Genomic DNA, 288358 nt, shown 5'->3' with positions numbered 1-288358 from the left:
CAGATGATATAAACCCATTTGGCAGTTGATCCCTTTCACAGGAGTCATCTACAACCATCTGAAAACTCAGATATTTACATTACAATTCATAATAGTAGCAAAATTACAGCTATGAAATAGTAACAAAAAATAATTTTATGGTTAGGTGTCACTTCTCCATGAGAAACTGTATCAAAGAGTGGCAGCATTAGGAGAGTTGAGGACCACTGCCTTTGGGTCTCAGAAAGACTAATGGCTTTAGCTGTACCAGACTGTTGGAAAGCTCAAACTAATATGAAAAGAAAAGTATACTGTAAAACTGCAATGTTCTGTGACTGTGTCAGGTAAAGAAGGAGAAGGTTTTGGAGATAATATAATCTCATACCAGTTGTGTGACTTGGAAGAAAATACCATAAACTCTTTGTTCAGTCTCCATAATAATGAGACTGGATTAATAATCCAGGTATAGGACTATTAGAATTAAATGAATTTGTTCAGTGAGATGACTCAGTGGGTAAAGGGTATTTGCCACCAAATGTGATACCCTTCTCCCTGCATCCACATGGTAGAAGGAGAGAGGTGACTCCTGAAAGTTGTCCTCTGCCTCCACATGCATGATTTAGCATGAAGCCCTCGCCCAATGAATGAATGAATAGATAGATAGATAGATAGATAGATAGATAGATAGATAGATCACATGAATTAAAACCTGTAAGTAGGGATGTACTAAGAGAACATTCCAACCCCTTGCTGGAATGGGAACCATGGGAAGCAAGCAAGTCCATGGTGAAGTGATAGGAGAAAAAGAAGTGAGTAAATAGGTGGTGGAGAGGTGGAAGACAAAGAGAAGCCAACTGGCTTGAACACTATGAATAGAAGCAGAACCGGAGATGTGAAGGTGGTTGCTATCTTTGGTCCTTAGGAAATGGTGAATTATACTGTCTATCAATAGAGTCTATAACAAATGCCAGTGTAAGTGGGCCTATGCCTTCTTTCTTTGAGAAAACAGACCACTGTATGGGTCACCATGACTCCCAGACCTGCACCCTAGTCCAGGAAGAATAATAGTACCTGCAGAGTAGAGAACTAAAGTTGATCCAAAATGCCCTGCTCTGTTTATTTCTCATTATTGGTCTATATGCTTATCTCTCTAGTTGAAAATCAGTTTTATTGTGCTATGTTTAACTTTGGTCAGGGATTTGTTTCCTTTGGCATCTTAGAGTTGGTCAAACATTTCAGCATCCAATCTTTCTAAAGTAGGTGTCACAGATGATGTTGCATGGCACATACAGGTGCCACTATGGTGAGCAAGTGTGTGATGAAGAGCTGGGAGAAAGAGAACTAAAATGCTTTACAGTCTCTAAAGAAAGCAGAGCTGGAGATGTGAGGGTGGTGAGGAACAGCCTGATGTGAGTCCTTGCACTGCCACATGAGGCTATGTGGAAGTTCTGGCCTATGCTGTCTCTAAGAGCCATGTCTGAGTGTGTGGACCTGTAGCATCAGCAGTCTGTGTCAATGTCTGTGGCTCATATTACCACCAAAGGCCATGTGGACATGTCTGCTCTGGGCTGCTTCCTGGAGCCATGTAGATGTCTGAGGGCTGAGCAGAGATGGCCCCGGCCCTCTTTGGGTAGCGTGGGAGAACTGCTCCCCTCCCCAAGCCAGCAACCCACTGCAGCACTCAGGAGAGCAGTCCCTCCACCTTGCCTGGATTGTATAATAAAGCTGGCCGTGGTGGAGAGGAGCCAGCCTCAAGGATTCAAGAATGTGAGCAAAGGAGAACAGGCCCTACAGCTCACAAGAGAAGTGTGGGAGAGTTGGCCCTGATGATCTGGGCATGGGAGAGGTAGTCCTACCCCTAACCTCCTGAAGTTGCAACAGACAGGAATGCTGGCCTGCTTCTTGCCCCTCAACTGAGCAAAGCAGGAGAGCTGGCCCTGGTGGCATGGGTGCAGGCAGACCAACTCGTCTAGATCTGGGCCCAGATCCAGTGAGTTAGCCCACCCCAGCATCTACCCTATCTATGAAGTTCTGAAGCAAATGAAAAGACCAGTCATGCAAAACTAAAGCTGCAGGATTTTCATGACACAGGTTAACCACAAATCATCTGAGAGAAGTCCCAGTGAGCATCCAGTATTGAAAGTGTAGCAGAAGCCAGGGGTCTCAAACTAGACCAAGCCTCACTGCAATGAACATTGGCAAGTGAAGCTGTTTAGACAAAAGGGTGTATTGTGGGGCACACTGGGACACACTGCAGCTTTCATGGCAAGATGTCTATGTTGTTTTGTGGGGAGGATGCAAGGGCAGAGGGAGTTTATGGAGGGACAAGGAAATGAGTGGAATTGGGGTGCATGATGTGAAATTCAAAAAGAATAAAAATGGTTGTAAAACACTGTATCTGTAACACAGTATGCATCTTAAATACTAGTAATACTATAATGTCTAGAATTTCTATACTAGCTACATAATTTTAAGACTTCAGTACAAAATAAAAACATTCTTTTTTTAGTCAAAAATTATTAACAGTTTTAAGGTGGGAATGTACAACACTAAATCAAGCTCAGAGCAAGCCTCTGTGCAAGTCTTTAGGCAAACTCACAGGTCACATATATTTGAACCTCACTGGAGCATGCTGGGTACTAAAGTACACTGGATCCTTCTCTGCCCCCTCAGACTGTGCCCCACTCAAACAAATAGGTTTCGGATATTTTTTTGAAAAAAGAAAAATTACAATTATTATTCCTGAAGCAACTTCATTTTTCCTCCCTTGAGCAGCAGAGAGTCCCCTATCCGGATAGACACCAGATAAAGAGAGAGAGAGAGACAAATCAACTCTGTGGGTGCTGACAGGAGCTGTATCTGGAGTAATGGGTCTCTGGGATCAGGAAGGTATTAGAGCAGGGTAATTGTGACCAGCAGTATTTGCCACACATGGCAGGGTAACAGGGGCAGATTCCTGAGCACTCATCTTCCTTCTCATAAAGCTTTGGTGGATCCACTTCTGGTGCCTTCAAGATAATATCCATTATTCCTGCAGCTAATTCACTGCTTCCCTAGGTCTGATTTTCCATTGATCTTCCTATTTTATACTACAGAGCTTTAATTGATCTGTTTTCTCGCTGAGTCCATATTTTCATGTGTCTTTTCAGACCCATCTCTCTAGTCAGTCTTCTTCCTAGAAAGTATTCTTTCCAAATTTACAATAATTTTTCCTGAGCTGAATATTCCATCTCTTTGAGGAAACAAGACACAATAATCTCCATGAAACAAAGACTATAACCAGTCAACATTTGCTGCAATAACAAGCAGCACCCAATCTTCACGTTTATAATACACCTATCCCTATCTTGTACACATAATCAGAAGGCCATGTACTGAATAAATTCTTTGTGTCTCTTTCTTGGTTCTTCTCAGGTTTATTCCATGTGTTTTCTCCTTCAGGGACCAAGGTGATAGACAAACTTTTCCTACAGACATGTTATTTTCTTTTTTTTCCCAGCATATTTTTATTAGTTATTTGAGAATTTCATACAATGCACTCTTATCACACTGACTTCTGATCCTCCCTGGTCCACCCTTCTACCCTTGTGCGGTCCTCCCAAAACCCCACAGAGTCCAATTTGTATTTCCCATATACTTACTGGAGCATGGTCAAACTCCCACTGGCTAGTGCACCCACGCGCACATGCGTGCGCGCGCACACACACACACCAGAAGCCATCGCCTGTGAAGAGCTACACTTCATTATCTTTGACATAATTTCTCTGCAATAGCTTCCTGTCTGGACTGTTTTGGGGAGGGGGGGAGTAAGAAGAGAGGGGCTGACATAAAAGCCTTCAATGTCTCTCATTCTCAGTCACTGATACTACTGCAAAAGAAGCTTCCTTGCCCATAGTAGTCAGTGGCAGAATGGATAATGGACTACATATGGTTGTGCACAGGAAATCATGGACATCAATATGGTTTCAGGTAGAAGCACAGATCACCAGAGTCTTTTGAGAAGACTTAATCTAGAAATGGACCATTCTTCATCTCAGATAACTTGTTGCTCCAAGTCAGGTGATAATGGAGTTGGGCAGTGTTTCCAAGGCAAGACCTGTATGAGCTCCAGGCTGCTGTACATCACCTAGTCTTCTGCTCTTGCCACCCTGAAAACATCTCGGGCACAACCATCATCTTGTTTGCAGCCTGTATTCCAATGCATTCCTCCTCACAGCAGAGTGAGCAGCTGTAGCTGCAGTGGCAGCGGCAGCAGAGCCAGCTACAGTGGATCCAGACAGCCTGCAGGCTGAGCAACTGCACTAACCTAGCCAGTGAGAAAGGGGGAAGACAGTCTGGCAGTGGCATTATCCTCTCAGCAGCCCAAGATTCAGCCCTACTCTGACAGTGACATGCTCCTTTGTTACCCATAGCCACACTCTCTTACCTGTCATCTCTATAGCATACCTAGGTCTGTTTCTCTCAACATCCCTTGTTCTGCTTTCCTCAACTGCTCCTGATGCTCTATCTTGCCATCTTAGTTTCCTTCAAGACATGCTCTTTTCAATGTAGACAAAATAATTCACAAAACTCAGAGCCTAAACACCAAAATATTCAGTATCTCTACTCTGTGGTGTATAGTTCACATTTCCTAACATATAGCTACCTGGCTAGTCCCAGCAACACTGGTAGAAAAGGATATTCTATCCATAACTAAAGAAAGAAGTGGGTAACTGTGTACAGAACATACTCAGCTTTAGGGTCAGGTGGTTTGTTCTGAATCCAGTTTATGCTGTATTTTTCCATTTTCTATGTCTATGTTACATTGTCTTTATATTCTAAAGAACAATACTCACCTTAAAATTTTCATATGGGATTCATTGGGGTTGGCAGCTATAAAGTGCATTACACAATCCCTAGCATGTGAAAAGTACACATAAGCATTATTCACCATCAATGGTACTTTTTAATATTTACCATAAGTAATCTTAATTTAACTGCATTCATTTCAGTTGACAATTTATTTATTCACTCAGCAAACATTTTCTTTGTATCCTGCAGTATTGTCCAAACTCACCATTACATGGTTTTAGTTTGGAGTCATTGTATCTTGTTATTAAACCCTATGGCTCCCAGATCTACGGTAGTCTACCATCATGAGTGACCTCACAAATGTACACAATACTCCAACTATAAGAATGTCCTAGAGACTTTTTTCCTCTTGGCTTGCTTCCATTTCAATCTGCAGGATCTACAATCGGTCCTGTAAGGGAACATAGGCCCATAAAACTTTAATTAGTTTCATGGAGTTAAAATTGCTTTCATGAGTATAAAGAATAAGGTGGGGGGAGGTTAAGACTAAAACAAAAAAAAGGGGGAAAAAAAAAGGTTGTTGGGAGAGGGAAGGAAGAGTCTCCTGTTAAGGTAAAAATAAATTACCTGCATTTGGCTGGAAATGCTGCATGTCTTCTGGCCCTGCCAAGGAAATGCCTTTGTAAATTATTCAGCTTTTCAAGAGAATGAGAACAATGAGCAACCCCTGAGCTGGGTGGTGATTTGGGTTTCCAGTTCAAATAAGAGAGCTGGTAGTTCCCTTAAAGAACAATAGGAAAATAAGCAAAAGAGAAAGGCGTAGGGGGCAGGGTGGGGAAGATGTGCTTTGCCACAGTGTTCTCCAGTATGGCCCTGACAGTTTTATCTAACAAAAAACATACAAATCTCGGCCATGCTGGTATTGTCTGAGTGGCCCTGGGCAAAAACTCTAATTTTCTGAGCTTTGGTTTCCTCCCCTGATGATCAGGGAAAGCAAAAGTATCCTCATAGGTCTGCAGGAAACTGAGAACTGTGTAGCAAAACGTAGCCCGTGCCTGGACTTGAAAAGCCACATAGAACACTCTATATAATTCCTGGATGAGGCAGGTGTACCCAAAGTAACAGAACTGTTAGGATAGATTTAGGTACAGAGAGACACATCATAACAAATTGGTTCATGAATGCTGGAAGGCCCATGAGTAGCAGTTAGCAAGTCAGAGACACGGGATAACCAATTATGTCACCCCAGGCTGAAGACCATGGCAATTAAAGATCCTGTTTTAGCTTGAATCCGAAAACAAAACAAATTTATTTTCAAGCTCAAGGAAGATGCCAGAGAGTTATTCCATCTTATCCAGTAGAGGAGCAGTCGTCAGTCCTAACTGGGATTTCAACTGGTTAGATGAAAGCACACTCATATTAGGGAGGAAAAATATGTTTCACTCAGCCCATTGATTTAAATATTACCAGCATGTAATAATATTCTCATAGAAATGTTTAATATTTTGTCAAATATATGGGCACCTTGCAAAGTAGTCAAATTGTTGCATGAAGTTATCTATTACAACTTCTAAGATTTCTCTCACATTTTAAGGTATTTGAAAAGTATACTGCCATGTTTCTCACAGAAGCACAAACTTGGATGGTCAAGTCAGAGCAACTGAAACTCAGAAAGCATAATACCATGCTCATTTATCAGGAAAAATGTTGCTAAGCCTACATCTACTCTGTTAAACAGAGAGAATAAGGCCATGGATAATAATGAAACATTGTGGAGAGATAATAAAAAGAGAGAAATAAATAGTGGGTGGTGAGATAGAGTGTAATGTAGTAAAGTGTATAGTACTCTGGGACTCATGCATTCAGGGGAAACCAGATCATGGCCACTGCATCAAACATGCATGCCTTGTTGCAAGTAACATACCATAAAGATGCATAGTCAGCTAATGTGTCAAGAATTCTAAATTTAGTTTGAAGGTTGATCTATTCAATATCTCAGCAATGTTAGAGCTCTGGATTAGTCCCTCTGAAACCCCCATCCATCAAGCCCTCAGAAGGGATAAAATAGTTCATGTTCCTTACTGGGTAGTTGCCAAAATTAGAAAGATTAGAAAATGATTAGAAAACTGGCTTTCTCATCTTTTATGTTGCTCACTTCCACAGGACAATCCTTCTGAGACTGCCTAGGAGATTGTCCATCATGCCTCATTTACCTGGACTTTGCCAAAAAGAATAGCATCACTATGATGCTTTGGATAAGTCTTTGTTTGTAGAAGATTCTAGAAACATTAGCCCCCAATCAAAATCAAAATTCAATCAACAGGAAGAACTCAACACTCAGCCAAAAGTGGCCACTGGTGTTTTAAATAAAAGCAATAGGTCAGTTATAATATCTATATCTATATCTATATCTATATCTATATCTATATCTATATCTATATCTATATCTATATCTATATCTATATATAAAACTAAGTACTATATATATATTATATATATTATAACTAAGTACTATATATATATCTATATAAATATACTATATATTTATATATAAAGAGAGAAAAAGACTTAGTTCAAAGAAAAAGCTTTACCTAGATGAGGCAGGCCATGTTTCTTATGTAAGGTCCATGCTTATAAATTGCACCAGACAGTCTCAGAACATGTAAGTAGAAATGAAGAAACAAGACTGAAGAGGAGGTCCACTTCAACAAACACAGTCAGTTCTTTTTTTTTTTTTTTTTCACAGTCAGTTCTTAAGCAATGACATCATAGGATCACCAAACAGGTTTGAGGGAAGTTGAATTCTCAACAGTAAATAGTAGTTTATTATTAATTCCTTTACTTTGCTCTAAAAGGTATGTCTTATTAATTTTGTATTATGCTTACTTAGTTTTGCTATTTGCTCATGAATACTTTATCTTTTGTTCATAAAGCTGGAAGATCCAGAGTTCTTGTTTCTCTTGATTTTTGAATCAAAAGAAGAGTTTGAATATTAGCTGTCAATTACATGGTACATATTTACCCCTGGGGGCATATGACACCTTCTGTGGGAATACCACAGAACAGAGAAAATTCTGAAAAAAAAATACGTATTGAAAAAAGATACTGCCCATAGTGGTGTCTACTAAATGTTGGTTAAATTTGTTAGTTCTCAAGTGCTGTTAAATACACTATAGAAAGAATTGGTCATCTTATAGAGATATTTCATTTTGTGTTGAGTTGTTAGGGTGATTGATTGAGTTACTCCATCTTATAGAGTAGAGGAGCAATCTTCAGTCCTATCTGGGATTTCAACTGGTTGGACGAAGGTTGGTTAGTTGGTTGATTGGTTGGTTGTAGGTTGGTGAGCTAGTAGGTTTTATGTTAGAACATTGGCTTGTTAATTGGTTGATGGGTTGGAGGGTTGGTCAGTTGGATTGTTGAAGTATTAGTGTTTTTTGACTTGGATGATAAGTTGGTTCCTTTTATATGTAAAGCACTCAGTATTAATTCTCAAAAGGTATCTAGTATGAGTGGGACATGCAGAGTAATCCATCCACCCACCTTCAGGCCATGATCTATTCTGTACTACAGAATAGTGGGGAACAAACTTAGTCTCATCTGAATGGAAGAGAGAGTGATAGAATTAAATAACAATAATGTATGGAGGAAACCCCGTGAAAAGCAAAAGGCAGTGGATAAAGTACTTAGGCACATAAGCACATAAGCTCTGCTAACTATTGGAAGCTGAATCTCTACACCACCACTGGCTTCCCAGGTGGCCTGTACAAGACATCTAATCCTCCACACTAGGGCTGTAGTTAGAATTACATAAGAAATGTATGATAATATTCAGTACTGACCTAAACATATATATATATATGTTATTACAATTATATCAAGAAAAGCAAAGCAAACATACACTAAATTAAAAATTGTGAATAGACGTTTTCCTAACAGAGCTCAGAAAAAAGTGCCATTGGAGAAACTGGGTTGTAGGAAGAGTATAGGCAAGCCCAGAAGGTCAGGAAGAATAAAATACTTTTATAAAACTGTAAGAAACTGAGAGTAATGCCAAATAGACACGGTACAAACTAAAACACAGAGCTTCACATTTCTGGCACTGTCTCCCATGATGGAAGCCCCTCTTTGAAAGAGTTGGGATGGAAAGACTCTAGAAAGCAAGGGAATAGGGATAAGCCCCTTGGGATGAGATATTTTCTGAATAATAATGGAGACTGGCTTTGACTTGAGTGAGGAGCCAGCCTAGCTAGACTATAGGTAGACCAAAGAGGGACAACGCAAGTGATGCTCCACTCTCCTCAGCCACCACTGGTAGTGACATTATCTTTACCACATACAGACCCATGGTTTTCAGATCTTCAAGAGTAAATCTTAAACATGCAGATGCTTATGCTTAAGATAGTCTAAGAAAAATATAGGAGCTGGCTAACTAACCTCAAGTAGTATTTTGTCCATCTCTTCTTCTCCACAATCCTCTTAAGGTTACTTTTCTTAGAGGCAAAGGGTAATACCTCAACTGGCTATGGTTTGTCAATCTATGACTTGTATACTTCATGGTGCTGGTCTCCCTCACCCTCCACAACCCAACACTTGCTGTCTGCCAATGCCCTCACATTTTGGGAAAAGTTTGTTTGCAGGAGAGTATGATCAGATATTTGAGTCGTGAAGCTATGCTAAGAGAAAATAACAGCAACATTCTGAAATGCAAATTCTATCAGATGTGTAAATATTAGACCAGATGAACAAGAGTTTCAAATTAACCCACTGAACATATGATACAAGATAAAAGAAGAAGCTATTAGTAATCAAGGAGAATAAAACAATACAAAGACAACGGGTCCCAAAAGAAATATTGCATGTGGAAAATAGAATTACTTGTTATTTGTATAATGATCACAACAGTTGAGACAATTGGTTGAAGAATAAATTAGTCATTGAAAATGGGAAATTTCTCTGAAGGACAAATTCATTTGTGAGTGGTTTAAGTAAAAGAAAATTAATGAAAAGACAGGCAAAGCAAGTAATGTCTGTCATTCCAGCACATGGTAGGCTGAAGCAGGAGAATCTCAAGTCTAAGTGCAGTCTAAGAAACAAGGTAAGTTCCAGGATAGCTTGGCGCATACAGTGAGACCCTATCTCAGTAACAACAACAACTAAAACTAAGGTAAATGAATAAGCTACAACCAGAGATAGATGTACTAACATCCAGGTAAGAGTTCTAGAAACAACGAATGAAAAATAGGTTTTACAAATTTGTTTGAGAAAACAATGAAAGATACTTTTAAAAATGAATAAAAATTCAATTTGAAAGGCAAGGAGTTTGTAGAAACAGCTTAGTTGGTACAGGTGTTTTCTGCACAAGAATGAAAACCAAGTTCAATCCCCAGAACCCATAAAAAAATCTAAGTGTAGAACAAGCTTGTAATTACAGCACTAGGAAGGTGGAGATGGGTGCAGCCCTAGGGTTCACTCTCCAGCCAGCCTAATTGGTGAGTCCAATCCAAGTAAGAGACTTGATACAAACAAGCAAACAAAAAAAAGCAAGCAAACGAAAACAAGGAGATAGCATCTGAGGAACAACACCCAAGGTTGTCTCCTGGTTTCTACATGCACCTCAGACATGAGAACAAAGTGTTGGAAGAGCATAAAGAAAAATCAAGGAAGTGTCATACCCACCCATTTCCTGGTGAAAAGGAAGCAGAGTGAGAGCAAGTTGACTTAGAACGAGGTATAGATCTCTTAGATCCAAATCCTAGTGTGACCTGAGCCCTTGAGCCCATCTAGAACCATGGTCGAGAATGGCATGCTGGCTTCACCATTCATGCCCCCTATGATTTTCATCACAAGTCAGTTTGCCTGATGAGTTTCCTAATGGATTCTTAAAAATATGGCTTTTGCCACAAGCACCAAAGGGAAAAAACTCCACCTCTTTATTCTCAAGATTAAAAGGGGCACAAAGTTGCCAATGAATAATTGCTTGTCGGGTCAACTGACTTATACTTCATTTAAGATATATCTCACTGCTCAGTGGACAATTGTTGTCCAGTCTCCCTCCCTGAGAGAACTGATGTATTCAGGTGGTATACAACCTAACATTCTACCTCACTAGATCTACAAATGGATCCAGACCTGCTCATCCTCCAGCTCCATCCAAGGTTAGATTCTCTCCTGAACCAAATGTCCAGATTTGGAATGTTTCTCCTAGAACCACCCTCCTGTCCCATCTGCCTGCTCAGGCCTATTATTAGACTTAATGACTTTAAGACATGTTCAATGTATACCAAATCCAAAGAAAGGAAGGCTTGCTGTGGTCAGACAGACCTGGTTTCCTGACTCCATAACCAGCTGCTCCATCTTAGACTACACTTTCATGAAAGGACATCCATATATGCAAGTTGACATTTCTTTAGGTTTAAACATGAGAAACGTAGACATCTGTGAAATAAGAAAGTCACTGATATTCTCTTTCTACACCTATTGGCATTAGTTCTAACATCAGAGCGATCAAATTCCACTCCAACTCTAATGTTGACTAATGGGATGACTGTCAGCAATCAATCACACCTCTGCCCGGGCTTCAGCTACTTCCCTTCTTAAAGACCTGTACAGAGCAAGAGAGGGAAAGCAGATCATGTGTATAAAGTGCTAAGCACTATCTGTGGCACAGCAAATATTTGACACTGATTTCTTCTTGAGGCTCCTTGTTAAAGGTATTTGCATGAGCATTGAATCCATGTACCCTGTTCACTAATCTGTATATACTATGGGAGGTACTCAGGATATTCTTGTTGACTCAATGAATAAGCAAATGAGCAAATGAATGAACGAGAATCTTCCCTCCTGACTATGCTAACACATTGGTGGGAAGACTAGATTGAACAATGTCATTTGTTGATTTAGAATAAGCCAGTGAAGTGAAGCAAACAGGTCCTTCCTGTCCTTTTACCAAATCTTAGACAATTATGCAGAGATTTTGGGAAGTCAAGCTCACCATGTCAGGAAAAATGTCTAAATTCTCGGGAGATGAGTATGTTGTTATGCCACACAGTCTCAGCCTCTAATACTTAACATTATAAGCTCTGCTAATAACTCCAGGTCACCTGTCTGGGGAAGAAAGATAAGGATTTTAAATTTTAGCACATTAGCATGTATAATCTACCACGGATGCTGTTGACTTGGAGAGAGATTTTTAATTTGCTTCCCCCTAGTTGGCCCCTGAGAACAGTTATTTCCAGAGAAGGTAATGGAAAGAGCTGATTGCAATATGGCTTCACTTGAGAACCTTTATGCCATTTCATGAAGAACAGGCCTCCAATACATACAGCCAAGATAAGCCCCTTCCCCTGAGGAAGTAAATGTCCCTGGAAAGGCATGCAAGAAATAACAGCCCTAGGCCTGACTCTGAGTTTTCCTAGCAGTCATCTGTGTGACTTTCTACAAACTGCATCACTTGCACATATCCAGCTATTCCCTCATTTATTCATATCCTCACTGTCACTTAAACAGTGCTGGCTTAACATTGGCATTTAGCATGCTTTTATAACATGCTTTTGTAACATATTCAAGCTTTTATAACATAAGAGCAAATTGAAGAGGGCCACTAATAACTTGATCTTACACCACTCAAGAGCTGCACTGTATGTGTCATGTCTGGAACCCCTGTCTCTGGAAGCACTGCACAAACTTCCCTGAGGCCACCACACTGGCAAGGACACGGCAGGCAATTTTGTGAGCACTTTCAGCTGAGCTGAGTCCAGTCCTCTAACCACCCTTACCAGGACATCAGATATGTTAGTGAGTGGCCCATGTTGGAAATGGACTCCCACACCCTAGCTGCTCCACTAGGTTGCATATTGATCAGTGATTGGCTACCTAGCTGAGACTTTGACAAATTCCTGGCCCCCAAATCATAAACAAGATAAAATAGCTGTGTTAAGTCACAAAATTTTAAAGCAGTTTACTAAATAGCAAGAGATTATCAAGACGTCTTTTGAACAGGGACCATCAAAGGGTATCATAATTCAATACCAGGTCTTTGCTCTTATGTTTTTCTTGTTTGCTGTTCATTTGGAGAAACTGTGACTGCAGATAAGAATCCAAAGAGAAGAGATTAGAAAAAAAGGAAGATCACACATAAATAAATCATTTTGAAGAGGGAATTTAAATAGCTAGTAATATTGTCTTTTTTTATTTCACCATACTACCAGTGAAAGAAATGCATATCCCTTCAACTATTAGAACAGCTTCTTTTAAATAAAATCATCTTTCCTTGTAAAAGGAAGTGTGACATTGGAAATCAATACATATGGACACAATGAATAAACTTTGTGTAAAATATTTTCTGGAAAGCAAGCTGGAAAGTTTTAAATTTGGGCATTGCTTCTAGAATCTGGCCGATAGACAATGACTTGCATTCAAAATATACTCCATACCATGCTACTGGTAATATTAAAATACTACATTTTTAATCTATAAATGTTAAATGTCAGGGAATGACTAAGTAAATTGAATTGCCTCCACAAGATGGCAGCCTGCGGCGTGACGTCATTGTAAATGATGCTTGTAAAGTGTTCCTAATAACACAGGAAAATGCTTAATAGCATAATGTTAAGTGAAAGTGCAAGATAGAAAAGGGTTAGAAAGTATGATTTCAACTACTCTGAAAACCATAAAAAGTCTAGGAGGAAATGCAATAAAATGTTAATAGTGTTCACCTGTGGGGAGGTGGGATTATGAGAAGCTGTTTCTCTTATTCACTCCGTGCCCTGATTTCAACATTGGGCATAGAATATTTCCACCATCTAAAGTGAGTTTTCTTTTTCTTTCTTTTTTTTTTTTTATTAAGAAAGGGGACAGTCACCAGTGTCACCAGTGGTAAATTTTTTGTCAAAGTTTGGAATCATGAAAATAAAGAGTTATTGGTGAGATTTTAGGAGTCTTGGAATTGAAAGTCTGTGATAATACAGACATTTCCGAGTGAGGTTTACTTTCACCCATGTCTACAATAGGAACAATATTTGCAGAGTCTGTAGATGGTGTAAACACAGAGCTGTTTCCCTAGCAGGGCCTGATTTGATCAATAAACCCACCTCACTCCCAGAAGTAGTTCAGAACTTATCATGTGAGACCTGTTTGGGAAAGAGAAGCCTCAGTACTTGGAGGTAAATAGAAATAAGTCACAGTCCAGGTCCTCAGACGTGAAGTGATACAGTACTTGAATTTCAGACACCAGGCATCCATATATGATGCTCCTTGAACACGTACTTGGGAATTTTTGTGGCAATTTCACACAGCATTCTTTATAAAGAAATAAGTAAGAGAGCAGAACTTTCCAAGTGTTCAGAAATATAGATCTTGGGACTCTAGGAAATTTTTATTATCATACATATAGTACAAGGCAAATGAGATACAGAGGAGCAAAGAGGTGAGGTGACTTGCTCAAGGTTATGAAGAACAGAACTAGAACCCAGAATCCTCTCCTCAGTGCTATCTTCCCCTCAGCCTTGTTAGTTGATAGAATTCAGCTTGTTTGTTTTATTACCTATATCTCCCTTTGAGGACATAGACCTTTACTGGCACACAAGTTTACTCAACAAATATTTTTTTAATGGATCTATAGCCTAGGAGAAGGTTGTAATGGAGTTCTGTGGGGTTTTGTATCATGATGATCTGAAATCAAATCGCATCACTGACACTAGCTGTGTAAACTCAACCTGTCTGAATCCATAGTGGTGGCATCCCAGAAGAGGTTCTAAATGTTAAATGAAATAATATAGACATGAAATGTTTCATAGAAGTCTAACAACCTCAATAACTGCTAACTAAATGTTATTATCTTTCCATCTTCCCACCTACCTATCTCATTTAGTCATGGCACATATTTCATGGACCAAATTCTCAGATCCACCTCATGTTACCTATCCTACTTCATATTCTTTCCATTTCTCAAAAAGCAAGGAAGAAGGAAATAGCATGCTAACTTTCTGGTCCTGTGCCATTCTGATTTAGGATAAAATCAGGACAACAGCAAGATGCAGTGAAAACGTATAATATCTCCAATTGAATAGAGCAGTCAGTGAGGGGCATATTATTTCCTAATTATCCTTTGTTCAGTAATAGAATCATTGATTACTCAGAAGTTTTTCTCTCTTCATTTTGTTTACCTCTTAAGAAACAAACCTCTCCTCTCGAGTTTAGCATGTATATTCTTTTTAGGAATTAATGACTTTTTATTCATCTATTCATGCAGAGAAAATTCTTTGAACACAGAAAAAGCAAGCAAGAAATTTATACCTAGGCAGAAATACTTGCTTGGAAATCCTCTACACTTTGAAGTAAAGAAATTCATTTATGAATAATTCTTAGATCAAAAAAATAAAACTGAAAGTTAAAATATAGTCTGAATGATAATGAAAACATTGCATGTAGCATTGTACCAAGTGAAGCTAAAAGTATATATAAAGTGAAATGGATGGCCTTTATTGTTGTAGAAGAAAAAGTCTCCATATCTGTTACTTATGTTCCCATCCTAAAGATGATAGGAAAAGTCAGAAAAATAAAATGGAAGAGACTAGAAATAAGAAATAAAAATAATTAACACAGGGCCCCACACGTAGACAATGTGTAGAGAGTGAAAAATTTTGAAAATCTTTGCCCTCTATGGGATATCTTTATCAAATCCCTCTACTCAACACTCGGAAACTACGTAGACAGTTTGTGAGCACCACAAGTGGTGGCTGACTCCAAGGACACAGCATCTTCCAGATACAACAGGATTGATGCACCTATGAATTCACAGTGCGTATAAAAGTACATGCAAGAGCTGCACAGATTCAAACTATGTAAATCCCAGCACTGTGAAGCGGAGATGGGCAAAAAGTCTCACGGCAACCAAGTAACGGTTTGCAGTTGATAGCTGCTGGGAAAGGGAAAATAGATTTTCTCCCAAGGAGTGTCACTGGGTATATCATCCACACTCCAGGGCAAGCCAAAACAAAAATGATTCCATGTTTGTTTAGTTGGTTGGGTTGTTTTTTTGTTGTTGATTATGGTGTTTGTTGTTGTTATTGTTGTTGTTTTGGGGTGTGTGTGTGTGTGTGTGTGTGTGTGTGTGTGTGTAGGTGTTCTGTTTTAGTTTGTCTGGGTTTTTTTTTTTTGTCTTACTGGTTTTGTTTGTTTGTTTTTATTTTCTTGTTGTTTGTATTTGTTTTTAAGAAAGTGAAAGAAAATGAAGTAGGATAGGTAGGGTGAGGAGAATCTGGGAGATTGAGAGAAGTTGGAGGAGGGGGAAAATGTGATTAAAATATTTGCATACAAATTAATGTAAAAGCACCAGAGATTCCAGAAGGTCTGGCTTGGCACTGGAGAGATAGTTTTGTCATTAAGAGCACTTTGTGGTCTTGCAGAGGACATGGATTTGTCCCTGCAACCACATGGTAGATCACAGCCATCCACAATATAGGCAATAGCCACACACTTGGCACTTATAAATGCATTCAAGTAAATAACTTATATACAAATATAAAATAAATAAACCTAAGGAAGAATGCTTTCAATTTAATTTTTAAAAACAATTTCTGCCACTTCTTATCAAATTATTTAAGTGAAGACATTTCCCTCTTCCTAAGCATAGCATTCTCTGCCATAATTGGGGTTACAAGAAAGACCTCACCTAGGAAGCAATAAAGGTTATATGACCTCCTTCACAAAGCCTGTCATCTAGCAACTAGAATTCAGTTTTGTCTGCACACTTATACTCTGTAATCTGAGAGCTTAAATCAGAGTGTGCCTGACATCAAAAAGTTTATGGTATAATAATCAAGATCAAACCCTATACAATAGGTATAATACACCAGTGAAAGACAGTGGTGTGTCTGCTGAGTGCCCCAGAAACAAGAAACTAAGCTACTCAGAACACGTTCAGAAGATGTGGTCTTTAACTCATCTGATAGTTTGATGGTAAGAGGGGTTCTCAAAATCCAGAGATTTGAGAGCATGACAGATCACAGAAGTGAAGGTGTAGAAGAACAAAGGAGCCATGGGTATTCCATGTAGCTTGGAAAACTACTGGGAAGATGACCCAGGGAAAGCTTTTGAACCAACGGTCCTCAATCTGTGGGTCACAACCCCTTTGTGGGTAAAACAGTGCCTTCACAGGGGTTGAATAAGACCATTGGAAAACACAGAGATTTGCATCACAGTTCATCACAGTAGCAAAGCTACAGTGATGAAGTAGCAACAAAGATAATTTTATGGATATGGGTCAACACAATATGTGGAACTATATTAAACGGTTGCAGAATTAGGAAGGCTGAGAATTGCTACCTTAGAAAGTTCATATCAATGAGTGCATAAATAAAGAACTGTGAGAGATCTCATACAAGTAATTTAACCATGAAGCTGAAAGCTCTAGAACAAAAAGAAGAAATTACACCCATAAGGAGTAGTTGGCAAGAAACAATCAAACACAGGGCTGAAAAAAAAAATAAAATAGAAATAGCAGCAACAAGAAGAGAATATTTAAAAGAATAGATGATGCAAAGATTTAGTTGTTTGGGGAAAATAAATGCCAGGTTTCAAGGCTGGACCTAATTCTGAGTCAACTTTAGTACTGCAACAAATAATGACCTCTTAGAATTTGCTGTTCAGCCTTTCGGCTGTCTCTCTTCCCTTCTCTTTAGACACATCATGGGAGGAGACAAAGGGCAAAGAAGTACTCCATATGTACCATCCTCACTGTACAGCACTAGCAGCCCCTCTTCCAAGCAACTCCAGAAAGTGAAGCACGTCATTGCAAGAGAAACCTAAGTCAGGAGAACTGTGAGACCAAGGGATTGTTCAGTGTCAAACTATTCATGTCACCTCAAGTGGTTGGTAGCCCCACAAGACCCCAGACAAAGTAGAATCAGAGCACAGTCCTAAAGCCCTCTATTGCACTCACTCTTGCCAAAAAAACTTGCCCCCAGACCTGTTCAGCTTACCTCTGAAATATCATGAAATTCATGTGCTTCAGTTTGGTATATCTGCCTCCCTGGCTAGCTTAGGCCCCATTGCCAGCCAGAGTTTTATTCCAGCTCAAATCAATGTGTCCCTAGTAAACCTTTCCATACCTCTTGTGTTCCAATACAAACTTCAGGCCCCCTTACAGCCTTTAATGTTCGTCTAGAATAGCCATAGCCACTCTCAATCAGACCCCTGTTCCCAGACAGACCAACAACCTTTAGTTCCTGTAGTGTGTAATATTCTCTGTTCTCTTTTACCATTAAACTTTGTAGTCACTGTCTCCTGCTCTTGAACAAACTTCTATTCCTTTTGACTTCTGCAAGGCAAGGAATGCCTCAGGCTACCTAAGTGTTGGTATCTCCCAAGTCAGTCCTGAGTACTGCAAGCACAAATGTAATGTGTGTATGTAATACCAGCACCTGTTCTGGTTGAAAACCTATCAATAAGTATTCACTCATATGCTAATATAAACTAATGAATGAATGAATGAATGAATGAATGAATGTGCAGAGGCAAATAGCAACCAGATAAGATACATGTCCAAAGAAGAGTGACTAGACGCATTGTCCTTAAAGATGTGAGAGTCCCTGGCTGGTTTGGAGGCAGTTGAAAAAAACTCAAAGCAGGTTTGGTGGGGGCTGCGGGCCAGCAGGTAGAATCATCTGACTCAGGGCATACTTCATGGGGAAGAGCAATATTGCCACCTAGGAGCCAGAGGTCAAGTTCTGTACAATGGAAAATGTTGACAGCTGGATATGGCAGATAGAGTATCATCTGGGTTCAAATGTCAGTAAAATCCACAAAATCCAGACTCTGAGACATCTGACAGAAGTAATTTTCTGGTTTGATTAAAAAAAAATCCTAATAATAGAAAGTTGATGGGAGAAAGTAATCTACAGAAAGAAGAAAAAAATCAAGATGTCAACCCCTATCAATGTGAGATCCCAATTCAAGCACCAAACTGAAAGTAGACATCAGGAAATGTAGCCAATAAGGAGATTTGTGGTAAATTAAGAAATTATCATTTTATTTGTGAGCCATAAGAGTGTTTGTCTCTAAGGCTGTGTCTATTTGAAATACCATGAAAAACGTTTACAATGAAACATTAAAAAATAATATGCAGCTTCACTGTGTACATGCTATATGATATTCCAATGACACGTAAGCTCTTCAAACTTTTTTTTTTTTTGGTTTGTTTATAAAATGGCCATTATAGTTTTCAGAGAAAAATCTCCTGACCATCTCCTCTAGAGCCCAGGTCTTCTCATTAGCCTGGCATCCCCAGGATCACACTTTTGGGGCTTGCAAAGATGGTGGAATCTGAACTCTCAAGGCAAGGCCACTGAAGCTCAGACTGAAGGTCTCTCCAGCCATAGGGTAGCTTCAAGCCAAGGACACGTCTACCACATTTCCCCAAGCTTTGCCTCATTCTCAGAAATCCAGGGTAGGTATATGGCTTGCAATCTCTTCTTCCTACTCCGTGGACCCTTTGCAAACCTACCCAGTGTCCTGGTCAGGCAGGTCATAGACATCCCCAAGGATCACTAGCTTGACAGTATGGTTATAATTAAATTGGCTTCCTTCTGGGCTGTTCTTCCCTCTCCCTCTGGTCATATTATCTGTCAGGTCCTCAGGATCACAAACACTTCTCAAAATGGCCTTTGATTAAAATCCAGTGAAGCTGAAAACAAAGCCTGGAGCACAAGAGGAAAAAATTACAACCACTACCTCAGAGAAGTCAGCTTAATTCACTCTTCATTGGGGCTAGACCAACACCAGGTACAGAACATAGGTAGTGGGGATGGGTATATCTGAGCAGCTATCGTATGGCAAGCTGCCTCCCAGGTACATTCTCCAACTTGATTACAGGGAGGTAGTAAATGGGCTCTTAATTTTAGAAAATGAATATAAAACTACCTAGATAATATCAAAAGGATAATGTCAAAAGAAAGAAGATATCCCATAAAAAAATTGGAAGAGCTGGATGAGAAAGTGAATACTACTATTAATAACAACAAAAACAATATAATAATAATAATAATAATGCTCTTATGTTTGAGTACTGAGCTAAATGCCTCCACCGTGTTGTCCCCTTGTCTGTCAGAGGTATATGTCAAGATAGTACCATGGACAGTGCTGAGCCTCGTATACACTTTGCCTTTTCCTGTGCATACATTTTTATGATAAAATTTAAATAGAGTTATACATGTTAAGTTCTTCACTATAACTTATCATATAAAAGGATGACATGCTATAATAAACTGCAGCATTTTTTCTTGTACCTGAGGCTGCTATTAAGTAAACAAAAGATGTCATAAATACAATCAATATGCTACCACAATTGATGTTGTGGGTAGCAAATACTGTGTGGACATGCTGCATAAAGAGGTATTTTATGACCCACGTGAGTTGAAATGGGTGGGCTTGAGATCCTGTCACTCTACTCAGAACATACCATTTAAATTTTGTGTGTTAGAACTATAAAGACAGCTCTGTGGTTATGAATACTGGCTGCTCTACCAGAGAATCTGAGCTTGGTTACCAGAACCCACATAGGAAAACTTAAAACTTTCTGTAACTCCAGTTTCAGGGTCTCTAATATCCTCTTCTGATATCTCTCATGGTATACATAGTACCCTCAAGCATGGACACAAACACTCATCAAATGCCTACATACATGGCATAAAGTTGTTAAAGATTCTGAGTGGTTTAATTCTTGAATTTTCAGACAACAGTTGAACACAGATGACTACAATATTGGAAAGTAAAACCATGGATAAGTGAGAAGCTGAATGTCCTAAAGCCACCATTTTGCCACAGATGGGCACAATGATCTGAATGTGTACCTAAGGAAAATATATTGGAAAGTTAATGCCCTGTTTAATGTGTTCGGAGGTGGGGCCTGATGTAAAGTTATGAGGCCATGAGGGAGGACTCATAGACTCACACTGTTATCACAGAAGTGAGTTCATTGTACAATAGGGAAGTCACCTCCTCTATCAATGTCTGTAATGGTAGGGCTTCTGTCAGATGCTGACATCTTGATAGAGAACTTCATAGCCTCTATAACAATGTGCTGGTATAGATTACTGAGTCTGTGGTATGCTGTTAGAACAGCACAAAGAGACTAAGACATGGGGATGCAAAGGCTCCATTTAAAAGATACATTCTTCTCCTGCACACAATCTCCTGACACAGATGAACCTGGAAGCTACAGCTTAGTGGAGGACACACATGATATCCAGTACTTCCATTCATTAAGTCCCTAGCCCAGAGAAGTGAGTTAAAATGAAGCCCGCTTTGAAAGCAGAGCAGGCTGCTGAAATGGTTTCCCCTGTTCTTTTGCTTATTGATAGCTGTCATTTATTTTTATTAACACTTGCTTTTAATATGTAATAGTATTGTTGTAGATTTAGTTTTATCTGTTTTAGTCCAGCAAATTATTATTTTTGATGTCAAGTAACACAGTCATCTCTAGAGCTATTTTTAAAAATGCATATGCTTCAAGCTGCTACATGAAAATAAGTAATTGTGAGTTTATGGTGCTTGAAACCTACACTCCTTTTATTCTTGCTGAAACATTTCAAAACATACCTTCTGAGAATGTGGGCTTTCATAAGAAAGTAGCTGCCTTTAGGACCTGGCAAGATTAGGTTGTTCCCATATTACAGTGATAACAACACACAGTACGGTAAATGACTGGACCACGAGGGTGGATTTGGGTTGGCAGTGAGCTAGGTTTGACTACCAAATAATCCATCTCCCACTAGCATGCCCCACCCAGTATTCTTTCCTATAGGTTGTTGGAGAAAAATGAAGAAAACAGAATCCAGGGGAGCTCCTTTCTTTCTCAGAAACAAACAAAATGCCCCTACCTCTCTTCTTCACATCAGTTCCACTATCAGGTCTCCCCATCATTGTGCTGAGCCCATTTCTAAGCTCTAGTCACCCAAGTGCTGATCCAGACTCTGCTATAAAAAATTCTGCAGATGTCAGAGGAGCCTAATCTGCAAGCCATGCAGTAGAAACTACCTAGGTGGGTTTAACTAAATCATGCATTTATAAAAAGAGCAAGGTTTTCTCTGGCATGTATCAGGAGAGGAAGAAACTCTAAACACAAAGTGTTTGATGCATAGCCAGTGATGGGCAGATGAATATGGTCACATGCTCAGACAGAGAGAGACCTTTGCCTGATTGCCAGCAAGAAAACTGTCTTCTGTCAACAAGCTGAAAGGCTCAGAAGGTGAACCTATAAGATAAGAGCCATTCTTCAGACACCCCAATTTCAATCCTATGAGACATTTAGAAGAAAACTCAGGTGGGCTTGTCAGAAGCCCTACTGTGAGGCAATAAATAGATGTATTAAAGCTACTGAGTTTGTAGCAATTTGTTGCACAGCAAGAAAAAGTGAGTACAGTCATATTAAGCTTTCAACTCATTAGCTTGTGTACAGTCCCACTTGGTTTGGCCAGCAAACCAATCGATTAATTATAATTACTTGCAGAGCAAATGGCAAAGGCAGAATATTTTTCCTACTTTCCCAGGCTTAGATTGCAAAGTACTAGCGGAAGCTAAGAGCCTATAGAAAACCATATTCAGATGACAGATAGTAAAGGAGACAGATCAGAATAAACAAGTAATTCACTAGATCAAGAAACATGAATGAAGACAAATTTAAAAATCATTCTCACCTAGTACTAATGGACTATATTCCACTGTTTGAAATAGAAATTCTCAAATTATACTTACTTAAACTGGATAAAGTCCTCTACTAGTCACACCTAAACTAGAATAATACAAAAGACCATGCTAAAGTAGCAAGAAAAGATGTACAGTGAAATATTAGCTATAATAAATTTTCTTTAACTATTTTCTAGAATAATAAATGTATTTGAAATTTTTAAAATTAGTTTGAATATTTAATAATCCTGAATGTATACATTAATGTAGTCAAAATATATTAATGTATTGAATCAAGATTCAACCAAAAGCTTTAGAAAATGAGGAATATTTTATAGCAATAATTTAGAAAAATGAACAGTACCCTTGAAAAATATGTACATTACAAAATTTATTTCACAAAAATATAAATATAAACACACCAGAAAAAAAACATTATCTAAGTGAATACCAAAATTTTAAGATTTTAGCTAAACTATAATTTTCCTTTAGCCTGATTTAGTCAAGATTTAGTCTTCATGGTCTAAGAAAAATCTAATCTCTAAAATTTTTATAATTTTGCTCCTGATTTGAGTTCCCTAAATTAAAAATATTCTTCAAAACAAAAGAAATTGTTAACAGAAGCAACAGACAACCCTCAGAATGGGAGATTCTCCCAGATATACTTCATACAAACGGTTAATATCTAGCATACATAAAGAAGTACAATTGGCAGAACTAGAGAATATTACATTAGGCAATGTATCCCAGACATAGCAAGATGAATACAGTATACCTCTCTCATAGATGAAGTAAATATGGGTAAAGGCCTGGAAGCAAGACAGGGAACCATGAGACCAGAAAGAAAAAAATAAAAGCAGAGTGGGAAAGAGAATAGAACAAAGTGGAAGAGGGGATACAAGATAAAAGGATGCAGGAAAGGAGGCAGGGAAATGAGGGGCAGGCAGTGAGGTATGCAAGACAGAATCAGAGTGATTTCATTCTTCCACTTAAAAGACAGAGTAGCTAAACAGATAGAAAGAAAAGTAGTTGACAAAATATTGCATTATTAATATTTTTTTTAAAAAAAAACCTGAAGCATCTCAAAATAAAGCAAATTTCTGTAACCCAGCAAATATCTCTCCACTCAAAATGTACAGCAAATATTACAAATGGTGAAGCACTGGAAACAGCTCTTTTAAGTTCAGAGCCAAATAAAAAAGCCCACCATCATACCTTTTATTGAACCTGAACTGAAGGTTGTATCCAGTGTAATAAGACAAGAAAAAAGATAGTAAAAAGAAACAAAATTGTCATTATTTACCATTATGGTTGTTATGTGTCTACACAGACAATGTAAGGTAATCTACAAATAAATGTCAATATTATTGTCCTCTAGATACACTGAACATAAAAACAAAAAGTTAACATAAATATCAATAACTTCACATACAATAAAGGCAAAATTTTAAAAAAAAATTAAAGTTTCATTCTTTCCTTTGTCTCTCTCCCCCTCTTTTCTCTCTTACCTTTTCTCTCTTTCTTCTTCTTCTTCTTCTTCTTCTTCTTCTTCTTCTTCTTCTTCTTCTTCTTCTTCTTCTTCTTCTTCTTCTTCTTCCTCTCTCTCTCTCTCTCTCTCTCTCTCTCTCTCTCTCTCTCTCTCTCTCTCTCTCTCTCTCTCTCTCCCTCTCTCTCTGCATCCCCTCCCTCTCATATCTAGGCTGGTCCCAGATTTTTTAGCTCAAGTAATCTTCCTGATACAGCATCCTAAGTGCTGGAGCTACAGGCTTCATCAAGATGCCCATTTGGGAAGTAGAAATTTAAATCATAATAGTGACAAAAGTATAAAGCTTGCTATCTTTAAAAAATTTGTGATTGATACCATTGGAATATTGAATAGTCTAGAAATTTGGAGATAGTGACAATGAAAAGCTGCCCATCATTAAATCTAGAGATTCCAAAAAAATCCAATGAAAATAAAAAATTAAATTCTTCACAGAATTTAAAAATTCTTTGTTGTTGTTGTTTTAGAGTTTAACAATTTCATACTAATATTTACATAGAGCAATAGAAAGTCAAGAACATTCAAAATATTTTAAGAGAATAATGACTTCATCCAGATATCAAAAAGTGAAATTTTTTTAAATTGAGGCTGAAAAGATGGATCAGAAGTTAAGAGCACACACTGGTCTTTCAAAAGAACTGTACTGAATTCCTATACCTGTGTCAGGTGGATCACAAGCTCTTGTAACTCCCAGGGATCTGAGAGTCTCTTTTGGTTTCAGCAGGCATGAGCACATACATCATATATAACAGACACAAACACACACACACACACACACACAATCTTTAAAAAAAAAAATTTCCAAGTACAATAAAGTTAAAAAAAAATTAATAACCCTAACCTATGCACATGCATTTTGTGTTGGAATCTCAAATAATTAATCTTTGCCAATTAATAGATAAAATTGAATTATTAGATGCAAAAGGTAAGTTTGTTGTTTTAAAATATTTTCCATAAGCTAATTGTCTTAGTTAGGGTTACAATTTCTGTGATGAAACAACCATGACCAAAAGCAACTTGAGGAGAAAAAGATTCATTGGGCCTATGTTTCTACATCACTGTTCATCACTGAAGTCAGGACAGAAACTCAAGTGTGGCAGGAACCCAGATGCAGGAACTAATGCAGAAGCAATATAGGAGTGTTGTTTCCTGCCTTGCTTCTTATGGCTTGCTCAGCCTGCTTTCTTATAGAACCTGGGACCACCAGCCCATGGCTTGGTCCCTTCCACATCAATTACTAATTTAGAAAGTATTCTGCAGGGTTGCCTGCAGTCTGATCTTACAGAAGCATTTACTCAAGAGATTCCCTCTTTTCAGATGACCATAGCTTGTGTCAAGTTGGCATTAACCTAGCCAGCATAATTGGCCCCTTGCCACCTTGATAAAGCATGTGACTATTAATCCACAACATATCCTTTCTTGTTCATCCCTCAAATCAAACATTAATATACATATTACAATACAAAACATTTTATAAACTTTAAAAAGCCCACAGCCTTTTACAAATTTGAACACTTTAAAATTAGGTCTCTTTAAAACTCCAAGATCTCTTTTAAAATACAAAATCTCTTTTAAAAAATTCAATGTCTCTCATCTGTGGGCTTCTGCAAAATAAAATATAAATCAAACACTTTCTTACATAGAGAGAGAAATCACAATCTGAACAAAGAAAAAAAAAAGGACTCCAACAGTGTAATCATTTCTGTGTCCAATGTCTTGGATTCATTCACAGTCTTTTGGGTTTCTGCAAAAGGCTTAGACAGACATCCATATATAGCACCTGAAGCTTACCTTTGGGCATTTGGTGGCTCAGCTTCACAGCTGCTGTTGTCCTTGGTGGTTACCCCATTGTACTAACATCTCCAAAATGCAACTAGGCTGCACTTTCACCAATAGCCTTACTAGAACATTCTTCAGAGACTCCAACACTGTCACACAGTGTGAAGCCTCAGCAGCTTTCCATGACTCCTTCATAGCTTCAAAACCAGGACCACCAGTGTGACTCATATTACCAAATACAGCTGCTAGCACAGGTGCAAACTTAGTGGCCTCTGGAACACAACTTCTGTGTGCTAACTACAAGAAACCATTTGCCACAAGATTTCACCTCAGTGATGCTGATCCCTTCTTAATCACTGCTTATTTCTCAGCTCTAGGTGACCAGCAACATTTTTTTTTTTTTCCATTTAAGCGAAGGATTCACTTTAGTGGTTCTGGTACCTTATTAACCACAGTCAATTCTTCAACCCCAGCTAACCAGAACCACTGATTCTTAACTAAAAATATACAATGGACCCAATAGAGTCTTTAAATGACTGTCAAATTTCACTCTGGAAATTTACAAGCCAGTCCACCACCATCTGTATTTATCTCAACACTCTTATCTTCCATGTGCCCCCAAAACATCTCACCAAGCTTTAAACACCAAGCTCAATGGCTTTTCTAGCTCAAAGTTCCAAAATTCTTCAACAGTTCTTCAAAACACAACATGATCAGTTCATCAGTATCCCGCCTTTGGTACCAATTTGTCTTAGAGTTACTATTGCTGTGATAAAGCACCATGACCAAAAGCAACCTGAGGAGGAAAGGATTAATTTGGCTTATGCTTCCACATCACTGCCCATCATTGAATAAAGTCAAGACAGTAACTCAAGCAGGACAAGAACTTTGAGTCAGGAGTCGATGCAAGGGCTATGGAGGAGTGGTGCTTCTTGGCTTTCTCCTTATTCCTTGCTCAGTCTGCTTTCTTATAGAACCTAGGACCACAATGGGCTACATCAATAAGTAATTAAAATACTATACAGATTTGCCTGCATCCTGATCTGATGAAAGCATTTGTTTCAGTTGAGATCTCTCTTCTCAGATGACTATAGCTTGTGTCAAGTTGACATAAAACAGCACACAAATATTGATTTGATAGCATAAAATCTGAGAATTTTTTCTAAAGTTCCAGAAAAGTCTGAGAGAGACAAGGAAAAAAACAGATAAAGCAAAAGTGGTGTGAAGTTGATTGTTGTTAAAAATGAAGGAAAAGCTTTAAACGTTATTTTCTCAATCGTGAGTATATTTTAAATTCATCATAGTGATGAGATCTATTTTTCAAGTTTTAAAAGAAAATGTATTTTTGACCTTGGGTAGGAAGAGATTTGTTAAGACATAAAAGATACCAATCACAAGACTGTTGATCGATTTGACTGCATATAAATTTTTAAATTAATGTGTGACAAAGAATGTATTGAATAAAAGTAAAAGATGTGGCACAAATGCAAAAGACTTATTGTAATAGATCTAACTGACAAAACATTAGCATGCAAAGTATATTAAGATCTTTCACAAGTCAAGGACAACCCAAGAGAAAAATTGGCAAAAGCTATTATCCAACAGTTACATGACCACCACAAGCATGTCAGAAGATAGCCAACCTCATTATTAGTTAGGAAATGCAAAGCAAAAGAAGGTCCCTTTTTGCACGTCAGATTAGTAGAAATTTTACAGCTGGACAATAATGGGTATAAGAGAACAGCAAGTAATAATATATACTACTCATAGAACTTTAACTTGGTGCCTGAAAAAATGCTTAGGGTATGAACTTTAGAAACTCTTTCTGTGCTGTTCATGGCCCCTTGGTGCAAAACTAGGATTATCTTGAGCATAAGGAAAAGACTCGGGGGCCCAAACCTCATAGTGCTTTTGTAGGGGACCTGAATGTGGTTCCCAGCAACTATACCAGATGCCTTACAACCAACCATCTGTAACTTCAGCTCCAAGGGGTTCAATATTTCTGACTTCAGCTGTGTACCTTCAGTCAAGTGCATACACACACACACACACACACACACACACACACACACACACACACAAACATAGAGACTAGAGAAACAGAAAAAGAGAGAATTTAAACTAGGCTAATCTCTATAAGATGCCTGCAAATAGAATTTCTATGATGGAGCACCTGAGGTGGGGGTGGGGCCAAAATTCAGCAGGTGATCTTAGGGTATTGTAAGAAAGTAGCATCTATAATCCCAGAACCTGGGAGAAGAGGCTAGCCTGAGAGCGGCAATCTGAAAAATCACATCTGAAACTACAAGCACGAAACCGAAAGAGTGAATTAGCAATGGGAGTCTTTAAATTCTCAAAACCCAATCTCAGTGGCACACTGCCTCTAGCAAGGCCATACCTCCTGAGTCTCAGCAGAAAGAATGTTACCAACTGGTGACCAAGTAATCAAATGCCAGTGACTATGAGGAACATCTCATTCAAATCACCATACTTAGCTATGTACAAAGAACTTGGTGGGGGTGGGAGGAGGTCGACAGAGGAAGAAAAGCAAAGACGGAAGAGGAGGGAGATAGGGTAGGAGGTGTCCTAGCTAGTTTTATTTCAACTTGACAGAAGCTGGAGTCATCTTTGGCTACATAGTGAGAAAAAAGTCATTAAGTAGCACTCCTTCATGGCCTCTGTATCAACTCCTGCCTTCGGGTTCCTGCCTTGTATGAGTTTCTGCCCTGAATTCCCTTAGCAATGAAGTGTGACCTGAGAGAGATAAGCCAAAATAACCTCTTTTCTTTCCAAGATATTTATAATTATTGTGTTTTATGACATCAATAAAAGCCCTGATTAAGACAGAGGGCAGGAAAGGGGATGGTGAGAAGGGAAAATGGTATTGCTTAACTGAATGGAAGATTGCCAAATTTCTCAGACAAATCACAGCATCATTACACCACATCAATGGTTGGCTTTTCCAGTTTTCCCAATCCCAATTACATCAATGTATAGTACTTCAAAACCAACTTAATTTGTATTTTAAATATTATGTTTTCAGTTCCAAATGAGGTTATATACCTTTGTGATCTCATATTACGCAGCTGTATTTGGGGGGGGGGGGCGGCTAGAAATTGATCATTTATGCTTTTTACCTATTTTCTTCTTTTGTCCCACCCTTAGAATTTCTCAGAACTTTTACTGATGAGTTAATGTTCTCACCACCATTTCTTATAAACATTTTCACTAGTTCATTCTCTGCTTTTTGCCTTACAGCACTTTGGCCAACAAAAATTTACTAAATTACATAAATTGCTTATCTTACTCCTTTTTCAACTTTTTATCATTACTTTTTTTATTCATCCATCCATCCATCCATCCATCCATTCATCTGTTCATTCATTCATTTGTAGAAGGGCAGCATGCACATGGAGGTGAAAGGACAACTTTCAAGAGTCAACTATTTTTTTCCACCATGTGTGGTCCAGATTTGCTAAGTGTTTGTTTGCTTGTTTGTTGTTTTTTTCCTTTTGAGTCAGGACCTCAGATGTCCCAGGAGGGCTTTGAACTCACTATGTAGCCAAAGATGACCTTGAGCTTGTGATCTTCTTGCCTTCCCCTCCTGAGTGCTGAGTTTACAGATATGTGCTACCATGAGTGGTGTTAATTTTATTTCATACGTATTTATTTTAATTTATCTATGTGATATTTTGCCTGTGTGTATGTATGTGTGCTACTTATTTACCTGGTGCCCACAGAGATCATAAGAGGATGCTGGAGCCCCTGGAACTGGAGTTAAGTGTAGTTGTAAGCTATCATATCAGTGTCATAAACAAAACCCGGGTCTCTACAAGAACAACAGGCACTCTTAGCCATCTTCTAACTCCAGTGTCTGTTTGGATGGAAGTTTATTGAAGACCTAAGGATGGAACCTTAGACTTGGTATATACTAGGCAAAGACTCTACCAAGTACCCTACATCTCAGCCCACTTTTCTCCTTTTTTGACTTCATGGTTTTATGAAATGCTTAGAGGGGGACATCTTGCCATGCCTCTATTTTTTATCTTAGCCATGCCTAGTGGTCTGTGGTTTTATAATTTACATTTAAATCTTCACCTAATTGTGACTAATTTTGGCATAATACGTGAAGTAGAAATATAGTCTGCCCATCCTCTACCACCAGTTACCACTAAATAAAACCAATACCATTTATCAGTGATATATATATATATCACAAAGACATGTTCCTAAGAAAATCCCCTACCCCCAAATCCTAATTGGAGAAATAACTTGGCACAGATATTTGTGGATATGGGGCTTAAAATCCTGAAGGATGATAACTCAGGGTCATAGTTCAGTTCTAAAATCTGGTCCATGGCCCTGGTTGACCAATCCTGGGGTGTATGCTCAAAAACTATCCCTGTCTGGCCAAGATGGGAGATTTGTGATTTGTGAGCAGTTCCTAAACCCCAATAATTATAAGCCTCTTGAGACACACAAATGGCCATGCCCTACCCCTGAGGACCTCCAACCACCAGGCTGTACCTCCAGAGTACTTTAATGGCCTGGCACAGTCCCTGAAGGCACATGCATGGCCAGGCCCCAGCCCACAGAATACTCTACTGGAAAGGCCCAGCCCCTAAGATGAATATGAACAAACTGTCTACTACAGAGGGAAAAAAGAAAAGCTCAAGATCAGACCATAGAATCCCACCAATCCCAGGCCACTCTGGAAGGATCCACCTACCACAAAACCTTATATAAAGTCTGCTTTCTATTTAGTTCTTTGCTGCTTCTATCCTCAGCAGAGGAAGCCACCCTCTTATGACTTTTCCTTAAAATGTATTGCATGAGATTTGTTGTGCTGTGTGGGTTTGTGGTATTCCTTGGCTCTCAACTGCCAGGATACCTTTCCCCTTAGAGTTATAACAGTTAAAGTTACAGTGGGGAAATTTGAACTCAAGGGGGCTTCCACAACCCTGGGTGCCACAGAGACCTGAGTTTGCATCCCATTGTCCTCACCAGCTAAGAAACTTTGAATAAGCTACTTGCATCTACAGACTTTCTTTTCCCAGCTTATAAAATGGTGCCTGAAATTCAACATTCTGATCAAGGTTGTTCTCGGGGTTAAATGAGTAGTACCACCTTGGAGGAATAAGAAATGCTCATGAGCTCACAACCAGAAGAATCCAAGTAAGTTCAATACATCTCTCAAGTTTGTACACCTCTTAAGGTCTATGGGAACAATGACATTCCAGTCATTAAGCTGGGTAGTAAATGAAAATGTCTATCTCAGTGTCTGGCCCAGAGTAAGTGCTTACAAGTTATATCTGAGTCAGTCTGAGGAGAGAAAGAAAGAACTCTGAGTCCCTGGGAGAAAGCACAAGGTGGGAAACTAGATCCCAGGAAAAATATAAAATAGTAAGCTATTTGCTTGGTTTATTTGTTTTTCTATATAACTAAATGTTCTAAGTCTCCTAAAAATGAAATAATCACCATTCATTAAACCAGACTTCTTCTGTCTAAGGCAATGGCAGTTTACATGGGTTTTGTTTGGCTTTGTATGTCAACTTTCCTTCACAAGAGCTATAGATAGTTTTGACATTTATTGCTTCCTTTAAATAAGAAGCTGGGGAGGATACAAGAAAGAGGACCAGAAAGATTTTTCCAACAGAAAAGAAATGTCATTTATGAAGCCATATCAGACATCCGAGTTGCAGGGAACAATTCGGATGGGGCAAATTAAGCGAATGTTCTCATGATGAACTGTCTTGGTGCAGTCAGTCAGGTGACAGTAAATCTGACTTGAATGGCAGCTGTGTTAATAAACTGCAGAGAAGATTGACGCCCATCCAAAGCGAGGAAGTGCACAGTGAAGTACTTTCAGGTCCATGCCCATCAGAATATAAATATGTATCACTGGTTTCTAAAGTGAGTTATGGTTTTATTCTCTAAGCAGTACCTGAATTCCAGAGAGGGTATTTGTCTAGTCCTGGTATAGGAGGTGACAGGTATAGCAACATAGTCACACAGGGAAGATAGCTACTTGGCAAATAAATCAGGCTTTGTAAAGGAACCTGTTGTTATCAATTTGATCTTGAGGGGAGAACTCCCTGTACCCAGGTAATATTGTCAGTACATTGAACATGCCTTCTTTTATTGAAGAACTTTAAGTACAGAGTTCCTCTATCTTCCGTGTCTCCATGTGGATATATCTACAGGCTTCTAAACACATACTTCTCATAATGCTGGCTGGCTGTCCTAGAGCATGAACAATTTGTCACTAGATTCATATCCAGTGTCATGGATCATGATCTTTAGCACTGGAATTGTCCTATCTGTTTATCTGTGATAAAGAAAAGATTAGGAGTGAAATATGGCCTACAATGGAAAGGCAATGGAGTTAACTATCTCAGATGGTCAAGGGTGATGAGATCTCATCTCTACCTACACTGGAAAAGACACTGGAGAACTAGCTCCTGTACACAGTACTTCTTTTTCTGAGTTCTTTCTCAAGAACCATGACCTTTGAGACTATCTTCATACCCAGGGTTCATTTTGTTTCATGATATTCACTGTTATCTGACAAGTGTATCCTTTCTGGATCTTCTCTTATAAATGCTGTAGTCAAGGGTTTCAAATCTTTCCCTATAGCTGAACAATCTCTTGTTGTATTCCATGACTATGCTTTCAGACTTTCCATGACACCTACCTGAGAAGCAAATTCTGCCTTTCCAAAGTGAGACTAGCTGCCATGTCCCTCTTTATCCATGACTCTTGTCTTGGTCAATAACACAGTCAAAGACCAAGCTGTTCATATGGAAACTCAACAGGCATCCTTGGCTTCTCATGCCTTACCTTCATATGTATGACAATAGAGTCTACCAAGATGTCAGATTACTGTTTAGGCAGAATGAGTCCATATTGGAACATTCCTCAGAGATCATGAGTAATCTACACTGTTGTCTTAGGTCAATGAAATGAAGTTGGCAAGGGTGGACAGGTAGAATGGCTTTATCAGACATCAGAAAAGAACAGAGTTGAACCCGTTGAGTATCTGCAAGCTAGTTTTATGGGCCTCTCAGTCTGTCAGTAGAGAAACTTCATCCTTGATGCCCTTAACTTTGAGAAAGACTGCCAAGTTTCCCTCTAATTCCAAGGCAGAATCCCACCCATGGAGGTTCTTCCTCTATTCCCAATGTCTCCGTGGTCTCCTATGAAACAACAAAGGACATAAATAAAGAATGTGTGCTTTCTCCAGTTATGAAAGCCCAAAACGTAACCATAGGAACCAACCAAACAAGGAGGAAACTAGAAAGGAAGGGAGGAAGAAACAGGGAGAGGGAGTGTCAGTTCTTTTTGAAAGGATAATGGTCCAAGATGGCCTGTAACATACTTCCTGCCTTAACATGGATCATTGGCCCCAGAAAACTCCCACCTACCACTTTTTCTTGGTGTGAAATTTGCAAGGTTCCTACTTCTCCTTTTTACAGTAGAGACAATGTTTCTTGTTTGCCTCCCTCAGAAATATAGGCCACAGGCAAAAGGAGAAAGGATAGGAGAGAGAAAGATGAACCAGGGTGGGGAAAAGGTCAAAGTGAATATCAAACTTTCCTGAGATCTGAAAGAGCAGGTAAATGAATAAATGAGAGAACGAGTGAAGCTCTTTCTCCCTTTCTTTCTCCAGGACACCAGCCTCTTTCCTTCTAGCCCATGTGGCATCATGCTGCCTGCAGAGAGATTTCATTTTTCTCCATTTATAGCCCAATTTCTAATAATTGAAACTTTTTTAAAGGGTGGCTGCTCCAAGAACCAGTACCATTGGACAGAAAGCCCATGCCTTCCCCCACTTATGAACATTAATAATACATGACAAAAAGCTGTAGCTTTACTTTGTTTTGTCCTTTAAGTTAAGCTCTTTAAATCAAACACTTAGGGGAAGAAATATTTGCCCATGAGTCTCCAGAAAGTATCTCTGGTCTTAAAGGCAACCAGACTCCAAAGCAATCAAAGGCTGATTTGCTCAGAAATAGGGTGTTTCTGTGACACCCTGTAAACTGTTAGCCAGACCCTCATCATATTAAGAATAAGGAAACCAAGATCCAGAAGAGGAAGGAAGGGCAAGGAATGGAAAGAGGCAGTGTAACTTTCATTTTTTCAAAGCCTACTTTTAATGATGGTTCCTAAATGCTCAAACTTCCCTCCTAGCCCACCACCCAACAGAGGTAGTGAAAAAGAAAAAATATGGGCAAAGTGGGCCTGTTAGAAATTGTTCTTTGGAGGAAATATCCCATCTGAATTTTCAGGAAATCAGTAGTTCAGTTCACAGGTCAGCAGGGGCAGCTTGATCCACTCACAAACACTTTACAGATACACCAGCAGTCCAGTTTGCAGACATGAATCAGCAGCCATGGCACGACCTAGCAGAGATAGACAGACCAAAGCTGAATTGGCACAAGTCAACAGGAGGGACCAGGGCCAAAAGGAACATCAGAAGAAGTTTTTGACTGTGTCTCTCTCTCAAAGCAAAGATCAGTGAAGAGGAAAGACCAACAAGCCTTGTACAGGTAGCGCTACAGGCAAGCCCTCTCACCATCCATAGAGTCCTATTTATACTCCCTTCAAGCATCATGTGCCATCCACAGGTCTTGCCTCACCGTGTATCTTGCCTCAGCATATGAGTCTGACTTAGAAAAACTTCAACTGAGTCTGTATCCGCTGACATTCTGTCAATTGGCTGAGTCCACAGAAATGGCAAGAAGCAACAGCTCACAACATTTCTCTTTATGGAATCCTGACAAAAGGAACTCAACTATGCAATATAAGGCAGACTAATACATGTGTGTCACTAGTGAAGAATCCTTCATCACTTGTCCTTTCACATGCTTGCTTTAGGAAAACATCCTCTCACCTGTATTTGCTTCAGTGAGATGTTCCTTCATTCCTTTACATCTTTGCCCCAGCAAAGCACCACACAACACAACTGACTTTCCAAAGAACCCTTAAGTTTTCACTTCAGGGAAGAGGACGAGAAACTCAATTTAACCAAACTGGAGACGAGATGCAGTAAAGTTTGAGAAGCAAGATGGTGACACCCACCCACAAGGGTCTCATGGACCAAGTAAAGTGTGTATAGTGATTTGAGCATCCTAGAGACAGGTGTGAACCTCTCAAATAGCCAAAGAAAATAGGGTAAACAGCACAACATCTTAGAACAAGAAGATGTGTTCTGCTTGTCCTTTGATGCCAGAGGCCTCGCACTGGCCCAAGCGAGGCTGCAGGAATATGGGGTTGACCCCATGTGGGCATGGAGTGAGGCCATTTTCTAATACCATATTCTTACAGAAAAACTATTAATTTCCCAGTGTGTGTAGTGTCCAACTGGAGCCTAAGGAGGACATAGTTTATTTGCAGAAAGGTGCAGCTAGCATTGTGTCCATCTGGTTCTACTCACTAGGCCATTAAAAAAAAATTATCTTATGAGAATGAGGTTTCTTCATTCTTCAGATGAGGTTGATGAGTTCCAAAGAGATTAAGTACCTTTCCCAAAATGATACAGCTAGACAAGGACAAAGCTGTAAGTTTGATCCACCCCATTTACTGAGCACCTACTGTTCTGAGCACTAACCACTCTTCTCCGGCGTCTATTCCTGTCAAGGAACTTCACTGTCTGCATTGCAAAGATGAAGAAGTAGCCTGAGAGAAGGCATGTCCTGGGTGGGTGGGGACGGACTTCATTCATTGAAGCAGTGAGTTTAAGCTATTTCTCTTCCTTCTAGTCACACACCTCAATTGATCCATGGCCATTTCTACTGCTCTTCTGAAAGATAGACATCCATGATCTTCACTCCTTTACAGTTGCCCTCAAGACCCCGAGTGAGTTCTTATTGCTGCATTCCTAAAAAGGATGGAAATGGCTTTGAATCCTGGGCTAGCAGCTCCAAGCTTGTCTTTACCACACAACCCCCCACTTCCTGGTCTCTGGAAACAATTACATCAGAGCGGAGCACTTTAGCCAGCACAAGCTAAATGCTGAAGTGTGTGCTTCCTGCACAGGGAGATCAGGTACTGCTGACTCTGCAAGGGTTGCTTTAAGTGCTTGGAGCTGGAGACAGGGATGGCAAGAGCTAGGACCAGCTGAGGGCGGGCAGAAGCCCTCCAAGGAGTTTAGTTCCCCAGTATTTAAAGAACAAGTGCTGCTGAGGAAGATGGTGGGGGAAGGGGAATCATGCTTAAATGCTATTTTAGAAAGCCTAGCAGGAGATAATCTTTGTAAGCTGCAAATGGAAATAATATGGCTAGGAAGGGACAGAGACCTGGTTAATAGAACAAACAGAAACTGAAGTAGAGATGAGAAGAGGCGTGTGAAAGGTAGCCAAAGGCTACTGTCACCTGAGATTGGTATGATTTGAATGCTCCCTGGGTCACAAAAACCAATCTGGTCTTATTCACATCCATGACATTCAGGAAGCATTTCCTTGTTATCAAGGTCATGCAGGTGTGTCCGCCAGAGGAACCTTATGGCTTTAAGAGTCAATAGCATTAGTGCAGAACACCAACTGACTATGCAGGTCAGAGACCCACAGTCACCTGCCTTCTCCCTCTGGGCCTCTTATGTATGTGATCTAGATCCCTCCTATGACTCTCAGACTCTCAGTGTGGGATTCTGCTGCCCATAACTCTGCTTACAGGTTATATGTGCTTCTGTATCATTCACATTACACACAGCATGACCTCCTACCTTCCTGTCCCTCATTCCCACCCAAGACCAAACAAGGCAGTTTTGCCAAAGGTATCTGAAAGAATTCCCTCCTGTATACTCATCTCTAACCAAAGCATCATCCTAAACCTGGTACCTTCCTCTCTTTCTTCATGGACTAGTTCTCACCTCTTTCCATCCTCATCTTCTCCTACATAACATATTGTGAGCTAACATTCTTAAATGCATCACTATCCTTTCTGACCTGAGATCTTTTCTGACTTCTGTCTACAGTGTTCATTCCCCGGGTAGAGTCCTACTTGAGTCTTAATACAAGTATCATTTATTCAGTTAAGGGATGCATGAGTCCCTAAGCTAAGTGATATCCATAACTCATATCCATTGATGTGTTGTGTAGTCTCATTATTCTCTCATATATTATAGTTCATGAGAGAAGGGGGGCTTGTCTCACCCAACTTAGTTAAGTTTTATAGGGGTAAGGATCAAAGGTTTAGTATACAGTCATTATAATTTGTGAATGAAGAAATAAATGAATGATAAATTTATCTGCTATAATGAAGAAAGAGTCAGAGGAAAGGCACCTGAGTTTTAAGTGTTTGTAAGAAGGATCATATCAGAGAGAGGGGCCAACAATCTTTGGAGAGAAGGCAACATGAAGCATAGTCTAGAATGAGTATTAGGGGCTCAAACTGGCAAAAAGCCTAAATAAAAAAGAAGAGGTACTAGATGAGGCCAGAAAGATGTGCAGGAGATAGGTGAGAACCTATTACCAAGGCAACGGGGAGAGCCATAAACATGTAGTGAGCAAAGAGGATGTGCCTCAAAATAGTTTCAGAACCAGGCTCCAGTGGTACTAGGGAAGGAACGTGGCCAGGATAGGCTGGGCTAGGAGAGTCTGATGGCTGCTACAATGGAAAAGGCAGCAGGTTCTGGTGAGAGCACATCTAGGATGGCACCCTGTCTGATGGATGTACAAGAACTGCTCTGGTACATGCCATGTAGGAGATGTTCTGGGTTATTAGGAAATGTCTGCAACATGCTATATTCTGCAGATTGGGAGCTCTAGTTTGCTCCCAGACCACTATGGAGGGGAAAGGGCTACATGAGGTACAAGTACAGCTGAAGGAAGTGATGGAGAAAAGAACTTCCTAGCTTCTTAAGGTAGCACAGTCAGTGATTCTGAGTGCTAGAAGCTCCGTTCCTGTGGTTGAGCAAGAAGTAAGTTCTTACTGTCCTCTTCAGATGCTAGAGCTAGGAGAAGAGACAGAGGGTCTAGTTACCTTCCCTCTCCTTGAGATAAACATTTCTTTTGTCAGCTTTGATTGCTGGCACTAAGGAAAAAACATGCCTGCAGCACAACAGCCTGTGATCTCAGGGCTGGGATTAGATGCCAAAAGCTACTGGATCTCTCCCCTCCAAAACCTGGCAGACTTGAACCCAGTGTGTCTTCAGGACTATGTCACTGATCTTCAGCAGTGTGGTCATCATCAAGGGTCAGAATTTTTTTTTTCTGCATGATGGGGAAAAATGAGCTGTGTTATTCATCAAAAAAAAAGAAACTTAGGAGCTTGCTTGGGACAGCAGAACATATGTGGCCAGAGGGTGACAATAATGAGCCTCCTGTTATTTCAAGTGAAGGAGATATTACAGCGAAACTCTTGAAAAAGGAGTTGAAGAAGGGCACTCTCCAGGCCACTCCTGAGGTTTGGGCTTTATGAATGCATCTGTAAAGCTCTCCCTGGGCAACCATTCTCAGTTTAGATCTGTTTTGCATTTCACCTCAAATCCTCTATCTCCATGCTCAGCCACAGTTGCCCATGTTAAATGGCATCCAGAATTCTGTGAACCTGTGTATCCCCTTAACCCAGGACTCTCAGCCTCTTCTTCATTGCCCAAAGACTGTCCCTCATGGCCCATCATTGGGTCCAGTGCTAGCTAGAGCCTGACACCAAGACAATTGGTGCCTGGTAAGATCCCACATGTTAATGTGTGCAGATCATGTAGTCATATCCAGAACCCACTCGTGTCTCTGGCTCTACTTCTCTGCCCAGAATCAATGACAAGCATCTGACAAACAGCTTGTATTCCTTTGAGCCATGTAGAGAACTGGGGATCTTTACTAAAAGGGAGTTAGCAGAACTTTGCCTCTGTACCTAACTGGGAGTTTATCCAAGTTTTTCTTGTTGCTGTAACAAAATACCGGACAAAAACACCTTAAGGGAGGGAGGATTTGTTTTGGCTCATCATTTGAGGGTATAGTCCATGATGGTAGGAAAATTATGGCAGTGGGACTTTGAGGTGGCTAGTCATTGGTGGCATAATAATCACAGCCAGGAAGCAGAGAATGATGAATGTTGGTGTTCAGCTTACTTTCTCCTGTTTTATTCTGTTAGAGAACCCAGCCAATGGAACAATGCTGCCCATATTTAGGCGGAGTCTTCTCTCCTCAGTTAACATAATCTAGCATACAATGGAGTATCATACAGACTGAGATGAGGACAAAGGGCTGGGCAGTGGGACATTTGCTGCACAAGCATGAGGAGCCAGGTGTAGATCCCTAACACTGTGTAAAAGCTAGGTGTGGCCACACATGCTTGTAACTCCAGCTCTGGATGATGTGGAAGTTGGACAGAAATAGGAGTGCTGGGCTCTGGCCAACCAACACAGTAGAAAAACAATGAACTCTGTCTTAAGGAAATAGGTGGAGAGTGGTAGGACTGGATACCTGGGGTCATTGTTCCATCCCCCACACCACCCTTGAGCCTCTACACATGTGCACAGAGGTGCACACATAAGACATAGGAAATACTGGTACATTCCACAATTATAAATGATCCTGAGGTGGGCTGGTATAAGACTAGCAAAAGATATATGGGAAATATTTCTAGCTACCACTTATTTTTCTGTGAACCTAAGCCAGCTCTTAACAAATAAACTGTTATTAAGTCACTAGTAAGCATTAAGCTTGCTAATAGGGGTTTTACAGAGATAATTACAGTTAAATTGAGGTCATTAGAGTGGACCTAATCCAGTATGACTGACATCATTTTAAGAAGAGGAGATCAGGGTCCTTTTTTATAGGGTATCAGCCTATACCAGTCACCTGTGATCCCTCCTATATTAAATGCCCCAAACAGGCAAGCCCAAAGAGAGAGGGGAGAGAGAGAGAGAGAGAGAGAGAGAGAGAGAGAGAGAGAGAGAGAGAGAGAGAGAGAGCTGAGTCACCACAAACAGTGTAGGGGAAAATTACTGGAGAAAGTAGCTTTTTGGGTGAAGAGTATGTGTAATCATTTCTTCCAGAAAGGTTCAGGAAGTAAATAAAACTCACAAGGCTCAGAGAGGCCCTAAAACTTAAAGAATCCCAAGTTCCTTCCCCAGGGTTATTCAAGCAGTAACAATGTTGGAGAGAAGAGACTTTTTGACAGGCTGGGATGCCTACACATTGATGTAGTATTGATGAGCCTTCACTCATGCTGGGGTGGGCTTTTTAGTGATACAGTTACCTTTGAGTCATTCATGTTTCTGTAAATAAGTTACACCTTTAAATAGTACCTACAAGCTAACTGGTTCACTAAGGTAGACTTGGGTGACTTTTTTTTTTTTCATTCTACTACTACTGTGATCCCTTCTTTAGGATATAAATAGATATTTATTCCCATTTCACCAGGGAAAGTCACACAACACAGGGTTTCTTTTGTGGGTGGTGAAACTATTTTGATACTAGAGAAAGCTAATGCTTAAATAATGCTTATATGAAATGATCACTTTGAATCTTGCATTACTAGGTTGACTTTAGGTTATGTGACTTTCACCTGGTTAACTATTTTTTAAGCAAGAAACAATGGAAGAATTATAAACACAGTTCTTTCTGGTAATTTCTGTTGTTCCCTTCCCTCCCAAACAAGTTATAAGGTTTTGTAGTCCCTTTTTGTGCAGTAAAAGAGAGACGGGGAAGGAGGGATGGAGGGAGGGAGGGAGGGAGGGGGGAGGGAGGGAGGGAGGGAGGAATGGAGGGAAGGAGGGAAAGAGGGAGGGAGAGAGGGAGAGAGAGAGAGAGAGAGAGAGAGAGAGAGAGAGAGAGAGAGAACTCTGTGGGGCTGATAAATCCACAAGTGTTTGTGAGCATGATACAAGATTAAGTCAAATTTTCTAAAAAGAGAAGGAAATTGGGGTTATTTCAGAATAACCCTAATTTCAGGAGGATGATAGTGAAACTGGTGTAGAATAGTAATCCATGAACTAACTGCCATGAGACTAACCAGGTGTGAATTTCATTCTTCTGTTCTGGGCTCTGAGCCAGATCTTTCTGTGGTGTCTCAGTTTCTAGTGTGTTATCATGTATGACTTCTATGATAGCTTTGCTAGTTAGTACCTTAGGATGTAAGATTGGGAGGGAGGTAATCGGGAGGGGGTAACCTGCCTTGTAGATTCATGACAAACTTTAGATTGCCTGCAATAAACAATTTTTATTACTATTGCTTATTGTGTCCTTGTGTTCGGTGTTTGATTTTTTTTAAATCTAGAAATAGACAAACATATCAAGGAACTACTTGGTCATGTAGATATCTAAAAACAATGTGAAAATGAAACTAAGCCTTGAAATGTACTGTCATCAGTGGCACACCTTCCTCAGTGGTTGGTTCCTTTGGATCCTATCTCTATGGGGAGATTGGATGTTTCATGATACCAGCACTTACTTGGCTGTGTTGGGAAAGGAAGAGACTGGGTCTTTTATGTCTTCAGCCACTATTTATATTTTTTGATAAAGAAAAACCAACACAAAACTATTATTTTACAAATATATATGCATGTAAGTAACTCAAAGAAATTGGGGTAGCTGATAGCATTAACAATGATTACAGTAAAAAGAAAACATAGAAAGGGAAAGGATACATATTTCAAGTCAAGGTTTGAACTGAAGGCTCAGTGATTAAAATCACTTGTTGCTCTTGTAGAGAACCTGGGTTTAATTTCCAGCACCTACATGGTAACTCAAAACCATCTGTAACTCCAGTCTGAGGAGACTACACAAAGCACACACATGGTGCACACACATATACACAGGCAAAACACTCACATATGTAATAAAATTAATAAATCCTTTTTAAAAACCTAAAATTTAGGCTCTACTTGTACATTTGCAATAGAGATATAAATGGTGCCACCACTGCGGAAAATAGTTTGGTAGATGCTAAATATAAAACTGCCCAGTTGTTCTATTTCAGACACACACACACATTCCCAAAGAACTGAAAATAAAGTTCCAAATATATTTGTAAACCTATATTCATATATTCATTTGAAGCATTATTTGCCACTATCAAAAGTTATAAACAACTCAACAAATGAATGGATACACAAAATGTGTGTGTGTTTGTCTGCATGTGAGTGTGTATGTGTGCATGTGTGTATGTGTGTCTGTGTCTGGAGCATTTGACCATAAAAGAAATGGAACATAATGATACAATGTATAAAGAAATATTATTCAGGCATATAGAGACTAATAACATAGGATTTCACTCACATGAAATACATAGAATGGGCAAATTCACAAAGACAGAAAGTAGATTAGAAATTATCTGGCGCCAAGGGGACAGGGAGTGGGGAGTTATTGCTTATGGCAGAGTTTCTGTTTAGAATGATAAGGACATTTTGGAAAGAAGACAGTGATAATATAAGCAGAACATCATGAATTTAATTGAGGCCACTGAGTTGTACACTAAAAACTATTTAACTGGTCGATTTTATGTCATATGTATTTACCACAGCTTAAAATAAAAATTGTGAACAGAGAGGAAAATTAAAGTAACTCACACAAGGGTCCATGGATAACTTGAAAATGTTTTGGGATTATCAATTCATTTCATTGTTGAACTGTTGGTACTTTCCAGCATGTTCATAGAATATAAATTGCATATCAATTAATAGAGAATATCAATTTCTGACCTGATTCTATTTTTCCAACTTTTTAAAAAGAAAAGCAATTACATTTCATAAAAGAAAAGTAGAGGGGTATTTTTAAGAAGGTATCTGTATTTCTGCCTACCCATCCCTTGGCTATCTTCACTAGTCACATAAAGAGTTTATGTGTTACACTGAGTGTTAGTTCTGTGTCAGAATTTCAGCTGAGGGAAAATGGCAGTAGCTGATGTCCCTGTGTGATGGGCCATTTGGGCTTCCAGAATCCTGTGCACGTGTGTGTGTGTGTGTGTGTGTGTGTGTGTGTGTGTGTATGTTCATATGTTTGTAGATATATGTGAGCATATTGTGGGTACATGTGGAGTCCAGAGGCCAATCTTGACTGTAATTTCTTGTGTATCATTATGTTGGGTTTTTTTTTGAGACAGGATTTCTCATTGGCCTAGAACTCAGCAGTTAGACTTGTCTACTTGGTTGGTGAACCCTGAGGATCCACCTGTCTCTGCCTTCCGAGCACTGAGATTACAAGCCCACAGTATAACACCCAGATTTTCTTATGTGGATTCTGTGGGATGGAGCTAATGTCCACAAGACTGCACAGTAAGCATTTTATTGGCCGAACTGTTTAGTCCCGTCCCATAACTTATTCTTGGTCCTCTGGTATACACCAAAATACAGTGACAATAGAGATGTTCGCCAGCCCCCAAAGAAAGCCAACTGGTGAAAATAAATGTAGAGGACATAGGGTATGACACAGCAGTCTGAAATGAACTGAGATGGAAGCACAGGTCAGTGAGGACCGTCACATGGGAGAAGGGTGCCAATTCTGGGACTGGTTGTTGGGATGACTGGCAAATATTGTATTTACTGGCTATGAAAAAGTGTGTCCCTCTGTTCTCAATTGTTAATTACTGGGCTAGCAGTATTATAAATGGTTGTGGAATCCTTACCTGCCCCAAAAGAAAGGCACGCTGTAGTAGGGAAAGTTAAATAGCCCTCAATACCACTTAGGTGAGTAAGGACTGGTTTTTTGAATAATAAAGTGCTGGTGGCTGGAACTGGAGAAGAAGGACTGGCAGAACTGTGCAGACAGATGGAGACAAAGAAAGAAGCATGCAGGACAGAAGCAAGAAGAGGACAGAGCAGGAGGTAGAGCAGTAGGAGCCATATGGAGATACAAATGGTGAAGGAGTAGGGTTAAGGTAGCAGGTAGCTAAGAGACTGCCCCAGCAAACAGGCCAACAGCTTTAAACGACATAGATGTCTCCATGTCTTAATTATTAAATCTTAAGTGGGTCCCCTGAAAACCCCATAATGCCTGGAGAGGGGAGAGCATCACTGGGAGTAATTCTAGGATTTCAGGTGTAGTAGCATTACTCATTTATAACTGTAAATAAATGATAAGAAGGAAGGAAATGAGTCAAAGAAAAGGGAAGGAAAACGAAAATGATAAAATGACAAGCAAACTCTTTGATAGAGAATAAAATGTGTTAAGGGACTCATGGAAAAGGTGGGAGGTGTTAAGTGTGAAACATTAACGAGGGGGGGGGAGGGATCTAAGGTTTAGAAAAATGGAAAAATACCAAAAACAATAGTGGAAAAAATAGTTGAAAAGTTCAGGAGAAATTCTGTAGATCAGTCTGACCATGCTAGAGAGAAGGATGAAAAGGGAGAAAATAAAGAGTAGTTACATTTTTCTTAAAAAAAAAAAAAAAAAAAAAAAAAAAAAAAACCACAGGGAAGAGACGAAAGTCTCCATCAAAGCCACCTGCTAGTGCTCCGTTCCCAAGTGCCCTGAAAGTAGAAATACTACTTTAAGCAATGACATCTTAATATGAAAATACAAACAGAAAGGAGAAGCAGAAAACGTGTATAGCAGAGTGCTTTCTTCCCACTGTAACAAGTTTCTATGCATTCCATGCTTGAAAACAATAAAGATTTATTGAGTTATAATTCTAGTGGTCAAAACTCTGGACTAGGCTTCACTACGCCAAAATTAAGATGTTTTCAAGGCCCCTTTCTTGAAAAAGGGAAGTCTGTCACATAGAATCCTTCTTGCCATTGACATCTTCTAGAGCCATCTACACATTGGCCTGTGACCTCTCCACCTTGAGAGACTCTATCAGAGCATCAGACCATGTTCAAGTACCTCTAACTCTTACTTCTGCTACCTTCCAACTTCAGTTTGGAAGGATCCAGTGATCACACTGGCCTATCCAACATCTCTCTGTCTTTTTGCCATCTTGTGAAGTATCAGTTCTATATTGACCTAAGATCACACACTCTCAGGTTTCAGGGATTCTGGTGTACGTATGTTCAAGAGTATGACATTATTCTGCTTCCCATGAGAGAACCATACACACTGTGGTAAGAACCAGCTGAGATTGGAAAAGTAACTCAGGGGAGCTGAGTGATGAAGAGAAAAATGTTAACTGTAAGTTGTAGCCAAATTGAGCCTTCAGCCTACACAAAGCCCACTGGTGTCCTGTCATTCTCCTCTCTAGCCCCCTTTCTCCAGCTCTAGTTAGAGTGGTATGGCGAAATAAATTGTTTCACTATATGTGTAAGTTCTCTAGGCAGTGGACAATCAACATCACCCAGAAACAAATGCTAAATTCTCTCCCACCAAAGCTAGTAAAATGCAGATGCTCACCATCCAGAGGCACCTTGTAACAAAAATCTCCTTGTTAGGACAAAGAGGCTGATCTAAACAAAGGATCAGCAACTTTGAGAGTGCATAGTGAAATGCCTAGACCTTCCAAGTCTCCCCAGAGTTGAAGGTATATTTGGTTCCAGAAAATAACAAGAAATTGCATAATGGCCTATAATGTTCTATGTCCTAGTTTTCTTTCCTGGTATACTGCAACTGATGTCCAAATACAGACAATGAGATTAACTTTGATGTTAGTATTCAAAGAAAATTCATCTATTCTTAGCTATTCTTCCATATGTGTGCTCTGACTTTGAACACCAGGACCTCTGGACAGTATAAGGACCAATGTACACCTTCCCAGGTGAAAACATGCAGACAAGGAGCTTTGAGGCCAGCCCACTCCAACCAATAATGTCACCTAAAAGCTAGGCTTGTCAAACTTTACTTAAAATTTTTTTTTAAAAATGAGGTAGAAATAACTTCATCAAGATCACACAGATAACAATAAATCTCAACATGGAATCTCAGCCAGGTGACTCTTGGTTCCACTGGCCCTTCTCCTCTACATGTATCACAATCATTTGGCATTTTATTCCTTCCAATATATGTGCCAGGATTTGTGCTAAAACTATTGCAAAGTTTCCTATGAGAAGTGAATCTTACATGCAGTCAAAGGGTGGCATCGTGTTGGAAAAAGAAAAGAGCCTGTATTGGAAGTTCAAATCTGTTGTTCGTGACTTGTCAAATGCATATTATCATTAATTATTATCACACTTACATGCAGAGTTTTTTTTTTGAGGGTTTGAAGAGTAGCCTGCTTATAAAACATTTCATATAGTACCTGGCACATACTAGTATGCAGGATGAATTTACTACATAAAATCTGTAAAAATAAAAAATTCTTCATGTAGAAGGGTACTATTGACCTTGGTGGTAGTGGTGTCTTCACTCTTCATCTATCTATAGCATTAGACAAATAATTCCAACACTCACTAACTATAAAGAAGAATTATTTTTCCCTTAAATCCCAGTAATGTCTGGGGGGAGCTGTAGTCCATTGAACAATTCAGCTGGTCTCCTGCCACAGCAATAGAATGACCATGGTTTAGTTCACTGCAGAAAAAGGAATGTTGTTTCAAAGGAAGATAAGATAGTGGAAGTGCTCTGGGAACTACTTCTACCACCAAGTCATATTTCTGGTGCTAGGACTCAATCTAAAACTTGGGCTCAGATCCAAAAACAAAACTAAAGGTTTAAGATATAAGTATACCTTCAGGAAATATAAGTGTGTCACAGGCAAGTCATCTAGGCCTAAATTTGAAGACACAATAACATTTTCTCAAGAGCAATGGGTCTTTCATCCTTCCAAGGTGAATATTGAGCACAGTTCTCTTTTTAAATGCTGAGATGAAGAACTAGGAAACTTCTGAATTTTGATCTCCAGGCAATTCAAGTCTGTAGGAAAAAACAACATATATTGGGTTGGATTACTTTTCAAAATAGTCACTATACCTCCCTCCAAGAGTGAAAGTTGAACAAATTCACATCCATTTCCAATAAAATATGATAAGAAGTCCCAATTGAGAAAATTTAAAGGTTATTATAAGGGCTGGAGTAAAGCTGTCATAATGTGCCTTACAAGAATGAGGATCTGTGTTCAATCTCCTAGAACTCATGTTTTTTGTTTTGTTGTGTTTGTTTGTTTTGTTTCAAAGCTAGGTGTGATTATTTAATAAATGTAATCTCATCACTGAGCAGACATTCAGGCAGATCCCCAAGGTTCACTGGTTTTCCCAACCATCTTGAAGCATTCCTGGCTAGTGAGAGACCATGCCTAAAAATCAAGGTAAGTAACACATGACAAGCAGAGGTTGTTTTCTGGCTTTTACATGCCATGTTGTGAGACATTTCTTGCTGGGGCAACAAACAACAAGACCTGTATCACTGGAGCACTTTGTATGATGTGCAGGCAACTGAGCTAGTCAGAGTCTCCTCCCCATAGAAGTATTAACTGCTTATAAAAACCATGAGAAGGAAAGGGGTTGAAAACCCTCCAAATGAGTTAAGTTGTCCACAGACCTTCTTTGTTCTCTCTATTTGTCCCTCTTCCCTGTCTCCCCTTTGCAGGTCCAAACCCTCAGGTTTTTCCAAGAGGCAGCCTCCAGACCCTGTCCATGTCTCCTGTGTATCCCACAGACCATCCCCTCCTGTCCTCCCTCCACTGACTTATTACTGTGTTATAAGCAGTTCCCTGCTCAACCACAGGCTATACCTACCAGAAGACCAGGTAGCCTGACTTCATACGTTCTCTGTTTTCTTTTTTCTGCCACTTCTCCTGAGAATCTCACAGACAATCCTCCCTTGAACACCCAGAAGCCAGCACCAACCCAGATAATTCTATAATCATCTCAGACCAATAATCCTAGATGCCACCATAAAAACAAAATCAATAGCAACCAGGAAAACATGTCTTCACTGGAATTCAACTATCCTATCACACCAGGCCCTAAGTATTCCAACATAGCTGGAGAACAAGGAAATTCTTTAAAAACACATATACAAAGATGATAGAGCTCCCTAAAGTAGAAATTCATAAACCAAGAAAGCCATGAAAACACAAACAATTAGTGGAAATGAATAAATCCCTTAAAGAGAACCAAGAAAAAAGTAGTTGAAGGAATAAGATGGCTTAATACCTGAAAGTGGAAGTAGAAACAATAAAGAAAATACAAACCAAGGGAATTGGGAATTCTGGAAATGAAACATTATTTAGGGATTATAACAGAAACTACAGAGGCAAACTTGTCCACATAGAATACAAGAGATGAAAGAGAGAATCTCAGGCATAGACGATATAGAGATAGAAGATAGAAGAAATGAATGTATCAGTCAAAGAAAATGTTAAATATAAAATTAAAAAAAATAAGTCCTGACACAAAACATCCAGTAAATCTGAGACACTATGAGAAGACGAAACCTAAGAATAATAGGAATGGAAGATGGAGAAGAATCCCAGTTCAATGGCTTAGAAAATGTTTTTTATTGATTGGTTATTTTATGTATTTATATGTCAAATATTGTCCCTCTTCCCTGTCTCCCCTCTGCAAACCCCTCATCCTATCTCCCCTCCCCTTTGCCTCTAAGAGGGTGCTTCCTCACCCACCCACCCACCCACTCCCACCTCACTCCTTTAGCATCCCCCTACACTAGAACAAGCTTCCACAGGACCAAGGGCCTCCCTCCCACTGATGCCAGGTAAGGCAATCTTCTGCTACTTATGTAGCTGGAACCACGAACCCATTCATGTACACTTTAGTTTAGTCCCTGGGAGCTCTAGGGCATCCAGTTAGTTGATATTATTGTTCTTCCTGTGGGGTGCAATCCATTTCAGTTCCTTTAGTCTTTCCCTTCATTCATCCATTGGGTTCCCTGGGTTCAGTTGGCTCAGTTGGCTGTGAGTATCTACATCTGTCTTAGTCAGATGCTAGCAGAGCCTCTCAGAGGACAGCCATACCAGGCTGCTGTTTGTGAGCACTTCTTGGCATCAGCAATAGTCTCTGGATTTGATGTCTGCTGATGAGATAAATCCCAAGGTGGGGCAGTTTTTGGATATCCTTTCCTTCAGTCTCTGCTCCATTTTTTGTCTTTTAGATAAGAACAATTCTGGATTAAAATTTTTGAGATGGGTGGGTGTCCCCATCCCTCACCTGGGAGCCATGCCTATCTACTGGAGGTGGTCTCTTCAGGTTCTCTCTCCCCTCTGTTGGTGTTGGGGATCACTCTGCCAAATGTTGGAACCCACACTGCCCCAAGCTTTGGGGGCTAAATTGTCCCAGCTCGTACTGCTGCTCCAGTCTATGGGTCAGGGTTCAGCAAGAGAGAGAGTGATGGGTGGACACGAAGAATGGAGACCAGACAGAGTGTGATTCAGTCCCATTTATTCTCAAGTCTCTCTTCTTCTTCCCTCTTTCCAAGTTTCTTGTTCCTTGTCCAAGTCCCAAGTCTCGAGTTTCTAGTCCCTAGTGCCTCCAAATTCCAAGTTTTCAGCGTGTCTTCAGTCTGCCTCTCACCTTTCATAAATCTCACTTCTTAAGTCACGCCTTTAAGTCTTGCCTCTAAGTCACACCCTTAAGTCACACCTTTAAGTCACACACACCCAAGGTATATAAAACAAGATGTTACCAGAGTGTTCTCAGCTGTTGTAGGCTGTTGAAAACAAGTCTCTTGTCAGGGTATATGGTTGCAACGATGATAGCTGCCTTCTGTCGGCTCCCCATATTTCAGCTAATGTTATCCCCACTGAGTTCTGGGAACCTCTAGCTTCCCTGGCATCTGGGACTTTCTAGTGGTTCTGCAATTCCCCAACCTCCACTGCTACATATTTCTATTCTTTCTTCTGATCCTCTGGACTTCTATCCTGTCTCTTCCCATACCTGATCCATAAAATCATAGAAGGAACTTTTCCTAACCTAAAGAAGGAGATGCCTCTAAAGGTATAAGAAGCATACAGAATATCAAGTAGATCAGAACCAAAAAAAAAGTCCTCTCATCACATAATAATCAAAAGACTAAATACAGAACAAAGAATATTAAAAGATACAAGGGAAAAAGACCAAGTAATATATAAAGGCATACCTACCTATTAGAATTACACCTAATTTCTCAAAGGAGACTCTAAAAGCCAGAAAAGACATGGACAAATGTGCTACAGACTCTAAGAGACCACAGATGCCAACCCAGAACAAATACCCAGCAATCTTCAATCACCATAGATGGAGAAAATAAGATATTCCATGACATTGCCATGGAATGACTTAAACAATATCTATCTACAAAACCAGCTTTATAGAAGATGTTAGAAGGAAACCTCCAACCTAAGGAGGTTATTAATTATACCCATGAAAACACAGGAATAAATAATCTCATGCCAGCAAAACCAAAAGAAAGAGAGCACACATACTAACACACACCACCACCATCAAAAACAACATCAAATATCAGGAATCAATAATTTTCAGTATCGGTGTCCTCAATGTCCCAATAAAAAGACACAGATTAACAGAATGGATATGAAAACAGGATCCATTCTTCTGGTGCATCCAAGAAACACACCTCTACAGCAAGAATAGTTATTACCTCAAGGTAAAAGGTTGGAAAAAGATGTTACAAGGAATGAACCTAAGAAGTAAGTTATTGTAGCTATTTTATTAGCTAACAAAGTAGACTTCAAACCAAAACTAATCAAAAGAGATGATGAAAGACATTTGATACTCATCAAAGAAAAACTCTACTTGTGAACCTCATCAAAGAAAAATTCCATTAAGATAACCTTTGAATTTTTTTCTTTTTTTCTTTTTGTTTTTTTATTGGATATTTTATTTACATTTCAGATGTGATCCCCTTTTTCTATTTCCCATTCCCCTTGAACCCCCTATCCCATTCCCCTCCTCCTGCTTCTATGAGGATGTACCCCTACCTGCCCACTCCTACCTCTCCACAAACGAATTCCCCTACACTGGGGCATTCACCCATCACTGGACCAAGGACTTCCTCTCCCACCTATTCCCAACAAGGCCATCCTCCCCTACATATACAGCTGGAGCCATGGGCCCCTCCCTATGTGCTCCCAGGCTGGTGGTGGTTTAGACCCTGGGAGCTCTGGTTGGTTGGTATTATTGCTTTCCCCATGGGGCCACAAACTCTTTCAGCTCCTTCTGTCTTCTCTCTCAGTCCTCCATAGGGAACCCCAGGATCAGTTCAACGTTAGCTGTGAACATCAACCTCTGTGTATTTCAGGGTCTGGCAGACCTCTAAGGAGACAGCTATATCAGAATCCTGTCAGCATGCACTTCCTAGCATCCACATCAGCATCTACCTTTGGTGACTGCACATGGAATGGATAACCAGGTAGAACAGTCTCCAGACGACCCCTCCTTCAGTTTCTGCCCCATGCTTTGTCTCCATATTTGCTGAGGGCTAAATTTCCAATATATACAAAGAAGTCAAGAAATTAGACTTCAGACAACCAAATAACCCTATTAAAAATGGGGTACAGAGCTAAACAAAGAATTCTCAACTGAAGAAACTCAAATGGCCAAGAAGCACCTAAAGAAATGTTCAATATCCTTATCAATACAGGGAATATTGTATTGGGGTATCCTTTCCAATATCAGGGAAATGCAAATCAAACAACCCTGAGATTTCACTTCACACCAGTCAGAATGGCTAAGATAAAAAACTCAGGTGATAGCAGATGCTGTCGAGGATGTGGAGAAAGAGGAACACTCCTCTATTGTTGGTGGGATTGCAAGCTGGTACAACCACTCTGGAAATCAGTCTGATGGTTCCTTAGAAAACTGGACATTTCCTGAGGATCCAGCTATACCACTCTGAGCATAAACCTAGAAGATGCTCCAACATATAACAAAGACATATGCTCCACTATGTTCATAGCAGCCTTATTTATAATAGCCAGAAGCTGGAAAGAACCCAGATGTCCTTTAACAGAGGAATGGATACAGAAAATGTGGTACATTTACACAATGGAATACTACTCAGCTATTAAAAACAAAAAATTCATGAAATTTTTAGGTAAATGAATGGAACTAGAAAATATTATCCTGAGTGAAGTAACCCAATCACAAAAAACACACATGGTAGGCACTCACTGATAATTTGATATTAACCCAAAAGCTTGTAATATCCAAGATAAAACTCACAGACCACATGAAGCTCATGAATAAGGAAGACCAAAGTGTGGGTGCTTTGGTCCTTCTTAGAAGAAGTAACATTTGAATCATAACATCAATACCCAGAACACCCACTTTTGTTAAGGCAACAATAAGGCAGCTTAAATCACATATTGACTCTAATACACTGATAGTAGGAGACTTCAGTATTCCTCTCTCACCAATGGACAGGTCATGCAGACAGAAAATAAACAACAAAATGCTAGTGCTAACAAATCTAAACCAAATGGACCTATCTGATATTTACAGAACATTTCAACCAAATATCAAAGAATACACTTTCTTCTCACCATGTAATGGAACTTTCTCTAATACGGAACATATACTTGGACATGAATTGAGTCTCAACAGATAAAAGAAAATTGAAATAACACTCTGCATCCTATCTTACCACTATGGATCAAAGTTGGATATCAATAACAACAGAAACCCTAAAAACACATAGAAACTTAAGAACTCTCTACTGAATGAAAAATGGGCAGAAAGAAAGGAAGGAAGAAAAAAGAAAGAAAGAGAGAAGAAAGAAAGAAAGAAAGAAAGAAAGAAAGAAAGAGAAAAAAAGATAGACATCATAGGATTCAATGAAAATAAATACACAGCATGCCAAAATGTGTGCAACACAATAAAGCAATGTTAAAGGGAGAGTTAATAGTACTAATTGTATACATTTTTTTAAAAAAATGGACAGATATAATTCTAACAACACAACACATGAAAGCTCTAGAACTCTAGAACAAAAAGAAACAAGTACTCCCAAGAGAAGTAGGCAGCAAGTAATAATCAAACTAATAGCTAAAATCAATAAAACAGAAACAAAGAACACAATACAAAGAATTAAGGAAACAAAGAGTTGGATCTTTAAAAAAACTTAACAAAATAGACAAACTCTTATCTAAACTAACTAAAAGGCAGAAAGAATATATAAATAAAATCATAAATGAAAGGGGGGATATAATAATAGACACTAAGGAAATTTAGGATGTCTTAAGAGCATACTTTAAAAACCTGTATTTTACCAAATTGGAAAAAATCTAAAAAAACATGGATAATTTTCTCAATACATACCATTTAAATTGGGATCAGATAAACTATTTAAATAGACCTATAACCCCTAGTGAAATAAAAGCAGTCATCAAAAGTCCATCAACAAAAAAGGCCTAGGGCCAGAAGGTTTTAGCACAGAATTCTGCCAGACTTTCAAAGAAGAGCTAATGCCAATACTCCTCAAATTATTTCATGAAATAGAAAGAGAAAGAATATTGCCCAATTCACTTCATGAGTCCACAGCTACTCTGATACCCAAGCTACATAATGACTCAATCAAGAAAGAGAATTACATGTCGATCTTGCTTATGAATATACATATACAAATATTCAATAAAATACTTGCAAACCAAATCCAATACATCAAAAGAAGCATGCAACATGACCCAGTAGGCTTCATCCCAGAATATATACTTTCATATACTGTACCTCAGAGGTATAGGGATGGTACAATATATGTCACTATAATCAGTCACTATAATCAACCTTGTAAACAAGATGAAAAATAAAAACCACATGATCACCTCATCCAATGCAGAAAACCCCTTTGACAAAATCCAATACCCCTTTATGATAAAAGTCTTGGAGAGATTAGAGATACAAGGGACATACCTAAACATAATAAAGGTACTTTGCAACAATCCTATAACCAACATCATATTAAATGGAGAGAATCTAAAAGCAATTCCACTAAACTTTTCCTAAGACAAGGTTGTCCATTGTCTCCATATCTATTCAATACAGTACTTGAAGTATTAGCTAAAGCAATAAGACAACTAAAGGAGATCAAGAGGGTACAAATTGGAAAAAAGAAGTAAAACTTTTGTTATTTGCAGATGATAAGATTGTATATATATAAGTGACCCTAAAACTCCACTAGAGAACTGCTGCAGGTGATAAACATTTTTAGTGAAGTGGCTGGATACTAGATTAACTTTAAAAAAATCAATAACTCTAGTATATACAAATGGTAAATAGACTGAAAAAGAAATCAGGAAAACAACAACTTTCATGATAGCCTCAAATAATATAAAATATCTTAGAGTAACTTTAACCAAGAAAGTGAAAAACTTGCATGACAAAAACTTTAAGTGCTTAAAGAACAAAATTAAAGAAGGTATCAGAAGATGGGAAGATTCCCATGCTCATGGATAGGTAGAATTAATATAATAATTACATAATAAATAACAAGAGCAATCTATAGATTCATTGAAATCCCAATCAAAATTATAACACAATTCTTTACAAACCTTGAAAGGACATCTGAAGTTCATATGGAAAAACAGAACTTCCAGGATAGCTAAAATAATCATGAAAACAAGAGAACTGCTGGAAATATCACCATCCTCAATTTCAAGTTGTGCTAAACAGAAAATGTATTGGCATAAAAACAGATATGTTGATCAATAAAGTTGAACTGAAGAGCCTGACACACACCTATGGACAACAGATTTTTTTTAAATAAAAAAGCCAGAAATACACACTGTGGGAAAAAGACAGCAGCATTAACAAATGGTGCTTGTCAAGCTGGATGGCTGCATGTAGAAGAACCTAAATAGGTCCATATTTATCACTCTGCACAAAAGCCAAGTCCAAGTTGATAAAAAATCTCAACATAAGTCAGATACACTGAACCTGATAGAAAAATTGGGAACAGCCTTGAACACATTGGCACAGATGTTACTTGTTTCTCTTAAAATACCAATAGCATAGGCACTAAGATCAAAAATTAGTAAGTGGGACTGCATGAAACTAAAAAGTGTCTGTTAGGCAAAGGACACCATCAATTGGACAAAGTGGCAGCCTACAGAATGAGAAAAACTTTTACCAACTCCATATCCAAAAGAGGATTAATATCTAAAATATATAAAGAATTCAAAGAACTAGATATAATCCAATTTAAAAATGGAGTCCAGATCTACACAGAGAATTCCCAATAGAGGAATCACAAATGCCTGAGAAACAACTAAAGAAATGTTTAACATCCTTAACCATTGGGGAAATGCAAATCAAAACTACTTTGAGATCCCATCTTCCACCTGTCAGAATAGCTAAGATTAATAACACAAGTGACAGCAGCTCATGCTTGTGAGACTATGGAGCAAATGGAACACTCCTTTTTTTTTTTTTTTTTGTGTGTGTGTGTGTGTGTGTGTGTGTGTGTGTGTGTGTGTGTGGTGCATGCTTCTACACTCACTATGGAAATTAATATGGCAGTTCCTCGGGAAATTGGGAATCAATCTAACCGAAGAAAAAGATACATCCATCCTTGGTTATATACCCAGAGAACACTCCATCCTACCACAGGGGAAGTTCCTTAACTATGTTCATTATGGGCTTTACTCATAATAGCTAGAAACTGGAAGCAACATACATATCCTTCAACAGAAGAATGGATAAAAAATGTGATATATTTACACAACAGAGTATTATTGTTAAAAATAATGACATCATGAAATTTGTAAACAAATAGAACTTGAAAAAAAAATCCTGAGTAAGGTAATCCACACTCAGAAAGACAGATATAGTATGCATTCACTTAAAAGTAGATGTTAGCAAAAAATAAAAGTAGATATTAGCAGTTAAGTAAAAATAACCAAGCTACAATCTGTAGACCCAGAGAAGTTAGGTAAAGAGCAGGGCTCTAGCAGGTGGCATAGATATACCAGGGAAAGGGAAACAGAACAGATTTTGCAGGTGACTTGGGGGTAGAGGCAGACTGGAGCAGGACAGATTAGGTTGTAAAGGAGATGAGATGGAAAGAGAGAGAAATTTATAATTGGGGACACTAGAGGGACAGTGTGAAAATCTAGTGTAGTAAAAACTTCTTGGAATCAATGAGGGTGATCTATGGAGGACTCCTGGTCATGGAGGATATGTAATCTGAACTGGCCATTTCTTATAGCCAGGAAAGGCTCATAGTGGTGAGACTGGGTTATATTATGTTGATTTGTTGGCCAAGGGAATCCTATGGAGATCCCCAAACAACACTGGCTGTTGATACGAGAAAACATTCAGGCAGTTCATCAAACATGGAAAGGTTGAGCTGATATTTGCGTGGAGTTTTCACCCATATTTTCTACTCTCTTTGGTGTGAAAAAGTATTCTGTGGGCTATCAAAAGAGAAACTTGGATCCAAAGCCAGCCACAAAGCCTTTGATCTACAATCTGTCATGTCTGCAAGATGTACTAGGACAACATGGAGGAGCAGAATTTGTGAGAGTGGGCAACCAGTGTCTCATTTAACTTGAGGTCCTCCCCATTCCCAACATTGCTTGGATTGACAGGAACCAGAAATAGGATAGCCTATAAACTTAGGGTAAAACCAAACTCAAATGGTCTAAAAAATGAAAGAAAAAAATCAATGTAATTACTTCTAATGATACTCTGCTATGCTCACAGAATGATACCTTGTCCAGTTTTTATCAGAGACCTCCTCAGGCAGCAGAAGGGAGCAGATGCAGACATTATGTGAAGAAAGAGTCTAAACTGGAAGTCTGTGTAGGGTCCCTCTCCTCAAAGCTCTGGAAATCCACAGGAAGAGGGGGTCTTCCGGAAAGATTGTAAAAATCATATGTGCAGAGGACAACAGGAGAACACAGCCCACTGAATCCATTAAACAGGGTGCACACAGGCACACAGAGATGAAAGTGGCAAGCATGAGGCCTACATAGGTTTACACCAGGTCCTTTGCATATAAGTTGTGGCTATTTGCTTGGTGCTTTTGTAAGTATCTAACTGTGAGAATGGGTGTGTCTTTTTACTTGTTTGCCTACCCTTGAGATGCTTTTCCTCCTGTTGGGTTGCCTTGTCCAGTCTCAATGAGAGGGCTTTTGCCTTATCTTTTTATATTTTGTTTTGTATGTTTGTTGTCTCTTGTAGCCCTGCTCTTTATGAAGAAAAAAGTGAATCCATTGAGAGGGTTGGTAGGGAGGAGGAGCTGGGAGGAGTGCAGGGAGAGGAAACTGTGTTCAGAATATATTGTATGAGAGAAGAACCTATTTTCTATAAAGAGTGAGAGGGAAGAAGAGAAGGGGAAAGGAAATAGGAGAGAGAGAGAGAGAGAGAGAGAGAGAGAGAGAGAGAGAGAGAGAGAGAGAATACCCTGCAAGATCCAGAGACTTCCTGAGTCTAGTGGGCTATTTATTTTCTGAGTATTAATGAGCCTCTCTTCAGGATGGAATGCTTCAATTTTTACTTTATATACATGCCCATATACATGTATGAACCTGTATATATGCACACATATGTGATTTACGTGGTTCTTCCATGAATATACTTCCCCTTTTCCCCAAAAGTAAAAATGTCCTAATGTATTCCTATTCCTGGATCAAGTTTTTATGAGACAGTCAGTTTGCATGTGATAAACAGAAAGCAGGAATAGTAAATTAATATTTACTAAAGACACTAAGATTGAAAGCTTATCTGTTTAGCTTCTGGATGAAAAGGGAATCAGTTCTAGCAATACACTGATGAGGAACAAACCCTAAGACTCCCTGACATTCATTTCAGAGCTAAACAGGAAAAACAGAAGAAACTCACTGAAGAACAGAAAGAAGATGTCACCAATATAGAGAGAGCAGTGAACTGTTTGCTACAGCTGTTTCTTACAATAAATTAGAGGGCAGGAAATGTGCCAAATGAGCCTCTGGATTTAGGTGAACAGCTTTGGGAATACAATATTAGTAGCCTTCTTGGGTAGCTATTAGGTGGCACTTGACAAATTAGTTCAATAAAGAGATGAGCTCAGAAAATATTTAGCCAGATTAAAAGCAGAGGAGAAAGATAGTAGAATCTGGAAACTGTAACATTTGCAAGTACCTTTAATATCCAACTGGTAATAAGTAAAATAGATAAAACTTACAGTCCCCTCAAGTGACAAAGGATGAGTCTGTGGGCAGAGACTAAATCAGCACTGTGAATGACAGTTTTCATTAAGTATATCTGAGTTGACTAACATGGCACCCAGTCATCTTTTCCTGTTAAACAAGTGTCTTAGGGGAAAGAGATGAAAGATGCAGATCATCTGTAGTTGTCTATGATTCTCATGGTACCTATAACTAAGGCAGAAGTGTGCCCCAAAATGGGCCATTGCTGTGATTTAAAATACAGAAGGCTAGCAAAAATTTTGAGATCATTATACCACCTATTGGTATAACAAGACTTATCAATTTACACTAAAATCCCCCAACTGTTCAGAATGTAAGATGAATTGTAAGTTACTGTAGTAGTTACTTTGCTCTTTTCTGTGGCCAAATAACTAATAAAAAGCAATCTGAGGGAGTATGAGTTTACTTTAGCTGCCAGTTAAAGGGGATACAGTCCATTATGGCAAGGGAGGCATGGTGACAGGAAAAATGAGGTGACTGGCTATATCACACCTATTGTCAGAATACAGAGATAGATGAATGACCATGCTTAGCTTTCTTTCTCCTTTTATTCGGTCCAAGACCCCAGCCTATGAGTTGATACTGCCTACATTCAAGGTATGGCATCCATCTTTAGTAAAACCTTTCTTGAAATATCCTCATAGACAAACCCAGAGATGTGTTCCCTGGTATTTCTAAATCCAACCAAGTTTACAATTAAGATCGGTCATCACAATGGTCAAGCATTCAAGAAAAAGAAGTGGTTGAAAGATTATTTCCCAATGCCATTTCTAATAGGACCCAGAGAAAGCAATGAAAAGGGAAGATGTTCCCAGTATTTAGAAAGCCTCAGAGACCACTGGACAAGAAGTCCTTCCCAGAGCAGAGCAGTCAAGGAGCATGTTGCATCTTCAATGCAGCAACACCCCCATAACATCTGTTTATCAAGAAAGGGGGATTTCCATGGACTGGTGTGTTCCCCAATCCCTTTCAGAAAAGAGTTTTTATTATAGTGTCTCTGTACTTCATTAATTAGTATATATCAGAGGTGTATAAAGAAAAATTCCAAGTCACCAGATCCAAAAAATTTCACATTCAGACCTGGTACTGAAGCTATCACATGATCTCAGCCTTAGAATATGATAGTATGTTGGGAAACGACTTATAACATGTCTCTTAAAGAAAGAATGGGTTGAAAAGAAAAAAAAAGGTTAAAGGTTTGCTACCAAGAGAGGACTGTAAAAGATCTGCTATGACTCAGAAACTCAGTATACCACCTGTCCAAGAGTATTTCACACTCCCTTAATATCTGGCATAGCCATGTGACAAGCAACCTCTTCTTTCAAGAAGATGTTATCAAGGCCAGTGAGTAGCTGCTAGACAATGCTTCCTCCTTCCATGAGACCAGTCCACACCCATGTAGAAGCCACATCTTTAGCCATTTTCTAACATGGTGATCTGGGTCAGAATTAAGCCGATCTATTATGACTATTCCATGTGGGGGAAAATTAATTATTTGGTCATTAAGGATTGGGGGGCTATTTGTCTCTAATGAACAGTCTGGGATATATTAACTGATAGTGAAATCCTAAAAGCCGTGAGTGTAAGAGGATAACAGCAGTACAGTAACAGGTAAGCCAATAGAGTACCAAAGGAAATGATTAAAGGAGAATAAAACCCCTGCCCAGAGGATCATATAAGATTTCAAGGAGAATGCACAAGAAATTAATGCATATCACCTTCTTTCCATATTTCCTCAGCCTGAAGAAATCATGTGACCAAGTCCAATGAAAATAGAGTACAGGGGCTGAATAAATTGCTCAATAGTTAAGAGCAGTTCTTGCTCTTGCAGAGGACTTGAGTTTTATTCCCAACACTGATGTCAGAGTTCACAACCATCTAAAACTATAGTACCAGAGAATGTAGTGCCCTTTGGCCTACATAAGTACTACATTCATGTAGTACACATACATACATAAAGGCAAACACTCATACAAGTAAAATAAAAATAAAAGCATAAAGAAAAGTAAGAAAATAGAGTGCATTAGGGAGGAAGAGTAAATACAAGTGAGTAATGATGTGACCTGCCATAAGACATGGACCATAATTTGGGGATGGGCTTAAAGCTTGGATTTCAGATAAGCACTAAATTCCTATGGCGTTTATCTTTCCTCCTCAAAGACATGAGATGATAAAAGATGAAAAAGTTGATTACAGGACATGACCCATCAGCTAGGCTAATTCCTGCTTGTGGGAGCAGCAGCATCTCTCCCAAGGTCTCTTCATAATAAATGAATAATAAACATTCCACTAAAATCTTTAAATGGATAGAGGAGTTTAATTATAATAATTTAATTTTCAGAAGCAAAAGCTGCTTTTATACAATTACAGTGAGGCAACTTTTAATTAACTTTGGAAACTTTCTTTTGCTTTGGAAATCTAATTAAAAATACTTAGGGAACTATCAACATAACACAAGATTCAGGAGGGGGTTAGAGACAGTACTGGGGAACACATAGAGAAAAAAAAACATCTGGAAAGGTGGGACCTCCTATATTTCAACGTATTCAATAGTTTCTGTCCTCTCTGACCTCACAGGACAGCATGGAAAGATTTTACAATAGTAGCTCCTTCAAATGAGATTCCCCCAAGTGGTGGGGGAATTCTTTTGCTTTCAAGGTTCTCATTATCTGACTTAGGAAATACAAACAAGAGGGGTGGGTTAGCTTTAAAGATTTTAAAGTGATATGACACTACAGATTACCCTGTCCAGGAAAGGGCAACAGAGCACATTTCTGCTTGTTTTATAGCCTATCCATCCTGATGCATGCCCTAGAGGATGAGGCCACAATCTTGGTCATAGAAATCAAGTAGTGCCTGATCCTGCAATACCGCATCCCCCACAAACTTATTAGAACTACAGTAAGGGTCCTCTATCCCAGCACAGATCTTTAGTCTGAGAGAGTATCTAAACAAAATAATCAGGTGTACTGCATACAAGTTCAAGTCTGAGAAGCTCTGGGCTAGGTCACTATCATCTCTACATAGGACTTGCCAAAGACTTGCTTCTGGATTCCTTAGGAAGCAAGTTTGGAAAGTAGATCCATTATTGCTGCCCTATACCCAGAGATGAGGAGCCCAGAGATAAGGCTCAGGCCTCTGATCTCACATAAACTCCTCAGAGATCATGGTATGAGCACAGTTTGAGATTCGTTGACAGACTCCAAGGAACTCCATATAAGAGAGCAGGAAATCTGGCTTCCACATATAGTAGTGGGAAACACACACACACACACACACACACACACACACACACTTTTTCTTGGTTTTTTGGTTTTATGGTTTTTTTGTTTTGTTTTTTTGGTTTTTTTTAATCCATGACATAAAGAAGCCATGCCTGACTTTGGGGGTATGCTTAGTCAAAAAAAAAAAAAAAAAAAAAAAAAAAAAAAAAAAAGATGGGAACTGCTACATAAATGTCAAAGTATTACCTGTGTTTTCTTAGCTGACAGCAACAGGATCAGCCTAAGTATTGTCACTGAACTCAGAGACCAAGATTCCAACTTGGCTTCAACATTAACTCATTAAAAGACCATCGGCCAGCACTGAGCAGATCCTGGGCGGCAGCTCTGCCCCCAGTCTCTAAGAACACAGAGGAAGCAGGGATCCCAGGTGCTCTAACCCTGGCATTATCTTAGGTAAGCAGACAGCAACGCCCGCTCCAAACAGGGAGTAACTGGGACTCACTAGGACCCAGGAAGTCACTCCTGGCCAGGAACACTGAGCAGATTTTGGGCCCCAGCTCTTACCCCAGTAGTAACACCCACCCCACACAGTTGTGAAAAAAAAACAAGATAATAGGAAAGACAGGCTCCAGTCAGAGACAGGGCAGGTAGCACTAAGGAGACCCAGATGGCAAAAGGCAAGTGCAAGAACATAAGCATCAGCAACCCTGGGTATTTGGCATCAGTAGAATCTAGTTCTCCCACACAAGAAAGTCCTGAATTCCCCATAGTACTAGGAAAGCAAGATTCAGATTTAAAATCACTTCTAATGATGATGATAGAGGACTTTAAGAAAAACATAAATAACACTCTCAAAAAATTTGAGAAGAACACAGGTAGACAGGTAGAAGCCCTTTAAGAGGAAACACAAAAATCCCTTAAGGAATTACAAGAGAACACAACCAAACAGGTGAAGGATTGAACAAAACCATCCAGGACATAAAAATGGAAGTAAAAACAATCAAGAAATCACAAAGGGAGACTACCCTGGAGATAGAAAACCTAGGAAAGAAATCAGGAGTCACAGACGCAAGCATAACCAACAGAATACAAGACATAGAAGAGAGAATCTCAGGTGCAGAAGATACCATAGAAAATATTGACACAACTGTCAAAGAAAACAAAAAATGCAAAAAGTTTTTAACACAAAACATCCAGGAAATCCAGGACACAATGAGAAGACCAAACCTAAGAATAATAGGTATAGATGAGAGTGAAGATTCCCAACTTAAAGGGCCAATAAATATCTTCAACAAAATTATAGAAGAAAACTTCCCTAATCTAAAGAACGAGATGCCCATAAACATACAAGAAGCCTATAGAACGCCAAATAGACTAGACCAGAAAAGAAATACCTCCCGTCACGTAATAATCAAAACACCAAATGCACAAAACAAAGAAAGAATATTAAATGCAGTAAGGGAGAAAGGCCAAGTAACATATAAAGGCAGACCTATCAGAATTTATACTAGACTTCTCACCAGATACTATAAAAGCTAGAAGATGCTGGACAGATGTCATACAGATCCTAAGAGAACACAAATGCCAGCCCAGGCTACTATACCCAGCAAAACTCTCAATTACCATAGATGAAGAAACCAAGATTTACACAAAATTTACATGACAAAATCAAATTTACACAATATCTTTCCACAAACCCAGCATTACAAAGGATAATAGCAGGAAAGCTTCAATACAAGGAGGGAAATTATACCCCAGAAAGAGCAAGAAAGTAATCCTCTTCCAACAAATCCAAAAGAAGATAGCCACACAAAGATAATTTCACCTCTAATAACAACAATCACTAAGAGGCAACAATCACTGTTCCTTAACATCTGTTAACATCAATGGACTCAATCCCCCAATTAAAACACATAGGCTAATGGACTGGATACATAAACAGGGCCCAGCATTTTGCTGCATACAGGAAATCCGCCTCAGTGACAAAGACAGACTCTACCTTAGAGCAAAAGGCTGGAAAACAAATTTTCAAGCAAATGGCCCTAAGAAACAAACTGGAGTAGCCATTTTAAATCTCCAGCCCAAGAACACAAAGGGAGGGACTCATGGCTCCACCTGTATAGGTAGTTGAGGGCGGCCTTGCTAGGCATCAGTGGAAATGGACAGCATAGGTACCTGAAAGTTTGGATTCTCTAGTGTTGGAGAATTTCAAGAGCAGGGAGGTGGGAATGAGAGGATGGTGGGAACACACCCTCATAGTAATTGGAGGAGGGGGGATGGGGTAAGGTGTTAGGCATCAGTGGAAGTAGAGGGCCTTGGTGCCTGAAAGTTTAGATTCCCTAGTGTTGGGGAATTTAAGAGCAGGGAGGTGAAAATGTGAGGATGGTGGTAGTAGAAATTCATAGAAACTCCCAGAATTATATGGATTAGACATGACAGAAGCAGGCTGCCAGAAGACTAGATTCCAGAATTCAAACAAAAATTATCTTGATACTAAAATTTGTTTTAAGAATTGTACATTGCAGAATACACAGCCTTGGTGTATCTACTCATCAAGTGAGCTGAGCAGACCTGCTAGAACCTCTGATGTTCTGGAATTCCAGCTGGATGCAGTGAAGACACAAATGTCAGAGGCTTATCAATTTACTCTTCTCCCTGCCCTTCTTCTAATATCTCAATGCCAATAATCAGCTTGAAGAAGTTGATAAAAGAGTCAGTGCCCCTATTCCCTGGGCTTGGGGACTGAGGTGCTTAATATTGGACTGTCTTTCTAGGGAAAAGCAGTGGTTTTGTTGGAACAGGGAGGATTAGCTAGGATTTATTGCATAGCCATAACCTATTGGTAGAAATCTGTATAATTGTTATTAAGATGAAGTTATAATTTCTTAAATGGTACAAAATTTACTTTGATTTCAAATTTAAGGTTTTCATTGGCATCAGCTTCTTATTGATATAAAAGTGTGATTAATATTGTTATTCTCAGGCATTGCGCCTATATAACACATTTAGGAATACAAGGCTTAGACCCAGTCCTTCTTTAAATTTTTAAACTGATTTGAGATGGTTAGCCTGTGAGTTAAGGGCCTATAGAAAATTCATGGCTCTAAGTTTATTATTAGGGTGTTTTCTATATTTTATTTAACTGAGAGGAGTTAACAAACAATAGTCCAGATTGCCTTACATGAATAGTTGGTTTTCAAAGCGTCAGAAGTCCACAGAATTGATGTCACAAACATTTCTGTGTTAATGTCCATTTTGATTAGAGATCTGTCTGCTCCTGACAGCTTCCTGTCTTGGATTATAAGAAGAAATTGAGCATCTTTGGAGTTACTCCAGTTGTGGTGAGATAGCCACTAGGCAAGAATTGCCTCTTTCCATCTATAGACAAATTACTGTCCAGAAAAGGATACACTTGCAGAATAGTCGACTGATAATATCTGCCAATACAGAGTAATCAGCCCTTAATAATTCTGCATCACTAGGTCTGTCAGATGATCCTGGGCCAGAAGGCTGAAGATTGAATGCCCCAACATTTTGTAGTATAGGGACTGTCCAGGTGCTCAGCGGTCTCTATAAATTGGCTAAGTTTTAGAAGCTATGCTTTGTGCTTCTAATTTCAGTTAACTCAGTCATTCTGGATTTCTGATGGGTTGAAGACTTATAGTCTCATAGCCAATCCTGGCCATTTACTTTGAGAGAAACAGTTTTAGAGGATGGTTTTCTGGTGACATTCATTCTAAAGCCAAGAAAAAAAAAGCCAGGTTCAGAATTAAGTCTTTTAGTTAAAAGGGATGACAGAGGTTCTGTTTAGTCAACACAATGATGGACTGGGTATTAGGTCTATCTTGTATCTTACTGACACAAATTGGTATAGTTATGCTATGATTGTATTCTAAGAGAAAAGTTTTATTTTAACAGGAAGAGGGATATGTAGGAGGAGCTAAAGTGGGAAGAGTAAGGAGAGGAGGAGAAGGAGAGGAGGAGCTAGGTGACAGGGGGAGGGGGGGCAAGAGGTGGATGTTTATGTGTCCCGGCCAGTCAAAGATAGTTGATATATCTAGGTTGGGTATTGGGTTACACTTCTGATCGATATTGAGCATTACCAAACTTATAAAGCCTTTGGTTAACATTTTAAAAATTGTATAAAAGTAAAAAGGAGAAGGGGGCATGGGATAGGGGTTTTCGAGGGAGGGGAAATGGGGAAAGAGGATGGCATCTGAAATGTAAATAAAATATCCAATAAAGATTTTCACATTAAAAAAAAAAAAAAAAAAGACCATCGGCCAATCAGAACCACAACAACCTTTCCTAGCTACCAGATCACTAAATCTGTGTGTAAAATTTCTGGAGGTCTAGAATCTTCCATTTACAGTTAACTACCTTCTACGTGGAAGCCAACCTCCTGCATGAGAGAAGACGGAGGCCAGAGAAATCTCACAAAAAAAAGTATTGTTTTGTTAGGGTGGGTAAATAGCTGTTTTCTGCTGAGTGAAAAGAAACATATTCTTCTAAATAAGGGCAGAAGGCTCATAAGACACAAGATTCAGGGAGCTCATGGAATTTACAGGCCACACTAAATTGAAATTGTACAAGCATTACCAATTACTAAAAAAGGAAAGGCTCGTTAATGGAGTAGGTGTCTTCAAGTTATGCAAGGAACCCTATTGATTCAGCTTCCGTACCTAAGTACCCATGCTGGAATGGGCCTTCTCAATGATACAGTGCAAAAGTCACCCATCCTCCTGTAACTAACTCCAAAAACTCATTGGTTCAGCAATCTGAATTTGTATATTAGAATTTCCTTAGAGGTTGGTGATGTAACTCAACTGGTAGAGTGCTTACATGCTGAGCACAAGGCTCTGTGTTCAACACCTAGTACTGCAGAACGCCAGGCATAGTGGCCCTTATGTTTACTCTCAGCTCTAAGGAGATGGAGGCAGAAGAAAGGAACAGAAACTCAATGTCATTTTGAGGTACACAGTAAGTTTGAGGATATGCAATACTTTGTTGTCCACCAAGCTCCCCTCTCCTCCATACACCTCTCCAATAAAGAAACATTTCCTTGTCGTGTCATTGGTGCCCTAAGTGAAATCAGTAGATGTTTATTCATGGTTTTTACCCTCCCCCCCAAACTTATACAACAGGGTACATTGGAGAAGAGGTGAGGTGATGGGCCTTTTCCATGTTGCAGCCATGCGTTACAAATCAGTGCCCTTGGCTTCCTGCATGAGTTCCTTCTGAAATTCTAAAAACAAAAATAAGAATTAAGGCAAAAACAAACACTGATTCTCAAGTGGCTCTGACTCTTCTAAGCCCATTGACCTTGTACTTTCTCGACAGGTGTTCCATATATAACCAGCTGACCCATGTTCTCGAAGCCAAGCACTTCTCTATCAGCACTTTGTAGGACCAAGTAGCTGGGAGGAATCTTGAGGCCACACTGACCCCCTGTGGAAGTCAGAGGCTGTAGCCACTGCTCCCACCTAAAGGTCCCACTTGCCCCATCCCATCCTGATAGCAGGTAAGCTACATACCAGCTGCCACTCTAAACACAAACCCTTGGAGAAGCTGTCTATACTCCTGAGAATCTCACCAGTAAGTCAAGGCCAAAGATGAGGGTGGTGTGGGTGTGGGGGGATTGTCCTTATTCCAGCCTACTGCCATCCATTAAAAGACCTACCATGTCTTGACTACGCATTGCTATAGCTTTCTTGGTGTCCCCCTTTCTCTTTTTCGGTGAATCTTCTTTCCCACTCAATGGTTTTTACTATCTCTAGGCAGCCAACAGAGAAGAGTCCTATACTCTATCCCTGTCTTAGTTAAGGTTTTTATTGCTGTGAAGAGACACCATGAGCTCAGCAACTCTTACAAAGGAAAACATTTAATTGAGGCTGGCTTACAATTTCAGAGGTTTAGTCCGTTATTGATTGTCATAGAAAAAAGCATGGTGGTGTGAAGGCAGACACGGTGCTGAAGAAGGAGCTGAGGGCTCTACATCTGGATCAGCAGGCAGCTGGAAGAAAATGCCACACTGGGCCTGGCTTGAGCACTAAGCCCTCAAAGCCCATCTCCAGTGACACACTTCCTCTAACCATGCTACATCTACTTCAACGAGGCCACACCTCCTAATTGTTCCACTCCCCATGAGCCTATAGGGGCCAGTTTCTTTCAAACCATTACAACCATTGGATCTATTCCAAAGCACCTCTCTGACCCCTCATCCAGAGAATGATCCAGTGACTTCAAGATCTTAGAACTATCCCTACACTCACAGCTCGCCTCTCCCCTGGCCCCCAACACACATTATAGTTCAAGATCTCCATCTACCTAAAGTCTCCTCCAGCAAGTTTCAGACGGTCTCAAAGCACCTGATCTACTTTCTGTTGCTGTGATAAAATACTCTAACAAAATCAATATAGGAGAAGAAAGGATTTATTTAGCTAATAATTCCAGGTTGCAGTCCATTATGGCAGAGTAGTCATGGAAGCCAGAACTTGAGCCAGCTAGTCACATCACATACACAGTTGAGGGGAGAGAGAAGGAATGTACACACGCTGCCAACTTGCTTTCTTGTTTTGTTTATGTTTACATAGAAATCTTTACTCTTACATAATTTAGGGTCCCCAGTGTAGGGAAATGATGCTTCCCACAGACTCCTGGATCTTCCTATGTCAATGAACAATTAGACAATACCCTCCCACCAGATACACACATAGTCCAACCTAATAAAGATAGTTCATCAATAGAGGCTCTCTTCTCAGGTATGAGTCTAAATTGTGCAAAGGAGACATTTAGAAACTAACAACAGCTGTGCACAAAGGCTAATAACCAAATATTATAATATTATGTATATAATAATAACCAATTCTTCCTAATAACCAAAATTGTTCCCTACAGAATAGGAGCCAGAGGCCTGTATATATGAACACAAAGTATTTTTGCATCTTTTGGGGTTTATGAAAAGTCTCACCCTTCTACAGCCTAGGTGTTCTCAATATGGTAGCTCAGCCTGGCCTAGCTCAGGCCAGTCTTCCACTGTGAATAGATACTGAGATATAAAGAGCAGGAGAACTTTGGACCTAAGTATTTGACTTTGCAGTATGCAGCTTGGCATCCTGCTGCATCTTGAGTCACATAGAAACAGTGATGGAGAATGACTGAGCCATCAGAGACAAGCAGTGGCAGAGTCAAACTTGGAACTTGAACTTCCAAACCTGTGTTGGCTATTGAGAATTCTTGGATGCCTTTGTTAGTTAAGGAGCCTGATGCATGAGGATCAAACCTCTGATGGGTGAGGGCCAGGATGGAGACAAGGAAATGGCAACCTCTTTGGGGTTCAGGAAGAGCTTTGTGGAAGATGGGACATCTGATTGGAACCTGCTGACTCACGTGAGCATGAGTACAGGTGGGAGCTGCCTTGGATGCATGGCTACAGGGGTATAGATAAGAGGAAGAGAAAAAAGCCACAGGGAGAGAGAGCATACAGTTTCCAACAGAGTCCCGTGGGAAGCCTCCAGATAATGATCAGGGTGCATAAGTGGGGCAGCTGGAGATATTAAGAAAGAGAGAAGGTACAGCTGGGATGGGCAGTCATTTCAGCCCACAGGCTCCCTATTTGTATGCCCATAAAGCCTGCCCTGGCCTCCCCATCAATGCATGCTCTCAAAAACTATGTACCTGCCCCCTGGTGGCAAACACTGTGAGTCCTAAGCAGGCTGGAGTGACTGCCATTCCTACTCCAGGGAGATTGAAGGAAGGCATCACACTGGATCACAGGAGGCTTGAGGAGTGCACAGTGGAGGACTAGGGATGTGGAAAACTGCTTTTAAAAGAGGTGGTTTCTCTGTCATTCCTGAAAGACCAGGAAGCATGGGTTAAGTGTCAGGAAAGAAAGCCAGAAGAGTACAGAGCACAGTAGGAGAGCAAGGAAGGAGTTCACTGAAGCATCTCTGAAGAGGAGGCAGTCAGGCAAGAAGGAGAGGGTAAGAAGGAGCACTCCAGTAATTCTAGGGGCCCAGAGGTCCTACAAATGAGAATGTGCAGATAGGGGATTGGGAGGGAAGGATCAAAGCAGATGAAAAGTTTCTTGTGTGACAGATCCTACCCTTGACCCCTGACCTGGGTGCTTACTCATTTCCTCCTCACCAAGAGCCAACAAAGGAAATGTTTCCATGGTGCCTATTTTCCAGAGGAGGAAACTGAGAACTGGAGAGTATAAATTACATCCCTAAGGCTACTCAACAGTAAGAATACAGGGAGCAGAGAAGACCTGCCTTCAAGCACAGAGCTCAGTATATCAAGCCCTGAAGGACTCAGGTACTTAGGATCCTGGGGGCTTTACCTTACCTTAGTAGGCTCAGCTGGGTGTAGGGTCTCCAAAAACTATGTATTTGGGCAAACAAAACCTGGCATCTCTCCTCTCTGCAATTCTGCAGTTAGATGTGTTTTGACAACTGACATCTCGTCTCTCCTTGTCTCACCTATAAAGTGAAGGATGCCATTCATCAAATCTGGGAGGAGCTATGCCAGAAACCCAAAAGAAATCTCTTTCAGCCTCTCAGAATTCAGTAAGCCTCCTCAATAAGGTGTTGGCTAGGCTATCCTTTTGCATCTTACTTAAGCTGTTTATGAGCTAAGGGGAGAAAATAAACTAAAATGTACAGTCCAATGAGTTTCTCATTGCCTAATGACAAAGAACAGATAAGACTTTCAATGTAATGCAGATGACTTCCTTGTGTCCATCTAAGGGGACATTCTCATGTTCATCTTAAGCTGCTATACTTAGCTACTTCTCACCCCAATTTCTTTACCTTCCCTCCCCCAAATTAAAATGCTTCTGTAGTACTTGAAATTCCACCCTTCCACATAGCTCCAGATGGGCATGAGACAAAAAGGATCCTTTTCTAAAAGTGAGAGCCTATAATTGACTCAACTACATATAGTGAATAGCTCTTCCTGCCAGTGACTCTTAGTCCTGTGACTCACTGTTCCATAATGAGGGTGACCGTCACTTCTTTAGACATATCTCCACTTCATGCATTCAGGGTCTTTTTCAGTTTGGGTAATTATAAAACAAGCAGCTGGAGAATCCCTAGTATGATAACTTTTCCAATTGGTGTGATACTCTATTCACAAAGATTCTTCGAAACAGTTTCTTATCTTACTTTTTTTCTTAGTCTGGCAATACCCTTTTAATATTCTGTAAGTGGTTAGCAAATCTTTGGAGAGACAAAAACATGTTTATAAAACAAAACAGATGCTGTAAATGTATGTTTATCAAAACAATGGGATGCTTCTTCACCATAGAAAGGAATGAAATTCCCACATGTGATGCAACATGGGTCAACATAGAAAACACGCTGTGACCTAGGATCTAGCATCACCTTGAAGACAAATCTCTGAACATATCTGTAAGGAGTTTATAGATTGCATTAACTGAAGTGGACACATCTTAAATGTAGGTGGCACCATCTCATGAGCTAGAGTCTCAGACTGTATAAAAAAGCTGAGTGCTAACATTCATCCCATTCAGCTTTCTGGCTACAACTACACTGTGATCAGCTACCTCACTCCCTTACCTCCATGCCTTCTCCACAATGATAGACTATACCCTTAAACTAATTTTCTTAAGTTGCTTTTGTTGGGTATTTTTGTTACAGTATTGAGAAAAGTAACTTTTGTAAATGACATAGGTGCCTGTATTTACCTGAAAAGTTCATCACAGGCAACCCTGTCATAGATACAGTACACTGAGGCATCTTCAGGCTGAGATGGATAAAGCAGGAACTTGAAAGAGTGATGACTGAAAGATATCAAGCTTTTTGCTGAGACATGAAAATTAGGTAATTTGGTGTGGTGACTTCCCTCTCTACTACTGACACATACTGACACATAGCTGGGTGGGTCATATGGTATATGAAATATATCCCAATGAAACTGTGTGAAGTGGGAGAAGCTCTGCAGGGAAGTCTGGCTTGGGATGACCAATTCTGCTGCCATCCAGGCTCCGATTCAGTGCTTTGAGTTTGTCCATCCCAACATCAACTCCATCTACTAGCTGCTGAAGTTCATGGAGGAACCTGGTCCTGCTGATCCAAATGTCCTCACTGAATAGGGCCAGTCCTAGGTATGCCAGTCAGCACCCAGTTTGGAACTGCTGCAACCAGTACTGCTTGCCTTGATAGTAGACAGGGGTGGGGGTGAAGAACGGTGGTGCTGCCTTCCTGTAGGCTATAATTACAAAGGTAAAAGCCTGGCAAACTTCAGGGAAGCCAACATTGAGGGCAGGGAAGTGTGCGGCAGACTGGAACTCACAGAGAACCTGATCCCGGATATCTAGCCTAACCACAAGATCACTCTGATTCTGAGCAACAGTAGGATACCTGAGATGGTTCCCAGCAATAGTCCAGCATTTATAGTGCATCAGAAACCGGAAAACATGGACCTGACCAACAAACAACTCATTGTAACGAATATTTGCATGTAAAGCTGTTTGGGCAGATATATATACTGTGTGCCACCCTGCAGTTTCCAACGTCACTGCAATGAACGGATATGAGATGGAGAGGTGGGAAAGGAGGAGAAACAGAGAGATGCATTCATGGTAAAAAGAGATGGAACTAGAGACTTGATGGTGATGACAGGTATGAGAGAAGGCTGAGTGTTACCACCAAGGGGCATGTGTATGTTTGTGATCTATGCTGCTGCCTGTTGATGTGGGTGGCTTGTGCAACCACCTAAGGCCATATTGATGTCCATGGTTCATGCTGCTAAGGCCATGTCTGAATTCATGGTCTTGCATTATCTTGGAGCTATATTAATGTCCATGGCCCATGTTACCTGTGAGGGCCATGCAGATGTTCATGGTTTATGCAGCCATAATGCAATGCTGGTGTCCATGGTCAGCGTTGCTGACTAGAGTCATATTTGGGTCTGTGGTCCTATTGCAGCCAGCAGCAGTGTTGATGTGTCTATATTTCCTCCAGAGTTCATTCTGAGGTCCCTGGCACATGCTGATGCCTAAGAAAATGTGGGTGTCCATGATCCATGCTCTCACTGACTGTAAAGGGTAAAGACATTCCTTTTTCAGTAGCATCAATGATTGCAGGCATACAGTTGAGAAAGAGGAACATAGAAGGCTTCTGTGACCACCTCTATCCCTTCCACCTACCTAACGCATAAAAGCCATAGCCTAGACAGGAAACTCAGGGAGAAAACTCTTAAACATTGTGATAAGAAGGCTGAAGTGTAACTCTCTATAACTGATGACTTCTGGCAGAGGCACAGGTGGGGAAAGACTCAGTTTTCTTTAAGAAGCTGGCTACAGGGAGTTTGACCACAATTCAGTGAGTATATAGGCAACACAAATTGTACTACTTGTGGGTTTTATTCTTCTTCTTCTTCCTCCTCTTCCTCTTCCTCCTCTTTTTCCTCCTCCTCCTCCTCCTCCTCTTCTTCTTCTTCCTCCTCTTCTTCCTCTTCCTCCTCCTCCTCCTCCTCTTCTTCCTCCTTTTCCTCTTCCTCCTCTTTTTCTTCCTCCTCCTGCTCCTCCTCTTCCTCTTCCTCTTCCTCCTTCTCCTTCTTCTTTTGAGGGAGGAAAGACAGAAGTATGTGGACAGACCTGGGAGGACTGGAAAGTGAGTGAGATTGGGCATGATATAAAAATCCTTAATAATTAATAAAAGTATTATGAAGGGAAAAACTGTTGTAAAGAAATACAATAACTACAATCCAATGCCCAGGAACCTGACAGGAGTCGAAGGGCCAGTTGGAGACAGTTAGAGAATGAGGAACATTATAGGGCCCCTGAGGTTTAAAGGCATAGGAGATATCCCCAGTCTCATCTTCCATGGTATGCGGTTTCCACCAGCTCTATAATGAGACCATAAGGCACATGGCACCTTCTCTAGTGCTTATATCCCCAGCCCTACATGGCTCAGAACTCTGGATATAGCTACCTTGTATTATTTCCCTAACAAACTAACAAACTAACAAAACTCAAGAGGAAAGAGGCAGAGAAGATGGAGGACACCAGGAGAACATGACCCTCTAAATCAACATGAGCAAAGCCCATAAGTCACACAGACTGAAGCAGCATGCACAGGGCCTGCATAGGTCTGCAACAGACCTCTGTACTTATACTACGGCTTCCAGTTTAGTGGTTTTATGAGACTCCTGAGTGTTTGAGTGGGCCTCCCCTTGTTTTGTTTTTTGTTTTTGGTTTTGGTTTGTTTTGTCCAACTTCAATGCGATTGTTTTTGTTTTATCTTATTATATTTTATTTTGTTGTATTTAAAAAATGAATGAATGATGAATGAATGAATGAATGAATGAATGAATGAATGAATGAATGAATATCCAGCCAGTAGGATAAAGGTTAACAACTAAACTGTCATTTATATTTGTATGGAAAGGAAAAATCATTTCTCTCCAGTGGAGTGACACTAGGTATATCAACCACTGCAGGAGAGGGCTCATGGTCAGAAGTAGTTTATCAACATATAAGGGACTCCACTGGGGTGTGTGTGTGTGTGTGTGTGTGTGTGTGTGTGTGTGTGTGTTTATATGGTTACAATTTAGAGAGTTTTGTTTTTGTTTTGAGTGGTATTTTACTTTGTTTCCTTGGTTTTGGGGATTTTGTTGTATTGGGACTTAGTTTGTTTCTTAACCTTGGGTAGGTGGAGAGGGAAAGAGAATCTAGAAGGATTTAGGGGAAGAGAATTATAAGATCAAAATAATTTAAATTTAAAAATGGTTTTAAATATTTATAAAAAAGAAAGTATAAAAAGGAAAAAAGAGAAGAAAAGTAAGCAGTGAAAAGGAGAATAAAGGCTCTTAAAGGTCAGTGCTGGACAGTGGACCTTCACTATTATTTAAAGGTCCTTTACTCACAAGTAAGTATGGTTGAATGCCACCCACTCACAACATCATGGCTGCTTCCATATTTACAATGACCATTGGATCCTATCATAAGACCTCAACAGCTAGAGGACAGGAAAGTGTCAAGCAATAGGCACAGGCTGCCAGGTCACCCCAGAAGTCAAGGAAGATGTTACACTCCAAAAACTCTGCTTCTCTATTAGTCCCCTATGAAATGAGGGCTCAGGTCCCATTTCCTACTTCCAGGATGCTGAGTAAGTAAACTCTGCCTTTGAACCTCAGCTCATCAACACACGGAGATACTGGAACAATGGGTGTTGCAAAAGTCACATGACCACAAAATGAGATGAGAGGGACACAGGAAAGCAGTTTGTGACTACACCAGAATCCCCATGGTTGCATTAAAAAAAAATTTCTGGGGCCCAATCCCAGAAAAGATGAGCTTCCTGGATATGGGCTTAGTGGAGGAATTTAGAACAAAAGCCTTCTAGCAATTCTGGAGGAAGCTAAGAATGGGTAACTCTCCTTTATCAATCAATTAAAATGACATGATGGGTCTTCTCATTCTGAGTGTCAGGGTTCATCAAGTATAGCTAGAACTGCTGCTCAACTCTGAGAGCTACTCTTATCAGGGACAATTGCCTCTCTCATGCTGAGTCTCAGTATCTTACATGAAAGTTAGGTGCCCACCTAGATCTGTGTTTAATATCATGTGCAATACTACACCGTCGTCCACCAATAATAGCTGACATAATTTCTATATTCAGTAACATTTTTATGTTTATAGACTATTAGCAATTTTTTTGCTTTTGGTTAATTTAGAAACCAAAAGTTATTATTTAAAATTATTCCTTATCTAAAATTTTGTTTCCAGTTATTTCTTTTCTTTTCCCATTCCCAAACTACTACATGTTCATTGGAAAATTTCAAACTATTTAGAATTATTGGATGCCCAAACTCATGTTTTGAGGCATGGTGACATAGCCATTTTTCTATACATGGAAATCAACATTTCCACATACAGTGTCAGCAACATACACAGTGACAGTGTGCTTTGCAAGTGGGACTCAAACTTGCTTGTTTTTCTACTCATTAATTTGTCATAGGCTTCCTTTTATGCCAGCATATTGACCTGAAAATGATTTTGTTAGACAGAAAACCATGATTTATCTAACCAGGTTCCTTTTCATCATTAAATACCTTCTGATTTTTTTCAGTCTTTTGTGTGGGAAATAAATGTTTATGGGACTATGTATGTGTTTATGTAGAGGCCAGAGGTCAAATTAAAGTGTCATTCTTCAGATGCTATATACCTTGTTTTTTGAAGCAGAGTTTCTTACTGAGACTTGATGCTTACTGTGGCCAGAACTCACCTGTCTTCACATCCCCAGCTCTGGAATTACAAGTGCAGGCAGTCACAGCCAGCTTCTTACATTAGTTCTGGGACTCCACCTCAGGTTTCATTCTTGCTCAGAAAATACTTTACCAACTCGGATATCTCCCTGTCCCTGATATTTTACTAGTATAAGTAAATGTGCAATGTGCTTCCTTGGGCATTCATTCTACATCCTTAGCATTCCTGAGAAACCATCATGAACCTGAAACCAGAAGCTGAAAACAATTACAACAGTGAAGCCTTAGTGTGTGCCCACCAGACTGGACAGATGAAGAGATGGAACACAGAGGTTAAAGTCCCTGTAAAGGTTGTTTGAAGAGGAAAGCTTCAACAACATATGTGGAAACTTATTATGTAGGAAGACTCCATCATCCTTGCCTTCATCTGTCTGATTCTAGATCATTACATTAGCCAATAAGATAGTTAGAAACCAGATTCAAGAAGAAGTTTGAAAAAATCATTGACATGTTTCTGCTTCCCCAAGCAAGCACTTGTTTAGACATAAAAACCACAAGCCTCTGTTCTAGAGAATGAGAAAAAACATGGAACATCTTATTCGGGTCATCCTAAACCAGCCACCCTCCACCCCTATACTGATGTCAGACACAGAACAAATTTAGCCAAGATAAATTATCAGAAAACACATAGACTCTTAAAGAAAAATAATTCTTACATTAATTGAGCTACTGGATATGATTTGTTAGGCAGCAAAAGCCAACAGATACAAAAAAAGCAAACTCTTAACTTACAATGTCTGTGCTCTCCAAGACACCATTGCCTTTGTTAGGGATCAAAGTTCCACAGATATTTGACATCAAACACTGAGCTTCCCAATATGATCATTTACAAGTAGTTCAGATATGGCCCTGTGATTGGGGAATAATACCTAAGAAAATGGTTATATTTCAAAGAGGAGAACAGGGTAGGCAGGCTATTGCTCCAGAAGAAGTTAATAGATTATGGTCACATAGTGCCTCAATAATGAAGAGAATCCCCAGGCCCAGCCCAGGTCTCCTGAACCTTCTCAAACTTCAACCATCTCTGAGCACCCCTGAAAGTCATGGCCCCACAGAGAGAGCTTTCCCTACTGTTAGTGAGGCAGAGAGGAGAGCATAAGCTTCTGTCTAAGAGCATTAACTGCAAATTTATATTTGAAGCCCTGTGTGCAGTTTTTTATGCATCTTTAAATACCAAAACATAATTGCCAATGTCAATACATAATGTTTATTTCTTTCAGAACCGACATTTTAATTTTCCTGAGCAGGCGGGGGAAAAATGATATGCATAAAAATAATGACAAATATTAAAAGTCTCCCAAATAAGGAACCGGGATCACCCTCATAATCCTAAATTTAAATGCACTCACCATCGCTGCCACATTAAAGGTCTGATAAGCCAAATTAGGTTCCATGTAAGCATAATTAATCTTCTTTTTCAATGAAGATATTACAAGGGCGTTAATTTGAATCCCAAAGGCCTTTGGGAAATTGAATTAGATAGATAAAGCAAATATTTGACCTTTTGCAGATAATTACTATTTTAAAATATTCACAATGCAAATGAACACCAAGTAAACCTTGGGTGTCCCTGGGCCCTGCCAAAATAAAATGCTTTGTAAATATTCAGTGTAAAATGAGGCAGGTATTCTATTCTGTTCAGACCTGAGCTTTTTACGTTCAATTTGTAAGCATAAAACTCCAGCTGAGGGTCCTGGTGTTTATTAACAAATAATTGAATGAAAATTGGCCAACACCGATTATGTCAAATTTGCAAATTATCTGTTATCATTTGTAGGTCATTAAGTTTCCAGAGACAGTCAGCTATGGAGACTCTGTTGCTACAGCAATAATCCCAAGGTCAGCCTTAAATGAAGGCCATGTTCTGCCAGGGAAATGACTCAACAGCAGGAATGGTGTGTTTGTCACCCCAGAAACCAGGTAGGATGGCAAAGAAAGGTCTTACATAAGTGCCCCACCCTCCCACTTTAACCACCTGGCCCAGCAGAAAGAGCAGAGACCTAGGTGTGAGTGCTGCTTTTGCAGTTCACATGCTAAAGGACAGTGGACATCTCTGAGTTCAGTTTTCTCAACAGTCAATATGTATTCATGACCTTTGAGCTACAGGTGTCAGAGATGGGTAGATTTGTGTTTGCATTCTAATCATAGTAAGACATACAGGTTGTCCAGTGTGTAAAATGGCTCTGTATCACTCCTGCAACCTCCAAAAACTCATCATAGGCTTTCTAGAGCGTTTTGCCTAACCCTACAACCCTCAACACTCAGTGTTCCAGTCCCAATTAATCTGCTTTGACCAGCAAAGAAGAAGATGGCCTTATTGACAAGAGAGAGTAAAAATTCAAGCATGGAGTTACTGGAGATTGATGGGCTGGTACCTGAAAAATACACAAGATCTTTCTGGGCACCAAGAGTCCAACACCCTGAACAGGGGCCATACCAGATCTTTTTGCTGTAGGTAATTTGGTATCCCCATGATTTGAGGCAGGGTCTTGAAGGTGGGTAATGAATGATGCTGAACATATTGTCGAGACAAAAGTCTTGTCAGGTCTCTTAAGATCTTGAGAGATGATCTTGAGACAAACAGCTACATAACTGTAGATTTCTGGGTGGTGATCACACCCAGAGAAGAACACCAATTTGATGATGTTTGATGTCCCACAATACCCCTCAGCCCAATAGTAGGTCCTAACTTTTCTTTTCCCAAATACTCACTTGGTGGCATCTTCTATCCATTCAGCCTGGATGACTGCCTTTATTTAATCAAGACCTGTCTAGATACCTGTCTAGATACTCTAGTGATCTGAGTAGGGGTGTGTGTGTGTGTGTGTGTGTGTGTGTGTGTGTGTGTGTGTTCATGTGTGTTCATGTAGGGGTTCACATAAGCATGCATGTAGAGTCTATAGGACAATGTTGCCTGTTATTCTTCCTCTGCTATCAATTTTATGAGACAGAGTCTCATTGGCATGGAACTCACCAAAGAAGCCAATCTGGCTGGTCAGCAAGACTCAGGGATCCACCTGCTTCTGCCTCCCAGCACTAGGATTATAAGAATGTACCAAATCCTTGGCCTTGTTTTTAGATGGAATGAACTGGGGTCCTCATGCTTGAAAGGCAAAACTTTACTGACCAAGCCAATCTTGCCAGCCCTAACATATTTCATTCTTCTGAGAGTTGGGCTAGGCCAGACAATGTCATAAGATATTTCACTGAATTATCTCACAGTCCTCCATGGAAGAATAGTTACTATCCCATAGGATAGATGAGGAAACAATTTGTTTCCCATTGATGCTTTAGAAAGACAGAGAAGCCCCAGTCCATGTAGATATCAGTGTAGTCCAAAACCTGTCCAACCTGTTCCTGCCTGGGGTGTATTTTAGATACTTTTCTTTTTCTGCCTTGAATTTTTGCAAGATGCTTTTACTCTGTCTTGGGTTTTAACATGGTGTCCAAGCTTTAGTTAACCATGGGTCTGTTCATCTGGAAGGAGGGAGCTTTTAGAAGACCAGCATAGCCCATTGTTCATCTTTGTTTTGCTTCTGACTCTATGGCTTTTTTCCCCCAACAGGAACTACTATTTGTCACGGACACTTCTTTATCTCTGTTTTCTGCATTTTAGTAGCCTTTAAGGTGGTTCTCCACCTCACTAATTTGATCTCTCATACAGCCCATTTCCCTACCACTTAGAGAGGTGCTGTGATGATCCTGTTGCCTGTCAGAATCCTTGCCCATCTTCTTTACCTCACCTGGCTATTTATAGTTCATCAAACTATCTGCCTTTCCCCACCTTTCTCTCCTAATAATTTTATTCTCTGATTCATACAAAGTTACTGTATCCTAGTGTCTTATTTAGGATTTCCATAGCTGTGAAGAGACACCATGATCAAGGCAATCTTTATAAAGGAAAACATTTAACTGGGGCTAACTTATAAGTTCAGAGGCTCTGTCCATTATCAAGGCAGGAGGCATGCAATGTTCAGGCAGGCATAGCACTGGAGGAGCTGTAAGTTTTACATCTTGTTCTGAAGACAACTAGAAGACACTCTGGATCATACAGCCAGTCTTAAACATATAGATGAAACCTAAAAACCCTGCCTCCACAGTAACACATTTCCTCTAACTAGGTTATACCTCCTCCAATAAGGCCACACCTCTTAATAATTCCAGACCTGCATGATTCAAATCATACTCAGCACCAATGTCTTCCATATTCCTACTAAGGTAGTCCTCTAATCCCATTTAAAGCATTCCACTGCTTCCAAGACCCAAAATCCCCAAATCCACATTCCTCCAAACAAAAACATGGTCAAGCCTATTACCCCAGTCCCTTGTACATTCTTCCTCTCACAAGCATTCAGGTGAAGCCACACACTGTGTTTTAGATTCAGAAAAAATACTTTTTAGAGACCCAGCCACCCTGTGAGTTTTCAACAATTTTGTCATTTAAATTTTCACTAGGCCCAAGCCATTTCTTGAAGAACATGAAACCAAAGTGATGTAGTCAAAACTCTTTGCTAAGTACCACGTCCAAATCCTGTTCAGGATGCCAGGACTGGACTGCATATGTTACTTGACTACATGTTCTTTGACTGTCCTTCTGAATGAGAGGAAGTGCAGAAGATTTTTATTCTCAAGAGTACATAACAAGGGCTAGGAAGATGGCTTCATGGATAAGAGAGCTTGCTGCATAGGCATGCGACTTGATTCTGAATCCCCAGTGTCCACATAAAAAGCCAGACATGGTCATGTGCTCACTTGTAACCACAATGCAATGAGGACTGAATAGAAACATCACTGGGGCTTGTCTCCTGCAAGCTTAACTCCAGGTAGAAGGAGAGACCCTGCCTCAGGCAGTAAGGTGAAGAATGTTAGAGTAGGCTACCCAAAGACCTGCTCCACTCTCTGTGTAGGCATACACACGCATGTGTGTGTGTTCTCACACAAATACCCACACCACATGTACACCCACTCACACATATGCATAGAAATTAGGATGGCTATGATCCAAAAATGGAAGAGGTATAGGAAACACTAGAGAAAGTAGAGAAATTGGTACCTTCAAGCAATATAACTATAAACTGGTGCAGCTACAGTGGAAAAGATATGAGAATTTTCTCGATAAATTAAGCATAGACTTACTGTAAGATCTAATAATGTAATTTGAGGGTCTTCAGGTATGTGCACAAAATGTTCACAGCAGTCAAAAGATCGCAGACTGGCTAGTTTTATGTCAACTTCATACCAGCTAGAGCCTCAACTGAGAAAATGCCTTCGTAAGATCAGACTGTAGGCAAGCCTCTAAGGCATATTTTAAAATTAGTGATTGATAGGAGAGGGCCCAGCCCATTATGGGTAGTGCTAACCCTGGGCTTGTGTTCAGAAGTTCTACTAAGAAAACAGGCTAAGCAAGTCATGAGGAGCAAGCCAGTAAGCAATGCTTCTCTGTGGCCTCTGCATCAACTCTTGTACCCAGGTTCGTGACCTGTTTAAATCCCTGTCTTGATGTCCTTTGATGATGAAATGTGATGGGGAAGCACAAACTGAATAAACCCTTTCTTGCCAACTTGTTTTGGTCATGATGTTTCACCACAGCAATATAAACCCTAAGATAGATGGAAACAAAAATCTGTGAATAAATGATGAAGTGATGGTTAAACCAACTCGCTCCCACTTGACCAATTTACAATCTCCTAAGAAATTGAGGCATACCACATTGGGATGTCTATGATGATGTTTCCAGAGAGGGTTAAACTATGTGTCTGTCTGTCTGTCTGTCTGTCTGTCTGTCTGTCTGTCTGTCTGTGTCTCTATCTGTCTTTACCTCTCTTTCTCTCTGTCACTGTCTTTCCTTCCTGGCCCACCAAGCTGTGGATCAAGTTGTTGGACCAAGTTGCTTCCCTTGCCAATGTGGGTAGTACCCTCTGAAACTACGAGCAAAATAAACAATACCTCTTCCTTTAAGGTCTTGTCAGTTATTTTTCCAGAGTGAGAAAATGATGTAAATGAATGGGTAAATAAAATGTGGTATATCCATACAATGGAATAAGATACAGCTATAAACAAGAAAGAAGAACATGCAATGACAGATGAACCTTGAAGAAACTATCTTATGTGGGCAAAACCAGACATACATACTGAATGATTTTGTTTATATGAAATGTCTAGAATAGAATAGACAAATTCCCAGAGACAGAAAGCAGGTGAGTAGTTGCTAGGGGCTGTATGGAGGAAGGACAGAGGAGTGATAGGTTTTTTTTTTTTTTTTTTTTTTTTTGGAACTAAAAGAGTTCTAGAACTGACGTATGGTGATGGATGCTCAGTATCATGAATGTACTAAGCACCCTGAAGTGGACACTCTAAAACATTCTGAGAGTAGACTTGGGAAGAAATGGCTTCTGGCAATGAATCACCATCATGAAAGAGCGAACCACAACCCCCGGTGTCTAGAACACTCCTGAGCAGGGAAGACTTCATGACACACTCCTTCCCTGCTCACTCCACCATCCTGGTCATCTGTGCAGTGAATAGTCACAGAATATAAAGCACACATATGATATTTTTATTGGATTGAAGATTTAGAGCCAAACCATAGAGAAATCGCAAAAGACCATTATGGTAACAGAGTGAATATAAATGTTATGAACCTTGACAATACAATAATAGTTATTTAACAAGAAATGGGAATGGGCAGAAGACACAGAAGAAAATGTAATATATTTATTTCTTTATTTTTCAAAGTATATATCAATATTTTCATGCCAAAAGCACTAAGTCTAGAAACATAGAGGCAGAGCATGTCATTATAACAAAGACAATCAGTAGGTCTAAGGATCCCATGATTGGAGAGCTCAGTAAGGGACAGGAGGGCATGACTATGTAGCACACCATTCTTCAACCTCATAGTGGGGAAGCAACAGATTCCATCCTGTAAAGGCAGTAACTGAAATTAGGTTTGAGTTTGGAGTTAGAATATTTAACAGTTTGATTCTGGGACGTCTATCCTGGTATGGTGAGACAGCCCCTCTGTGTTAGCTACTTCTCTTACTATTGCTACAAATACACAACAAAAGCAATTCTTAAAGTAAGAGTGTTTTATTGTGGTGCTTGGCTCAGGAGATACAGTCTATCATGACAGAGAAGACACCGAAGCATGGAAATGGGTCTCATAGTCATAAGAATAGGAACATAAAGCAGTGGCTTCTTACATGCCATTGACCAGGAAGCAGAGAACTAGACCAGAGTTCTATAGTCTCCAAGGCCCATACTTACCTATGGCTTTAGAACAGCCAAGTAGGCCCCATATACACATGGCTCAAAAACCTTCTAAAACAACATCATGCACTGGGTACATTTATTCCAACACATATGTCCATAGAGGACATTACATATCTAGGACACTTCATATCTAAGCCATAATGCCCTTTTCCCTTGGGTGGCTAAAGTAGGAAAACCTGTCCCATGGGCCATAGGAACTTTATTTGACATAGCCTAACCCTGAGATTGTTTATTTAATCGTGTTCAGGAAAACACCGACAAGCAGTCAGGGATGAGAATCCAAGAGAAAGACTGGGGTTTTCTGAGTCCATCCTCCAGCTGAACGGCTACATCCCAGCTGAGAACCCTAGTCTGTGTGGTGCAGAAACTCACATTGCTCTCCACCATTTATGTTGGCTGGTGAATTTTCATTTTGTTGGGCAAAAGACAGACAGATAGCTAGCCTAGACTATCCAGGCCTTGTGTACCACAGGCTGCATTGATGTGAGATAGGCTTGGGCTCCTCCATGAGAGCTCATAGCATTGAAGGGAGTTGGAAACTGCTAGCTTGGCAACTCTGCATTGCAGGACTGGAACAAAGATGGTTTTCAGGAACCCAAACATTGCTCGTGGGTGGAGGCAGTGATCACAAAGTATGGCCAGAACTTGACATTTGTACAGTCAGACTAAATTCTGTATGCTGTCATCTAAGAGCTGTGCAACACAGAAAATGTTCAGCCCATCTGACCTTAGCTTTCTTGTTACCCAAATAGATGTACAGCCAGGATCATGGGGAATTGAGATGATGCAGTGATGGAAGAAAAGATTCTTTGTAAACAATTCCCATGCTTTTATTCTTTGACAGATTCACATGTGAATATAATAAGTGCTCATTATTCTTTCCTAATCCTTCCCAATCATATGAAGCCTTCATTCTTCTAAACAAGTCCTCTCCTACTCTCATTCCCCAACCTGTGTGGGCGTGCATGTGTGCAAGTGTGTGTGTGTGTGTGTGTGTGTGTGTGTGTGTGTGTGTGTACCTTATCAAGTTTAATGAGAATTGCTTACATTAGCATAGGTGAGAACATTATTGACTAGAGTATAGGCAGGTGACAATGGCCACACAACTGCAGAACATGACTCCCCTTCCCCATTAACTACCGATGTCTCCTCCCTTGCCCATGATGGATTGTTCACAGTCCCAGTGCAGGTAACTAACTATACCTGCTATGATCTCATGTGTGCAATGACCATGCCATGCCTAGTATAAGCATTACTGCATTTTATTTTCTATGATGATTAGTTCACTCCCTGGCCAGTTAATCTGAAGCTGTGTTCTGCCTATACACTGCACTCGAAATTCTCCCCATCACCAACCAGTGCATACTTTTCATGGAGGTGATATGGCTCTTCCAGAAATTGTATGGAGAACACCCATGACTGGTTTGAGGGTAGCTTAAATTGCCACTCCAGAGTTGGTCTTTTCTCCTCCCATCCCTCCCCTCAGCAGGCATCTCGCCTCCCAGCTAGCTCATCCTTATCTCTACTGCACATGTAGGAACACCATCAGTATGATACAGAGACAGAGTGGGTTTGGAGAGAAACAGGCTCTGAATCAGGCAGTCTGGGCTTTGGCTACTGTTTGAAAAGCCACTGTGGAAAAAAGAAACCATGTCACCTAAAAATTACATGGTGCCTTATTCCTTTTGTAAACCCTTATGGGCTTCTTTTTTCTTATTATAAAAGTAATACTGTTTCTTATAATATTTTTATTGTAAGCAATATAAGTAATATTGTTTACTGAAAAGAACACAGAAAGATAAGGAAGGGAATAAAAGTCTCTGACAATCCTACGATCCAGATTTAAGCCCTGCTAACATGTTGGTGGACTCTGCCACTGTTTCACAAAACATTCCTTGACCCAGGTCTCATATTGCATCCTGCTTGTTCTAGTAAGTGTTATATTGTGAGCATATCTCCAGTTCACTAAAAATTCTTTAAGATTAGTTTTTTGGACAGCATGACACCCTAGGGTACTGGAATCGACTTCAGCCAGCAACCTGATTTTTCAGAGTTGGCCATTCAACCTATTTTCTTTTGCCAATTTAGTAGAAATTTTTGATCACTGGATACAGTTTGCCTTGTGGGTCTCTTGGTTGACAGAAATATATTCGTGGCACCATTGTGGCTCAGTCCAAGTGATGACCACACCTACATGATATATCCCCAAGAAAAGTAATGCCATTTCCAGAGTTGGAGTCATTTCTTGTCTGTGGCCCTTACTGTAGGTCATACCTTCCTCTCTGTCCCGTCTACCCATGGTTATATCTGGCATCATAGGCTGTAGTCTCAGCCATGTCCTTCCAAAATGCTCTGGACTCCCTCCAATCCCCCAGCCCTAAAAAGTAGTGTAGTTATTATACATTCTATTTTCCTGTTTATATCTTCTCATTTTTAGTTATGGCCTAGGTCTCATTCAGTAGCTCAAGCTGGCAACCTTCTCACCCTCCTGAGTGCTCGGGTTACAGGAATCTGTCATCATAGCCATCTTATATGTACATCTTCTAAAGCCTGAAAATCTGGTCTTCTACCCTTGCCTAGGACACTTAGAAACACCTGCTTAATAGGACACCTCCCCTACCTCCCTTTCTACAAAGGAAGTGTATATCAGGGATAGAGAAGGGACAGGGAGATCAGGAGGTATCTTCCGATCTTCTATCAGCTATCACTCAAGGGTCTGGAGGTGTTGTGGGAAGAGACAGAGTTCTTTTGCATTTGCCCCTCCTCCCATGACTTCTATCCAGTCCAACATACCTGCCACGCTCCCAGTACTCTAGTGTCTGGCCTGGTGAAGAAGTTGGGATCTCAGCAACATCTGTTACTAACACACTGCATACTGCTGAGCAAGTATCTTCCCCTCTCTGGCCTGTCAGCAGAAGATAGGCTCAGAGGTCCTCTTGGGTCTGATGACTGCACCTGAGCCTAATAGGATATGCTATCTATTATGCTCTACCTGTGCTGTACACGGAAGCATCCCTCTTCACCTTTTCCTAGGCCACAGAGAGTGCAGGTTGAGCTGAGCAACACATCTCAGCTCTTCTTCCTTTGTCTTCCCACCAGGGCACTGGATATCAGGTGCAGGAAACATCTGGCAAAGGAGCAACTTGCAGCCACAGAGGAAAGTGAAGGATCTCTCCACGTCTTGAAACAGATGGTGAGAGCCATAGTCATGGGGTGCTAGAGCTCTGTGAGAATGTAGAAGCAAAGTGTTTACAAAGGTAGAGAGTCCTAGGCAGGAAGCCAGGGAGCCAGCTCTCAGAGACTCCTGCTGGCTTTCGCTGAACAGGGATAGCATCAATAGGCATGATGATGGCACTAGGTCATCATCCCTGTGTTAATCAGAAAATATAAGGACATGGTCATGTCAATAAACCACGGAAGTGCCTGAGGGTCTAAAGAAGAATGGGATATTTACAACATTCCAAAGCAGCACAAATGTCACCAAATAATTACTTGCAATGACTAAGGCTAAGACATGGCTCCACAGTGATAGGGCCATACAGATGACACATTATCAGGCAATCAAGTGAACATTATTTATAATGCAATGTAGGTAAACCCACACAGCTTGAAAGGTTACTAAGATGAACAGGTGGCATAGCCCAGATCTAGTCACTAAGCAGATACTCCAAGCAGATGGGTAGCTGGAAAGCACCTGTAAATGGGGCCACATTCTGAACGCTGAGGCAAGACTGATGAAAAGTCCAGGCTGGGAAGATAAAACACAAGAAAGTGAGGGCTGGGGAGATGGTTCTGTATGGAAAGCTCCTGCCATGCAAGTATGAGGATTGGGGTTTGTATCCTCAGATATGGTGATGGTAAAAGCAGTCATATGCAACTGTGAGTTTAGCATTCTTAAGATGATGAGATGGGAGGCAAAGACAGGAGAGTCTCCAGAAACTCTGTCCAGTTAGCCAGGCATACACCACAGTGAGGAAGACCTTGTCTCAAACAAGGGGAAGGTGACAGCAAAACTTGTCTTCTGACTGCCACAGAAAAGTCTTGGCACACACAAATGTGAACATACACACACATGCATGTACACATACAAAAAAGGTAACACTCATGATACTGATCCTGGATCCTTTTTCTAGGAAGAACACTATTGTGACATTTGTGGAAACATGGGTGACTATGAGGGTCATATGATGGGGTCAGTGTGAATGTCCTGATTGTGACAGCCACCTCTGAGGTGACCACCAAGTATTCCATCTGTTGTTTGCCTCCATGTATAAATATGGTGGCACACAGAGCATCTCTGAAATTAGGATTCAGGATCTCTCTCTCTCTCTCTCTCTCTCTCTCTCTCTCTCTCTCTCTCTCTCTCTCCCCATCCCTCCTGCTCACCCCACCTCTCTTCATTGCTCACACTTGACCTCATGGCAGACATCAAGCACAAGCCACCAGATACACTGAGCCTTGGAGACAGTCAATGGTTTGATGCAACATTGACTGTCTCCAAGGCTCAGTGTATCTGGTGGCTCGTGTTTAATGTCTGTGGCGGAGGGTAACTGCTACTGATGTGAAATAACATGCAGGGGAAAGCTGTTTGGACCAGTGAAATGAAAGAATTCCAGTGAATGCTGTTGTCAGATGAATCAAACCAAAGCCTGTCATCCTCTGTCTGAAACTTTCTGTACATTGAGGATTGATTCCCAATGAAGATTTTTATTTAAAAAGAAGAAATGTATCCAGGTTGGAGACATGGGGGGACCAGGAATAGATGGTTGATCACTGGGACTCAGTTATGGATAGGAGTAAACCATTCTGTGACTGTGATGGGGTAGGGAGTTGTAGATGTCAATTATATACTGCGCATTTCATAAAGAGAAAAGAAAGGGCTTGGGAGAATTCCCCATGATGACTAGAAAGATGTCTGAGGAGACGGACATATTTAATCTGATTTAAATGGGACACAGCATATACATATCAAAAACATCAATGGTACCAGATCAAAATGGATAATTTTCATGTTTTTATATTAAACCATGTTTAGTAAAGCAAATAAACATCTTCTGTGGGCAGGAGGGAGGGGACTACATGCAAAATGAACACCAGTGTGGGATTCCAGGATGTTGCAGTCCCATTGTTAAGATACCAGCCATACTCTGCCTTTGACCTTTTGCCGAGTCCTCTGGGCTCATGATAAAGTCCAGGCTACTGTCTCTGGCCTCTCCCTTTGCACTTGGCTGCTCACCTTCTTCCTCAAACAATGCCTGGTGGGCCTCAGACTTCCCTCAGCACTCAGCTCCTCTCTGGACCCTAGGCAGTGTCTGTTCTCAGCCACAGCAGTGTGGAGTGAGTGCAGTGAAAGCAGGGCTGCCTTTCTCATCTGATGGTGAGTCAGTGAAGGCAATGGTGAACCTCTCAGTATCCAGCCAGGGCCCAGCAGAGTGATGGGTGTTCCAACCCAAGGGCCCAGGGCCTGACCAAGGTAAGGTATAGGGGCAAGAAGCCCATAGCCACACACTGCAAAGGGACCAAAATTCAAAGTGGCACAGCCAACAGTAAGTACTGCTCCCTGGCCCACAGAAATATCTTACTGGCCGTGGGCCCTCAGACACCACCAGTATATTGGATGGGTCCCTAGGGGATTGCAGGGACAGCAAAAGAGCAATTTGTGCGTCAGGTGTGTTAATGAATCCCCGAACAGAGGAATTAATTACTGTCTGTCGAAATTAGACTTCTCCCTTTGCGATGCATCTTCTTTTTATTCTTAATTAATTTCTAAAATTACGACACTGGTGCGAAGTCTAATTTATTTTACTTTTAATATTGTTTCTCTGATAAGCATTTTCATTTTATGCTGGGTGCCCACCTCACCACCAATTTGTCACATTAGCTCTCACTTCAAGGGGCTGCCTTGGAGCAGCAGGAAAGGTACTGGAGGTCCCTTAAGAATGAAAGGTGTCTTCCTACCTGCCCGTTCCCTGTCTGTTCCGTGGGCTGCTCCCTTTCTCTTTCCGTGCAGATAATAGTGCTGTAGCCTGTGACTGGGGCTGCTACAGGGCTCTACTAAAACCCATCCCAGCAAAGATTCCCCTCACCACACAAATACACTGAAGCTGAGGAACCCTTCTCCTTCCCTGTCATGTCACTGAGACTGGAAGCAGCCACAGACCAGAGCATCCCCGTCCCTTCTACCTCTGATCATGCCCTACCCCTCCTCCCCGTTGACTGACAGCACTCTTGGGAGAGAGGGAATCAGTTGAAGGGCAGAGAAAGAGTAGAGACCCTGGTTCCATCTTCCTCCCAGGCTTCTCCACTCTCACCATTCAGTCAGTTACAGGACACTGAATCTCCCTCATGGACTAAACTGGCTTGAGCTGCTTCTGACATTTTCCTACCAAGGGTTCTAACTGGTATGACTGGGCTGACAGGGTCTGAAGGAAGTGGGACTCTGCCTACTGTGCCCAAGGATGACCTCAAATTAAGTGACTCTGTGTGGGTCCAGAGTCTCAAAGTGGACAAACATAAGAAGCAACTCAAACAGGGAGAGATTTGTTTTGATTCCGTGTGAGGGACACATCATGACAAGGAAAACATGGCATTTGGTACATATGGCATTTGCAGAGAGCTGAATGCTGGTGTTCCATCATCAACTTTTTAGTCTAATTGCCCCTGGCTGTTCAACCCTTCTCCTTGGAATCTCCAGGAAGAACACTGCTGTCCAAGGCATACAGCTCAGGAGCTCAGGCCTTGCTGTTCTAGCTTCTCTCCCGCCCCAGTCTTTGTACTCGTCCTTCTCAATTCCTTTACAGAAGCAGCAAGGGAAAAATCAAATCACCTGAGATGTTTTACTGTGTGCTTTTTGCACATTGGGCTTTGGCCAGGTCTCCTACCACAATCTGTCTACTCAGTACAGGTCACACCTCCTTTGAAGCGCCTCTAACTACTCACTTCAGAAAACCCTACCCACTCCCTTCTCTCTGCTGTGTCATCAACCATTGTTGCTTTCCAGCCCCTGAGCTAAGGTGCATGCTCATGGTAGGTCCTTATGATGTCCTGAGCTATATAAGGGCATAGATCAGTCCCTTTCACACCTAGATCTGAATGCAGCACAAAATCATTTGTTAAGAAATATTTGCTGAGTAGTTACTAGGTACCAGACAATACTTTAGGTGAGTAAGACATCCTTGGTCTTGTGGTGCTTACAGGCTGTGGAGAGAGAGCAAATGATACACAATGAGCACAACACATGCAAAAATGATACAGCACCCCACCGGCAAAGTGCAATCGGGCATGTGTGGTACAGGCGATAATTATAAATGTGGGATCTGAGACGGCGACACCACTGAGGTATTGTTCGAAATGAAAAGTGCAGTAGATCTCTGAGGAGGATTGTAGGGAAAGAGCAAAGGAAGCAAGGTGGTGACAGACAGGGCAGGGACACATGGGACGGAGGGCTGGGTGAAGGCATATCTGGTTGAAAAGCTCAAGCAGTGCTTTCTTGTATGATATGCCAAACTGAATTTTGAGATGATCCTTATAGTCCAGTGCATAGCTACTTTTTTTTTTTTTTTTTTTTTTTTTTTTTTATAGCTGTGACCACCATTTGATGATAGGCAATGTAAGAGCAGAGGGCTCATTTTGAAAGGGCACACTGAATGCAAATGCAGAGGCATGACGGCAGAAAAGAGAGGTGGCTGGTCACATTGCACCCACAGTGATGAGACAGATGAATACTGGTTGTGGTAGTTTGGATGAGAATGGTTCCCCATAAATTTATATGTTCGAGTCCTTGGTCCCTCAGTGGGGAAACTATTTGGGAAGAGTTAGGGAGTGTGGCTTTGATGGAGGATGCCACTGAGAGCAGGCTTTGGGGTTTCAAGATTCATGTCATTCTCAGTGTAGTCTCTGTTTCCCGATTGCCCTTTGAGATGTGAGTTCCCAGCTGTTCCTGGCACCAAGCCTTGGCTCCACCATCATGGACTGTAACGCTCTGGAACTGTAAGCCCAATTAAATACTAAGTTTCCTTGGTCATAGTGCTTTGGCACAGCAATAGAAAAGTAACTAAGACACTGGTGTTCCAGTATTATTTCCTCATTCCACCTAGGGCACTAGTCTATGGAATGATGGCATTCACTTTTAGGGTGGATCTTCTATTCTCAGTTAAACCTGAGAACATATGCACATCATATCCAGAAACATGGTCTACATCATTCTAAATCCAATCAAACTGACCATGAATATTAACCCACACATGTAGGGAGCAGGAACTACATACATAACACACACCAGCTAACACAACATTTCACAGCTATATATTAGTCAGAGAATAATGGGCTGCAAGTCAGGGGTTGCGATTCTCAAGAAGCAGCATCTTGGGTCAGGATGTAAGACTCATATCCACAATGAGCCCACCAACTATAGGACACTGAGGTTGAATCTGGTTCACAGGGCTATTGCAATAAAGAACCACCAATTGTGTGGCTTAGAACCGCCATCTATTGTAGGCTAGAAATCTGAGCCCAGGGCGATCTTGAGTCAGGTCTCTCTGCACCTCTTCTTAGCTCTGCTGGTGACTAGTGATCTTCAGCAGTTTTGATCTGCAGCCACATCACTCCCACCCATCACCATCAACTTAGGCATACCACATGGTTTGAAAGGGTCTCCATTTTGGTTGAGTGGTAGTAGTTTCCTGAAACCAACTACAGTGAACAGTATCCCAGGGTGTTGCTATTTCTTTCCCTGTCACCCCTGCTCCCTGCAGGCTGGCCATCTGAGAGTTTATCAAATTACCTGATATTCTTTAACTGACTCCTTACTAGTCACTCCTACCAACAGCCAAACTTGGGGCACAGAAGACATTTTATTCACCCTCAGTTCCTGCTCTCTCTTCCTGCCCTGTAACTATCCCAACTTGTAACTGGATAGGCTTTGATTCTTTTTTTCTTTGTTTTATTAAAACATAATAGTTTCATTGATTGGGAATTTTATACCATGCACTCAAATCATACTCTTTTCCCAGTGCTCCCAGCACCATCCTTGTGACCTCTGCCAAAAACAAAGAAAAAGAAAAAAAAAAAAAAAAGAAAACACCCAACAAGTCCAATTTTTATTGCCCATATACTCACAGGAACACGTTCAAACTCCTATTGTCCAGCTGCTTAAAGAAAACGGAGCCCTTCCCCACCTACACCCCTGCCAGAAGCCAACTATCGTGGAGAACTACACTCTAGCATATGAATCAGTATTTTTCCACATTTTTATTATTTGGGAATTTCAATACATGAACCCCAATATCTTCACTTCTCATTCCTCCCAGATCTGCCCCCCTACCATTAGACTACCCCAAAGAGAAAAAGAAAAGAAATAACAGAAAAACCAAACCAACCAACCAAATAAACAAACAGCAAAACCTCAGCAACTTCTATTTATGTTTCCCATATACTCACTGGAGCATTGTCAACCTCCTGGTGGCAAGCCCTTAAAACCCTTCTCTACCTGCACCCCCACCAGAGCCACACTTCAGCATCTTCATTATAATTTTTAAGAGTTCTCTTCAATGGTTGTCTGGGCTGTGACTACCTCTCCACCTCACACATTCATCATGGCATCATTAGAAATTGTAATGTGTCACACAGTACACTTTTGTCCAAACAGCTTTACATGCAAATATTCATTGCAACATGTTGTTAATCCAGATCAAGGTTTCTGGTCTCTAACACACCATAAATACTGGATCATCACTGAGACTCATCTCAGCTATCCTGGTGTTTTTCCAAATCAGGGTGATCTTGTAGCTAGGCAGGGCATCTGCGGAGAGATCATCTTTGTGAGAGCTCCAGGCTGCTGTACACCTCGATACCCTCTGTTTCCGCTGCCCTGAGGCTCTCCAGGCTCAACCTTTGTGCTTGTAGGCAGCAGACAGTACCACTGTTCTGCACTCTTTGTCTTCCCACAGAGCAAGCAGGTTGGGCTTCAGTCACATGTCCATGCTGAAGGCCAGCCAGTGAGTCTAGAACCAGCCCTATTCAGTAATGACATCCAGTGCTGCAGTACTTCTCTCACACCTATTACCACAATGTCTCTAGTTCCACCTCTCTCCACTGTATACTCAGCACTCAGTTCCAACATCTCTCCCACCTCTCCATCACATATTTGTTTGTTGCTGTGCCACTGGAAACTTCAGTGTGTCGCACAGTATATATTTTTGCTCAAACAGCTTTACCTTCAGGTATTCACTGCAATGAGTCATTGGTCTGGTTCCAGGATTTTGGTTTTGAAGCCCAATAAACACCGAGCCATTATTGAGACTCATCTTGGATACCTTGCTGTTGCTCAGAGTTCAAGTGATGTTGTAGTTAGGCAGGCCAATGGGGCAGGTTCCGTGCAAGTTCTTGGCTGCTGCACACCATCCTGTCCTTGATATCTGCTGCCCCAGTACTTACTAGGCTTGACCTTTCTATTTGTAGTCTATGGGCAGGGCTACTAGCCTGCACTCTCCCTTCCCTAGCAAAGCAAGCAGTGTAAGCTAGAGCAGCCATGAGTCCATGCTGTGGGCTGGCTATTAGACCTAGGATTGGCCCTATTCAGTAATAGCTGCTTCTGCAGGACCAGTTTCTCTATATGCTCCAATAACTTATAGATGGAGTATATGTGGGGCGGACCAGCTCAAGGCACTGGATTGGGGCACAAATGGCATGATTCTTAAAGAGACCCTTCTACAGATCCTCCATCCCATAAAAGGCTGTACTGTCTCAAGTCACTTGTTCTTTTGTCTGCCTTTTTGTATTGTTTGACTTTTCATTTATCTCCCTTGTCTTCCTCCTCCTATTATATCACTAATCATATTAGATTGGGGGCCTACGCTACTCCATTATGACCTTAACTAGTTATGCCTGCAATGATCCGATTTCAAATTAAAGCCACAGCTGAGGGAACTAGAGGTTGAGATTGTAACATGTTTTTCTTTGAAGGCTACACATCCCAACCCATGCCAGAGCTTAGCTTCCTGGCAACCTGACCCATTGTCCCTCTGGGGCCCAGTATGTCACCCTGTGAGAGAAGGGTTAGCTAGTCTTTCATCAGGCACTTCCTGCAGCTCTCCAGTCCATTTTGGAGAACCGCTGATGCTCATCACAGAGACATGATGACAGAAGCCCAGAAGATTCTAAGCTGTATCTTCATGATGAATCATATATTTTAAAAAGTGTTTTGATGTCGATTTCATGGAACGTGGAATCTACTGTCCCACCCCCCATAATTTTAATTTCATTCTTTTGCTATTTTCCTTTCCTTTAAAGCTTGTGTTTGCTTTCAAGTTACACGTTATTTATTTAGTTGCTTGTCAAGTAGTATCTATTCTCTGCGCAAGAAGCACATTAGCAGCTGCAGAGACTGAATTAAAATTTGCAGCTCAGTTGGAGCCACCTAAGTTAAGCCCTGCTGCCTTAGTGAGGAAACAGCACTTCTGTGCCATTTCAAAAGATGACCTTCTTCTACTTAGCTCTGTTGCTGGCTGCTGGATTAGCGCCTCCTGACTCCCTATGGTCTTTGCATACATGTAACAGCTTTGAGATAGGATATTTTTCAAACACACAAAGGAAGATGTAGTTTATGCTCCTGGGCAGCATTTGAGATAGTGTAAATCGGGAGCTGACTGTACTTGAAACACATTCTGGGTATGGCTAAGCCTACACATCTGCTTAGCAGTTCATCCAGTTAGCTTGTGGATGAGTTGCAGAGAAGCTGGTCAGGTCATACTTAATGGCCAGCTCAAGATACTGGGCATGTGACTGAACAGGAGCACTACCCCCCAACCCCCGGGCTCTACTTCCTCTTCTGGAAAAGGAAGAAATCCAACAATCATATAGCATATTATCAGAGCTGAACCTTTCTAAGGAACTAGGGGTACAGCCCAAATGGGATCATCATCTGGCTGGGAAGGCTTAAGGGGCAAGGGATCCATGAGAGACAGCCTGTGGTAGAGTCAGGGCCTGCCCATGCCATAGCCAGGCCTAGGTCCCTAGGTCTAACTACTATGAACCTTAAAGTTATAGATAGGTAGAGGGACCATGAAACCCTAGTTTAAGAGGAAATGGTTCTGGACAGAGAACAAAATGGATGAGAGGGCAATGTTTTTCCGTTTTTCTGTTCCCAGCAAAAGACCACTCTGGTTCCTTCATTGTAAGCTTACTACACACCTGCTTCCAGCATACATTCCATCAGAAGTCCCCATTCTCTGGTCATAGTCTCCTAGAAGCAGGAGAGAGACATTTGGCCCTTTAGCTTGAAAGACTAGTATCAGGATAAGACCCCAAGATGAAGTTCTCTGTACAAAGGGGATTTGTCCTAGAGGGACAAAGGACAGGGAATAAGAGACAAAGAGCATGAAGGAGAAGGGAGATGGGGTAAGGGGAGATAGGGAGGTATTTGCCCCAAAGGACTGTGTCTAGAAAGGAGATAGATGCAGCCTGTGGGGAAATGACAGTTTATATAGGTCAAAAGGGGAAACCCGTGTTGAGATGAGGTGTGTAATTTTGACTGGAAAGGTTACTTAGGGTAGCCAGAAAGGGGCTTTTGGTTGCTGGCTAGCTCAAAGAATATATAACAGTTTCTAGTGAGGAAAAAGGAATGAGCTAAGGGTCGGGCCTGCCAGAGCCCCTTCAGAGCTCACAGAGTCACGACATGACGTTATGACTGTGAGGCTGCCCAGATCACAAGGCAAAGAAGCACCTGGCTAGGAACTTGTGCTTTTCACTGCTAAAATAAAAATGGCCCCAGGGTGTCTGACTGCTCCTGGAAATTCCTTCCAGAAGCAGCAGGGACAAATACCCACGACAAGTAAAGCTCCACACCTCTCCAAAAATAAATGAGGGAGATAAAGGACTTGGAAGGCTAAACGCTGAGAAACTAGGGCTCAGGCAACTAAGAAGATGGAAACATCACAAGACTGGAAAGAGAGGACCACGGCCTCATATGAAAAGTATTCAATCTGGTGGCCAGGTGGAAGCAGAGACTCTTCAGTTTGGAGGGCTAAGACCTCAGCCCTGAGGGCCAGGTTGACACCATAAACTTGAAGCAGAGCCCTCAACTTCTGCTGCAGGCCCTCAAGGCTTGTATAACCCCACCCCAATCACTGGCACAAAACCCCCAGGTCCCTCCTTTAAGTTTGCCTTTTGTTGCTTCACATCCTGGTAAAGCAGCAGCACCATGAACAGTTGTTCATCTGAAGAACACATTCTAGGCTCCTTGTTGCAGCTGCTCTGCTCTTGGCCCAAGACGACCCACTCACCTGCTCACTCCAGTCCTGCTCACTTTATATCTCCTTCAGGTCTGTCCACCTCCTGGTCTTATCTCAAGGCTTTTCTACCCTCATTGGTTCTCCTCTAGTTGAGGAGTCCCCCAATACATCAGTGATATTCTTGCACTCCTGATGTAAGCCAAGAGGGCTTTTACACTGTCCACAGATGGGTTGTAAGGGCTAGGGGCATGGCTATTGTCTGAGAGGAATCTTGCCCTACTTAGGCCCCAGAAAGGCCAGTGCAGAAAACTAAGATGGGGGGCCACAGGAGGGAGTGGTTCTGAGCTGCTGGATGCCCTTCCTAAAACTACTATATCGTGATATGCCTAGGTGCCTAGGGATTCCCCGACTTTGAGATTAGTAAGTCCCCTGGAAGCTATGCTGCCCAAATAGCACAGCTTAAGAACCATGAAAGGGTGAAAGTTCAGGGCCATGAATGCTGACCCAGTACTACTCTCACAACTTGGAGAGAAGCTCAGTGGGAAGTCTCAAGGAGGCATTATGCAGAATGAGGTTGGCCTGTAGGCATGTCAGGAGAAGATTGCTTTATTGTGTCAACTGATGTGACAAGACCTAGTTTGAAAGTCAGCTTCCTGCTCTGTGGTCTGAGGTGCTGAACTCCGAGACAGGAGAAAGCTGAGTACTAAGCATGTACATATTTGTGTCTCTCTGTTCTGGACTATGAGTGTGTCTAGCTGCTTCAAGTTTCTGCTCTGACTTCGGAATGATAACGGACTGTATTCTAGAATTCGGAGCTAAATAAACCCGTTTTCCCCTAAGTTGTTTTATGTCAGGATATTTTGTCACACAAACAGAATGAAACTCATTCACTTAAGACTCAGCTTCTCATCTGGAAAAGGGGTTTGCTTGAGTCATTAGTTTCAATGCATGTCCCTTAGAGCCCTAGTGTTTCTCAAGGGGTCTCAGAGCAGGAAAGTGGGCCTAATAGACTCTCATCAGGATCCTAAAGGCCAACCTGCCTTTACACTCTTTTAAACATTGGGTTCCAGTTCCCAGAGGCACCTAGAAAACTGAACTGAACACTGGCTAAGAACCGAAGATAGGCACCTCAACAGCTCTGGGTCTTAGCCAGACAGTCTTGCCCCCCTCTGAGCTTTACTTACACACCTGTCTAACAGGGGACTAGATAAAGTGCTCCCCCAAATACTTTCATACCTAGGAAGCCCAGATATCCCTATCTTGTGGCAGCAGAAATGTCCTGAAGAAGTATGAAAACCAATTGGGAAAGGAGGGTAGGTCTGTGGAGAAACAATTTCTATCACATACAATATAACACTCTAATGGCAGGATCACTTATATTAAAATAGACGTTATGGCACATGGTTCCATCAAATGAATATAATAGACTTGTTTTATATTACAATGCACACTGTAATTATGCATTTCAATAATTCCTTCAACAAATTACACAGACACATTCTGAAGTAATGGAGTCTTATAACCATACATAACAACTTGCCTGAGGGGATGTTGAAGGTGGTGGAAGAAGCCAGAGTGGGCGAACCATAGTCTCTCAGCCCTAGGCACAAGGCTATCATCTCTGGAAGCTCTTCCCAGAAGGTCCTGTGCCAGCATCTGCCCACCCAGCCAGTATTCTCCTCTTATATCCACAGCCTCTGTAGCTCCCTTTCAGTGACAGTGGCTCGTGACTTCCCAGGCCAGGTATTCAACATACCATGTCACTGCTACAAGAAAATGACACATGGCCTGTGGAATCAAATTCATGCTTACTAAGGCATGTTAGTTATCCATTGTCGTCATCAGAGATTACCACAAATAGATCCGTTGAATAGCTGATCTCACTGTCCTAACAGATTTTCAGGCAGACAACTGGAATGGATTTCACTGAGCACAAAGGTGTTTTGTTTTTTTTTTTTTCCTCCCCTCTTGGAGTGAGGTGATGTCATGGTATTAATGTGCAATGTGCCCCACAAGCTCGAGTGTTTGAATGCTTGGTCCCCAGCTGTTGCAGATATTTCAAGAGTATCTTGTACGCATGGGTGTAGCTGGCAGATTTATCACTAGAGGCTGGCCTTGAAGGTTCTATGGGCTTTTGCTCTGGTCTGCACCATGTAAACAAGTTGATAGCATAAGCTCCTGCCATTACAGCTTCTCCAGCTACCATGCCTTCTTCTCCTGATGAACAGTACCCTCTCAAAACATACACCCAATGCACTTTACCCTTAAATTTCCCTCTCACTTTGTAACACTGACAAGAAAGCAGCAAATGCAGGGGAGGATTTGCTTGCAGCCCTTCCCAGCTTCTCAAGGTCACCTGTATTCCTGGACTCCTGGCCCAGCCCTGCACCACAACCTGGGCCCTTGTCCTTTCTGTAAATGTAACTGATCTCTTGAACCAAGAAAAGGTGGTTCTCCTCTCTAAGGACTCTGGTTAGATTGGGCCCACCTGGGTAAAACAGACACTCTCCAAGACAAGGTCTGGAATGTGAATACATGTCTACAAATAAAGAAGCACATCATTCTGCCTGCCAAAAGCACTGGGTTATAATACCAAAGAGGCTGTGCCTTCCTCTTCACCTACTAAAAGGTCCTAATATCATGGCTGGAGAGATAGCTCAAGGGTTAAGAGCACCCACATAGTGGACCACAACCATTTGCAACTAGTCCTAGGGGTTCTGATACCACCTTCTGGTCTCTATAGGAACTGCATACATATGATACATATGTTATGCCATGCAGATAAAACACTCATTCATAAAAATAAAAATTAAAGTTCATACTAGTACTCAAATATGATAATATATAGGCATATGTGTTCAATGGATGAGACAAATTCAGTAAACTGATACATAATCCACTTTTCCCACTACCCATTTAGAGCCATTCTTTCGTCTCAATTAACTTAGTTGCTTATAGTTGAAATCTAATTTTGATACATTTACTAGGGAAAAACTGTGATTTAAATACATGCCTAGAGGTGATGCTCAGGGGAGCTTTTTGGTGTTTGTGGTAGTTGGGCTGGAGACTTGGGAGATGACCATTCTAGACTAGGAGTGATGTATATGCAGCCAAGAGTTGCGGGTGATTCCAGAGCCTGTGAAGAGGATGGTGACACTGGTATCACAGTGATGGGAGACATAGCCGTGTCACACTGGATGGCTAAGTATCAAGGAAGAATTACGCCTGGATTGGAAGCCTCACTGGCTTGTAGTGGAACCCACCCTTATTCTGCAGAAACCTGGTAGGAGCTGGAGATAAAAGACCCAGAGGAAGACTCCTGCTTTCTTCTACATCAGAGGTGCCCAACCATCTGCATGTTGTAATGATCTGCTGGAAGGATAGGCAGGACTAGAGAGGAGAGGTTAGTGAAGCATAGAAAGAGGTCAGGAGTGAAAGCAGTCCCAAGGCTTGTGAGAAGAGAAACAAGCCAGGAATGGCTTTCCCTGGAGTGCATCATGAAGACAGGAAACACCCACTGTGAGAAGAAACATGGGCAGGAAAGGTTGAAGATGGGTATTTGGATCATTACATGAGGGCAATTCAGAAATATAAGGCTACCCTAGGCCACAGCTCAGAGTTGGCATTTACAGAAGGTGCCAGGCAAGTCTTGAAAACCACCTTCAGGTTGAAGGCCCCAGCTGCATAGACTCTCTCTCCTGTTAGCATCTGTCTTGCAGCTAAAACCAAGATCAGAATGCTGAGTCCTTATGGGTATAGATCTGGCTTCTTGCAGATGTCCCAAAGCCTTCACCTGGCCTCTGAAAGGCCTCATCTCCAGGTTTATGTGAACGCTTGTGTGGGTATACATGTGTGTGTATATACATGGAGGTCACAGTCTTGGATACCATTTCTTAGTTACCATTCACCTTGTTCGTTGAGAGGGTCTCTCATTGGTTTGAGGCCTTTGATTGAGTTAGGCAGGCCCCTCTGTCTTCCTAGTGATACTGGAATTAGAAGTAGAAGCCACGTACCTAACTTTTTAAAGCTGTCTTCTCCCTAGACTTTCCCCTCCAGCCCACAAACAATATCACAAGTGATTTCCCCAAGAATACACAGATCTCAAAGCTGTTCATATCAAGCATCATGTCTGAAGTCCCAGCCACATTCTGTTCCCTGGGTCCCCTGGCAGCCTACAGGCTCTACACAGGGTTATTTCCTCTGTCCGGGGAACTCCTTTCTACCCTCATTCCAACAGGCTGACAGTTGGCACTAATCACTTCTGTAAACTTCTCTCCCCATAGTCTGAGCCAGACACAGTTGCCTGACACCCTCACATTACTCCTCCATCCCCAAAGCATAGTGTCCTGCCTTACCCCTACCTCCATTCTCATGAGTACACTCCAGCATGGACCCACCAGCACTTCCAGACCTCCCATGACTACATACTCAACTTATCCAAACATCTTCTCTGCTATTTGCCAATGAAGTCATCTGCCTTCTGCTGATAGCCAGGCCCTAGCAGTGTTACTATCAAGATTCTGAATAACAGTCAAATGCCAAAGAGGGCTCATCATCAGGAAAGCCCGTAAACACTAAAGCTAGAAAGGCTGGGCCCCTGATCACAAGTAATAGTCAACTAGCAAGAAAAGCCAGGGTAAAAGCTTGCTAGGCATGGGAAGCATGTGCCAAGGAAGGTCTGGTGGCTGGAGGGGGGAAAAAGCTCTAAGAGGCTAGAATGCCAGAGCCTGGGGCCTGCATGCCATGCCAGAGGTGTGATGGAAGGTCTTCCTGGGGCTAACCAGAGGGTGACACAAACAGATTTGTGTGGAGACTTGCAGTGTGTAGGGCCAGTTGGACTGGATCAGGGTGGATATGCTCAAGGGATAAGCTACTTTACAAAGTGGTCCAGATGAGTGCAGACAGTCACCTGGAGGAAGTGATGGCTTTAAGGATCAAGTGACTCCATTGACACAGGGAGTCTAGACAGTAAGGGAGCCAGAAGTATCAGGGCCACTAGCTTATGCTATTCTGTTGAAGAAGGGACTGTGGTTGAGGAGATACTCCAAGGTCTGACCAATCTGGCTGCACAGTGCCGATTACAACTGCTGATGAGGAAACAGGCTTGCTCCAACAAGAGCCCTGAAGCCTCAGCAAGATACTGGCTCCCAGGGTTTGTTCACAGCCACCTACCTGGCACCTGATGATACACAGAGAGGGAGGAGCTGTCTGTGGTAAGAGGAAAGCTGCCTTGCTGCTGAGGCTGAGACTGGGTTTCTCGAGAGACAGGATGAGTCATTGTGATAATTGAATTTTTTACTTAGACTTAAAATACAGCCAAGATTGAAGAGGCAATCTGGCAGGGCCAGGTTCCTGAAGGCAGGCTTCTCGGCCTCCACAATACTGAGACCTTATTAACAAGATCACTCTTTCTCCTTTCATGGGTCATTTACAAGCAGTTCTCTGGGCTGCTGTGTCAAGGAATTCAATTGTGGGTCTCTGAGCCCCTGCCTTGGCCATCCAGGACATTGTGCCAGAAACTGTTAGGGAGAAAGGCTCATGACACAGAGGAATAACTTTTTTTTTTTCCCCAGATAACATTTCTAGGAGAAAGATCCAGCAGGTTCTGAAGACTCAGTTTACTCTGTGGTGAAATGTGCAGGGCTACCAATAAAGGAAGCATCAGCAGAGAGCTACTGCACTTTAGGCTTCCTGGTGGGGTAGACACAGAGCATGTGAGTTTAAGAAAGACACGGAAGGCCACTCCCAAGGTAGAGGGTAGGAGACCCAGCCCATCCCTCTGGTCTCTATATATTTAGCCTCTGCAGCTGAGTTTCTCAGGTGCAGCTGCTCAGGCACACGTGGTGATTACATCTCACCAACGGGAAATTGACGACTTTTTTTTCCCCCTGATTACTGCTTCAGAGCCTCCTGAATTCAGCTGCTGGTAAAATTAACTCACCAGGGACAATGGAGCATTTTCCAAGGTCCAAACTGTCCTTATTTGCAGTTTGTTCTTGGCCCTCATCCAGCCAAAACAAACCAGATTGGTCCCCCACCTCCCAGACAAGGGAGGGCCTCCCCCAGCCCAAGTCTGGGAGTATTTTAGGCTGGTGAATAACATCACAGTTGCTTTGGATGACTGTGTTGCTGAAAGATTGTGGGAGACCTGAAGTGAGGTAACCATGAGCTCCCAGAGTTTCGGCCCTGTTTGGCCTACTCCCGGGCACCCCAGGTCTGTGACCAGAGGTTCCAAAACCCCAGCTTACACCCATGCCAATGAGCAATGAGCTTAAGCATGTGCCAGGTAAGATAACAATATACAACATAGACACACCTGAATCATTGGGCTGGGTCTGGGTGTTCCTCACGATTGTGTACCAAATCGTGTATCAAAGTACTGCACACACACACACACACACACACACACACACACACACACACACACACACACACACACACTCATGCACATCTGACAGGCACTCCAGAGGGTACTTCCAAAAACTGGTGAGGCTAGGTAGCCACTGAGAGACACTGAAGAAAAGATGCTGATTTAAGACAAGAGCCTTACTGTTTGCCTAACTTCAATTTTTACAGCTTCAGACACCAGGGTTAGGTGGAAAGATAATTCCCACTTGAACTCAGTGCAAACTCAGGACAGAAGCATATGGCTAGGGACTAGAAGGCAGGTCTGCTGCTCCCCTCAGCAAGCAAGCTTCTTCTCTGGGAAAGGGGTGACTTGTGGAGAAAGGAGCCTCACATGAAGCAGTACCTAAATCTGCTTTTCACACACTGACAAATCAGAAAATGATGCAGCTGTACAGTAAAAAGTACAGATGACAGGAGGCCACTCAGGAGGAGGCTATCCCGACTGAACAGACAGAGGCAGAGAGCAGGCACCTGGGCTTTAGCTCTCTGGCCAAGCAGCTGAGGGCCCTGACAGCTGCCTTGTTGGGTAGCCATGGGGCAGCATAGAAAACTAGCCCAGAGTCTGGATATGAAGATGGGTAATTCTAACTGCCAGCACAGCCAGCAACTCTGCGTACGTGAGTGTCCCCACTCAGTATGGACACAAGCTGCTCTCTAAGAGCGCAGAGAGGATTAGCAAACAGGAAGTGTCCAATCAGGGGCTAAGAGGTGTGTAGAGAGAAAGTCAATGTCCAGAATCAGGAGTCTGAGGATTTCAGCAGAGGAAGAGATTTTCTAAGGACCACCCAATGCTGGCTGGCTAGGAAAAAAAAAGGGCAGAGAAAGGCAGTGCCCTGGCTGAGGCTAAGAACAGCAGGGCATCTTAGACTGAGACAGTCAGCTGGAAACAAGGAGGCAAGAGAAGAGGGAAGAGTGGTTAGCAGCTGTGTGATCCCTGCCAGGGGCCAGGCCCGGAACCAGAGAACGGCAGGAAGCTGCCAACGTGGGCAGGCCTGATCACATGCACGACTTGCCTCTGTGCCTTGGCTGCTTCAGGCAAAGGAGGGAGAAGACTCAAGAAAGAGGAACCAAAGAATAGAAAGAAACCTAAAGAAGGAAAGGCAGCAGAGGGACCAAAGCAGAAAACAGGCCACTGAGAGGTCAGTACTGAAGAGATGAGGTAGCAGGGAAGGTGGAAGAACAGGAGATGATAAGAAACATGTCGGCACGATGCACTCCAGCAGGAAAGAACACAGCTGTAATCAGGGCTTTGTTTAATGCTCAGGGACCCGTGCAGCTCAGGACAAGGCTAAGAACAGTAAATATGAAAGTCAGTGGCAGGGCTGCAGCAAGCAGGTAGACCAGGCAGCAACACAGACAGGTGAGCAGACAGGAGACTAGCAAAAGCCAAGACCCAGCTCCAGGGCCCACTCTGTTTTGTGTATCTAAAACAACTTCTGTCTAGAAGATGGCTCTAGGGCAGGCTGTGAGGAGGTGAGTGCCTGCCTGGGGAGGCACAGTGCCAATGCAACCCCACATGGTCTCACTTCTCTCTGGATCCTGGAGTGGGCTTAGAGGTATATGAGATCTGAGGGCCATTTGGTACCCAAGACAGTGCTGTGTCCTGAACAGAGTTCAGGACCTGGGCTTTGAGGCCACCCAGAATATGTGAATCACACATTTAAAATGGAATGAATCACTTAAGGAGAATCTTCTAACTGTAGTGCTGGCTTAAACCTGAGTTCTCAGACCTGAGGGGAAATGGGAAGCCCACCAATGTGCAGGTTGCTTCAGATCAAGCACAGCATCCAGAGTTCAAGGTCTTCCTGGTGCCTGACTGGAGAGCAATGGATCCTTTGGGACAACAGCCTCAAGCCCATCTTCAGACCGCACACCACCACACTTCCTCTGGCCAGCAGCCTTTGCCTCCCTCACCACCACAAGCCACAGTGAGGACAGAGGCAGGTGATCTCAGGACCACAAGCTTTATTAGCTGAAAGCTCTTCTCACGAGCCCGGTCTGCTGGGACTGGATGTTCCTGGACGGGCAGCCCCAGGCCTGAGCTAGGAAAAGGGAAAGAGAAAAAACAGAAATATTAGGTCATAGAGTTTCAAAGTAAGATCCCTGACAGAGTTAAAAGCAAGGTGCTATTTTAAAACTTCTTACAAAGACAGTTTGATCAGTAAACATCAGAACAAAGTGACCATGAACACAGACTGCTTTCACTTATTCACTCCCTCATTCATTCATTTGCACATATGCCTCTGTGTAGGCTTTGCTTGCTGTACTTCTCACTGGTGAAACAGCATTGCAAGAGGTATCAGAGCATCCACTGAAGACAGCTGTGACAGACCAGAACTTTCACACTCTTTGGGCAGAGAATTACAGCTGCTGATGGAGTCAGATGTCCCCAAGTCCTAGTACCCAAAAGTGCTCAGTGCCAAGAACTTAAGGGCCATTACCTCCAGGTTTCCCCTGGCCTTCCGAAGGACTTGGTGGGTGATGACCACTGAGGAGAAAGAAGAACACAACATTAGAGCCACAGATATCAGAAGAGTAGAATGAAACCACACCAGTGATCAGGAAGCCTGGATGCAGACAACTGGACAACTTCTGAAGCATCCTCACAAAAAGCTCATGCTTGAACACATGATCCTTGACTTGGCGGTGCTGGTTTGGAACGTGTCCTAATGCCATTTAGGTTGCTGTGATAAAATATTCTGGCAAAAAGCAACATACAGAAGGGTTTATTTTAACTCACAATTCTAGGTTACTGTCCATCACAAGGCAGCAGGAGCCTGGATCAAACCACACCCTCTGTCAAGAACAGAGAAGCATGCATGCCTCTTGCTTGCTTGTGTTCTTCTCAATTTCTCTATTCTTACCAGCTCAAAATTTCCCAACGGAGGGAATGACAGAGTCTTTCAACATCAATTAATTAGTACGACAACTCCCTAGAGACTTGTCCACAGGCTAACCCAATGTAGACAATCCCTCACTGAGTCTCTCTTCCCAGGTGACTTTAGGTTGTGTCATATTAATAATTAGTGATAATCCTTATAAGAATCTTGAGACTGAGATCTAGCTAGCAAAAGCTGGCTGCTGGAGCCAAGCCTACTTCTGGTTCTAGCCTACATTCTGGACTTTTTTGATCCACCAAGCCATGAATGAGATTCCACCACCTCAGACTGTGCTGCTCCCCTATGCCTTCCCCACCATGATGGACCAAATCCCCCCATACCATGAGCCAAAAGAGATCCCTTGTCCTGTAAGTTGCTTCTCTCAGGTATTTAGTCACAGCAATTAGTAACTAACAAAACAGCTCCCAGAGCCAAACTATCCACCAGGAAGACTGGGCTGTATATACACTTCAAGTCCTCACAAGGACCTAAAGAGAAGGGTATGCTTTCTGTTTCTTAGAGGCTACGCCAGGCTCCATGGCCATCTGGCTCCTCTTCTGTAGCTGGGGAAGAACCATAGTATGTGGCAGTGTACAGGGGAGAATCTTACAGTGTCCACCTTCCTCTGGAGTCTAGTGACCTCTGGGAAGCAGTATGGGAAACAAGCCCAAACTTGAAGGCCCATGCCAAGTGCCAGGGAAGTCCTGTGAAAGCAGTTTTACACAGCCTTTCTTCAAGCATGCTCTTGGTATCCTGGGAGAAAGAACTCAGGGTATTTTGTCTCCTCCTGCCCTTCAGCTGGTACAACAGCTCAGCATGCTTCCCCAGGGCAAGCTTGTTCTGTCTAAACAGGAGTGGCTAATCAGTAGGTTCAGAGGCTCCTGCTCACTGACACTTGGCCTGTGTCAGTCACCACTCAAGAGCAACCATGCACAAAGAGCTTCCTTCCATAGTTCCTTCTTGTCCAGCACAGACTAAAGCTGAGAAAAATACCAAGTCTCTGGGCCTAATTGGGAACCTAAAGGCAGAACTTGAGAGGCTGAGAGGCAAGAGGATTCCCATTAGTTTGAGGCTAGCTTGGGCTCAAAGAGGGAAAAACAAGAAAAAAAGAAATCATTCTAGGTAGGATATGGTGATGGCCAAGAAGTCTACTGTTCCTTAGAATCCAGGTCCGTGGTTTGTGCTTGCTCAGGCTACCTGTGACTCACCTAAGCGCACAGTCCACTGCCCACTTACTTGGAATAACTGTTCTATGGTTGCCTAGAGGAAAATTTTTTTCTTCACACTACTTCCATCTTTACAACAGAGCATGCTTCATTTTTATCTGTGTAAAGAGAATTTTTCAGGTGTTTTCTGCCTCTCTCTGTTTCCATCCTACCCCTGGCTGCAGGGTTCACGATGTGCCCTAGGAAACCTAATATATCTTAGCCAACATACAGCTCTAGTGTGGATAGGAAGTTTTTGAATTTTTCTCGGCAGAGACCATCACTTTCTCAAGATTCATCAAGGGGTCTGTGACCCAGAAAAGGTTGTCATGCACGGAGGTTAAAAATAATCTTGAAAGGCCACTGGACGTACCCAGTGAGCAGAGCTCAGCACAAGCACTAAGCACCAGTTAGCTCACGTTTTGAAGTCCATCTTACATCTAAACAAGTACACCACCCACATTCCCACACTCAGAAATCCCTGCTGTGATGAGAAGATAAGGTTCAGAGAGGGAAAGAATACATTCCAAATCAAACTGACCTCAGTGGAGAGACAAGCACATACATGGGCCACCACGCTCAGCCCAGGGCTCTCCCATCCCACCAGAGACTGGAAAAGAAAATGCCCGTTGGGGGACCCACCATGCCCCACAACAGGTACTGACTCACTGAAGGCCCTAATCCTGTGAGAGAGGATCACTACCCTTTCTTGGCAAAGCAGGATCTGAGGCACAGAAGTGAAGTAGACAGTGTCAGGCCATGTGCCTCAAAAGTGGTAGGGTCCCAGGTTCCAATGTCTCACCCATTGTTTCCAGCTCTGATTTTTCTCATCCCTGTCCCCATGTGGAGGAGTCAGGGTAGGGGACACCATGTCAATATCACTCTGAAACTTCAAAATCAAAAACAGACTTGGCTGATTGAAGAGCTTAGGAATATTATGGGACACACTTAGTTAGCTCTTTGAGACAAGAGGCGGGACCTAGTACCGAGGAGTTCCATGCCGAGGGCAGACCCATGCCAGCTAACATGAAGCAAGACTCTCACCCCATCCTTGGTCAGGTCAGCTCCAGACCAGGCCTAGGAGACACTAATAGTGATGCTGAACCATTTTCATAAGCAGCACTATGTCCAGATGACTGAAGAGGAAGCAGCATGTGTGGGGGACCTGTTCTGTCCCCCATGTTGGTGGCATCACTCTCCTAATTCTACAGATGTGATTATAACTAGTACCAAGAGCCCTGTGGCCAACTGTGTTTAAAATGACTGTCTCTGTTTAGAGAGGAGGAACCTACTCCTCAGAATCAGAGCCCCTTATTGCATGTCACAGAGGAGGGCAAAGCTGAGACCGGGGTGCATTCCCAGTCCTTACATACTGACCCAGGACGTGGCAGGGCATGGGTCAGATTTGCTGATATACCACAATAGGGTCTCCATCTGAACTGAATTCTGTTGGCCTCTGAAATCCCTCATCCCAAACCAGCATCAGCAGCAGGATCGGAGGAAACCCTATGCTAGAGCTCTATTCCCTGGACTCAGGCTGTGGGAAGCACCACCTCTTACCCTTGCTTCCCCAGGAATCTGGCCCAAAGGTTCCACAGCACCTGAGCATGCCCACAACTGCCACTGTCACCCGCATCTCTGAGGAATTGTCAGCCAGAACCACAATATCCCGTCTCTTGAATAATCACCTGTCTTTCAAATCCATCCTTCCTCGACAGCTTTGCCTGCTAAGCTTTGTGATCTCTTTATGCTCTGCCATTTGATATTCTAATACACACATGGACCATGCCAAACCCTGCTGCTCCTCTTTGATCCCAGCCCATAGGTTCTTTGTTCCACTTTCCCTCTGTTATGGCTTGGGCATGAAATGGTCCCTATGGACTCCTGTGTTTGAACACCCAGTTCCCAATTGTTGGGACTATTTGGAGAGGTCACAAAGTGAGGCCTTGCTGGTATGAATAGGCCTCTGGGAACAGGCTCTGAGAATGATAGCTTGGTCCCTCTAATTCTGTCTGCCTTCTGTCTGTCATATAATTCGACTACCGAAATGGTCCCACCACCATGTTCCTACCCTGGTTAGTTTCATACTCTAAGCTGCAAGCCAAAACAAACTTCTTCTTTAAGTTGCTACTGTCAAGGATTATATCACATGGCAAAAAATCTAACCAATGCACTGTTGCTCAAGTGGAAGTTTTGACATGACTGGAACACCAACTGCTCTCTTGCTTCTGGAAAAATCTCAGGATTCTTCAGGAATCCTGTTCCTGCTTGTCTGCTGTCTGACTGACATCCCTCAGGGCCAATCAGATTTAATCTTAAATCAAAGCCTCACCACCTTTCAGTGGTCATAAGCAGGCCCTCACTTCATTACCCTGAAGCTTAATGCCTTCATGATGACAGAAACTATGCTTCCTGTTTCCTCAGAGCCTGTGAATGGGACACTGGACAGGAGTCCATGGCCTGGCCATAACTGAATTTCATTCATTTGCAGTTCAAGCTGTACTAATCTCATAGTCTTTTCAGAAGACTCCCAGGGGGAGCGTTAAAGAGACTGCCTACTTAGCAACAATCTTATGTTTGGTGCCTCTAAGAAATGCTGCTGAGAGAGCATCCCTGGGCTATGTAGTGGAGCGAGGAAGGTACAATTGGTGACCCTTCCAAGACAGGCAATCTGACTGGCTGACTGCATGGGCAGGGCCAGGGCTGAGCTGCTGGAGAACCCACTGGAAGCTGCTTGGCTCCAAACACTGGTGAGTGTTGCAGGGTTGAACACAGGCACACAGCTATTGATAGCCTCTGCTGTGGCTAGGTTAGAGCCAGCACTGACCTTAGCCTTTCTTCCTTCTCTGGTGAAGCCCATTGTAGGAACACTGTGCAGAGCTGTCACATGAAGCATGACAGGCTGATCCTCTGTAGTAGGAAGGAGCCACGTTCATCTCCACTATAGGTCTTTCCTCAAAGGCCCTGGTCTCTGGTCCCCTTCTTGCCTCAGCCTACCAGTCAGCTGTTATTCCATCAGCAAAACTATTCTGGAATCTCACACATAAAGCCTACTCCTCACCCCTGCCTGTGCAGGTCCTGTCCTGGATGGCCATTCCACATTTCAGGTGACAATGTCTACTCTACTCCTTTCAGAATCAGCTCAGAGTGCCTTTCCTCTAGGACACCCACCTCTAAGGACAGACATATTCCTAGCCTACGCCTAACCACCATGTTCCTATAATGCACAATCTGTCACTCCATGAGAGGTTAGTTCTGCCAGAACTGACTCTGTGGGTTGAAAAGATGGAGCAGGAGAAAACCACCAACACCACCAAAAACAACAATAACAAAAGAACACTCTCAAACAGGAGGCACCGTCATGTCATAAAAGCCTGGGCCCCAAAGAGTGTGAGGCAAGAGTTGTACTGTCAGTCCAGAGGCAGAGAGTAGGTAGCTGTGGCAGCAACTCAACCCCCACCCTACCCTGCCTCTCACTTACACTGATCAAAGATGATTTTCTCCTGGTGTTTGCTTTGCTGCAGAAGTTTTGCTGTGGTCTGCAGCTTCTTTTCTTGTTCAAACAATTTTTTGTGTAGTTTCGTGATCTCTGCCTTCATTTCTCCAATCTAAAGAAAAAACGAATTAGAAAAATATAATAACACAAAACACCAGATTACACAAAAAGAACTAAAAATAATATCAAAAGATGTTCAACTCAACTTCTCTAGCAAAATATCTGAATAAGTTAGAAGCCCCTTTTGCACATTACATTAGCAAAACTGGACAGAATCCAGGGTGGAGGAAAACTGACAGGACCATGGTTGGGAGGCAGTGTGGTGAGCATGCACAATCTACTGAATTTTAAATGCATGTTTGACCTGGCAATTCTGCACCACATCTACCCCAGGAGTACTCACATCAGCACAAGTAGATGCCTTTCTCCACAGGCACTCACCTTGGTACTGCCAGTGGCAAGAACAATAAACAAACTGATTTGTTTCCCGTGAATCTGAATAAATAAGATGCGGTACTTACATTGAAAGGAAGAACTGTGCAGCTATTAAAAAGGATGCTGTTGAGCTCTATTTGTTGATTTCAAAAGATGATTATAATTAGTGAAAGAAAGAGCCCAAATCAACAGAGTGAATGCTGCACCAAAGGCACTTCTGTTTCATAAACGGAAGCAAACATCTCCACGTCTATAACCATATATTCATGATGTAACCAAACATCAATGGTGAGTTTAACACTTTTGTAGTTTCTTTCTTTTAAAATATATTGTTTATTTACTATTTATTTTATGTATGAATTCTTTTTTTTTTTTTTTTTTTTTTTTTGCCAGAAGAAGACATCAAATCCCTTTATAGATGGTCATAAAACACCATATAGTGGCTGGGAATTGAACTCAGGACCTCTGGAAGAGCAGCCAGTGCTCTTCAACTGCTGAGCCACCTCTCCAGACCATTGCAGTTTCTTTTTTGTTAACAGAAGTCATAATGCCAATTTAATTTTTTTTAAATGTTTGAATCTTAACATGACAATACTCAGCAAGTATGAACACTAAAAAGACCAATTTTGATTTCTGTCAGTTAAGCATGGATGCTAAGTCCACCATCCTGTGTAGTGGCTTAGCAGTCTCCCTTAACTGGCTCCAAGGCTAAGGGAACCCCTTTTCTCTAAGAACAGACATATTCCTAGCATACGCCTAACCACCATGTTCCTATAAGGCACAATCTGTCACTCCATGAGAAGTTAGTCCTGCCAGAACTGACTCTGTGGGTCGAAAAGATGGAGCAGGAAAAAACCACCAACACCACCAAAAACACTGAACCACATCTGCTACCAAGAAGGGATAGGGTAAGTTGGCAGTTCATATAATATCTTTTCTAGTTTGTTTCCAAACTTGTTTATGATGTCTGTGCTTTCAAGAAAATAACAGAATCAGATTATACATTAAGTTGACCTGTGAGCCACATGTATGGACAGAAAGCTGCCTGTATGGAAACTACCATATGCTTCCCAGGAGACCAGATAAAGGCAAGTCACTGCAAAACACTTTGCTGGCAAATTAGGTGTGGGCGAGACAACTGTAAAAAAACGTAGGAGGAATAGTCTATATGAATTCTATATTAAGATTGCTGTGCAAGTGCCTTAAGTTTCCTCTTCATCTTAAGAAAAAAAAAAGAAATTGTTAGTGACAGAAATACATTATGGATGTGGTTTGTGAAAGAAAGAAAGATGGGGAACTCCAATCAGCAGATCCATATTCAAAGAAAAGGCCTGGCCCAACATCAAAAGAATGGCAAATGAACGTACATTTGTCTGGTTTAAGCTAAACTAAAATGTTTAAGGTATGTATCGTTTTTTGATTCTCTGCCTTAACCTCCTTTGAAGATTAACCAATCTTGTCAGGTACAAAGACTTCAGTGCTTCTCTAAAACGGATGCTAATTTCATCATTAGGTTTGCTTTGATTTTCTAGTGCAGGCCAGGAGCCCAGGAATACTTGTCTTCTAGTCACGATTTCATAGGCCACACATCCTAGGACACATCACCCTACAGTTCCACATCTGTGACACTGAAATAGCAATCCATGGCTCACCTTTCACACTAAAGAGAACTGAGATTCAAAGGATACAGTGAAGCCAAGAGGGTGGTCTTGGGGGAGGATAGTCCTTTCCTAGTTTGCCTGGTTCACACCATTGTTCTCTCTACAGACAACAGCATATGGATTACAGTAGAAAGAATAATTTTGTAGCTGAAATGATGCTTGGAGATTTAGTGATATATTATTATAATTAGTGATAAAAGAACCCAAAACAGTAACTCTTCATAAAACTGAATACACATATGGACATAATTGTATATACTGACATGGCATAAAGCAATAATGTTGGTATTTCCAAGGGATATGACTTCAAACTTTTTGAAAAGAGGTGTGTGTTATACATATTCATATATGCATGTATACATACATGTGCTTGTACCAGTGTGAACATATATAGGCCAGAGAATTACACTGGGTGTTCCCTTCCTTGTTCTCCATCTTTTTATTTTGAGGCCGCCTACCTCCTTGAACATGAAGTTCACTGACTCATTTGAATGACTGGCCAACTATCCCTTCCCTCAATACTGAAGTCACAGAGATGAAACTTCTAGGCCCAGACTGACATGGGTGCTCAGGGCCTCATGCTTCTGCAGTACTTTCCCATCTGAGCCATCTCCCTAGTCTGATTCATCTATTCTTTAAAGTAATAATACCTATTTCATGCTTCAACTAACACTCCTTCTTTACTGGGAGCTCAGGAAGTCCTATCATGATAGACAGCAGCAAAGACCCCAAGCAGCAAAGAACTCCTTCCTTCTCTGTGAGCACTGGTGCTGTCCAAGAGCAGGTGTCGGCTGTGAGTATGCAGGTCCTCTCTTACTACCACTATCCTAACACTGTACAACTTCAAGCTAGCACTTAAAACAAGGAGATTTAAATATTTATGTCTACTGCTTTACTGGATTTACATCTTCCTCTTATCTCATGGAGAAAGTATACTAAGCCAGCAAGGTTCCAGAGCCTAGCTCTGCCACTTTATGGCTGCACAATTCTGAGTCAAGTCATACAACTTCCTGAAGTGTTGACTCCTACTTCTGGAAAATGGGACTTCAAAAGTGCAACTCCAGCTAGCTGGGAGGATTCTGAATGATGAAACCCAAGTGGGTATGTTAATCACCCCGATCTTCCATTACACATCGTACACATGTTTTGGAACCTTATAGTATGCCGCATAAAAAATTCTAACTGTACCAATATAAAATACATTAAAAATTTTTAAATGTGAAGCAGCATCTTTACCTAATATTTCAATGCATTCCATTTGTAAGTTAAAGAAAAAGCAAACTACCTAACTCACTGAGGTCACAATAAGGGGTAAGTTTATAAGCACAGTATGTGGTATTAAGTAAGTACTTAGAATCAAGAAATAGAACTGGAAAATACTCCTCACAGAGGCTATACATGTCATCAGTGCTTGGCTTGGTTTCTGGCTTCTCTTGGTTATTCCTGGTTATTCTTTTCCTTCTTATGATGAACATCTCAAATAGCTAAAAAAGTCAACAGAATTGTATAGGAACCTAAATGAACCCACTGAGAACCAGCAATGGTCAATTCAAGGCCACACTGGTTTAGCCTCCCTCCACGATGACTTTGAAACTGACCATATCATTTCATTTATAAAATATTTTAGTATACATCTGTTAACAAGATTTCTGGACCTGGGATAGCATTAGCACACCTAGAAAGTGAAACAACTCCTTAGTCCCATTTGAGCATGCCTAATCTGAAGACACAAACATTCCAAATCCCAGACTTTTAAAGCAGTAGTGACAGGTATGCTCAGTCTACCAACCCCAAAAGTCTATCACACTCTGAAAAATAACCAGCCAGAAATTTCTTTTCTTCTTCCTTTTCCTCCTCCTACTTTTCTTCTTCCTTAATGTAATTCATTTGACTCAGCATTCAAACAAGAATTGGATACATTGGAACAGCTACTATTTTTTAATCTATGGCTCTCAAAATTCGCTGGAGTATTGACAAACAGCTGCCTGGCCTGATCCAGGCTGGCAGAAGTGAGGCACCGGAAGCTGCACTTCTCACAGACTTCCAGTGGATGCTGTGGTACAGGGCCAGCATCGATCGACCTCCTTCTTCCTCACTAGGATGTTACAGGTTCTAAACTCATCTTAAAACCTGAAACAAGCCATTTCCTATAGGAGCCCTTACCCCTCTGGGGAAAAGAGGGCCTCAGAATCAACCTTTGGATATATAATGGGTTTGCTGATCTGAATCTGATTTTATTTATTTTTACAGTCCTTTATGTGGAGTTATTCAGTCAGCTTTTAAAACAAAAAACTCATCATGAGTTCATTTTCATGTCTACAATTCAAATTTAGGATCGTGTGGTTTGCATTTGTGATTTCATATTTATTCTTCTTTCAGTAAAACTCTCAGTTTCTAATAATATTATGCATTTTTTAATTTATAATAAGAGGATTAGCAGGCAAAGGCACCTGCTACCAAACCTGCTAATCTGAGGTTCAGCCCCAGACCCCACGTGGTGGAGAGAATGGACTCCTACATGCAGGTTGGTGCATAAGCATGGACTGCCACAAAACCCAGAAATAAATGCAAAAGAAAAGAATTTATAAGCTATCTTATCACACGAATAGACCAGCTTCTTAACATCAGTGTCTATGAACATACTCACTGAAAACAGTTGAAAGCTCTGTGCTTTGGGAAGTCTTTTTGCCCTTAGTGTGCCTCTTCTGGGGAGTCTGGTCAAACCAGTGCAGTGCATTACTCATATGCCTGTCCCTATATGTTGTGACCCGAGCTGCCCCACGCTTGGGGGCCAGAAATGTTGAGAACTGCACTAGCCCACTTTTGGGGGCCAAAATGTCTTTGACCATTCTGTCAATGTTGGAACCCCACTGCCAAAAGCCTTGGGGGCTAAGTTGTTAGAGCCCGCACTGCCACAAGCTGCTCTGGTCCATGGGTCAGGGTTCAGCAAGAGAGAGTGAGGATGGACTCGAGGAATGGAGACCAGACAGAGTGTATTTCAATCCCGTTTATTCTTCAGTCTTTCTTCTTCTCTCCAAGTCCCAAGTCTTGAGTTCCTAGTCCCTAGTTCCTAGTGCCTCCAAGTTCCAAGTTACTTCTTCCAAGTGCTAAGTGCCTAATGTCTAATTTCTAACTCCAAGTTATACTGAACTCTTCTGTCTGCCTCTCGCCTTTTATATGTCTCACTTCTAAGTCACGCCCTTAAGTCATGCCTTTAATCATGCCCTTAGGTTTTGTCTCTAAATCTGATCTCTAAGCCACACCCTTAAGTCAACACACTTTTAAGTCTCACACACCCAAGGGAAGATCCTGGGTATCTAAAGCAAGATGTTATCAGAGTGTGCTCAGCTGTTGTAGGCTATTGTAATCAAATCTCTTGTCAGGGTATATGGCTCAAGATGGCTGCACAGATGACAACTGCCGTCCGTCAGGGCTCCCCACACCCATAGCCATGTCTCCAGAGATAAAAAGTATGGCTGGCTGATTTCTCATTGCTAGGAACTTTTAGACATTGGTCCCCTCTCCCATTTTGATAAATTCGATTTATAATTATGGAAAGTTTTATATGGCTCCAAAAGTCTACACAACAGGGTTGATTAGAAAAATCATCTTCTACCCCTGACCCTCCAAGCTCTCCCTCATAGTCCTGAGTCTTCTGCTTTCAGGATCTGTCTACATATTGGTAACCCTTCATATGTATTTCTCATATAAACTGATGCCCATTCCCCAGAGCAGTGTTAGGAGCTGAAGGAGGAGGTGAATTAAATATAAATAGCAAATAAATAACACAGAGAAAAGGAGAGGTTGTCACATGCTGAGGCTTACTGCGGTAAACCTGGAAATCTGCTTCATAAACACCAAGCAAAAGGTGCCATATGAAAAACAGGCAGAGAAAGAAATGTGCCCAGAAGCAACTTCTTAGCACTACACCTGCAACCACACTGGTACATTTCTAAGGTCCTCTGCTCTGAAATCCTATGATACTGACATGAACATATTCAGTTACCTGAGACACCTTCAGGTAGAAGGGTGAATTAACATAAAGACTGACAGTCTCTAGACTGATCTGCAAGTGGAGGAGGATCAACAGCTTATAAATTTAATGTGTTGTGGGGTGGTGGGCTGTGAGTGGCAGCTGGGTACTTGGTTGAACGCAGGCCTCAAACCCTGGATACCCTAAAGGGAAACTAAGTGGCTTCCCCTAGCCTGGCGTCTGCCCAGCGCCACTGTAGAGTGAACTCAGTCAAAAATTCCAGCACTTCTGCACCCCCTGAGCCACCTGGGACAGTAGACACACAGGACCTACAATTCGGCCCAACAGGACCCACTCCCACGAGCGATCTATAGCCTCACAGTGTGTATATGTGTTGTGTGTCTGTATGTTTTTTGTGAGTTTATCTGTATGTCTGTGAGTACGTTTGCTTGTGTGTGTGTGTGCATACATGTGTTAGACACTAATTCTGTCTAATTAATAGACAGTTGCTTCTATCTGCTAAAGGCAAAAACACTGCACTGAAGGTGAATTGTTTAGCACAGACATGTTACCTTTAAAATAATTTAAAGCAGGCATTGATTTTGGAGAGTGGAAGAGATTATTCATTCATCCATCTAGTCATTCATTCATTAAAAAACATGAACAAAACCAGACACAGCCCCTGAAGAAAAACAGAGGGAGACAGGCATTAAACAAACAAATATGTAATTATAATGTGTGATAAGGGCTTTGATAAAATAGATGTTGTTATGTTTGCATGAACCAAGAGCCCTCTGTATTTATGTAACATGCAAGACTTGAGGATGAGAGGGAGCCAGCAGGGAGGCACAGGACATACACAGCAGGTAGACTGTGTCATGGAAGCCTCCAATGGAAAAGAGCCTGTGTGTTTAGAGAATGCAAAGCCAGAGAGGCTAGAGCTCAAGAGGTCCTTTTACCATTCATCTCCCAGCCAGTGTCCTACCACCTAAAAGTGTGCTCCGAATGACTACCCCATGCCACACAAATGACTATGAACATCCTTCAACTTAGTATATCCAAATTCGTCCCCAGGACACTCTCATCATAAGGAACTTTCAGTACAAAAAGCCCTCATTGCCAAATTCTGAAGTTCTGAGACCTGCCAAAACTAATGGTAGTGACCTGAAATGCAAACTGCCTTCCTGCCTTCATGTTCACCTTTGGAAAACAGTTGTCTATCCAGTAATATGAAGTAGGAAATATCCCTCGGACCACAAGGCAGAGCTATAACTTCCTCTCTCAGGGAGGCTTGTGATTAGCCAGGATGTTGTACAGTATGGCAGGACACTACATATGAGCCCTACTGATAAAAGTCAAGACAAGGCTCCACCCGCTTGGCTCCCGACCTTTCACTCAACTAGTTAAAACAGTTTTTCACTAAAATCAATGGAAGCCATCAACAGATCAGAAGGTCTAGACAGAGACAGATAAAGTGCAAGGCACTGTTAGGAAAATGAGTTAGGTGGTTCATAAGGGCAAACTGACACATGAAAACTGTAAAGCCAAGAACAAATCCAGAGTCCCTATACATGTGCTTTTAAATCGGCTCCTCAGTCCAGGCCCTGAACCCCGTGTTCCCCGTGTATGAAATGTGAGTAGGATGGCACTCAATATAATGAAATGCTTGGGAATAGGTACAATACTCTGGTGTCACGCCCTCTGACACATTCCCAAGGTAGGACACATTACCTATGGGCTATTGCTCAACTGGACAGAATGAACAGAGATGCAGGCCTCTCTCGTGCACTTGAGCCTCTGAGGATGTGTAATCACCTACCTGCTCACAGTGAAGGGAACACTGGCCGTTGGTGGGGACTGAGACCCTCCAGAAGAGCTTCAGCAACTGGGAGGCCTTTTCCAGGATCAGCTTGGCTGTGTTCATGCTGGAAAGAAACTTGCTCAGAGGCACAGAGGACGAACCCTACAAAAAATAACAAGGTCATCATATGCTGCCTTGACAGGGATCACAGACAAGCCAGCATGAATTCACTATCAGAAGAAGGCTTCACACTAGGGCTCCTGTCTCAGGAGCAAGAGCTGAGATTACATGACACTGGTGAGCTATATTAGAAAAGAATTTTGGTGGCAAGTTTAACCCAATCAGCAACCATAATTAGTATTAACTAACTAATTAGTATTAACTAACTAATTAGTATTAACTAACTAAACCAAGAAGAGAATCTATAGTAGCACCAACCAGTCCACCAGAGAGCTAATGATACAAATGCAGCCCAGAGTACAATTCTTGACACATTTGGCAAGGACAGCTTCTTGAGGATGGATGGCATCAGAGGCCTGGTGAAACCTCTTTCCCTCTCTGTGCTGGAGATATAATCACGTGGGGAAAGGTGTCAAAGACAAAAGAAAAAGAATGTGGTGCAGAGGAGAGAAACAAAAAGAGGAGGACGAGGAAAATGAAAAGCATTTCTTTTTATAGCTGATAAATGTAATGGTACACACCTGTTTAAATAGCAAAATGACAAAAAGTATGAATATTATTCAAAAAAGACAAAGGTATCCTGAGGCAAGCACTAGCTTTAAGCTTTAGACACAGGCTCTCTAGGGAGTAATGTAACAGGCTAACAGTTATCAAGATTCCTAAAATGTTCCCAGCCTTTAAACTGGGAAACCCATTTCACACATAATCAAAATATGGTCACAGATTTGTACATAAAGATGACACAAGAAACTGACATGTTCACAAACAGTGAAAGAGACAATAGCCCATGCTACGTCCAAGAAGTTCATTGGCAGCCACTGAAAGACAAGTACTCAAATAAAAAAGTATTAATACCACATAGTTGAAATATATAAACTTCATATTTCTGATTATTTGATAAACTTTATGAATGTCCTCAAAGTGTGCATTTATATGTGTGTTTATATATATATGTATATATACATATATATGTATATGTACACACATATGTATATATAAATACTTGTAAGTGTAAGTACTGACCTGTGATATTTGAAGAGATGTTTTGTTTTTATGCTTTTCTACAATTTCTAGCTTTCAAAGCAAAGATTTTAATCAGAAAAGAACAGGAATCTTATAAACGTTAATTTATTCAATATTACTTACAGGCCTTAGGGGACTAAATAGTGGTTATTTAATGTTCAGCAAAAACACTATCCCTTCTTTCATGAAGCCTATCATCTGATAGAAGATAAAATGCAAATCTGATTGTTAAATATAGTAATACAAAACAAGCAAAGCCACCCACAAGGCCGAAGCAAATAGGACAAGAAACTCAACTGTCTCCAAGAGCAACTGGAGTAATGATTCAGTAAATAAAGTGCTTGCTGATTGAGCACGTAGATAAAAGTTGGATCTAGAATCACGTAAAAACTGGACAGGTATGGTGGCCATCTATCATCCCAGCACTAAGGATGGAGAGTCAGGAATGCCTGAGCTAAACTGGCTAACTACACTAGTGATCAGTGAGCTCTGGGTTCAACTGAGAAACTGAAAAATAAATAATGCAGAGAGCAATAAGATTGGATGCCAACATCAGACCTCCACACATATATACATCTGCCCACATGTATGTGTCTGAATAATATATATATATACACACACACACACACACACACGCGTAAAGGAAAAGAAACCCTAAAAGTAGAGTACAGAAGCTATGATTAATAGGAGCTCAAAGGTTTAGTACCACCTAGCGCTGGTGGATCTCAGCCAGTGCCGTGGAGGAATTACATGACTGGTATCTGTCAAGCACATGATGAGTTGTGTCTGTCAGGCGCATAAGTCTGTGACAAAAGGCAACTTGAGATGACGATTCCAAGAAGATAAAGCACAGAAAAGAGGGAAGTAGAGGATGGGAAATGCCAAGTCAGAGGAGTCAAGAGAACCAGGATGAAGACAGACATTATGGAAAGGGGGACCACAGCCTGTGGCCCTGCCTGGTCAGAGTGAAGTGTGTCAGGGAAGGAGATGTAACCAATGATGGATAGACTGATTGAAGCTATCCCACCAGACAGAAACCCTCAGAGTTGCTTCTCAGAGAGACGTGAAGTCAGGTAGCCATCACTGTCACAAAAGATTTAATAACAGACTGAGTACTGTCAGCTTTCAGCATCTCTAGAATGGAGTGATATCACTTCCTTCTCAGAGAAGTTCTAAGGAAAAAAAACATACATACAAAAACGCCTTTGGAGAAAGATGACCTTGAGTTGGATGCAGAACAGCTCTCAAAATCACATTCATCACAGAGTGGCTGTAGAATTATAGTATGGCATAGTCAGATGTGGTACTGTACAGCCTGGATGGGTTTGGTAGAGTGTATGAAGTTCAGAATTTCTAACTGCCAGAGCAATCCCAGAGCCAAGTAGTCAGGTCTGTCCCAGGTGATATATAAGTGGGTGGGTAGAATGACCAGGTACAAGAGGACAGAGGGACAAAGAGTGCTAAGAGACTAGAGAGAAATGAGAAGTCACACAGCAGTACAGTATGTCACTGAGAAGTAGCCATGGTACAATATCAACACGCTGTCCCTCGATCAGCAACAAACTGTCGCATCACCTTCAGGCTTTCCTATGCAACACTTCCCAACTCCTCCCGATCAGGGCCTTATAGAAGTCCAGGGCACTGCATACCTTGCAAAGAATTTGTCCAACCCCTCTGCTTACTGAGCCAGGAGGAAGCATCTCCCTCCACAAGCCTGGCACTCAGGTTACCTTTGGTCCCAGCTTCTGACTTGTGGGGCTCAGAGCCTCTTGGGTTTGAACATCCATCTTGGCAAGCAGTGTCTGGCCCCAGCTGATCTGCTTATAGAGGGCATCATAGTCCTCAATCAGGCCCAGCATATGGTGGCCACTCTTGCTGGCCCACACGTGGTGGCCAGCAACCAGGTAGGGCATGCAAGCAGGGCTGGTGGCAGAACTGGTACTGTCACAAGAGATGGAGTCAACATCAGTTCCAGAGAGCAGAGGAGTCCCAGAAGCTACAAAAGGAGAGCAAAAACATGTTAGGTCTTCTTGGGGTGGCACTGTATTCACAGAGTTACGATAAGAGAGCATAGAAGCAAAGGGGCCTGGCTCTGTGCCTACAGCTATGTATTACCCCATGCTGGGCAAAGATTCAAGTCAATTTAACCAATGTTTATTGAACACTTACTCTGTAGTAGACCCTAGACTGCCAAGATGAGCCTTGCTGTCACCTGCAAGCCAATAGCTCAGGGTCTAATGAGGCTGCAGGAAATACAGTGAGGCAGAGAGTCAGCCAGAGCTCAAGGGAAAGCAACAGTCTAAGCAAGGAGAGATAAGTCAAGGAGGCTTCCTAGAGACGGGACACACACTGGACTGGTCAGGACGCCATATGCAGATAGAAAATCTTGTTGCCTTTTAACTTGGTTGATTCTGACTGTGGTGGCTGGAAAGGTATTTTACAGAGAAGTCTGCATCCTTGAGTCTTGAGGAAGTAAGAGGGCCTAGAGTGGAAAATTAGGAAGTGCGAGCATTTTAAAGCACAGCCTAGAGGTGATAACACATCTGTGTGGTCACTCCACTGCACAGGGACAAGACTGGACAGCACTCCTGAAGCTGGATCTCGAAGTCCTTGAAATACATACTAAGGTAGTTTCAGTTTAACAACTTAAGTTTACATCCTTTGAAGTTGTGCTTGGTTAACACAGTGGACTGTGGACTCAGTGGCATAGAGATTATCTTCTAGAGATACTAATCTAACTCTTGCTCACGCAGCCAAGGATGCCAGGACATCCTTTCCGTCTACTTTTAAAAGCCCTAATGTTATACCCAACACTAACGCAGTTACCCAATTTGTACCTGATTTAGGTGCCATTGCCTGGGTGGATTCAAATAGATCAAATGAATTATCACTGGCCTCAGGACAGTTGTTGCCATCTATAAAAAAATCAAAGCAAGAGAGGAAAATTTGAGCTTTACCATCACTAGTACTAGAAAAGGATGGAATGAGAATACAGCAGAGTACCTCACATGCATCCATCCATTTCAGGAATATGACATTCACTTGCTCACACCTCCCTGCATACCAGCCCTGTAGTCAGTACCATGTATATTCCATTTACTCCCTGCTTGGTAACCTGTGCAGACACCAGCTAACAGAGTTGCCAAGCCCAGAGCCCTCTCTGTCAGAACAGTAAACAGTTAACTTCATCTTAGGGTCAGGCAGAAGGGAGGGAAGAAGAGAGAAGGGGCACTCAGGTGAGGGGGGCTGGCCCCAATGTGTCTCCTCAAGAGTTAACTCCTGAGTAATCTGTTAAGACTTTTTTAGTGTCCCATAGGAAGGAGGAAAACAAAAGCCAAGCAGAGAACTGGGCAGGTGCGAGGACACAGGAATGAGTCATCATTCAGGGAGAAGACACAGTTCCTGAAGCTGAGGCCTGGGAACAGGGAAGGACATAGCAGGATGCAGGGCTTGTATCTGCAGGCTAAGTGACCCTCTCAAGATGGGGTGATGTCAGGTCGAGGTCTGTGTTATATACTGGAGGAGTTAGTGTGGAAGCTGCTACAGTAACCTGAACATGAAAAAAAGTTACCTGCAAAAGGACTTGGGAATAATGCATCTGAAACACTGTACTGGGGGTCTATGTGATGCTACGTAATAAGGAAGCACTCTCATGCTCGAGATGCCACTGAACTCTCAAGAGCACAGTGGTCAGAACAAGGCTGTAGTTTGTTTGTAAAAGAAAAGGATCAAGGGACAGAGATAACCCAGCATGCCAATAGCAGAGCAATGAGTAAGTTCAGATATTGGGATCTCCCATGTAAGCTTCTTCCACGCATGCCCCACTCGGGGTGTAGAGTGATGGTACTCCAGCAAAGATGTTTCCATAAAACATATCCCCAGCCTCTGAGACTCTCAGAGTGGGTTTATCCTAAAAATGTTGCATAACAGCAAAAGCCATGTTATCATTTTTTTAAAAAGTAAAACTCCAAATTAACAGGGGAATGTTCAGGTGACAAACAACAATCCATTTGGCAGAAAGCCCATTATGACCACTTGCTGGTTTGTTCCAGTCCTTGCTGGGTCTGTAGCAAGGATGATTTGTCCTCTGCTCCTTCCTAGATATTGCCAGACTTACACAAGTCCACAAGCAAATGCAAAACAGACCCACCTGTTTCTAGGAGGCTTCTTAGGCCATATAAGATGCTAAAAGACAGAGTAAGGAGTCTGGGTTTTCATTTAAGGGCAATAAGAGAACCAGTGTGGTGGTACACACTTTGAATCCCAGCACTGGAAGGCAGAGGCAAGTATATCTCTGAGTTAGGGGCCAGCCTAGTCTACAGAGTGAGTTTCAAGACAGCCAAGGCTATTAAAAAAAAAAACAAAAAACAAAAAACAAAAAACCCTCTATCACAAAAACAAAACAAAACAAAAACCAAGGCAAAAGAATGAAAAGCCTCTTTGGCCTTGGTGAGCTGTGGGGAAAAGTAAACAGATAAGCAGAACAAGAATGATAGCTGCTCGGGTGGCTGGAACCCCAAACTCCACTGCTGGAGAACCCAGTGTCCAGTCAGTCAGAGACTATGCACCGGTGTTGAGATGAGAGCTGAGAGCAGGCAGAAGCTCATACGTCATATCGACCTGTACAGTTGCACTGCCACACAGCGATAAGAGGCAAGTTCCCTACCGTGTTTGTCCAGCTGAAAGGACCACTCAGTGACAGACAGGGCCTGAACAGCCAAAGTGAGGGCCCCTTTCTGGGCCTCCTTTGACCCCTGTGATAGCTGCTCCTCCAGCTTGCTCTTCAGTGTGTTGTTAGTTTGAATGCTCCTTTCTAACTGGTCTCGGAGAGCCTGTATCTCTGTCAGGAGGCCATGCAGGTTGCTGAAAGGATCCAGCCCTTTCCGGCCTTCTCCACATGCCTCATCTCGGACCTCTGTAGACATATGCAAAAGGAAGCCTTGATATCTCACAAGATCAAAAGTCAGCCATCAAAGGGACTCAAGGGCATTTCAATCCACCACCACCATCTAGCCCCCTCCTAAGAACTAGATACAATTTAAAAAAAAACAACTCGACTTTAAAAACAAAAATATTGGCTGACTTAATTGCTGCTATTCCACAGGCTAAGTAAGAGCTGAAAATTAATTTCACTTCTGGCCATAAAAGCCTAGCAAATTGCACACCAAACCCCGAAATTATGTCTAGTAGTAATAAAATCTATTTGGACCAGAATTATAGAATGAAAGGGGATGATTTTAAGGGCTACAGTATATTAAAAAGGCAGGCACAATAGCAAGAATAAGAGAAGCAACTTGAGAAGAAGAGAAAGCTGCAAGATGACCCTTTCTAGATAAACTTTCAATAGGGAGAAACCATCTGGAAAATTAGTTTTAGAAAGCCCCCCACTGTGCCTCAGAATTGTTTCTCAAACACTAGACCCTAGAGTTGAGGTGCTCAGATCTACATTCTCTGGAGGCAGAGCGAACCAAGGCTAACAAGCACCTTAGAGCAATGTCTAGCATGTAGTGGCACTCTGGAAATACCTGCTCAATGAAGGGAAAACTAAGACAAAATTTGTTTCTTGGATGCCTACTAGGTGCCAGGAATGTGGCTAGGATGTTTTAATATATATTCTCGTTTAGCTCTCCCAGCAACACACAGTAGGTGCTGACAGACCTGCTTACAGAGGCAGTAACTGATTCAGTTACTGGTAAAGTAAGAACAAGTTGAAATGAAGAATGTGAAGAGTTCAGACTTCAGCCTGGACAAAAGTCAAGACTGGTGATATATGCCTGGAAGGCTAAGGCAGGAGAATTTTGAGTTTAAGACTTGTGAGCCATGGGTTCCCATGCCCACTGCCCAGCTGCTAGGGTGAGGTCATAGACATGAGATGTCTCAGGCCGTGCCCTGAGCACACAGTACCTCTCTGTAGCTTTTGATGCTCCTCAGCCAGCTTCTCATACACCTTAAGCTCCATTTGGAGGGACTGAAGCAGCTTGTCCTTCTGTAAGAGCAGCTGCTGTCTTGACTTTGCCTCTTCCTGCACCCTGAAACGATTCCAGCATGGGAGGAGACGTTAATTCTCTTTCAAGAAGGCTTATCCAGTTCTCAAGGACAGGCCCAGGCCATCTCAGCCAGAGTGTGTGGACAAAATGTGCTGGGACATGCATGGTTAAGAGTTCCATCATAGGCCCCAATTCCCAGATATCCTAAGCCTAACATTTGATAGACCTTTCAAGTAACCTTCATGAACATTCTAAAATAAAGTGCCCTCCAATTCCTATCAGATACCCTAGGAATGGAACCCAAAAGGCTGTCTCTTTCCAGATGTTCAGAGCTAGGGAATAGTCACTCTGCTCAAGGATTTCTGGTAGCACACTTAGGCAGAAAGATGGGGGTAGCTGCTCAGACAGAAGAGAAAATCCTGTGTGTTGACAGATGGATGAAGACAGAGCCCAAGAAGGACGGTGAACAGATTCATGTCTTCTTGGCTCAATCAAAGTCTTCCAGTGACTTAAACAATTTGGAGCAAAACTGGAGTCTTTATACAAGAGGTCCCAACAGGGTTAAGCACCCACCCTCCTTTCTGCCTTCAGCTCCTACTGTAGCCAGGTTCAGCACCTTCTCTGAATCACCACAGCAACTTTGTCTAAGGGCCTATGTGCCTTCTGACAACATGGCTATCTCTAGATAGTTTCAGCTCTTCCATGCTCACTATGTACTCAAAAGAGGTCTTTTCAGAAACCCTATTCTTGACCACTATAGGAGAAAACATCATCTAGCCCCCAGCATTCTCCTCTTTTAGAGGACCATTCACACTTTTATGATCACATCCCCAGGCCACCAGAAATAGCTGGGTCAAGCCTACCTGCTCAGCTCCTGGCGGTTGCTGCAGACCTCCTGAGTCAGCTGCTGGTTGTGTCTCTCTTTCTCACTGATGTCTCTTTGCAATCTTTCATTTTCTTCCCTTACACTGGTGTACTCTAACTGAAGGTGCTCAAGACTCTCAGCTTTCCTGGCCAGGGACTCACGTAATTTTTCATTCTCTTTCTGTTTATCTGCAAACACCAGAATGAGAAGGGATACCATTTGTTTTTTCCAACCTTATTACACTGGTACAGCGCTTCAGCTCAAGCACTCCAAGAATACAGAAAAGAATGAGATTTGATCTGGCATTGATGGTTCTGGCATTCCAATTATCTCATGCATTTTAGGCAGATAAATCTGTCAACACCAAGGCTGCAGATTAAACATTACTGAAATGAAAGGGGCCTGTTTAACTTTGTTACATAATGGGCCTTGAAAACCTCGTTACTCTCTGCCTTAGAGAGTATACACAGTGGGTAGAGCAACAGGCAGGAACCCAGATGTCACTGAGTGTGGAGAGCAGCAGGCCTCTTACAGAGAGCCCCCCACAGGAGGCCATGGGCCCTGCAGAGGATAAAATCATCCTGGAGGCTCAGGAAACAGTAAGGCCTAGAGCTGGAAGTAAGCAGTGGTGTGACTGATTTCTAGTGTGGCTTCTCTACTTGCTGACAGTGATCCTAAGTGATGCTCCTCACTCCTCGGTGCCCCTGGGCAGGGGCAAAGATGAGGTTACCCTTGGTACAGGAGTATTTGCCGAGACCTTCAGAGCAGGAGTGGTAATGGTGATAAGTCCCAACACTAACTGCACAGGCACTATAGTAAGGTGCCACATCTCAACGTCCTGTATCTTTGCAGCATACTGTCAAGGCAGATACTGTAAATTTCTCCATCTTGCAAATGAGAAACAAAGGAATGGTAGGGGTAAGACTTCCCATTGGCCATACAGATTGAAGGGGCACAATCTAGATGTGGAGCTACTCTTAACCATGATTCAAAAGTTCTATGTAACATGGCGCTCCTGTTGGTCCTCATGACCTTAGCACAGCTACATCATTCCTAACTGGTCCACTCTCCTCATCTCTAACCTGGGCGTTGTCTGCCAACTTCCTCTGATCCTAAGTCACCTTGGGTAATCCTTCATTTCCTGTCTAGACTTACCCCATGAGGACCAGGCTCTCTGAGCTGAGGGCCTGCAGCTCTCTAGCACAGCTTTATCACAGAGCCTCAGTCCTGCTTGCTCTAGGTTTACCCATCTCATCCACCAGACTACAGTCTTCTGATACATAATACAAAGGCTCATTTATTTATCTACCTAGTTCCCCTGTAGGTCAGGATAGAAAAAGGCTGCTTGCTGAATGAATGAATGAATGAATGAGCTGCATAAGCCCAAATTTTGACTCTTAAGGCAAAATCAGTATCTATATCCCCCAGGACTATGGGATTAGCTGGCCCACATTCCAGGTCTAGCACCTCTGGCTCAGAAAACATAGTAGGGCCATTGTTTAGGCTGTTAAATGTTACCTGAGAAACAGGGCTAATAATCCTGCACTCTAGAGTCATTCTAAGTATGAGTGATAACATAAGTAAAAGCTCTGAGGCAGCTAAGCTCCAAGAGAAGGAATTAAGAGAAGGATCTTTATAAGGAATGCTGGATAAACTTCACTGATAGAAGAAAATCTCAGGTTGAGAGTTGGCAGTATTAAATTTCCAGTGCTTCTCTTCCTCAGTGATGATGGGACAAGAAAATACAGTAACATGCACTGAGACCCTGGTAGTAGAAACACTGTGTTGGGGGCTTTCTACCTTACTTGTCACAACAGCTAGGTAAGGCACTCCTTAACCTTTCTGTGCCCCTGTTTCTTAGCTATAAAACAGGAATACTACTTACAATAGATGGACAGTTAAAGGCAGAAAGCTGTCAGAGCCACCCCATTGGAACTTAAGATGTCAGCTCTGGCAATCCTTGAAAGGCAAGGGCTTTGGGGCTCAGGCTGCTGGTGGCCTCTGATTCCTTACCTTTGGACCCTTTCTCAATCATCATACTGAGGGCCTCATTCTGCTTCCTCAGGAAATGTATTTCTGATGTCAGAGAGCAGTGCAGTTCTGAGCCATAAGCAGAAACATTTGTGGAAACTATAAGAACACACATGAACAGTGATTTATAGATAGCCTCCAGGTAGGATGAATGAATCTTTCAAGGAAATACATTTAAATAATGAAGAAATACAGTATGCAATGAAAACTATCCTGGTGAACCATGTAACATACAGCCAGAGCCTAAACGGCAAGGACAGTGATCTTAAAGGGGAGGCAAGAGGAGGCCTCAATATTTCAACCACTCCAAAGATAAACAAAGCTGAGAGCTGAACCATAGCAGGTAAGAGATGAAAGTGGCAGCCATCATAGCCAACTGCCTCTAAGGCCTTTGACCTTGTCTCTGAGGCAGCACAGTCTGACAGTCTCCCTGGTTTTTCTTACCCTCTCCCTGTCTTAGAATATGACATACTCCAATCCCTGACCCAGGCGTGCACCTGAGAGCTGTCCTAAACTCCCCTTTGTCCTCCTGTCCATGCAAGCAATCACAATTGCTGATTTTTCTTGAGAATGTCTCAGCCTAAGGCAGACTCTCATTTGTTATCTATGCCTTCGAACCTTGCCTGGCTGGCTTCCTTTCCCTGCTGTCTTACCAATAAGGTTATCAACTCCAGCACAATCCTTTCATGATGCCCTGCCACTGCAAAAGACCATCAAATGAAACAAAAGATCTAACTTTTTAGTCTCGAACTAAGACCCTCCAAAGTTCTGTGCCAGTGCCACAGCATATTCTGTTTTCTCTCTGCACTCAGACCCCAGCCTCCAGAACATGCAGGTAACCAGATGACTTTGGGCTCTCCATATCCCTTTCCTCTCCTAAACCACACTCTTTCAATTCCTGGCTTAATCTGCCTTTCCTGAGTGTACACTGTAGAGATTGGGGGTCTAGAATTAGACGGATGGGAGGCTACTCCTTGTCAACAAGTTGCTATCTGCTGAAAATTTACTGCTTTATAGCAGTCAGCCTAGAGGATGTCTCTTGCTGGGCACCTTGTTGGCCTCACAACCACAGCACTCCACTCCCTTTTGCACAGCTTTCTTGTCTGCACCATTACGATGTTCCATTCACAGCTGTCCTCCAAGCACCTATGGTGTGCCCAGTGTCTTCTCTGTGTGGCAGACAGATGCTCCTCCTGGTTTCCAAATTGACTCATTTCACTTACTATACCACAACTGACATGCCAGATCTCTGTGTTCCCAGCTATCAGGTGAGCATGGTCTGGCAGCCAGTGAGACCTAAGTGAAGTCTTCTGAAGGCTTCAAGGAGAGTCTCCATTAGAGAAGAGAGAAGCCCCAGGCTCTTCCATCCCATGCTTTGGACAGTCCCAGGAGGATGGGATGGTGATACCAAACAGTCACCATAGACATCAGGCCATCCCTGCCTCAGAGCTATTTGCCTCTGGGGTTTTTGGGACAGGTGAAAGGATAACAAATACCCCGTTTCCCTGCTTCTGCTCTCACATTTCTTTTCAGCTACCTGCATCTGAAAGTGCCCTGGTATGCAAACAGGCACCTGTGGTGTGCACCCTCCTGCAAGGAACATGCAGTTAGCTCTCCTAGAAATAGTATTCCTGCTCTACACAACTTTTTTCTCCAGCAAGTGAGTCACGCAAAATGAAGTCAGATTAATTTTATTCATAACTGTCTCTTCACGCCATCTCCCCCCTACTTGTCCCAATAAACTTTGGGATCACTTCAGAGTCCCTGGCCTAGCTCCTGTTTCTTAATAATTGCAAGGCATGAGGCAAGTTGTGTAACTTTCCCCCCAGTCTTAGTTAGCAACACAGCCATGCCTATACTGTTATTCTATGATTATCATCTGTGTTAGAATCTAGGGGAATGGTGAGGGAGGCCACAAGCGAACCAAAGCCTGGTCAGACTAAATAGCAGAAATTCCAATATACAATGACCAATGTCACGGTAGTTACTAAAAAATAAATAATAGGCCATAAAACAGCTCTGATTCATCAAGCATAGTGAAGACCACCTCTGGAATGCTATGAAACCAGACTTTCCTTTGAGTACCATCTCTGCAGTGAGCACAGACAACTGGTAGTGAGCTGGAGGTGGTAAGGCACAAGATAACATTTTTTTTTTTTTTTTTTTTTTGGAACTTCTCTGCTCCACATCGTAAGGAGTCCTGCCTCTTTCAGACCTACTCCCAACATCAACATTTGACCTTAGGGGAAGGCACAACTACTTTTATTTTTTTCTTTCTAGAGACTGTAACAACACAGTGAGAACAACACATCTTCTTGTGTACATAAATACGTTATGAATGCCTTTTTGTAAACTTTCTTGTCAGAGGAAATTACTCTCCAGAGCAATTCGTGCTCCATTGCAGCCAGTGGTCATTTGAACCCCCAGATAATTCTATAATTAGATTTTCTGGGGAAAATGTAAAACAGAATGAATCTAACTCAGGCCTTACCAAGAGTGAACATGAAAGGCCTAGGCATGTATTTCTTTCTCGTGTTTCATGAAACCAGTATCTCAGAACTCCTGAAAGCTGCCCTATGTGTGGACTACAGAAGTGGACCAATGTCCAAATCCTAAGTCTTACCCATGAGCACTGCCTTTCTAGAACTCAGTGATACATGTCTAAAATGGCATCAGGGTCCTCACCCACTGCAGAGCATTAGGAGTTAAACTGGCCACAATATATGAGATAGCAAAATAAAACAGTGATAAAAGCAACTGTTTATTGAGTGAGCACTGAGCAAGGCTCTGTTCATGATACCACCTCATTTAATACTCTGTGTCCTGAAACAACTAAGACTAGATTGCTCAAAGTCACAGAACCAATCTACAGAAGAGCTACATCCACACGCCGCAGATCAACCCAACCAACTTAACACAATGAAAGTCAGGAGGAAAGAAGGGAGGGTGGGGTTAAAAAGCACACAGTGAGACGGATAAATTTCTAAACTTTACGAATGAGTGCCTTATAGGTATTCAGTTTCCAAGGAAGACCATTCCCTTCAGAGCAAACTGTTGTTTTATGGGACTACTGCTCTCCACCTTTGACATGAATAATTTGCCAGACTGCTAAATGCTGACAGTTTTTGGTCTATTATTGATGAAAAGGCAACATATGATTCTATTTTCTTAGAATCCCTATTTACACCTCTGCAGTGAGGACCCAGCTACGGCTTAGGACCCCAGAGGCTGGCAGACCTCTCCAGCCCACCTGGTCCACAAAGAGCCTCCTTAGACAAACACATCACAGTGCAGCAACCTACTCTACCCAACTCCTTACCCTGGGAAAGGCCTTTCCTCACCTTGGTCAGTCTCAGACCCCTGCCGTTCCAGCTGTTTCCGGAGCTTCTCATTTGTTTTAATAGATTCTTCCAAATGCTTTCTCAAAGTTCGAATTTCCTGTATGTGTTCCATTAGTAAGTCTGTAGGAAGGAAGAACATTTTAAATTTAAAATATGAAGCCCCCAACAAATTGAATAATTTATAGATTATGCAGAGATCTTGAAATTTCAACAGTTTTGGATATATCGAGACAGTCAGCAGCTGGCAATTCTTTCGCAAGCTTGGGGGAGGCTAAGCTATTTCCCACAGCCCATGGCCACATCTCTGTAATGGCTCTCTGCAGCCATCCACGAGGAAGCAACTTTACATCACACGCAAAAATTATACTCCATACAATTTTAATGCTAACTGTAATGTAGTCTTTTATTCTTTTCGATATCAAATATTAATTTAAAATCTTCCTTATGGTAAAACTAACAGATCACTTTCAAGTCGGCCTGAACTGCCTAAGAGTTGATTAAACTACGTTTATAATGAATCCAGATATTTTTCAAGACTAGTTTTTTCTTTTCTTTCTTTCTTTCTTTCTTTCTTTCTTTCTTTCTTTCTTTCTTTTTTTGCAAGGAATATGTTATCCATTCATGTATCACTCATTAATTTTAAGACTTAAAAGAATGCTAGTGAGAAAGGTAATAATAAGTGTGTTTTTGAGATCACTCACTGTGTGCATATAAACACGGAGGACCTACTGGGGCTATTTATATCATTAGGTTTAGGAAAGTTCTCCAATATCATTTCCCAAATTGCTCTACTTTCAGGACTCTATTTAAGGAGCTCATGTAAAATGCTCACAGGTATTTGCCAGAATGCATGAAATACACACCAGAGCTTTACATGTAACAGGAAACTGTAACATCTCAAATTGTTCATTGAACTGAGGTCCATCCACTATGATGCAGAATTACACAGCTATTAAATTATGTTATGAAAACTATAAATACCATGGAAAATGTATTATTATGTTAAATTTCAAAAGCTATGAAATTGGTCACAACATAATCGCAGTTCTCTATGTAAGAACATGAGGATAGCAGAAGCAAACATACCAAAGAAGCAAATACAATGAGCTATTAACTGCAGTTACTTCAGGGTGATAGATTTCAGGTTTCTCAAAACCCCCATTAGACATTTTAACATATCACATAATATATACAAACTTAATTTTTCCAAATTTTCTAGGATAAGCATGCATCAATTTTTTACCCTCTATATATCTCACTTCAGCAGAGGAAGAAGGCAACACAGTTTCACTCTAGAGGTAGATTTCCAGAGTCAATGTTTAAAACATAATCACATTAAGTATCCAAAGGCAAAACTAATGTCTTTAATTCATCAATTAGGGTACACTCAGTATGTCTTAGTAATGTTTGTTTTAAAACATTATACTAATGTTATGACCCAGTTTTAATTCCTCCAAAATGGCTTTCATTTAAAAGTAGCACAATGTTACAGATCTTTTCCTAATTAAATAGTAATTTTGCCATGAATTTGAATGTTTATGAGATGACTTAATTCCCAGTCCTTCAGCTATCTCCTATTAATGCCAGAAGTGTGGCAAGTCATTTGGTAGGATGTCTGCCTCCCACTGCAGCATGGTGGGGAAGGTTGTCTGTGCACACTCGCGGTGTACCCAGCACTGGCCCTCCCAGCCCAAGCCTTGAGGCCCCTGCAAACCTTCTTCCAGGAGCCCTTCAGCCCAGAGTCAACCAGGAGCTCACTGGTTTGAGTGCAACATTCCTTGCTGGTTTACTTGAACCACACAGTACAGGCTGTGAAGTGATGTTGCTCCAAACAAGCCATCGTTCACAGAGTCTTTGGCTGGAAGTGAGAATTATCACAAGAGCTGGAGGACACACTCCCAGTGGAATTAGATACTATGTATTAATTATGCAGCCATGCTGAGAAGAAAGAAACACTATACTAGCCTTTCCAAACTGGGAGAAATGGATCTACCTGTCTTAACAGTAAACTCTTCCATAAGTGTTAACTCATAAAAACCATAAATCTTATAAAAAGCTACCAGACACAAAATGAAAGAATAGGAAAAAAAAAATGTGTGTCTTCTGCCAGGTAGTTCCAAATTTGGAGTATCTATATTAAGAAAATGCCCTCAATTAAGAGGAAGGCTTTAGTTCAAGATGCACCCCACCCCCAGCATTGTTTACAATTGTGAATTTCTACAAATGACTTAAATGCTGAGCACTAGGAACATAAGGAAAAATACAGCTCAGCCATTCAAAGGACTGTTCTAAAGCCACTAAGAGTGACATTATCTAACAACATGTCAGCAAGTCTATGATAGAATGTTAAATGAGCAAAGGAAAAGATGCTGAATTATCTCTCTATACAGATTACAAACATGACAAAAATGAAGAAGAGAAACAAACCAAAAAAAAAAAACAAAAAAAAACAAAAAACAAAAAAAACAAAGAAACAAAAAACCAGTGGATGTATTTGGACGGCTCTAGAGAGCTGGGTTCCTACTCAAAACAGAGCCAGAAATGTGCATGAGTGCCTGAGGCAGCCCAGTACATCCCACACAGGACAAAGCCAGCAGAGGGGCCTGAACACCTAAGAAACTTGAAAAAATAAAATTTTTATCTATTATATCTTATACCTATTACCATATTAAAAACAAAATACATTGAGAGGCAGAAGAGAGCTCTGCCCAAGAACACATAGAAAACAGGGATCACATTCCCTCTGAATGACCCCAAAGCCTTTGTCATAATGACTACCATATTTCAGCACTCAAGCATATTGGGGGCACAGTCTACCTATGTGACCAGGCGTCATACAGCAATCTCAGTATCTTGGAAAGGGACTGAGTGTCACAGTAGAGTTAGTATAAAAGGAGGGAGATGATTTACAGTTCAACCTAAAGTAGATGAAGGCAGAACCCACAACCAGAAGTAACAGAGAAATCAAGTACTCACAAATTCACAAAAATCTGAGAGATAACCCCAGAACTCCCAGAAAATGAGATCCATGTGACTAACTACTAGAAGACCTGGCTGGTCCCTGAGTTCTATCAAGAATGTGCATGTCATATTTTAGCTATGTCTAAGATGTGGGACATGAGTGTCCAGAGGAGTCTCAGAGGACACCTTGGGCCAAAGGTTTGACTCTAATTTTACTAATGTATCGGTGAAACATCTCCATCCAAAAAAAATCTAGCTGTGTAGACCAAAAGCTTCAAACCACGCTCATCATCGACAGGCACTTTGTGCTTCACAGCAGAGCTGGGCAACTGAGGAGGACACACCTTGCATGGCTACAGATATTCACTATTTAGTCTTTTGGTAGAAACTTTGCTTAGCATATCTGCTCTGCCTCTGTGGTCCTTTGAATGTTTGAAATATATGGAATGACAAGCACTAGGACCAATTTCCTAGCCAAACAGAAGAAACTGAGACGGTAAGGTGAAAGGAGATTGGGGGACGGGCCCCGGGAAGCTGATTTTGCCAGTTCAGTCCATATCCAGAAGCAGAGCAAGGCAGAACGTATGTGTCTCGAAAGTCCTACATTGAAGACCTCAGCACAGATGTAATAGTATGAGGGGATGGAGACCCAAGAGGAAATTAGATCATATAGGATTAATGTCCTTATGGCATAGACCACAATGGAGTTCCCCTGACCTTTCTTTCTCTATTCCAGGATTCAAGTGGGAAGAGAATCCTCACTAGAACTCAGCTACACTTCCTATAAGGTACCTTGACCTCTGCTGTTCACATACTAGACTTGTGAGGAATGGTTTGTGCTGTCTGCTGTCCCCAGCATCCATCTGCAGCAGCCTGAGTAGATCTAAACAAAGGGCTTGACCTTATAGCCAAGAGTCACACCTTAAGGGACATGTTTCAAGATGTTTAGAAACCAAAGAAGGAAACTAAGTACAGCAATCAACCCCAGGGCTTTCAACCCAGCCTGTGAGAAGAGCAGAATGCGAAACCATACAAGTCATTTAAAAACAAGCAAGACTTCCTCGTTGCCACCCACACTTTTCTCACCATGGGTCCTTCTAGTGATAAACCACCCTCCATGAGCAGCTTTGGCCCTCAAAGGCTCTCCCTTTATTGGCAAAAATGGTCAGACATCAGCCCAATATTCTTACAAAGGCAAGACAGCCTGGTTATGCCTCAGGTGCTTCATGACATTTTGCTTACCTTGAGGAAAATTGCTCACCATTGCTGGGTACTTCTCAGCCTCACTGTCTGGCTTCGGGTCTCTGGACAGGAAGGACTTCTCAGACATTTCATCATCTGACAGAGCATGAGAAGCAGAAGCCTCAGGAGATTCAGGAAGGAGATGTTGGTAGGGTAAGTTGTCTTCCTCAGTCCTTAACCTTCAAGATTGAAAGATAAGTCATTTCCAACTACAACCTGCTGAGATCGTATAGTGTAGACTGTATTTATAAATTTATATGCAAACATGTATGTATCAATTATAAGCCAAAAGTAAGAGGCCATGGATATGAGAAGGGAGGGAACATGTGAGAAATTAAAGGGAAAAAGCTATGCTATAAAAAGAGAATACTCATATGAAATTCTCAAATAAAAAAAAAGAAATTCATGTTTAAAATTTAAAAAATGAAATGTACCATTCTGATCCGAAGCTCGACAACATATTTTAATATTTAGGGTTATTTTCTTTTTTGTGACAGGCCAACCCACGCAACTTCAGCCAGCTCTTTTGTTTCCTTATAACAATGAATAAACAGTGACATTCTGAAGACAGAATGGGCTTCAGTTGGGGCGCACATCGGTGACACCTGTTACAAAGTGCTGTTCTCTCTGTTCTGGGTCTTTATTTGTCCTCAATGACACCCCTCTGAGGAAGAATGCACTATTGCCCTTGACAATTGAGGTAGCCAACGCTCATCATGAGCCAGGGGTCATCTCAGTTACTAAGTGGCACCACTCAGATCTGACCTACTCTTGCATGGCCCCACAGACTCAGGAGAATATAGGAGTCTATCCAAATCCACGGGGTGGCCTTAGACTTAAAAATCTGTAAGTTTTCATGGTACCCCTGCAGACTCCCATATCATCATTCTGGCAGTCATTTGGTTGGTAAGCCACTAGGAAAACCCACCTGAACACCATGAAAAGCTCAAGTGAATCTCCAATAGAGATAAGCTCCTTAATTTAAGTTCTTTTCACTGCCCTTTCCCCATTACTTATCAGTGGCCAATCTCATTATTCATGCACTTAGACAAGAGCGAAGGACTCTGAAACTGCAGTGCATCCATTAACAGGTAAATGCAAGTGCAGCTGCACCCAGACAGTGTGATGAATCCCGGGCTTGCTGCTGCCTTGGGAATGGACAGCTGGGCCAAGGGTACCCACTTCATTAGCTCAGGAAACCTGAGTGCTGAGTCTACAGCTGAAAATGGTGGAGCAGAAGGAAAAGCAAAGCCGCCAGAGATGGAAAGGAGAGACACACTTGGTTGAAGAGGTCAGAAAGAGGTTCCTTGTCTCCCTTCCACTAAAGTTCCACCCTAACTTCCCTAACTTCAGAGGCCCCCATTAGTCCTGTAGAAGGGTGTTGGGCTGAGAATTCCTAACACAGCTCCTGTGGACCACTCATGGGGCCAGCTTGCCCCTCCAGCCATGTCTTCTTTGCATCCACCATAGACATAATCCAGGGAAGTCCCAGCACAGCTGCTTTGATTTTTCAGATCCCGTGACTAGGTGGGACAAGTGCCACTCAAAGATGCATGCTTTTCCATCTCTACAGCTGCCAGCAGGATGTGAAATAAAAATGGATGCATAGGTTGAAGTAGGAGGGATCTTTGGTGATACTACAGAGGAACGAGTGCTTCTTTTATGACCATAGAAACTTTGATAGGGACACCCCCCTGCCTGCCAATGAAATCTATGCTTCTGCATCCCAGACAATCCATTTCTTCATTTCACTCCCAGGAACCTCAATGGCCACACACATGAAAGAAGGTATTCCACAGCCTTTGGAGCATCAAAACGTTTGGACAGAAGTAGGCAAGTCCTCAGTACAGCCAGTTGGCCAAAAGAAGTATACAATCCATGTTTCATCCTTATCCTTAAAAGGCAGGGCAGCAAAACTAGTGCCAGAGCAAGAAAGACTTGAGTTCTAGCCCTAGCTATACCACTCAATTGCTGGTGTGTAGTTCTGACCCATACGCTCCTCATTCTGAACAGCAAATGGAAATGCTTGCCTTGTGGCATCAGAAGCAACAAGGGTAAATCCCAGTTGGTACTAGACAATGCTGTACTCTTTGAAGAGGGGTGAGCCAAATGGGAAAGTAGTGCAAACCACATAGTTAAATGCCTCATGTACTAAGCAGCAAAGTTACAGAAAGAAAGGGAGCCTTAAGTTAAAAGAACTGGCAAGAAAACCAAAGCTGGACAGTCCTGGTGTTTTCTTAGCATCTGCTACACACTCACCTCTTTAGCAGTTCATTCTGGGGATGTGGTTCCACTCTGGCTGATTTTCCTGGAAGCAGAGACAAGATCAGAGGATGACAACAATTTTCAAAATGGGTTGCTGGTACTTCCTTGTTCAGGTATTTGCAGAACCATGGACCTGTATATTTAAAGCTCTTGAAAACAATCAGACCTTGGGGATGGGACCACCCCAAGTTCAGTTTACTCATACTGTCTCATGCACTGGGTCCAGATGACAGGACTGAACCTAGAAACCAGCCACAATGGTTCTCTGGATGCCCCTCCTTCCTATTTCTAAACAGATAACAACAGGGCCAAGCTGCAAAGGCCTGTCATCCTAGCTATTTAGTAAACCAAGGCAGGAGGATCCTAAATTCAAGCTGGTTTAAGCAACTTAGTAAGACTGTTTTCATAATAAAAATGCACAAGGTGGGCTGCTGGGTCTAGGGAGACATCTATAGTAAAGTGTCATACAAGCATGAGGACCAGAGTTTGATCCCTAGCACCTACCAACATATATTTTTAAAGCAGCAGTTTATGACTATAATTCCAGTACTGGAGAGGGAGAGACAGAAGATCCCCCAGGGCTTCTTGAAGAGGCAGCCTAGAAAAATCAGTGATCCCCAAGCTGAATGATATGGAAGACAGGGAAGACATGTAACATCAACCTCTGCCCTCTACTCCAGCAGCCCCGACCTTACACACACACACACACACACACACACACACACACACACACACACAAACATATGTATACACACATGAACAAGTACATACACAGATACAGAATAAAAGGAGGGCTAGAGACCGAGTATAGTGGTAGAATGTACAGGTTAGTGGTACAGTGCAGCATATGTGAAGTTCTGGGTGCCATCCCTAGTACCATAGAACATAACACAAATATCCTGTGGCACTAACAGAATATATGTTCACCATGGGGAGTAACAGAATCATAAAGCCTCCCTCTTCCCACCCCTCCCCTAAGCTGGCACAGTCTTGAACTGCCTTCTGTTCTCTCTTCCATGCATGTGGGCAGAGATGATACAGACTTCATTTTTGCACAACCCATTTTAGTATACATATTTCTCCTACTAAGTTTGCTTTGGAGACCCCCACTGTGAAGATCATGCTAACATTCTATGGCAGGTACACGTGGACTGTATCTTGCAGTTCCCTAGTGAGTATTTAGGTCATCTCCAAATTTTCATTTTGGTAAATAAATGACACAAATATATCTGTGCACATGGATTTATCTGCATTTAAATTATTTCCCTAGGAAAGACTCTTAGAACTGGGATTAGTGGGGAAAGCAGTATTGAAAGGTGCAGTTGAGTGCAGTTGAAAAGGCCACTGTCAACAGCAGGGGAAATGACTAACAGAAACAACAAAAGAAAACAAAATAAAGCACAGGATGCTGTTGGGAAAAAGACGCTGTGCTCTGTTCTTGCGTGTCATCGTTTGAAAGGATGCACAGGCCCAGATTTCAAAGCAACTAACAACTTTATTTTAAAAATACTTCAAAACTCTGGAAATTGCAGACCAGGATGAGCTCTTTGAAGAAACTGATGCATGGCTAAAGAAAAAAAATAAAGTCCTTCTCTTGTTGCCTTGAAAAATGAGACTATAATTAGACTGTACCCACAGTGCTTTAAACTCCCGGAGGAAAAGGTCCCAAACATCACCTGTAAGGAAAAAGAGCACCAGAGCAAGCGCGTTTGTTTTACATCGTGATTCAGCTCACAGTTCTCACCGGGAGGCCTGTGTGGCAGACAGGCTCCATTTCTATCCCAACAAATCACCACATACCTAATAGTGTACAGCACTGTTACCCACAGAAGAAAGACACATGGCCCCAGTGAAGAGGCACCAGCCCGAGTACAGTTCCTTTAGAATGTACTCTCTGCCTTGGGTTCACTATAGTTTGAGAGTGCCAGAACCTGCCTCCACTTTACAGTAGGAACTGCAAGTCCAAGGCTCTGTGCTCCATTCTCACTTCACTGCAGGCTACAGCTCAGAGCAAGTAGCTTGTATTACATCCAATCATCTATGCCTGGATTTTTTTGGTCATATCTTTCCCCTACTAGGGAGACTCTGTGGCTTCCAGAAGTTGGCAACCCACCAGCCTTGTAGATGCTGTAAGTCTCTAGTGCCTATGTCTGCCTTCTGTACTCCTCCTCAAAAGGAGGAAGTCACAATGACTGAACCAGATCTCAAAGTCCCAGAGTGAAGGATGGTCCCTAATGGGTCAGACAACAGCTTAGTTGCCACTGGTGCTGCTCACCCGCCTTCAGCTGATGAAATGCCTCCAAGCTCAGAACTCAAGACAGGCCACCAGCTCAGCCTTGCCAACAGCTAGAAGCTATTCAAATACTTCCAAACAAACACAAGATGGTAGCCTGCTCCATGGGTATCACTGTGCACTGACAGCTCCCTCCTTCACAAACATATCAGATGTCTTTGGTTTAGGATAGCTGTAAGCATCCTGAGCCTCCCGACCATGAGCTCATCTTAAAACTAGCAAAGATCTGGACTCATACCCACAGAAGCAAGTGCCTCAATGCCACCAACAGAGTGAGTTCGCTCACTGTTAAACAGAAGATCTTTTGAGTAGCTTGTATTACATCCATCCTCGATCACAAAAGGGTCCTTTGAAAGTGAAGTGACAAAGGGCTGTCACTGTGGGATTCATGAGGGAATCATAACAATTGATAAACTGAGTTTCTTGGTGGAAACTGCCTCGACATAGGGTAGCAGAAGACCATCTGTCAGCTTGGGATGCAGGGCACGAAAGCACTGTTTCCAGCTCTCTGGCAAACCTAAGAACTGTGAGCTCATGCAGTGAGGGAGTATCATGTTTTAAAACAGACATTAAAAAAAAAATAAGCTAGCTTTCCCTTTCCTGGGTGACAAATAAGACCACAATGAGAAAGAGACTTGTGAATGGCTGAGCCAGCCTGTCCCCTGATGCTCTTCAGAAGCCTCTTCTGGCACAGAATTCCTCACCCAGATTCCAGGGGTTCCCCACACTCAAACCCAAGTTCCTGGCATCTCCAACTCAAGCCCAATCTTTTTCCTTCCTGTCCACCAGGGCTCCTCCCAGGAGCCTGGCACCCACCGAGGATACAAGGATGGATGTGAAACTGTCCTGTTTGCCCTCAGTGAGCTCACCTCCAAGGAGATGGTATGGTGAGGAGGGGCAGCATGGTGGTGGTAAGATATCTCCAGAGAAAATAAACATAGTCCAGCATCAGCCAGAAGGGAAATTAGAGGAGGAGGATGGACAGCTTTGTGCCTCCCCACTCTACCCCACCAGTTCATTTGTTTGCTTTTAAGGCAGGATCTTCTATGTATCCCAGTAGCCACAAACCCACAAGCTTCTTTCCTCAACCCTGCTTGGGATGATAAACCTATACCACCATGTCAGGCGTCTAGGCTACATCTTTGAAGCATGAACTACTTACTTTATATAGCGGAAGAGAATCTGTGGTGACAGGAGTCAGAACACTTTGTTTGACAGTCTGGGCCACTGTTGTAACCATAACTTACTTATTTTCTCCCTCCCTCCCTCTTCTTTCTTTCACACCCTGTTTGAAGCTTTCCCTCTTCTCCGAGTCCTTCCCTTTGTTTACCTCCCCTCTACCCCACCTCTAAATCTTCTTTGGTTTCACTTCAGAAAAGGGCAGGCCTCCCATGGATTCCAACCAACCATGGCAATATCAAGTTGTAGTCAGATTAGGTACCTCTTTCAATCATGGCTGTCAGCTCCTGAACTCCCAATGTTTCCAAGGGCAACACAAGACACTTAAAATAATCTCATTTAATCCTTACAAACAACTCTATTAAGGTAGGTGTTATTACTTCCATGGAAGATATCTGACCTTTGAAGTCGAATGACCCACAAACCAGAGTATTAACCCCAATTTCTGACTCCAAAGGCCACTCTAGCATCCCTCCGATAGCCTATACCACAAAGTCAAAGACTGTCATGTGTGGGTTGCAGATAACCCAGAGTGAAGAACAGGAACAAGCGCTCTCTTCTACTTGGGATGAACAAAGAAAGCTTTGAGAGGATCAACACAGTTTCTATAAAGAGTGAGTACAGCTTGTATAGAATGGCACTGGTCTGAGCAGTCACAGAACAGGAAATGTAACAGGAACCCTTTGTCAGCACATTCAGCCTGACAGAAGTGAGACAGAGACACATATATCAAAGTGGTTACAACAGGCTGTCAAAGAAAATCTCCAATTCAGACTCTGCCATCTCCTGTGTGACCTTGTCCAAGTGAGCTAACCTATGCTCCTCAAAGGAAACAAGGATAGTGCATATTTCCTCCTGTGCTGAGAATACAGCAAACTTACCATGAAAGCTGCCTTCTGTATCCCTGCACTGTTTATTCCGTCAGACCAGGAGAAGTCTTGAGAAGTGAGGAAAAGTGTCAAGGCAAAGGATCCTTAGTGATTGGCTTCTATTTAAGTGGCCAAACCTTGACAGCCATACTGAGTTCATTGAGGGGCTATCTCCCAATTGTTCCTGCACTAATTCTAGCGCTTTGCTCAATTATTGCGTTTCTTGGATGCAACTTGTCTTTAAAGACATCATGATAAGGCTATACTGGGAAACCTGACTACAACTCTAGCTACAGATCTACTCTGTGTCTACTCCTATGGGAGATCTGAAAGCTACAGACCTTCACTCCAGAAAAATGCATACTCCATATCATCTCTTCAACTTCCAGACCCCTCATGGGATCCTAAGTTCCCAGCTCTGCCCTTAGCAAGTGTCAAGAAAGGACATTACTACCTATTCTGCTTCTTAGATTCTGCCAACCAAATGCTGTGACAAAAATAGCAAGAAGGCTCTGAGATTCCAAGTCAGTGTTCTTTATAACAGTCCCCAAATGGACACAACCTAAGCGCCCATCCCCTGGGAATCATCAAATAAGGCAAGGGACATTTATATAGAAAATGTTCTGCAGCCACTAAAGCTTAATGTCTGTTATCAATCACTGAGCAAAGGAAAAGGTTGCAAAGAGTCCTGTTGCTATAAAAAAAAACAAAAAAACAAAAAAACACCATATTCCTAAAGGGTCCAGGCACAGAAACTCAAGGCTGCCCATGCATTGCTACACAAATGATACAATCAGAGTAGTGATTGCCTATCATTCCACAGTAAACATGCTTGGTATTTTTTAAGGTCTATATTTAAATGTTTGACAATTTGTGCCATATAACTACATTCCGTACCAATTACTTTATTGTAAACCCAGTTTATAACTCAAGAGCCAGACCCCTTACATGGCATCCAAAAAATACCAGCCTCTGCTTCTTTTTATTCCCTATGAAGGGAGGAAGCTGCAGTGGGGTTCCTGTGGCCTTTATACCTCGAAGAAAATGAGGTTCTACAGTTGTGCCATCTGCCAGCTTTGAAATGTTCCTACCTCCAGAGAAAACCACAAGTGGGATGTTTGTCAGACTCTGGCTGAGCGAGTCATTGAGCAGCCAGCTGAAGAGGGAGAGCAGCTGGTGTTGGAGGCACTCTCCCCTCACCTTCTGGCCAAGGCCAGGGCCAGAGCCATCAGAAGAAAACACAACAAAACATAATGGGCTTGGTCAATCCAGTTTGATCTGTCTGCCACTCAGTTACTTCTGCACTAGTCAGTGAAATCGAGCTTATGTAGAACACAGGAGCCAGAGAGAACAGCCTTTCTAAAGCTGCAAATAGGCTAGTGCTCCTATACATGGATCCTCAAAGCGCTTAGAAACCAATGCCAGGAAGGCAGCCTATGATAGGTCTTTAGGAAAACCATTAACAGCTACCAGATGGGTGAGCTACCCTGTGTTTATCCTGGAATTAAACTGTTCATACAGGGACCAAGGTAAACTATCAGTTCTCTGTGAACAGAGACAGAACAGTTAAACCTGGCATTACCAAGTACCCTCTGTCTCTGGGAAACTTACTTCCTCAGTTAAGGCCAGGTTCCTAACCTGTAAAACAACACACAGTTCTGAGGATTTAGCCTCAATTTACCATTAACACATCTGACCAGAAGTACTTGGTCATGAGAACCACATGTCACTCACAAAGCCAAGGCCTAACAAAACGGAGTGTGGTGGTTTGAATCAGAATGGCCCTCAGGGGCTCATATATTTGAATACCTAGTCACCAGCAAGTGGCACTATTTGAGAACATTATAAGGATTAAGAAGTGTGGACATGTTCGAGGAAATGTGTCACTGGGAGTGGGCTTTGAGGTTTCAAAAGCCCACAAAAGACCAGTGTGATGCTCCCTACCCCCTACAAATCATGATGCAGCTCTCAGATACTGTCTTCATCCTGCCATGTTCCCCACCATGATGACAATGGACTAAACCTCTGAAATTGTAAGCAAACCCCAAATAAATGATTTTTCATAAGAAATTTGGTCATAGTGTCTCTCCATAGCAATAGAACAGTAACTATGACACTGAGCAGCTATTGTGCAATTTCAAGGGCACTGTGATGCTTCAACCAAATAATGTCTACAATACCAAAAATACAAATAGATCTAGAGGGAACAGACTTATGCTAAGAGAGCAGTTGTAAAACCCCAGCATGGCCGTTCATTCCTAACATGACCACAGATAAAGTAGTTCTTCTCATGGACCACTCTACACACCATAAGACTGGGCTTCCTCACTTGCTTCCTCACTATGAGAACCAAGAAAAATGGAGCAGGAGAGGGGACAGTGATGTCGGTGAGTGACAGGACTGCTGTTGTCTTACAGAGATGGTCCAGGAGTACTTACCCAATAGGATGATCAAGGAAAGAAAGGAGGAACAAGAGAAGCAAAGTGCAAGGACTGTGAAGAAGGTGGCTGTTTGGGCTTAATAGTAGAGCAGCCAGGTCAGTGTGTACAGCAAAGCCAAAGAGTCAAATCTGCCGGTGCCCACTGAAGTCATAGTGAGTGCCTCTACCTACTTACCATGGAGAAACAGCTTCTCCAGTTGCTCTAGCAGTCCAGCACACTGTGTTAGCTGCTCCCGGAAGCCCTCGGCCACACAGCTGTCCACATCACTGGCCTGCAGAAGCTCCTCAAATGCCTTGATCATGGTACTCATGTGTTGACGGTAAATGACACAGATGTCATGGCTATCCTTAATTTGCTGCCTCTGAAGGGAAAGCTCCCTCGCTTGGGACTGAACCAATGAATCGTATCTGATAAAAGAGGGAAGGAAAATGTGTATGTCATTTTAGAATTGAATTTTTGTGACCTTAACACTAATTGGAAAAATGACAGAGCATAATTTCTGAAAGCCCACAGCTGTACAAGCATATATACTTTAGAAAAATTGAAACTGTACAAGGTCACTCTTTCTTTGAGTTCAAACAGCCAACAAATGCTTGAACAGAGATTCTTCTGCAATATTTTTAACCTTAGAAAGCCCCCAATTAAAGCACAGATTGGCAAGGACTCAGGAGAACAATTAGTTTCCACACACTCTTCAAAGACACTATTCTGAATTGTAGAAACAAATGCCCCAAGGGTCAGGGACCCACTGAAAATTCTCACCAAGTACAAATATGTATATGGCAAGGGTAAAAAGATAAGACTGTTTGCTTTCAACTGAAAGAGTCAGACTCCTGGCTACTACCTTACTGAGTGACTAGATCCCATCAGTCATGGGAACAAGTTATCTTAGGTCACCTGGTTCTCCCAGGCTTCTAACAAATGGATTCATGCAGAAAAGAACATCTTTCTCAAAGGTATTTAAAGGTAAAGCTTTGCTTTTCAAACACACAGATTGTCAAGTTTTATCATACAATACTGCCACCTCACCACCAGGTGTCACCCTTCTCTATGCAGGCCCCAGAGTTGTTAAGAGCAAGCCTGCAGCTTCCTCAGAGGAAAAGCAGACACAGCAAGCTGGATCTAGAGTGGCCTGACAGGTACTCCTTCCTGTTCACCATGACCACTGTTAACACCAGTAACCTACAAGCAAATCACATGACAGCCGTCGTAAGGGTGGGGTCCAGTGCCATGGAAGACTAAGAGTGGGCTTGAACTCTGGCAGTGGCTCTGACCAGGGGCAAGTCACAGAAATCTGACTCTCAGTGTCTTCACTAACTAAAACAAATTGAAAACGTCGCCTGCTCAGTGTGTCTGGAGTTATACAGTTGAGTTCCTTCTAAGTGGGGTGGCATGCACTTGCAATCCTAGCACTCAGGAGGCAGAGGAAGGAAGATTATGACTTTGAGGGCAGCTTGAACTATGTGGTGAAACTCCATCTCAAAACAAAACGAAACAAACACTTCCGAGCCTGCGGGCTGATACAACAGCCTGTCAATAAATAAGTAAGTTTCCCTCAGTCTTGCTGCTTGGGTAGCTTTGAAAAAAAAAAAATCACTCTAGCTCTTGACAATTCAGAACAGTGCTTTTCTCAAATTAGTAACAAATGAAGGTCAAATTTACAGACTATCCCATTTTTTGCCATATCTCATGAAGCCAATGTACATATTTATAACTATAAAGCATTATCTTCATGACCCAAGAATTTTTTTTGCTTTCAACACAGGCTTATTTCTCTAAGATGACCTTAAAGGGTAAAGATATGGAAAACATTTATATTCTTCCCAATCTTCTTAGGACATCTATTTTATTTCCACAACATGGCAAAAGCCAGTAACAGAGTTCAAAAATAAACACAGCAGGCAGATCAGTAAACACACTGCAATGCACCGACTGATTGCTGTGGAGCTTCTACAGAGTCCTCAGCCTGAGGAGGGCAACACCTGTCTTGACAATCTCAGAAGCTGCCCAGCTCCTAACGTGCACATGCATGCAGCAATGCTGTGCAGCCTAGCTTTTCACTCTCACCCTGGCTGTCGGAAGCCCAGGTGAAGCTTTCCTTAGGGGACACTCTACCCACTCACGGAATAGCATTCCCTCAACAGCTTCTAGGTTCCTACCTAGCAACAACGTGGGAAACCTGCAAGCCTAAGGAGGAGGCTGAAGCAGGAATAGGATATACCTTGATGGTGAGAGGTCTCGGAACTTGTTCTGCAGGTTATGGATTTCACTGAAAAGTTCCAAGTTCAAATCCTGCTCCTTCTGCAGCTCCTGCTCCTGTTCCACAAGCTGCTGCTTGAGGCCCTCTAGCATCCTGCCATCAATCATCTCTGGAGTTAGTGGACGGAGGATTTTCATGTGCTTCACATATCGTACTTGGTGCAAACTTGAAAATGTCATCTCTTCTTCATCAATACGACCCTTAGGCTTGTTCAAGCCATCTTGGGCTCCTTCTGTCCCACACAAAACTGTGATAATAGCTTCACTGCACTGAGAGTGCTTCTGTAGCTGAACAATGATGTTCCGGTAGCCTTCCAGCTCGGTTTGCAAGTCGTGGATTTTCTGTTTTAAGTCTTCTGTGTCATCGGGGATATTGATATTCTCAGACTGGTCAGTTTCAATCACACTGACTTTAACAGAGAGCTGACTCTTGGAATCCAGGTAAGTGGCTATAGAGGATGGGCCTAGGAAGTCTTCAAGGTTCTCTTTGCATGCTGGTAATAAGGCAAGGTCATCAGGTGGACAAATTTCAGAATCTGAAAATCAAATACTTATCTTTGTCAGTGTCTCCTCTGCTGCAATCAACTTCTTAACTCTAGAGTTTCCCACAGTTGAATTTTGGATCTTATATGTCCCCAAAGCCTCTGTTTTAAAGGCTTGGTTTATAGCAGCACTGGAAGGTTGTGCTGTGTTTAGGAGGTGGGGCCTTGTAGAAAATAATCATCACTAAAGAGGACTTTAAGACTCTATCTCCAAAACCCTGGTTCCTAAACAGTATGAGCTCAACAACTATACTTTATCACATGCCTCACCAAAGGCTCAGAGTGACAAGTCCAGGCAGTCATGGACTGAACCAATGAGCCAAAATACTTTGTTCTTTCAAGGTGATTGCCTTAGAAATTTTGTCACACTCTAGAAAGCTGTCTAGCATATTATTTTACCACTCAATCCATCCTCTTTCTTATGCTGGAAGCCACCCAGCCCCACACACCGTCCATGGCCCTTTTCCCCACATCAAGCTGTTTCACAGTTCCATGCTTTTGCATGTACTGTGTCCTGAATGACTATTTGTCCTTCCCTACTCAAGCCTAACACTCCTTCTTCTATGAGCTTAGCTTGGGACTGTGCACTTCTTTGTGTACAATCATGTGTCCCCTTGTCTATGCATCACATACATGTAGGTTTCCATGCAAGGCAGGAGAGAGTGGCAGAAGCAGAATTAAAGGCAGCTGTGAGCTGCTGGACTCAGGTTCTGACATAGGTCCTTTGTAAGTAGGTGTTCTTATCCACTGAGACATCTTTGTAGGCCTAAAAAATCTTCGTTAAAATCAAAAGACCTGGTCTTCAACACTGGCTCTGCCACTTTGTTTTAAAAAGCCTTACTTGAGCAAATTAAGGGGCCACTCTGATCCTCCAGAATTTTACTTGCAAAGTAGCAAGAACACCACTCAGGAGAAGAAGCAGCAGTATTTGTTTGTTGAGATTATGTTGAACAATAACAGAAAAAGAGTGAATAATATACTCAGCAGTAAATGAAGCCAGAAAACAGGGAATAGTTCTTGCTTCTCTCGAACCAATTCGTCAACGATGGAAGAAGATGTCATCATAGAAAGCATCAAAGCAAAAGCTGGCTAAGGAAAAGGCTTTAAAGACAAGATGAGCTGAACTAGATAATCTAGGATGGCTTTCAGAAAGATGGTCTATGGAACCACAGGTTCTACAACTTGTTCCTCACAGTCTCAAAATCACTCTTATCTCTCTTAACAATGTCAACATCATCATTTGATTTTTGGACATCAGTGGGCACATGTCTTAATAGAGGTATTTCCAATATAGTATTTCTACAGTACACAATATGTCATCAAGTAGACATGCTGTTCATCTGTTTCTCTAGTATCTGGCACAAGATGGGAGATGGAAAAGGTACATGATAACTACTATAGCTCAAGGAGGGTAAGAAGCAGAAAGAACAAACAACTGATCACTCAGCAAGGTTTTCTTCTAGAAAGTCATGCTCCAAGATGAGGAAATATATACCTACTTAAGCCCCATAAGCTCCATGTGTCCCAGGAAGCTAAGGATGCAGCCTACCACATTTATAGACCACAATGTCACATGCTGCAACATCAAAAGATTCAACAGCCCTGTGAATATAGAGGTTTCATACCATAGCCCGCATTTGATAACAAGAAGAAAGAAGAAATCCTTCTTCCCTCAAAGAACTAAAGATTAATCTTGATGCTTTTTGTTAAGGAATCATACAACAAAGAAAAATGCAACTCCTACACAAATGTCAATTTGAGACCAACTATGATTGATCTAAGTATTTGGATATACAGCACTGAGAGTGCCAAGGGAGTGTGTATGCTCACACCTCCATTTTAAACTCTTCTCCCAACAAACCAACAAGCATAACATTCCTATATGTTAAAGGTACCCTTTAAAAGTACCTTCAAGGTAGTATGGAAACATAATACAAGTAGAAGCTTTTTAAAATATAAATATATATGAAGGTGATCTAAATAAAATGTCAAACAATGGGAGAGACAGAGTCCTAATTGTTCATCACTTGTCACCAAATAAAGCCTTCAGTACTGAGAATGATTTACATTTAATTGAACTGTTGGTCAAAGGGGTCCCATAGGAATCTCCAAACAACCCAGGCTGTTGCCAAGGCTAGGGGTTGCTCTCAGAAACTAACAGCAAGGCCCCATTACTGAAGAAAACACCTACTTGCTGAGTATGGAGAAGTCAAACTGGTAGAAACAGTCTTCACCCCCACGTCCTACGTTCTAGTATCTTTGGTATAGGAGGGTGCTCTACATGCTACCGGAAGTGAAATGTAAACACCAAGCCAGCCACGAAAGCTTTATTCTGCAATGATATTCTGCCTGCAAGAATTGCTAGGGCAACTGTGACACAAAAATTTTGGGAATAACCAATCAATATCTGGTTTGACTTAAGGATCACTCCATGAGACTGGAATCTATACCTGATACAGCTTCAGGGACCAAGAAACGAGATAGCCCAGGGACATAGGGTAAAAACAAATACTATTATTCTTAAAAAACAAACAGACAAACAAACAAAAACAAAAAACAGTTTGCTATACTCAGATCAGTGCCTTGCGTAGCCATCATCAGAGAAATATCCTCCTGCAGCAGATGAGACAAATACAGAGATCCACAGGCAGACACAATGAAGAGAATGAAAGACCATAGAATACACAGCCTTAAATGGGATGTCTCCATCAAATTCTTCCCCTCAGAGTTCATAGAAATCTCTAGACAAGGAGAAGGAAAGAGTGTAGGAACCAAAGGGGATGGAGGGCACCATGAAAATAAAGTCCTTTAAGTTCTCATGAACTCATAGAAACTGAAGCAGTAGTCAAGGACCGTATAGGTCTGCCCCAGATCCTTTGAGTATATTTTATGGCTTCTAGTTTAGTGTTGTTATTGAATTCCTGAAGGAGTACATCAATGGTCTCTGATTCTTGTGCCTTCTCTTGGGATATTTTCCTTCTATTGGTTTGTCTTATCCAATTCCAATGTGATAGTTTTTGTTTCATCTTATTATACATCATTTTGCTATATTCTATTATTATCCATTAGAAGCCTCTTTATTTTCAAATCAAAAACAGAAAGGAGTAGATCTTGGTAGGTGGGCAGGTGAGAAGGAACTCGGTGGACCAGAGCCAGGGGAAACCATAATCAGGATACATTATGTGAGATAAAAAAAAAAAAACAAAAGACAAAAACGATTTTCAGTAAAAGGAAAGCAAGATCAATACCAACACCACCACCACCAACACAACCTGTCCTAAAAAATAGTACCCTTAAAATTCCACCATCTACAATAGTTTGTGATTTAGCAGAGGCAGGGATTTGACTTCTTAACTCTAAGGTCTATAGCAAGTCTTATGGCCTGCATCAGTAAAGCAATGTGACTTTGCTATTCTCTGCTTAGCAGTCCAAGATAAAGGTCTAAAGAAACTACTTTCAGTGTTTGGTTAAAACTATATAAATATAGTGGTAAAGGAGTGTATGTTGTACGTGTATGTATAGGTACATGTCTGAACTTAAAGGCTGGCATGCCTTGGACATAAGACTATGCATGTACCAAAAGCAGCCTATGTGCCCAGCACCTCACCTGAGTTGTCTATGTTACTGAAGGCTTTAAGAGCTGGAGGCTGTATCCAAAGTAAAAAGCAGAAATACCATGCTTTCTGCCAAACCACTCCTATGATTGGGGTCCCCTGTGTCAAAAGCATGAGCAGAGACAGCTCTGATGCCTCAAGAGTAAGGCCAACCGGACCTGTGCAACTCATGGCCTGCATTCACTCCCCAAGCAGCTACCAAGGTGTTCTTGGTAAAGGAGCCAAAGCTAAGGTGTTGCCCATGGCATGCAGCCCCGAGCCAGGCAGTCACTGACCAAATTAACTCAATACCAGTGCTCAAGTCCTAGGATATTAAAAAAGTATGCCCACAAAAGCTACATTGAGGGTAGAGACTTCAGAATGAAGGTTTAGCCAGACAAGAAGAAAAGGAAGAATTCAAGCAGAAGCAGCCGCATGTGTACTGCAATGGATGCATACTCAGCAAGATAAATACACTCAGTGACAAGTGGTTACGGAGCGGGGAAGGAACCGTCCAGTGACTTCCACTATTCAGTAGTCATGAACAAAGACCAGGTTCCACAGGCTCTAAACACAGCACAACCACTCGGGACCAAGTGTTCAAACACAGGAACCTGTGAGAGGCATTTCACATGCAAACCATAACCCACAGTAAGCTAATCAGCACTCTGTCGCCTGGTATAGCAGCTTTTGTCTGAGAGCCCAGAATACACCAAAGAAGCACGAGGCTGTGCAATCTTCCAGGTTGGGGAGAATGCACAGCAGAGGTCCTGAGACCACAGCTCAGTCTTTTCCCAGAGGCTGGTTATTCCCTGGCCATCTTGTCACAGATTTAGAATTCCCAATGAACACAACTCTACAAAGTGAATTCAATCCAAAACAAGAGTGATTTTGTTTTTAATAAAAAGATAAAACATCTAAGGGAAAGAGAGTAAGCATAAGCATTAGCTCATCTTGAATAAACCAGAATTTGGATAGTCACTGTACTGTCCTTTGTGTCTATCTGTGTACTTTTAACACTTCATAATTAAAGGGAGGTGAGACAACTTGCTGAGGCCCTGCTCATCTCTATATCATCCCCACTGACCTATTGGGAAAGCTCACAGTCTTGGTCTCAGCAGCAGGCTTTCCTTTGATATACTCCTCCTGGATGGATACAGACAAATTTAACAACAGCTCACACTAAGCTAGATCCTAGTGGCCTGCTACAATCCCATAATGTGTGAGATGCTCTGAGAGATGATTGTGTTATACTAAACAACCTGAGCCCATCTTCTACCTTAAAGAAGAGTCTGATAATAGACCAGTAAGTCCCAAAGATGTTATGTTGTTCCCTGACTCTTCTGGCTCCTTACCAGCTATGTGACCCTAAGTCAGTCATTTTCATTTTAACATCACCAGTCCTATGTGTTATATGGGAATGATAATAAAGGCCCACAAGAGAGCCTTTTAGGGCCTAGTAAGGACTGATAGAAAACAGTTCTGAATAATGTCTAGTACTCAGTAATAGGTGGTTGAGTTCTAACCGATCTCAAAGCTTGTATATTGGTCACTGTCCACTTCCTTGTCTCTTCCAGCAGAATGTGTGGTTTCAGGTCCTTCTTGCTCGCCTGGGCTGTCCTGGAAGGCTGTTCTCACAACAGCCTGGGCTGCAGGCACTGGCAAAGAGAAAGAAAAATAAAACTGTAGATTAAAATTTAGCCAAGCAAATGAAAAGAACACAAAGATACAACCAGGAGAATAAAAACACTGGGGAGGCAAAATGTAATTTATAAGATAAAATTAATCTATCGAGCTGCCATAACAGGACATAAAAGCATAAATATAGTGCAGCTTGTCTGAAATGGTTTAAGTCCAAGTTCTCAAAAAACTGAGTGAGAAAATGAATTCCATCAACCCATGCCCACTTTTGCAAATGTGAGAAGCCCAGAGGCTCCTGGGTGATGGCCAGAACAATACCTGGCTGATGCACTCCAGGGTCTCAGCAAGTGTACAGAGCAGATGGCAAGTCCCAGATAAATGCCAGTCCCTCTGCTGGGCTGAGTCACCTCTGTCACAGTGCTTTCCCCTCATATGTCACACCCCACCAACACTGATTTAATTATCTGCAACCTCCATATATAAGACAGGGAACTCTGAGAAGCTAGAGAATTCTACGTGATCTGTCTGTCTCCTAGACTCCGAGCTGGCTGGAGACACACTAGGTAGTCAGATAATGTGTACCAACAGAATAACTAAATGCCTAGATGTGTGGAAGAAAGGATTAATGGGAAGTGGGAAAGTAGGGAGAATCTGATTCTATGGATTCTATGACTGACCCTGAAACCTCAAGTAAGTGAATCTAAGAGACAACCTAAATTAAAGTGAAGCCACCTCTGGCTGCAGAGGATCAAAACATTCCTATGAGAGTATTTATGTGCTAGGTCTCATGAAGAAGAAAGAATACAAGCTTTGGAGTCAGTTAAGCTACATCACATGGAGCCCTGGCGATGAGTACCAGCGTGACTATGGCCAAGTCACTCTGTCTCTTCAACTGCTGCCTGGGCTTAAGATAGACAATAATTACTAGAGCTGCCTCCAAAGACAGTAGGAAGATTCAATTACATCATGTATTTAATGTGTGAGATGGGTTCTACAATTAACAGGGACTCTAATTTTAATGCCACAGGAAACCCAAGGCTCTGAGAATTACCTCCAACCCCTAACTCACTCTAGAAATGCCCTGGTCAGAGACAATTTCATATCCAGTACTTGAATCTTTAATGGTAAGCTAGAAACTGCCAAATTTTCTGAATATTCGTCTCAGCTCTTGCTCTAAGAGAACCTGGGCTCTCTCAAGGAAGCAGCTTCTCCTGCAGCCTTTGAGGTAGAGGCTATTATTCCCACATCCCTGTGTCCTAAGCCTAGAGTGTCTATAAGAACCTATGCTCCTTGCTACCATATGCACCCCACTCATTCCTCCAGATATGTCAACTGTGCAGCTCCTGCAGCAGACTGCCTGCTGATTGATCACCCTTCCTTCCCTCAGTCATCTCAGTCCCTGCTTCACTGGGTCTCTATAGATTCACTAGAAACATGGAACATGGTGGCCCCACTTCTTCATATATCTCAACAATGGAATTCCTCAGGTGTCTATCCATGCTGTCTCCATCTTCTCACTGTCATGGTTTCCAGTGCCACAAAAGCTTTCTTCTTAAAGGCGTCAGTAAACACAAGGCACATCCTCAAGGCACATTCATCTGATCATCAGTATCTGCCTATCACTCTAACTTAGCTTCTGAGATGTTGAGACGCCACCCATACCTGGTGTCCCTCCTCACCTGCTGTTCTTCCTCAGTTCAACTTCTAACCTCTGGAACTCCCCAGTCTCAAGAATGGCTCTGAGCTCTACAATAGCAAATATTAGCACACACGGCTGTTCCCTGGTTTCTTGTTGAGCTTATTTGCCTCTTCTGGACACCAAATTCACCTGTCCCCAGCTGCCTACCTAAAGTCTTTACTAAGACGTCCAAAAAACTCTTAACCAGAAATTTAACATCCCCCAAGCCAGCCTCTCCTGTGGTCTTCCTACCGTGCTACAAGGCAACTACATCCTTCCAGTAGAGCGCAAATGAAGATATCCCTTTAAAACACAAGTTGTCTCCTTCCTTCAAAAAGTGAAATAATGCATTTTTAGACCTTAGGGTCTCCAGCATAACTTTAATGCCACTTCATACCGAAGCAGTACCAATGATATGTGAATGAATGGAGCTGAGTATCAATAAGCTTAAATCACAAAAGCAATCAGCAAGCTTGATTTGGACCCAATACACTACTTTGTCAAAGACAGTACTCTGTCAATTCCTGCTTTAAAACTGAAGTCAGATCATGTCACTCTGAGGCTCAAAAGCCTCCAAAAGTCTGTAATCTTATGAAGATGGTATCTTACAATGGTCTTTTGAAGTAAACTTGGTTTGCTGATCACTGAACTCATCTTCCACATCTCTGCCTATCTCACATGCCATGCACACCAGCCACATAACTGCTCTCCCTTCTCTATACCCAAGTCCTCAAGGATAAGGCAACACCATGGCCTTTCTTCTTGTTCCTTCTCCCAGGAGGATGAGCATGATGCCATCTCCTAGTTTCCAACCAATCTTGTCGGAGCATCCCAACATCAATGATCCCACTGAGCATTAGTGAACCCAGTTGACTCCTCATTCCCCACGCTCTTCAGCCTGCTATACTTTTCTCCACAGCACTCTTTACAAGCATTGTATACACAATTATAAGCTTGTCTTAACACACACTCAAGAACATAAACTGGAAACAGACCTCATCTCTTTTGTGCATCACAGAGAGCCTAAAGCAGACCTCAGCACAAAGGGTTTAATAAACCTTCCCATTGTGGATAAAGGTTGATCATGTGACTATTATTTGCTTACAGTAGGAGATCAAAATCAATTGTCAACATAGGCACAATTGTAAGTTCTTGAACCTTTGGGTAGATGTAAATTCTACTTTTTGTGGTGACCTTAACTGTTCTATGAGGGCTCTCCATACTCTCAGAGGGTTGGTAGTCTGTAATCTTGAAGTACTACTGTCCTGGTTTAAGAGACACTACCTAAAGTGTTTTGTCTAAGTCTCTGAATTCTCCACAAGTCTCAGAAGAGCCATGAGTAGGGAAGTGGGTTACTTGCATAGAATAGAAAGAGTCAGCAGCATTTGAGATCAGCCAGACAACTCTGTAAAAAGGACCATCACTTACAAACCATTCTGCCACCTGCTACAACTCTCACAGGTCTAGGAGCCAGGCCCCCCAACCCCCAAAACCCCGATTCAAACCCAAGCACATGTATTCACAGCAGGTCTGTTCTTTTCTGAAGAGAAACAAGAGAAATAACCATGGGGAAGAATTGGGGGGGGGGGGGCAGGAAACTGGGAGGGAAGGGTGGAGGGGAAACTGTGATTGGGATGTAATAAATGAAAGAACAAATTTTTTAAAATGTTCCAAAACAACAATAACAACAAAACAATATCAATGCTACCCTAGACACCCATACAAAAATTTCAAAGGAATGCAACAGAGACTCCTTCTCCAGGACCTGAGAACACTACAATTCCCATACACTAGTCCAGATTCCAGAATCAAAAGAAATCAACTGATTTGTTTCCGTTCTTGTATTCTTCCACTGTGCATTTTTCAGAAGTTAAGATTAATCACTGCAGTTCATGAATTTATATACAAACTTACTGCAATTCTGAACAACAGGAATAACATTTAGGCAGCCCCGTTGGCTACTCACCCAGCTCACAGAGAACACATTTTCTTGATGCTTACCATTAACCAACACAGAGTTGGGCACTGCCATCCCCTCCATCATTGTCTCTGCCAGAATTAGCTTCTCACAGAGTTGCTTGTTGCGGGTTTTAAACTCTTTCAGCTCCCTCTGCAGCTCTAGAACCTGGCCTTGAAGCTGAGCTACCACTTCTTGTGAGGCAGGAAGATTATACAAATTTTCCAATAACTCGGGTGTTTTTAATTGGATCAGCAAGTTTGTTTTCTCAGCATCCTGGAAACAGACATGTACAATACTGAGTATGCTTAAAACACACTTTCTTTTGTTTCATGTGCAACATACTTGTGTTTTTAAAATAGGTTTCAAACTGTCTACCCACACCTCTAGTCTGATAATAGAATCTATATCTATCTCTAAGAAAGGGCATAGATTTTGGAAGATCCCCTCCACCCTGAAACCCACACATACAGACAGACAAGGATTTTTCTTGACACTCTTCTGGACCTTGGTCCAGAGTTTCATTGGATAATCCAAACATTCTAAATATGGCCATTCTATCTTTAACACAATCTTCTAGAAAATGGTTTTGTTTTTATCTGTTTCCTCATTTCCCACCATTCTTAGTGTGGACCCGTCTGTCTTACATTCTGACTTGTCCCTTCTTTTAGTGGCTACTGACAGTGTTGCTACAAGTGTATTTCTTAACCTCAGAGGTTCCAGCCTGCCTGGCCTAGATGGAACTTACGGGCGTGGAGCACTTCAATCCATCATGCCGCATTCCAGCATGCAGGTTCCCACCATGTCAGCTATTAAACCTATCTCTCATTGTGCCTTCCAGAAAGTCTTTTTGAAACTCCCCTTATTTTCCTCACTCCAATTCATTCCTCAGCAAGCTGCAGTAAGTACTAGTCCTAGGGTGCCTCAGTGCTTCCAACCCTCCTCATCTTCTTCTGGAACCCCTAATCCAGGCACCTAACCCTCACCTGTGAAGACTCCTGAGCGGTGTAGAATTTACTCTGAGTCTCTGTAATCCACTCCATGCTGCAGCAAAAAGCAATTTCACTGTTCCCTTTTGCTAAAAGAATGTATCTGTTCCCTGGCTACTATAAGCCAAAGGTCAACGTCCACACCATAGCCTACCAAGTACAGCAGTCAACGACTCTCCCAATTTTAGTTAATTCTCTGGTCATACTAGTCTTCTATATATTTCATAAAATGCCATGCTTTCTGAACCTCAGGATTTTACCATATGCTCTGTCTAGAATACTCATTCTTGCTCACCTCCACCACTTCTCTACTATGCCATTCATCAAGACAGTTCAAATGTGCCATCCTCCAGAGAACAATCCCTTGACTTCCAAGTCCAATCCAAGGCTCCCTGTTATGCACTCAGTGTCCTCTGCCATCTTCCCCATAGGACACCAGCATCACTATAATGTCAGAAAATCCACATTTCCTGACTATCTTCCACACTTGAATGTAAGTCTCAGGGTTTGGGCCTCTGCGTATCTTTATCATACTATATCATAGGTTTTAGTCAGTATATAGTAGACACTCTAGAAGCCAGATGAAGGTATCTTTCAAGTGGTGAATTTTAAATATACTTAAAAAATGAGGAGAGGAATTCAAACCTAAAATATATAAAGTATTACAATTCAATAATAATAAAATATAATGGTTCAATTAAAAAACAGGAAACAGACCCAGATACACATGTCTCTGGTAGAGAAATCACAGAACTAACATGTACAGGGGAGGATGTTATCATCACCATCCCTCAGGCAGATGCAACTGAAATCTCATCCGAACCTTTCTATGCCTCTTCATCCCCACTAGGGCAGCAAGAATCAGAGATGGTACCAAATCTGGGTGGGAGGCAGAGGCATTGACAGCCTCATATACTGCTGAGAGCAAGGCAAACGGTAGAGGCAGTAAGTCTAAAGCTCCTCCAAATGGCTAAACAGAGAGTAACCATGTGGTCCATCAGCTTTACTTCGTTGTATCTACTCAAGAGAAGTAAAACACTGTCCACACAAACATCTATATGAGTAGCAATAAAATGCATAATATCCTAAATAAAATAGCCCTACCCTAGCATGCTATGTGGTGATAAAAAGAATTATCTCATTCTGCAACATGAATGAATTCTAAAAGCATTAAGTGAAGTGGAAAATCCAGTCACATGTTGTGAGAGTCCATTTGTACAAAATGTCCAGAACCAGAAGGTAGATTAGTGGCTACTTAGACCTTGGCCGGTAGGAAACAGGTTTGACTACTACAAAGAATGGGTATGTTTTTAGGGGGAATTATGCTTGTTCTCAAAAAACCAAGATGTTAAAAAAGCTACTCCATTATCATACAACAAGAAGGCTCAGGGGTCAAACCAGCTCTTCAGATCCCAAGGCTGTTAGGAAAAGTGAGATGCTTTCTGTTCTGAAGTTCCAAGGAAGAGGAAAAAAATGTTCAAGGACAAGGGCAGTCTGAGGAAGTGACAGTAATCACTTGGGGGGAGGTGATGCCTATGCAGAGGACTGGGAAGTAACTGTCAATTTCTTGGTCCTGGGTCTCCACCAATCTTTATTCTTGGATGCAAATCTGTGTGTCATATGGCAGCAAAGAAGAGATCTGAAGTGCACAAATGCCAAAGCCTATTTGAAGCTGGAAGATTGCCGTCAGTCAGCCTAACACAAGTTCTGAAATAACACCACGCAAAACGTTGCCGTATGGACTGGAGCGGTCCCACCTTCCATCATATTAATGATGCATACTGGAAGTCCTTCCTTAGGAATAGAACTCACATGTTCTGAGCTCCTGCCACATATCCATACTGCTCTAGGCACTTGCATTCTTACCTCACTATGCCTCCATATAGCCCAGGAGTCAGGTTTGCACTGATCCTATTCACGGTACAAAGGCCAGGCCTAAAGCAGGCAAAGTATAAAGTCCTCTATAAGCAAATAACCAGCAGGCTATCTGGTCTGTGACTTTACCTTAACTCTGCAGTGATGCTCTTTTTAACTGACTATCAGAATTCTAGCTTAAGAACTGGAGTACCAATTCTGTCACTACAAGAACCACAAAAGAAGCAAATGTCTGCCATCCTCTGAAACCAAGCAAGCAACTATCCTCTCAATACTCACCAATGGAGTCATTCTGCACAGTTCTGTAAGTCTTGTGGCACTGTGTTTCTTCCTATGCACAATGATTATAATACCTACATATATTTGTTGAACAAATTAAATAATATAATAGAGAGAACTCAGCAAGTCCTTCATACATAGAGCAGATGATAAACAAATGAATAAACAAAATCTCTCTCATTTTAAAAACATGGCAAAGAAAATTTTTATTTAAAAATGAATATATTTAGAAAAATTAAGTCCATTCAATTATCCAATTTCCTGAACATAGGATGGCATCTTCCACACAATAGAAAAAAGCAAACATAAAAACAAAGACAAAAAATAGACCTACCCACTTTTTCTAATGCACAGGTATAAACTGAAGGAGCTAGGGCACACAGAAGAGCAATTCTATTCTAGCCAAATTGCACAAATTTGCATTTTGAGTACCATTAATATAATGGCAGTATATATATATATTTGTTTTAGTCTCAACTGATATCTTTAGAAAACCCTTTTCTAGAAATTACAGTTTTGGTGTATAATTTAAAACAATCAAAAGCAATTTTGCTAATGATATATCTAATTCTGTTTGGAAGGCACAAAAGCAGTAATTTAGTGGTCAGAAAATACTTAATTCTCCATTCTGATGCTATGAAGCGGTGTGTACAGTTGTTTCTCTGCCACAAAACAGCCATCAGAAACAAGCATCCCACAGCCTTCAGTGAAGGTATCAGAATCATGACCTCTTTGCTTCTCTACCAGAACACATCTCTGCTACAGGGATTCTCAATCCCAACCCCTTTTCCCAAAGGACGGTAATAGGTCCAACCAGACACTACTGAGAAAGTCCGATTCTGTGTAACTGTGCTTACAGGTGACAGAGCAGCTCAGAGAGAAAACCAGCATATAGACATTCACTCAGCAAAAACAGACCTCTCCATTTTGGGCTACCGTGGCTGGAGAGCAGTTTGGCAGGGAACAGGAATGGTCTCGTAGGTAGACACAGTAGGTGCCCCAGCCCAGGACCTTTACTTTAGTCTAGTGAATTCTGAGTTACTCAGAATCTGGCATCCAATAGAAATAAAACTCTCAGAATCCTGTCTCTTCCACACAAGGTCCTCCTAAAACAGAAGCCAGGCTCTCATCCTCTTCTAACGTCAGGCTGTTACAATTTCACTGCAACCTGAAACAGGAAATGCCCTTCAGGGGATGAGAACTGTATAAACTCTGGTCCAATGGAATCATAAGCAGCCATCATGGGCAAATATCCCTGTTCATAAAACCAAAGAGGAAAACTGTAGACAGATGGGCAAACAGAACTCCATGTGTGCATTTCATGGTGAAAGTACCAAAATGTCTAGGTAAATGAGGTAGAGCCAGGATAAAAAGTGGGAATGAAGGAAGAGGAGGGCAGAGAGGAGAGGCATGGAGATGAAGGCTGGGGACAACACAGGCAGCCTTCACAGAACAGAAAATGCAATGACATTCAAGGTAATTTTTAAATCTGTTCTGTCATATACAGTAAATAGATATCTAACATATAGAAAAGCTTACCGTGTTGATGGCACCGGGGAATGAGAGGTGAGTGGCCTGTAGCTCTGGCATCTCACCCAACGCCTCTGACTGAAGGTCAGTGCTGAAAATGGCCTCTTCTGGTTTCTCTGGCCAAGCAACTCTCTTCCTCTCGGGTTTGAATCCATGGGAGGTGTCCTCTATGGCCACGGTTTGCACTGAGACACTCTTCAGCTCCACCTTGGCCTCGTCACCTGTCTTTACTGGCCAGGTTCCCCACATGGACTTGAATTCAGTGTGTGACTTGGAGAATGAGTTGGCTGGGAAGGAATAGCCAAGTTCTTCTCTTAACTGGAAAGCTACTTGCTGAAGTGCCTTCTCAGCTTTACTATCAAGGTGATCTCCAGGAAGTCCCTGCTCTGACAAGCATATTCGTTCCAAAAGCAGGGCACCAAGTGCTTTCAGAAGATCCGGCCTGTTTCTCCAAAGGAAGACAGTAGGAGAATCAGCCTCCTGCTGTAGCCTTGTTGCTGACCCAGCCTCCCAAGTTTTCTGCCACCAATCCTGTTTGCATTAAACATAGTGGGTTCCCAAACACTTAACCTCATGCAATCTCACAAACAGCCCTGTTGAGTTCATGGATAATGTTATACTGATACACAGCCAGTTAAGTGCACCACATGGATATATGAACCGGCATTGGTTTAGGAAGGAGTAATTGCCATGGCAATTATAGGGTCCCCCCACTCCACAACACTGGCTTCATTCCTATGGTCAGTATACAAGTATGCCTTTGAATGAACAGTGACTTGAACTACTTAGGGAGCAGTGGTGACAAATGTTAGATTCTAGATATGCTTTGAGATTGGCGATGGATATACAGATGACAGATAGATATACAGATGACAGAGTCAAAGGCTCCAGGAGCTGTGTCCTGAGTAACTGGGAAGACAGATTTGACTCTGGTAAGACCAGGAATAGCCAAGTCTGAGTGAGTCTCTGGCTCTGCTTTTCAGGGACATGGAGTAAAGCTACTATGAAAAGCACCGAGGACAGTGCTGATGAGGCACAATGCTGGAAGACTCCTTTGTGTGCTGGACACTATACTGGCACAAGGTTACAGCAAATAATAATAATAAATAAAAATATTTCTGATATTCTAAGTGCCAGAACTGAACTTTAATTTCTTTACTTTCCTTTCTTAATTTAGGTAAGAAATAATGACACTTCCTGGTCAGCTAGCCAAAGGAGGACTGCCATTCACCAGCAAACAGAACACAATAAAACCTAAAAGACTTTACAAATTCGTAGTAAGCAGTGGCAAAGGAGGCCACTGCAATATACTAAAGTGGTGGCTATGAAGTCAAACATTTCAAGTGTTGCTTGGCTGAAAATGAGAACAGCAGATGCATTAAGATGTCCCTGTAATTAAGACCTGAGGAATGGGGTGGTACAAGGGTCTTATTAGAAGCCCGAGTGGTGCTTCTAGATCCCTCTTGAGCATGTGTACCAAGCAGAAGGTATAAGAGAAGGCACTGACATTTACTAAGCAATTGCCATGTGTCAGGTCCTCTAAATACATAACATCCTCACAGAGTGTGAGACCAGATGAAGAAACAGGCTCAAACAGAAACCCACTCCCAGCCAAGTGGCAGAGCAAGGATTAAAACCTGGGCCTTTCTGACTCCAAGAGAGCTCTAAGTCTTTCTGATCTCCTAAACTTAACCTTTGGCTGTGTAGGAAGCCGCTGTTAGCGGTGGTATAATCCGCCATTCCAAGATGGCTTGGACATCGTGTCCTCCACTAGTAAACAATTAACTGCGCAGGTGCAAAAAGGCAAAAGCGCGCCAAAAGTCACTGCCCATCCCAGGGCGTAATATGGGGTGATGAGTGAACAGCCAATCAGAAGTGAACACGTCACTCTAGGGTGTATTTAAGCTGTGCCTCTTCCTGTCTTTGGCCCTTCCGAGTTCTTCACTTCTGCTGATACAAGATTAAACCCTCCCTGTGGTAACTACCCGAATTCTGCCTCTCGTGTCTCTCTTCCGAGGGCGAAAGGGGACACGGGAGGTGCGCGGAACAGGCTGGCTCTGGAATGCTTGACTATCTGGATGTTCATTCAAACTCTGACAAGGTACTTTCCGCTCTTCCAAAAAGGAATAGTCATGCCATTAAGGAGATGACAGATACATAACCACACATACACTGAGAACTAACTCAATGCAGTGTAAGGTGGTACTATGAATGAGAGGAAAGGAGAGAAAGAATTTAGAGAGAACATATACAATGGAATTCTCTTTAAATCAAGTGGTTGGAAGAATCCTCTCTACAGAGCTGACCTCACTGAGGCTCTGCTGATTGTATATTTGGGTGAATCTATCACAGTAGAGGAATGCTAGTTAGGTGACGTCCCCTGGTAAGAACAAACTTGGTCAGTGTGGCTTAGGCCCAGTCAGCACACGACATGGATGGAGAAGATGGAGAAATGGCAGAGGCTGGGTCAAGGCGTTCTGATCTGATGTGATAGTCAGAATCCACTGGAAGGTATTTACATAGAAGAAAGGTTACCTCGTCCTGGCTAGTCTAAAGTGAATGGATTACACAGAGCCAGACACAGGAAGAGGATAAATAAGGAGCCTGCACAATTGCAGGAGTCCAAACAAGAGATGGTGGCAGCTTAAACCCAGAAGGTAAGGCTGGAGATGAGAAGGGACTGAATTAGGGCTATGATCTGTGGGTACACGGGGAAGACTCACTATGGGCTTTGGGGATTGAGAAGCTTGCACACTGGGCTACAGCTGTTAGGCAATGTGGGAAAGCATTAGGTACTACAGAGGACCAGGGTGAACCCAATGTGATAAAGAGTAGATGAGCAGCAGGCTGGTACAAGGTGGGTCTTAGGTCAGCACTGCCATGTCTGCAGGAGGAGGTGTCCAGTACAGTCCCTGCTGATAGGATCATTAGGCAGAAATCAGAGATATACAGCACATTCCAAAGGCAAGAAGGAGTGGATGAACAGAGACAGAAAGGGGCTGAGAATATGACTCTGGGCTACACTAGCATTCTTTAACAAAGAAGGCAGAGAGGGAGAAGGCAGGAAGGTAAAAAGGAATAGGAAGCCAGAGAGAAGGGCCAGCTGCTGCTGAAAGGCTAGCCAATGGATTTCAGTTTAGAAATTGTTGCTGACTTGATAAATGGGGTAAAGGCTATGAAGGCTCTTATGATGGGGTAGAGAATGGGAAAGGGTGGAAGCTGTGGACATCAGCAATTCACTTAAGAAATTCTGCCTTGAATATGGGAATAAAGAAATGAACAGTGGCTAAAATGGATGTAAAATCAGAAAGGAAAGGGGGCACTCTTCCCAAATATCAGGAGTGTTTTAAGCTTATGAAAATGACTCAGAAATGGGGGGGGGGGGTAAAGATTCAGAAGAGATAGGGAGTTAGGGGTAAGAAGTTCTTGGATAGCACAGACACACTTCTTCTCTACCATAGGAAAGACAGAGTTTGCAGTTAATAGTTAAACAGAGGATCAAATGTGATTATTTCTTTTGTTTAGTGGTAAATGAACCAGGGTCATCTGCCAGTGGGGTAGAGAGAAAAGAATCTGCAAAACAGTTCGGTGCTATATGCCATAGTGAATGCTAGGCACACAGGTTCTAGAAACACAGGTAATACAAGCAGCCTGCCAAGGCTGGGATACAATAGAGGTTTAGGTTTAACCTAGGTCTTGGAGAATAGAAAAAATAAAGTGTAAGGGGGACCAGCATGTGACTGAGCCCTGAAACAAAGGCTACTTGTTCTCAGTACCAAGGCAGGCAGTGCAGCCAACACAGAGAAGCCAAGGAAAGAACAGCACAAACAGCTAAAAAGTCTGGGCACCCAGACACACAGCTGGGGAGAATAAACACTGCAGTTTTACTGACTCTCAGAAGCAATGCGGTACCTACAAGAAAGGCTCGCAGGCCTGCAGCACAGCCAGGCAGTTGCTGAAGGGACTCTGGAGAAAATGATGGACGTTAGGGTTGGAGAGGAGACAGCCTGGGTTCTAGAGGTAGAGACAGGAACACAAAGAAGATCCCAGAGCTTCTAGTGTCTGGAAGAACCGCCATCATGTGTCTGTTAGCTCTGAACAGTAAATCCTACCTCCAAACGCTGGCCAAGCCTTTTCCTAGCAAGCTAAACCTTGCCCAGGCCCTTTTGGCCACTTCTCCAATGCTGTCGTTAGACCTCCTGCCAGCCTTTCATTCTGGTGGTTCTATACCTATCATTCAACTCTGCCCTTAGCTACAGAATCAGACTTCCTTTAGGGAATTAGCACATCTTCTACCATCAGCTGGAACTCAACATCACATGAGTCTTCAAAAAACAATTCTTAAGCATATCAATGTTCCTCTTTCACATTTTTATAATTTCTCAGCTACCAAATATCATTTAACACTGAGCTTCAGAGATCAAAAAGTTTTGATAAAACTTTGATTTTAAATCATGTCTCTAGAGGCTGGTCTGAAATCATGGCAGCAGAGAGCCAGGAATCCACACAAGTAGATGGCAAGGAACAGGGAGCATGGCCCATTCAAAAGGCAGGCTACCCTGGCCTTCTCACTCCATCATTAACAGTGAACTGTTCAGAATGGTGAGGGCAAGAGAGCTAATGAAGCATTTCCTGTTCCATTCTAGAAGACAGGTGGAGTTAGTCACTCTGCAGTCTTTCCATTCTGACAGTCCCTCCGGGTGGATGGCTAGAAAGTACAAAGTCTCAAAAGCTATAAGGGAAGTCTTCGGCCTAAGTCTATCAAAGTTTTACTCTGGGGTCCTCACACACTGGCTCAGTAATGAATAGAGACACACATCATTAGTTGGCTGCTGTACCTGCATATGACATTCATATCATCTTACCTGAGCTGAGTGGCAAAGGGTGGAATTAATTGGCAAGGTATTCCTTTAAACAAGGTCTTACTATGAAGCCCAGGCAGTCATCAAACTCACTGTCACACTCATCCATGCAAAGCAAAACTTAAGTAGCAATAACACAAAACTTCACTTAGTGCTGACGTAGACCTGTACCATTACCCACTATTTTATTTAATCTTAAGATTCCTAGGAAATAAGTACTATCATCTCTACCTCTAGGAATAAAGAAATCAAGACAGGGACAGAGAAGAACTGCAGAGCTAGACAGGGTCTTTGTTTATAAACTGTTTTTAGTTTAGTTTTTTTTTTTCCAGAGCAACAAAAATATCTCACAAGAAGGAATTTCAACACATAAAGTTAGTGTTTCTATGATCAAAGAGAATACTGAATATTCCCACTCCCCAAACCAGAGAAAATCCTCCAGTTCTCCCATGGCTAAGGGAATGCTGGGTCCCCAAGTGTTATCTTCCCCCCATCTTCGTAAAAAGATTACTGGCCACAGTATGTAAAACTGAGCCTGTAAAATAGCTAATCAGGGCCTGGAACAGAGTGTGTACACGGGTCAGGTCTTCAGTAGGACCTTGAAACCATGACCAAACCACATGGGCTCAGTAGTACACAGGGAAGCCTAGTGCTCAGAAACGAAGGTTAGGCAGAGTTAGGTTGACTCTTCTAACACCACCTGTGACCCTACTGGCTAGGAAGCCTATGGGACAGGCAACTGTAAGAAAAAGCAGGTACCTGAGTAAAAACATTACAGATTTGCTGTTAGTGATAGCTCATAAAAGACTTTCTCGTAAAACCATGAATATGTTGGGATTTTTACAACTTAAGAGATTAAGAATACCAATTCTGAAGACATAATAAGAGCTCACACTCACATGCTTCTCTGATAACTAGCTGGAGTTGAAAAGCCTGTGCACTAGAAGAGAGCACACATTTCCCAACCCACCTCATTCTCCCCATGGTCCATGTGTCATCAGCTTACAGCATCCAAGAACACTCCCACGTGGTCCTCCATGGTAAGAGGTGGTACCAATCACCTCAAAGTTTACAAGGTTGGGGAATACAGAGGTTCCATAAACTCTCTAGTCTTTCGTATCAACTATGATTGCCCAGCTCCCATGGAAGATCAACTGGGTACGTATCTGGAGTAGACTCATGCTAGGAAAGTGTTACGTATAAAAGATTAGGAGGGTTGGCCTCAATAAGCTTGCTAAAAACAGAATGTCCCTGCCTGCTTTTCAGCAGAAGGGTCCCAACAAGGGCTTAGTGCAGCAATGATGTAAGGTGTTTGCCTCTTGTCAAGGGTCAAAACAATAGCAATTTGTATTTTTCTGCCTGTATCAGAACTGAGAGCTATTACTGAAATATACTACATAGAAGCCAATTTTCTTCAAGATTTTTTTTTAGTTCACCCTATGAAACTGAGGCACTGAGAAAAAAAAAAACTCCACAGCGCTTCTTGACTCTAAAGCACAAGCAGCTGCCATGGATGGCCTAGAAGAAATATGAAAGGGGAAATGGCTCAGAAAGGGCTAATTTACAAAATACAAACACACCTAATGTTTCTCCTTCTCTGTGTCAGGAGAACAACCTGTAGTACTGCCCACATAGGAACAACTCTCAGCAGATATGGCAAGAGGAGAATTTAGTTCAAGCACAACATAAAACAGCAGCAACGCAAACTGAAATGGTGTTTTTAAGCTGATGCCAAAACCAGAGGAGATGCCAAGAGGGCCAACTCCTCTCACTGCCAACAGCCAGGCAGCCCTTTCTAGACTCCCAGGAATAATTTGGGGGAAAGCTTTCTCTTGTCTTTTTGTAATGAGCCTGCATGTAGCTCTGTTCAAGTCCCCTCACAGCTACCAACACGAAGCCTAATTACTTAATTGCACAACTGGCAAGATTCCTTCCCAGCCGTTTCAGAAGCTCTCAGGTACACTGCACAGCACCATCTGAGTCCATTTAGCAAAATGAGTATGTTCACTCTCCTCAAAAAGGTAAAGTGGTACCCGGGCCCATGTCTACCTGGATTCCAGCAATGGTGTGGCCTTCTCATTGAAGAAAGTGGCAAGGAGGCCCAGGAGCTCGTCTTCTAGGCTATGGTCTTCAGAGGTACCAGGTGTTTGGTCCCCATCATGGTCTAAAATATTGGAATCTATGTGCCTTAAATATCCATTTTTGCAGCCACCCTCAGCATAGTCCTCCATGATCTGCAAATGAAAGAGTTTTGTCAGATAGAGGCACATGGATAATGGAAGGGATGGGTGAAGAAGAAAGGATGCAGGTGAGTAAGAACTGGTCCACAGACAGGGCCAAGAAGGAAACAGGAGTCCACTCATGGTAAGGCAGTAGCCATCTGTGTTACTTTCCTGACCCTCTGTTTTCTCACTCTTGAGTGGTACCATTCTCTCGGCTACAGTTCAGAAAATAAAGTGAGATGGTGGAGTTAGGGTAGGTGTCCAAGTCACTAGAGATGTCCTCCAGATGTATGCTCCACCATCTCACAGACCGCACCTTGGAAATTCTTCCTAAAAAGAACCTGGGGCACATGTCCTCAACCATGCTTTGTTTTATTTAACATTACTTATACCACAGACATGTATTATTATACTCTACTGACATGTACTAATTAACTGGGCTTTGATGTAGCTTGTTAAAAAGGCAGAAAGTTCCTAACTCCCATGGAGATGTTATTTACAGATCACCTTCCTGGGTCATTGGGTTTCTCAGAGGAGCACTACTGCAAAGACTTCCAGTTAAAACCTGTTTTGGGCATGTCCTGAGATAGTACAATTAGCATCCGCCCATCCCCTTCCAAAGCTGTAAATTTCCTCAACCAGTCTATAAATAACTCCTCTTGACTTCATTACTGTTAGTGATACACACATTAGCCATCACTCCATCTCTCCACACTGGAAAAATGATTAAGATTTTTCAAATGGAAGACAAGAGTCACACAAATGAGCTGTTATTTATAGGTTCTTGTTTGTCATCAATTCAGTTATTAACTCCATCAAATAAACAATCTACAAAACTTGAAAAACATCTAGCATATAGTAATAAAAGCAGAAATTATTATTTGGTGAGCACTTAAGAAATGCTTTTGGTTTCAGTGTGAAGACACCCTACACATAAGGGCAGTAGAAATTCAAACTTAGAAGGTAAGCAAGAGAGGGAGAGGCAAGAGTGACATAGCCAAGGCTCAAAACAATGTTTATGGGATTCCAAAGCACCCATTCCCGTTGCTTTGTGTTCTACAACTATCCATATCGGCTATGGCCCACTCATGGCTCTGTGAATGTAGATACCTTGGACACCTACAGTGTCATACCTGCAGCATCTATCTTACTACATCTCAATCAAACCTGTGGCATCTATATCTCACCATATCTCAATGTTCAAGTTTCTTTTAGCCCAACTGTTCAGAAGCAATGTGACTAGAAGCTTTTATATGGTTGGAGTTAATGACTATAATGCTACTACCAATCTGCATTACATAGGTCAAGAGATTGCACAGAGCCACTCAGTTCCATCAGGGTCCCTTGCACTTCAATCAGATGACCTGAGAGTCCATACCCAAGGATTCATATATTATTTCCATCACTGATATAATCTATGCCTTAGACAATTCATCTCCTCTCACAGGTCTCAGTTGCCAATGCATAAAAAAACTGTGGATTAGATCATTAACTATTCAGATCCAAGAGCTGATCCTTATTGTTCTACAGTTACCTAGTCCTTATCCAGCTATGTTTCGTTTCATGACTGTCTCAATCACCTACTTCATAACTGCTGATAAAAAAGAGAACAGTTTCTTTGTTGCCTCCCTGGCACAGAGTAAACACACAATGGAGGCAGAATTAACAGAAAATCTACCACACACACCCCAGATTGCAGACTGACTTGGACACAGAGTGAGAGGGGTGAGACAGAGTAAGGAACAATCTATATTCCTACCTTACTACTTTGCTCCAAATGCTGATCACTCTGGAAATGATTGTCCTCATCCTCCTTGCTACCCACAAGCTATAAGGAGCATGGATTGGGGTGAGAAATGTAACAACAAAAAAGTGTCCAACATGAAGATACATGAACAAGTCAATGGTGTCTTTTCTTAAAAATTCCAAGTAGTCAACAAGAAAACACAAAGAAACAAATGTCAAAGCCAGAAGAAAATATTCAGCTGAACTAAGAGCTACTAGCTGTTGATAACTGCCCCTGGCCCCCCATAGCCTATAAGAGTATCAATGAAAGCTATTCCAAAACACACATCAAAGCTCCTGGTGCTGATGCAGCACTTAGGTGAAAGCTGGAAAGTCCCTGAGCTCTGGGTCACTTGTTGGACAGCTGTGTATATGGGATATTTGTGGTTCCATCCCAAGAGCTTTTACTGTATGAGTCAACTGCAATCTTAACCCTCTGCTCAGCTGAAATCTTTGTTATCTTCCTGGAGAGGAAGAACCTTGTTCTGTCATAAGAAATGCAAACTAAACCAAACTGACTTAGGAATGTCACTTTCTAAGAAGTTATCAAGGGCAGAACACCCTGGCCTACTACATCTGAACAACAATAAACAGCAAGGGGATCTGCTGAACACAAACCACATCCTACCATGCTAAAAAGCATGAAACAGGCTGATATAAACAAACCTGCTTATAAAACTTGTGAGGTACTCTAACTCTATTAGCTTGGCCCTTTTCCTTGCATCCTTGGCAGGGGGAGAAGGGATTAGGTTTTGCCATACCCCTGACTGGCCTGGAACTTACTACACAGACCATTCTGGCCTCAAATTTGTATAGTCTCCTTGCCTTTGCCTTCTAGTGTTGGGATTACAAGTCTGTGCTACTATACCCTGCAGATATACTTAAGAGATAAGGACCAAAGAAGGCTATTTAACTTGTTTGTAGGAACATAAAAATATTAAACTTACTCCTAGGTACTTACTAAGAAAAAAAAAAAAAGGTCCTCAAAGACTGGGGCATGAATGTCCTATCATCTTTTGTCCACTAACAGCATAATGAACAAACACAAATACATTCAAACAGTGGGATACAAGAAACTATTAGCTCATATAACAGCACAAAGAAATTTCAAAATGATTATGCTGAGTAAAGAGTCAACACACTATGACTCCAGCTATTTGAAAGTTTAACAAATAATTAAATAAAACACGGCAGACAAAGTAGACGAGAAGGTGGTGTGGGAGATAGACACAAAAGGAAATGAGAGATCTTGATCTTAAAAAGAGTTTAGTTCCATTTACAGACACATATTCCTGTGGAACTTATCAAATAAAGAACAAAAGAGAGAGAGAGAAGGAGGGAAGGGGAGGGAGGGAGGGAATGAGGGAGGGAGGGAGGGAGGGAAGGAGGGAGGGAAGGAAGGAAGGAAGGAAGGAAGGAAGGAAGAAAGAAAGAAAGAAAGAAAGAAAGAAAGAAAGAAGAGAGAGAGAAAGAGAGAGAGAGAGAGAGAGAGAGTAACTATAAAATATATACTGGCTAAGGGTGAGGGAGATGGCTCAGTGAGTAAAGGCACTTGCCACCAAGATTGACAATCTGAGTTCAGCCTCCACATGGTGGAAAGGGAGAACTATCTCTTTCAAATTGCCCTCTGACCTCAACACGTGTACATGTACACATGAAAGCACGCACGCATGCACACACACACACACATTAAATAAATGCAATATAAATTTGTAGTTAAAATACATATGCTAGTTAAATATACATGGGCTTAAATATTTCACATATACTGATTCTTACAATTTCCATTGAAATCATTGAAAAAACAAGACAAAACGATGCCAGATAGGCTAAGAAATGTTAACAGAGTCTAGGTAGCAAGTAAGTACCGCATGATCTCATTCAAGTGGAACATAAACAAGTCAGCCTAGTAGAACGTTAGAAAGCAATGGTACTGGAGGCCAGTGAGGGTGAGCAGAGAGAAAAGGGAGGGCTGGGGGAAGGTGGACGGTGTGGTTAGATAGGAGCAACATGTGGGCTGCTGCACAGAAGATGCCTAAAGGTAAAATAACGTACAAATCATGAAACCAGCAGAACAAATTTTATCTTAAAGCAATGACAAAATGCTTATGAACTAAATATATGTGCCTTGGCTTAAATATTACACAGTATACATATATATATTCAAATATCACATAATACTCCATTAATGTCTATAATTATTTTCAAAATGACAATTATGTTTGTCACTTCTATTTTTCTAAACAATAGAAAATCAACTTAGGGAAAAAATGTGCTTATTTTTTAGAATATGGATCAATAAATGTCTTAAAGTCTTATATAATGACCTTAAATATTTTATTAATGTTATTTATATTTGATGGATATATTTATACAGAAAGACTAGGTATACTGTCATTTTGTTATTATTGTTTGGTTTTGTTGTGAGACAGGGTCTCATATGACCCAAGTTCACTTCAAACTCATTACATAGTGAAGGAGATCCTTCTGATGCTCCTAGCTCCACTTCCCCAGTGCTTGCACTACAGGCGCTCGCTCACTCGCCAACATGCCTGGATTTGCAGTATATATATATTCATTCATATAACTGAATGTGAGGGTCACAACAACACTGGCAACAGAAAAAGGTTCCTGAACACATGACTACCAAAAAATAATTTCAATCTCTGATGGGTTTCTGGTATCAATTGCCCATACTGTAGTAGCCAACTTCAACACAGAGTTTGCTCTAAAACCTGGCCACATGCACCCTGCAGTGTGCATGCCTGCATACTCTGCAATACCAACCATCTTGGCTTGTATTTGAGACTACTGAATGCTATCAATTACTGTATACATGTTACTGTTTTTACAGACACATGCATTAATTACAGAAGATAGATTTAGTACTTTCTTATCATCTCTCAATATGTAAGCATCAAATTAGTTCACCTTTGTATTACACAGTTTTGAAAAACCGCTATTTGAGTTGGTGGCAAAATCTCATTAAAAATTTGTTAAATGAAGTGTAGCTTGAGATTAAGTCAGAATTGACATTTTTTTTATATCTTATTTCATTTTGTGTATTAATCTGTGTCTCTGTGTATACATGAATATTTTTAAGGCATATGTGTGCAACTGTGTGCATGCAGAGGCTACTAGTGTTACAAGGTATTTGAAGACTCCCAGCTTTTTACGTAGGCACTGGGATCCCAAGTCCAGTCCTCTTGGTAGTGCACAAAGCACCCTTAACTGCTGAACCATCTCTCCATCCCTGTCCAGTAATTCCTGAAATGGCCCCGAAACACACTGCTGCTTTTTCGTACAACATTATTTATATGAGGCAATATTTATAGAATTGATATTATAAAATCAAAATGTCAATCAACTCTGAAAAATGTTGCAGATCCTATACACCCTACATGATAAAAATTCAGCCAAGATTTAAGCCTTTAAATAAAAATAAACAAGCACATCCATCTCATTAGCATTTAAATTCACTTCTATCTTTAAAAAATGGTAAAACTATATGTACACCAAAGACGTGCTTTAAAACCCATTTCTTTATGATTTATTACCAGAAGCTGTGCACTGTGCATAGCTAGATGGCTAACACTATGTTGAAACTCCTCAGGGGAACAAGAGTTGCCAGGTGGAAAAATTTACAAGACATTGCTTAAGATTCACCCAAGGTCTATTTCTTAATCAATGTGACAGCCTTACTAACACCTGAGCTCAATTAAATTAAGCTCTATCTCCATGTCTCCCATCCTTAGCTTTCTAACCACACTAAAGAATGACACCCCCCAAAACAAACAAACAAACAAACAAACAAAAACCCATAAGTGACAGCACTACTAACCTTCCTGAGTACCACATCTTGCCAGCATCCTCCTCACATGTCCCCAACTAGAGATGTCAGTTCCACAAGCTGCAGTCATGGGTTTCAACGTTCACTACCCTAATAATATCCTGCTGAAATTACCCTGTATGATGGTGACTCCATCAAGTAATAACTGGCAAACGCATATAAGAAAACAGTTGTACCTCAATAGAGACTTTTATAATTAAGCTCATTAAAACAGCAGTATAGCAGTTGGTCACCTGGATGATTTCTACATAAACTATCCATACTGGAAAGTGTGCATCCTCAAGTCCTGATGGGATGGTTCTGATTTGGAGCAGTCACTTGGGAAAGAAACATGACAAACTCTATTAGGCCTCCAAACTATTCCTACCTGTACCTTGTTAGGGGAAGGTAGCTGAAAGCAAACTGTATGCTTACTGCATTCAGTATACGTTAGTAATTACAAATCTGGGAATACAGTCTAAGGAAAGAAATCCTAAAGCAGAGAAAGACCCAGGTACAGACAATTTGCAACAACCATTTGAAGCAATCCATGTGTCCAACAAAGAATTAGGCTATTAAACTGCAGTTCCTAAGTAAGATGGGAATGATGCAATGACTTAATGACAATTAGAAAAAACAACAGGAGACAAAACGGCATTTGATCAGGATCAGAGAGGAAGGCTTTGAAATCTCAATTATGCTGTTTTAAAGCCACAGGATTAAGGTCAGTTCTCCATATTCTAAGATCTCTCTCTCTTCTCCTCTCCCCTCACATCCCCAACTCTCTTTTTCTGATTTACAGCCTCCAAGAGAACAGACATTATGCTTTGCGTCTCCTACTCTGTAAGTCTTGCTACTCAGAGAAAGCAGTGGACAACATGGTCATTTCCAGCTCTCCCTGCCTTGTTTCTTGCGACAGAGACGAACACTCCCTCCCCGAGAACAGCAGTCTCCCTCTCTTTCACATTGCACCTCACCCTGGCTCCTCCTCCTCCTCTCTCAGTTCCAAATTATAACCATCTTCCCATGCATGTATTCCCATCCCATTCCGGGGACGACAGGGGAACTGTGCTAAAGGAAAAGGCTTTTCACAGGGAACATCAAATTGAAGTGCAATCTGACAAATGACTCAAATCCGAATCAGCTGCTATTAAGATCTTAGAGTGGGCAGAGGAAAAGGCCTCTATTCTCCAAAGGACATAATGGGACATTTAACAGATTTTTTTCAAAGGGCAAATGAACAAACAAAACTCGGCATTTACAGCTCAAATGGAGATGGTGAAGAAGGAGCTGCTTATTAAAAACTCGGCCTCAGAGGAAGTAAGCTGAGAGACTTGTTTCTCCCGTAAGTGGCTTGCCGTTGCTCTTGGTTTTCAAAATTATCTGTAGCCCTAGAGGCCAAGATCAATAATAATCCCTGTCTCAAAGAAAGCAGACGGCCAAAGCACAGCATAAATATAGTACCTCTGAGCAGTTCCCATGGGGAAAGTGGAAAGACAGCCCATAAACCTCTCCAAAGAAATGGCGTGGACATAGATGTGATGCCTGTATGTACGTGGTACTCAGGCTGAGTTAAGTCCACCCAGAAAAAATGCCAGTTTTGATCCTGAGGGACTTCTGTAAGGAAAGATCCTTTGCACTCATGGTGAAAACAGCCTGGCTTCAGAAATGATGCTAATTCACACAGGGGGCCAGATTCTTTCACTGGAGAAATGGGCTAGCCAAGCCTAGAGAAACTCAATGTATCCTGCTCCCAACACAGCTTCAGAGTCCTTCCCTGTACAGCATGGTTACAAACAGGAAAGGAGACAAATGTCAGAAGTGGGGGTTGGGGAGCAGGCTGGGTGTGTAGCCATCTTCCATTAAGTTACGGATATTCCAAGGCTGGACCCATACTATGCAAGCTCTCTGGAGCCATGGCCATTCTCCAAATAGCTCTGAGAACACATCACACAACTACCCAGAGCCAGGCCACAGTAACAAACAACATCACAAGATAACAAACATATAAGACATGGCCTGAGTTGGAGGAAGCCCATGGACAGACCCAATGACCAACAAGGCCCTCAAGACTCCACCACAGCAAAGAGAATTTCAAAGACCTCTCTCTTTTTAGACAGATGATCCTAAAAACTGAGGGAAAAGTTTGTGGCATTTGGGGTGTGTGTATGTATGTCAGGTGTCCTCTCTGCAGTTAGCACATGGCAACAAGCAAGCACTTCTTACCTCTGCTTGTTTTGTTGACTCAAGCCTGTCATTACCCTGGAAACCCATGGAAGAGAGATCAAAAATGGTTTTCTTCAGGTGCTGGTTGTCTGTGTGCAGGTCCCTCACAAGCTGTATGAGATCATTGACCTGGAGGAAAGAGTGAAAACATAGAGGTCTCACTTCAAGGCAGAGACATATGACTTTTTGAGAAGGCTACCTGCTACCCGAGTTATCCTCAGCTTCTGTGTCTACAGACAAGGTTAGAATAGCACAGGTCTACAGAATGAGAACCTGCCAGGATCACTAAAGGCATTTGGTGGTCAATGGCAACTAACATGTTTCTGTCTTGTGACAGAGCATTCTGGAGGAAAGAGTCTCCAGAGCTGAAGTTCTCCAACCATGTCAGAGCATCCTTGACAGCAGAGACCTCCTTCTGTATATAGAGTTAGCAATGTCAGTTATAATGAGCTGTCCTTAATAAAGCAATAACCCTATAGGTTTAGTCAACCATTCTCAGCATAATTCCTGGGGAGATGGAGAGGCTATCTTATAATGAGGAACCAGTGATACAAAGTTCACTGTTCTGGCTGCCAGAGCTGGCACATCTGGAAAACTCTAAGACATAACAAAAATCAAAAGTGCCAACATGGGACAGAGCAGCAGACTCCACACAAGACAGCACATGGTGCCTTGGTTCAGCTCAGTACTCTAAATCCAGGCCTTAGGTCTTGCTAGGCCAATTGTACAGGCAATTGAGCAGACTCATTTTGTTTCCTATGAGCTCCAAATGCCAGTGTCTGAAAATTTTTAAAAAGGTTCCTAACCTTTAAAGAAAAAAAAAAAATCTCCCTTGTCTTGTGCTATAGGAGAGGAGGGAAGATGCTGCTGTAAAAATAAGGTGAAGAGTGACACCAATCTTTGGTATACACACACACACACACACACACACACACACACACACACACACCTTATTCCTAACAATGATCCTTTGAAATATTACGTCACTACTATTATGTCACATATCTATAGACTGAAAACCTTGCATTTAAGAAAGATACATGCAATGATAAGGCTGGAAACTCCATTTATTCAAATCTATGTGCCAGGTTCTGGGATGAAAGAAATAAAAATAACATTAAGACTACACTTAAGAGGCTCACCTTCCAGACATCTAGACACTAGTAACCAAACAGTCACTAGTCAGTATAGGAGGGAAATCAAGCAGGCAAGGTACTAGGAAGTGAATGAGTTGAGAAAAGTGACTTGCTCACTGTAGGGGGTGGGCCAAGCACATTCTCAGGACAGTGGGCCTGGACTAAGGTATCCAGCTTGGAAATGAGAATCTATCCTGGGGAGCACCTGTTAGCACCATGCATGTGAGGACCTATGCAGCAATTCATAAAAGATACAGCAGGCAGGAAAGGAAAGGGGCTTGAGACCTGCACACCTTTGAGATCAGGAACCAAAGAGAAAAGAACAGGCCAGAAAAGTGAACAGGTCTGTCAATACCTTTTTCTTGAGTTCTTCTTGAGAAAAATGCTCCAATTGAAACTGATTGTGCTCTTCAAGGCAAATACTTAGATATGATGTTTGATCACTATAAAATGAAAACGGCTCTTCTGCAGAAAATAATAAATAAATAAATAAATAAATGAATGAATGAATGAATAGTGGGGTAGGGGAGAGGAGAAAGACTATTAGAAACAGATCCTGCCCAGGCTCACCTTTTCACCCAAAGCCATCACAAAGGGCTGGGGTAGGGGAGCTGAAGCACACAGGAGTTAAAGCACAACCTTCAGAGCAAAAGTAATTTTGCATGCTCAACAAGCTGATGTCTCAATGTGTGGTTTCATCTGGCTATTACTGTAGCCAATCCTGAATTTTAATTTGCTTATCAAGTGCTATACCTGGAGACCACTCTCAATGGCACAAGTAAATGATAATTTCAGTTCAAATAAGAGTGATACTGGTTTAGGTATGAATACATAAAATTTAGATGAGACACCAAGCACAGACTTGAAAGTACATGAAAGTGGCTTTTCTGGTCCCAGAGTTCCAGAGTTCTTTGGGAAGACAGCATACACCAAATATAAAATGTATCTGCCAGTGGGAATAGAAAACGGTATCAGTTACCAGTGTGTTAGGGTCTGCTTCCCATGGCACACAATACATTCTCATGGGAAAAAATCAGGGGGCATTCATTGAATGAAGTACCACCACAGAGTCTTGTTTAATATACATGGCCAGTGGTAGTGTTCTTAGGACAGAGCACTAAACCTCCAATTATTACATCCTGGGTCAGATGATGCAAATCAATGACTCCATGCCCAGCTCAGCTCCTTCATCTATACAGGAAAGTTAACACCTTCCCTGCCAAATTCAATGACTGTGAGGAGCAGAGATGGAAAGGCAGGTGGCTAAAGCCATGCATCTTTTACCCAGAACAGACTACAAAGAAGTCAACTACTACAGCAACAACCAGTTTCTACCACACATGCCAAGCACTGGGGCTGAAGATGTAGAAAGAAACAAGACACTAAGCAGAATATAAGGAGTGCATAGCAAAACAGAGAGCCCAGATGCACTGTGATGGATATTGTACTATCCCATGGTTCCTGGTACTGGTGCCCTACATGTATGATTCTAAAACAGCAATCTTGCTCAATGTTTGTATGGTCCCACTCAATGAAGCGAAGGCAGGAAAAGTGCATTCAATGAGAACTGATTACCAGTCCTCCAGCTTATCTGGAGCTAGAATAGCAAATAATGCACATAGGTGGGCGGGAGACAACCCAGCCATAGACCAACCCCTACAGAATAAATAGACTTTTAATGGGCCCTTCCATTAGGAAGGCTGAAGCCAGATGCAGACTCAGTCAGAAAAGAGGATCCTGGAGACATTCTACTTCTGGTCTAGGGTTTCTTTTAGTTCAACTAAGACCCTTTGTGGGAAATAACCAATGGGAAAGTCATAGAAAGAAGCCTATACCTTCTCGCCTCCGAATTTCACTGAGCTGCTCCTGCAGGGCCTTCTGCAGATTCCGATAGGCAAACACATCCTGCTCCAGTTGCTTCCGAAGGGCAAGAACCTCTTTCAATTCAGCCTGTAGGTTGCTGACACTTGGTAAAACAAGACACCAGAAATTATAAGACACACTGATTTATGCTTTAAGATACAAAGCCTAGCAATCCATGGTTTTTATGTCACATGTAAGGTGATTTTTTTTCTGGCTATAAAAGTAAATGTGTTTGTTACAAAAAAAGGTAACTATAGAGAAAATGAAAATTGCTATGATGCCCCCACTGATCAACACATGCTATCTCTCCGGTATCTTTTTCTCCACAAGTATTTCCACAAAGTCTAAATACCACTGGATGTAGAACTGTGTGTTCCTTGCTTAAATATTCACCCATATTTGTAAAGGTTTCTGAGAACCTTTTTAATGAGCACATCATATCAGATCAGGTGACAGTTCTCTATTTACTCTGACTTACTCCTTACTAGTGTCTACTACAGGGACAGCAGGTGGAAAGAATCTAATTCTCTAGAACACTCCATTGCTTGGACTAATGCCTTGAGAAGCCTTAGTGTATAAGAGTCTCTCTCACCCAGCACCCAGGCTTCAGAAGAAAGGGATCAGATCAGAAAGATTATACTGGGGTGAGGGTCAGGAGGAAAGAAAAACAAAAGAAAAATAAGTTCCACAGGAAGACAGAAACAGACCAATTCATGGCCAACAGAACTCTATTGTAGTAACTCAACCAAACTGAAAAATGCATAGTATAAATGCATTGTCCTGAAAGAGCAGGTATTGAGTATAACATGTTGGTCAACATAGTCCAAGAAGCCCAGAACTCAGTGAGGACATGAAAAGACTATGCCTCTTAGAGCTGCATTAATTCCCAAAGAAGTTCCTTCAGTGATAGGCATGTTCTATACACTATCTAATACAGCAGCCACTTGCTAATGTGCCTACTCAACATCTGAAATGGGGCTTAATGTACCAAGGAACTGAATGTTTAATGTTATTAAATTGAAAGTAAGTTTAAGTAATCGCATTGCTAATAGTTGTTCTACAGTACAGTACAGATCCACAGAAAGGATCTGGCCTTACATCCATGTGTAAGTGCCCCATGACCTGAATGACACACACTCAGCTCTCAGAGGAGGATGGAGAGCGAGCTGACACCTCACCACAGATACAGTCACCACTGTAGAGCCTTGAGCCTACTGAGGAGTTTGACATTCAGGTTACTTCCTTAAAGATCCTCAGCTATGCAGTGGCTCAAAGCACAGGAGCATTTTTAAAGCGAATCAGAAAGTTTCCTTCTTAAACACTAAGAAATCTATCTATCACTCTCTTCCAGGGTCTGACATACAGCTCCCTGACAGGGTTCATCACTGCTCTGTAACTATCTGTAAAAATGTATAAATATGTGGAGTTTTCTAGGAAAAGGCTCACAAGCTTTTCCATCAGATTTTCCAAGAGTGGTTGGAAGCTGTTGCTGGGCTTTTGTGAGAAACAGACTCAAGCTCCACTTCTCCTCCAGCTCCATCCATGAGAACATACACATAAATCACCATACACTGGAGGAAACGAGGTTTTCTGTCTATTCTTCCCTGCTTGTGTGCTGAGGACAGTTAACTGTGACGCAGTCTTCATGTGAGGGAAGGGCCTATGGGAAACCTGTACCTACCTCCCCTTCACAACCATCATAAGGGTCAATTTGTTTGGCAGATATAAATCCTTCCATACAAGTCACAGCACAGCGAAGGCTTGCACGGGGCATGCTGCCAAGCCATGTAACCAGGGAGGCTCCTCCCACTAGGCTGGGGCAGGCTACCTACTGCATCAGTGCTTCCGTTTCTGACAGCGTGAGAAGTGCACAGCTGATGCTTCAGATTTCTCACTCCTGTTTTCCCAACTCCAGAGTCTCTGCGGGGTGGGAGAATCCAGCAGAACAAAAGTGGGTTTACTCAGAGAAAAACAGGCACTGTGTGTTCTTCTAGGAACAAGGTGGCAGAATGGAATGGCCAGGAGCAGAAATACGAGGTTCAAAGGATGATATTGCCACTATCCAGCTCTACAGCACTAGGCCAGACCAGTAAGCTGTCTCAGTTACAAAATGAGATAATTACAACTTTCCTTTGAGTTGGTTTTGGAGCTTAAATGAGATATTACATGAGAAAGCTTGGTATACACTCAGCAAACATCATTAACCTTATTCATGTGATGAACCAAAGGTTTTTTCTCCCTTGGGTATTACAATAGATATTCTCATCTAGAGAGAATTTTGTACCCATTGAAGAGATCTGGGTCTATATGGAGACATTTGTGGTTGTTACAACTATATCTGGATGGAGCAGTGTGGCACCAGCCAGCAGGCAGAACTAGGGATAGTAACATCCTACAGTACATAGGATACCTGCTGTAGACTATATCCATGTAGCCCCAAATATTCCCGTACTGCTGAGATTGAGCAACAACTGAAGTCACCTCTGGCTGAGAGTACATTTCAACAAGGGCCTCAGTATAGATCCTAGAAGGTCTAAGCTCTGATCATTCATCACTGCAATGAACTAAAAGTCACCAAGTTTATGGAACTAAAGTCACCAACTTCTGAGTCCTGCCAAGCTAATGTGACCAGGGTCATGGTGGCTATCCCTTCCTTTCTCACTTTAGTCACAAGTGTGTCCTTATAGGACACTACCTTTACTAGATTTCCAGAGTGAGCAGTGTTATTAAACTACAAAGAGGATGTCAACTGGTTCTCATCCGTAACTTTGTCTTCTGTTTTCACCAAGGTCTGAGCATCCGAAACTCTATAGCTATGTATAGGACAGAGAACCTGGGCTTTTGATGATATTACTAATAAATGTTGCTGTTTACCAAGAGCTTCATGACTGCCAGGCAGCATTAAAATTTATACAGTATCTGCTCTCATGCTTCAGATACTTTTCTATTATTGTACTAAGATACAATGACTAAGACAGAATATAGAAGAGTTCATTGTAGCTTACAGCTTCAGAGAATGAGAGTCTATAATCATCATGGCAGGGAGAATGACACTGGGGCATTTCCAGAGCTTATTTCTTGATATACAAGCACATGTCATGGAGCCAATTGTGAATGGTATGGGCTTTTGAAACCTCAGAACCCACATGCAGTAACGTACCTCCTCATCTTTCTAAAACAGTTCCAGCAACAGGGACCAAGTATTCAAATACATGAACCTATTTAAACTATTTCATGTTCTATAACAATGTTATCAAGGCTGGAAGACAGGAGGAAGACAGAGAAATAAACAAGTAAGTAGGTTTGGAGGCAGGTAAGTTAAGAGGGCAGAGAAGGAAAACAGGCAAGGATTAGGTAAAGAGGAGGGCAGGCCAGCTCATCTCCACATTACAAACACACACCCAGAGCCTCAGGGTAAGAGATGGAACCCACAAGCTTGGACCTGCTAAGTGCTGGAGCTGGGATGTGAATCCAGGTCCACAGATGAGTATAAGACCTTTTAAGCATCCTTGTTCATTAGCTACAGCCTTGGCCCTCTTGAGTCTCATTCATGTTTTTATTCATTAGGAAAAAGCTTATGAAACTAGGAGCCATTCAGATGCTGAGAGTGCTTGAGAGCAACTACATCCCACACTTAAAGTCTCACTGAGCGCAGAGTCTACTAGGGATCCTGTCAGAGGTATTATACAATGAAAGAAAAAATTCTCTCCTCCTTGAGTTTCCATGTCTGACTCCATGCCTTCCCCCACAGTGGCCAGGCTTCCTGAGATATGTCCACACCACCTAGCTCCACTAGCATATTTTCTGCCTTCTCTAAACTCATTTCAGATCTGAAGTGTGAAAATTACTTCATAACCTGGAAGATCAGTGCTGGAGGAGGGGCATTCCTAAACAGAGCAGTCCCCTAGCACTTCTTCTGCCTTGCCTGAGTAACTGGTCCTGCAGATAATCCTGCCCTGAGAGAAGGGGTGGGGGCACAGAGAAGCAACTGACTTGGGGACCAGATGAGCCTCCTGACAGAGAGACACTTGGGCTAGTTCTGAAGGGAAATTTTAAGACAGAGCAGGGAAATTCTGGGCCATTAGGGCAGGAAACAGCAGGGCATGACAGAGGCAGGTGCACATAGGCCAGGGAATATTGAAGAGCCCAGTGTGGAAAGAGCAAATGGCATAGGTAAAAGAAAAAGAAGGGCCATGCTTTTAACTACGGATATTTGGGGATATATTCAGAAAAAGGCAAACTAAAATAATGAGTCCTTTTCCACTCTCTATTCCACAGACCAATAACCAGGAAGCTGTGGCCAATCTTGTTCCATCAAAATCACCACCCACTTGTTTCTCTACTGTTCTGAAATGAATACTAGGTATCATTATCTTTCAATTTTAACTATCCTGAGTAAATACTGATTATTTACAGATGCACAAAGGACTTGACAGGCTACCTACTGGGGACACAGGGGTGGAGCTAGGCGGAGGCCAACAGGAATAGCATTGGCTTCAGCTGATCATCCTCACCACCCTTCAATGACACGAAATCATTTTAGCAATTCTACAGACATGAGTCACTCAAAGACATGGAGATGTGGCTCTGTTCCAGGACTTTGCTAACATCTGTGTGACCCTGGACAAGTCCGTAATCTCTCTTGGTTTCAAGAGATCACGTGCAATAGGTATAACCTTAGTATTTTCCTCATGCAACAGCTATGAGGAACATCTGAGAGTAGACACATAAAACAACTTCCCAAATACACAATGAAGAACTAAAACTCTGAACAAATATTCTATTTTAATGCTAATTTTGTTGTTCTAAACAGGCAATTCTTGTTTGAAAATAGGTATATCTGACCATTAAAAGAGATGTTCACTAGCTACTTTGAGGGATTGCCATGTTGGATGGGGGTTTTTCTTGCTCAGAAACCAGCAGTACGTATCAGGAAGTATGTGTGGCTGTGGTGTCTGAAGAGTCACTTACCTGTCTGTGTCCTGAGTCTCTGCCAGATGGCCATAGATGTTCTCTTCTGCCTTTAAGTCCCCAGTCAGCCCTTCGTACTCTGATTGTTGCTTTTCCTGGAAATGACAACAGGCATCTGACATTAGGGGCAGAAGCCAAGGAAGATGGCTTGCCATTATGCAAACACATGTGGCTAGCTCTGGATTTTTAAAACCACAGACTGCAGGCTCTGAGCCAGACTCAGGCTCAGGCCATAGTAACACAGCACCACCTGCAGGAAGAGACAGGAATGACAGTTTCCATACTTCAAAAAGGGCCATCATGGGTGTTGCTATTGGGAGGTGGTAGAAGTTTTGAGACCTGTGGTGGAAGGTCCTAGGGTAATTGAGAGTGCACCCTTAAGAGGAACTGTGGGACCTCACCCCTTCATCTCTCTTTTGTTTACTAGACCTGAAGTGAGCAGTTCTTCTACCAGGTGTTCCATTTCATTGCCTTCCTAACACAACCTAACAGCCCAAGCCTGGGCTGCAACCTCCAAACCTGTAAGCTAAACCAAGTCTTTTCCCTTTATAAGTTATCATGAGTGTTTCATTATAGTACCATGAAGCTAACTAATACTCAACACAAAGTAGAGAGCCACGCTCCCAACACTCAAAAGCTGTTTGTGAAATATCCTCAAGGCCACCCTTTTCACCCCCTTAGAGCTACTGCCTCTGATTTCATAACACTTTAGCGATGCTACACTTTCTGCTGCTCCACAGAAAACCTCACAAACCTGAAACAAAGGACGTACAGGAGAGTGGAAGAGAACCAGTGAGTGGCATCTGAATGGTGTCCAGAAGAGTGATGACAGAGGCTGAGATGGACCACTGCTAATTAGTATAACCTTGGGAAATCAGATTACAAACCCATAAGGCTTAGCACCTCTGTTATGAAATGGGGGTACAGTTTGGCAGCTCCCCACTCATAAATGTTATTTTACCATCAAATTCAAATTCTGATACAGCTCCTTAGCAGTTTGGGGACTTGAAAGGTTGCTAATGAATAGTTTGGGCATTCCCACCTAAAAATCAATTGGCAATGACTACCACTTCTTGGAATTATGGAGCAGATTCAAATAAACTATGTTAAGGAAATAGAGACATCTGGAGAAACGGCTAACTCCAGTACTAAACAGAGAAAAAAAAAAAATCAAAGGTATGATGTGTCTCCAGCATTCTGTTGTGCATCTTAAAGATGCATGCTTTAAGATCTGAGCAGTGATTGCCAGAGCCTCTGCAAGAGGACAAAATAGAGGTGCAGGATATCAAACAGAGTTTCAGTTATACAAGTCAGTCCCAGAGATGTAGTGCACAGCAAGATGACCAAGGTAAACAACTGAGTCCCAGATACTTGACATCTGCTAAAAAGGCAGATCTTTAAAAAACATGGGGAAAGGTAACACTGTGAGGTGATGATGGTGTTAATTATCTTGATTATGGTGATGAATTCACAAAAGCTAATTGTATAACGTTAAGTGTGTGTCTGTATCTATATGTGTGACACTGTGTGATGTGTGTGTGTATGTGTGTGTATATGTGTGTTATTGGTACTACAGATTGAACCCAGAGAATTTTGCATGCTAGTCAAGCACTCCATGTGGCACTAAATTACAGCCACCAAAACCTGATGTTTGTCAATTATAATCTAACAAAGCTGATAGATAGATAGATAGATAGATAGATAGATAGACAGATGAAAATAATGATGAAAAGTTGTCTAGAAGTTACAAAAGTCATTTTTAAAGCTCTTACTAGCCAAACAAGAGACAATTTGAACATCAAAAAGTCCAAAATTGATACAAATGAATACACGAAAGAGGTTTTCCTTTATAAGTAAAATGTCTAATTAATACATATGGGAAGAATGATGGAATCAGAAAGCATATCCATTTGACAACCATCATGGTAATAAAGAATTCAGTCAACAGACATGAAAGAACACTAAAACTGGACCGTGAGTCTTTGAATATTAGGCAATTTACAGACACTACCCTTAAACTCTTCCTTAGTACACAGAAAAAAAAAAAAAAAAAAAAAAAAAAAAAAAGAGGGAGGCAACCTGATAGTCAAGAGCCTGAAGACACAGTCTTTGTGAATATATCAAAGCCAACACAGCTAGTAACTAAACACATGGAGTTCATAGCGTGAAACAAGGGAGACTGTGAACACCACATCACCACTCTGATACTTCCACAAAAGATGTACCAACTAAATCAAATCACCAAACACACAGCAAGTAGCCCCACATGAAGAGCATGGTAATCGCTCTGCACACTTCATGACACCAGGGTCATGGGACTAAAGAATCAAGACTGAAAATCTCAAGACGGGATCCCAAATCAGACCTTTGTGCAACGTGTTCCTGAAACAGCTGATGAACTGTGAATACGCCTGAGAACTGAAGGCAGCGTGGAATCTATGCTCGTTTCCTGCTGTGGTAGCTAGATGAGTATCTGCTGCCCAAATGTTAGGAAAATATCTAGTTCATGGAAAAGTGAGGGCTGCTGCTCACATTCTTCTCAACCTCAGTAACATAGAGGGTACGCACTCAAATGTGACCAGAGAACGCTGCTGCATCTTCTGTTCACTAACCTCTAACTCAAACCACCATTCTCTTTGATTGCAGTTGCCACATGAACATTAAGGCTAGTTCTATGACACTGCCAGCTAAAAACAGTTATTTGTAAATGCCAAAGAGATTTCAGAACACTTACTCTTCTTACTCCTTCAAAGCTACTGTGGTCACTATCCTCACCGTCAAATTTTGTTATTTAAAAATATATTAATTAAAAATATAATTTCTCTAGAAAACTGTTTGTACTTTGATAACTGAATTTCAATATATCGGTTTGTGGGGAGCAGATAGAAGGCGGCTATCATCCTTGCAGCCATCTTGAGCCGCATACCCTGACAACAGACTTGTTTACAATAGCCTACAACAGCTGAGCACACTCTGATAACATCTTGATTAGATACCCAGGATTTTCCCTTGGGCGTGTGAGACTTAAAGGTGTGTGACTTAAGGGCATGACTTAAGGTCGTGGCTTAGAAGTGAGACATATAAAAGGCGAGAGGCAGACAGAAGAGTTCAGTACAACTTGCAGTTGATTACTAGGTATTAGGTACTTGGCAGAAGAACTTGGAATTAGGTATTAGGCACTTAGCAATTGGAGAAAGAAGCTTGGAACTTGGAGGCACTAGGAACTAGGGACTAGAAACTCAAGACTCAGGACTTGGAGAGAAGAAGAGAGATTGAAGAATAAACGGGATTGAATCACACTCTGTCTGGTCTCCATTCTTCGTGTCCGTCCTCACTCTCTCCCTTGCTGAACCCCATCCCTCGGACTGGAGCAGCTGGGGGCAGTGCAGGCTCTAACAATTTAGCCGCCAAGGCTTTTGGCAGTGCGGTTCCAACATTGACAGAGCAGTTCGTGACATTTTGGCCCCCCAAGCATGGGGTAGCTCGGGCTGCAACATTTTTCGGTTCACTTCATAAGCCAATGCATATATAAATTCTGAGCATTTAAACATTTTTTTTTCTAGAACATGGGTCTTTTCTGACTAACAAGGAAATGCAATGGACAAAAGGCTAAGCACCCTGACCAAGGAGAACAATGCTGTTCTTCCAATCCTAGCAAAGATGCTAATCACCCAGGTAGATATCTAACACTTTTATAAATCACACTACAGGCCACTGGCCCAAGTACTCCTAAATGCTTCTACATACAACAGCGCCCCATGGGGTTCTCTCAGCACTTGCCTGCACACAAACACCTGAAAGGACATCAAGACAAGGAAAGTCACCAAGTCTTTGGTACAGTCAGTCACTGTATCTTGTCTCATAGTCCATCACTTCTGCCTGTCCCATTACTAGCTATGCTGACTTTATAGGCTTGTTATGCTAAATACTCTCCAAGTGGTTTCTCACTGAATCTGAATATAAATGGGTGTAGAGACAACACCCTTCTCCCAATTCTAGAAATGAAGGAGGGTGATCAACATCAGGATCATGGGGTATGGCCTGGGCTCCTCAGCACATCCATACTTGTCTCAGGGGGTTAAAAAACTTAAATGAATTAATCGATTCATGGTGCCTGGTCTGGAGTAGACACCTGGTGTCAGCCCTAAGTACCATTCCCATGTTCTAGAGCTGTGCTAGGTGCTTCATAGAAATCCTGTACAGTTTTAATATATGGAGCACTATATCAATCTGTTCAGTTGTAACTGAGCCAGTCCACTTATCTGATAATCAGTAGTCAGGATATGGGCTTGTATGTGAGGTCAAAGTTAACCAAGGGTTAAAAAAATAGAGCAGAAAAATATGGAATTCTAGTGGAGAGAATCTCAGAAGTCCAGGCCCTGAGCCACATGAAGGTACTGCCATGTCAAGGCCCCAATTCCCAGCCCAGCTCTCATTTCCTCTTTTTCCTGGCAGCTCATCACATTCCTTAGCTTCTGTCTTCATTTTTTTTTTCTGACTTCCATCTTGGGGATCAGACATCTCTCCCCAAGTCTCAAAGACCCTAAGAGACCTCAGAGATGGAGAGACATTGCTTACCACTCTCCAGTGACACTCCAGTGTCACTCCTTCATTGGCTCTTCTCCGGCTCAATCTCATAGGGAGTATTCTCTAGCCAAGAAAGATGCCCTCCTCTGGTCTTGAAGCACCCACTCACTTTACCCAGACAGAGCTTTCGTGCCAACCACCTGTTCAGTCTGAGCAATGCAGTTATCCTAAACCAGGCCTGGTGTCTGGCACAAATCAAATCCTGCCATAAACACTCGCGAACTCATGATTAAATAGGTAAGAGGGGAACACAGGGACTGATATGAATCTTAAGAGCAGAGATTCCTGTGGATATTTTGCATAATGGAAGTCAGAGTGAGTCAACGTCTTCCTAGAAGCAAATTGCTCACCCATGTTAAATAAATGAACTCTTCGGAGCCATTTGCGTCCCATTTCATCAATCACCTATTCCCCTGCGCTGACTCATGCCCCATTAGAATGAAGTCATTTGGCTCCCTCAGCAGAGCTGACAGCCAGTAGATTTTCTTGGCACAGAAGAGAGCTAGGCTGCCTGGGGATGGTGGGCAGTGAGGCACCTACTGAGTAGCATCACCAATCATGGAACAGCTCAACAGGAGGTCTCTCAACACAGACACCTGGCGCTGCACTTGGCACACATCTTCATGTGTGGCTCTGCAGTGCATCCTCCACAGTCCTAGGAGTGATCACCCACTCATCACTATTTTGCCTCATCAGAATGTGCTAGAAACGTAACAGCAGTCCACAGGCAGACACTGCTCCTCTGTGAGCAAGGCCCTGGGCCCTTGTTAAACAAGCACAACTGTCTCTTGGGCATTCTAAGACTTAGACAGAGACATCTCACACTCATTTAGGAATGACGGTGTCTAAACTAAGTCAAAAAGTCTACTGTCCTCCAAGTCCATGGCACTCCCTTAGTTTCCCCAGAGCCTTCCACATGGTACCTATGAGAACCTTTAGTTTGTTCCCAAGGTCACTCTGCATAGATGTTAAACTCAAACTATTCTATGCTAGCTTCTGGAACATTCAACCCAGAGCAAGCTTACTAGGATGTCTCTATTATCACTAATCCTCTTAGAAGGACAGATTAAAATCTGCCTCAAAGTCTAGGAAGGCACATTTTAGAGATCTGGTGACTTGACAAAGGCTAGAGATCTTAAGTAGCATGACTGACATCATGTACTCAACCAGGGCAGGGGCACTTTCTGACACTGGTTCTGGAATAATTTCAAGAAAACAGGTGTACAGTGCAGACCACAATCTTACGAAACACCAGAACAGTAAAGAGAAGCCTTAATGTATCACTTCCTGCTAATCAGGGCAATTTGGTGACCTGGTAAATGGATGGGGCCTATTTCAGCAGCTGTGTCACAACCCTGCAACAAAGACATTTATTTTAATACTCACAAAATGCAGCCACATATCCCAACCAGGTCAACAACAAAGTTAGAAATCGCGCCTGTGGCAAGTCACATATAGCCAGAGAACTTCACGCCCTCTTCTTCAGTTCCCTGATCACTTCTAAGCATTAATTCTCAGGATCACACATGCTTAGCAGGAACAGAAACACTACCATAGCCTTGAGCTCTTTGTAAAAATGGGCAGAGGATAAATCCTAAATCAACACAAAATGGCCAAGGGCATTGCAGAAAAAATCTACATTTTCTACACAGAAAGAACAACCATTTGAAAAGCAAACTTTTCTTAAGGGAATAGAACAGAGACAGTAAAGCTGTAACAGCCAGGAGTTCTTAAATTGACAGCCAGAAATTTACAATTCTGAAGCGTAATTTACAATTCCTTATCCACAATTTGCAATTAGCCCTGTGCAACAGAATTAAGTCCTTTGCCAAATACTTCAGCATTTCGCACAGTAATTTAAAAATTGCCAAGATGTGGATATTGCCAAATGTCCATGCAATGCCCTGGTACCCATGGTTATACGAGGGACAGACATTATTCCACACTAAATAACTAACTAAATAAAATTAAATAAATATTAATATATTCAACCTGCTTCATAAGATCATAAACATTCTGATCAATGAACTATACAGGACTAAAATGCTACTCCAAAAGCAAAGTTTAATAAGTACAAGATGTAAATCAGTGAAGATCTATCCTCTAAACTACCTTGTTTGGATCCCTACTGTGGCAATTAAACACCATGACTAAAAGCAAGTTGGGGAGGAAAGGGTTTAATTGGCTTACACTTCTTTTGGCTTACACTTGTAGTTCATTATTGAAGAAAGCAATGCCAGGAATTTAAACAGGGCAGGAACTCCATGAAAGAGGTGATGGAGAAGCCATGAAGGGGTGCTTCTTACTGGCTTGCTCCCCAAGGCTTGCTCAGTCTGCTTTCTTATAGAACCTAGGACCAGCAACCCAGGAACAGCACCAACCAGGATGGGCTGGGCCCTCCCCTATCAGTAACTAATTAAGAAAATACCCTACAGCTGGATCTTATGGAGGCATTTTTCTCAATTCAGGTTCCCTTCTTTCAAATAACTCTAGCCTGTGTCATGTTAATATAAAATTAGCCAGGACACTACCTGTTTGATTTCAAAACAGGCTACCTCTTTACAGGTCCTATGCACCTCAAGAGTTCCACAAACTTTGGTTCAAATCAAAATACAAAACAAACAAACAAAGCATTGACTGAGACTTAGTTCTTGGACTGTTCATCCCACCATGCCCAGGACGGGGACTGTCACTGCAGCACCATGAAAGTACTGTTTGCAAAAAACATTTCTGTGCCTACTGGAAAACAAATGCCAGCCTACCCATCCACTACAACCACCACAGCCACTCTGGTTCCTTCCCATGGACCTGTAACCGTCCACTCCCCAACTGGAGAACTGCAGGATGGTAGGGCACAAGGGCAACCTTCAGCTCTATGCCAGCCTAAGGTCTACATGTGTCCTAATGGATGCCCATGCTGTCCAGTTTGTTCATTAATGTGAGAAGAAACACCTTTCACAAAACCACAGGTCACCACCAACCATTCATCAGAGGACCGATTTGCCTCATTTTATAAAGGTTTAAAGAACCTGACCTAGAGTTAACACTTCTTCTTTTGCAGACAGGCTGGCCACACGGCATCATTCATATAACCACGAAATGCACATTTCCAGAGCCAAGTTTAGGGCTGATCACTGGATTTAGAGATAAGCACTGGTTTCCACTCCTGAAGTGCCTGCCAGTGGTGCTGCTCCTAGGCCAGGGGAGCAGCAGCAGAAGGATGGAGCCAATAAGAGCAACTAGAAGAGGAGTGTGTTACAAAAGAAGGGCCAGTAGAGCCTGTAGGTTCAGGGAAAGTTACCCTACACAGGTGTCTGCAGGGATACTCAGGGGTTAAAAGATAAACAAAATACCACCAAGGCAGGTAGGGAGACATAAGCAAAGGCACACTGAGACACCAACAGTGCTTTCAGGCATCAGTATGCTCTCTGGTGCATTTAGAGCAATGGAGACAGTTACTATAACTATCTATGCCCACCCTTGGCTCTGATTAAGGACACGGAGACTTATATTTATTATGAGATTTGGCAGTATAGCTAGGCTGGAGAGTTAAGTGGGGATTTTTTGGGCTGAAAAGAGAAGTTAGGTGGAAACCGGAAGCCAGAGGCCAGCTGGACACGGATGAAGAAGCAGGTATCAGGACGAGATTAAGATGAACAAGTAATAGACCACAGAGCAGGATCTAGGCCAAGACAATATGGTTGGGTTAAAATAACTAAGAATCTGACCAGCTACAATGTCCAAAGCTCATAATTAATATAATAATGCTCTGTGTCCTTATTTAGAGCAAGAGTGGACAAAGACAGTTATGGTAGATTAGACCAACAATGTGGGGCAAGATGAGGAAGTGCCAGCATTTCAGCAGGACAACTTTGTTACTGCTTATAATTCAACATTTCTCAAGAGATAACCTTTGACGGAACAGACACCAGGCTACTCTCCAGCAAGGTGGGATTTCTCAGTCTCAAGTGCACAGCAAACAGGACTGCCCATACAAAAGATACTAATTTGCAGAGCTGCTAGACAAACCCTCTCCCTCCCACCTGTTGCAAGCACAATTATCAGCAAGAAGGCACTGGAGAGTGTCTAGATCAAAAAAACTTATCAAACAAGTTTCAGAAAAGAAGATGAATACATTCACATGTGAACACCAATTTCAGTCAAGCTTGCCTTGGAGAAGATGAGTTTGCTGTCTGGTGACTGCCGAGAACACTTTTCTGTTATTAAGCCATCGCTCCCAAACTTGAGCTCCTCTGCAGTCATTAAATAACAGTTCTGCTGTATTGCTTCCAAATCTTTTTCATTGGATTTCTAAGGAAATGAAACAAATCACAGGAAAGTTTTCATCAAGAAAAAAATATTAAGAGATTTTTCTTAAACTCTTTTAGGGGAGATATCTTATTTTATCACAAAATCCTTATGTCTCCTAAGTTCCAACATGCCCAAATATCAGGCAACTAACAGGGCTGTGATGCAATGTTATCTGCATATTAATTCTGTATGAGAGCGAGCAGAATGCCAACAATGTGTCAGAGGATGGTGGCTGTCCATGAACTGATACTACTTGCCACAGTGACTGTCATTAAGTGAACTGGCTCCATCCCTGGGACTACCCTGCTCTCTGACCCCTGATCATTTCCTACCCAGTCAACATGATGGACAAGTAGAGGGCTTACATATTTAAGTCTAGTAAAGTCTTAGTCTCCTTTGAAATTACAAATTGGTCTATCCATAAGCACAAGGGAGAAAAGGCTGAGACTGCAAATACACATTAGGATATGTTCATATATGATATTCCTTCTTCATAATACACAATCCTTCTTGTAATCCCTCAGCACCCTGGATCTGATAATACAACAGTACTACTGGAGACTGCATCTCTGGTCTGGCAAGGTTTGAGTTCAGAATCTATTCCCAACCTGAAGACTCCTAAACCAGAGTTTTATTCATTTTTTTGAGGGGGGGGGGGGGATGTGTGGGAAAACAAGGGATAAGATCCAAATCTATGCCCTGTGCATGGAACAGAATTTAACATGCCAATCATTTAGAAGGAACTGGGTACCCAAAAGGGAGAAAGGGCCAGTTCTCTGTAAGGTCCCACTGAACACTATAAGGAGGAACTAGAACTCTACCAACACTGTGCTCTAGAATTGTGTTGGTATGACTGTACCTTCATCATTGCCATGTTTTGACCTAGCAAACCATACTGTGGGGCTTAACAGGAAAATAGTAGCCCATTCTCTTCCCAGTTTTTCCCTCAAAGTCTCAATCTTTGCTATTCCTTAGGCACTACTTCCGGTCTGAATTCAGGTATTACCATGACAGTGTCCTTGTGCTTCTTGATTTCTAATATTTCAACTGGCTTGGATCAGAGGTATGTAGGGATTTAGCTTTTGAGTCAGTTATCTCCACCTCAGGATCTCTCCTAACAATTAGAGCATTGCTGGTTGAAACAGTTTTGTATTACACTGTAGCCAAGTAATTCATGATTACACTGCCATCCACTTCAGTTCTTTGAACTCTTGGAATTAGCAACTATTTTGTTCTTAGTTTTTTTTTTGTTTGTTTGTTTTTGTTTTTGTTTTGTTTTTTTTTTCCTACTTAGTTCATAAAACTATTACAAACTATACATTGTCTCCAAATTCTCAGGAAAAAAAAAAAGCAAAAAAAGCAAAGAAAAGTCCCTCCCAATGTCAAACCCATTAGTAATTGATCATCTCTGTTGTAGTTTCCTGGAGTATGCCAGATGACACCCTTCCTCAAAGGTTCAAACTTGGGCTCTGCACTAGCTGGTTTTTTGTGTCAACTTGACACAGGCTGGAGTTATCACAGAGAAAGGAGCTTCAGTTGAGGAAATGCCTTCATGAGATCCAGCTGTAAGGCATTTTCTCAATTAGTGATCAACTGGGGAGGGCCCATTGTGGGTGGTGCCATCCCTGGGTTGATAATCTTGGATTCTATATTCTAAGAAAGCAGGCTGAGCCAGCCAGGGGAAGCAAGCCAGTAAGTAACATCCCTCCATGGCTCTGCATCAACTCCTGCTTCCCGACTTGCTTGAGTTCCAGTCTTTACTTCCTTTAGTGATTGACAGCAACGTGGAAAGTGTAAGCTGAATAAACCCGTTCCTCCCCAACTTGCTTCTTGGTCATGATGTTTGTGCAGGAATACAAACCCTGACTAAGACAGGCTCTCTACTTAGTTTAGCTGTCACCCTAGATTTCCCTTCAGCACATCTAAGAGACCCCTTTTTTCTAGATCCTTTGTCTCTTGTGGGTTATTCCTTTGTTCATATGGCTTCTCTGCCAAGAACTTTCTGCAGAGTGCAAGCGAGACCATGAATCTAAGCACCACATATCTAAAAAGACCTTGCTCTATACTCTCACTAGTTCAAAGACTAGTTGATACCAGAATGCTAGGTTGGAAGTCACCTTTTCTCAAAGTCTGAAAGCATTGCTCCAATATCCCAGTGTCTACAGGAGCTGCTGGGAGTTCTGATATCATCCTGAGGCCCAGTTCTTCATATATGGCCTATGTTACCCCTCTCTCTGGAGTCTTTCTGATCCTCTACTTAACACCAAGTTCTAAAATATCAACATGCCTTGCCTCAGCCTATGAGACCTTCTTCATCCTTCCATTCTGGGACACAGCCTCCTGATACCCAGAACTGCTCTGCCAGCTCTCTTTCCTGGAGCTCCTGGTAGTCATATTTTAGACCTTTTCAATCACGCCTCTAATTTTCTTATCTTTACCTTTTCCCTATCTTTTTATTTGTTTGATTCTATTTTCTGGAAGACTTAGGCAACTTTTATCTTCAAATTTCTAACTCTTCCACACTGTAAATGTAGGTCAGCAATTATACATTGAATTTCCAATAGGCCACTCTTCTTTTCTAGATATCATTATTTTTATTAGATTCTAATCTTATTTTATTTATACTGTGTGTGTGACATCACAGCATGTGTCCCACTGCACTATTGGAGGTCAGAGAAAAACTATACAGAGTTGGATCTCTCCTTCCACCTCTGTGTGGGTTTCGGTGATCAAATTCAGGTCATCAGCTTTATGCAACAAGCACTTATGCCCACAGAACCATCTCATGGGTCCTGATCCTACTTATGTTTTGATATCAAATTTTTATAGTTTTAAAAAGCTATATAATTTTTTATTGTTGCCACTTATACTACATATGTTAAAGAAAAAAAGAGAAAAAGAAAAAAAAAAAGACAAAGTTTCATTCAATAGCCCAAGCTGGCCCAGCACTCTCTATGCAGCCCAGGCTAGCCTTACAATAATGATTTTCCTTTCTCACCTTTCCAAGTGGGAGGATACAGGCATGAGCCTTCTGGCCTGATTTCTATGTACCTTTCATTCAACTTAAGGTTTGTCTTGCCTCTCTGTGGTGGTTTGAATATGCCTGGCTCATAGAAAGTGGCACTATTAGGACGTGCGGCCTTATTGCCTCCAATAAGGTGTAACCTTGTTAGGGGGAAGGGTGTCACTATGGAAGCCGGGCTTTGCGGTCTCATATATATGCTTAAGTTTGGTCAGTGTGACCAAGACAGTCCTGCTGATTCCTTTGGGTTAAGATGTAGAACTCTCAGCTCCTTCTCCTGTACCATATCAGCCTGCACCCTACCATGCTTCCTGCCATTATGATAATAGACTGAACTTCTGAAACTATAAGCAATTAAATGTTGCTTAAACCAGCAGCAATTAAATGTTGTACTCTGTAAGAGTTGCTTTGGTCACAGTGTCTCTTCCCAGCAATAAAACCCTAACTAAGCCACACTTCAACAGACTCTTCTCCCATTGGCTGAACTTAAGCTACTTGCCTTTTAAATGCTAAAAGTGGTCAGAAACTCTATGAATGTGGAAATGGACACATCAAAGGTAGCCTTATAGGGAGATGTGTGGGGCCAGAGAGCCATGGGACCAGGAGCAGCCCCTGAGCAAGAGTGGGGTCGAGGCATGTCCAAACCTAGGAAATCCTGTCCTGACATGGGCAGGAATAGGATAGCTCCCCCCACTGCCCTGAGCCTGCATGTGTACAGAGCCCCGTGCTCCTCACCCCTTGCCTCACCAGAGGAAGTCATGTTGCTAGTAGTTGGGTTAAACTTCCTTTCCCCTAATAAGGTCATGTCCAGAAGCACCTGGAATTTCTCCTCATGGACATGAGGCATCCACAACTTCTTGGTCCTGGACAATGAAGTAAACTCACCTCAACAGACATTACTCACCTCCCCAAATATTTAAATAGCTTTTGTTGTCCCAAATAAACTGAACCAGTTCTCTGAAGAACTGGTGTGTATGTGTGTGTGTGTGTGTGTGTGTGTTCTTTGCTCACGCACCCATCACTGACCTGAACCCACCCGTGCTTGGCTTAAGCTTCTCTCCCTCCAGTCCAACCCAGTGCACAGTGGACCTAGCTATCCCTGGGGGAGAAACAGATACAGGCCTGCAGAGATGTACAAATGAAAACCAGCTTTTTGACTGAAGAACCTTTAACTGCTAGCATCTTTCATTCTACTTCCCTGTAGGAAGAATCTCCTGGTTGGGGGAGAAACAGATACAGGCCTGCAGAGATGTACAAATGAAAACCAGCTTTTTGACTGAAGAACCTTTAACTGCTAGCATCTTTCATTCTACTTCCCTGTAGGAAGAATCTCCTGGTTGGGGTCTGCACACTCCATTCCCTTCATTGCCATTACTGCTTACAGCTGCCTCCAATGGTGCCCATGGCTGCATTTCTCTGCTTTAGAGCCCCCAGAAATCTCTTGCTGGAGACAAAGAGAGGGTCATCTATATCTGCCCAGAATCCTAGCTAAATCTCCTGTTTGCAAAGGTATTGGCCACATCTTCTATCTACTAAGCCATCTTTGGGTTGTAGAATATGTTAGTTCAATTATTATTGGTTTTTCTTTACTATGAGGCATAATAGCAAAACTGAATCCTGTGCAGTTCCCACTCATATAAACATAACATCCAAAATTTTGTTAACGTACAGCTTCTGCTACACAGTGTTCCTACTTAGCCCTGTGGGTTTACATGTCCCTGTTGCTGGACTCTTATTTTAGTGGGGTTTCAGTAGTAGGAGGCACTGTTAAATACATGGATTTAATCCACCACAGTTACCTGGGCGGAATCTCAGAAATTCACAATGTGGCCAATAAGAAGTGAATTCCAAAACTAAACAAGAAAGGAAATGGGCAACGGAGTGAGGAGGTACTTGCCCTCAGTGAGGGGGCTGGGTGCAGGAGCATATCCAGCCATGATCTGCCATTTACTGTGGGACCAGGGGAAGCACTTCCCTTCTGATCTTGTTTCCCCTCCTATTGGCTGAGGCTCACATGACAAAAGGTAGTTGAAAGTACCACAAAAAGAGCCATGAAGTCTGTTACAGGGGCAGTGATGGGCCATGCCTTGAATCCCAAGAGTCCAAAGGTGGAGGCAAGAGTCAGAAACTAAAGTTATCCAGCTACACAGTGAGTTTGAGACCAGCCAGGCAACATGAGACTCTGTCTCAAGGAAAAACTTTTTGGAGTTCAGAAAAAACTACTAAATTGAAAGGAGATTTACATAGGAAAGGAAAGAAATCATGATATGGTACCTGAAGCAGCAGGTCCTCCTGACTGGCACTTTCTGTTAGGCTTCTGACCACTTGTTCTTGAGTCTGGAACATTGTATTGCTTTCACCTGGAAGACTCTTGTAATGCTTCTCCACAGCCTTCTCCCTCTCACTCACTTCCTTGCGTAGTTTCTCAACTTCATTTCTAAGGTCCTAGAGTAAGAAAGAGAAGAAAAATGAGATTCACTTGACAAAAAGTTCCAGATAACAATTTTTTACTAGCTTCACTTCCCAAGTTAGGATGAGAACAAGCTGATCAGTGTATTTAACAAATAGAGGCTTCTTTCTCATTTATAGTTTTACAAAAACCCATTGCCAGGACATCACAAATTTAGAGAAGCTTTTATATGCATGGTATTATTTATAATGGTGAAAAAACAGAAAACCAAACAGCCTAAAATGGAGGAAAAATAAGAGAAAATAATAGAGAATAATATTTTTAGAACCACAACTATGAGTAAAGATGAACCAAAATCAAGCCGTGTGTAAATACAATGCTCATTATTTCCTGCATGCCTAGCCAACTAAGTGAACACTCTGAACCGTAGCAGAACACCTGAGCAGAGGGGCAAACAGAAGCTTCCAAGAGGTCGTTCCTTTTTCCAAGTTTCAACTTCCTTGAAATTCTATAATGCAAGTAATCAGAAAAGGTCATAGAAACTCACAGGAACACACAAATTCACTTGGCAGGAAGTTTTTAAGCAGCAGGAAAAAATATATAGTAAATCTACATACAGTAAGATTGCTTACAACAGGCACATGTGAGGTGACTTTGTGAGGCTGATTGTTTAAAAAAGCAAATAACTATAACTAAACAGATGTGCACCAACAGGAATAAGCTGTGGTACAGCCTCACCAAGGCATACTCAAACTGCACAGAAAAAAACGGGGTCTCTGAAGACGTCCAGGGTAGTCTCCAGGACATACTAATGTAGAGGCGGAAGAACAGAGAGAGAAGAGCATACGTCCACGTATTTCACAGTAACACAAACTAAATGGCTGCCCATCAGACAAAGAAGAAAGCTGGACACAAGAGACAGAAGAAAAAAAGAAGAAAAGGACAGAACAAGTTTTACAGATATGACCATTTCAACTTTTACACCATAATCTGTTTTAAAATTCCCCTAAAACTAAAAACAGAGCAAGCAATTAGTCGGACTTTGCATGGCACTGACAGGTAATCAAACAGAAAAGCTGCTTCAGCAACCTGAGGATGGAGTACGAAGCACACCCCTATGGAGGTATCTCTCTGTGGGCAAAGGAGAAGGTGAAACATATTAAACTATTTTAGGGAACCATCTTGTAAATACTAGCGTTAGTAGTAGTAATCTGAAGTGCATGTATATACTTAGTATGTATTTATCAATGAGTGGCTATTAATCTCCTAAGTTCTAGGACTTTCAACATAACAGAAAAGAACTCAAAGAGAAACCAAATTAAACTCATTGGAAATCAGAGCATGAGCAATCCACATGTGTTTACATTGAGCCGTTTCCTTCCTTCCACCAACAAGGGCCAGCATCAATGTTCTACTAGCATCTGCATTGTGTTCTCAATCATTTCCCACCAAAAGAAAAAGCTTTTTCTGTGTTTGCCAAAGTGCTGCCCCTAAAACAGCATCACCTGCATCCTCACAACTAATGCTGTAGACCTCTGGAGAGGTAGACCCAGCTCTGTATAATTTACCAAGTCCTCCAGAGAACTGTGGGATGCACAAAAGTGCATCTCAGAAGAACGGATGACTAACTGTAGACTTGGAATGGGAGTCAAAGATGAGCCCAGACATCTATTCATACCCAAGAGGAAGAAAGAGATCAAGAACTATAGTAAGCATATCCAAGGGAACCAACCAGAATAAGTACTTTCCACTATTGAGGGAAGAAAATAGAATTTTCATAAAGATAAGCAAGTAATTAAAATACATCAAAATACCACAACCAGTGCTGGGGATATGGCTTAGAATGCACAAGGCCCCATGTTCAATCCCCAAACACACGAGTGTGTATATACTCAAGTACAACACACACAAAGATGCTCATGCGCAGTAGTGGTGAGGAAATCCATGATTTTATAACACTTAAAAAAAATTGTTTTAGGTGCTCTTACAGAATAAAGGCCCTCAGAGACGTTTCCATTCCAATCCCTAAAGGGCAAGAAGAAATAAAGCTAACAAATTAAATTCAGGCTGTTTAATCAGCTGACTTTAAAGGACATATATCATCCTAAGTTACCAAAATGATTTCAATATAATTACAAGAGCCCTTGAAGATGCAAGAGATAGCAGAAGATGTCTCTACAGCCATGGCTAGCAGTGAGGATGGGAAGGGCCCACAGGGACAGAAATTGGTCAGCCTTGAGAATCCACAGCCTTCAAGAGAAATGCAACCTCGGAACAGCCTCCACCTCAACTTGGTGAGAGCTATTTCAGACTTCTGACTTGCAGAACAGTTAAGATGGTGAATCTGTACTGTGATGTCCCGCTGTAACTGCAACATGAAGTCAAATGCCCTTCAGCATGCCTAGAGAACTCCTTTTGTGATTTTTTTTTAATGTTTAATTTTTCCTGCATGAACTGCCCCTCATTACAAATAACTACATAAGAAAAAAAAAACAAATATATTTTTACAGAGATACTCATCTGTAAACTAAAGGATAATAAAATCAGATAATCATCAGTTTGTAAACAATCACAAAATTGGACACCCAAATATTTGAAAAAAAATATTTTGTAATCAAATATCTAAGATGAGATGATCTTAGATCCTTAATCCAAAATAAGACCACAAATGCATTATGAACGTCTCTAAGAAGTAAAGCAAAATTCAATTCTAGAGGGAGTTAAGGATTTTTTGGTCAGATATTTGTTTTTAATACTATATACAAAATTGTCCCTTAGTGTCCCTGGGGGATTGGTTTCAGGATCTCGAGAGATACCAAAAGTAATACTCAAGTCCCTCCTATAATAGTATAATATTTGCATAGAATCTTCCCACATTCTCAGATTGCTGTAATATTTAGAACAATGCCAATGCTCTACACATCTGTTACATAATACTGTTAGGGAACAACGACCAGAGTCTCTACATGTTTAATATAGACACAATCTTCTACTCAACTTTGGTTAAACGTGTGGATGCAGAAGCCAGACACAGACCGAGCTGTAATGCTAAAGCAACGGTAACAGAATAATAATGAATACACTAGTCCTGCCAACAACTTAAGCCATGTTCAAGCTGTGGCTGCTTCTTTTAGACTTCCTACACCTGCTGTGAGTTTCTACGTTTATTCTATTACATCATGACCTACAAAGAACATACAGCATTTAAATAATGAAGACAAAAAAAGAACAATTTAAAAAGAAATGAAAAGGAAAGGAGAGGAGAGGAGAGGAGGGGAGGGGAAGGGAGGGGAGGGGAGGGGAGGGGGGAGGGGAGGGGAGGGGAGGGGAGAGGGGAGGGGAGAGGGGAGGGGAGAGGGGAGGGGAGGGGAGGGGAGGGGAGGGGAGGGGAGGGGAGAGGGGAGGGGAGGGGAGAGGGGAGGGGAGGGGAGGGGAGGGGAGGGGAGGGGAGGGGAGGGGAGGGGAGGGGAGGGGAGGGGAGGGGAGGGGAGGGGAGAGAAGAGAAGAGAAGAGAAGAGAAGAGAAGAGAAGAGAAGAGAAGAGAAGAGAAGAGAAGAGAAGAGAAAAAAAAGACAAAAGAAAAAAAGCTGGCCTGGTGGCTTAATCACACCTGGCCAGCCTGCTCTTCAGAGAAAGTGCCAGGCCAGCTAGGTCTGCAGAGCCAGACTCTGTCTCCAAAACCAAACAAGCAAAAACCAATTCTACACAAAGTTCTCATTTACCAATTTTAACAAATACAGCAAAATTCGATGCACTGCATCCTCACAGGCTCCAACTATGTGAGCCTCCATATAACATGTTATTACAGATTGCTACGTTTTATTGCTGTGGGTATATTTTATTATAGCTTTAGAGTTAATTTTTCAGGAAAATCTCTTAGAGGGATTTCTAGGTCAAAAGATACACATATTTTGAAGATTTTTCCAAAGAGACAATGACAAAAGAAAAACAAGTGCAACAATCAAAGCACTAGAGGCCCATTCCAAAGCCTTGTCAGTAGTTGTTCTAAAGCATTTGCTAATAGAACTGATAGGACAGGCTCCTTCAGAACTGTTTTGAAATTTCTATTTCCTTCACACCCCATGTGTGTATACGTGGCTTATACTGTCTTTTTGTTGTTGTTCTGCTACAAACTGCTGCAGCTAGCTAGGAAATGGCAATACTTTCCAGAGCAGTTCAAATAAAAGCTGATCCCTTAAGAATCATCTAAGACAGGGAGCTAGAGAGATGACTCAGCAGTTAGTTAAGAGCAGTTAGTCCTGGGTTCTGGTTTGATTCCAAACATGGCAGCTCACAGCCATCTGTAACTCCAATTCCCAGAGATCCCAGAGATCTGATGCTTCTTTCTGGCCTATGTGGCACATCCATGCAGGTAGTACACAGACACATATGCATGCCAAGCACACATATACATAAAAAATTAAATTAAGATTAAAATTTAAAAAAAAAAAAAAAAAAAAGGACCCAAGGTGTGCACTTAAAAGCACAGATTCCACACATTCCATTCTTCCACATCAGAGTACCTACCAGGGCAAAGTGTATCTGCCTTGCTAAAGCTATTACAGAAGAGCCAGGAGTCACTTGTCCAATAGACAAGACTTCATTATCTCTCTCCCTTGAGATCCTGCTGCTGTTTCTAGCCAGGGCAAGCACACACACTGAGGCCAGAGAAGCAACTGTGACTGAGAAGTTGGCAATGCAATAAGGAGGACCTGGGATGATCCCACACTCAGGATCAATGGAGCACAAGCGATTGTGGCCAGCATTTACCATGACGCAGACAATGTGCCAGACATTGAACAGTTAGTTAATCTATCTAATCTTGAAAATTTATGATGGAGGTGTGGTGGGACAAGTCTTTAATCCCAGCAGCTGGGAGGTAGAGGCAGGCAGAACTCTGAATTTGAGGCTAGCCTGAAATACATAGTGAGTCCCAGACCAGCCAAGGCTCCCTAGTGAGCTCCCTAGCTCTCAAAAACAAAGGTCTTGAGCCCCATCTGACTCCCAGTAGAACCCTGGCTACCTCATTACTCTCTGCTCGCTCCTCACCCCACTAGTTCTGCTCTGACAACGGACTGTCTTGCTGTGGCTCCTGCATAGGAGGTATATACTCAGTTCATAACCTTCATGCTTGTTGTACCCAAAGTCTGCAATTCAGAGCTGCCCCTCACCTCCTGCAGGTGTATCACCTCACTTCAATCTTCATTACCTCCCTCCCTCCACACCTCTTCCCCCATCATCTCTTCCTGTAGCACTTGCTAATACAGTGTGAACTTTTTCAGTCCCATAGGAGCAGATCATATTTTGTTTACTCCTCCAATTCTTACTCTTATAATGGCATCAATCACACAGAAGGTACTATAGCAGATTCAACAGAGCCATAAACTCTTTGATTCCCCCCATGGAAAGATGGGGAGTCTATGCCTCTACTTTTTTAAAGCTTAGAAATGTAGTGACCACTGCAATCTAAAGAACTGGGCCATTTCTGGCCCAGGCCCAGGCGTTTCTAACTCCAGTCTCTTTTAGCACTCACTCTCTTGGTGGCCTACATGTCCTACATCTGAGAGGCATGGCCATCCTAATCCCCTATGCTGGTGAGGCTAAATGCAAGAACTGCAGCTGATAACCTCAGCTTAATTTTCCACCCCATCTCCAACAAGGTACCAATCATAAGAGTCATCTGCCCTCGAAATCAGCCCACCTATCAAATGAGAACCATGAGTGGAAGCCAAGTAAAGCAGAAGACCATTCAGATGAGCCCTGCCCAAATTCTTGGCTATTATTATTATTATTATTATTATTATTATTATTATTATTATTTTAGATACCAACTTTGGAGTGATCTACTGTACAGCAATAGACAACCAAAACAGCACTCAATAAATGTCAATAAGCTGGATTGATGAAGTAAAGCATGAGTAATAAGATAAATAAAATAAGTAAAGATACAGGACAGAATTTGGGGTCTCATGATGTTCTACTACTGAGGCACACCCTAGCCCTACTGCCATTTAATGAGTAAGAGTTTGTGGTGGACTGCATAAAAATTGCCCCCACAGGTCATTAGGGAGTGGCAACAATAGGAGGTGTGGCCTTGTTGGAGTAGGTATGGCCTTGATAGAGAAATTATGTCGCAGGGGCAGGCTTTGAGGTCTCAGGTACTCAAGCCACATCAAATACGGCATTCTCTTCCTGCTGCTTGTAGATCTAGCTGTGGAGCTCTCAGCTCCTTCTCCTGCACCATGTCTGCCTGCATGCTACCATGCTTCCAGCCATGATGATGATAAACTAAACCTCTGAAACTATAAGCCAGCTCCCATTAAATGTTCCTTTTTACAAGAGTTGCCATGGTCATGATCTCTTCACAGCAATATAACCCTTGGAGAAGCTAGTTTATCTGTGATTACAGTGAATAAGGTATAACTGGCTGATATCTGGTTCCAAACCCTTTCAGTTCACGCCTACACCAAAGCACAAGTTTGGGTCATTTTTGTAGTAATGCAATGATTCCAATCCACTTAATTAAACCCACCCAACACACCACTCTGAAGGACCACTCAAAAAAAAATTGCAATGAAGATCTTAATGTTAAGATAGCTACTTAAATAGATCTCTTTCAAATTACAATGGAACTAGAGAGAAGGCAGGAAGATTTGAATTTGGTCACTAGTACGTGTGCAAAGGTTAGATACAGACACAAGTACTTGTTAACCCCAGAGCTAGGGAAAAAAGGACCAAGACAAGGGAATTCCTAGAGTACACTAGCCAGCTTGAGGGAATCAGAGAGGTCCAGGTTCAGTGAGAAACTATATCTCAAAAATTAGGTGATAAGTAACAGACGAAGATGCCTGGCATCAGCCTCTAGTCTTTGGCACATACACTGGTGCATTTGTGCACATGATTCCATGAACACATACATATAACACACACACACACACACAAAATAAATCACAATAAATCTGTACACTACCTTAGGAAGAGTGTGCTCTTTTTAGAATTTTATTTTAGCTGTAAATATTAAGATATTCCTTTTAATTACTAAATAATCATATTTTTGGGTAAAATGTCCTGTTTTGATATATGAATATACTATGGAACAAATATAACAAGCTAATTAACAAGTCTGTCACTTAAATATCTCTTGTAGTGACATTTAGAATTTGTTCTTTTAGCAATATTAAACATTTAAATATATTATATTTGGGATGCTATACAACAGATCTGGAGAGCTGTTGTTTGGAATTCTGTCCCTCTGGTAAACACCTCTCTCTACTTCTCTACACATCCTCCATCCTCCAGGAAGCACCATTCTACTCTCCACTTCTGTAGCTTCTGCTTGTTTACATACCAGGTCCATTCATGTTGTTATAAATGACAGTTTCATTTTATGGATGAATAGTATTCATGCGTGTGTGGGTGTGTGCACACATGCATGCATGTGAGTGCTGGGTGTGCATTCTCCTTATCCATACAGCAGTCGATGAACATTCCTTTCATTCTCGACTGCTGTCAATAGTGCTGTAGTGAACAAGAAATGAAAGTGGAGACTTCTCAACCTTCTGACTTCAATCCTTTTGAGATGTATGTATACACAAAAGTACAATTACTGAATTGGAAGATAATTCTAGTTTCATTTTCTGAGGAACCTTCATACTGTTCTCCCAAAACGATTCCACCAATTTACATTCCCACCAACAGTGCACAGGAGTCCCCTTTCTCTGCCTCCGCTCCAGCATTCGTTATCTTTCATCTGCTTGGTAATAGCCATTGTAACAGCTTCAAGGTGATGATATGCTATTGTGGTTGCAATTTGCATTTCCATGATGAATAGGAATGTGGAACATTGTTTTCAATAAAGTATATATTTGTATGTCTTCATCTGAGAAGTCTAATCAAGTCCTTTTCCCTTTAGTTTTCTTGCAATTATGTTGTTTTGATTCTTAAATGTTGTGGATGCTTACCACAGCTCAAGAGATATGTGGCTTAGACCACACTTCCTCCCAGCATATGGCTGTCTCTTTTCTGTTAAATTGCTTCCTTTGCGTGGCAGAAGCCTTGCTTTCAGGGTCATATACCAAAAAAAGTACCGTTGCCCAGAACAACTGTCAAAAAATTTACCTGCAGTGTTTCACATCTGGTTTTGAGTTCATTTTTAATATAGAACAAAATAAAGATCTAATTTCACTCTCTGGCTGTCCAGTTATCCCACCTTCACTCAAAGAGATAGTCATTCCTATGCCTGCACCATATTTGAATTACAACTGCTTTGCAGTCTATTTGGTACAAGATGGTACTGCAATTCTTTAAACATTCATACTCCGTGCTGTGTAGTGTGCATTCTCCGTGTACATAGACTACACACTTATACCAATCCCTATGTTCAGCTCTCTCCCTTAAACATTTATCAGACCCATATTTCAAGGGATGATTCAAGTTCTAGTATGAAATTGTCTGGTAATTATTCGACTCCCTTTTATTATTTGCTTTCAGAGTTTTAATTCAGCTATCTAGGAGAACATGTGATAAAGTCTACTAGAGTATTCCACATTCTTGCACATGTCCCCCAAACTGAGTTACAAGATGAAAAAGGCCTGCTCCATATTCTACAATGCACACAAAGTTTTGTTACTCCCCAAGATTAAGGAAACAAACCTAAAGTTTAACATCATTCTTGGTACACTATAAGAGGGAGGGAGGCAGGGAAGGAAGGCGGAGGAAGAAAAGATGGGAGGGGGAAAAGAGAGACACAGAGTGTTTATATGTACATGTCAGGGAGTATATGACCCACAGCATCATCAAGGATGGAGAGAAGTCAAGAAACCCAAGAAAATAAAATAAGCCCTTCCCTGTGGGACAGTAAACGGTGCCAGGAAGCTTGATAGGTAGAGCGGGTCTGAGTTCCTGGAAACTTGGGGTACACTCCTGAGATGGTAGGTAGCTCCCTGCTCCCTTCCAGATTCCTGGCCTGGAACATGTGCCACACTTCCCACATAAGGAAATGTGACCTGTGGTCATGTAGGGCCAGAACAGTTTTCCATGCTAATGAGGTACCTAGAGGTCCTGAGGGTTTAGCCAATAAGCTTCCCTTCCCAAACATTCCTTCCTGCAAAAGGTATTTAATCTCAGGTCCACCCTGAGAAGTTGGTATGTATCCATTTTCTATGATAAATAATCAATAAACAGTTTGGAACCGAGGACTGTCACTCATCTACTACCACCATAGGGAACATGGAGAAGGCCTTCACCTACAGAGCCACAACTTAATTCTACAATAGAAGCCCTCTCTGCACTCCCAGCCACAACCACTTCCAAGCTGAGGACAATCACTGCTGAGCTAAGCCGGAGGCACCCCACTACACCCCAGGCTCATCCTCAGCTCGTGGGCCTCTTCAGTTCTCAGCTCTTCCTCAACTCCCAGGTACCTGGATGTCCAAAAGTCTGAGAACCACAATGGCCCCCAGTCTTGCTGCAGGCCCAGAGAGCCCTGACACTTCATTCCTGACTTCTTTGTGCAGTTTTCCAGTGGAGACTAGAGGCCCAGAATTCAGAAAATGGCGGCTTTGGCTTTACCACATCTCAGCCTGTGTTTTCCTACCCTTGCCTCCCATAGGTGGCTTGGTGCTTTCTTGAAGCCCAACACCACACAGCAGCAGAGTTGGGGAAATGCAGTCAAGCATTTCCTGCATTTGGCATTCCCCTCTCCAGCAGCCCTGCCCAACGGTGGGGTGGAATATGGATCCACACTTCCTCTTGGAAAGATTATATCAGTAATGGAACTCACTAAGCATGGGCCAAGGCACTGTTATGTGAAAGATCACTAACTTTAATAACTGTCTACAATGGTAAGTAAGGATCTTACTGTCGAAGAAAGGTAAATAATGCTCACAGAGACGAAGAATTGAACAAAGACAGATGATCCTGGGCCAGAAGGCTGAAGATTTGATCCTCCAACGTTCTGTAGTATAGGAGCTGTCCAGGTGTTCAGCAGTCTCTATAAATTGGCTAAGTTTTAGAAGCTATGCTTTGTGCTTCCCATAATTTCAGTTAACTCAGTCATTCTGGATTTCTGAAGGGGTTGAAGACCTATAGTCTCATAGCCAATACTGGCTATTTACTTTGAGAGAAAAGATCTGAGTAGATGGTTTTCAGCTGACATTCATTCTAAAGCCAAGAAAAAAAGCCAGGTTCAGAACTAAGTGTTTTAGTTACAAGAGATGACAGAGGTTCTGGTTAGTCAACAAAATGATGGACTGGGTATTAGGACTATCTTGTACCTCACTGGTACAAATAGGCATAATTATGCTCTAAATGTATTTTGAAAGAAAAGTTTTATTTTAACAGGAAGGGTGATATGTAGGAGGAGCTAAGGGGGAAGGAGTACTGAGAGGAAGAGAAGGAGCAAGGAGAGGAGAAGCTAGGTGATGAGAAAGAGAGAAAGGGGGGGGACATGGAGGCAGATGTTCACGTGTCTCCACCAGTCATTGGGCTACACTTCTGATTGAGCATTACCAAACTTATAAAGCCTTTGATTAACATTTTTAAAAAACTGTATAAAAACAAAAAGGAAAAGGGGGCATGGGATAGGGGTTCTCTAGGGAGGGGAAAGGGGGAAAGGGAATGGCATCTGAAATGTAAATAAAATATCCAATAAAAAAAAGAAAAAAAAAGAATTGGACAAAGATTTATATAATTTCTAGTGCGGACATCAAAAACCAAGCTAGTGTGGTCCCAAATTCTATGATGTCAACAGAATTGTTAAGGCCAAAAGTGCTTTAAAACACTTGATATTATGGACTCTCATTAGGCAATACTTCCAAATCTTAAGTCAATTTTATAATGTCTCTAGCACTTGAATATCTGCAGCCCTTCTCCAAATGGATGGCCAGAACAGGGTCTAAGCTACTCATATGATCAGCAATGAGAGGAGGCTTAAAGCAAAGAGGCTGGTGACAATAGGAGAATATGTGTGCTAAGTTGGCCTTGAGGAGGAGCAGCTGCCATGGCAACACAAAGACAGCCAATTGATTCCTGCTCTCACTACCCATGGAGGTATAATAAATGCTAAGGGGAGGCATGAAGATGGCCTATCTTGCTGAGGCAAAACAATCAGATCTGAAAATTGATTATCTTGGTAGTTCTCCCAAATCTTTTTCAATATTTCAGCGCTTTCTAAATAGACAAGAGTTTTCTATAAATCAATGCTCAGTTGCTAACCAACTATATGTGACACTGGACAGAAGTTACATCATGAAGGGTTCCCATCCTAGGAAGGAACTTTGGGCTTTTAGGTTAAATGAAAAGATGGAAGATGGGCTAAGGCTACAGCTGAGACACAATAATCGATCTCTTTCTCCTCTTAGTAAAGTACATGAGAGACTAAGAACCTGGGCTCTTTGTGATCAAGAACTCCCAAATCCTGCCCTGACGACCACTCCTGAACCCCACAGTTCACCTACGATGTGTACAGACAAAACCACATTAGAGTCAAAGTACAATTTTGTGATATCGATATCACATATCAAAAGGTTTTGAGTTCTTTGTTGTTGCTGTCATTGTTTGCAAAGTGAAAAGCGCATGCCTACCTTAATGAAGTCACTTGTATCCTCTTCCTTAAGAAGCCATGCATGGCAGGGAAGATTTATGAGAAAATACAGGAGTTAGTCCTCCCTACAAGTGCTGAGCCTCATAGGTCTGAAGTGGAAAGTAGAGAATTCTGAACTTGGGTTTTTGCCTTAGGGTACCTCTCTCCAGGTAACAAGGAAGGACCAGTGAATATTCTGGACACTAATCTGCTGAGCAACTCTCCCATGGAAAAGGATCAGAAGAAGGGTTCATGTTGCAGAATAAGGAGAGTTTAGCCCCACCTCTCATAGCATCTCCTTCAGAACATAGCTTTCACAATGTCAATGGTAGCAGTTTCTCAATTAAGTCCCTGAGATCCATTTTTTTCCTAGGCACCTGGAGCCAGTAACTGCAGAGGACAACTCAAGAGTGAGTATCCCATTCATGGCTCTTCCTTTGTCCTGTGTGTTTGATGGTTGAGTATAATATGTGTGATAAGTGTTGGTATCAGGCTCCGAACCCAGTGACGTCACTTTTAGGTGACTCCCACATCGTTGCCGAGGCAATAGCTGCACACTCCCAGAACCCACCTGGCTACCTCACCTTTACCTGGGAGATACTATGTCACCACCCATATAAAACAGGCAGGACCCCCGACTCTCACTCTCTTTAACCTCTTATCTCTCCCACCTATCTCTCCCCACCTTCGCCTTGCCCTGAATAAACCCCCACCCTTTGGAACTGCGTGGTCTGGAGTGGTCTATTCTGCACGGTGGCCGGACTTTCTTTCATCTTTCTTTCATTGGTGCGTTGGGCCGAGTTTGAATACTTCGGGAACCGCTGTGGCCAGGCAGGGCAGACGCCGCGTGGCTCGGGCCACTGGGCCACCGCGCCACCCTGACCAGGCCTGGCAGCGCCACCGCAGCTGCTGCAACTGCCGCAGCCAGGCCGGGCCGGGCCTGGCAGTGCCACAGCTGCCTGGCGCCCGCCAGACCTGCCACACTTCGCCACCACCACCCCTACGCTACGCTCCGTCAATGCTATCACGATAAATTTCCGCCAAACACGCACTGGCACGTATTAATTGGTAAGGAAATTTCAATTGGCCGGGAGGGACCCTAGCCGTCCAAATAAGGCCTGGCCAGTCTTCCTTGGGCGGTGAGGTGTTGGCATTTGTCTGCCCTGGTCCCTATGACTAGCCTCCTAGCTGAATCACTACTTAGGACATTGGCCACTGGGTGACACCCCCCCCAAAAGCAATTTACAACCTCCCTCCCCACTAGCTCTTGCAGCTGCCGAAAATCCTGGTACCAGGTTAAATTGCTTCCCGCCGAACTCCGGGAGTTCGCGCTGGCCCCCTAGGTATCCTCGTGACGACCTGGTTACCTAGGCTGTTGGCTGATTCCTTGCCGTCTTTCTATCGGGACGCCGATACATTAGCTCGGTAAGCCCTCCCTGTCACCCAATGGGCACTACATTGTCTTTGGCCGCACCCTCAGACACCCCACTGGGTTGTCTCCTTAAAAACCTCAGATCTCTAGAATTAAAGCCTGCTTTGAGGCCTTCCAAATTGATACATCTCTGCAATGAAGTCTGGATTCGGTATCCTCTAGATAATGGTTTAAAATGGCCACCTAATGGCACACTAGACCCAATTATTTTAAAGGGTCTTCACACATACACACAGCAGTCTGGTAAATGGAAAGAGGTCCCCTATATCCAATCATTCGTCTACCTCCGCTCTAATCCCTCCATGTGTTCTGCCTGTTCCCCACCCCAGGTCCTTTTAGCAATGGAACCTCCCCAACCCCCATTAGATGACACAACACTCTTAGATCTAGCTGAAGAACCACCCCCCTTCCTTCGCAGACCTGTTTCCATGCCGCCGAAAACCCATGATACCTCAGAGTCTACTAACCCAACCTCCTCAGACCCCTCCCTTCCCTCTGTGCCAGCTGCAGGCCATGCTAATCGCCCTGTGTTGGCTCCGACCTTTACCCCTCCTATCACACGTTCTAGGGCCACAGCCAAACCTCCAATTCCTTCTCTCCAGGGACACCTAAACCAGCATCTGTCCTTCCCCTGAGGGAAGTGGCTGGAGTAGATGGCCTTGTCAGAGTACATGTTCCTTTCTCACTAAGCGAGCTCTCTCAAATAGAGAGCAGATTGGGCTCCTATACCTCTAACTCCTCCGCCTTTATTAAAGAGTTCCAGTACATCACTCAGTCTTATAGCTTGACTTTTCATGATGTTCATATGATTCTCACTAACAATTTACTTCCTGATGAACGCAGGCGAGTTTGGGAAGAGGCAAAAACGCATGCAGATCAGATTCATCAGACAGACGGAACATATCCAATCGGATCTGAGGCGGTTCCTGACCAGGATCCTCGATGGGATTACAATTCCACAGGTAGTATTTTAGCTAGAGATAGATTTATAACATGTCTTTAGGCAGGCCTAAGAAAGGCAGCCTTAAAGCCAGTAAACTTTGAAAAACTCCAGGAGGTTGTCCAGGACAAACAGGAAAACCCGTCCCAGTTTCTAGAACGCCTTACAAAGGCTTTATTGCAGTATACCAATCTGGACCCTGAAAATCCGGAAGGTAAGCAACTTCTGATGACCTACTTTTTTTCCCAGAGCTACCCCAATATAAAAGCTAAACTTAGGCGATTAGAGAGGGGCCCCTAACTCCACAGGCAGAAGTCTTGGTGCTGGCCTTCAAGGTGTACCATGAGAGGGATGAGAAAGCCCGAAAACAAAAATACCATATGCTGGCAAAGGCTATCCAACCAGCCTCAGCCGCTAGCCCAGACTCCTGGTCCCTGAAGACTCAGGGACCACCTGGCCCCTGCCATAAATGTGGTCAACAAGGTCACTGGGCGAGGGCTTGCCCCAACCCTAGCAAACGAAGGGGACCGTGCCCCAGGTGCCACCAGAAGGGACATTGGGCTGTTGATTGCCCTCATGTTGCTCAGAAGAGAGGGACATCACTCCCAGAAAACCCTTCAGCTGACCTTCTAGGATTGGCTATGGAGGACTGACTGGGCCCGAGCTCTCTCGACCCTACCACGCCTATCACTAGCAGGGAGCCTCGGGTAGATATTATGGTATGTGGAAAACCCATCTCCTTTCTCTTGGATACTGGGGCCACTTACTCGGTCCTGACGGAGTTTTGGGGACCCACCTCACCTTCGTGTTTTCCTATTGTCGGGGTAGGAGGACAACCTTACCTTCCTCACCAGACTCCTCCACTGAGTTGCATTTTTAGGGGTGTACATCTCACCCATTCCTTTTTGGTAGTGCCTACATGTCCTGTCCCCTTATTGGGAAGGGATATTTTAGCTAAGTTGGGAGCCTCTATTTCCTTTGCTCCCCCAATTCGCCTAAACCCAAGCTCGCCAGCAGTTCCTCTGCTCCTTCTTCTAGCCAGTTAACCTACTAACACTAACATGTTATTTCCCTTACCAGCTTCTTAGGTGGGTCCCCAAGTTTGGGAAGTCCAGAACCCCTCTGTTGCTAAACACCATTCTCCTGTTGTCATCCAGTTACTGGACTCTACCAGGTACATCACCCAAGCTCAATACCCTCTCTCCCTCCAGAGCCTCAGAGGACTTAAGCCTATCACTTCTGACCTCTTAAGGAAAAAACTCCTTCTCCCTACCTCTTCTCCCTTTAATACCCCTATACTAGCAGTTAAGAAACCTAATGGTACCTATCGCCTGGTCCAAGACCTCAGACGAATTAATTCTGCAGTGGTTCCCCTCCATCCTGTTGTGGCTAACCCTTACACACTTCTTTCTACTATCCCCTCAGGGACCTCCCATTTCTCAGTCCTAGATCTCAAGGATGCATTCTTCTCTATCCCTCTAGATGCCCGATCACAGGACATATTTGCCTTTACCTGGACAGATCCTGACACCCACCTTTCTACCCAACTTACCTGGACTGTTCTACCTCAGGGATTCCGGGACAGCCCACACCTATTTGGCCAGGCTCTGGCTTCTGACTTGCTCTCTTTATCTCTCCCTAGATCTAAGGTTGTACTTTACGTAGATGATGTGCTTCTCTGTAGCCCCTCTCTAGAGATTAGCCAAGCTGACACTGCTGTCTTCTAAATTTCCTTTCCAGTCAGGGCTACAGGGTCTCACCTTCTAAAGTCCAACTGTCTACTTCTCAGGTTACCTATTTGGGACTAGCAATTACCCCAACCCACAAGGCTATTACCTTAGATAGAAAGAATCTGATTCAGTCTCTAACTGTTCCTTCGACAAAGGAAGAGATTCTATCCTTCCTAGGAATGGCTAGCTTTCTGCGCTCCTGGGTTCCTTCCTTTTCCCTACTTTCTCGACCCTCATATGAAGCAGCATTAGGCCCCACCCACGAACCTCTTCTCAAACCTGTTACTAAGCCCTTTCAAAGGCTCCAACAGGCTCTCCTTAAGGCCCCAGCCTTACATCTCCCTGACCTGACTCGTCCTTTTTCCCTCTATGTAACTGAAAAGGAGGGGTTTGCCCTTGGACTCTTAGGTCACCAACTGGGACCATCTTTTGCACCTGTAGCATACTTGTCAAAAAGACTAGATCTAACCATCCAGGGATGGGCACCTTGTATTCGTACCTTAGCAGCTGCAGAACTCCTTATTTGAGAGTCAAAGAAACTAACCTTGGGATCACCCATAACTGTTCTCTCTTCCCACAACCTGTCACAGCTCCTAACTTATAAAGGCTTACAGACTCTACCTTCCTCCAGGGTTCTTTCTCTCCAGGTAGCCCTAATAGAAGACTCTACCCTCAGCTTTCAATCATGCCCACCTCTTAATATTTCCAACCTTCTTCCTCGACCTAATACTAACCACTTTCTATCTCACTCCTGCACTGAAACTTTAGAGGAACTACTAACTCATCCTTCATACATACAGGAGGGCACATTGCCCCAAGCCACCTATACCTGGTATACAGATGGAAGCTCCTTTTTACATGAAGGAGCCAGGAAAGCTGGCTATGCCATAGTGTCAGACACCAAGGTGGTGGAGGCACAGGCCCTTCCTGATCACACCACCAACCAACAGGCTGAACTAATAGCCCTTACCCGTGCCTTCCAGCTGGCACAGGGACAATCCCTCAACATCTACACAGATTCCAAATATGCTTTCCATATCCTCCTGTCCCACGCTGCCATCTGGAAGGAGCGTGGGTTACTTACCACAAAAGGAGGATCAGTAACTAATGCAAACCAAATTATGGCCATGCTAAAGGCCTCCCATCTCCCCACAGCTATTGGGATTGTCCACTGCAGATCCCACAGGACTGATGACTCTAGTACCTCCAAGGGAAACAACCGAGCTGATGAGGCAGCTAGAGCTGCAGCCCTTAGGGGCCTAGACTCATCTCACCCTCCCCAGGACATTCTTACACTGCAACCCACATCCCCACCCACACCCCCTGATACTCGTCAAACTCTGTCCTATCTTCACCAACTCTTTCATCCTAACAGCCAAGCATTGTCTCATTTTGTTAAGACTCACCTACAGCCTACTCCTGAGGACTTAAGTTTCTTAAAATCTATCACTGCTTCTTGCAGAATCTGTCAGATGTCAGATCCCAACTCCAGGTATCATAGCACCCCTTTTCCAACCCACCAGGCTAGAGGTTCCCTTCCTGGAACTGACTGGCAACTTGACTTTACCCACATGCCCGCCGTCAAACGTGTCAAATACCTCCTGGTTTTGGTGGACACCTTCTCAGGCTGGGTAGAAGCTTTTCCCACAACTAACAAAAGGGCTCAGGCAGTCTCTGATCTCCTCCTCCGAGAGATCATCCCCCAATTTGGCGTCCCAGCCTCCCTCCAATCAGACAATGGTCCCGAATTTACTTCCCAGGTTTCTCAAATTGTATCTAAGGCCTTAGACATCCCCTGGCATTTTCATATTCCCTACCACCCTCAATCTTCAGGTAAGGTAGAAAGAACTAACTGCTCTTTAAAAACCACTCTTGTTAAGCTGTCATAGGAACTTCATCTTGACTGGGTAAAACTTTTACCTCTGGCCCTTTTCAGGCTACGAGCTCTCCCCAAGCGGCCTCTCCTCATCTCACCCTTTGAACTCATGTATGGACGTCCAGTCCTAACTCCTGGTCTTTCACCTAAGTGCTCTCCCCTCCCAGACCATCTACTCACCCCATTACTTTGCCACCTCCGTTCTCTCTTGTGGAACTTTGCTGACGGCCATCTACCTCGACCACACACTGCCCTCTGTCCACCGCCTGTCAGCATTGGAGACCAAGTCCTTCTCTCCCCTCCAGATTACCGGCCCTCACCCCTCTCTCCCAAATGGTAGGGCCCTTTTAAGGTAATTCTTGTGACCCCTACAGCTGCTAAACTTGAGGGACTCCCTCATTGGGTCCACTTGTCTCACCTCAAGCCTTTCATCCCCCCACCTAAAATCGACTCTTCATACACGTCCACTCTAACAGGACCGTGCTATTAAGCTCCAGAGGACTTCGAAATCACCCACCTTGCCCTCAATCCCAGAACATGAGACTCTGCTCCGGCAGCCGAGTTCGACCACACTGGACTAGACATGGGTTTCTCATCCTCCCCTGCTGCTTGTCTCTATCCAGGTCAGGCCTTACATCTGAAGGTTCAAGGGTCAAGAGACCCCCACAGATAAAAAAACATCTCTTTCCAAACAGGGTCAGGAAACTGCTCCATAGCCAGGTGCCAAGAACCAGTCCAAGCTGCTATCATCTCTATATCCATTACTCATCTAAATATCACGCTCTCTACACTTGCTTTCTCTTTGACCAGGTAGAAGATTATTGTAGAAACTGACCAGATGATTATGGGGGCTGCCCATATTGGTCTTGTCAGATACATATGCTAGGTCACAGACCAACCACTTCCACCAACACCACAAGACCTGCGAGATTCCAGCTGTGTTGCTTCAGAACCGACGAGGGCCAGATGTCCTGAAATGGTCTCCGCCGGTTTGTCCAGGAAGAATGCTGTTTTTAAGGAACGTGAGATCTCCAGTTCTAAGATTTTTTGAAAAAATCCAATATAAAAAAAACAAGATACTCTCTTTTATAACACCCTTTCTTGTCATCCTCCTGGTGTTATTATTTCTAACCAAATTATTAATCAGTTCCTGTTACAGGATTACCAGCCACTGCCCACAGAGGAACCTGATACACGTATCTACCGAGTGGACCCCGACGGTGAAAGCCAGCTACTCCCCACAATGGACTACGCCCCTACACAGCAGGAAGTAGTTTAAGAGACACTGCGCCCCAACTCCTGTTTCACCATCGACTTCCCCTCCACTTTTCTTCTCTTCTTTATAATAAGAAAAAGGGAGATATGTTGGTATCAGGCTCTGAACCCAGTGACGTCACTTTTAGGTGACTCCCACATCGTTGCCGAGGCAATAGCCGCACACTCCCAGAACCCACCTGGCTACCTCACCTTTACCTGGGAGATACTACGTCACCGCCCATATAAAACAGGCAGGACCCCCAACTCTCGCTCTCTTTAACCTCTTATCTCTCCCACCTATCTCTCCCCACCTTCGCCTTGCCCTGAATAAACCCCCCCCTTTTGGAACCGCGTGGTCTGGAGTGGTCTATTCTGCATGGTGGCTGGATTTTCTTTCATCTTTCTTTCAATAAGGATTTTTCATCCTATCTATTTAGATACTACTATAAGGTCATTAAATCTGGATGTCCATGGTTTGCCCAATATTAAGAAGTTTCCTGTCTTCTCATCTAGTAGTTTTTCTATGCACTTTTAACTTTATTTCTTCCATGTTGGGAATGCCAGTGACACAGACATTTGACCTCTTGATGGTGCCTCAGGAACCTCTCATGCTGCCTCACACTTTTCTTTTCTTTCTGAATGTGGTATTTTAAGAACCATCTTCAAGTGCCAGGATTCTTTATTTTGCTTGACCTTTCTGTTAAGGCTTTCAAAAACATCTGATCTATTTTTTTTTAAAAATTCAGATTCATTTTTTCAAAATTTCTCATTTATATTATCTATTATCTTCCTAATTTTAATTGTTTACCTATATGCTCTTGGATCTCACTAGCATTTTTTTAAAGAAAAAATTAGTGTGTGTGTGTGTGTTATGTTCACGTAAGTGCAATGCCCATAGAGGCCAGAAGTGAATGGATCCCTCTGAATTTGGAGTTACGGGATTTTACGAGCCATCTGACATGGAAACTGAACTTGGGTCCTCTTGAAGAGAAAAGTGTGCCCTCTTACCTGAATAGCCATTATCTCCAGCTCTTTTATTGACACTTAAAGAAATTCTTTTGAATTATTAGGCATTTTATTAATTTTGATAGCTTCAGAATTTATTGTAAGAGAATTATTGTTAGGAGATTAGAATGGGTGAGGGGTTTTGTTTGTTTTGTTTTGACAAATTTACTATACTTAATAACATTAATCCTGTTACTTTTAAATTTCTTTTCTGTGTTTGTTTCTACATATAGAGTGAATATTCAATGGCTGGTCTTTGTGTGGCTTGTTTTGAATGAATTCAAGTCCTGTAATTCTGTGACAGGCTTTTGTTCTTTATGGTAGAATAAGACAATAGTAAAAAAATCTTAAAATCTACCAAGATAAAAATACCAAGTCACATTTAAGGGCAAATCCTTGAAACTAACAACAAATTTCTTACCAGAAATCTGCTAAATCTGATATATTTTAAGACCAGAACAAAGTACCTGTCAAGACCAAGCAAGGCTATCTCTCAGAAACCAAAGTAAAGATCTTCTAAACCAAGCAAAGTCTAATGGAGCTTGTGATCACCAGACAGTGTAGAGTTACAAAAGCGTTGGTGTACAACACACACACCAACACACATATGTAAATAATAATAGTTTTTAAAGTAAAATTAATAATTAGAAACATATAGACACCTAATACAAGAGCATCTGTTTTTATAAAATATTACACCTACTGTAAGAGGTAACTTCCAAAACAATAGGTTGTATGTGTGTGAGGGGGTTAACAGCAGACTCTTCTCAATAGGCAGATTGTCTACAAATAAACGTCACAGTTAAACTATATGGTAGGTAAATGAACTTAATAGATATTTACAGAAAAGTCTATCCAACATCTACAAAAGACACATTTTTTTCCATTATGCATTGTACTTTCTCTAGAGGAGACTCTATGTTAAGTCAGAAAATTAGTCTTTACAAATTAGAAAAAAAGTATTCCTGTATCTTTTCTAGTTATAATGGAATTATGAAATACACAGAGCTTAGATACCTAGAAACCAACAGACACTTCAGAAATTATACAAATTAAAAAGCACCCAACCACCTGTAACTCCAGTTCCAGGGGATCTGACACCCTCTTCTTCTGGTCTCCATTGGCAGGCACACTTGTGTTATGCACACGTGCTCACACACACACACACAAAGAAACACAAAGAAACTGAACTCCATTCTATTGAGCAAACAGCAGGTAACTGAGGCAGTCAGCCAATTAAAGGGAAAGGAAATTACAGGGAAGAGAAATTTTAAATTTCCTTCAACAAATAAAAATGGAAACAAACACACAAAACCAGTAAGATACAGCAAAAGCAGTACCAAGAAGCAAGGATACAGCAACAAAAGCCTGTATAAAAAACAGATTTAAAATAACCTAGAAAGATAGACCTCAAAGTCTCACAGAAATGAGAACACAATCAAGTGTGGTTCCACACCAAGCAGCTTACTACCACCTGCAACTGCAGCTCCAGGGGAGTCAATGTCTCACAGACCAACCAGATTCTAATATTACAAATAAAATCTTAAAAAAAAGAAAACCTCAATGAGATACCATCACACTCCAGTTGGCATGACTATCCCCCCCCCCCCCAATCCAAAAGAATAATAAATGCTCCTGAAAACTACCCTGTGATCTAGCTATCCCATTCACTCGCAAAGTAGCAAGACACCGGTGAAGGACCATTACAATTAAGAATGAATTCTATTGACTGATAAACAGAGCTCAGAGATAAGATAGAGCTGTGGTTCTGAATCAGTTGGTCACAACCCCCGTGGGGGTCGCATATCAGTCATTTACATTACAATTCATAGCAGTAGCAAAGTTGCAGTTATGAAGTAGCAACAAAGTAATTTTATGGTCGGGGATCACTACAGCATGAGGAACTGTATTAAACACAAGGGTCACAGCATTAGGAAGGTTGAGAACTTCCAGCTTAGTATCAGGATAGATTCGATTGGTGGAAGATGCAAAGTACATAGGGTCTCTTTTATGGGGCTGTGTTCTATTCACTGAGAGAAAAAGCTTAGGAGACTGAGGGTACAAACCAGCTCCTAATAGAACAGAAAAGAAGTACCAGGTTGATTGGCCACTTTTCACTCTGACTTTCCAGCTGACTAGGCATTATTCATTTCCTTCCATTGAAGAAAACAGGTCCACATGATTGACAATCCTGTTTCTCCAATGCTTTTTCTAAGCTGTGCTTCCTACATCTGCTAGCCTAGGTTTACTGGGGCACTTCTTACCACAGCTAAGATAGGGAATCTGCCTAAGTGCCCATCACCCGATAAATGCATAAAAATATATGATATACATACACATACACACACACTCACACTTACACACAGGAGTACCATTCTACCATAGAGAACAAAAGCCTGTCACAGAATTACAGGACCTCAATTTCATTCAAAACAATCCACACAGAGAAAGACCAGCCATTGAGTGTTCACTCTATGTGTGGAAACAAACACACAAAAAGGACCTGAATTCAAATAGGGATTCCTCAGAAACTGGAAGTGAAGTGGGGAGCTAGAGAGAACATGGTCACAGAAAGGTGAATAGATATGATACATTACACATAAGGTATGTATGTAGGGAAATGTCCTGGTGAATCCCATGAATGTGTACAATTAGCATGTGCTACTTAGTGAAGCATTACAATATTAACAAAAGCCAGTCTACTGTACTCTTCTCATCATACTGATTACACAGGATCTCATGGATTCCTAGGCTAATTTCAAATTCACTATGAAGTTAAAGATGACCCTGAACTCCTGATTCTCCTGCCCCTCCAAGCCCAGGGATCACAGATGGGCACTACCACACCTGACTCACAGCATTGGTTTTTCAGACTGAGTCCAAGAAGCCCTAGGATTAAGAACATCCAACCTTGGCAACTACTACAGGAGTCATGTAACCACATGTTCTTGGGCATCCCCAGAAACTGACTCAGCAGGTGTGGGATGAAGAAGAGCACAGAGACTTCTATTTGCTTAATTCAAAAGGCTCCCATTAGAAGAAATCTTCAGCACACCAGAGGTGCAGCTGCTTTATTTGCTATGAGAACAGGACTGAGTGAAAGGCTTGGAAACCTCAATCATATACCAATTCCACCTTGCTCCTCAGTAAATACTACATCCAAGATTTGCAGGATGCTGTCTCCTAGGCCTCTGAATTTTTGCACTAATGGGCAATGGCAATGTTCCTTTGCACTCTGGGCCAACACTGAGCTGAGTGCTTCCTTTGCATATCAGGGCTCTCTCAGAGCAGGTAGGCTGGTTTTAAAAGTGGATTATTTAAAAACTACAATATCCTTCAAATCTTACCATCACGTTAGAAATGAAATCCAGGCCCTCACCCTTCTCCATCCGGAGAGTCTGTTTTATCTCTGGCCAGATGGAGAATGAGAAAGTTCTCATCCATCACATTTCAACCTTATCAGGTTTTGCTGTGAGCAAGCTTGTCAAAGTGTTCAGTGTTAGTTTTAAATATACAAAGACAATTTCTTCAAAATCTTAATGAAGTAAAGGCATCCAGTGATGCAAGGACAATTTCTCGAATCAGCATGAGATGCAATAGTAAGCTATGCACACGGAGCCTCCCTGAGCTTGGTGGAAGCAGTCACCAGAAGCCTGCGATGTGGTACTGGGCCTCCTAGCCCACAGAACTCTGTGCAGCTCCACTCCCATGTCTTCTTTTCATAGAAGTTCATTTGAACAGCAAATGTATAATCTTATACATAGAAGACAGAAGAAATGCAGGCTGCAGAGATGGTTCAGTGGCTAAGAAGACTTAGTGGTCTTCCAGAGGACCTGAGCTCAGTTCCTAGCACCCACATTGGGTGGTTGTGTAATTTAAAAACAATAATAGGGGCAGGAGAAATGGCTTAGCAATTATGAATGTCAAAGGACCCAGGATTGAATACCTGCACCCACAGAGTGGTTTATAATTCTCTGTAACTCCAGTTCAAGAGAATCCAGTGCTCTCTTCTTGCCTCTGTGGATGCCAGGCATGCCCATGGTACACATGTAGCCAAAACACCCAACCAAATAAAATAAAAAATAAAAAAAAAAAAAAAAAAAAAAAAAAAAAAAAGCATTAGAAGTCATTGGAATGAGACAGTCCTGCATAGATGACACACCTAAAATCCATAGAAAGCAAAAGCAGGTGGGAAAGATATTCTGGATCAATTTTGTCTACACAGTGAGGTCAAGGTCCACTGGGGCTACATAAAACATTGTCTTTTGAAAATAAAATTTAAAAGGGCCTTTCTGGAGAATGGACAAAGAAGCTGAGGAAGCTGAGCAGGCATCTGGGTATGACTGTGCCAAACAGACAGGATACCACACCTTGTAACAAATCTGCCCCTTCCTATCCCCACTAAGGCTTCCCAGTATAAGAGGAATGCATTTCTACTTCTCCCACCCCTATGGCCAACATTCTTCAAGTCTAAACATACTCCTGTGAAGCCTCCCTTCTTCCCCCTTAGCTCCTCTCACACAGCTCCATGCTCTCCTCCTTTTGGTCTAGTCTGCTATTAGCACTGAACATACTGTATTTTACACAGCTCTACAAGATTTCCATCACAGTTCTCCAGGAGACACCTTCAGACAGTATGTCTTACTTCTCTGCTTACTGTATCCACTTCCAGAGCCAGCAGAGTGGTGAAATCAGTAGCAGTGACAAAGTTGCTCTCTTGGTGGCCCATGAAGAGCACAGCAATACATCAGAAAACGAAGAGGTCAGCCTTGTAAAGCAGCCTTTACAGCAACTTTAGACAAGTTCTACTGGGATGCCCAAGCCTCCATACCCAAGGGCACTCTGACCCTTTTCTCCAAGGGATCAGTCAAGTGGTGAAAAAGACAAGCATACTCCTCAGAGCAGAGATTATCAGTGGACTCCAGGACAGTAGTTTATCATTCAGCATCTGAGCAAGCACTTGGAAAATAGGGGAAAAATAAGAAATGTAGGCACAGAAAGCAACTATAACTCAGGACTAGAAAACACAGGATGCTTTTTCTCACATATTACATCTCATTATCCATTTGTTTAATGCTAACCTACAAAAAAATCCACATCATTTTAAAAGGTGAGTGTTTGTTTAGAAAAAGTAAGTCATTGGCTTAGAGGTTAAGCCTCTGTAAAGAAACTCAGCTCCAACCAAAACCCAGTGTTGGTGTCCACTTCTATAAAGGACACCTTAGTGACCACCATGACACACCAGATATCATGGAAGATGCTATACTCTACCTACACAAACCTTGAAACAAGCCCTGTTCTGCAGGTGAGAATAGGACACCACAGTTCAAATGCAACAGCTAACAAGGGATGGAACAGGACTCAGTCCATCATTCTCTTACAAAAAGCTGGGATTTTTAGGCTTTATTTATTATGGTACATGCATGGTGAGTGTGAGTGGTGTATGAGAGGGAGGGAGGGAGGGAGGGAGGGAGAGAGAGAAAGAGAGAGAGAGAGAGAGAGAGAGAGAGAGAGTTGTTGATCCAAATGACACAGCAGCTGAGAGAGAGAGAGAGAGATACATGTAAGAGAGACAGAGGTACACGTGTGTGAGAGAGAGAGAGAGAGAGAGAGAGAGAGAGAGAGAGAGAGAGAGAGAGAGAGTGTTGTTGATCCAAATGACACAGCAGCTGTGTGGAAGATAGAGGATAACTATGAGGCATTTTTCTCCTTCCATCTCTTTGCTGGTTCTATGGGTGGAACTCAGGCTGTCAGGCTTGTGTAGAAAGCACTTTCACTCTCTGATCCATCCCACCAGCCCAGAAACAGATTTGCAAGGGCACAACACCCTACTTAGTTCTTTTAAACTGAACATTATGCTACAAGGACATCAGCTCAAAACATTTCACATCTGATTTAAAAAACAAAAAACAGCAAAGGGACACTCTGAGCTTTGTAAAAGCATCCCCTCTTGGATCTATGGTCCAAAGCCAAAGCCTATCCCACCATTCCAAGACACTTTCATCAAGTGCTAAGTATTGATTGAGGTTCTTAAGATGTACTAAGTGCTATCTCAATATCATTTTAGACTACCTGTAAATAAGTACCAAAGATTTGGAGGGAATCAAATTGAACTAACCCAAAATTAAATCTATTCCTGGTAGATCATGCAGGATTTTGCCAGCTGGGTTATAGTAACAACTTTAATTAGAGTTTTGGCTTATAGCCAGCAAACACATCCCACAGAGCTAAGTGCCCAGGTACTGAAGCACACACTTGTCAGGGCAGCAGATGACAGGTCTGTGACAGATGCAAGCACTGTTAGACAATCTAGGGACTATAGTCAGCCACAGTCCAACACAGGCCACTATACAAAAAAAAAAAAAAAAAAAAAAAAAAAAAAACAAAACTTGACTTACTTTTGTCCCACACCTGCTTAGAATAAAATTGAGAACCTAAGCCAGAGACATCAGATCTGAAGTAAAGCTCTCTTGTATCCTTCACCGCCCGCCACACACACACACACACACACACAGAGTGGGGGTTAGGGGGAGTTAGAGTCTTAAGACATTCAAACAGGGCATTGAAATCAGGATGGAAGAACAATGAAGATCAAAAGTCACCTTCCTGTCACAGCCTACAGAGGTCACTTTAACTGCCACACTCAGGATGCTGAAATGGGAATACTGGCTCCTACTTCCTTAAAAGATGTCTGCTGGATTTGCTTTAAGTGATAGGGTTCCCTCTGGTGGCAAGGAGGCATTTATCAGCATACAGAAGAACTGTCTGCCATCCTCAGTTTTTGGCCTCTCTCACTGTTAGATCCCCACAGTAAAATTATAGCTGGTATTCACCAAAGCCTGCCCAATGCAAACACTCGATAAATGTGTGTGGAATAAACAAAAGTACAAATTATAGCATGTGCTAAGTCAACTGGCACATTGTCGGTAATCAAAGCGATTAAAACCAACGTGAGAGCTGACCCTCATGGGCCAACTTCTCATGCACTCGCACAGTCAGGCACAGCGAGTCCACTGGTCTCTGATCCAAACTGCTTCCACTAAAGGCATTGTCTCCCCACACACAATGAGCCAGAAAATGAATGCTCCTGGCGTGGGCGTCTGAGAGAGAGTCCGAGCTTTGGCTTGCTATCAGGATTCAGGGAATGTCAAACAAACTAAGTCTGTTTGCTACGGGTCCTCTGTGTGGACTTTAAGTTGGAGTTCATGTAAAAACAACTTATTTTCAAGCTCAAGAGAACAGAACAAGAAGAAAAAGGTAGATCCAGTCCCAGGAACTGAAAACCTCAATACTTACAAGCCCACTGGCTTGAACAGCATCGATCTGGCGTGCACAGACCTGCTTTGACTGAATGGACTATTGTTGAAGACGCTGTAACTGTTCAGTTCTCTTTATAAAAACCCACAAGACACAATTCTTCCCTTGGGCCTCAGTGCCAGCTGAAGCTGGCCTTTTGTCTTAAGATGTTCATCTCCCAAACACTGGAGACCCTGAACCTCAATTCTCTTTTTCCTCTTGCTGCCAGGAACTGCCAGCAGAATCTTAAGTCCCTCTCTTCAGCACCACAGAGGACACCACAAAACATTTACCATCTTTGCTATGGTTCCAAAGCCCTTGCCATCTTTTCCTTTGAAATCCTGATGTCTTTACCATTATTTCTAAGCTCATTTAATTATATAACTTTATATAAACTACAACACATTATTTGAGAAACACTGAAAGGAACAAAATACTTTTTAAAGCTTCAAATAACCAGAATACTGTAGACTGGTTTTCTTGAGAATACATTATTCTAATCTATAGAAAATACAAAAAATATATAAATATATATATATATGCCAAATGTGCACCATAGCCCTATCTACTGCTGGTTTGCCAGACCACAACATAGTATCTTAGGCAAAGTTCTGAAATAACAGACCAGATCCTTGCCAACTGCATATCACTGTCTAGGTGACCATGAGCAAACTATTTAAATTATGAGGCTCAATTAATCTGTAAATTAGAGTAACATTCTTTGGGCGCACACATGTGGTTGTGGCCACATATGAAGCGGCCAGCTGCTTTACAGGAGGCAGGTATGCGCTGCAGCTAAGGATCAGATATGCATGCTGCCATCAATCCTCACACCAGTTTCTGTTATCTAAGAGGATTTGAAGAGTGAACTAAATGTAGACAGAGAACAAGGCTTGAGCTTTGAATATTTTTCTTTCCAAAATTCTTTTGCAGTCTATAGAACACAGTAAAGATCAAACACTGGATATGACTGTCATCACAGTAAGGCTTGTGTGTCCAAGGCCAGCCCTAGAATGATACAAGGCCACCAAAGAACTGCAAAAATTAAGCGCCAAAATTCAATCATCCACTCAATAAAAGGGTTCTTAAACGAAGACACAGGTCAACAAATGCATAAGAAAGTGTTTAGCTTTCTTAGCCATCAGGGAAATACAAATTAAAACTTTGTGAAAACTCATTGCATCCTAGTCAAAATGATTATCATGAAAAACAACAACAACAACAAAAAAAAACCATTAACAACATAACAAACGCTGGCGAGGATTCAGGGAAAGAAATACCTTACTTCCTGCTGTGGAAACGTAATGCAGAGAGAGAGAGAGAGAGAGAGAGAGAGAGAGAGAGAGAGAGAGAGAGAGAGAGAGGCGCGGACAGGCACTTATGGGCATCAGTATGAAGGATCCTAAAACACTGAAAACAGAACTATCGCATGACTCAGCGATACCACTCTTACATACGCATCCAAAGGACTCAAAGTCAACATAGCACAAAGATGCCTGAGCACCCATGCTTATTGCTGTGCCATCCATAACATCCAGGAAACAGAATCAGCCTGATGTCTGTCTATCAACTAAATAAATGAAGAAAACCTGGCATGATGCTATGACAGTTTGACTGAGAAGTGTCCCATATCACTTGGTCCCCTGTTGGAGGCTCCGTTTGGTAGTAGTTTTTGGAAAGGTTATGGAAGGGAATCTCTAGGGGTGGAACCTTGCTGGAAGAAGTTCATCCCTTGGGGCCAGTTTTGAGGTTTTGCAGCTTCTTGTTCTCTCTCTTTGCTTCTTGTGTATGGATGGAAAATGTGACCAGGCAGCTTCTTGCTCCTGCCACTATAGTTTACTTAACTGCTGCTATGCCTTTCCTACAACAATGGACTCTATCCCTTTGGAACCATAAGCCAAAGTAAACCCCTTACTCCTTCCTCTAAGTTGATTTGGATCCTGTGTGTTAGAAACATCACAGCAACTAAAATGTAACTAATACATGTAAACACAGTGGTATTCTTTGTAGTTTCATAAAAAATGAAACTGTGATAGTCTCAAGGAAATGGATGGAACAACAGAAGCATTATTTTAAGCAAAATAAACCAGCCTCGAAAATGCAAATACCCTAGGGTTAGGGGGAGGCTCAGGTGATAAGAGTGCTTACCTAGCCTCACACTAAAAAAAGCGGACCACTCATTTTCCTCAGTAGCCTCCTGTAATCTGCAAGCCACTTTCTTCCTCTGTTTTGCTGTGCCAGTTATGTTCCTATCTCTGCTCTGGACGGGTGTCCATGCCTAGTAGAGCACTTACACAAGGCAGTCAGTCAAGGAGGCTGAATTATGAGTGGATTTTTCTTCATTGAGAGGGCAGAAATAGAAGCTCCTGAGAGGTCTAGGGTTTTGTCTCTGTCAATCCAAAGCAGTATCAGTAACAGCTGTCAAGGGGAGACATTCTCAATAATTAAAGAACCTACTTAATGGCAGCAAACTGATAAGATATGCATGTTTCCTCCTATCACCATGAAGCAAAGTTACTACCTCAGCATGCCTCCCCAGACAGTATGTCCATGATATAGTGTAAAACATCCTCTTAAGAGGGATATAGCTAGACTCCTAGACTATAACCAAGAGTTAAGTAGTGATGGCAATGAGGTGAAATACGTTAGCAAAAATAATGAAACTGGCCAGATTACTGTGTTAGAAACATGTACAGAACAATGTATAAAAACAATCACAATGAAATACCAGAAAGCTGTGTGCTCCAAGCCAGCTCACTCAAGGTAAGCATTTAGGGACCCAGCTGTTGTTTTGGCCTTCCCACGCCCTTGCAACTGTACTGTTTTCTGTGGGTAACTGCTCACCACCCTCTAAACATGCAGTTCTTAAGGAGGCTGCCAATAATGGAATACATGTACATACACACTCCTGCCAACAGAAATAGTATATGACCCAAGCTGGGAGTCTCAGAACCTCACTGTTTGGCTGGACTGATGGGAACACGGCAGGACAGTACATTATGTGCCCTCCCTTTTCTGCATTCAACAAAAAAGCAAAGGCTTCAAAAATCACACCAGGCATTCACATCAGCATCTAAACTATAGAAAAGAAGTCTTCTATCAGGATACATTAGACTAGCCTATTGCAATACTTCTGGTGGCAGCACACACTGGGACACCCCTCTGGACTCATGACAACCTGGAAGCACAATTAACCAATATAAAGTGTTTGCACTGTGTTATAGTTTTCTCATTCCTCAAAGTTTATCCTAGGTGTTTGGTGAAACAATGTCTGCACTCACAGAGATGTTCACTGTGGTATTAAACAGTCAAAATGTCCAGGATATGGAGAAAATTATTAAATACCCATATGAAAGCTCTCAGTGAAAGTGAGTGCTATTCACCATGCCATGCTTTGCTCTACAAACATGGAAGGTGCCTAGGCAATGTGAGTGATGTAAAACCACAGAGCAGTGATCAGTCTGTGACCGGACAGAGAGGCCAAGTGCACTGGAGATAAAAAGAAATGCTTCCAGAAAAGAGAGTTGCTTCACTTAGGTGGGACAAGTGTAGCTAAAGGTCTTTTCTCTAAATCTCCATTCTAGCTCCCTGAACATTTGTTGAAATATTTATTGCAGCATAAGAATGTCTGTACTTCATTTGCCTCCTCAGTGTTGAAGAGGCAAGGCAACATAATTTTGGCACTCCGCCAAGAGGCAGGGCTAACTATGGGCTCTCTGTCTGGAGAGTGACTCATAACAAAATCCATGACCACTCCAGCTCGTCTTGCCTGACACACCAAGGCTGTACATGTAGATGTGATTCTCAGGAAAGATTCAATTAAAACATGATGAGTATTCAAGTTCAGACAGAATTGGAATTTAATAGTGTGCCAAATTTAGGAAGAATGTTTAAATACTAATATACTAAAACCCAGTGCTGAATAAAGCATGGTCTTAAAACACAGCATAGTTTTTCTAGAAAACAGTTTGATATCTATCAAGTAGTCTTTAAATATTGGTGGGGTTTGACTCAGTAATTAAGCCTCTGTCAGAAACAGCCAGTGGATAAATACTCATGCACATGGGTATTTGGTGCAGTGTAGGTTACAAGGTAAAATACACAGTGCTTTGTAATAAGAGTCTGGTTAAGTCAACTGAAGAGCAGCCAAGTGACTAAATACACTCACTGACACCAAAACATTCTCTGAAGAACATTCACAACCCAGTGGCATAGCAGGAATGAGCCATGGACTTTTTAAAAATCGTGACAGACACTACTGTCAACTTGATGGCAACAGTAAGGAGAGGTTGAGTGGGTGTCAATCCGGGTCATTTCCACTGAGGAGATAAGAGAAACATCTTTAGATGTTTTCAGGTTTTCTTAAGTCTTCATTCTTATATCTTTACACCCTTATATCTTCCCAGCATTCATCTCCCTATGAGAAGAAATCATCGCTGGCCCCATCCCTGATGTACCACTCCCAACATCAGGAGAGTAGGAGGTACTCACATGGATGGTTCGGGCCCCTCTGTTCCCTTCTCGGTGGGCTTCCTCCAGGTCCCGCTCTAGTCTCAGCTTCTCCTTCTTCAAGTCATTCAACTCCTGGGTGACCTTTTTAACATTCCTGAGCAACCTATGGTTCTCAGTGCTCTTTGTGACATTTTCCGAGTGCAGCTTGGCCAATAAGGCTTCTTTCTCTACCAGCACAGCCTCACAGTCCTCAGACCCCTAGGAGACAGCGAGAGCAGAGGGATGTGGTTTCACATGTCATAAACAAACCAAGAAGACCTCCTGTTTTACCTATAAGGCAGGAAGAAAAATGGGCACCATTCAGTATCCAGAGCCCAAGGAGTAGCATTTTGGGGAAATACAGGACAAAGTGTAGGTTATGGTATTGTTGGTAAGAGAGGAAAGCCCACTGGAGTGCTGTCAAAGAAATACAAGAGGGAAAAACACAAACTGTTAACAAAACTAACTTTAGTGCAGTGGGAATATAGCTGACCTTTCTGTTTCTCTAGATTTTCTAATATTTTAAGGAAACTGAGCTTGTTATTTTTATAATGGTATCAAAACAATTTAATTAAGTAACTGTAAAAGGGTAGAAAAGTCAAGCTTGGAGTGTAATTGATAAGTCCCTTGCCTAACATGTGTAAAGTTTAAGCCCTGATGTCATAATCAGCCAACAAACAGTGATCAGGAAATGAAGACAAAGATGACGAGCAGCGGTGAGTCCTCACACCAGCAATGCTCTTCCTTGTTAGGATGACGCACACGCAGGGGCATATGCAGAACAAGGAGGCAGCTGAGAACACAACAGTCAAAGTCTACTTTGACAGACTCCAATGTCATCAGAGTTCAAGGACTAAATGTATCAAGAATTCTTTTATTTCATTAAATACAGTTCACCAGAGAAAATATTTATGTAATACACAAAAATGAACAAAATGTTCTAAATCACCAACAATAAAAACAATGAATTGAAGTTAACTTCTCGGTTACAAAGTATGGAACAAAGCTTGTTTAAATGGGATTATCTGGTGTTAGTCAGCTTGTTCTGAAATGATACACAAAGAACCAAGAAATATATACGGCAATGCAAACTAACATTGTGACCATGTATATACCTGGGAAACAAGAGGACACTGCATCAATGTCAATGGTAGTGCTTAAATAAACTCAAGCAAAGGCCAAAATGACTGGCAAATGCTCATCGTCAACAAGAGGTTAAACGATGCCCAGAAGTAAATGATGCTCAGGGCTGCTACGTGACTAGTCTGTCATCAGACTGCCCATACTTAAATCTGGAATTCGAATGATTCCCAGCCTGTGTTCTTCCCTGGTACAGCACCACGTACCCTCACCAGGAAAGACTCTAATTAACACCAATAAACTGGCAAGAATGAAAATCAGATGACTAAATTCAAAGGAGATGCTAGAGATAGGCATTAGTTAGAGGCTTGCTGAACACAATTATTGTTCACAGTTACCAAGTGCTGAAAAAAAGTTCTGCAGGATTATTGAATGAATAATAATGGCAAAACCTCCTTAAAAACCCAACCACAAAGAACTCAAATACACACATGACTCATTTCATAAAAACACTTTCCATATTAAATTTTCCTTAAATGGCCCTTTGAAAAACTTCCCTAGAGTGCTCTTTACCTTTTCCTGAATGATGCCCAAGTGGCAAATATTTGGCCCAATTACACATGGCCAGAAACTAAAGGCCAAATAGAAAATTAGGCAAATTATTCTTGCCCACTATAAACAGATTCAAATGCCTTAGACCAGTTTTAGCTACGTGACTTGAGAGATGTTACCTTGGAAAACTGAACAAAGTGATGGTGAAACATATATGTGAGTTGACAATTATTTCAAAATAAAAATTTAAAAGTCTGAGGAAATCTAGCTACACTACCATGGCAAGAATGCTAAAGAAAGTTTTATAGAACATGAAATATACAATGCCCCAGTACACATCTGTAATCCCAGATACTTAAGGGGTCAAGGCAGGAGCCTAGGAATCTGGGGCCAGCCTGGTTGTGGTGGTTAGAATGAAGATGGCCCCCATAGGCTCATAGGTAGTAATATTTGAAAAATATGTAGCCTTGTTGGATTAGGTGTGGCCTTGTTGGAGGAAGTGTCACTGGGGGTAGACTTTGAGGTTTCAAGTGCTTAGGCCAGGCCCACTGGATCAGACTCTCTGCCTGCTGCCTGCCCATCTAGATGTAGAATTCTCAGCTACCTCTCCAGCACCATGTCTTCCCACCATGACAATAATGAAGTAAACCTGTAAGCCAGCACCTGTTAAATGTTGCTGGCTGTATAAGAGTTGCTGTGGTCAGGTTGTCTCCTAACAGAAATAGTAACCCTAAGACAGTGGGTAACATACAAGAACCCTGATCTCTTTTTAAAAAAAAAAAGTGTGTGTGTGGGGGGGGGGAGGGGGGGGAGCTGGAGAGAGATGGTTCAATTAGTCAGTGCTTTCTCTATAAGCATGAGGGCCAGAATTTAATCCCCAGCACCGACAGAAAAGCCAGAAGCAGCTGTACATGTCATAAGACAGAACTAAGAAGGTAGAGACAAAAGGATCCCTGGGGTCTACTGGCTAAATTGATAAGCTCTGAGTTCAAGGAGAGATCCTGCTTCAAAAAATAAGATGGAGAGATGGAGGATATTGACCTCTGGCATCCTTGCATAATTTTTTTTCTGTATGTGCATGTATAAGTGTATGAAAGTATCAACAGAGAACATATTTAAAGGTGAATCTGCTGGCAATTTCTATGACTTTTTTCTACTACTTTAAGGATAGAAAGTATTTCAAATTTTTTCTTCAGTAAGTGTTTTTACTTTTACACCTGGAGGAGAATGCCACTTCCAATCCAGAAATAACTTTAATGGCCAAGAGGAGTAACAGCCAGCATACACTGTAATCTGCACACAGCCACACCTGTGATCTGAAGTTGAGTCTGTGAGTCTGTACATTGCCAGCCACTCCAGGAATTTAAATATCTCCTGCTGCTGCTTCATTGTCAAGGTCCATGTCAAGGAACCCTGTGGGGCTTATCTTATTTTTAATTCTTCTTTTTGATTATGTATACGTGTATATGTCTGGAAGGATCATGTAGGTAAAGTTGCCCACAGAGGCCAGAAGAGGGTGTCCAATCCCTTGGAACTGGAGTTGCAGGTCCAGGGGATTTGCTGTCTTTCCTGGGTGCTGAGAACCAAACTCATCCTCTGTGGAAGAGCTGCAAATACTCTTAACCACTGAGCCATCTCTCCAGTCGCCATTGGCTTTTAAACTCATGTTGCAATTAGTTCAACACACTACAGCCCAAAAGGTCCTTTTACTTGAAAGGAACACACTTAAAACTCTGTAAAACACTGAAACTACATACACCTCAGATGATTCACTGATATAAACATGCAATGCACACTCATATATAATCTGTGCAGTACAAAGGGTGAGCTTTGGACACAGACTTTCGTTCAAGTCCTGCCACCACAACTCTCAAACGCTCAAAAGCATACCTCCTCTTTGGATGAAAAAAGAAGAAAATTTCGGAGACCTGCCAATTTGATGACCAACTCAGAGAGTTTTAGCAATGCCTGATTTCTGTGGACTATAGACAAGGTCCTAGCCCCACGCTGCTATTGTTAAGACCTCACTCTGCAGTGTTGCATCTTGATCAGAATCAACGGTTATTAAATCACTAGATGCATGTCATATGTCTGAGTAACAGTTAAGTTTATAAGGCTGCTTTCGTTCCTTCAACCCCCACATAACAAACAAAAGTAAAATATACTAAGGCTCATAAGGACGACTGGACTCTGGCTATCAACTGCCAGCATTTCTTTTCTTAAGCAATGGAAAATATTGATGGTTTTCCAAAGAATTTGGGCTGTAAAGCTTGTTCTTTTCTAAGCAAGGGGGAAATGGTATAAAATGTAAGCTCAGCTCCGTTTCATCATCTACTGTCAAAACAGTAGAAGAAGCGAGTCTGAGATCTCAAAAGCAGAGATCTGTCTATGCTGCTAGCATCCTGTGATTTAAACCAAATTACTGCAATTATTCTTATTGTGAGCCAAAACTCTGCAATAGATAAGGCAGGAGGTATGAATCTTGGAAGTCACATAGCCCTAAATCAGACTGATCTTCTACTTTACCACTAGAAGCCTTGGTGCAGGAGTGACAAAGGAGCCTGAGCAAGTATGGACTTAACCTGGGGATGAAACTTCTCTGATTCCACATCAGTAATAGGCTTACATAAATTATGTACGTAAACTAGAAACGTGGAAGGAAAATATTGAAATAACTAAAAGCACAAAACTAAAATCTGGAAAAGATAGGGATTGTCACGAGGAGTGGGTGGGAGGCTCGAAGCACAATGTTATGGGCATAAAAAGATCAAAGGCATCAAAGCCTGGACCATAAATTCATAAAGTAGCAGGAAGGAAAAGGCAACCAGAGAAAAGGAGCAGAGAACTCCAGGTTGTGGGGTGCCAGGGGCCCTGGGGTCAAATCCCGGTTCTGTCACTCACCAGTGTGGTGACCCTGTGCAGATCCTATTTCTCATCCTGGAGTTCCTCAGCAATTAAACAAGGATATGTACAGTATCTACTTCAAATGTTGCCTAGGTAAAAGAGGCAATCTATATGGAGCATGGCTGGGTACAAGGCAAGTGTTCAACAAATGCCTGCTAGTATGTCCAACTGCTGAATTGAAATCCTGACTCTACCACATGCTAGCTGTGGGAGAGAGTGCTGTATACCCTCCATGAGCCTAAAAAACTCTCAAAACACAAAGGTATGAGAACTGTTTTCCTCAAGGACTGTAAAGATTAAATGAAACATTCTACATGAATGCTAAATGTAAATTCAGCAGTCTCAGCTACTAGAGTAGGTGTCTTCATCACCATCACCACACTGAGAACAGTGAGACACTCCCAAAACTGGGAGGATTCCCTTTAATTATAAATACTCAACCAATTCTATCACTAAAGACTACCTGTGGTTCTCCTTATTGCAAACCCCCAGGTTCCCTGCAGCTGGAAAGTCCAGGCCTCTCCTGGAATGAAGACCTGACTGAGAGCACCACTTTCACTAATGAAAACTCTTACCTGGAATCTGGAGACTTGGGTTTTCAAGGGAGCCTTTCTGCCTTTGGTGGAGTCAGCAGTCAGCTCTTTGATTTTGGAATTAAGCTCTTCAACCTGGAAAAAACAACAAATAGTGGCCACACACATAGCTGGACTCCCCTTACCTGACCTGTAGTGCTTTATAGACACAAGCTCTAAGTAGAATTTCTGGTTTTGCCATTTATCTGGGTGGCTTAACCTCTCTGAGACTCAATCTCTTCATCTGTTGCCATGGTCCACATAAAATCAGAGTATGCCCCCCATGTGCCTATGTGTCACAGAATCCATGTAGCAATCTTAGAGGAAGTGGGCCTTCAAGAAGTGAATCAAAGTGAGACATCTTTGAGTCAACTTGGAACATGCTCTTAGAAGGTTCTAGAGTAGCCCAATCTATCAGGCTTCACCTGACCACATGATCTGCCCCTCTTACCTACATACGGGCTACCTGTCATTACACTCATCAGACGCTGACCACATCAGAGGGTGTGATCTTGTACTTTCAGCATCAGAAAAAAATGAATGAAATAAAACTCTTTATAAAGAGTTTTATCCTGCCTCTGAAACTTCACTATAGTAATGAAAAAGAGACTAATGCATGCTAAACACTACTCATCTACCTATGGTGGTGTTAGTGACAACGAGGCAATGCACATTAGCAACACAATAACAAGCATCACTATTGCTGTTGTCCACTCATGACTTAGAAAACCTTTGAGTGGCTGTTCCCAAAATTTTGTCCCTTTTGTACCCCAGGATCCACTATGAACTCCCACCTCTATACCTTAGAACTGTTCTACTATTAATGCTACAACACACAGGTCTCCTACTCCAGAGGGGCCCCAACGCATCACATCAACCACAGCAACAATGGTAAATACCAAATCGAAATTGTAGCTAACACTCACTCCCTTAGCTTCTCAGCACCAGTTTCCTACCTCTGCAAACTTTACTGCTGTCCCGCATGCCTGTCCCATCCCTGAATTCAGTATCATACTGGCACCCTTAGCTCCATTCCTTCCCAGTCTATGCTTTTGCTGAATATACTGGTCAACTCTCAGTACCCTAACTCATGACTAACAACAAGGATTCCCAAGTAAGCAGGCTTTGCCTCTCTCTCCCCATGCTTCAGACTTGTTAAGCCCTCTGCCTCATAAGGAAGGCCTGCACAGTCCTCAAGGCCAATGCTCCTGTCTCAATGTCATATTCTATTTTCCATGCTTTAAACCATGTCAATCTCACCACATATCCCTGTCCCCATAAGACACCTAAAGTCACCTTGACTATTCCTTCTCTGAATTCTTATATCTAATTATCAGATTTTCCAAATTTATTTCTATTTTTTAATTATTTCTAATATTATTTCTTGAATACAGTCTTCTTCCTCCATTTTTCTTGCTGTGATCTCTGTTCTAAAAAAGCCTTTCTTGACTCTTAATTTGCTTCTACTCTCTCCCTCCTGAAACCACTCTTCAAATACAGCCAAACGCTCCTCTAAGGTGAAAATATAGCTGTTACTTCTGCTACTCGTACCCTGCAATCAGATAATATAATTCGTCTCCAACACCACTGGGCCCTTGCAGCTTATCCAATATCTACAGTTTTATCTAAATTATGCACTTTCTTCCTCTGGAACCCCCAGACCATTTGTGCTGCCACACCACATGCTTTGGCCAGTGTTCTAGGTCCCCAAACTGGCCTCCCATCTGCAACTCTTTCCCCAATTATACCTTCTCACCATTCAGGACTCAGCATCAGTTCAGCATCTCCTCTAAGCAACATCTATTCCCCCATATCCACCCTAATCAGGACCAGTTACCCTTCCCTCTGTCGGCCAAACCCCTGCACTTGCCTCAGTTCCAACACCCATCACTCTGACTTACACATCACACAGTAGAGCTGGGTCTCTCTGGTGAGTGTGAGCCTTAGTTAATCACTGAGCTGCAACAGACTTCAGTACCAACAAGTGGTTAGAAAAGAGCCATCAGCCGCCACCTTGGGTGCCAAAGGCAACAAGCCAGGTGGGATTTTTGCTTCCCAGCCACAACCTTGCCTACCAAATTCCTTCATCTCAAGCTTCAGCTGTCCTTCAAGAGTTGATCTGTACTGTCCTTTAAGGCAGTCCCTAGCCACATGCCTGGCTAAGTTTCAACTGAGAGGCTAGACGTACTACTGACTTGGTATTGAGGGACGAAATGCTACAGAGCTCACCAGTGCTTGTTTCACGGCCTTGATGTTGGAATGATTATGTTCATGTATTATTTAAATTATATATTTGCACCTCTTTCAATGTGGCTTACTAGAAACTTTTATTCATATTTAGCTGCTGACAGCACTAACTAGGTTTACCACAACTCCAACTGACCATAGGACCCACTTTCTGTACTATCCTAGCACTTACAGACTTTTTGTCTAGAGCTAAAACTTCAGGGTAGAGCAGGCAAGACACAGAAACTAATAAAGAAAAATCCCACTTCACTCCTCAGACATACCTCTTTTTCCTTTGATTTTAATGCCATGGTTAGACCCTGAATGGCTTTATCCCTCTTTAAGCTATTTTTCTTCTCTGTAGCAATTTCTCTTTCCTTCTCTCTCAGGTCCTCCTGAAGTGCCTAAATTAGATTAGAAAAAGATTCACGAAGCTGATGTGTTCCAACCAAAATGCACTGTAAATATATCTTTAAGAGCACACTCAAATGCAGTTATTCTATCTTATTCCTGTCAACCTGTGATTAATGTTTCCTAGTCTAGCCGAACGCCGTGGCATCAGCTCCCAGTTACTGTGTTACTGCTCACGGCAACGGGGCCGGGTGAAGGGAAGGGGATCGGATCGCTTGAGCAGCTGACAGTTATTCCTATGGGAAGGACTCCACTGACTTCAAAAATCTGAATACAGTCACATCAGAGTCTTCCAAACTGCACCAGGTTATTTGGGGGAAATAACAGATCATTAATTTCATTCCTTAATGCTACAAAAGCTTGAAGAGAGTTTGGCTTGATGGAGACTGAGCCATACGTTTATAGTCCCGAGCTCACGTCTTAAGATAATCGCTACTGCCTCCCTCCTGGGCTGTTGTGAGGATCAGATGAGATAACGGATGTGAAAGTGTTTCTACACTGACAAGCACTGTACAAATCCCGGCTGTCATGATTAAGGGCCCTGGCAGCCTGAGTGTTGGAATCAAACAGGAAAATTCCCCACTCCCAGCTATGTGATCATGGGCAAGTGACTTCACCTTCTGAGTCTCAGCTACCACATCTGTAAAATGGGAATGTTCACAGGACAAAACTAATGCAAGGACTGAGCAACTCCCTCTACTGTGCTTTATGCATAACTGGTACACCGCAGCGTTCGATAAACTGTTACAAAAAATTATCTGTTGCACTCAGAATCAATGAGAGGGAGAGAGGAAGTCTTAAATCAGTCTTAAAATGAGTCAACATACCTGGATCCTCTCTTCAAAGTGCTTTCTCTCCTTCTGCAGTTCCTAAGAAAAGGCATTCATGAGTGAGCAGAGAGGAGCATCCCAAGAGGAGGAGCATCCCAAGAGGAGGAGCATCTAAAGGCTTCCCCACAGCCATTAGAATGAGCATCTCATTTCCTCACTCCCCTCCACTGCTGACCTCATTAACATGAGTGCATCCTTGTTGGCCCCACCCATAGCCTCACTTGGTTTGATGGAGGACAAGTATGAAGACAGTTGCCCACATGCTTGCCTGTCAGTCCCATAGCAGTGCTTCAGACGAAAAGGTAAAGGGCCCATTAGAGGACAGGGCCTGGGAGGTTAAAACAGGAGGAGGAAGAAGAGTGGCAACTACTGCTAAAGAGTCTGCTAATGAAACAAGGACAAGAATGCTGCTTCATAAAGAAATTCTGACCTTTCCTGAGCCTCCAGAAGATACCCTGATGTGAATAGACCACGCAGCAGCCATCCTTTGCCCAGAGAATGGAAGGTCAAGATAGCTTTCCATGGAGACTATAAGAGTAAAGAAGGGTCCAGGAGATTTGGGTCTAACTACTAGCAACTCACTTCTTGGCACCTAGAGAAATATGACCACTCTGAGGCTGATCCTAAACTCAGTCAGGAGACCACAATTTCTACCTGGCCAAGAGGCCAGGAGGCTTGAACTGGGTAGCATGTATTACCATACCCAGAACCTGTTATTTTCCTTCCCCCACATTCTATGATGTTTCACAACAAATATGGCCTCAAACCTGTCTGTAACCACAAAGGAAAAATGGACATGAACAATGTACCACAATTTTACAGTTAAAAAAAAAAAAAAAAAAAACCCTAAGGATGAAAAAGAAGCCCAGAGGTGATAGCAAATAAACACATGGAGAAATACAGATGTGCAGGTATGGGACACACGAACAAAGGCAGGCCCGAACAAAGGCAGTTCCTGCCGATTCCTCAGCTGACTGAGAGCTGGCACATAGAAGTTACTGTGCAAACCATGCAGACTGAAGAGCGCCCCACTTTCCACAGAGCAGTCTGATGTGCTCCCCCTCCCGCTGTGCCCTGTCGCCTCACCTCAGCGTCTCTCTCTTTTTCTTCCCTCGGAGTGGCAGTAAGTCCTCGGAGTTCTCCAGATGACACGTTCTCGTCAGGAGATGCCATCTGAGATTTTTCCTCTTTAAGGCACTGAATTAAAGCTTCTTTGCTCTTCAAAGACAGCTTCAACTCCTCAATCAGTCTGAAAGAGAACAAAATTTAAATATTAATTCTGAGCTGCTCTCTTAGCTCAGTGGAACAGGGGGAGGTAGGAAACAGGGCCAGACATCTTCAAAGTAGATGTGTCCAATGAATACACATAAACAAAATTGCATTCTGCAGGTCAGAGAGCAAGGAACAGAATTTATGTGACAGTAATGAGTCCTCTTGTCTCTAACCTGGCCCAGGGATTTATTTAGCTCTTGAGCTGCACCATCTCTGGTCAAGCTGGGCACCTGCTCAAAGACCTTCAGCAGCTCCACTCCAGCAGCGGACTGCTAAGTTTTAAGTAAGGATCCCCTCTCCAAAAGAAATCTGTCCCTGAAGCCTAAGCAGACAACCAATCAAGAGCTGGATTGGTGGGTATAGATTTAAAAAACAGGGCTCTCTCTCTCTCTCCAGAGCTTACAAACAATGCTTACAAACATACATCTCAAGCTAATGGCTGCAGTTCGGGATAAGGCACCCAGACACCCAGCTCTTAAGTCAGAATAGCCCCAGTTTCGTCCTGATCCCTATTAGCCCACAGCAGCTCACAGAGAGCTCGCTCTAAAGCTGTCCTATGCTCCTCCATGCGTTTGTATATGCTATCAATACCTTCTGTCCACACCCGTTCCTAGTCTGCCTGAGAAGCACCAGAGTTGCTTAAATTGCATCTTCCATCTCTGAGTCTCAGAGAAGCTTTGCCATCTACAACTGTATTGTCTTCTAGAAAATATGAACATTTCCCCTTTTGGAACCAAACTTGGTGTCCTTGGATCACCTACTCTGTGACCAAGCTAAGTCATTCAATCTCTGAGTCTGTGTTTGGACAACTTAAAACAAAAGTGTACTTCTGACATACAGCTGAACTCAACAAATGACAGTTGCAATGCTGACTATATGTACGTGTGCGTGTTTCGTGTACAGGTGCTTATCTATGCAGGCATGTGTAAAGCTCAGAGCTCAGTGTGCAAATCTTTCCCTCAATGGTATCTGTACCTTATTTGGGCTTTGCTGGGCTACCTGCTTGGCTAGCAAGCCCCAGGAATCCACTTGTCTCTCAGCCTTGAAATGCTGGGATGTTTATCATCACACTAAAGCATTTACATGGGTGCTGGAAATCAGAACTCAGGTCTCCATACTCACACAGCAAGCATTTTACTAGGCCATCTTCCCAAATCAGCCTTGTATGTACTACCTTTTAAATCTTCAACAATTATCATTTTTTTTTCCGAGGACTCTTCCACAAAACCCTTCTATAGCTAAGCCTAGAAAGCAAGCCAGTTTTGTAGAAACACGGGCCTAGAGGTCTGGCAGAGCTGCCCTAGTAAAGCACCTGGCTTCCCTGTCAAAGGCCAGGAGGGAGACATGGGCAACAAAAGCACCTAGCAGTGCAGTGCATTAGAGCTCACTAGTGGGATTTGCTTGACAGCCTAGGAACCTGGAGGGAGGTGCAATACTGCCCTCTAGGGGTTCAGGTCTGATATAATAAGTGGGAAAATGGAGAGCTAAAAGTCACAAAATGAAGATTTAAAATGGAAAGATGAAGGCCAGAACTAGGACAACTAAAGGCTACTGAAGGTCCAGCCCATTACACAGCAGCAGTGTTGAGCCAATAAGAAGGCACCATAAGTTGCCAACATTTCTGGGCTTTCAAGAAAAATAAGAATTCACTGTTCCGTGAAATTCAATGTTTTAAATGCCAGCAAGTAATTCAAACTTTTAAAAACTCTATTTAGCTTGAAGAAAATATATCTATTGCTTATAGCCAACCTGTAGGGTTTCCCAACATGATCACCTTCAGATGCAGAACAGCTCAAAACCCAGACTGAAGAAACTAGAGAAACAGGCCTGCATGAAAAGATAGATGGTGGCAACCCAGGAACACACTGGGAGGAGTATGCAAGTGGTGGCCAGACCAGATTCAACAACCTGTCATGCCCAACAGCAGGTTACTTGTATGGTCAATCCAGATCCATTTCATCTGGATGGAACCAATTAGCCCTGCTGTCATGCTGGGCAAAACTTCTAACTTTGACTTAGATATGGGCTATGGGAAATCAGCGAGATTTAGTCCCTGGAGATTTACCAAACAGGCATTTCCTCAGGGAAAACAAAGGTGGCAGCTGGTTGCTGGTCTTTGGAAGTTTAACTGGGACACCTTCATCTCTGAGAGTGACATATTTGTAGAGCTGACAAGCCAAATTTCTATACCTGTCAAGCCAGGCCTGTGCAAATGCCAGGAAGATGCAGCCTACAGCAGGATCCCAACTTGACCATCTATATCCACAGAGAAGCCACCACATGGAACAGTCCACAACCCTCTTCTCAAATGTCCTCGTCCCAAACAAACAAGAATCTCAGCTTAAGCAACATATCCTGATGATCTCATGGCACCGCATATCCTCTAACATCACCACAAGAAAGGTGAGCCCGGTATACAGTTTTACAAAGGAGGCCACGTTCACATATTTTACTACAGACTATTGCCACAATTGTCTGCCTTTTATTAACTTTCATTGTTATTCTCTTCGTCTAATTTGTCAAGTAAACCTTAACATAGATATGTATTATGTGAGGAGTGCATAGCAAGTGAAGGGCTGGATGTAGCCAGGTTTCAGACAGCCATGGGAGTATCAGACAAAAGGACACCTACTGCCTTGGGAAAGTTTCTATTGGCCCACGTACACCTAATTTGTAAATGCTACAGTAAACCAGTGTCTATCCCCTCTAGTCTGCATCCTCTGTCCCTGTCTCCCACACTTCCACCTGGTAACTTCATTAGCTCTGGTGTAGACAATCAAAGTCTCTCTCCCTCACTCCTTTAATCACTGCTATGTTCAACAGATGAGACACAAGAAGTGTCTGTTGAATAAAGGGAATAATCACCCAACAGAGCCACTGAAAGAAGTGTGTAAAACGTCAGGACCCACACAAGACTGTCCCAGGACCTCTCACAAACCCTTTCTGAAACTTCTCCTTTATTCTCCATCATAGGTATCAAGAATTCTCCATTTTCCCTATGGCCAATGTGATAGTTTGAATAGGAATGGCCCCCATACACTCATGTGTTTGAATGCTTGGCCATATAGAGTGGCAATAGTCGGAGGTATGGCCTTGTTAGAGGAAATGTCTCACTGTGGGGGCAAGCTTTGAGGTGCTCATATGTTCTCAAGCTACACTGAGTGAAACACACGGATTCACTTCTGCTGCCTGTGGATCATGATCAGAACTCACCATTCCTTCTCCAGCACCATGGGTACCTCATGTCGCCATGACAATAATCAACTAAACATCTGAAACTAAGTCAGGCTCAATTAAATGTTTTCCTTTGTAAGAGTTGCCTTTGTCCTGGTGTCTCTTCATAGCAATGGAAACCTACTACAGCCCCTCAGACATTCTACTCTAGTCTAATCTACCTCTTGACTCTCCACCCCTAATTTAGGTTCTAGAATATATAATTCTCCCAGAAAGACAAGGCTATATGCCTTCTAACGACTTCACTGTCAAAGACAGGGAGAGAGATTGTGAAACACAACAATGACCTATGAATATCTCAGTGTGGTAGCGCTTGACTGTTTATAAATGGCATCTAGGAGAAGCCAGCAAAGGGAACCACTCCTCTTTCTGGCATCACGATCCTAGAAAAATACTGGATCGAAAAGAGATGGCTGATAACTCATGCCCTCCACCAAGGTCTAGGGAATTCAGTGTCTCATCTCAAACATGCCCATTTCACAGAACAAAAACTAAGGGGGATAGCCTCTCACCTCCATGCATGTACACACACACAAACACACACCACAAAAATTTTTTTTAAAAAGCCTCTAAAACAATGAGCCAAAAGATAATTGAAAAGGAAAAAATAAAGAAATCTAAAAATTGCTGCAGTACATACAATGCCAGTCATCTGAGTACCTGAAGCGTAGGTACTGAAATATGGAGAGCATGGCCACAGGCTCCCTCAACACTGATTCCACCCTCTCTCAGAGAATCTCAGGTTTGCTCAGCTGATGTTCAACCCATAACTGAAAACAAAGTGGCAGACCTAAATACTATATGGGGCCGTGGGTCGGAAGTAAAGGCAAATAGGCACAAGAACCTAAGCAGCTGGTCAGGGTGTCGCTAAGCAGCTGGACAGGGTGATGTGCTCCTATAAACTCTGGACTTGAAGAGGAGGGCAGCAGGTGCATCAGAAATTCAAGGCAAGCCTCTGTCACACTGAATCTGTGCCAGCCTGGGCTATTAACTAACTAAACAATGTAGTGGGCACAACACTTCCCAGAGCACTGAGCAGCTGAGCAAAGAAAGCCCAGGCTCAATCCTCCGGAAAAGACCATTGGCTCTGGAGCCATCTCATCCAGTTGTAAGCAGGTGTGGTTCTTCAGCCACCTAGGCTAGTCTACAGGATTTTAACTCCCCCTCCCACTATAGACTAACAAATAGGATAAGAGAATCGAATGTCAGAAGAAAATTTCAACTTATTCTTTTTGCCAAAAGTCTGGCTGCAAGCCACAGTGGTCATTAAAGATGGCCTAACAGCCGTATTGCCTACCCATTTCTCTAAGCCAACAGCATACGATACGTTTTACCCATTATGCATTGAAGGACTCTGTATTTGGTCTACAGTGTTCTTCTTTGGCCTGTTGCACTACTTAATTTGCACCTCCAGACAGCACTAAACAACATGGTGGAAAATGGGTCACACAAAATTCACTAGTAGTTATGGTGGGGACGAACCACTTACTGATCCCGGTGGAAAGAACCACAAAAAAAATTTCCCTCCGATAGTGCCAAGCAAAACTGGGCTTCTCCTGAATGCATGGCTTGTTTTACCTCATGGGTAATGTGAATTTCAGGTCCACCGGGTTGTTTTTCCTTTGGCTACCAGGAAGCTATAGCCAAAAGTAAACACTAGACATGTGTAAATGAATCTGCGTGTCCCTTCGCAGCATGAACCTGTCTATTGACCATCTCTCACCCACTACCATGCCATTCCTTTTCTGTCTGCCCCACTCTGATCCCCACTTTTCTATCTTGCTGTACTGGCGACATTCCAGTAAGTCATTCCAATCTAGTGAAGAACAATGACAGAAAGGAGGGAAGGGGGAAGGAGAAGGGGAAGGAGAAGGGGAGATCCTCCCCCATTCCACATAATGAGATGTTAGAGTTTCGCAGGGATCAGAGCCAGACCTGTCCTTCTCTTCCAGAGCCAGAGTCATCTCCAGATCCCCCTCCTGCATCTTCTTCATTGCTGAGAGCTTGCTTTCTAAGCTGAGCCGAAGAGCCTTCTCTGTTTCTGTCCCCGCATAGGCCTTCTCCAGTTCTGCTTGGGCGGCTTTCACATCCTACAGTTAAATTAAATGCATTTGATGCAATTTTTCAATACAATTGGGAACATTTTGAAAGGAAATTGGATTAAAATATAAATATTTATGACTTTTTCTCCGGCACATTTCCCCTCCCTGGATGTACTATACACGGAAAGAATCAGTAATAAATACATTTGCCAGCCATTTTTCCCTCTTGTATCAGAAGAGTAATGGGCACTTCCAATGGAAAAGACTCAACTCTACAAGAACTATACTTTTGGTTTTGAAAAATCAGATCAATATTTACAGCTTCAATGAGAACAAGGAGAAATGTGCTTCTCAATACTAAATGTGCGTAAATTCCAGAGTCACCCTAATCTCCATGCAAATTCATCCCACAGCCCACCGCCCCTCACTGTTTCTTTTTAAGATAATGACTATACAATTCTAAAATACATTTCTGTATCTCCAAGGTGATTTAGGTGGTGAAAAACTCTATGCTCTTCCTGAGTGCTCAGAGAAGCCACCATGGAAATTATCTTCTAAATCATGCAGGCCATGTCTCTGTTAGGGGAAAGGCCGTGGTGCTCACATAGGTGACCTGGAGTAGGCCTGTGTGTCTCCAACCACACAGATCACTGCCTCAGATTACATTGCAAACATAAAAGTCAAACAGAACTGGGATCAAAGGTCACCTCTCCTGATTCCTTGCTGTGTGTTTTTGTCATTTCATCTCTGAGCCCAGGGTTCTTATTCTAGACAACAGGGGACCCACCATTCCACTAAAGAGCCCCTGTGAGATCACCAATCCTATAGTCCCAGAAACCCAAAATGGCTACCTTCTCTTGCCCTTGTAGTCCCTACACTAACACTGTCTGATGAGGAGGCCTGCCTGTTACTTCACATATAACAATGCTCAGAAGAGGAAGGTGGCTGCATTTCTGCTGAAATGTGATGTCCAGGGAGAAAAAAATGCCACCACACCCTCCCGAAAACTGACCTTTAAGGAGAGAACCCTTGGCATCTGCAGACTTACTTCTTCTAGACGGACTATCCTTTCCATCAGGTGGTCTTCCACTTGCTGCACCTTCTTCCTTGCATCTTCTTTTACCCGCTGGACTTCAGAACCACCCCCTTCTGCTAGGCTCTCCACCGCTTTGCTGCAGAGAGGCAAAGAGAATGCTGCAGTTGGGCACCTGCCTGATGGCAATTCCACCAGCCATAAAAGACAAGGGGTATTTGCCAGTCATTTCTCCCATTTACAGAACTAAGTTTCTTACAATAAAAAACAAAAAACAAAACAACAACAAAAAAAACAACAACAAAAAAAAACGAAACAAACGTAGTATTTATAATTGAGAAACATGAGTTGGGAGGAATATCCACACTCTTATCAACATTGTAACATGCAGACTTTTGGTTACTGTCTACCCAAACAGAACCATTCACTACTGTACATTAGTGAACTAATTTAATTTTATCACTAACTACACTGAAAATGCCCTTTAGAGTCAGTAAATATAAATCTGTATCATCATCTTAAAGCCTACATATTAATTCAGTGGATGGCATATACTTTATTAAGTGAATTCTCTATATTTTAAAGACCTACATTGTTTCTGATTTAACATATCTGATTGATAATACCAACAATGATCTGAGAGAAGGTGCCTGGTACAAAGCAACCACTCACTCAATGTCAGTGCTGTGGTTTAATGGTTCCTGGAGGCACAGAAGGAAAATCACTGAGTCCAAGCACACTCTAACACTCTTGATAGCAGCTGCCAATTTCCTACCAGTACTCTTCTACCAGTGGTGTAGGAAACGAGGCCTTTGAACCAACAGGCAGAGGATCAGTGTGCAACAAACAGGCTTGCATGTATCATTTTGCACCAGCCTGAGGGCTAGCATTCTAAGTACAGCGAGACAGATCCAACACAGGCTACCTACCACTTAGGATGTGAAGAGGGGAGTGGGTACAAGATTCTTGTACCTCATGTTACTGTGATATTAAACACCCAGGGCACTCTGCTGTGGCCCCTTAGCATGTTCTCTCTGTGGGACAATCAGGGGTGGCATGACAGTAAACCAGGACCAAGACCAGTGATGCAGAGAGAAAAGCAGTGGTGGCTGAGCTGCTGTGACTTCCACTTGAGCCATCCTGGCTGCACTGGAAAGGACTGCAGTGTCCAAAAGGAACAATGAGGAAATGGCTCCACCTAAAGCTGCATCTAAGAAAAACAGCAAGGGAAAACCAAACAAGACCCCACCTCTCAACTCCCTAGCCTGAATTAAGGAGTATATAAAATTCTCTAATCCAAAGCCCTGTAAGCAGATGCTCACACACTGGGCCACATGAAGCATTCATCCAGAACAGTACCACCCAGAGGGCTGTGCTGGCTGTCCAAGTCTTCCCACAAAAATCACCTGCAAATACAGGCCTTATTTATCCCTAGTTTTGCTTTCGGCGAGGCTCCAGAAGGCCATCATAATATCACATTAATGGAATCCAGTGTGAATAACTAAAAGGAGGAACACCATCACAGGCTGGACAGATCTGCTTCTAAATTCTTGCTCTATTCCATCCGCAGTATGGCTCTGGGTAAATTACCTAGCCTCAGTAAATTAGCTGGTACACCTCTGTCTCCTCATGTGAAAAATGAGATGATTACCTCTTGGAACTAATGGGCTACCACACGGGGTCCTCTGCAGCCCTGCCTCAGCACTCTGCATGAGTGCCCCCGACATCCTGCTGTGAGGCCTCCCCTGTGAGGCCAGGGCAGCCCAGGCCCTGCTGTGCTGCTGAGAGGCCTCCTGCTACCCCTCTGCTGGATTCTGAGCTCAGAACTGAGGCCAACATGCTCATTGCCTGATTGCTGCCCTCGGTGTCCTCAGCCCCCACTCACTCAACTCATTTCTGGGGTCACTGCTGTCTCCAGTTCACATGACTCACAGTCATTTCTATCACTCTGTCAGGGGCATTAGATGGCAAAAAGAGTTCTGGACTGGCCTCCTCTCTTTTGCAAGCTGTAGATAGAGAATTTTATTTTCTCTGCCTGTGATGTGTGGTATATGCACACGAGTGGATGCTCACACATATCTGTCTATGGAGGACAAAGGGTGATGCTGTTTTCTCTTGCTCTCCATCTCACCCTGTCATTCACTGAGTTTGAAACAGGGCTTTTCACTGAACCTGCAGCTCCTTAAACAGCGCACACAATTTCCCCTGCCAGCCCACCACCACCATTAGGGTTAAAAACACCTTATCTCGATTTGATACAGGTGCTGAGAATCCAAACTCAGGTCGCTGTGCTTTCACAACAAATACGTAAGCACTGAGCCCCTATACAGATGGTTCTGGTCCTGGATTTGGCCTGCCCTGGGCTTTACGGAGTTCCCTGTACGGCCTTTCCCTCTCCAGCACTCTGACCTCCCAACATCAGTTCAGATCTAATCTTGCTATTTCACAGCCTGTATCACATAAGCTGTCAAGAGGCTGTACAATTTTTAACAACTACTAGCATTATTCAGTTTGTTTGTGTTTTAGTTATACCAATAAAATATATTCACAATAATAAATGTTCCAACTTTTCATTTATCATCTTTGTATTTTACAGTTACTGTAGCAATAAAATTTATACTCAGCAGTATGGTGCAATTTTCCTCTGCTAATGGAATTATTATTTTTTTGTTTGTGTTTTAAAGCTACAGAGATAAAATTTACTCCCAACAATATGACTGGTTTTGTTTTTAATGTCCCCTTATTGCAACTGGTACACAGAACAATGGAAAACTAGCACATAGATATGTTTGCAAGGCAGAGTAAAGCTCAGGAGCTGCTCCAGAACCAACCTGTTACAGTTCTCTGGGTCTCAGCTTTCTCTTCACTTAAATTGGAACAGGGACAGCCTCATACACTTGTCAATCACTACACATACAGGTTTAGGATAAAGCCACAACTGGACCAATGTCAACTCTCTTCCTCTACCCTTAGTAGTTTTTTTTTGGGGGGGGGGTTTGTTTTGTTTTCCTTGTTTTTGTTTTGTTTTAAATCTGGGCTACAAGTATAGATCAGGCCTCAGAGGTCTATAACAGCTTTTCACTCAATATGAGGGAACCTTCCATAAACACTCTCCTCATTTCCATTTTTAACCATCACCATTTCCTCTAGATTATTTCCATTTGAGTTAGAATTGTTCTTTTCCTGTGGCAGAGCCCATATCCTATCCCTTCCTGAATGAAAACTCAACTCAGAAAAAGAGCTGACAGCATTTACATTAACAATAAGACTCCATCAACATCTACAACAGACACACTGCTGGGTTCTAGGTAGAGGCAAAAGGGAAAGCCCCGTCACAGGTAACAACAGTTAGATGCCAAAAGCCATTTAGAGATACTGTGCACACTCTATGTCAACACAGGAAAGATTAAAAAACAAAAAGAAAAAGGAAACTGTGAAACTTAGTACCCAATGAGACATCTGAGAGTTGATCTTTAACCCAAGTTCTGACCATTCTGTCTAAGACCACAACCCTTCTCTATGTCATACCTGATTCCCTCATCTCTAAAGGGAGGGCACTCCTTGTGATCTACCTGAATAATGATGTGATACGTGTGGGTATGAAAGTGTTTTTGACATGGAAAAGAGCTACTCATGTGAGATAAACACTATATGCCAGAGAGGTTATGGAAGAGGCCATCCAGGCTAAAAGGAGGAGCAAGGATCCCAGTCTGAGCCTTTTGGAACAAGATTAGGAAGGCACTGAGCAGGGAGGGCTAAGAAGGAAAGACATCTGTTTAGAAGAAGCTAGAGAAGCAAAACAAGAACACCTGTGGAACCTGTGGGATGGGCTGGGAACAGAGGTGGTAGAAAAGGAAGCGGAAATGGACAAGTCAATATGAACATCCATCAACAGGGCATCTCCTTGTGGGATGGTTAAGTAAAAAATGTCCCCCATAGGCTGATGTACTTAAACACTTGGTCCCCCGCTGGTGTCACTGTTTGAGAAAGTTACAGAACCCTGATGGAGGATGGGGGTGGGCTTTGAGGTTTTGCAGACTAATGTTAATTCTTGTTTCATCCAGCTACCTACTCTTTCCATAACTTGCCTGCCATGATGGATTCTATCTTGAGAGATGATAAAAACCATGTCAGGAAGCTTGGTAAGGTAGAGGAGGGTCTCAGATCCCAGAGATTAGGTGGGCACACACCTGAGAAAGTAGGCACTTCCCCACTCCCTGCCAGATACCTGGCCTGGAACATGTGACACACTTCCCACATAAGAAAATATAATCTGTGATCACATAGGACCAGAACAGAGTTCTCCATGCCAATGAGGTAACTAGAGACCCTGAGGGTTTAGCCAGTAAGTTTCCCTTCTAAAACATTCCTCCCTGCAAAAGGTATTTAATCTCAGTTCCACCCTGATAAGTTGATAATGCATCCAATTTCCATGACAAACAATCAATAAACAGTTTAGAACCATGCACTGTTTCTTTAATCAAGATCCGGTGTGCTTAACCATGGAGAAGGCCTTGGACTACACCAAGCTGCAGTTTAATCCTCCTGTAGAAGGGCTCTCTGCTCTTCTAGTCAAAGCCACTGCCAAGCTAAGGACAACCACTGAGCAAGGCTGGAGCTCCCCATTTCCCCTGGCCCCAGGCTAGATGCAATTCTCAGGCTGAGGGCCCCTGATTCCGCTCCCAACTCCTCTGTGTGTCAAGGAGTCTGGGAGCTCCTGGCCTGGCCTGGCCTGCCCCAATCCTTCATTCCCAACTCCTCTGTTTGGCACCCCAGGGACAGCTGGATGCCCAGGGCTCTGGGAACCCCAGCTTTGGCTTTACCACATCTTAGACTTTCATTCTCTCACCCAGGAGCTGTGTCTTGGTGCTTCCCTGAAGCCCAGCACCCGCCTCGAAGTGGCATGGGATAAGTGCAGTCAAGCACTTTCATCATCTTGCCTCCCCAGCTGTTGTGTCTGGAGGAGGGCGGGGGGTGGGAGGCAAACAAGGTCCCACATTATCCTTCTGAAACTATAAGCTAATATAAGCTCTTTCTCTCCCAAATCACTTTTGGAAAGGCATTTTATCACATCGACAAAACAGAACGAATACCCTGCTATCTCCCTTCACTCATTACCAAGGTCTGTGGACAGTGCTTCCTAAGGGTCTTTCCCTTTAGTCTACTATCCATGCCAGCATCCAGCTCTCACCTCACTCACCCATCTGACCTCCAAACTGGTCTGCCTGCATCTTCACAATCCCTCTCCCACTCAACAACCAGAGTAGCCTTTCCAAAAAGCAAACTCTGTACTGTGTTGATTACTTATGTGACCTTAGAACATAGACCAGAATCTCTAGTGTGCTACTCTCCTCCAACTTCCTCAGACTTGCCACACCCTCTTCCTTGACACATCTCCACCCACTCACCTCCCTAATTCTACTAACACCACAGGTTTTACATCAAATGTCACTTTGACAGGCATCTCTTCCCCATGTCTACATATCTACTGCCATAGCTATAAACTCATATGGTTCCTTTTTCTCTTTCCAGATTTTCTCCCAGCCTGTAGTCATACAATTGCTAGTGTAAATATCTCATCATTATCATCCCCAAAAGAGTACATTCTCATGTCTGTTTGAATCACCATTGTATCTCTGGGAGCCTCATACAGTACAACACAGAAGACCAATTTGATAAGTATTCTCTGAATAAGTTAACAAAACTGGTCAGATCACAAAGGGCCTTGAATACAAACCTTATAGCGAAATACATAAACAGGCATGCAAGCACCCAAAACACCCCATCCTGAGTGACAATACTGAGGAATGCACATGAGGTCTTGTAAAGTGGGATTACCATGTGCATGTGTTTTGCCAAAAACAAGTGTTAGCCAAGTTCTCAGTAGTGAAGCAATACGTATAAAGAAAGTCAAACTTGTGAACTGATCTCAGGCCAGGTACAGCAGATTTGCTTTAGTACTCAAACAATGAGCCACTTCCAAAAGGGAAGAAAAATGACAATGAAGACCTTTCAGTCTGGGCATATTTATTAATTTATTCACTCATTCAGCAGCACTAAGAGAAGCTTAGGCCAGGGAGTCTCTGGTCTGCCCCCAAGCCCCAATAGCCAACTTCCAACCACCAGACCCTATTGTAGCCCAGCCTGGAGAGTGACACAACATGTTTTAGCCCCTCTACATCCAACAGAAGTTCCATGCCATGACAAGGGAAACACATACAGATGTCCAAGCAACCCTTGTGAACCACCTGGAAAGACATTCCACTCTTCTGGGGCAAAATTAAGCACACTTTGGTATGCCCACTTGCCACACCTGCCATTACCACACCTCCCAACACTTCACTTGCTCACACTGCAGCTTAGAGTAGCATATGGCTAGAGAAGGTGGAGACACATGAGTGTGTCTGCAGAGCTTCAGTGTGTGGTGCTCGTAACTGTGTGATAAACACGGAGGGATACAGAAGGAACAGACACGGCTACAGATTGTCATTTGATAAATCTGTGAATAAATGAACTAATTCATAGATTTAAGTATCATAATGCCCTTTAAATAGAACACTACGATTCGCTAGTACACAGAACAGGCTTGAAGCAAACTACTGGCTGAGCCCTCCCTTGCCTCCCAGCCTCCACCCACCAGAACCCCTTCTACTCCTACAGATTTTCATCAGTGAGAACAAATGAACTCCCTTAACAGCAGAACACTTTACAACACAGGTGACTTGACTGCCACAAATACAATAGAGGACTTACTGTATAATTCCATTTATATGAAGTTCAAAAATAGGTAGAACAAAGCAATTGTGTTAAGATAGTGCATATCTGGGGGGGGGGGGAAGGGGGTTACTCCAAGAACATGGAGGGAAGGGGGCTTTCTGGAAGCTTGGTGATGTTTCCTCTCTGGTTTAGACAGGAGCTCCACATACGTGCTTTCTTCATAACAACCCATCATGCCCTACCCTTAAGTGTGGTTCATTTTCTTAGAACTACATTTTGCTTTTAAAACAGTTGAGAAACAAGTAATTAAATAAAAACTACAACCCCTAGCGGTCCTCAGAAGCCAGTCAGAGTACAAGTAGCTTAGAAAAATGGCTTCCTGTATTTCACTGCCCAGACCAATACCCATACCAATTCATAGGACCCAATAGGCAAGCTCTTTGTAGTTAACAGGTACTCACGAGGCTTTGACGAGCAACTGATCTCTCTCCTGGAGCTCACGCTTCAGAGTTTCCACTTCCACCTTGAGTTCAATGTTCTTCCGGAGGAGATAAGGTAAGAAAAGACACAGTGTAAGGTACACGATGGTAGGCAACCTACTTCTGGTCTGAACTGGCTATGCCACACTTAAAATAGCAGATGCTAGAAACAAAACCCTCATTAGTCCTGAGGCACAAAGAAAAGGGAATTATTAAGTACGGGTGGTCTCAAAAGAAAGCCCTGGATTCCTAGAGACTTGGAACAATTATGTAAATGTTCCAAGTGTCTAACAGCCAGAGCATTCAAATATCTAGACATAAATGTCATACAAGTGAGGCTGATTTAAAAATTGTTTGCCCTCCGCCAGGCAAATTTACAGTTTGCTTTTCCCATTCAAAGGCAATTACTTCTAGTTGTTTACAATCACACATGTGTTGTTGCAGTGGAAATGTGCTCCAGACTTAAAAAAAACTAAACTAAAATAAAACTTGTGAATGGATAAATGGGAGGCTGCAGCATGGCCTGTCTTATTTCAGATTGATTTCAGAACATTCACAGAAAGCCCCAGCTAATGTGGGGATTTGTCTCTAAAGGACATCACAGCATCAACCATTTTCTCCTTAAGGTTTTGAAACAAAGGAAGTTGCACATGGCCTAGGGCTCACAACTCACTCAGGAGAACAAAAAGACAATCTTTGGCAGGTGGCGGTCAGTGGGAGGCAGCAGAGTAGTAATGGGCTTCTCATTAAGCCACAAATGCAGTCCAGACAGAATGTACAAAGAATTCACATGGTGACTTGGGTACAGCCTGCAAAGGACTGCTATTAATCCACAATTTCTCTGAATTCTCCATCTTATTATTATTTTTTTTTAATAATCTTCCCCACCACACTTGTATTCTAAAAATAATAACATTTTCATAAAATTCACAATCCAAAGAACAGGCCTCATTCCTTCCCACCAAGTGGTCCCTGAGAAAGGAGCACTCCAGGCAGTGGTGCAGCCCATACAAAAGGCCTTGGAGGCCTTCTCTGAGTAACATGGCCCCTTCCCAGGAGGAGATATCAACAAGTCAATGGACACTCGGTTATTTACTTCAGACACTTGAGTGCTGGTAACAGACTAAGGACACTGAATTCAACATGACAGACCCAGGCTCTGCCATCATGAGAATAAAGCAACTGGCAATGTGACCCTGTGCCTGTCCTTAGATGGCATAACACAGGGATAAGAAAGCAGGAGCTGTGACTGTCATATCTGACACTGTCAAGAAGGACCAAGGGGATTCCATGACTTGAATCAAATAAGCACTAGGAGAAGCCTGTGCTGCTTGCTTCACTGTCAGATGCAAGAAGTCTACCTATAAGGCAGAAGTGTTTTCTAGAAGAAATGTTCCTTTGGGTATCAGTGAAGACCCTGAGTGCCAGTGCACAATGTCTTCAAGTGTGCCTCTGTGAGAAACACCCTCCAAGGCTTGGGTTCCTCCACCAGTTCTCACAGAGCAGAGTGGAAGTGGGGAGCAGACAGTGTGTTCTAGGAGTGGGGCTTGTGCATGAACCAAGCATGGCTAGCTAGCACGTGTAAGTTCTCCATGCAAAGTATCTATCTCAAGCTCTATACGTGTGTGCATGATGACAGCCATTTTCAAACCAAGAGTTAGAATGTCTTCAACACACAAATTGGACTATTATAAAGCTATAAAAGAAAGACTCAAACAGCTCTTAAACTACTTTTGGAAAACACATCCACAAAATCATTAAATAAAAACTGCAAAATGCAGAACAGAACATGCTGGGACTTATGCAAAAGGGGGTTACACACAGAGATTTATGTAAAGTTTTACATAAAACTCCTCTGTACAGACCATCAAAAGCACCGGTTAAACCCAGGGACCCAGGGATCATAGTAGAGCATCTTCTCAGAATGCATATTTTAGTGTTTTTACATTCTGAACCTGAAGCACACACACATACACAAAAGCTTGATGAAGAAAATAATTAAACTACGCCATCCAGTCAGTGAAAAGGAGAAGAGAAAGTAATACACTAAGGTGGGCAGATCAGACAAACCCATTGTGTAGCACCATGACAACAGGCAAGTTAATGACATTCCTCAAGCCTCAATTTCCTCACTATAAGACCAGGATAATCTCTACTGCCTGGGACTGTCTTGAGAATCAAAGTAAAATGACCAATGTGTAAGAGCTCCATCAAGCTGTAGACCCACTGGGCAACAGACAGTCTGACATTCTGCCACCTGAAGTCCTGAGATACTTGTCCACAGTGCACAGTGTGCTTTAACCACTGGTTCCCCTTGAAATTCAGACTGCATCACCACTGCCTCCAAAAAGAGGCTATCCTCTTTGTCTTTCTGCCCTGACAGTGTAGGAAGAAACTGCCTTCCATTATAAGAGAGCTTTATCAGCTCCTGTAGGCTGCAAAGGGCCCAGAAGAACAGTATGATCCCTTTTCAAGAGAACCTATGTGGCAAGCCCCATCCCCACCACTGAAAGCCCAGAAGAGCTCCATTCCTCCCTTCAAAAGTTTGCACCAGCACACACATCAGAGGGGAGAAGATGCAATAATTCCCAAGCCAGGGGCTCATCTACCAGCAAAGCTAAGAAATAGGCACCTCAATACTATTTGGACTCATGGCATCTCTAGAAAGCCAAATTCTTTTTACAGCTTTTAGAAACAAAGTCTGGTTATGGACATAGACCTCCAGGTTAAGAAGAGGCTTTTTCTGATAGTTCTAAGCAAGCACACAGGGATATAAGAGTCAAACTGAAGAAAATCTGACCAGCCTAACTCTGGACGGCCAGAGTCTATAAAAGCCACTGATGGTGACTGTGCAGCAGCGATTGCTTGCTGGAGGAGCCATCCACCCCATTTGTACCTGTTACCCTGGTTTCATCTAAACAGCACTTCACTGTGGAAACAAGCCCAGAGCCACGGTGAGTGGCTAAAAGTTACTTCACTGGTAACGCTACCTTTCAATTCCAAAGGTATTCTAAGGTACCACTGCCTAATTATAAAAAGACAACTGAGACCAAGACTGTGAGTCAGAAATCTGATGTCAAGAAGATTAAAAGACTGCCTTTAAATCATACACCTGTTTACTGAGGTTGCCCTAGCATCATGTTACTTCCCATAATCAATCCAAATTAAACAACAACAGCTCCAGCTGTTCATGCTAACTCTGAGAACAAATGGCAGTCAAATGTCTTCCGGGAAAAACTATGAGCAAAGACAGAAGCCAAAAGTGGGTATTCACCGTCTTATAGATGTGCTCGGTGGGGCCAGCAAACTCCTGCTGCATCCTCTCCTCAAGGAAGTAGATCCGGAGCTTTAGATTGAAGTTCTCCTTCTTCAGCTCAGTGATTTGCTGCAAAGCAAGTGCAGAACATTCACCTGGAGTACAGCAACTGGGCCAAATGTCAAAAAGAGCACTTACCTTGGTTGCAATAATACCAATCCACCAGGGCAGGTGGTTCCCATAAACCACACATGGGACAACCTGAGCATCAAAATGCCGATAGGAGTAAACAAGTAAAACGATGCAGGACTCCCTGTCACTGAGCGAAGAGACCAGGGATGGGGAAGGGGAGAATGGATGAGGATGAGGAGGATGGGGAACATATGATAGGATTGGATAAAAGGAAAGAGTAATAGAGAAATGAAGAGGGAAAGGAGAAAAAGATCTCAAGAGAAATCAATACAAGTAGAACAATAAGTCACTGTTACATAACTTTACAGTAATAATGACTTAGATGAGAAACATCATCACGTTAAATGGCATCAGAGGACAGACCACCAAAGAGCAGAACATTCAAGCTCAACAGATTGCACACAAATGCCTTACCAGTTACAAAAAAGAAGAAGAAGAAGAAGAAGAAGCAGCTTTACAATATGGTAATCTCATAAATACCAACTTAATCAAGAAAGTACAACTATTATCACCACTGATAGATCAAAGCCATGTCATGGGCCTCCTGAAATAAGCCACTGAGAGCAAACAATTCATCTAAAGGACTCTAGTTTTCAGTCATTAGCCCAAATCCCACCAAGGAGACTCTAAGTTGATGGACTATGGAAAACAGTAGACCTGAATTCTCCAAAAGCCCTAATGACAATCTAGTACAAATGATAGGGGAAGTCTTCTAAACAAACTAAAGTTACCTAAACAAGACTGATAAGCATAACGGAGGACTCTCAAATGTTAAAGTATATATTACATATGGTGATGATAACTTGGGAAAATGAGGAAAAGAAAACCCTTTATGTTAAGTTGTAGTACTATTACTGTCTAGGAGAGTGTCCTAACAAAGAGAATCATACCAAAGCACACAGGGTGCTACGAGGTGATATCGGCAACAAAGTAAGATGGCTAGGGGAGGAAAAGGAAGACACAACAAATGTAGGACAGTAACTGGTGAATGGTCAATGATCTATAATTACACAACTTTTCTCTAACTGTGAAATTTGTCGAAATAAGGGGGTGATACTATTACATGAGATGCTATTTACTGATAGGATACAATTTGAATGAGAGGTGGGGTGCCTTTGGTGGTCCTGTGCCAAGGTGTACCTGTAAGAAATTATGCCACAAAACAGATCTAGGAAAAGAGCTTTATTTGGGGAGGGGAAAGTGAAAGGCCACCTAGGAGTGGGGATATGAGGGAGAAATGGAGGAAGACAGACAGACAGACAGACAGACAGGGAAGGAGGGAGGGAGGGAGACAGAGAAAGGGAATGAGAGAGACGGACATGAGAGAGAGAGAGAGGACAGAGAGGTCTGGGGTGGATGGTGGCCCTTTATTTGCAGCACCTAACACATGTGGCACAACTGGGGCAGGTGATGACTAGGGCGTAAAAATAAGAAGCAGGCCAGTGAGAATAGCTGTTTACCAACATTCCCTAAGACTGAATTGTGTAAACAAGCATTGATCTAGATAACTGAAGCCTCAGCTCTACCATATTACAAGGCCAAAGATCATACCAATAATATCATAGCTAGGCTCCTATCCTGGTGGGACTCAAAACAACCTGATCTGCCTGGTAGGCCTACTGACTATGGGAAATAGCTAACATTCTGATTCCTTGATCCAGCATTCTGAGCAAGCTAACAAAAAGACAAGCCTAGCTCAAAAGAGACATTAACCTACACACTAACTTCCTACGTCAAAACGAACACTACCACTGTACTTAAACTGCTAAATATTTTATTTTTAAAGTCTTCCCACCAACCTCACATTCTGCTTCTTTGCTTCATGCTTTGAATCTTTGCCTTGTTGGGGGGGATGGGAAATTTTTCACCTCAGAACTGTAGTCAGGAATGACAGAAGCACAGGTAGAAAGGACTTGAAATGATGAGTGTAGAAGGAGTGTTGAACATTAGAATGACCTCAGCACAAAGAGTCACAGCAGAAAGAGTCACTTCCTCTGTCAATCCATATAAGATGCCACACTAACAAGCACAAGAATCAAAAACATGATCATGCACATGCAGAAAAAAAAAATTACACAAACCCAACTGCCATTTGGGGCAGGGGTAATCAACTTAAGTGAAGATTCTTAACAAATTCCGGGATTACAAGACTCTGTTTAACAAAGTATTAATTCTCTTGAAATTTACTTAAAGACTTAACACAAATCCAATGAAAATACTACCTGAGATTTTTGTAAATCCAATCAAGTTAATTATAAAGTTTTCTTGAAACAGTGAAGAGCCAGATGAGTTGAAGCCATCTTGTAAGAGATGAATGCAATAAAGAAGGCAGGAAAGACTGAAATAAGCCCTTCTAAACATGGCCACCTGAGTTCTCTCATCCCTTCTAAACATGGCCACCTGAGTTCTCTCATCCCCTCTAAACATGGCCACCTGAATTCTCTCATCCCCTCTAAACATGGCCACCTGAATTCTCTCATCCCTTCTAAACATGGCCACCTGAATTCTCTCATCCCCTCTAAACATGGCCACCTGAATTCTCTCATCCCTTCTAAACATGGCCACCTGAATTCTCTCATCCCCTCTAAACATGGCCACCTGAATTCTCTCATCCCTTCTAAACATGGCCACCTGAGTTCTCTCATCCCCTCTAAACATGGCCATCTGAATTCTCTCATCCCTTCTAAACATGGCCACCTGAGTTCTCTCATCCCCTCTAAACATGGCCACCTGAGTTCTCTCAAGTAAATGACAGAAATCAAAAGATAAAGCAAGCTGCTGAGATGGCTCAGCAGCTAAGTGTGTCTGCCACCAAGGCTGGCAACACAAGTTTGATACCTAGAGCCCAGACAATAGAAACAAAAAACTGTCACAGTATTCTCTGACCTCCACACATGAACTGTGGTGCACACTGCCCATGCACGTACAGTAGATAGATAAATAGATAGATAGATAGATAGATAGATAGATAGATAGATAGATAGATAGATGAATGAATATGTGAAAGGGAGAAAGTTCCTTTCAACAAAATGTATAAGAACTGGATATCCTTTTATAAAAAATAAAATAAAATAAAAAAAAAACTCATCTTGACTGAAATTACACCTTAAACAGAAGTTGATTTAAGCTAGCCCACAGATCTAACTGTAACACATAAAATAATGTGATTTTTTTTTCTTCTTTTAGAAAAAGACATGAAAGAAAATTGTTGGGCTCTAAAATAAGGAAAACAGTTCTTTAGATATAACACTGAAGGCTTGATACATAACCGAAAAAAATCAATAAATTGAGCTTCATGAAAATTTAATCCTTGTTCTGAAAAGCAGTGCTAAGAGAATGAAAAGACAAGCTGCACTCTGGGAGAAAATATTTGCATATCATGTATCTACATAGGAATTACATCTAGAATACATAATAGTTCTCCAAATGTAATTGTAGGAAAACAACCAAAACCCAATTTTATTGGAGGAAAAACAGGCAAAAGATTTGAGCAGAAAGTTCATAGCAGAAGATATGAAAATGGTAAGCAGGCACAAAAAGAAAGAAAGAAAGAAAGAAAGAAAGAAAGAAAGAAAGAAAGAAAGAAAGAAAGAAAGAGAGAAAAGAAAAGAAAAAAATTCAACATCCTTAGCTTTTAGGGAAATATGAAATAAAACTACAATGAGAAGCATGTCTATTACAAAGGCTAAAACTATTTTTTAACAAAAGCAAATGCAGACGGAAATGAGAAACAAGCAGAATTGTCACTCTCTTTATGGGATGCAAAATGGAACAGCCACACCAATGAACAGTTTGGCAGTTTCTGACCAAAACCTACATTTACCAATGACTGTATTCATGCCTATTCATTCTAAAGAATGAAAACCTATGCTCACAAAATATGGATACAAGGAGTTACTGGAGCTTTATTTTTAAGTAAGCGTCAAAAGCTGGAAAGATGTCAAATGTCCTTCAAAACCCTAATGGAGCCGGGCGGTGGTGGCGCACGCCTTTAATCCCAACACTTGGGAGGCAGAGGCAGGCAGATTTCTGAGTTCGAGGCCAGCCTGGTCTACAGAGTGAGTTCCAGGACAGCCAGGGCTACACAGAGAAACCCTGTCTCGAAAAACCAAAAACCAAAAAACAAACAAACAAACAAACAAAACCCTAATGGATGAACAGTTACACCAATAACTTGAAACAGCATCAGTAGCTTTGGTATGCAGACCATGAGTGGCTTTCAAGGACATGCCACCAGAAAGAAGTCTTTCCCAAACAGTACATTAATACATGCTTCCATGTATGTGATATTCCAGGAAAAACAAAATTATGGGGATAGAGAAAACAGAACATTAGTTGTCAGAGGTTTGTGGCAGAGAGTGCTTGATCACAGAGACAACACAGGGAATTTTTTTTTAGTTTTTACTATTTTACTGTTGTACATGCTAATTGTGGTCATGGTTACTAAAGCTTAGAACTGTACACTTAGAAACATACACAAACATTTAAAAAAATCTATAATCATATATATTATTTTTAGGTATCAGTATTAGTTTCAGGAACATACAAGTCAAAATTCAACACTTAAAACTCATCAGATTTAGTTTATATAAATTATATTTCAATAAAGTTGAATAAGGTAAGGCTAGTCTATATTATAAATTCCAGGCCAGCCAGCCAGGGCTACACTGAAAAAAAATGCTTCCCCCCCCCCACCCCCCCCCCAAAAAAAAAAAAAAAAAGAAAGAAAGAGACAATTAACATAAGGCAACTGAAATAGGAGTAGGAATGGCTACACTTGGACTTTAGCACATCTTCACATGCACACAGTCATCAGGCTTCTTGCTCAAAAATTTAAAAATATTGTTTTTTACGTGAGTAGTGTCTGTATTACACATGTATGCATGTCCAGAGACCATAAGGGAGCACCATATATTTCTACTACTCTGCCAATTCCTTTGAGACAGGGTCTCTCTACACCTGGACTCAGATAGAACAGAAGCCAGCAAGCCCCCATGATGTTCCTATTTCTGATCACCTTGAAGCTGGGTTACAGACACCTACTTTCTAACCTTGCCCTCTTGTTAATAATACTTAGGGCTTCAATTTTGTAGTTAACGAGAACAGCATAAGAAACAATTGGAAGGTTCATTAAAGCTCCTTTTAAATGTTTTAAGAAAACAGCATGTAAAACATTTATTCAAACAAAAGTCTATCGTGCCAGATGCTTCCTATAAAGAGAAACCTTATTCTATTACTCAGCTACAATAAAATATTTATGGCAGTTGCTTAGAATGCTCACATTGTACATAAAACTAAAATTCTTAACAACACTTGAAAGAATACTTGTCCTATTTATAAAGAAGTATCTTTAAAAAAAGTATAAGGGAAAAGCAAATATGCCTTCATAAGGTCATGCAAATGTCAAAAAAGGCCCAAATGAATAAAATTCAACACAACACTATCTTTCCAGCCGGCTGGCCAGATGGCCAGTCAGTTCTCTGTCTAACTTCACTTCCTCCCAAGTTTTCTCTGGCTGGACTGATGACTCTTGTGGTGTTTTCATACCCCCAGTTTTCTCCTCATCTGAGCAACACTGCACTGACCCACTGCTCACCCACCTTACGTCTGTCAGGAGAGAAAACATCACCTCATGCATATTTGTCTGAACACAAGAGGAACACTTAGAAAGATCTACTCATGCCACTCTTCTGCCTGAACCCTTCATTGTTTTGGTGGTGGTGGTGGTGGTGACGGTGTTGTTTGTGTTTGGTTTTCCCATCATACTTACATTCAAGTATGTCCCAAAGCACTATATGATCTGGCTCATGACACATCTGGGGTCATCATCTGCCCTGTTCACAAAGGCCCAGCCTCACTGGCCTCCTTTCTGGTCCTCAAGCCTCAGAGCTCTTCCTGCTGCAGTTTTGTTACCTCCGTCTCATCCTTTTCACTTTTCACCTGAGCTTCAGCATCACGGCCAAACAATAAGACCTCTAGTGGCCTCATCTGACCAGCCACCAAGCCGCATTCTGCTACAGCATGACCTCTTCACAATCTACATTTATCTTACTTATTCACCTGTTTCTTCTTCATGGTCATTATGTAAATTTAATCCACCTCTGTGGAGCAGGACCTAAGTCTTCATCAATTCCTCATAGTTAAACACTGTGTCAAGAACAAGTAGACACTCAACCAGCAGTTTAGTGAATAAATGAGTTAATAAACAAACATTTATTCTGCCTGAGTGCCTCAGTTCTTCCACCTCTAAAAATGGGCCAGTATAAGGATTAAAAGAAATGAGCCACACTATTTAGAATAGTACTTACCATTGGTATAGGAATTTCAACTACACTGGGGCCTAGGAGATGGCTCAATGAGTAAAAATGTTTGCCACAGAAACTTAAAGACCTGATGTCAGATCTCCAGAATTCACGTAAATCCAGATTCAATAGCACCCATCTATAATGCTGGCAACCCTATGATTGAGATAGGAGATGGAAACAGAAAAAGCCCAGGAAGCTCCCAGGCCAGGTAGTCAAACTGTGAAAAAAACAAACAAAACCAAACCACCAACAACAAAGTAAAGAGGCAAGGCAAGGACCAACACTTAGGTTACCTCTGATGTTCACATACACACACCATGGTGCACAAATGCCCATAGTCAGAAACACTCACAATACACACTTGTACAAGCACACTGGCAAATACGCATAATATATGCACACTTGCTCTCGTGCACACATCACATATACAGACAGAGGGAAGAGAGAGATTTTTATAGGAAAGAATTCAAACTACATTAATGTTTTCCTTGTGCATATTTTCCCCTCTATGATAAACAAATTCAAGAAGGAAAAATAAAACCTGGATGTGGAAGAACTGAAATCTGCTTACTACGCAAGAGGAATAAACACTCCAAAATATAAAACCCACCAAGTATGACTTAGAAACATAGTACTCAAAAGTAATCTGACACCAGGGCTGTGTCTGCAGCGTTCCAGCCCTTGGAAGCCTTCAGCTCACATTGCTGGGAACTGCAGTCATCTGAAATGAGAGGCTCCCATTTGCAAGATCTGCCTCTGGTAGACACTGGCTCCCTCCTATTCCAACTCTCCATCAAAAGCCTTGGCTGACTGCAAGCTCCACCCAAAGGGAAAAATAAAACAAAAGCCAACTGCACAGAAATGATGGTAATGATGATGATGGTGGCAGTGGTGGAGAAGAAGGAAGAAGAAGGAGGAGGAGGAGGAGGAAGAGGAAGAGGAGGAGGAGGAGGAGGAAGAGGAGGAAGAAGAGGAGAAGGAGGAAGAGGAGGAGGAAGAGGAGGAGGAGGAGAAGGAGGAGGAGGAGGAGAAGGAGAAGGAAGAAGAGGAGGAGAAGGAGAAGGAGGAGGAGGAAGAGGAGGAGGAAGAGGAGGAAGAGGAGGAAGAGGAGGAAGAGGAGGAGAAGGAGGAGGAAGAGGAGGAGAAAGAAGAAGAGGAGGAGGAGGAGAAGAAGAAGAGGAGAAGAAGAAGAGCAGCAGCAGCAGCAACAACAACAACAACAACAAGGCCCACCTCAGTGGAAACCTAAGGAAAGTATCTCCTCCAACTGTTTGCTGTCCTGTCAGGCCTCCAAAGCAAAAGCTCACTCTAAAATGTCATTCTTCCAAGACAAGGGCTCCTGGGTCACAGAAACACAGTCTGCTGTTGCTTCTGACTCGTGTGACCTTGGGAAGATTTTTTACATCTTTGAGTCACTGTTGGCTCATCTATAAAATGAGGATAAAATCAATTACCTTGAAGGGATGTTGTGACAACTAAATGAGCTAAGCACCTGGCAGAGCCTGGCACTTAGCAATCGGTAAACAGCTCAGAGCCTTTAAAAGGAGCCCTTTCTCACTGCAGCCCTCCGTAAGCACAGCTTTGGGTTAACATCATTTGTTTTTTACCTTCTTTGCATGTACAAATACTGTCATACTTCACCAAGACATAACAAAGCCCATGCACTCTTGCCTCCCAAACTTCATCTCTGGTGAGCAATAGTGTGTATAAGAATGTTCTGCCAACAGCAGCCAAATGAGTTAGTGAAATGAGGGGGATGCTTTGGAATTTGTTTCCAATGCCAATACACTCCCCGGAGTCTTCAAACCATCAAGAACACTTTCATCGGCAAATGCTATTTATTCACAAACAAAACTGCAGCAGTAATATCATTTTAAAGTTGGAATCTAGCCGAGTGTGGTAGCTCACGCCAACAGTCCCAGTACATGAGCATCTGATGCTAGATGATCACAGTGAGTTAAAAGCCAGCCTGGGCAACATACTGAGTCCAAGGCCAGCTGTGGGAATATAGAGAAAAAAAAAAGTCTCAAAACAAAGCAAAACCAAAATCGAGGGCTGAAGAGATGACTCAGTGGTTAAAGATATGCACTCTTCTTCCAAAAGACCTGTGTTTGACTCCTAGCACCATCATCAGGCAGCTCACAGATACCTGTAACTCCAACTCAGAAGAAATCCCATACCTCTGGACTCTTTGGGCATATGTACACATGTTTATATCCTTACACATAGACACATAAACATACAAACATAATTTAAGTAAAATTAAATCTAAATAAGAAGTTGGTTAAAAATAACTGGATAACATACGGAGCACAACTACCTCGGCAGTCAGTACTCTGCCTCTGCTCAGAAATCAACACTGCCAGCACCACAGCCTAGGTGGGCTTGTAGATTCTATTGCTTTCACATAATAGAATACCTTAGGTATGTTTCTTCTTGTGGAGCCAAACAGTATGATCACTTTATTTAAGACTGTGTATAGGTACTTAGCCTGCATGTGTGTCTGTGCAGTACATGTGTGCTACTTATCACTTTAAAGATTGAATTATGGCTGGGGAGATAACTCAGTCAGCAAAATGCTTGCTTGTCATGCAAACGGAAAGATCCAAGTCTGACTCCAGCACCCATTTTCAGAAGCCAGGGGTGGCAGCGTAAGCCAATAATCCTAGTACTGAGAAGGTAAAGGCTGAAGAATTCCTGCCACTTGCTAGCTGAATGAGCAAGCTCAAAGTTAAATGAAAAACTTCTCTTTCAAGCAGAAGGTGGAACGAGATTGCCAATGACATTGTATGTTGATCTCTGACCTCTATGCACACTCAAGCACACCCAAGTATATACACAAATGTGTGTGTGTGCACACACAAAGACGACATTAAGCTTCACTGACGTGAGTGAGAGTCAATAGTTCAGCATTGCTCTACTGAGCACTCACTCACTCACTGTGCAGTGGTAAACAGTGTACAGGCTTTACAACCTGAGAGATAAGGTCTAAATCCAAACCAGCCTCACAGGCAAGTCATTTCATCTTTGCAATCTGACTTCCTCACTTATGAAATAGCCTCAAAACAAGAATGCTCCAAAGAGTCAAGGAGACGACAAATGTAAAATTATAATTTCCCTTGTTCCAAATTTTTCACAATTATACACAATGTGGCAACAAATACCTTCATGAACAGAGATTTTCCTTTCTTTCCCTGCCAGTGGGTTGGCTGTTTAGAATAGATTTCCCCAAAATGGATTATTGGGCTCAAGAGTAATTTTATTTTTACTACTATCAAAATCTCTTTCCAAATGGCCTTCAAAAAGATTGTAAAAATTTACACTGCCCAGCCAACCATCTGGCCAGGTTTTTGGAGGGCATGGCCAGGACATGCAAAAGTATGGGAACTCAGAAGGCTCAATCCAGGCCATGTCACTCCACAAACCCCTGTGCTCAACAATTAGCACTCAAAAGCCAAACTTGACTCTCAGACACTGCAAAGACCCCATGTCATCCAGACCATGTAAACTCCACAGAGAGTGGTGGTGACCATCATTCTGCAGCTCTGGGTTGGCCACTTCCACTTGTCTGCCTCACCCCAAGCTCTTCCCTGGGTTCCTACTCTTAGCCTCCCTGCATTTCTGTTTTTCCTCCTGTAACTGGTTCTACATGCCCCATCCTGTTATAATCTGTGTCTCTGACTGTGTTGTTTCCATTTATTTTGTTAACAACTACCATAGAGCAACCAATTTCTTGAAGGCCCAATATGCCATGCACTGTCCTCACCACAGCTTACAAGATAAATATTATGTTTCCCATCCCACAGAGGAAGCAATCAAAACCTAGCAGTTCAGTATGTCATGCAGTAACTCATTCAATCAACATGCGCTTGTTAAAAGTCTCCTATTTTATTAGGTTCAGTGCTGAATCCCAACAGTGGCACGTGTTAAGCAAGTATACAAATACATACTTAGTGGCAAACAGTTGTAAGAGCCTGACTGAAAAGACAGGGTGCTGAGTGACTGTTAGAGGACAGAATAATGCATTAGGGATAGACAGTCTTTCTAATCAGGTCAAAGTAAAATTAAGACACGAAGGTCCAGAAAACTGAAGAAAGGGAGACACAGTGTCCCAGACCAGAGTGAAGGCCCTCACCCAGGAAAAAGCTGAGTGTGGTGGAGAAGGGCATTCTATGTATGGAGTACTTTGTGTCTCAAGAGATAGAAACATGGTGAGCACCAAGCAACAGGGAGCTGCCAACCAACCGCATTGGGTAGGACCTTGTGGACCACAGCAAGAACTTAGAAACTTTATTTCAAGGTCAAGGAAATATAAAAGGACCAGCAGAAAATCCAAACTGACAGGCAGGACTAGGGGCAGTGGCTAGAGAGCCTCAGCCAGGGCAGGCTTTAGATTCTCTTGCGTATTCTTCACAGGCCAGACTTCCCGCTAGGTTCTCTCCAAACCAAGTCTCAAAAACTGCTAGGTAGCTCTGAAGACTCCGTTAGCTTCACTGTCACGGGAGGTTCTGGAAACACCCATCCATACAATGCCACTCTCTACATTGACCTCTTCCATGCCCTCGGGTCTGCCCTGCTGCTTCTATACCAGACCTCAGCTCTCCACTAACCTTGTCTCCACCCTTGCTCCTATCCACACTCTCCTCCTCACATTCATAGATGAATAATCTTTTGAAAGCATCGTTTCTGGTCATTTACTTCCCTATTTATCGATGGTCCTCTTTTATCTTCAAGACAACAATCAACAGCATACCAGTCAAGAACTGACAGCCCTACCTACTTCCAGGCTTCATTTCCTTGAAATGCTCTCCTTTTGAGCAAAACATTCAGAGTTTCCTGACTTGATTAACATGTTCTCTCAATGCTGCATGTGAGTCTGTATGCAGTGTTCTCCAAGCCCTCTCCACTTGCCCAAGCCCTGTCTGTCGCTGACATCCAAGGAGGTGCTTACTCACTCACTACATCACTGCACTGTCTTCCTAGCCATCTTCCCAACCAGACTGTGACAGAGACACTTACCTAGGTAGAACCCACTGAAGATTCCCCAGCCTCTGGGAGACAGCCTGGCTTGTCCATGGCAAACCATTTATTGAACAGATAAACTCTGGGCAAAACCATAAGGGGATCAATATCAATGCCTTACTAAACTCGTTAAACGCAACTGTTGATGTTCACACAGCCGTTATCAGAGACTAGGACAAGAAAAGCAGGAGTTTCCCCTTTAACTCAAAAGAATTCTGCCTCCCTTTAATATTCATGCCCATCTAAAACCCACTTTAGATGCCAAGTTCTTTTCCTATAAGCATCTCCCAGGAAGCTCAGAATATTGCCACAGAGATTGAAGGCCTGAGCCACAAAATGTAGCTCAGGCCAAATGAAAAATTTCAGTGACTTATAAAGACCTGAAAGGGAGACAGTGAGAACAGTGTGGTCATTTCAATTTCAGCTGCAGAATTTGCTCTCAAAAATGCTACAATAAAAAATATTAATGCCATAAAAACCTAACAGCAGCCAAAGGACCACAGTCATAAAGAAAAAACATAAATCCTAAAACATATTGGCATAGAAAGCTCTCCCTCACCTTCAAGAAAAATGAGACTTTAGCCATCAAGAACAGTCTGAGCAAGAGACACTTCAATCACACAGCGGAGCTGAGAAACACGACAGTAATAGGAGAGTAGGGAGGAGGGCCAGCTGACACATGGATGTACTTGACACTAGGACAGAGGCTTCATCCTCCTAACAGCCTATTAGAAAGGAGGGGACACTTGGGGAGGCTAAGCAGCTAGCCGAAAGTCACCAGCAAAAGAGGATCAACACAGAATCTATCCAGAGAAATTGTGGCCACTAGTAAGGTCCTCTAAGACCACCTTTGCCACATCACATGCCCAAGCCTCAGTATCTCTTATAAATCTTAAACAGAGCAGGATTCAGGATTCCAAAGGCAGATGTGAATCCAAAACTATACAATGCTGTAAAATTTCCTAATCTGGTAATGCAATTTAAAATGGTGTTCTTTGACAACAATTAATAACTCTTGATCTTACAAAGCTGCTTTAATATTGAAGAAACATCTAGGAAGAGTTTCAAACTTAAGTGCCCAGCTCAGAGCCATCTGACAATAAACAGCAGCTATTATTACTTGTATGATCAAACAGGAACAAGCATTTAACAGGAGAGCATATTTTAATTATACACGATGTGGAACAATCAAATCTCATTCAGTTCAGGCCCCAGACCCCACAGCATAACAGCGCATGTACAGCTGAAATTATAACAACTCAAAGCTCAAAAATTACTTGTTTCCATTAGAGATCTGACAAGTCATTTCTTCAATTGGTCACTGGTGGTTTGCAGATAACTATTAGCAGTAATGAGTATTCTAAATTAAATCCAGAGACAGCAGCACTCTGTTCTGCAAAGACAACTGGGGAGAGAGAGGCATAATTGTAGGCGTCCTTCCCTCTGTGTCCTCCATCTTCGCTCTGATAAATATCTCCTGTGTCCGGCATAGTGTGGATTTCATTTGGTTACAAATGAAGAAGGGTCTAATTCTTCTCATGATAAATGAGAGCGTTGAGCAGGTAACTTGTTAAAGAGAATTGGAATTGGGAAAATAACCTTATTTTCCTGTTACTTGACAACAAACCCCCTCTGCTCTCAAATGAAAGGCACAATGCTTGAGCTTCAAAGTCAGATCTGTCACCAGTAGTCCATTCTCTGACAATTACAACACAACACTGGGTACAGGCTACCCACACTCCATTCACCAGCCACAAAGTTGACAAAATGAAAGGGGAGAGGCAATGCGGCCCTCAGGTGGAAGGAGCAGCTTTACTATGTGGCTAGGATGCTATTGCATCAGGACCTAAATTTAAATCCCCAACACCCACTTAAAAAGACAGAGTAGGAGTGAAGAGAACTCTTAAAAATTATGATGAGGATGTTGAAGTGTAGCTCTCCATAGTTGATCTATGGAGACATCTGTCCAGGAACAATGGGGAAGGACTGTTTTCTTTAAGGGGCAGGTCACTAAGAGTTTGATCATGCTACATATGGGCAACACAAATTGAACCTGTTTATTTATTGGTTGGTGTTTCTTTTTTTCTTTTTTCTTAGGGGGTGGGGCAGAACTGGAAGGACTAAGAACTGGGAAGTGATTGTGCTCAGGGTTCATGATGTAAAGTTTCAAATAATCAGGAAGAAAGAAGAAAGAAAGAAAGAAAGAAAGAAAGAAAGGAAGAAAGGAAGGAAAGAAAAGAAAAGAAAGAGAGGGAGAGAGAGAGAGAGAGGGAGGGAGGGAGAAAGGGAAGGAAGGAGGGAGGGAAGAAGGGAGATAGGAAAGGAGGAAGGGAGAAAAGAAAGGAGGGAGGGAAGAAGGGAAGGGGAAGAAAGGAGGAAGAGAGGGAAGAAAGCAAGCCAGCCAAAATGGGCAATGGAAATTTTCACTCAAGCCATTAGTGAAAACCATTGTTATGTGAGTACTATAATGTCTGAACAAGGTTTTAGTGGATAGAAGCCTATCTTAATACAGGAACTTGGATACAGGTATCGTAAATTCCTTGATTTAAATCAACTTTGAAACTTAAAACTAAATAAAAACTGGGCAGGGCTATGCATGCCTGTAAGCCCAGCACTGGGAGAGACCGAGAGGCTCTCAATCATTGCATTATCAATACTCACAGACCCTAGGATCTTGCTAGCCAGCTGCTAACCAGCCAGCCTCGCTGGAAAGGCAAGCTTCTGGTTCGTGAGCGATCCTTTCTCAAGAGAATAAGGCAGACAGTGACAGAAAAAAATACCTGCCATCTTTCTCTGGCCATTACATATACCCACACAAACATACATACCTGCACATTCATATGCATAAACACTCATACACACATAACATACATATACCACACACTCAAAAAATAAATTAAGATAAATCTTAAAAGAACATTCATTTTCAGACAGGTCGTGGTGGCAGCTCACACCTTTAATCCCAGCATTTAGAAGGCAAAAGCAGGGACATCTCCAAGGCTGAGGCCAGCCTAATCAACAGAGCTTGTTCCAGAATAGCGAGGGTAACACAGAGAAACCTAGTCTCTAAAACAAACAAAACTATCCATTTCTAAAAAGTGAATTTGAATCCCAGCTGTCTTTTACATATTTAGTATCTGACCATAAATCAGTCTCCCCTACTCTGACAACCCCTTTGTAAAATGGGGCCAATATAAAATACCTCAGGAGTTGCAGCCAGGCCCAATGAGGGCTTATCTATCCCATGCCTATGATACTGGCAGCTCCACTTCACTACACAGTATGGCAATACACCAGAAACAAGCCAATTACCAGGCAGAACCTACCAAAACTTGTATGAAAGATTGGTTGTATATGCATGTAAAAGCCTCATAGATAATGCCCTCGGCCATCAAGCCCCACAACATGGCATCCCTCTGCCTCTGACATACTCAAACAGTTCTCAAGAAACACCTCTTTCCCAGGCCTGGCTACATGGTGGCAGCAGACATGACTTCTTAAAAAGGGATGATGAGCCGGGCGGTGGTGGCGCACGCCTTTAATCCCAGCACTTGGGAGGCAGAGGCAGGTGGATTTCTGAGTTCGAGGCCAGCCTGGTCTACAGAGTGAGTTCCAGGACAGCCAGGGCTACACAGAGAAACCCTGTCTCGAAAAACCAAAAAAAAAAAAAAAAAAAAAAGGGATGATGACCTGATGTCTTCACTTACGTTTTCAAAGTCCTTCATGTTCCGGGCTCTAGTGGGAGAGACCTTTTCTTCCGATATGTTTGGGAGCACTGTGCAAAGGTAAAACACACAAAGGAAATCATCAGACAAGCAGGCTGCCCAGCATTCCTATTGGGGCCGAGAGCCCCGAAGTGAAAGTCAAGAGTTGTAGCAGTTACATTGGCCCTAATGTAACCACGTATGTCAAGGGATGAACCCAAAACTTACATGGGACATGTGACAAAGCATGTCATTCCTGATATTCTTCCTCCTCCTCACATGTCAGTAATGAAGACAGCCTGACTGCCTTGACAACAGAGCTAGTAAACTCTTTCCTAAAACACCAATGAGCATCTAGGCTTTGTAGGCCATTCACAATCTCTGCTGCCACAGGAGAGCAGCCTCATAAAGTGAATCATAAACACAGAGCCTATGTTCCCAGAAACGATTCCTTACAGAAGCAGGCAATGGCAGGAATCTCCAACCTGGCTTCCCACAGGCCTTGCTGGGACCCAGTCTCTCCAGAGCTTCTTTAGTTCATTAAACATTTACCACACGGCTGCCCTGCACTGAGCACCAGTCTACACTCTGGGAAACAACAGTGAAGGAGACAGTGAGCCTGCACCTGGTTCTGAGGCAAGAGGGTAGGGGGGAAATGTCAACCGTCGTGATGGTGATTAGAGTGTATCGAGTGACTGAACATTCACTCTCTGACAAAGCTGCACTGAAAGGCTGCTTCCTGCCAAGGTTTTCTGGGTCTTCCTACACGAAGAAACAAATGGATCCGCTCTAGAGGGAGGAAAGAGACAAAACAACTAGTGATCATGTGCTAGGCTAAAAGGTGATTGAGATCGAGAAAAGTAAAGCAGGAAGGCTGGCCTTGCAGGCTTGGCTAACTGCTGCACTGCTATTTGCAGGACTGAGAGCAAGGTGAACAGATTCAGGCTCCCCCTGGCTGCCTCTCAGAGAACAGACACTGAGGAGTTCAGGAGAGGAACAATGGGAACAGCTAGGAGACAACTGGGATAATGAATAATGCAGGCCAGAGCCTGGTGTTTGGCAGGAATGGGAAGGGTGCAGATTCTGTTTGCTTCTGTATACTTACATAGAGGCCAACAGGAATAAGGAAAGTGAATACATATAATGCTCAGAGGAGAGAGGATGCTAAGTAACCAGGAAGAGCCACAGAAGGTGATGTGCTTTAAGCCAAGTCCTCAACACAGCAGGCAGAAAAGAAAACAGAAGGCCCCAGGCACAGGCCAACAGCAGGCAGTGTGCAGAGAGCCCTGTATGCCTGTCTGAGGATTGTTTTCTTTCCTCAGTCAGTGCTTAGCCACCTGTGTCAGGGCTGTTCATCCCGTCCTTCCCCTACCTCATTTCAGTGCCAAGTCTCAGCTCTAGTGACCGGTCTCTTGGGTAACGCTCACCTGACTCCCTGACTCTTCCATTTCTTCTCACAGCACCTGACTCTTCTCAGTTCCTAACCCGGATCAAAGGATTTATCAGAGTAACTTCCTGTCTGTCTGTTCTCCGTCTAAAGGCAGTGACATTCCATGTTGAATCTCAATGTTTGGCCAGAGTGTGGCAAGAAGTCCAAGTATATTGTGGGCTGAATTAAGGGTGGGCCTCCCAACTTTCTGCTCATCAGACTTTTTGTTTCAAGTAAAAATTAACAGGTCTCAGAGGAAAGCCTGGGGATGGCCTATTAAGTTATAGCATTTCCCAGAAATAAACCTTCTCTTTCTTTCTGCCTTCTCTAAAGCTTCTTTTTTCACATATCTCATAACTTTAAAGAAGAGGAAAAAAAAAGCACAACACTGTTATTTGCAATTATCTCCAAGATAATTCAACACGGTAAATTATTAGCACCACCCGCATACATGGGATAGCACATACTTCTTTCAGAATGAAAATGATGAAGAATGCAAAACCCAGACTGTAATCTCCCACAATCTGGTTTAAACATGAAGAAGGTTGAGAGAAAATTAGCACACAACACATACAAAATGCTTAGTGCCCACTGTGTGTCAGGCCAGGTAAGCTCTGGACCCCAGGACAATACACACCACACCAGGTCACAGCGGCTCATGGTCTCAGCCTGCTCCCCTTTAACTCGTAGCATGTGCACTTACCTCCATTTCCCAAGCCAGTAGTGTCACTGATGACCTCCAGATCACTTGGCAGAACAGGGTGAAGGCCACTAGGAGAAAGCACAGTGGGATGAGAAGTGAACTAACACTTGAACCAAAGGAGCCTGCAAGACAGCCTGAACCTCACGGAAGAGTCATGGGTCATGGCTAAGGAGGACAGGGCACTGAGCTGTCCAGGAGACAGGAAGCACTAAAATGCTGGCTTTAGAACTGCCTTCCAGTTCTCACAGCTGTGGGACATTTACAGGGGACAGTCATTTAGCTGTTCATCCTAAGAGTACGTACTAAGTGGAGGCACTATACCAGTTACAAACCACTTGAGTTGAGTCTGACTTTATCTGTTAGACATTATCAACCGGTCATGAATCTCCAAAGTTAAACTTCTGGGAATTAGAAACTGTGCTGGTTTGAATGAGAATGACCTCTGTACGAATGAGAATGACCTCTATACACTCATATATTTGAATTCTTGGTCCCCAGTCAGGGAAACTGTTTAGGAAGGATTAGCAGGTGTGACCTTGTTAGAGGTATGTCACTGGGGGGAGGCTTTGTGCCTTCAACAGCTCATGTCATTCCCAGTCTCCCTCTCTGTCCAGTGACTGCTGTCTTAAGACACGAGCTCTCAGCTACTGCTTCAGTGCCATGTCTGCCTGCCTGTTGCCATACTCCCCACCATGATGGCCACAGACTCTAACCTTCTAAAATGGTAAGCCCCAAATAAACTCCTTTTTTTCTATAAGTTGCCTTGGTCATAGTGTCTTATCACAGCAATAGAAAAAGTAATTAATACAGGCACAAAATCAGACCTTGGGGAACATCAAAAATGTAGAAGTCACTGATCTAAGAAGCTGTCATTGTCTAAGGGGTTTCAGTGAGGATTTGTGGACAGGGACAGAAATCTAAACACAAGAGACACTCCCATACAGTCTGTTTTAAGTCCTGCTGGCACCTTTTCCATTCTCACAGCCTTCCACTCAGCAGAATACCAGCTATTTCACAGAGACAGTCACTGTTTAAAAACAGGCATAGGGTGCCCAGCAAGGTGCCTGGCACATTAGGAGTCTTTAAAACAAGAGCAGAACATCACTGTCATTCTCACACATACAGTGCTTTACGAGTTATAAAATATTTACACTTATTTCAAAAGCCAACTCCCTGAAGGTGCATGCATTTTCTAAAGAAAGGCTCTGAGTTGTGGATAATTTTAGTGTCTCTGCTAGTCAGATGGCAGCAAAGTGACGGACCAAGTCTAGAATCCAGGCCTTTTATGTCTATGCTAGCTAGTTTTATATCAGCTTGACACAAGCTAGAGTTATCTGAAAAGAGAGACTTCAAATGAGAAACTGCCTCCATAAGATCTAAGATCCAGCCTTAAGGGTTTTTTGTTTGTTTGTTTGTTTTTTGGTTTGTTTTTTTTTTTTTTTTTTTTTTAGAAATTGGTGGGAAAGAACCCAGCCCACTGTAGGTATTGCCATCCATGAGCTGGTAGTCCTGGATTCTATAAGAAAGCAAGCTGAGCAAGCCATGAGAAGCAAGCAAGTAAGCAGCACCCTCCATGACCTCTGCATCAGCTCCTGCCTCCATGTTCCTGCCCTGTTTGCCCTCAGTGAGGGACTGTTACTTGAGAGTGTAAATGAAATAAGTTCTTTCCTCCCCAAACTGCTTTTGTTGTAACGGTTCATCCCAATAGTTACTCCGACTAAGACTAATGACTCCAGGGCAACTTTCTATTACTGCCTCTAACTCCATAAAAATGCTATATCCCAGATAATTCTCTATCAACTTTGAAGGGAAACAAGACCTTCAAGATCAGGGCACCAAGAAAAATCTGAAAATACAAAATTCCAGCATCAAAAAAATGAGCACTTAAAGTAGGTCAGCTATAAAGGTAACGGGGAAACCTAAGTAGAACATGTCTTCAGTCATAAGAAAAAAAAAAAAAAAAAAAAAAAACCACATATAAAGTCATTATAGGTCTTGTTAAAAAACTTGGTGAGCTACAAACGCTTAACAGCAAGAAAAAATTCCAAAAAGCCAAAGGTATCACTTGTAGGGAGGCATGTTTTCCTCATCTTAATTTTCTATTTCTTCCCATAAGCATAACTAATATGACAAACTCCATTTTCTAAACTGAACTTTAAAAACTAAAATCAAGTTCAACCACCACTTTCTGAACGGGTGCTACTTTTTAAATGTTGCTTTTGCTTTCTTTCTGTAATTAAAATATAATAATAAATAAAATTAATTGTAAAAGCCCCTCCAAAAGAAAAGGTGGGGAGCAATAGGTAGAGAAAAATGCATGAGGGGACACAAATGGATGTACACACTCAGGTGCACACACACTCAAACATACTCAGGTGCAGACACACACACACTGACACCATGCAATCAAACTGTGTGAGAGACTCTGCACCTACCTTCCTTCGGACTACAAAGTGGTCCTGAAGTTTTGGTAACTGTGTCCACAATTGCAATGCTACCACACATTCTGCAGCAGTAATTCTGAACGTTACTGGCAATGATCCATAAAAGTATCTCTTAATGCCTGAAACCTTCTCTGTCCTATCCTATGTAGAAAAGGCTCTGCTGTAACCTAGGAAGCTGACTTTGAAGAGCCAGCAGAGTGTTGCAAAAAGTCTGAAGGATACTTTTGAAAGGATGTGTATTCACCAGATCCCCTGCTAAGAAGAATTCAACCGGTTTCCAAGTTGCTCTTTTAAGTACCATGCTGTATGAATATCTGTACACTGGTCTCATTGTGCTCATGTATGAGGATGCCTCAAAGACAAATACTAAAGAAGTTAAATTGCAGAACTGAAATAATTCATATTTTTTTTTAAAACTGGGCAAAAAATCTGACATGTCACCAAAGAGAAAAAAATGACTAAAAAGCACATGAAAAGTTATATACTATCATCCAGCAGTATTGAATCAATTCCACAATGACATATCATATCACACCTGCAAGGATGGCTTGAGTCAAAAAGCCAGACAATGAATGCTGTTGGTGAAGTGTAAAAACCTAGAACCTTAGGGACACTACTCGTGGGAGACAATCGGTGCCCCATCTTTTGAACTGTGCTTGGCAGTCCCCCAAATAATAAGCAGAGTTCCCATGCAGCCTGGCAGCTCTTCTCCTTGGTAGAACCAAAGGCCACTGAGAATTCAAGTCCACAAAAAACTCATACACAAATAAAGGTTCATAGCAATGTTCAGGATGGACAAAAAAAAAAAAAAAAAAAAAATAGAAACATCCACATTAACATGCACAAAGTGTGGCACATGGGCCCAATGAAATATTACTTGACAAAAAAAAAAAAAAAAAAAAAAAAAAAAACAGAAGTTGTGACATATACTGCAACATGGATCTCACAAAACAATGTACATTGTAATGTCTATGTGAATAGATAAATCTACAGAATAAGAAGTACTGATTGTGAGCAAGGGGCCTGAGTTGGGGTGGGGTGACAATTAAATGAAGAAGGATTGCTGGTGGACACAAGGCTTCTTTTCAAATAACAGAAATGATCTAAATTTGGATTACACTGATCTTGGCACAGCTCTGTAAGTAGCGTATTTACATGTAGCAGTTTACACTGAATGGATACGTTTTATGGCATATAAACTACATTTTCAATTATGTGTGCATGCTCTGGTCAGGGCACACATCTGCACCTGAGAGGCTAACCTGGAGTCATTCCTCAGGAGCCATCTGCCTTGGCTGTTTTGTCTTGTCTTGTTCCAGGGCCCTTGGTTTCTCAGATTAGGTTGGGCTGGCTCAACAGCCAGATCCAGGGATCCTCAGTCTCAGCTTCCCTAGCATGCGTCAGCGTGTCCAGCACTTCTTATGTGGGTTCTGAAGATCAAACTCAGGTCCTTTACAAGGCAAGTACTTGTAACTAAGGAACTATGGTTCTCCTGAAGCCTCCCGGCCCAAAATTACCTTGGATCCAAGCTAGCTTCTCACTCCCATCAAACCCTCATCTGATTTCACCCTCCCATCCTCTTTTCAGATGGTTTCTCCTGGCATCCATGATGGTGAAAATTAAACTATGCTTCTGGCTAAACATGTACTTTCAGTCTGCTTCTACCACAGCAGCAAGCACTTACTGGCCATGTGCTAGAGCAACCTGGTATTCAATAAGCTTGGGTCAGGTATACCCTGACCTAATGACACCAAAACCCAAGGACAAACTGGCCTCAGTTTCGGCTATAAATATGGAGCTTGCAAATTAACCCAAGAAGGGTGCTCAGAAAACGGTATATTAAAATGAAAAGATATGATTTCATCATAGGAACTATCCTCTCCTATTGTGGTCACCTAATGAGGACTAATCTGGCCCAGAATAGTCCTGCCACTCTTGAAGGGCCAGTTCAATGCCAGAAGCTCTGCAAGAGCCTCTTGAATATGCAGTTTAATGAGTTCAGACTAGTCAGAAGGCAGAATAGACTTTGGGTTCAGGAAGCTTGGACTTAAGTACTGATTGCTCGTGGATTTTTCTGTGACCCCAGACCATTCGTTTCAGCTGAGCTTCAGGGACCCTGGGAGAGAGAAACAGCCCCTCAAAGAATTGTTTTTCACTCAGTGATTTGACAAATGCCACTCTGCTCCTATTGTGCGCCAGATATTAGGCTGAAAACTGGGGTTACCAAAAAAAAAAAAAAAAAAAAAAAAAAAAAAAAAAAAAAAAAAGATCTAGTTCCTGTTAACAAGCAATACCTGCACCATCCAACGCACAAGCCATTAACTATAGGTTGAGATGCAGTTTGCCCAAAGTGAGAAGTAATCTAGGTGTAAAAATTCATACCAGATGTCAAAGATTAAGGAAGATTAAAAGATAACAATCTTATAATTAAAAGATAAAAATCAACACGTTTTCTTGTAGATTTTGCTAGAATCATATATGGAAATAATAAGCTAAATAATGTAAGCTATTAACTCCCCTGCTTCCAATACTGCTACTGCTCACTGGTAAAGCACTAGCTGCACAGGTGTGAGAGGCCGTGGCTTCAACCTCCAGCACAACAAAGGAAGGAATTTCACTTGTTTCTTTTTATTTTATTTTTAAGTTGTGATTATCAGGAAGTGTTTGATGTTATTGTTGTTTTGGGTTTTTTGAGACAGGGTTTCTCTGTGTAGCTTTGGCTATCCTGGAACTCTCTCTGTAGACCAGGCTGGCCTTAAAGATCCACCTGCCTCCACCTCCTGAATGCCAGGATTAAAGGCATATGCTACCATGCCCAGTTCACAAGAAAGTTTTTAATTAAATATACACCATAGGTTGTATTTCTATGCTGGTCACTATTAACCAGGTTAGGACAGAGACAGGTAAGACAGGTAAGATCAGTACAGAGGTCCCAAGCCAGGGTGGGAATGTCAGTGTGGGTTTCCTAGCAGTAGAACCTGGATGTTAATGAGGCAAAAGGCATAGGAAGGGCAACTTACACAGCATGAAGAGCGGGTACACAAGCCTGACAGCAAGAAACCACTCAGTAAGATCATTCCTGACAAAGCTTGGCAGTCAGACACAGGGCAGAGGCTTGGAGAAGAGACAGGGTTGGGAATCAGAGAAGGAATGGGGGGTGGAGGGAGGCTAGAGAGGCAGATGTAGCCAATTATAGAGAAACTTGGAAACCACAGTAGGGAACTTCATCCTGAAGATGGCAAGGCACCTGGAAGGCCTAGGGCAGATTAAGAGATGAATGACCAGGAATGAATGCAGCATCTGTCCAGTCAAGGCTGAGAGAGAAAGGAAAAGAGAGTATTAGTAGATCTACTAAGTTAGACATAGGGTAGTTTAGTTCTCATGCCAACCACCCATTCTAAATGTCCCAAACAATCCGATTTCTTGTCCCAAGGGATCTGAATAGAAGACACAACTTGTAGTAGTGATGGTAGCATAGTATCATCCTTTTTCACCACGGTTGTATGTCGACCAGTACACTTGCCCAGAGAACTGCTGGGTAGCCACTGCTTCTGTTCATTCTCATCCAGTTTTGGTGACTGCATATTATCGTCCGTTCACTTTTCAGAGAAGTCAATTTACCAAGGTCACCTACATGGTCAGGGTAATAGGCCGGATTTGAACTAAATTCTGTCTATCCCAGCCAAGGCTCTGTTGTCTTTGTCCTGGATGGTTACTGTGTGACTCCATAAACAAAGTCTAAAACAACAACTACACTCCCCAGAATGAATGCAAAGCCCCAAACAAGAATCAATCACCCACGAAGTTCTCTAAGGTCCAGTTCCAACCACCCCCTACTCCTCCTACTCTTTCAAAAAGCCCCCTACTCCCCTCCTCTTACCTAGCCTACATCCTCTTCAAAGTCCACTCCAGAACACACAACACATAGTGGAATGTAGTGCTGGCTGGATGCCCAGGTCCCACCACACTCGAGTCGCAGCCGGAACCATCCCCAAGCAAACCGAGGGCTTCCAGGGAGGGAGCCATCATCACTAGGAACCCCAACCCAGTTACCACGAATCCCAAAGCCAAGGCCACACCTGCAGCCGCTGAGGGTCCCAGGCAGGGTGACGTCCTCTTCCATCCCCGAGTCCATCATGAACACAGAGGGGTGGCACCGGTGTCTGCGGCGGCAGCGCCACTGGTTCCCCGGCAGTCGCGGCGCTCTCGGTTCCCCAGGTCCCGCCCCCTCCAACCCAGCTCTTGTTCTCAGTCAAGCGGCGCCGCTGGAATTCAAACCGCAGCCGCCGCCATCTTTCCCGGCGCTTCTTCCTACGGAAACAAGGCGGGGTCACAGAGGCCCGCGCGGTGAAGCCGCCCAGCACAGTCCCGAAACCGGGCAGGGAAAGCGTAAGTGGGCGCCATCTTAACTCAGGGCAGAACCTGCACTCTTGTGCCCGCAATACTAGGAGAAAAGAAGCGGCAACCATTTTTTGTGTGTGAGGGCACTCGGGCCGAAGCCAAGGCGAGCGCCATATTTGTTGAGGGTAAAAGTCCGCCGCAATCAGTTAATTTAAGCGGGAGGTGGGACAGCTCCTCGTACCACTCCGTTTGCCGTTTGCCGTTTGCCGTTCCAGACTCATGACCCGACAATCGCGACTTGTCTCTTTGTACCCAAAAGGCTTCTGCTTTAAGATGGAACTCAACTAATTGAGTTTTGCCTGGATTTAGAAAAATACCACCTGTGGAACGCTATTACAAGCAGTAGTTTACAGCCATACTTCATGTGAATTTTTGTTACTATTAGAACTCATGCGCCAACAATCAGTAAATTGAGACCCAGAGAGAAGAAATGACTTGCCCAAAGTAATAAACAAGTTTACTATCCATTAAAACCAGATCCTTAGCTCCTGGTATCAACATGTGAGCACTCTAGAACCATGTTTTAACCTTCTTAGCCAGTGAATATATTTTAAGAAGAGACCCTCCCAAACAAAGGTCCTGACTAAATTGGAATTTCAACTATTCCTGCCTTGAAACCTCTCCTCCTCTTAGGAGTTCTTCCTCACTTTTCCTTAATAAATCTACACAGGAATAAGTGACTGGAGGGGAGAGGGGAAGGGGAGGGAAGGGGAGAGAAGAGGAGAAGAGAGGATGTGGAACAGTGGTCCCTGGCAGTAAAGCAGTTCTGTCCTGCCCCTTTGACTGGGCACTCTACAGCTACAAGACTCTGTGCCAGACACCATTAGCTCGATAACTTTACCTCTTATATTCTGTGATCCTAGGAGAATAAGTGGGTGCCCATGACTGACAAGCTCAATTGCTCCATCTGAGAGAATGGACTAGTACCTATCCTATAAGGTTTTTATAAGGATAACCTAAGATAACTTTAGGAATTATTTTAATAGTAAGTCTCATGTCCACATAACTCTAAACACTCCTTTGCAAACTGCCAATAACCAGAGATGTGATTTGAGCCTAGGCCTCTCTGCACCCCAATGCCCTAAATGCCCTAATCATGCACACAGGCTATATTCTTCAAGTGTTCTGTTCTGTTTCCATCTTAGAACTTACAGTTCAGACATGAGATCCGTGATGTCTGGGGAGGAGAACCACTGAATAACCTCCATCCATGCTCATACAAACAGTGCTAATCAAACTTAGTGGGGAGGAAAAGAACATGAAAGTAGGAGAGAGTAGTTGGAAGGAACAACAGAGTCAGCACGGGTACAAAGAGAGTGCAATGGGAGGTGATGATTGTGGCCATAACACATTGTATACATGTAGGGAATGTACAACAAAACAGAAATGTAAAAAAAAAAAAAAAAAAAAAAAAAAAAAAAAAAAAAACCAGGAGGTCTAGCACAGTGCTTAAATGCAATAACCACCAGACTCCATTCTTAAAGCAAATATCTCAAGGTAGCTGACTAATAGAAGGGCAGGCCAAGAAGTGTATCTAAGTACAACTTATCCTGTGACTGCCTCTGCTTTTCATACTTTGGTTTTCCCACTTACAAATTGAAGTAGAGAACTATAAAGAACCTATAGGAAGTTAATCCCTTGCCCTATTCAGCACGACTATGTTTGTGAATTATGAGCTTAACCCCTGGTGAACCTGGAAACTGAAAATAGAACCAATTACACAAAGGAAAAACTATAACGGAAGTTGCTTTTCCTGCTACTGTAGCATATTCATGATTGGAGACAGAGGGGCCATTGCCCTGTTTTTCTCACTGTGGTATTTCTTTCTGCCAAGCCTAGAAGTGACATCACTCCCATCAGCTGTTTGGGCTATCTGGAGCCATCTCCTTGACAACAGCCATCCAGCCACAAAGACAGCTTTATTACTTCCTTGGCAGAGAGCATTCTGCATGGTTGGAAGTGGTTTGTATCCAGATGCTTTTGATTTGGCAGGAATCCCCTGAAGTTGTAGCAGCTCAAAACAGTAAAGTTGTGATTACCAACAGCAAGAATCACTTTGTCCAGGTTAAAGCATTCACATTGCTCTTTGTACTAGTCTCTGATTTCCTGACACTGGTAAGTAGGTTAGGATGATTGCTCCACCCATCCCCATGGAGATGAGCAACTCTATAGTTCTGCTCCAAGGTTCCATATATCGAAGACTAGTCACAGCCTGTAACACGATTAGAAAATGGTGGACCATGAGAACTTGTTCAGAGGTTCTAGAAGGAGTACCCAACTTTTCATATGGTCTTGATGGAAGAATAATGCTCCTCCATCAGTTAAGGTTGTCATCTTCAAAAAGATCAACAGCTTCTGGAGGGAACAGTGAGAGAAAGGACACCAGTCTAGTCAGCCAGGTCAGCCAAATCAGTCAAATCAGACAAATCAACCCTGCTGATGAACTGAGTGACAGAAGCCACAGCCAGATTCCCTTTATGTCCCTACTGGAAGACGATGGGATTGATCTTTAAGAGATAGGACCTACTTTAAGGAAGGCAGGTCTTTAGAAGCAAAATGATGATTCAAACTACACCTTCCATCTTTATGAGTTGATTATCTCAAGCAGCTTTCTTCCTCTGTGAACAGAGTTTTAACAAAAGCAAACTAGATTCCAAGAGGAAAAATATTTGTCAAAGACCAAATCTCACTTCTTAGCTTTTCATTTAGGGACAGTTTTAGACTTAGAAAATTATTGTAAAATTGGTACAAGAAAGCTAAGCATGATGGTACTACACACCTGTAATCCCAACACTCAGGAGGCTGACATGGGAGGGTCATGCAACATGGGCTATATAGTGACAGAGATCCCTCTGTGTGTGTGTGTGTGTGTGTGTGTGTGTGTGTGAGAGAGAGAGAGAGAGAGAGAGAGAGAGAGAGAGAGAGAGAGAGAGAGAGAATCATACTATTTTCATTAGTAAAGACTTACATGCATTTGGTTCATTTTATGTGTTTAAATCAATTGCTATTATTAGTGGTCTTGTTGCACAAATTGCCCTAGATCTGGACAAGCTTCTCTTCTAACCCCTGGCTATGCCAAGATTAAAACCAGTCTGTTTGGTCCCAAGGTCAGAAGTATTTCTGGAACACCCATCTGCCTTCTTATTCTCAAGAACACTTCCTAGCTAGACCTCAACATTCAAAGTTCTTATTGAGAGATAGTTTCCAATTATCATCTACTTTCTCTTTGCAGTACGGTGGTTTATTAGCACTATAATAAACCCAACATCAAGCCCAAGGCTATGCACACAGTAAGTATTCATTGCCAGTTTGTTAAATTAATTCCAATCCTGGTCTCTTTTGAATGAGGAAAGGAGGGTGATTATACTACACAATGATTCATAATCTATTTGAAAAGAACCAGAAGAGAGAAACACAAAGTATCCAAACAAAAAGAAATAAGGACTAAAAAAGCTGTCTGTCTCATTTGATTAGTTCATCTTGTGTACGTGTACTAAAATATCACACTTACATATACGATTAGTATGTTGATTGAAAATATAGTTGAAAGGGATGAGAAATACCCCGTTATGAGGAACTGGATACGGATTGTTGGAAAAGCATCTATATGGTATGACACTAGACTTGCTTGTGTCCTAGTTTGTTCTCCATTGCTGATATAAACACTATGACCCAATTTGGGGCCATAAAATATGTATTTAGCTTACAGGTCCACAGCACAGTTTATGATTGAGGAAGGTCAGGACGGGAACTCAAATAGAGACAACGGTAGAAGGATACTTACTGGCTTGTTCATCCTGATGTCTTATATAACCCAGTACCAGCAGCTGCCTAGGGGGTACTATCACCCACAGTGGGCTTTTCCACAATTCCACATTAATCAAGAAAAGCTCAACAGACTTGCCTACAGTCTGATCTGATGGAAACAGTTTCTCAATTAATACTCTTTCTCCTCTTGACTGTGTCAAGTTGACAAAGAAACTAAAAAGCTAACCAGTGAAACCAATTAACCAACTAACCAATTAAACTTGCTGGGCTTTTGTATTTTGTTTTGTTTTTCACTGGTGTACTGGAATGCATTTAATTAAAGCACCAGGCCCCTTCAACTGAGAAATTCCTTGAATAACTGAAATGAGCTACCATGGCTTGGGCTCTTTGAATGCACAAAATGCTTTGAATGAGCCAAGTGCATTAAACCCTCTCAATAGCCCTATGAAGGACTGATTATGGATCAACTTTATAGTTGACAAGTTCAGAGTAGAAATGCGTTTGACTAGCCATTGAACATGAGAACATCAACTTGTCCCTTTGGCTTCAGGATTACTTGGAAAGAAAAAGCAAATCAGATCAGCAAGGCCTTCCCCCTTTCCACCTAAAATTAAAGCATAAACATTCCTTTATGAACTATCATTCTTTCCAGTTTCCCCATCTATTGCCTAGTCAATCCCCCATGATTTACCATCCTCTGAAGGCCAGTTCCCCTTCATTTTACTAAAGCAGCACACTGGCCCCACTTCTTTGTGTAGGACTGACTCTGATGCTAAGGTCCTGTTCCCCAGTTGGTTCTTAATCTGTCAGTAAAGAAGCCTGGACTAATTGCTGGGTGGAAGGGATAGGCAGGACTTTTGGGTCCCTGGAAGGATGCAAGGGAGGAAAGCAGAGTTCACCATGCTTGTGATGGAGAAATGATGACCAGCTATGTGAAATTTCAAATGGAATGGCCTACAGTAGTAGTAGTAGTCCGCGCCTACAGGCAGGCTGTTGGGGATGTTTAGCAGGGACTAGATGTAACTGAACAACTAAAGTTTAGAACAGGAAGAATGGTGTGGAACTGAGAATATTGATGGGGGCACCCTTTTCCAGGCAAGAGATAGTTAGCACCCAAAAGACAAATTAAAATTGAACATCCGTGTGTGTCTAAGTCTTTTGTCTGTGGATTCACAGAAAGCTGGATGAGGGCTGGTGGCACAGCCTATTCCCAGAGCTTAGGTGGGGTAGCAAAGCTAGGTGAAACATCTCTGAGTTTTACTTCTTATCTAGTAACTCACATTAAAGTTTTCCTCTAAACACTGCACAAGCCATTAACCAGAGAAGCTGGGATTTGAACCCAGATTTCAGTCTGAAGCTCATGCTCACCATGAAGTCATACAGCCTTTCTTTTCAGTGAGATACCCAAATCCCAGCCCTCAAGCAGCTGCTTCAAATGTACACAGTTATACACAAAAGATAAAAATCTTTACTTAATGGATATAAGCAAAAGAATAATAATAAACTTCAGGATATAAATCAAGTTCTTGTGATCCAAGTATTGGGAAAAGCTTTGTAAATAAGATCAATGCCCCACAAAGGAAAATCTGCACATACCAAATCCATGCTAGTATCTCACTGATTGAGACCTGGAGAAGGAAAATAAAACTGCCATTGTGGGCAAAATTACTTAATATTTCGTATGAAGCCCATGTTTTATTCTTTAGTGTGGATGTGTATGGTGAGCGACAGAAGATATGTGCTAAAGTATTAGACATAGCAGCTTCTGTTTTGTGTTTGTGTGTGTGTGTGTGTGTGTGTGTGTGTGTGTGAGAGAGAGAGAGAGAGAGAGAGAGAGAGAGAGAGAGAGAGAGAGAATCACTAATTTACCCAGGCTGTCCTTGAACTCATTGAGTAGCTTTTACAGATCTTGAACTTGTCCTCTTGCCTCTGCTTCCTAACTGCAGTCTTGCTCCATGAAGCTGAGCTTTGTTCTCCACCTCTTGGTGCTTCTCCAACTAGCCATGAGACAAATTTGTTACCATTCTTTTTTTTTTTTTTAATTATTTATTTATTTTATGTATGAGTACACTGTAACTATCTTCAGACACACCAGAAGAGGGCATCAGATCCCAGTACAGATGGTTTTGAGCCACCATGTGGTTGCTGGGAATTGAACTCAGGACCTCTAGAAGAGCAGTCAGTGCTCTTAACCACTGAGCCATCTCTCCAGCCCCCTACTATTCTTATAGAGATAAAAAAAAATGAGACTTTGAACTATAAACCAATTTTGTCAAAGTTGTGCAGCAGGTTCACGAACTTGAGCCTCAATTCTTGTTCTTCAAATCTAACATGTGTGAACTTCTTAGAACCTAGAGAGGCACAGGTATATGAGAAGGCAAACAGAGGGGCTTCAGTGTCAGGGCAGATCTCAGGGTATCTAAAACCGTAAGATGGATGTAAGAAAGCCAAAGGTTACTAAAGAAGTCATCCCCAAATTTCAGAGAGTTTTTAAATCATAATTCCTAGCTCTTTATTTAAATATTTAAATAGTAGTGGCTGTACTCAAGGAAGTTAGTCAATTGCTGGGACATTTTGCAGATTAAAAGAAGTATATAAAGTCTGTGAGTTGTAGGAGTGGATGGTAAGTTTTGCCTGCCCCTTACATAATGACTCATAGTAGAGAGTAGTCCTGACCTGGGAAAGCCACAGTTCTTCCTGCCACAAAGTGGTGAGCATTAGGCTTCTCTGCCTTTCAGACACTGGCCTATTTGTCTTAGCACCAAGGCACCCTGCAATTTTCATCTTAAACAGATCCTTAGAGCCCACAGATGAGTGGAAACTGAACATTAGTGTGAGCGAGCTCTGTTCAACCAACCAGGCGTTCTTTGCTTGAGAAGCACAGCTTTAGTGAGTTGCTTATACTGAGAATGTCCAAGTACCTTCTCAATTAGATTTGAAATGTGTTTGCTGAAGACAACTGAACCTAGGGTCTTATGCATGTTACACATATCTTCACTACTCCACTAATACCACTATCTCCAGACCTGTGACTGTAGTTTAAGAAATCGGTTTTGGGTCCCATATAACACAATTCTCTGAGGTTATGTTTGGTATCTATATGTGTATATGTATATATGCACCTGTGTATATGTCTATGTATGAACAAATATATATACGATGCACAACAGTTATATATATATATATACACATATAAATATATATATGTGAGATTACATATACATATATAATCTCACATATATATGATATGTAGTGTTTGCATGCATGGTCGCCTACACAGTTAGGAGTTGATATCAGTTGTCTTTTATTGTTCTGTATCTTATTTTTTAAGGCAGGCTCTCTGGAGCCAACAGTTGATTAGTTAGTACAGCCCAAGATCTGCCTATCTTCAAGCCTCTCTCCTCTCGATACTGTGGTTATAAATGCACCAACACAGCCAGCCTTTACATAGGTGTTATGGATCTGAACTCAGGTCCAAAAGCATTTTCTGCAAACACTTTTCCCAATGGACAATCTCCTCAAATAGTTCTCTCTCATTTGTTGTTGTTGTTGTTTTGTTTTGTTGTGTTGTGTTGTGTTTTTTTTTAAGATTTACTAGTTGTGTAAACAGGGTGGTCTTGCACATGCCTCAGGTTTCCAATGCTATGATTATAGGTATACAATGTTTCATCTGGTTAATACTTACCTTATGACCTTCATAATGGCCCTTAGTTTTTATGTTATACTGTGAGCTTCAGCATACTGACCTCATTTTGAATCAATTTTACTTCCAGAAAGCTTACATCTATGTAGCCATTTCCTCAATCTCATGGTATTCTCTTACAAAACATTGAGGAAATGGAGAAACAGTCTAAATCTATGGTGTCCAATAAAATAATCATCAGCTACAATATCAAGTGGGATGTGCAAGACTCTCCTTGTAAATAAGGGAGTAAAGTTTTCATTCAGACAGGGACGGTCTTATACTATAGCACAGACTGGCCTTGAACTCACTTTATAATGATGGTTAGAGTAGAAGTCATGGCAATTCTCCTGTCTCCACTACCCCATTGCTGAGATTTCTCAATGTGAGCATCACATCCATCATAGTTTTTTTTTTTTTTTTTTTTTTTTTGTGACAATGTTTTCATGCATCCCGAGCTAGCCTCAAATGCGTAAGGCCAAATAAAACTTTAATCTTCTGATCATCCTGCCTCCTTCCTGTGTGTTAGGATCACAACTTTATGTTATTAGCCAATGAATATGATGCTGGAGTTTCCAAGCTAGAGCTTCATGCATATTAGGCAAGCACTCTACCAACTGATCCGCATCCCCAGCCCTGA

The 288358-nt window shown here is 42.2% G+C and overlaps 1 protein-coding gene across 13 annotated transcripts; it reads right to left on the bottom strand.

Moving 5' to 3' along the window:
• Positions 1-104108: 104108 nt before the first annotated feature.
• Positions 104109-280188, bottom strand: Cdk5rap2 (CDK5 regulatory subunit associated protein 2). 13 transcript variants are annotated; one of them, XM_034503416.2, is made up of 38 exons: positions 279947-280182; positions 273424-273491; positions 271295-271362; positions 256087-256197; positions 252795-252871; positions 245632-245755; positions 244477-244631; positions 239122-239284; positions 238033-238074; positions 237079-237198; positions 234572-234664; positions 229461-229679; positions 197717-197887; positions 192280-192420; positions 183523-183617; positions 178524-178654; positions 177044-177153; positions 175553-175681; positions 169472-169540; positions 167540-167724; positions 160638-161076; positions 156000-156231; positions 152206-152337; positions 146507-147080; positions 144460-144692; positions 137498-137546; positions 135239-135417; positions 131036-131155; positions 127677-127793; positions 125662-125851; positions 124716-124840; positions 123478-123726; positions 121649-121726; positions 120542-120807; positions 117627-117770; positions 109724-109850; positions 104600-104646; positions 104109-104200 (listed from the first exon to the last, which is right to left on the bottom strand). In XM_034503416.2, the coding sequence occupies exons 1-38, from the start codon at positions 280003-280005 to the stop codon at positions 104144-104146; spliced, it is 5688 nt and encodes a 1895-aa protein (XP_034359307.1). In that variant the 5' UTR covers positions 280006-280182; the 3' UTR covers positions 104109-104143. The 13 variants fall into 13 exon arrangements, with proteins under 13 accessions (XP_034359307.1, XP_076790900.1, XP_076790901.1 ...); XM_076934785.1 differs by lacking the exon at positions 169472-169540 and adding an exon at positions 279115-279181 and having other exon boundaries at positions 279947-280090; XM_076934786.1 differs by lacking the exon at positions 169472-169540 and having other exon boundaries at positions 160638-161070; positions 279947-280188.
• Between the last annotated feature and the right edge of the window lie 8170 nt (positions 280189-288358).

This window comes from Arvicanthis niloticus, chromosome 5, assembly GCF_011762505.2.
Source record: "Arvicanthis niloticus isolate mArvNil1 chromosome 5, mArvNil1.pat.X, whole genome shotgun sequence".
NCBI lineage: Eukaryota > Metazoa > Chordata > Mammalia > Rodentia > Muridae > Arvicanthis > Arvicanthis niloticus.
Note: the sequence above shows the minus strand (reverse complement) of the source record. Positions and strands in the feature narration are given on the sequence as shown.

What these genes read in the sequence shown, in the direction of transcription:
- Cdk5rap2 (XM_034503416.2), bottom strand. Translation starts at nt 280,005, where the DNA reads ATGATGGACTCGGGGATGGAAGAGGACGTCACCCTGCCTGGGACCCTC. An exon ending in TACTGGCTTGGGAAATGGAG is followed by an intron (nt 271,363 to 273,423) that starts GTAAGTGCACAT and finishes ACCTTTGCACAG; the next exon opens with TGCTCCCAAACATATCGGAA. An exon ending in GAAAATCATCTTTGATCAGT is followed by an intron (nt 104,647 to 109,723) that starts GTAAGTGAGAGG and finishes CTTTCTCCTCAG; the next exon opens with TGGTCATCACCCACCAAGTC.